At 44.2% G+C, this 287,974-nt stretch overlaps 6 protein-coding genes across 13 annotated transcripts; 3 read left to right on the top strand and 3 right to left on the bottom strand.

Annotated features, from left to right (window-relative positions):
* Positions 1 to 12,172: 12,172 nt before the first annotated feature.
* Positions 12,173 to 21,097, bottom strand: rergla (RERG/RAS-like a). The gene is made up of 5 exons (XM_010898989.5): positions 18,425 to 21,097; positions 18,249 to 18,305; positions 16,962 to 17,035; positions 16,040 to 16,188; positions 12,173 to 14,438 (listed from the first exon to the last, which is right to left on the bottom strand). The coding sequence occupies exons 1-5, from the start codon at positions 18,474 to 18,476 to the stop codon at positions 14,153 to 14,155; spliced, it is 618 nt and encodes a 205-aa protein (XP_010897291.1). The 5' UTR covers positions 18,477 to 21,097; the 3' UTR covers positions 12,173 to 14,152.
* Positions 12,520 to 12,948, top strand: LOC114840847 (keratin-associated protein 21-1-like). The gene has a single exon (XM_029125142.2). The coding sequence runs from the start codon at positions 12,520 to 12,522 to the stop codon at positions 12,946 to 12,948; it is 429 nt and encodes a 142-aa protein (XP_028980975.2).
* Positions 21,098 to 35,935: 14,838 nt separating the features above from the next.
* On the bottom strand, positions 35,936 to 77,299 carry arhgef39 (Rho guanine nucleotide exchange factor (GEF) 39). The gene is made up of 11 exons (XM_010898987.4): positions 77,162 to 77,299; positions 74,196 to 74,369; positions 72,981 to 73,075; positions 68,453 to 68,573; positions 64,697 to 64,815; positions 56,634 to 56,704; positions 52,263 to 52,391; positions 43,784 to 44,013; positions 40,112 to 40,200; positions 38,407 to 38,649; positions 35,936 to 36,686 (listed from the first exon to the last, which is right to left on the bottom strand). The coding sequence occupies exons 2-11, from the start codon at positions 74,343 to 74,345 to the stop codon at positions 36,653 to 36,655; spliced, it is 1,281 nt and encodes a 426-aa protein (XP_010897289.1). The 5' UTR covers positions 74,346 to 74,369; positions 77,162 to 77,299; the 3' UTR covers positions 35,936 to 36,652.
* A 42,730-nt stretch (positions 77,300 to 120,029) lies between these two features.
* Positions 120,030 to 123,617, bottom strand: LOC117595531 (proline-rich receptor-like protein kinase PERK9). Its single transcript, XM_034296765.1, has 5 exons — positions 123,547 to 123,617; positions 122,938 to 123,242; positions 121,677 to 121,732; positions 121,277 to 121,490; positions 120,030 to 120,067 (listed from the first exon to the last, which is right to left on the bottom strand). The coding sequence occupies exons 1-5, from the start codon at positions 123,615 to 123,617 to the stop codon at positions 120,030 to 120,032; spliced, it is 684 nt and encodes a 227-aa protein (XP_034152656.1).
* A 3,321-nt stretch (positions 123,618 to 126,938) lies between these two features.
* LOC117595539 lies at positions 126,939 to 184,360 on the top strand. Of its 2 annotated transcripts, XM_034296804.1 has the most exons (6): positions 126,939 to 127,154; positions 127,648 to 127,711; positions 153,471 to 153,583; positions 167,478 to 168,245; positions 168,993 to 169,720; positions 180,939 to 184,360. In XM_034296804.1, the coding sequence occupies exon 6, from the start codon at positions 181,241 to 181,243 to the stop codon at positions 182,567 to 182,569; it is 1,329 nt and encodes a 442-aa protein (XP_034152695.1). In that variant the 5' UTR covers positions 126,939 to 127,154; positions 127,648 to 127,711; positions 153,471 to 153,583; positions 167,478 to 168,245; positions 168,993 to 169,720; positions 180,939 to 181,240; the 3' UTR covers positions 182,570 to 184,360. The 2 variants fall into 2 exon arrangements, with proteins under 2 accessions (XP_034152695.1, XP_034152696.1); XM_034296805.1 differs by lacking the exon at positions 153,471 to 153,583 and having other exon boundaries at positions 127,648 to 127,720.
* A 31,099-nt stretch (positions 184,361 to 215,459) lies between these two features.
* On the top strand, positions 215,460 to 269,287 carry lmo3 (LIM domain only 3). 7 transcript variants are annotated; one of them, XM_010898984.5, is made up of 4 exons: positions 215,460 to 216,088; positions 223,857 to 224,070; positions 256,975 to 257,100; positions 267,416 to 269,286. In XM_010898984.5, the coding sequence occupies exons 1-4, from the start codon at positions 216,067 to 216,069 to the stop codon at positions 267,519 to 267,521; spliced, it is 468 nt and encodes a 155-aa protein (XP_010897286.1). In that variant the 5' UTR covers positions 215,460 to 216,066; the 3' UTR covers positions 267,522 to 269,286. The 7 variants fall into 7 exon arrangements, with proteins under 7 accessions (XP_010897286.1, XP_019908693.1, XP_019908691.1 ...); XM_020053134.2 differs by lacking the exon at positions 215,460 to 216,088 and adding an exon at positions 218,532 to 218,882; XM_020053132.2 differs by lacking the exon at positions 215,460 to 216,088 and adding an exon at positions 218,902 to 218,981.
* The last annotated feature ends 18,687 nt before the right edge of the window (positions 269,288 to 287,974 follow it).

Here is a 287,974-nt window from a genome sequence, read left to right as displayed (position 1 = left end):
ATTCCAACCTCAGACCACTTCGATCTAGCCTACCCCCCCACCCCCAAATGGAAACAGTGTAACCACTTGTGCTGGCTTGGACCTCTGTGATCTCAATCAGGGTAGAACTCGGGAGAGTGCGGTTCTTCTGATTTGAAATAATTCCGCTCCAGACGGCCTGGTCGAGTGTACAGCATGATATAACCGGAACAGCAACAGATCTGCTTCGGAAAACACGCCTTGACATCGACTGCTCCGAGTCAATACTGTCAATACTGTCAGTAATGTAAATAATGCCAATACTGCCAATACTGTCAATACTGTCAATACTGCCAATACTGCCAATAATGTCAATACAGTCAATAATGCCAATACTGTCAATACTGTCAGTAATGTAAATACTGTCAATACTGTCAATAATGTAAATAATGTCAATACTGTCAATACTGCCAATACTGTCAGTAATGTAAATAATGTCAATACTGTCAGTAATGTAAATAATGTCTATAATGTCAATACTGTCAGTAATGTAAATAATGTCAATAATGTCAATACTGTCAATACTGCCAATACTGTCAATACTGTCAGTAATGTAAGTACTGTCAAAACTGTCAATACTGTCAATAATGTAAATAATGCCAATACTGCCAATACTGTCAATACTGTCAATACTCCCAATGCTCCCAATACTGTCAATAATGTCAATACTGTCAATACTGTCAGTAATGTCGATACTGTCAATAATGTAAATAATACCAATACTGTCAATACTGCCAATACTGTCAATAATGTAAATAATGCCAATACTGTCAATAATGTCAATAATGTCAATAATGTCAATACTGTCAATACTGTCAATACTGCCAATACTGTCAATACTGTCAGTAATGTAAATACTGTCAATACTGTCAATAATGTAAATAATGCCAATACTGCCAATACTGTCAATAATGTAAATAATGCCAATACTGTCAATACTGTCAATACTCCCAATGCTCCCAATACTGTCAATAATGTCAATACTCCCAATGCTCCCAATACTGTCAATACTGTCAATACTGTCAGTAATGTCGATACTGTCAATAATGTAAATAATACCAATACTGTCAATACTGCCAATACTGTCAATAATGTAAATAATGCCAATACTGTCAATACTGCCAATAATGCCAATACTCCCAATACTGTCAATAATGCCAATAATGTAAATAATGTCAATACTGTCAATAATGTAAATAATGTCAATAATGCCAATACTGTCAATAATGTAAATAATGCCAATACTGTCAATAATGTAAATAAGGTCAATACGGTCAATAATGCCAATACTATCAATACTGTCAAAAATGGTAATAATGCCAATACTGTCAATACTGTCAATAATGCCATTACTGTCAATACTGTCAATACTGCCAATAATGCCAATACTACCAATACTGTCAATACTGCCAATACTACCAATACTGTCAATACTGCCAATAATGCCAATACTGTCAATACTGTCAATACTACCAATACTGCCAATACTACTAATACTACCAATACTGTCAATAATGCCAATACTGTCAATACTGTAAATAATGTCAATACTGTCAATAATGCCAATACTGTCAATACTGCGAGCATAAGCGATCAGCAGGACTATGCAGGAAAGTCTATCTGTCTAACAAGGTCAGGGGTTCTGTTTTTAGGAACAGGGAGCTGAATGAGGGGACATATGACCGTGATGGGTGCAAACTCTGGAGGGCTGAACAGGGTTGACACTGAGGTTATGGAGGGCTGAACAGGGTAGACACTGAGGTTATGGAGGGCTGAACAGGGTAGACACTGAGGTTATGGAGGGCTGAACAGGGTAGACACTGAGTTTATGGAGGGCTGAACAGGGTAGACACTGAGGTTATGGAGGGCTGAACAGGGTAGACACTGAGGTTATGGAGGGCTGAACAGGGTAGACACTGAGGTTATGGAGGGCTGAACAGTGTAGACACTGAGGTTATGGAGGGCTGAGCAGGGTAGACACTGAGGTTATGGAGGGCTGAACAGGGTAGACACTGAGGTTATGGAGGGCTGAGCAGGGAGACACTGAGGTTATGGTATCTCTGAAATTCAACACTATTTTTGTTTGCTCCTTGGGGTTTAAGGCTGGGTGATTTGTAAAAGCACTTTTTGACAGCTGCCGATGTAAAAAGGACTTTATAAATACATTTGATTGATTGATTCATCTGTAGTCCTGTGGAGTTACCATTACATGTGTGTGTGTGTGTGTGTGTGTGTGTGTGTGTGTGTTTGCCTGTGTGTGTGTGTGTACTACCCAGGTTCCTAAGTTGTTCCATCCATTCTACATCACTCCTACTTCTCAGGGTTCATTCGATTTTTTTAAGCCCCTAGAAATAGGAATTTGACCTCAGTTCAGCCCTATAGCTCAATGGTAACGGCAGAGTGTTCGGCCCTAAAGAAAGCGACTGCAACAAAATCAAACCAAATCAAAAGTGATAGTGACATAGGTTCATCACCATCGATGTGTTGGTCATCTACAGTATCATTTTGGATGACTAGAATCGTAGATGTTATGCTAAAGGATAGTTATGGATTCATTGAGAGGGATTTTTCCAAAAATACCTATACTTGTACTGCATTCAAATCCACAACCTCTTGCTTTGGGTTTGAACACTGCTCTACATACTGAACTGGACAGTTGATAATGTTTCTTCAAGAAATATACGGAGTAGACTTTCACTCGTAGAAACGGGGGGCACGGTTTCTGTCATCCTCTGCCGAAATACACTCACCTAAAGGATTATTAGGAACACCTGTTCAATTTCTCATTAATGCAATTATCTAATCAACCAATCACATGGCAGTTGCTTCAATGCATTTAGGGGTGTGGTCCTGGTCAAGACAATCTCCTGAACTCCAAACTGAATGTCAGAATGGGAAAGAAAGGTGATTTAAGCAATTTTGAGCGTGGCCTGGTTGTTGGTGCCAGACGGGCCGGTCTGAGTATTTCACAATCTGCTCAGTTACTGGGATTTTCATGCACAACCATTTCTAGGGTTTACAAAGAATGGTGTGAAAAGGGAAAAACATCCAGTATACAGCAGTCCTGTGGGCGAAAATGCCTTGTTGATGCTAGAGGTCAGAGGAGAATGGGACGACTGATTCAAGCTGATAGAAGAGCAACTTTGACTGAAATAACCACTTGTTACAACCGAGGTATGCTGCAAAGCATTTGTGAAGCCACAATACGCACAACCTTCAGGCGGGTGGGCTACAACAGCAGAAGACCCCACCGGGTACCACTCATCTCCACTACAAATAGGAAAAAGAGGCTACAATTTGCACGGGCTCACCGAAATTGGACAGTTGAAGACTGGAAGAATGTTGCCTGGTCTGATGAGTCTCGATTTCTGTTGAGACATTCAGATGGTAGAGTCAGAATTTGGCGTAAACAGAATGAGAACATGGATCCATCATGCCTTGTTACCACTGTGCAGGCTGGTGGTGGTGGTGTAATGGTGTGGGGGATGTTTTCTTGGCACCCTTAGTGCCAACTGGGCATCATTTAAATGCCACGGCCTACCTGAGCATTGTTTCTGACCATGTCCATCCCTTTATGACCACCATGTACCCATCCTCTGATGGCTACTTCCAGCAGGATAATGCACCATGTCACAAAGCTCGAATCATTTCAAATTGGTTTCTTGAACATGACAATGAGTTCACTGTACTGAAATGGCCCCCACAGTCACCAGATCTCAACCCGATAGAGCATCTTTGGGGTTTGGTGGAACGGGAGCTTCGTGCCCTGGATGTGCATCCCACAAATCTCCAATCAACTGCAAGATGCTATCCTATCAATATGGTCCTAATAATCCTTTAGGTGAGTTTATGTGCCTCCATGTCAATGAAGAGGGATTGTTCCAAAAATGACAAAACTTCTACTGTTGTTGTCTCTCTGGACACAAGTGCAGTACAGTGTTTGAAGTAATATATACTGATATAACTTTTATATCTGTGTTGTTAGTCTATGCAGACGGTATTATTATGTCCCCTTAGGGACATTTGTGTAAATCTAGAGTCACCTTTGGAAAAAACATTCTGTCCTGAATTATTTATAATATTGTTGATTTTTTGTTTGAGCCAGCTGCCGAAATCTGTTTCCCCTTCAATCTACAGGGATTTATTCAAAAATCACTAAACTTAAATGGTTTTCTGTCACTCCCTCTCAGACACTTTCAGTAATTTCTTTGAATTTAAGAATATAGTTTAATTTAAATGAAAAGGGACAACAAAATCTGTGCCCTACAGTAAATCAAAAGGGATTTTTCCAAAAGTAACCAAACATTCGCCTGTGCATTTACTGCATCCTGCTCTACAAACTGAGCTACTCAGACAGTAAGTATGGCAAGTGAAATAAACAGAGTGGATTTTCATTCAATGATACTGGGAACACAGTTTACGTCAGCCAACTACCAAAGTCCACGTCCCTTTTAATCCACAGTGATTTATCCAAAAATGTCTCAACTTATTCTGTTTTCATTCTCTACCTCTCCAACACTGTGGTATTTGTATCTCAGAATTACATAACTGCTGTATTTGTATCTCAGAATTACATAACTGCTGTACTTGTATCTCAGTATTACATAACTGCTGTACTTTTATCTCAGAATTACATAGCTGCTGTATTTTTATCTCAGAATTACATAACTGCTGTACTTGTATCTCAGTATTACATAACTGCTGTACTTGTATCTCAGTATTACATAACTGCTGTACTTTTATCTCAGAATTACATAGCTGCTGTATTTTTATCTCAGAATTACATAACTGCTGTACTTGTATCTCAGTATTACATAACTGCTGTACTTTTATCTCAAAATTACATAACTGCTGTATTTGTATCTCAGTATTACATAACTGCTGTATTTGTATCTCAGTATTACATAACTGCTGTACTTTTATCTCAAAATTACATAACTGCTGTATTTGTATCTCAGTATTACATAACTGCTGTATTTGTATCTCAGTATTACATAACTGTTGTATTTGTATCTCAGTATTATATAACTGCTGTATTTGTATCTCAGTATTTCATTGCCTCTGTACTGGTATGTCAAAGTTCTCACCCTGAGAGGTTTAGCGTAGTATTTTGCTTAGACTGCGAAGGATTAGTGAAAGTGAACATTTAACTTTGGCTTATGTTTCTTGTTTTCAAATGTTTCAGTTTTCCTTTTTGAAGGCCCCTGCTTTAAATCCAAACTAATTGGACTGTTTATCCACAGGTTCTGACATCTTGTTTAGAACCCACCACAGGTCCATCAAGTTGACTTGAGGTGTATGGATCCTATATGCGTCCTAGTTGGCACCCTTGAGAACAGTAGAGTTTGGTGCATAGCCTCCCTGAGTGACAGTACTGTGACTGTTCTCTTCTTCTGCCCTCTTAGAAATGATGTCCCCTGTAAACAAATGTACCCTGTACCATTCAAAACACTTCAGCGTAGATTTATCAAGTGGAATGTTTGACTGTGTTCCCACACAGTCGGCTCCCATTACTTGCCAGCCATCTGGAGTGCTGCTTGGTTTAACTAGCAGAGAAATGTATATATTGCATACCCGAGTCATTTCAAAAAAATGTTTTGGCCTTCTTATGTGGGTTGCATAAAGCAACAACCTATACGAACAACCTACAACCTACATTATACATCTACTTCCACCTACATTACAAAGACCTATATCAACCTACATGATATGGACCTACAGTATGAATCAAATGTTTGGATACTTTCAAGGGTATTTCTTAATTTTTTTAGACATATTATAGAATAATAGTAAAGACAACCCTATTATTTGACAGACATCAACCTACATGACATAAACCTACATCAAACTACAAGGCGTAAACATATGAACCTACATAACCTGGGCCTATATCAACTTGCAGCTTTTTTCCTGTCTACTGAGTGATGTACCACAGAATACCATTGGAGGAATTATTTCTGTCATCAACTTACTATTGCCATTTACCATGAAGTACTAATTCTATTCTTACTACACCACTACTAATATTGAAATTAATCTTGAACAATGTCTTTCCAGTACAATAAATATTTAGCTAGCTAGTTCCCATTGGTGATGATAAACCAATGCTTGAACCCTCATTTTTTATTACTCAAAGCTTTTCAGAAACACACTGCGCTTTTGCGACATCTGCTGGTCAAAAATCTATACTGCACGTTTGATGTTGCAGGCAAAGTTACAAAATGTTATCCTGATCAGTTTAGAATATGGAAGATGACAGTGGGGTTGGATTAAGTGGCGATTTTAAAGATATTAAAATACATTACCTTTCTGAAAGGATTACAACTTACCTGGCAGCTTATCTCAATATACATTCAGAAAAGCAACCATAGGAGAAGATACTAACTGTGTTTTATTTTTTTACCTGGTCTGCTGATGGTGATGTAGACAGAGAAGTCCAGAAGAAGAAGATGAAATTGTCGTTCTGGGGATTTTAAAGCCCTTTTTCTATCCATTCTGTGTGGTTCCCACTAGGACTTCATTACACTGCCCGCGGGCCCCAGCGGGCCCCTGGTGGACGTCTGTGCGGCCCGTGTTGTGTCCAACATTGCACCAAGGGTTGCATTGGTTTGTCTTGCGGGGGCCCAACACTGATGTCTGATCAACCAAAGTGGCCCCCGTTGGAAAATGTGTGATGAACACTGCACTAAGGTGATGCGTGGGCATTTTTGGGCGCCGGGGAAGCTCACCACGCAGAGTTCAGAACAGTAGCCAGTTGTCTTCCCCATCCCACTCACACTTCAGGCTACTCCGCCAATAATGTTCTCAAAATGCCAGGAACTGGCAGCCAAGTCTAAACCGCATAGCTGGAACTACGTCCAGGTGCAAATCAGTAGCCTCTTTAACATTATACTTACTGTATATTATATTATTGTATAGGCACGCTAGCCAAGACTGTGTGAGTGAAGGCGTGTCCGTGAGTGTGTGCAAAAGTGGGCCTTTTTGTGTGAGTGTGTAAAACTGCAGAAAGGCTCAGTGGTGCAGAACAGCATGCTGGGAAGGCATGTCGTTTGTGGAGAGACCATGTCAATACCATGTCCAGATCAATAGCACACCTTCATGTACACATCATCTGTTGAGAGAGGGCCTAAGCATCTCAGCCTTCACTTCTTATTGAGAGTCAGACACCAAGACAGATGCTTTTCTAACTCTCTGTCTCTCTCTCTCACACACACACACACACACACACCATCAGCTAACAGCAGCGGGGCACCTGGGTACACCTGGGCCCTCATTGCCGGAGCTACGCCTAATTTCCAGGTTTGATATTAGGCATTACTGGATCCTCCGGCCCCCATGTCAGAGACGGGATAATCCCTCGCGTCTCACTGCTCTACTGGAGCGGCACAGTGAGTCATACAGACTGGAACTGTTACCCGGGCTTCACAAATGGGCTGCCTGGCTGTCACCATCTGGGCCTCAAACAACACTGGATTTGGACTGAGACACATTCTGTGGGCTTGAGGGTTTGCGACTTGACATTTCTAGGACAGACTTTGATCCTCCTGTTTGGTGGTTGTGGGGAGAAGCCGTTGAAGAGTCGAGAGACCTGTTTGAAGGACAGCCGCCATACTGACAACGGTCCCAAGCCCACTGCTTTGGGCCCAGTTCTGGGTGTCACCATTTTGCTGAATTGAACTTTAAAAATTAACTGAGCTGTGCTCTCTGTGCCATTTTGAACCAGCCCACTGGGAGGATAAGTAAAACATCTTTGTATCTATAAACTCTGTTCATGCCTGTTTCAAACATGCAGCCTTTGTCCTGACAATACAAAGACGCATAGTGATCTGATTGGGCTCAGATCTTACGAGTGTAAATGGGCAATATTTGGTCAGGATCAGGACTAAATCGTTGAAGAACTCATTAGTGACAGGTATGTACGGGACTCTAGAGAGACAACCCTGTGCGATTGGGTTTCAGATAACAGGCTGCTGACGTTTGATGACATGGTTTCACTATGTGGTTATAGTGAATAAGGCTCAAAAAGACTGAAATCTAAGTCACTTTCTCAACTTGAGTTAATTCACAGTAGGTTTAAGCTGGAGAAAGGAATTAATGAAGCTGTATTCTCTTTACCCAGGTCAAATCCAAGAAATAGCCATGGATTGTTTGACGAGATCAAATGGGGTTGTTATTAAAACGGCTTCTAAGAGGAAGTCATGCTCGAGGTGTGATGAGATTTGGAGGTTTGGCCTCACAAGATTGGGATTAGTAAGGCTAAGATGATTGGAGCAGAGCTTTCTCAAATGTCAAGTCATGTTTTTTTTCTGCCAAAGTCATGTCTGTCCTCTTGTTTAAGCAACATCCCTGCTGTGTCTCCTTAATGGGAAGAGGAATTTTAGGTTTAGACAATGTCAACCAACCGATGATGGCCCTGTCACACGGAGGCCATCCCACACGTGGGATCGGTTTAGGTCTTCTTTCTGATTCCAGGCTAACTGCTGCTCACTGGAAGAGTTGGGTTGGGAGCACATGCCTTGGTTCCATAACCAGTAGCTCGCTGTCAACAGACACACTTCGATCCCTCTATGTTCTCCCTAGACAGGATAAATCCGTCTCCCTCTTCTCTCTTTCTCCTTCCCGCTCTCTCCTTCTCTCTCTTCTTTCCACACATCTATTTTTTTCTTTCTTTCTCTCTATTTAACTTCAGTTTTACTTCTCCGCCACATCCCTCCTTCACCCCCTGTCCCCTCTTTGCATATCTGTCAGTGGTTCCCTCCTTCATGGAAGAGAAGCTCTGTGAAGGTGTTCTGGTAAACACATCATTCAACCTGTTCCCAGATTTAGTGGAGGGGTTTACTCCTGGGGGTGTTGATGGGGAACAGGCTAGCCCTGTGTGTGACTGTGTGTGTGTGTGTGTGTGTGTGTGTGTGTGTGCGCACAGGTGTAACACTCACAGCTAACCTGCTTTTGTTCATAACACCACTGCTTTGAGACAGTGAAGCGGAGAGAGCGAGAGTCTGAAGTGGAGAGAGAGTGTAGGGGAGAGAGAGTGTTTGGGAGAGAGAGAGTGTTTGGGAGAGAGAGAGTGTGGGGGAGAGAGAGAGACTGAAGCAAAGAGAGAGAGCGTCTGGGTTCGATCATAATCCTCTCACAAAGAAATTGTCAAAGTTGACATTGATTTACTCAGCTACGGGCCGCCTCAGTATTCTGAGCAGCATTAATCCCTGTGAGTTCCAGTAATGATTCATGTGTTTGTTCTCCTCATGATGCCAACGACACCTTGGTAACAACATTGGATTCCACAGAGAACAAAAGATCTGAGAGGACATAAATTACAGATATCCAAGATGAAATAAAAGGACGGAACAAAAAAAAAGATTTTGAAGTATCTCTATTTTATTAATTCTAAAGTACACAATGAATCATATGGTCTAACCCATATATAATGATACATGTACACAAGTGTCATCACATCATTGTAAACTAAAGACGCTTTGATAAGAGTCATGTGGGCAAATTCTCACAGGAATGTCCTGAAGCTGAACAGCTAACGGTTCCCTCTTCTACAGACACACACACATACGGAACCATTTAGGAATCAACCAGGGAACATTTTCCATCTAATGACTCCAGGTGTGTGTTGACAGTGTAGCTATCTGTTGTTAACCTGAACCTAACACCCATGATCTCTGAACTGAACCCAACACCCAGGATCAGGAAACTGAACCCAACACCCAGGATCAGGAAACTGAACCCAACACCCAGGATCTCTGAACTGAACCCAACACCCAGGATCAGGAAACTGAACCCAACACCCAGGATCAGGAAACTGAACCCAACACCCAGGATCAGGAAACTGAACCCAACACCCAGGATCAGGAAACTGAACCCAACACCCAGGATCAGGAAACTGAACCCAACACCCAGGATCTCTGAACTGAACCCAACACCCAGGATCAGGAAACTGAACCCAACACCCAGGATCTCTGAACTGAACCCAACACCCAGGATCAGGAAACTGAACCCAACACCCAGGATCTCTGAACTGAACCCAACACCCAGGATCAGGAAACTGAACCCAACACCCAGGATCAGGAAACTGAACCCAACACCCAGGATCAGGAAATTGAACCTAACACCCAGGATCTCTGAACTGAACCCAACACCCAGGATCAGGAAACTGAACCCAACACCCAGGATCAGGAAACTGAACCCAACACCCAGGATCAGGAAACTGAACCTAACACCCAGGATCAGGAAATTGAACCTAACACCCAGGATCTCTGCACTGAACCCAACACCCAGGATCTCTGAACTGAACCCAATACCCAGGATCAGGAAATTGAACCTAACACCCAGGATCTCTGAACTGAACCCAACACCCAGGATCAGGAAACTGAACCTAACACCCAGGATCTCTGAACTGAACCCAACACCCAGGATCTCTGAACTGAACCCAACACCCAGGATCAGGAAACTGAACCCAACACCCAGGATCAGGAAACTGGACTCCTACAGGCAATGCTACAGACACAGCCCTGCCAGGTGACTCTATAAGTCTATATGGACACAGCCCTGCCAGGTGACTCTATGAGTCTATATGGACACAGCCCTGCCAGGTGACTCTATGAGTCTATATGGACACAGCCCTGCCAGTTGACTCTATGAGTCTATACGGACACAGCCCTGCCAGGTGACTCTATGAGTCTATATGGACACAGCCCTGCCAGGTGACTCTATAAGTCTATATGGACACAGCCCTGCCAGGTGACTCTATAAGTCTATATGGACACAGCCCTGCCAGGTGACTCTATAAGTTTATATGGACACAGCCCTGCCAGGTGACTCTATGAGTCTATATGGACACAGCCCAGTCGGATGACTCTATAAATCTATATGGACACATCCCAGCCAGGTGACTCTGGGAGTCTATAAATCTAGACCTCATATTTAGCTCACATGGTTCCATTGGGAGATTCAATATATTCACACGGCAGTATCCATTGGGGGGTAGTTTCTCTTTTTCTACTCCTGTTTTCCCTACTCTCTCATTCCCACTGTCTCCATCTCCTTTCTCTCTCTCCCACATTCTCACTCAATCTGTCTCTGTCCAAATACAAGTGAGGCCGGCATTGGGTTTCAGACGGGGAAGCCTTCGGTTGGTCAGTGGGATCCAGGCCCCATGGAGCAATGAAATCCAATGTCTGGGTTGAGTTACTCTTTGGCAACCACTTTGGTTCACTGGGAAATAACGCAGCAGTAGCTTCACACATACACCAAATCTATTGATTGAACGTTTTTCTAATTGGTTTAAAGTGATGTTACGATTTAAAGCCAAGAATACAGTTTTCAGAGGTGTTTCTTTGTTCACCGTTTTCTTTCAGAGAGGGGCATAACAAAAACAACATTAAACAGCATATTTACATTTAATAACCCAGTAACACAAAACAAAATGTAAGACAAAACTCAATGCTCAGTCTAACTTAGACACTGTCTATACCATATCTAAGGAAGAGAACATAAAATATATTAGTCTACCCCCAATTCAACCTGTGTGTCGTCTGTCGTGTCTTTATCCTAAAGGAGAACGAGTGTTCCTCATGTTTTTTATCCTGCTGAGGGACCAAACAAGTAGATACTCATGATCTCTACTATTTACCCTGAACGTGGAGAGGTTTTACCACATATGGAGAGGTTTTACCACTTATGGAGAGGTTTTACCACATATGGAGAGGTTTTACCACTTATGGAGAGGTTTTACCACATATGGAGAGGTTTTACCACATATGGAGATGTTTTACCACTTATGGAGAGGTTTTACCACATATGGAGAGGTTTTACCACTTATGGAGAGGCTTTACCACATTTGGAGAGGTTTTACCACATATGGAGATGTTTTACCACTTATGGAGAGGTTTTACCACATATGGAGAGGTTTTACCACTTATGGAGAGGCTTTACCACATTTGGAGAGGTTTTACCACATATGGAGAGGTTTTACCACTTATGGAGAGGTTTTACCACACATGGAGAGGTTTTACCACTTATGGAGAGGTTTTATCACTTATGGAAAGGTTTTACCACATATAGAGAGGTTTTACTATGGGGGGGACTATTGTTGGCTTTGGATCACAAACATAAACATAAATAAAACCACAACAGGAAACACGAATAGACCACAGTTCTTTATTAACAATGTATTATCGCTATTCAAGTGAATATTTAGCAACATGGAAATAAACAGAGAGTCATTTTGTAATACAATATACCTTTCATTGAAAAAATAACCACTGAAATAATTGACCCTAAAACAATAACTGGGCAAATCAAATTCAGCCTCTCTTCAAAATGCATGTATACCGATACGAACCCAAAGGACCCTCTCTTTCCTGGATCCATTAGTAGAAACACAGGGAACAGGATCTGTTTGCAACGTTCTGTATTAATTGCTGTGACTGCTTGACAGCCTGCCAGTGTGCTGCCACAGTGGAACGCATGGAGCGTTTTAGCCAATGATGAATGGATGGAAACCGCTATGGAAACCGCTTTGGAAAGCACTATGGAAACCGCTTTAGAAAGCACTATGGAAAGCGCTATGGAAACCGCTTTAGAAAGCGCTATGGAAACCGCTTTAGAAAGCGCTATGGAAACCGCTTTAGAAAGCGCTATGGAAACCGCTTTAGAAAGCGCTATGGAAACCGCTTTGGAAAGCACTATGGAAAGCGCTATGGAAACCGCTTTAGAAAGCGCTATGGAAAGCGCTATGGAAACCGCTATGGAAAGCGCTATGGAAACCGCTTTGGAAAGCGCTATGGAAAGCGCTATGGAAACCGCTTTGGAAAGCGCTATGGAAACCGCTTTGGAAAGCGCTATGGAAACCGCTATGGAAAGCGCTATGGAAACCGCTATGGAAAATACTGTGAAGGCTTTGAGATTTATTTTAAATAAGTAATAATGAGAACATCAGGTGGACATTAGTAGCTCAATGTGTTCTTCATTCGTGGCAGGATTAAATATATAGGAAATATTGTGCTGTTTAGGAATCAGTCCTGTCGTCATCTTTTGGTCTATCAGAAAGATTTAAAAGGACCTCTAATCTACTTGGATGTAAGAAGATCTCTGGTCTATCAGGAGGATATAAGATCTCTGGTCTATCAGGAGGATCTAAGAAGATCTCTGGTCTATCAGGAGGATCTAAGAAGATCTCTGGTCTATCAGGAGGATCTAAGAAGATCTCAGGTCTATCAGGAGGATATTAGAAGATATCTGGTCTATCAGGAGCATATAAGAAGATCTCTGGTGTATCAGGAGGATATTAGAAAATCTCTGGTCTATCAAGAGGATATAAGAAGATTTCTGGTCAATCTGGAGTCTCAAAGAAGATCTCTGGTCCATCAGGATATAAATATAAATGGACATATTGTCAGGAGGATGTAAAATAATATATTGGATCCAAAAGGATCCAACAACATCGCTGGTTTAAATGGAGGATCTAAAAGGATCTCAATTCTATCATCAGGACCTCAGATAATCATACTCTCTCCAACCTTCATATTTGTCTGTTGGTGTCCAATTGGAATTGACTCCCTCCAAAGATAACAACAAAGAGGCAGTGTGACGTAGCTAAACGATCGCACACTCAAAGGCTTAAGGTCAGCGTCTAATATAAAAACAATATCACTGACCGCTTCCACCTTTCACATGGGAAGATCAACAGAAGGATCAAATTACAGGATCGCCTGCAGGTTGTTGTGTCCCCACATAACTTTCAGTTACCATTCCAACAACAGCAAAAGCAAGAGCAGGCTGTGACTCAAGCCAGTGGAGTTTCCCCCTTATAACGTGAAGCTCTGTGAGTCCTTCTGCTGGGAGAAAGACGCTACATACATCCAATCCATCTTCATCATCAACAAGGTTATCATCATCATTCACCAAATGATTGCTAGCTCAAAGTCTATTCTGGCGGGTCGAATTGGTGTACTCTTTCTTACCAACCATTCCATGATCAGCAATAACAGCAAAAGCAAGTGAGTATGCAAAGTCCATGTTATCGATCGTGGGTTAATACAATGTTATTGATCGATTTTTATCCAATCAACAGAAGTCCCTGGCCTGCCTTCTCAATGGTATGACTCCGCCCTCCAGTCACAGCTCACACAGATTTCCTCCTCTTTCCAAAGACGTTATTGATGAGTTTGGCCATTGACTTGGAGCCACTGGGTCTTCGTCTCCTGTCCTTGCATTTGCCCCCCAGACTGGCATTGTGGACCATCTTGGAGAACATGAGGACCACCTCCTGGTAGTGCTCGGCCGCCGAGAGCTCGTAGAACTGGCACCGCAACTCAGCAGCAAGACGCTGGCCCTCCTCGCGACGTACCTCCCTCACGTGACACAGGTCCTGTTTGTTACCCACCAGGAACACCAGTGTGTCTGCATCCCTGAGGAGAGACAAGGAGACAGAAGGACAGGTGAGAGGTCAAGTCCAAGACTAGAACCTGGGTTTCATTCAAACAAATGTTTCCACATTGTCTTAATGTAGTAGTTTTACATTCATACAGCACAAATACCAGACAGAGTTATAATAATGCAATGCAGGTGTCACTGAAAGGAGCCCTTAATGGGACAGCAGGCTAGCAGGAACAGGACTTAGGGTTAGGTTTTAATCAATCAATTATGTATTTTAAGTCATTTGGCAGTTGTCCCAAAGTGCTTATACAGATACCCAGCCTGAAACCCCAAAGACCAAGCAACAACAACAAATTGATGCACCGTGGCTAGAAAAACTAACTAGTAGGGCTGGAATCTAGGAAGAAACCTAGAGAAGAGACAGACTCTGAGGAGTGAACAGTCCTCTTCTGGTTGTGCTGAGTGAAAACGATGAGAGAACATGACTTTTTAGGCCACATCGATGTTTTTGCATGATCAGATGACCAGCAACTCAGTCATTATAGGTACGGATGTAGGTATGGCTACAGTTATGTGGTATTTCTGTGGGTGATGACAATCCTAAATGGAGAAAAAACCTTCCAAAAACCAGTTTAACAATTACACTGCAATGTCATAAGATGCCTGAACAACAGCTACATTCTCATAATCGTGGCAGTGGATTCCAACAGCCATTAGATACAGTATTTAGTAACAGCAGTGGATTGTCTGGAGATAATCACACGAGGAGTCAATACAGTGTTGACCTACTGGCAACAGGAACGGAGGGCTTTGCAGGGTGTCAGACAACAGGGATAGTAAAAACACGCAGAATCAATTGCACCTCAACCAATGGGGTCTCCTCAAGATGGAAGTTGCGATTATCCAGTGTGTGGATTATCCAGGTGTGTGGATTATCTAGGTGTGTGTGTTAGAACTGTAAAGTGTGTGGATTATCCAGTGGGTGGATTATCTAGGTGTGTGTGAGAGATCTGTAAAGAGTGTGGATTTTCCAGTGTGTAGATTATCCAGGTGTGTGTGAGATTTGTAAGGAGTGTGGATTATTCAGTGTGTGGATTATCCAGGTGTGTGTGAGATCTGTAAGGAGTGTGGATTATCCAGGTATGTGTGAGATCTGTAAGGAGTGTGGATTATCCAGGTATGTGTGAGATCTGTAAGGATTGTGGATTATCCAGGTGTGTGTGAGATCTGTAGTATGTGGATTATCCAGGTGTGTGTGAGATCTGTAAGGAGTGTGGATTATTCAGTGTGTGGATTATCCAGGTGTGTATGCGATCTGTAAAGAGTGTGGATTATTCAGTGTGTGGATTATCCAGGTATGTGTGAGATCTGTAAGGATTGTGGATTATCCAGGTGTGTGTGAGATCTGTAAGGATTGTGGATTATCCAGGTGTGTGTGAGATCTGTAGTATGTGGATTATCCAATGTGTAGATTATCCAGGTGTGTGTGAGACCTGTAAAGAGTGTGGATTATCCAGTGTGCAGATTATCCAGATGTGTGTGAGATCTGTAGTGTGTGGATTATCCAAAGTGTAGATAATCCAGGTGTGTGTGAGATCTGTACGGTGTGTGCACAAACTCTACAGGTGTCTACCTTTTGGCCCCTCCCAGTTGTAGCTCCCTGATCAGGTGAACAACGGCTTTGGCTGAGATGAAGGAGGACCGATCACTGATGTCGTAAACCACAACGAAGCCATCGGCCCAGTGGATCTGGTCCGTCAGAGTCGACTTCCCCTCACTGGCCTGCCAGGAAACATCAACAGGAGAAGTACTGGATGTCAATCAGGATATCGGATACACACAATTTGAGGTTAATTGAAGGGAGCCGTTACAGCTAGAATAGAATGATGCTAGAATGGGATTAATGGAACGCCATTGCATTCATTTGATTCCATCTGTTATGAGCCGGTCCTCTTGTTTAAAGTGACACAAGCAGTAAATCACACATACATTTTCAAATAATTAGCCTTTTTGATAAATATACCATCATCATGATGTCCTGCAGCCTTTGGCAAACAGTAATAGGGATTTTGTTATCACAGAAATCCTTTAACTCTTGGCATTAATGCTCCAACACTTTCAAAGCAATGACTTTTGGCAAAAATACTTCCTGTGAGACTGATTCAGACTAATTGGTTGCAGGTAAAGTGCTGTATTTCAGTGATTTATAAAGTGCACCGCAGGACTGTGTTGTGATTACATTAGAACAACCAGGGGGCGGGGCCAGTGGCAGGAAGGAGCTTGGCCAGGCACAGTAAGTGAGATGGATTACTCAGGGCTGTCTGGTGCACTTTAACTTTGAGGATCTTTACTTTACAGCAGAAAGCAAATGTCAGTGTGAGACCATCCTGATGACATTGTAATTGTGACCAAAAATACTGATATTACAATTTCTGTTTTAGTGATGTAGCAGACGCTCATATCCAGAGTGACGTAAAGAGTTTGTCGTACTGACCCACCGAAGGAATCAGACTCACAGTTCAAAATGTTACTGCAAGATCCTCCTCTAAACTCACCTGAGAGCAAGGGTCATAAAGCTCTAGATTCAGCTGCCTCCCATCAACAGAAAGGCGCTTTCTGTATATACACTCTGCATCCAGGAGACAGACAGACAGTGAAAACAAGGGGAAGTCAATATTTAAATAAAAGAGGTAATTTGACATTTCCACATCAATATTGTGGCCGAAGCCTGGTGGTGGTCACTGCCAAATTATTATTGGCAACATCTGGATTAACATTCGTCTAGCAGCAGGATATTATGCAGGCAACCCTAACTCAGATGCTATTTTTTCTTAATAAAAGCCATCATTGAAATAAACGCCAATATGTTCATTCATTATAAAGATAGTGAATTGTAGTCGAAAGCAAGTTGCATGTTTTTGTTTAAGCAAATGTAAAGAATATTTATCATATATAATATATATGTATTATATGTGTATGTGTATATCTATATTTACAATTGTATATATATTGTTCTTACATTTTTTAAGACAGATATGGAAACATACAATGTACAGACCAGACTGTTAACTATATTGCTTTATAGCAAAAAACTATACTAAGTGGAAATGGCATTCAAGAAAGATTCACTAGGGTGTGTAGAATCCATATATAATGTAGTTTCATGGAGCAATAAAGACGGTATAGCTAGTAGCACAATTTAACCCACCCACTGCATAGGTTCCAATGCAATACACTATACCTGAAAGTGGCCTATTCAAGTTACCTTATAACAATAAATGGACACTGAAGTAGAAAAACAGCATTCAAGAAATACTCATAAGGGTGTGTAAAATTCATAAAAAATTTATTTCAAGAGGCAATGCAGATGGTATAGCAGCACTTTCTAACCCATCTACATAATCTAGTTTATTTTGTTATATGGCAATTTGCATAGGTCCGTTAACATACAGAGTATCGCGTTGAATCCAATGGAGTGGCTTACATTAAAAAAAAAAGATCTATATCCTTTTTTCCATTAACTGCTCTATTTATTACAAAACAATATAAAACGTGCCTTTGGTTTACTATTTACTATCGTTAGAACAAATTACAAACAATGTTATATAATAACATGGGCGCTCCTATTTTGAAGATCTCCTCATTAACATATGATTGTGACCTAGTCGTTACTGCTGCTAGCAGAATACTGGCGTCTGATTTACAGAGCCGGGCAAAAGGAAGAATGAAAGCAGTGATATGGTCTAAAGATTAGCCCACCTCGGGAAACTTTTTTTCGTTATTTCATGTTAATTAACAATAAAGACTATCTTACAAGAGTCAAACAGTGGCTGAGACCTTACCTGACGTGGAGGAATATTCACCAATAAATCGCCTCGTCAGGAATCGAACAATGAGAGCTGAGGAAGGCAGAGATTATTATACATAATTAAAAACTTAACACAAACATAACCATTAAATGTATACTAACAACAAACAAACTATAGTATTTTCCAGGGGAATTTATAGATAATGTTACCTGATTTCCCGACCCCTTCACTTCCCAGAACTGCAAGTTTAATATCATTCATATTTGCGACTAAATAATCCCCTTACTAAAGTGGTTGGTTGTTTATCCTTCTAAAAACATTCAAATAATTACGTAGAAAAATCGTATCCCTTAAAGTCTCGCTACATAAAGTTGCAAAAAAAAAAAGTCAACTGAACAACGAGCCGAAAGCATAAAAATCTACAGTTTAGTTGCTGGTGGTTTGTTCCTCCATCGGGTTACTCTGTTCAAAGGACCAGTCAGTGCTCACGCGTCTCGACCGGACAACAAGCGCCGCGTTCCGGTGCGCGTGTTGTTATGAACAGGAGGAGAATGAGGAGGAGAACGAGGGGGAGTTGACCTGGCAGCTGGATCACCACGTCACTTTTAGGTGGATGTGACACACCGCAAGGCTTTGATAAACGAGATGCGCTCGATTTTTCATGGGGTGAGGAGGTGTGTGATTGTGTTCACCACCGCCCTTCCCCACCCATCCATCCCTCCCTTTCTCAATAACCCTACCTGTTTTTTTCTCAGACACTTTGAAGGGAACTATCATTTAGTAGGGCCCTTGATGTTAGAGTGACCTTTATGGATCTGGGCTCCCAAAGCAAAAACCATCAACCACATACTGTTGAAAAACACTCTATCCTAATATTGTAACCTGCTAAGAGCTAGTTCATCACATATTCTGAAATGAATACAATTTATGAGACTTTTTTATGATACATTGAAAACAACGAGCAAAATACTATACATGCAGGCCTTTCTATTTGTATGCATATCATGATCAAGAAACGTTTCAGAAAACAGTCTCTTTTTACTACTTTAATAATACAACTGGTGAAACAGGCTTATGCAGATGTGTTTACCTCCTGTACTTGAATACCTCAGATGTTTACTTCTGGTACTAATATATCTCAGATGTGTTTACTTCCTGTACTAGAATACCTCAGATGTGTTTACTTCCTGTACTAGAATACCTCAGATGTTTACTTCTGGTACTAGTATATCTCAGATGTGTTTACTTCCTGTACTAGAATACCTCAGATGTTTACTTCTGGTACTAGTATATCTCAGATGTATTTACTTCCTGTACTAGAATACCTCAGATGTTTACTTCCTGTACTAAAATATATCAGGTCTGTTCACTTCCTGTACTAGTATGGTTCATGCACAGTAACTTACTGTTCTAACTTCAAAAGCACATAAGTGTAAAGAGAACAGCGTATTACTTCATTAATCCCAAATTGGGAAATAGTTTTCATCACATTATGCGTCATCCAGGATTTAACAGGACAAGACTATACACATAAAAATAACAATCACATATTTAATGTTGGGTTAAGGTTTGGCCAAATAGAGCTGTGATTGTTACCCAGTCATCATACGGATTGGACACTTTCCATCTACCTCTATGCCTTTTTAGTCGACTGGAGTCTGTTTAAAAGTAGAGCAGTTCATATTGAATAATGTGCTATCTGCGATGCACTCAAGCATACAGGAGCCAAAAAAAAACTGAGCCCAAAAAAGCTGCAACATAAGCGTTGTGCCATTGCAATGACTGGAAAAACGATCCTGTATATCTTCCGTCTAAACATGATGGTGCTGTTGGTGTAATTGTTGCTGAACCTCATACACGCAATGTTTGGAAACACTTCTGATGTCGTGCAGGGAAAAGCAGAACGGTGTGCCTCCTGAATGCCAAAGAAAGCAGACCTAGTTGCACTGTACAGAGAATAGGGTAGTCCCAGCTCTCAGGCTCCAAAGGTTGTGTGGTCAGTCCCTGTGCTGGGTAAAAACCTGGAGGGCATGTTTTAAGCATTTTCCAAACTTCATCTTGTAACCTAGTCTCTCTTAGTGAACTTAACCATTTGGAATGGACACCTATCCAGGTCACAGTTTGAAAGGGCATCAGTTTAGATTCACTTTTACAGATTCGAGGTGACAATGAGGTCCCACAGCACAGTTAGGCGGTCTCCTTTAAACATGTTCCTTACCCTGATAGGTGTTTCTTTTTTTTTAACACTGTTTGGATATAGTAACTCTGGATTGGACTCCCTGAGGAAAGACAGTCACAGCCATGGCCTGTAAAATAGGTTTCATAAGATGTTGTGTCAGGTTAACGCCAGGACAGCAGTATATGTCGTGATACGTAATGTTGCTATTTTCACAAGTGAAGGTTCCATGACGAACTAACTGCTGTGTTTGCACGGCTTGTGTGGTGAACCCTGGGGACTGAACTGCAACAGTCAAAGAACTGTGCATTTCACTTCGATGGGCGTACCTGTTTAGATCAAAACACCAATTGTCTGAGCTTAAGTTACCACACATTTCCCCGTGGTTGATCTGTGGTTGATCTGTGGTTGGTCTTTACTCACTGCAGCAACAATACATACCATACAGGTGTGCTTTTCATGAGCGTATATGTAGTTTTTTCCCTGCTGGAGGACCCACAACCTTTTGACAGAATCACATCACATTTTTTTTTGTGATTTGTTCTCATATTTGCTAATATTTAATAATACATAAATAATTTGCTGTCATTACAGATTTAACTAGCTTTTGTGGTTGCAGGGACGTACTGTGTGAACAGACAATGGTTTTCCGAAGTGTTCCTGAGCCCATGCAGTGATGTCCACTACAGACTTGTGTCTGTTTTTAATGCATTGCCACTGAGGGCCCGAAGATCACGGCCATCAAATATTGGTTTTCCTACACACAGAGATTTCTCCAGATTCTCTGAATCTTTTAATGATTAATGTACCATAGATGATGAGATCCCCAACCTCTTTGCAATTTTACACTGAGAAATGTTATCCTTAAATTTGCCGTCTTTCAGAGTGGGAAACCCCTCCCCATCTTCACTTCTGACAGACTCATCCTCTCTGGGATGATCTTTTTATACCCAATCATGTTACCGACCTGTTGCCAATAGACCTAAGTAGTGGTGAGATGTTCCACAGATTTTCTTGTAGTTTTACACAACTTTTCGCGCCTTTTGTTGCCCCTGTCCCAGCTTTTTTGAAACGTGTTGCTGGCATCAAATTCAAAGTGGGCATATCTTTTTCAAGAAAAAATAGCATTTCTCTGTTTCAACATTTGATAAGTTGTCTTTGTACTATTTTCTATTGAATGTAGGATTTAAATTATTTACACATCATTGCATTCAGTTTTTTTAACATTTTACACAATTAACTTTTTGGGAGCTTAGGCCTTCAGTTGGTGTGTCCTCGGAGAAAGACAATGTGTCCAGGTGGACGATGAACAACCACCATCATCACTCCATCCTCCCAAGGAAGAACAACCTAAACAGAAGCACAATAGGGTCTTCCATAGTAAACACATGTTCAGGTTTTTATACAGGTGCATCAAAAAATATATATATATATCTTGAAATGTATCAGTTTGTCACTTTTTGGTGTCACTTTTTGATTTTAATTACGGAGAAAAATGAAATCTCCCACGACATCCACATTTTTTGAGATGCACCTGTACAAAAGCCCACACTTGATTGTCACAATGGCTAACTAAGAAAGGTGTATTCATAGGATTGATGATTCCAACCTGTGACCTCTTTAAAAGATTGTTGGCTGTTTCGGGTATTACCTTTAAATGTCAAGATCTATACAAGGTGCCTTGGACTGAATCAGGGCCAAAGCCTTCTTATCTTTAAGGTGTCTCCCTAGCTGGAATGCTTTGCATTCTGTTGGTCTAGTCATCAACTGCAGGGTTGATTCTCATGCTTGGATAAGGTCAGATACATTTTCGGGAACATTTGATGAGATTTGGCTGCACATAAAAGCAATACCCTTAATGTGAAAAAACTGAACATGTTGAGGTGAAAAAATTGTATCTCAACTCTGAGAGCATTAATCTGAACAACCCTGACCTAGATACTGGGAGATACTACCTGGTTCTGCTGATGGTGAGAGGGAGAAATAGGGAAAGAGAGGGGGATGATAGGGGTTGAGAGGAAATAGAGAGCACGGTAAAGAAGTAACGAGAGGGAAAACACAGGATAGAAAGACAGAGGGGAAAAGAGCTAAATTAGAGAGACAGAGAAAGCGAGAGGAAAGAGAAAGACATAAAAACAGAGCCAAAGAGAGAGAAAAAGATCTAAAAGAAAAAGACAGTTTATTGGTTTTTTCTCATCACGGTAGATGCCTGATATGGCTGAATTGTCCTGTTTCATTTCTTCTGATCTCATTCTCTTCCAATCTGTGTAACTTTGTGTCTATCTGTCTCCATCTCTACCTTCATCCCTTTCTAACGCCCCCACTGAGCAGGAACTTTACGGACCCGAGTTAGAGTTGGACTCGATTGTGACAGGTAGCCAAGACAATGATTTATTACTCTATCAGACGTCTAATGAAAGACCCTGGCATCAAGCTTCCCAGAAACCTACAATCTCTTAAGGCCGGCCGAAAGTTTCTATTTATGAGTTCTGTATCAGGACAGTCTGACCACAGAACCCAGAACTATGTGTCATCAGTGGACAGAGAAGAATAAAGACCAATATGTCAGTATGACAAGGGCGGTCCTGTTCACCCGCATACAACACACGCCAGACCTACTTCCCACCATCATTTCTAATTCGAGAGAGAAGATAAGTCACTAGAATGGAAACTGGAAACGGGAATAGAAATGGAGCCAAAAAACCTCTGGTCCAAGCCAAGCAGCTAAACCCTGATCTAAAGCTAGATTATTTTTAATGTTGTTTTTAAAGCTAGATCCAGGCACTCATTTCTAAGTGTGCCGTCTAGCTCTTTAAGTTTGTATGCTACAGTGACCCTCTGACTAGTCAAGGTGCCAGATGGAGCCACGCCAACAGGTTGAAGCGGACACACATTTTTAGGACACTATTATCTTCAATGTGCCGTCAATCTTCATTAACTAGAGATGGCCCTGAGGCGACCAAACCAGACATTTATCATTACATAGCCTAAATGTGCTGAGGAAGGAGCTAAGTCATTTATCTTTTATCTCCACCGAATAAAAAACCTCTCCCACAGTTTCCAGTACAGAACCGTTTATTTCAAACCAGATGGGGGAAGCGTCTGTTTTGGCTTGGCACATATAATCATGAAGGTTGCTGTCAGAAGGCCAGAATTGTTTAAGATTCTGCAATCTGTGAATATGATGGATTATAAATACGGTTCTTGTAAAATGAGGATGTAATCATTTGGCTGTTTTTACTGAAAGTGGTTTTTAGTTTATGACATTAAAGCTTTATCTCACTTAGGGCCGTCATATGGAAGATACTGTATCATACTGCCCATACAAAGGTTTACAAATGGTTTCCTTACCAACGCAAACACAGATTTCCATAAAAAACATTTGTGTTACTGTTATTATATACTGTAGTGTGTTGAAATGTATTTATTTAAAGGAATATTCTCTAAAATTTAAATCTGAAATGATTTGAAGGTTGGGGCAAGTCGGGGTCGCCAACCTCAGATCATCAGTAGTGTTGATGTCTTGTCCTTTTGACACAGTAACCCCAGCTGTGGTATTAACTGGTGAGGGCTAAAAGTTCGGCTCAGCAATCGTTTGGTTTTCCAGTTCTGACATGCTGTCTGGTGACTGTCCTTGCTCCTCTGGTTACATGTGGCTCAGGTAAGGCCAGTGTTGTTGGTTTTATTCCCATGTGGGCCTGTTCAAAATTGAATTTGCTCTCTACTGTTAGTGGGTGGACCCACATGCTAAATGACCTAAACGTGAATGTCTTGCCAGACCCTCTGTTCCAATGTTTCTCTGTTTTGAGAGTCTCGTGGTGCCCACTGTTCGGTCAGGCTGCCTTATCTCACAGCAGAGTGGCTGAAGAACATGACATCATGTGATGCCGTGGTAGCTGTTTGGTGACATCGTCGTTGTTTTGAACTGGACATCCTGTCTTCATTTTCTATGCTGCATACAAATACCCAAGCACAACAGCTGCTGATGACGTGTGGAACTGATGAGCAGCTCTCTTGGTTGTATGATGCGTCATATTGTAATCAAGAATGGGGCTTTTCCTTCTCAATCCTGAGTGCTCATCTGGTGATGTCTTTGCAGTGTGGAGGTTTGTGTACAGTTGGAGAAAGAGTGAAAAATGTCAGGCTTTCCAAATGGATTCGGTAACTGTAAGGATAATCACATTAGTTATTGTCCTTTTGAGTAACAGATCTCCTTCTCTTGGGAGGCCTTCCCAAGAATCAGTAGACCTAATGAGTGTCTGATGTCTATGTAAGTCTTGTCTATTGGGGTATCATGTTGAACATTGATAAATGATTCTGTATTAACTTGAACAGCGATTAGTGATTCTATATGTTATCAATTTAATGAGAAATCAAGTGCATTTCCCTTAAATTCAGTTGTCTGTTACTGTTTTTTTAAAGGGACTTGTATTGTAATGTTGTTATTAGTAGTTTTCTGAGGACTCATTAAATAAAGATGCAGGCAAACAATCATGTAAAGAGAAGAACAATAATATTCCAGCTTTTGAATTACCCCTCAAGTGTCTAAGGTCTACTTTCCAATTGTACTGTCCAACTGTACTGTCCAACCATACTGGACCTTGTACTGTCCAACCGTGCTGTCCAACTGTACAGGCCCCTGTACTGTCCAACAGTACTGCCCAACTGCACTGAGCCTTGTGCTGTCCAACTGTACTGTCCAACCATACTGGACCTTGTACTGTCCAACCGTGCTGTCCAACTGTACAGGCCCCTGTACTGTCCAACAGTACTGCCCAACTGCACTGAGCCTTGTGCTGTCCAACTGTACTGTCCAACCATACTGGACCTTGTACTGTCCAACTGTACTGTCCAACCATACTGGACCTTGAACTGTCCAACCGTACTGGACCTTGTACTGTCCAACTGTACTGCCCAACTGTACTGGACCTTGAACTGTCCAACTGTACTGCCCAACTGTACTGGACCTTGAACTGTCCAACCGTACTGTCCAACTGTACTGTCCAACCATACTGGACCTTGAACTGTCCAACCGTACTGTCCAACTGTCCAACTGTACTGTCCAACCTTACTGGGCCTTGTACTGTCACACCATACAGGGCAGTAGACGTTCAGGTCTGTCCTATGACATCACAAGGGTTTAGTGAGTAGGAAGATGGAAGGAGGACAGCAGGAAACCAGATAAGCCTGCTCTCCTGCTGCTATGGCGACGGAGCGCTGGGCTCAGCTGGAGTGGCAGAGAGACACTTGAAAAAAAAAAAAGATTCTAGAAAATGTCAACAGCTCTCTCTCCCTCTCGCTCTCTCTCTGTCGCTTTCTTTCTCCCTGTCGCTTTCTCTCTCTCTCTCTGTCGCTCTCTTTCTCCCTGTCGCTTTCTCTCTCCGGGCCATGAGTGTTGTTTAATAAGTGGTTGGGTTAGCCACTGTGTGTTGACACAGAGCCGTCAACCGCCAGGAGACAGGTGGATCTGATCCAAGGTAACCTGTGTGTCATGAGCAACAACACCTTTTCAGGCCGTCCATGTAGGACTGCCATGGGTCTTCATTTAGACGGCGGAAAACAAGTGATGACATGTACCTCTGGACACTGCTCACAGCTCTTTAACCTCTAGCCTAACATGTGCTCACCTAAATATAGTTTATAATTGGGTACTTATCTTGTTTTTGTGCCTCGTTTGGGAGTAGTCCTCTCTGTTTTTAGTGAACATCAGCTATTAGCGTTCGATGGTGTCTCTCTCCGCACGTCTGAAGATGAGAAAGGCAAAATTGGCAGCAACATCCATAAATATCATCCATCCTCCCCCAGAAAGCTGAGAACCTGTGTTACATGGAGACACAGTGGAGTCGTTCAAACAATGACAGATAGACTCTGGCTCTGTCCATGAAGTGTTTAGGCTGGACTCTCCTTCAGGAGATAAAGCAGTATGAGCCCCAATGGCAGGTTAGATGCCAAGAATTATATTACGGGTCCTCGTGCGAAAATCTTCAGCAGACCTGGATTCAAATTATACTGGTTATCCATATGTGTGCTGTATTGGATTGAGCTTGATTTTCAGAATCGTCTTTAGGAACATTTTAGCGGACGCTATCCAGATTTACTTGCAATTAAGGTTAAGTGCTTTTCTCAAGGGCACGGCAAATTTTTTTTTACTGTCATGATTAGGAAGATTAGAAAGAGCAACATTTCTGGTCCAGTGACCTAGATGAAAAGGCAGTCTGCCGTCCCTGTATTTGTAGATGATAAATCTCCTTCGGGGGTTTTGGATAAAGTAGAATTAATGAGTTAGCCAGCAGACTGGCCTGAATATTTCAATTAATTTACACTAGTACTATTACTCTGAAGATAATTAATGAGTTAGCCAGCAGACTGGCCTGAATATTTCAATTAATTTACACTATTACTATTATTCTGAAGATAATTAATGAGTTAGCCAGCAGACTGGCCTGAATATTTCAATTAATTTACACTATTACTATTATTCTGAAGATAATTAATGAGTTAGCCAGCAGACTGGCCTGAATATTTCAATTAATTTACACTATTACTATTACTCTGAAGATAATTAATGAGTTAGCCAGCAGACTGGCCTGAATATTTCAATTAATTTACACTATTACTATTATTCTGAAGATAATTAATGAGTTAGCCAGCAGACTGGCCTGAATATTTCAATTAATTTACACTATTACTATTATTCTGAAGATAATTAATGAGTTAGCCAGCAGACTGGCCTGAATATTTCAATTAATTTACAGTATTACTATTACTCTGAAGATAATTAATGAGTTAGCCAGCAGACTGGCCTGAATATTTCAATTAATTTACAGTATTACTATTATTCTGAAGATAAGCTTGACATTGTGTTGGTCTAATTGACTCTACAACCAATAAACCACATCTAGTCTTCTTCACATAAAACACGGAAAAAACCCTCTTCACACTCATCTTCCCTGACTACCTGATCTCCTTGCCTGACTAACTTAATGTATTTTAATTTACATATTTACAACCCAACATTCAATTATGCACAGATAATTTCCTGATGTCACAATATTGTACCAAACCCGCAAAGACATTAATTATATTTAAGTTCTTGTATGTGGCGTAATTCTGTTAAAATAAATGATGGTGTGTGAACAGTACTGTTTCTAGTCCAGAGGTTGAAGTATTGCAGCATACCACTGTGGTTGTTTTATTTATGGAACCACTGTCTTTACATTGTCCATGGACTCTAAATGTTTTATGACAGCAGCTAACCTACGGATATTTGAATGTTGTTGAATGTTCCTGTCACAACCGTATCACAAACCAAACGGGTCAGACTGCGTTTTGAGGGGGTCATGGCGCGCCCCCCAGCTTGGTGGTACTAAATGTTTTGGCAGTGAGGGTGCAGGGCGTCTGTCAGAAGAGTCCTGTTAGATGTGCTCTGCCTGATGTCACAGTCACAGCCGGCTTCAAAAGACACTCGTCACAAACGGCCTCCTGGAAGGTGCTCTACTTTTGAACCGGTTCATAAAACCCTGTAGGCCCTAGTTGAAAGTAGTGCACTATAAAACCCTGTAGGCCCTAGTTGAAAGTAGTGCACTATAAAGCCCTGCAGGCCCTAGTTGAAAGTAGTGCACTATAAAACCCTGCAGGCCCTAGTTGAAAGTAGTGCACTATAAAACCCTGCAGGTCCTAGTTGAAAGTAGTGCACTATAAAACCCTGAAGGCCCTAGTTGAAAGTAGTGCACTATAAAGCCCTGCAGGCCCTAGTTGAAAGTAGTGCACTATAAAACCCTGCAGGCCCTAGTTGAAAGTAGTGCACTATAAAGCCCTGCAGGCCCTAGTTGAAAGTAGTGCACTATAAAACCCTGCAGGCCCTAGTTGAAAGTAGTGCACTATAAAACCCTGCAGGCCCTAGTTGAAAGTAGTGCACTATAAAACCCTGCAGGCCCTAGTTGAAAGTAGTGCACTATAAAACCCTGCAGGCCCTAGTTGAAAGTAGTGCACTATAAAACCCTGCAGGCCCTAGTTGAAAGTAGTGCACTATAAAACCCTGCAGGCCCTAGTTGAAAGTAGTGCACTATAAAACCCTGAAGGCCCTAGTTGAAAGTAGTGCACTATAAAACCCTGCAGGCCCTAGTTGAAAGTAGTGCACTATAAAGCCCTGCAGGCCCTAGTTGAAAGTAGTGCACTATAAAACCCTGCAGGCCCTAGTTGAAAGTAGTGCACTATAAAACCCTGAAGGCCCTAGTTGAAAGTAGTGCACTATAAAGCCCTGCAGGCCCTAGTTGAAAGTAGTGCACTATAAAACCCTGCAGGCCCTAGTTGAAAGTAGTGCACTATAAAGCCCTGCAGGCCCTAGTTGAAAGTAGTGCACTATAAAACACTGCAGGCCCTAGTTGAAAGTAGTGCACTATAAAACCCTGAAGGCCCTAGTTGAAAGTAGTGCACTATAATGGCCTGCAGGACCAGTGATGTAGTATACAATATAGGGCGTAGGGTGCCATTTGGGACAAAAAGCATTGAAGGGTCAGAACTGTTCCTTTGAAGAAAGTGTTTCACAACGTGGCGCAGGGTGTGTGTGTGTGTGTGTTTGTGTGTGTGTGTGTGTGTGTGTGTGTGTGTGACTGATCAAAGCGGGTCCCAGCATGGGTCCAGTCCTGGCATACGTCAACACGGTCCCCTTCCTAAAGGTCATCTGGCCATGGGGTCAACGGTAGGACAGTTAACACAGTCTACATCAGGATACACACACAGGACACAACACACACACACACACAGGACACAACACACAGGACACAACACACACACACACAAGACACAACACACACACACACACAGGACACAACACACACACACACAGGACACACACAGAACACAACACACACACACAACACACAGGACACAACACACAGGACACAACACACACACACACACAAGACACAACACACAGGACACAACACACAGGACACAACACACACACACACACAAGACACAACACACAGGACACAACACACACACAAGACACAACACACACACACACACACAAGACACAACACACACACACACAGGACACAACACACACACACACACACAGGACACAACACACACACAAGACACAACACACACACAGGACACAACACACACACACACACACACACAGGACACAACACACAAGACACAACACACACACAAGACACAACACACACACACACACACAGAACACAACACACAAGACACAACACACAGGACACAACACACACACACACACACACAGGACACAACACACACACACACACATACACACAGGACACAACACACACACAAGACACAACACACACACACACAAGACACACACACACACACACACAGAACACAACACACACACACACACACAGAACACAACACACACACACACAAGACACAACACACAGGACACAACACACACACACACACACAAGACACAACACACACACACAGGACACAACACACACACCCACACCCACACAACACACAACACACACTGGAATAGCATACACATGAAACACATGAGGGATCTGAATTAGAATAAGTGTTATTCAGCGCGGAGAAAACAAATGAGTAACCATGTGACCTTCACAGGGAAACACAGACACTGTCAGACACTTGGCTAACTATCTACAATACAACTGCCAAGTCAAGAGAACATACTGGAGGATAAAATATATATTTTATAACCTTAAAAAACTGTACAAAATGATTTGTGACCTAAACAAACCCCTCGCAACAGACACACATTAATCTGTTCATTATTAACACCTTCAGCGCCTTACAACAGCTTTGAAATAGCCTACAATAGCTCGCCGTACATTATCCCCTGACAGGTCACCTGACTGCCATCCCTTTGCCATTCGTTTTATTTCATAACAGAACCTTTGCTTTCACTGAAACTCACGTTAACATCTACATACAGGTTCCTTTTATCCTCTCGGATCCTAATATTTTGACTGTGCCCTAAATATCCACTCGATGTTCATATAAATATCCACTCGATGTTCATATATATAAAGCAGGGTTTCGTTCCATCCAGGCAATACATCCGACGCTCAACAAATGTATAGTCACGTTTCCTTTTGCTCAATAGGTGTGCACATTATATTGCCAACTGAAGGTTTTGTGCAGGTGTCGAAACCAAGGCCAACAGGTGCTGCATTGGAAGTCATATCGAGTTGTACCAAGTGTCACCAAAAGGGGGAGACCCTGAGACTTTGGTGCTCTGGTTGTTGATGTTCTTTGACGATGGCTGTTGATGTTCTTTGACTATGGTTGTTGATGTTCTTTGACTATGGTTGTTGATGTTCTTTGACTATGGTTGTTGATTTTCTTTCACTATGGTTGTTGATTTTCTTTCACTATGGTTGTTGATTTTCTTTCATTATGGTTGTTGATGTTCTTTGACAATGGCTGTTGATGTTCTTTGACTATGGTTGTTGATGTTCTTTGACTATGGTTGTTGATGTTCTTTGACGATGGTTGTTGATGTTTTTTGACTATGATTGTTGATGTTCTTTGACGATGGCTGTTGATGTTCTTTGACTATGATTGTTGATGTTCTTTGACTATGGTTGTTGATGTTCTTTCACTATGGTTGTTGATTTTCTTTCACTATGGTTGTTGATTTTCTTTGACTATGGTTGTTGATTTTCTTTGACGATGGCTGTTGATGTTTTTTGACTATGATTGTTGATGTGCTTTGAATATGGTTGTTGATGTTCTTTGATGATGATTGTTGATGTTCTTTGACAATGGCTGTTGATGTTCTTTGACTATGGTTGTTGATGTTCTTTGACATGATTGTTGATGTCCTTTGACGATGGCTGTTGATGTTCTTTGACTATGGTTGTTGATGTTCTTTGACTATGGTTGTTGATGTTCTTTGACGATGATTGTTGATGTTCTTTGACTATGGCTGTTGATGTTCTTTGATTATGGCTTCCTTATTTTGAGTAGATTATCTCCAGGCATCACATCTCCTGTCTTATAAAGGTACTTTTTGATTTCAAAATATTACGTCTGTATGGTCAATTAGTGATTTGAATATTTTAATGTACGAGCAGTTAGTTTGTATAGAGATTTAGCTATATGCTAGCTCACGCTATTTGAGGGAAATTGAACAAAAGGCATTCAAGGACTTTCCTTCAATCAACTTCATCATTTAGTTGGATGACCTGATCTGTGACTGTTTGAAAAGTAACCTAAAATCAGTAACCTAAAAACAATCATGACTATTCATTACTGGTAGAAGTTAAATATGAACTAATTTTTTTTTTAATGGGTGTAGGACAACACACATTCAGCCTTGTTTGGTTGACAATCATTCATATCAAAAAGGAAAAATATTAAAAACTTTAAAAAGACTCCAAAACAAGTCTGGGCTCCCATGTTTTACATAAAAGATTGTCTCTTTCAATCAACAATTACAAATCAGGAACCACCGATCTACTATGATAATCAAATATCAGCCGATTCTGACCACTGGCCAAACTGGTTTTACATTATCGACCACTAATGGCACCAAAACACAAAATAAAGCACGATACTGAGTTTGTGTAAATCTTCCGGAATGTCAGTGATTTTGATTTGTGAATAGCCTGTTTGGGCCTCCTCTCTCAGTAAGATACTTTTTATTGAACAGAACCTTTGACCCTATAAGGGGTACAAAATAAACAGAACCCTACAAGTAGGGCACTACTTTGACCAATGCTCATATGGCTCGAGTCAAAAGTAGGGCACCTTGCGTGCACTGAATAGGGTGGCATTTGAGACCCGTTCCAGAGAATCCAGGAGATTTGTTCAGATATGCTGTATGCAGCGATGGGCTTAACATACTTATCATTTTCCCCATTAAAAGCAATAAATGGCTCCCTATTCACTACATAGTGACCTAATTTTAACTAGAGCCATAAGATAATTTGTCAAAAATAGTGCCCTTTCTTTACGGGATAGGGAGACATTTGCAGACATCCCCTCCCCAGTTGAAGCCCAGAGCTGTGACTGGACTAGTATATCCGTTTCAAAGGAGTTAGATTCTCAGGAATGTTGACTGTCCTGAGACAAAAATAGCTCATATCTATTCCAGGTACTTAGGAACCATACTCAGAGATTATGTCCCAAATGGAACCCATTCAGTGTGGTTTGTGAGTGTTTAGTTACTTGATTCTTGTCCTGGCCAAGACGTGAGCTTTGTGAGTGTTTAGTTACTTGATTCCTGTCCTGGCCAAGACGTGAGCTTTGTGAGTGTTTAGTGACTTGATTCCTGTCTTGGCCAAGATGTGAGCTTTGTGAGTGTTTAGTGACTTGATTCCTGTCCTGGCCTAGACGTGAGCTTGGTGAATGTTTAGTGACTTGATTCTTGTCCTGGCCAAGACGTGTGGTTTGTGAGTGTTTAGTGACTTGCAGAGTGATTGCTGCTTTGAGGGCCAACGTCTGCACTCGCTCAGGAAGGTGTCGTTTATGAGGCAAAGTATCCAGAGGGAAGACAAGTGGACGAGATGTAGAGCAGGGCTATTTCAGGACAGAAGTCGGCTCCCTGAGGTAAATATTTAGCTTTTCTACATGAACCACTTGGGAAGAGTAGGAGTATTATTTATTTGACAGTTTAAAATAATCTAGGGTTACGAAAAAAAAAAAACTCCCAGGATGCTACTTGAGCCAAATTTGTCCATAAAACATGTTACATTTTACTGTTTAAAAATATCCAACTTTTGTATGTGAGGCAATGTTACCTTATATACAAAGGCCTCCAATGACTTACCGGAGAACCGTAAAATTCTACATAGTATGTTCAGGAACAACTTCCGTACAGAAAGGTATCAAATAACACATGGTACAAGGTTTCACCAATTCTTTATTTATTTCGCTAACTTCACAGAAGCAGCCACTTCAGTGTGAAACCCATCTCACTCTTTTCTTCTACTGAAGCCGTTGTTATGGCAACATAAACAGCATTTAATTGCCTAGCTGGCCAGCAAGAAAATCCCAACCTTGTAATCAAGCCAATTGCACTCAAATGTGTGCATTTGGGTGGAAGTGTCTTAGAAAAGGATTAGGCCAAGCACAAGAAAACTGGATGTCGTTATCAAACCCTAGAATACAACACCATGGTAACCCCTGAAGAATAAATCCTTAACATCTCTACCACATCTTTGCTTTCACACACAGAATACTGATGATGTGTGCAGAGTTTACAGTGGTCATCACCGCTCCGTGTTTTTAACTGAAGCTGGGACTGCCATCTTGTGGAGAGACCTGGAAAATCACCACAAACACGAATCACCACATGAGGCCACTCCCATTAAAAATCCTGTTTTCAATTTAAATGTAGCATCTAAGCTACAGGATTTATCCTTTCTCCTTGTGGGGCGTGCCTTAGGTCCAATGGTACTTGTTTCTTTTCAATCGGTTTTTCATTCCCCATCAGGTTAGTAAAATGTGAACACACATAGAGACACACACACACACACACACACACACACACACAGTTCCCTGGAAATTCCAACCAATTTGATCTAATAATGAGCATTTTCTTTTCCTCTGTATTGCACTACATTTGACACACTAGGGGTGTAACCAAGTCAAGAATGTGCAATGAGCTAACTCCACAGCTAGCTAGAATGTGCCATGAGCTAACTCCACAGCTAGCTAGAATGTGCCATGAGCTAACTCCACGGCTAGCTAGAATGTGCCATGAGCTAACTCCACAGCTAGCTAGAATGTGCCATGAGCTAACTCCACGGCTAGCTTCATCCACTAGGTCTTTTCCACATTTGATTGTGTTCCATCAAAACAAAATGCATTTAATCAGGAGGTTTTGCCACTGATCAACCCATAATGGGGGATACTGTGCATACTGCAACAATGTATTTAAATGAAATGGCCTTTATGGGAGAGTGGCAAACATGTTGAAACTTTGCTAGAGCTTCCCAGAAGGCATGTAGGAGACTCTGAGACCAAATGGAAGAAGATTCTATGGTCTGATGAGACCAAAATATAATTATTTGGCCGCACTACAACAACCCAAATATCCCAGATTTTATTTTTCACTTCGACATTATGGATTTTTTTGTGTTGATCAGTGGCAGAAACAAATCTAAATTGACTCTATTTTGCTTTCATGTTGTCCAAGGGGTTTAAACTTTGAGAAGCTGTGTATAAAAGGACTACCCATCTTAGATAACATCCAGTTGGGACCTAGACAAAGGCTGAAAACCTGCCACAGCAATGTATGCTTTTATTAACAATATCTATTTATAAAATTATTTATTCATTACAATATGTATGCTACTGGTTGTGAGAAGTGAAAGCACCAGTATACCCACCTAGGAAAAGTTAACCAGAGACGCCCAAAGTTCCTGTCTGTCAACGCCCAAGGTTTCTATTTCTACACCTGGGCAGAATTAGCAGATCTGAAGAGCCAACACTTCAGTATGAAGACGCTGGACGGACGCAAATGGTTGAAAAGTATGAAACCGTTAAACTTTTGAAGATGTGTAGGTGGTCTGATGACAGATTGTGCATGTAAGAATTGGTTCTTGCTCCTAAGATGAATTTCCAGGAGGCCAAAGCCTTTAAAGGGGTCCTGAAAAGCACTTGGCCACAAATCTTGAAGATATATTGGCCTAAATGGACCTGTATCGCTGTGTCCAAGTGACCACTCATCACCGCTTTCCATCCGTTAAAATAGACCCAAATCCATCCGTCTCTTAAGTGCTTGCACCACATATAGAATGTGTTGAATATTTAAAACGTCTTCATCAACATTAACCCAGACAGCCCTCAGCGTCAAGGACACACTGTGGAGTTCATCTTGGTCCGCTGAACAGCTGACTCCGATTGGACTTCTTCAGCAAATATGTTTTAACAACAGCTAATGTCCAAGTCCTTCATTGCCAGGCAAGCCTGTCTAAGTTATAGTAAAGTTATTGGTATACATTTCTGTAGATCATAACATAACATCTATAGCAGGTAACTCTTCAAAACTGTAACAACAATTCCTTCTCACTTTTACCGTCACTGGTTTCTGAACATCCCTGTCTTAGTGAGTATTCACTCGTGGTACATGTTTGTATTTACAGATAAAATATCAGGTATGTATGCAAAAAGACTCTTATTTACAGCAACGAACTGGGCGCAATTAAGGTTAACGCTCTTGCTCATGGATAGAATGACAGGGTTTTCCACCTTAGATTAGAAGCAGCAAACCTGCACTGAGGTGCTCCATTCCCTTGACCACCAGGTTTCCCTGCCATCCCATGTCATCATACACCACCTCACAGACAGATTGTTGAAATCCATCTGAGTTTTATTCACGCATTTCAATAATGTACAAGGACTGCAACGTAACAGTTTTGAATAAAGCCAGTTTTTCAGAAGTATAGAGGTATAAAATACGCAAAAAAAAAAAAAAAACATCTTAGACATTGAAAAATGCAAAGAATGTTCACAATTTTAAATGACGATTCTAAATATATATATATATATATATATATATATATATATATATATATATATATATATATATATATATATATATATATAGAGTACATGATTAGACAAGGAAAATGATTACAAGACAGAAGGATTGGAAATCACACATCAATGATAGTAGTGTGTTCTCTCTATGCCGGGGTAAAATAAATATTTGTGGATCAGAATGTTGACCAAGAGAATTAACATTAACTGTGATGTGTTGAAATACAGTACAGCTGACTTGCATGCACTTAAAGTATTGCACATATCACCATAACACCACTGAAAATATTATTTTCTAGACCTTTTCTGAATCAGAAAAATGAATTGAATGCAAACTTTTACAGTAAAAAGTATGATTAAAAAAATACTAGTGTATGGTACTTCCTTAACTCATCTAAACGTATCTCATTTGACAGATTTGATTATTAATATAGTAATAAAATAATGGCAACAGCATATTCAGGATAAACCATTAAAATATAATGTGACAAATTCTAAGTCCTTTGGCATATATCATGAAAATGTTTTAAAGTGTCTCTTTATCATCGGTGTTCAAATGTTCACATTAATCAGAAATAAAGGCACACAATGATTAAGGTGAGAAAGGGACACGATTTGAGCAGTATAAAAAAGCAAAACAATGGATACAGTGGAATCTAGTAACAGAGTAAACACCCCAAAACTCCAGTAGATGACCTTCTGACCCTCACACCCATCATCCCTCACTTTTCTGACCGGACGAGTTGGTGTGAAAGTTCTCCGTCCTTCACAGGATCACACAGCTGGATCCGGCAGGTGCGCTGAGGAGAGAATGAATGGAGCATGAGCCCATTTCCAAACAGGGACTCTCTGAGCCCGTATCAACACAGCGACTCTGAGCCCGTATCAACACAGCGACTCGTTCAGCCCGTATCAACACAGGGATTCTCTGAGCCCGTATCAACACAGGGACTCGTTCAGCCCGTATCAACACAGGGACTCGTTCAGCCCGTATCAACACAGGGACTCGTTCAGCCCGTATCAACACAGGGACTCGTTCAGCCCGTATCAACACAGGGACTCGTTCAGCCCGTATCAACACAGGGACTCGTTCAGCCCGTATCAACACAGGGACTCGTTCAGCCCGTATCAACACAGGGACTCGTTCAGCCCGTATCAACACAGGGACTCGTTCAGCCCGTATCAACACAGGGACTCGTTCAGCCCGTATCAACACAGGGACTCGTTCAGCCCGTATCAACACAGGGACTCGTTCAGCCCGTATCAACACAGCGACTCGTTCAGCCCGTATCAACACAGCGACTCGTTGAGCCCGTATCAACACAGCGACTCGTTCAGCCCGTATCAACACAGCGACTCGTTCAGCCCGTATCCATTAGAGTTTAGCTCACACATGACCTCGGCATGCCCCTAGCATTTACAGTTTAATATCTTAACTATTATAACGAAGAACATCAATATTAATGTAATAATTTGGAGGGTGGTTATACTGCCACTTCAGTGCGGAATGTACTAAATACTCAGTGTAAAAGTGACAGTTTTCACATCTACTCCCTCTGACTCACCATCATCATCATCACTGTCATCTTCAACTGTGAACAGGGAGCAATCAGGGCCAACTGGCTCGCTCAAGGCAACGTACAAACACTTCTTTACTTTCACAGAGAGGTTTGAACAAAGCGTTTGTCGCCAGGCTGCAGGCCACCAATCCCTCAGAACAGAGAGCTGGCAGAGACCTCAGGGGTTTGGATGATTCGGACCCATCTCGTAGGCATGTCTCCAATCGTTCAGGGATGTATTTCCATTCTAGGTTATACAACATTTGTCCCCAAAGGACCACCACATACCACACGTGTTCAAGTTGGACTATTTCCCAGATTATATTGGACTATATTATAAAAGCCCAATAATGGTGTCGTTGGGAAAAATTATGCTGGCCCACCTATATAATTCAAGGACAGCATTAAGATATAGAGTTCAAAAGTAATGTCTTACATCCCACAATAAGCCACGGTCCTTTACTGCCCCTATACAATTATTTTAGTGTAAAGGAGTCCCACGTCACCTTCCGAAGTAACATGGGACACTTTTCCAACAGATACTGCCTGTGGTTACTGAGGCCTAAAGAAGATGTCTCGTACAATCTGTATTTGAGAGGAATGAGCTGTGATTCTGGAAGTCTGGTTCTGAAGGACCGGCTACATGTATAAACAGAATCAGACAATAAATAATTTTCAGGTTGGGAGGCAACTAAAAAAAACATCTCAACTGGCAACTAAAAAAATGCAACTATCACCAGTAAGAGCACTTGTTCAAAAGAAGGCGCCACGTTAATTACCAGGAAAACAACACGGTCACAGAGAAGTCTGGCCTGTGTGTGGAGCCTGTATTGTTTGTCCGAATAGAACATTGTGTTTACATATTATGTCAATGCTATTTAAATGAAATTGTTGTCCGGACAATTGCTGTAATCTAAATGGTGTCCCAAACACTACTGGACTATGGAAATAAAACACCCACCTCTCCTCTGGACCCTCAGAAAGCTTCACCCTCTTGGAGGCACTGCTCAAGGTTTCTGCAGGAGTCCTGGAGGTGGTGCTGGCTGGGGTTTGGGGTGGAGGGGGAGCCATCCTCTTCCTCCCTGGGGTGGTGGTGTTGTTGTGGGTGGAGGGTGTGGGGGTGCTGTCGTCCTGGTTAGAGCGTAGAGGTCTTCTGACCAGAGGATCCCTCTGGTGAATTACAGTGTTCCTTGATTTTAACTGACTGTATACAAACAGAGAACACAGTACATTTTAACTGACTGTATACAAACAGACAACAAGTTAGTTAAATTGGTATTGAGATTCCAACAGTCCACTGGAAGTCCCCCAGTAATCCCCAGGTTCCAATATTTCTCCAGGTTCCAGTAGTCTTGAGGTTCCAGTAGTTCTCCAGGTTCCAGTAGTTCTCCAGGTTCCAGTAGTCTTGAGGTTCCAGCAGTTCTCCAGGTTCCAGTAGTTCGTGAGGTTCCAGTAGATCTCCAGGTTCCAGCAGTTCTCCAGGTTCCAGCAGTTCTCCAGGTTCCAGCAGTTCTCCAAAAACGGAGGAAGCATCTTCATTTCATGTCACTGAACACACTGATTTGCCAACTGACTAAGTTCTCTGGCTAGGAACCTGTGTGTTTTTTTTGCTCATGTGTTTGTGCAGAAAACGTGAATGTGTACTATCTTGTTCACAACCCAAACTGAAAGAGAAAGATTTCATTGAATATGACATTGTTTCCCTTCTGTTTTCTTGTCCTTGGGTAAATCACATCAACATAACTACTATGGGATTCAGGAAAATTGGGAAAATAAATATGTTTTATAGTAACACAAACACGTTCCTGAACTCATACAGTATTATTGGCTGCAACAGACTACAGCTCAGCAGAGACTAGAGGTCAAGAACGACTCAGTGGGCTCCGTGGAGGAATCAATACTTAGAGAAATTATAAACATGACAAAATGGCACCTAGCCACAGACAGTCACACAGCAACCTGGATGAATCTCAAACAGTGTCAGTACGTGACCGGACCGTGGCTGGATCCTGGTTACGAGTCCCGGTCTCCACGACTCCATTTCCTCCCTCCCAGCCTCTCTCCCTCTCCCAGCCTCTCCCCTAAGGGAGGCCAGAGGTCAGGTTCTGAGGACGAGGTCCATCCAGGTCTCTGCTCCAGACACATCTCGGTCCCCTGGCCTGTCCAATTAGTTTATCACCCTGTCTGTTCGTCTGTCGCTGGGCCCACAAGGAGAGGCTGTCACACCGACAGGAGCCCTTCAAGCCTACGGAGGATCCCCTCTAGACTGGTCTGACTGGCCCCGTAGCTCCAGGAACTGCAATTATCCACGGTGGAGGTCTGTAGAGTGGGTGTCTCGAGAGGACAGGGGTCATCCCTGCTACGGTTGGACAGGCAGCAGGAGAAGGTGTGTGTGTGTGCTGAGGGTCTCTCTGTGACCCTGAATTACTACACCAGATGTCCTCACTAGTATAGTAACCATGGCAAATCATGACTACTGAGGCACTGTTGTTCCTGGCTTAAATTTGGTTATACATTAAGGGTTAGGTTTAGGTAAAATAGGGGGTTTGGGAAAATAAGGGTTTAATTATGAGAATATAATCTTATCGGGGATACATTTTGGCCCCAAACAAGTCCCCCACAAGAATAGATAAATAGGTGGGCTTCTGATGAACATACAAACATACCACACAGCAGAAGACAGGCTGCGATACCAGTCGTCTATGTCCTCTTGATTGCTGGACATCAGCAGCAGCTTGGCTTTGGGGAAAGTCAACTAGAAGAGGAAGAGAGAGAGATGAGGGAGGAAAACAATAAAAAGACTGACAGAGAAAGGGGAGGAATGGATGGGAGGATGCAGAGGAAGACAAAAGAAAGGGAATAAGAGATGAATCTGAAATCTACATTTCTTTCAATGAAGAAAATATGACCAGAATTTGAATCCTACCCTGGTGAGTTGAAATGTCAAGGATCTGACAGATCACTATGGATCTGACAGATCACTATGGATCTGACAGATCACTATGGATCTGACAGATCACTATGGATCTGACAGATCAGTGTAGCTCTGTATTGCTTCTACCCTCCTCCCACATGTCTGTCTCTTTTATCTCAACCTCCCTCTCCGTTATTCTGTCGGACTCTTGTCTGTAAGGATCTGCTGGTGCCGGCGGATGTGTCGGGTCTGTGAGGTTCCGTCCGTCCAGACTGGACCCCCATGTAGCTGTAATACACCAGTCTGTACACTAGAGGGCAGGCCAGGCCCAGGTTATGTCAGCACATCACAGAAACACACTGTTCACCCAGCGCTCCTTCGACCACCTGGTCGGTATTTATTCTAGTGGTTGGGTGGGAAGAGTCCCACTTTGCAGGGGTCAAGGGACAAGCGTGAATAAAGGTGATTCTGAAGAGAGGCGGGGAACTAAAGAGAACATTGTTCTCATAAAAACAAAGACAGGAAAATAAACAATAAGTGGAGTGTCACAGCGGCCCATGTCCGAGTTGACAGAACTAACCTGCCTTGGCATCACCACATCAAGCCCAACCTTTCACTACCCCTACTCTCCTCAGACAGTCAACAACTGCTGACATGGACACCCAGCTAAGCCCAAACTGGAGACGTGTGTTCCACCAGACAGACAGGAACTCATTAAAGAGGATCAGCCTTCACCATATTGAAGAACCTTTCCCTGCATGGTCAGATTCAGGACGACATCCAAACGGCACCCAATTCGTTACTCGATGCACTGGTTTAGACTGGAGGCCATTGGACGGGGGGGCGCATTAGTAGGAAACAGGGCGCATCTTAGGACACACTGCCACCCAGCAGGGGGACTAACCGAGGTAACGACGCTGTAGCACCCAGCTCAGTGGTGACATACTGATCCGTTCCAGCGGCTTCTGTCCCCGTGGCTTGTTGGACTGAGTGTGTTTTCCTACAACCCCCCCCCCCCCCCACAAGGATAGCAAAACGGGGAACATCTGTCCCTCCCTCGGCACATTTAACTGGGTTCCCACGTTGGATATAGATGCTGTTCAGAACGGGGGACGCCGATTATGAAAGACGCCCTCAATGGCACCTGAAGGACGGGGCGGGGCTCGGAGGTCTATGGGCGGGAGCAGACGGCTGTATATTACCTGTATATTACAAGGACTAAGATTTCAAAATGTGCCGTCATCAAAAGAACTATCCAATTTACGGAGTTCAGCAAACCGGTCTTTGGCCCTCTCTCCCGTCCACTCTCCGACACCAGCAGCAAGGGTGGAAAATGAGGCCCCCGGTAGCCTGCCATCCGGGGGCCCGACGCCGGAGCGTTGATTCATGCACAAATAGATTCCCCTTGTATGGCGGCGCAGTAATTAGGGATTTGTCAGGAAAGCTGACCCTCTTAGATAGACATTACTTAGTGTAATAAGAACAGCGGAGCGCGTGGAGCCCTTCTTCTCGCACAGCATAATTTACCTCCATTATTTATACATCAAAGGAAATCTGTCATGGATGCAGAATAATACTCAAGTAGTCTGGGGGGGGGGTAGTTAGGGAAGGAGGAGTGAGGAAGAAAATGAGGGGAGAGGAAGAGAGATGGGGAGGAGAGGTTGAGAAGGGGAACAAAACGAGGGAAGACATAAGTGAGGGTTAAAAAGGACCACCCCCCACAACATAAAAACAAGACTGCATTCCCTTCCCCATACCAGGATGACAACACCTACGTGGGGAAGGACATGTTCATAAACGCTCCCAAACCTCCCCCAACACCTTTTGCATATAGATTGCGATGGTATTTACCGCTGTCCAATTTAATCTGTGTTTAATTCTTCATGGCCTGCTTGAGGAGGGGAGGAGTGGGGAGGAGTGGGGGGGGTCTGTTGACAAACCACCTCCTAGACCACCAGGACAGAGGCCAAAATCACACACTATCTTCTAGTGTACTACACTTGACCAGACCCCTACAGGTGGACGGAGGGTGTAGGCCACCATTTAGGACCGAGGAGTGGAGTAGAGGCCCGGGCTGGTCCAGGATCAATACTGTGTCTTTATGAGAAATTACCCATAATGCTATTGAGTATGCAATGCTCAGGCCTCGCTGGGATAACAAGCTAATGAAATGCCATTTATGCCCGTTAGATAATGGTGAGTGGTTAGTGTAGCGGGGGAGTGAGAGAGAGTGAGAGATGTGTAGTATGGGGGACAGAGAGAGGGACAGCAATTAGGGATGGATCAGCGGAGAGAGATGAACGCCAAGCAGGACTTGAGGAAGACGTATTCACTAGAGAGATGAACGCCAAGCAGGACTTGAGGAAGACGTATTCACTAGAGAGATGAACGCCAAGCAGGACTTGAGGAAGACGTATTCACTAGATTCAACTCAGGCCTACGCTGATGGATAAAGCACACCTGTCTGTCGGTTTCTTTCCACAGACAATCAGGCACACCAAGGAATATACAGGGGTTGATTTTGGAATTGTGGGTAACTATAAGACATGCCTCCTGGATACAACACAGCCTTCCTCACGACATCCGTTCCACAAACGCCAGGAATTCACTCCTCTGACAGTGTCACCGTCCATGTAAAAGTCTGCTGACACCCAGTGCTGCCGGATGACGTGAATCTACCTTTCAATAGGCAGTTATTGACCTCTGAACTCAGGAGGTCTCCAGGACCAGGCCGAGCCAATGCATCCCTCAGCCTGTAACTGGAACGCGGTTGTCACTGGGACGTTGAGGACCACACCATCAATGAACCCAGGACACAGTATGACCAAACCGTCAATGAACCCAGGACACAGTATGACCACACTATCAATGAACCCAGGACACAGTATGACCACACCATCACCCGGGAGAATAGGTGAAGACCGTCTCAGGACCAGCCGCCCGTTGGGATTCAAACCCAGTAAATACTCCCCGCTACCCGAAAAGGACCAGCAGCAGGAGGCTCAATTAATCCTGAAAATGTAGACACAAAGGGAAGCAGGGACAGAGTGAGCGAGGGCATTCCCAACAGCAGAACTAAGGAGGCTGGTTACATGGTTCGGTGATGCCTGGAGACTCATGACAGCTCCACGGTTTACCGACACCCTGTTCACATTCGCTTCCCCACCCTGTCACTCACACAGAGCAGGCCTCCCATTCGCTCTGCACCCTGTCACTCACACAGAGCAGGCCTCCCATTCGCTCTGCACCCTGTCACTCACACATAGCAGGCCGCCCATTCGCTCTGCACCCTGTCACTCACACAGAGCAGGCCTCCCATTCGCTCTGCACCCTGTCACTCACACAGCGCAGGCCTCCCATTCGCTCAGCACCCTGTCACTCACACAGCGCAGGCCGCCCATTCGCTCAGCACCCTGTCACTCACACTGAGCAGGCCTCCCTGGCTCTTGGTGTGTCCAAACACTTTCTCCACGGTACAGTCCCTCAGGGGGTAGAATCTCTGGCCGGCAAACTTGTCCCCGTTGGTGGGGTGGAGGCGGTTGCAGTGCTTGGCCTGGAGCAGGACGTCGCTGAACAGGAAGAACATTTTGGGCTTGGCCTCGGCTCCTTTAGGGGGGACAGCACGTAGCCAACCCTCACGCAGGTACCAGCGCCCTGTAGAGGAGCAGGGAGGGTCCAAACAAGCGGGATAAAAAATTAAATAAAAACCCATCCAAGACAGACAGGCACACAGACAGAGTTGCAGAGGGAAACGTTCTTTCCATTATCAAAATGACTTCATAGTCTGTTAATTGTCCTGTCAATCTTCCAGTCATCACAGCCATCCAAATAAAGTACATCTAATTAGTAACATTGTGGAAGACTGAAAGAATGAGACTGGAACAAGTGGAGACAAACGGACAGGGAAAGAAAGAAAAGGACAGAAGTGAGAGAGGAAGAGGTATTTAATAGATTTTTATTGTCCTGTTGATTGGCAGCCATATGATGGTAAATAAATGAGACGCTGACATTTAGGTAGATAAGATGAATAAGGCAGGAGCAGCTCTTCAGCTACAAACCTGTCCCACTGTGATTACTGAAGAGGTCAAGAAGGGGTCAAATTGCTTTTAAAATGCCATGTGGTTTAATAAGTTAAACATGAGGACACATTTAAGTGACACTCTCAGGTGTAGTGAGGAGAGCTGTTGAAATGTCTTAATGAAGCGTTCTGGGTCGCCTCTACAGGACAGAGGCAGGGTTTACACCTGCAACCTGTCCTACTCCACAGAGTAGGGTTTGGGGTTGTGACTCGTTACCCACACAGACAAACACTGTTTTGAAATGCGTACTTGCGTGTCTGTTTCTTTCAAGCATACTCTCCTGAGGACACCCAAAAGAGCATACTGTCTAGTAGTATGTGAAAATACAGTGTGCTTAAAAAGGGTTACATTTGAAACATACTTTATTTACGTAATTTGCTAATGACCAAGCAGACAGGGCAATGTTCCCTGCAAAGAGCTTCTTGTTTTGCTCTTGCCAGCGAACAAGGCATTTATTAACTATGCTGACGTTATACAAGAGAAATGAGCTATATGTAAGTTAACTTTAACAAGTTGGCTAATGTTAATGACGTGAACTAGCTTGCTAACATTAACTACAGTGATCAATACGTGTACATACACTCACCTAAAGGATTATTAGGAACACCTGTTCAATTTCTCATTAATGCAATTATCTAATCAACCAATCACATGGCAGTTGCTTCAATGCATTTAGGGGTGTGGTCTTGGTCAAGACAATCTCCTGAACTCCAAACTGAATGTCAGAATGGGAAAGAAAGGTGATTTAAGCAATTTTGAGCGTGGCATGGTTGTTGTTGCCAGACTGGCCGGTCTGAGTATTTCACAATCTGCTCAGTTACTGGGATTTTCACGCACAACCATTTCTAGGGTTTACAAAGAATGGTGTGAAAAGGGAAAAACATCCAGTATGCGGCAGTCCTGTGGGTGAAAATGCCTCGTTGATGCTAGAGGTCAGAGGAGAATGGGCCGACTGGTTCAAGCTGATAGTAGAGCAACTTTGACTGAAATAACCACTCGTTACAACCGAGGTATGCAGCAAAGCATTTGTGAAGCCACAACACGCACAACCTTGAGGCGGATGGGCTACAACAGCAGAAGACCCCACCGGGTACCACTCATATCCACTACAAATAGGAAAAAGAGGCTACAATTTGCACGAGCTCAACAAAATTGGTGAGTTGAAGACTGGAAAAATGTTGCCTGGTCTGATGTGTTTAAATGCCACGGCCTACCTGAGTATGTTTCTGACCATGTCCATCCCTTTATGACCACCATGTACCCATCCTCTGATGGCTACTTCCAGCAGGATAATGCACCACGTCACAAAGCTCGAATCATTTCAAATTGGTTTCTTGAACATGACAATGAGTTCACTGTACTGAAATGGCCCCCACAGTCACCAGATCTCAACCCAATAGAGCATCTTTGGGATGTGGTGGAACGGGAGCTTCGTGCCCTGGATGTGCATCCCACAAATCTCCATCAACTGCAAGATGCTATCCTATCAATATGGGCCAACATTTCTAAAGAATGCTTTTGGCACCGTGTGGAATCAATGCCACGTAGAATTAAGGCAGTTCTGAAGGCGAAAGGGGGTCAATAACAGTATTAGTAAGGTGTTCCTAATAATCCTTTAGGTGACTGCATATTAAAATGTGCATTATGAATGACACGTTTGTCCTATATAATTTTTTTAATTCTTCGGTCATAGCTCCCTGTGTGACACAGAAGTTGCAATGAATACTGGGAACGAAGTGTGGAAAAGGTACGCTCTGATGCATGTACACTAACAGAACCTCCTGCAAACTTAGATCATACATTTCATTTCACGTTCATAGGTTAGGAATCGCGCTTGAAGTGACAGTTGACTTCCGTAGTTGCTATGCCACACACTCACAGCCAGGTATGAAACTTCCCACCCACCCATGTCTGCCCAGTACAGCCAGCCAGCAGCTCAAAGAGCAGGACCTATTGCACTCCTCTTTCAATCTTCTGTCAAATAATCAAAGAACCAGCACTGTGTGTGTGTGTGTATTTGTGTTGGTCTGTGTGTGTGTTTATATGTATGTGAGTGTGTGTGCGTAACATGTGTACATAAGCAGGTCATGTGTTGAAGGTTAAACTAAAAAGGACCAGATTCCCAGGTTGAAAGGTCAAGACAGGGTGAAAGGTCACAATGTCAGTGAGCAGGTTGTTTGATGTGGAATTTGTCCAAAATGCTTTCTTGCCATGTACGATCACTGCAACCAAAGTGCTCATTCATGAGTTGTTTCAGGTCATAGAAATAAGGTTCATGGAAATGAGAATCTAGTTCTAGTATGAACCTCAGCTGCTGGCCTGTCTGAGCAAACATTAAAAATACTGCGAATCTGTTTACACCAGAAGAACAATTCTGATCTTTTGACCAATAACTGGCACAGGTACTGATCTTCATAGTCAAAAGACCAATTACCGGAAAAAGGAATGAGAATCAAGGCAGCATTACAAATAACCAGACCAGCATTTCATCAAACAAAGAGGCCTGTAAAAAATACCAATTAAATTTGACAGAAAACGAGGCTGTTGTTGCTCAATTGTTTTCAATCCACCAGATCTACCATGAAGCTAATGAGAGCATTCTGATGGGGTTGTCTAGGAGTTATAGGGGGCCAGTATTTGAGGTCCTGAGACCGTGAAGTCCACAGCCCAAAAACAATCCAACCTTTGACCTCCACTGACTGCCCTCAGAAGTCTAACCCCTCTGTTTCGGTTCGGTCCTAAGCAGGTGTTAATAATAAGTCTATTTTGCAATTGAGTGTTTGGTATTGAAAGCCTACTGTAGGTGTGTATACATGTGGCCTTGCAAAAATATTCAGACCCCTGACCGATTCACAAACTGCGTTTTTCCACTTCATGGTACCGGCTCAACTCTACTCGCCTCGCTTTGGGAGCTTTTCCCCCGCTCAGTACCAGCTGGACTCAGCGCCACACGGCTCGCCTCAGTTCGTTTTCCGCTGCAGATAGTACCCTGTACCTGCCCATAGTGACATCACAGGACAACCGCCTCCAATGCGACAAACACCGGAACGACAATGGATGATGTAGTAAAGAAAAATCGACTGAATGAACTCCATCAATTTCCTTTTATATTGACAAGCTTTAAACGTAAAGTGGCATATCAAAAGTAAACTAAATCTGAATAACATGGTCACAGGCCCTGTTTGAAAAACTGTGAACATTTATAATAACAGAATAATCACCCTGCAGTATAAAAGAAGACGTAACTGCAATGCTCTGTTAGATTTAAGTGTTTACACCTAACAACTCAACACCAACACATTTAAAACAACCTACATAACCCCCCCCATCCCGATTAAAAGGTATAAATAATTACCTTATTAATTGCTGGCTATAATACCATGCCGACTGACATAGCCCACTGTTCACAGCGCAGTGTTTATACTGGTAGTAGTGAGGAAGCACGCGTGAACATTGGTCTTAATACATGCCAGACTGCAAAAATGGTTAGAAAGCTTGGTAGGCTGCTTCAGTTTGGCTTGACGTTACTACTTTGACCAGAGCAATGTATGCCAGTTAGCCTATACAAACCTATACAGACCCGCAAAGACATGCCGTTCTCGTCTCATAAAACCATTCTCTGACACTGGACGGCTAACAGCAGAACAGCTTGAGGCACTCTTGTCCAATCAGAAGTCTTCACGTCACCTTTTGGTATCGCCACAGCTCGCTCGGAACCTCGACGGGGCAGGTACTAAAAAAAGTATCTGGTACCGGGTACTATCCTAACTTTTGGCCAGTGGAAAAGGAAAAAAGGCGAGGCGTGTAGAGCCGAGTCGAGCTGGTACCATGCAGCGGAAAAGCCCCCAAAGAGAGTTGAGCCGGTACCATGCTGTGGAAAAATGCCAATATTTCACAGAAAGACAATTCCATTCCTTTTGTTATTTCATCATGAACACTGTTACTCAAAATCATGAGTGACATTGGTTTTATGTTGGGAAACAGACACCACCAGACTCACTGGTACCAAGTTATTTACAAGTCTCTGTTAGACAAGTGTCTCTCCACTCAGGCGCTTTGGTCATTGTCAGTGTCTATTCTCTGCTGCCAATGACCGGATGGGTTTGCACAAAGACCCCTTGAACTGGACACATGTCCTTCGACAACTAACCAATCAGCCGCTATCTGATCAATTGTGTCTGTACTTGTGTCTCACTGTATAATTTGATGATGTCCCATCTGGTTTATTTGCATTCACATGGTTCACGCTGTGTCGTTCGGTGTCTGGTCCTATTTCTTGGGTCAGGAAGAAGACCTAAGGAACAGGTCCACTTATCTGGTTGAATCATTTTAAACAAAACAAACCCTCTTAGTTTCCATTCCTCCATCCTCTCTCTCTTAATTTGTCCCTCCATCCTTCATCCCTCCATCCTCTTTTCCTCTCCCCGTCCCTCTCCCCTCTCTTCCTGTCTCCCCTCTCTTCCTGTCTCCCCTCTCTTCCTGTCTCCCTCCGTCCAGACAGTCCAGGATTATTCATGTCTCATTGATTCCTCTCTCCCATTTCCTAAATCTTACAATCAGCCTACTGAGCTACTGTCTTTCATTTCTGCCTCCTTTTCTCCATAGCAGTTCATATAAAAGGGGCTCTATGGCACTGTACATTTCTCTGTAGGTTAGGAAGTGCAGCTCCATTTCCACCTAATTTTGTGGGCCGTGTGGAAATGAGCCTGAAATAAGCCTTCTCTTTGGAGCCGGGTCTCTGTCCATGGTGGTCTCTCCTGATACCAAGGCCATGCTCACTTATACAATATAGATATTCTGTCACTCTGTGGACTCTGTTTATGTAGGTGTAATAATTTGTTTGCTTTAGTGCTATAATGTCTAGATTTGTATTCAATATAAAAGTAAGGACCTTGAATCTAGACCTTTTCTGGAAACCTATTATTTATGTTTGCAATAAACTGTCAAGGCCCAAGTCTGACAGAATGTTTGCAGAATATATTTGGTGCTGCTGAAGCCCAACCAGGAAGTTGGAGACAGAAGCACCAGATCATCTGCACATAGCAGACATGTGATTTGAATAAAGTAAGGTGAGGTCAGACGGGTGGACATTTCCAGTCCTCTTGCCAATTAATTTACATAAATGATGAAAAGGGTGGGGCTCAAACTGCATCTCTGGCCCCACCCAGCCATGAGGAAGGAAAGAGATTTTGTTGGCCAATTCCAAACATACCTGTTTGTGTACCTATTCAACCCCCCCCCCCCCCCCCCCCCCCCCCCCCCCCCCCCCCCCCCCCCCCCCCCCCCCCCCCCCCCCCCCCCCCCCCCCCCCGCCTGCCTAGCACCTCTCATCTACCGGCCGGTGGTCCAAATTACTTCCTATCCCCTATATAGTGCACAACAGAAAGACAGAGTGAAAGAGATAGATTTCCGTTCAATAGCAACGCGCTAGGTTGCTGTTTGGGACTCGGCCCCAGAAAGACATCCAGGCCTTTCTTTCAGCAACATTAGAAGTGCTGGGGAAAGAGGAACAAAGGCTTTGAGGCCTGTGACGGGCTTTCTTGATGTCAGTCAGGGGATTCAGGCCTTATTGGGTAAAAGAAGCTGTGGAAGGTAGAAAGGAAGAATGCTCAGTAGAAAGTTGCAAGGGCCTGAGAACTATGGGAGTGCTGAGAAGAGGTGTTTGAAACATTCCAGAGATAATCCCAGTCCTCAGTAGGTATTCTCAACCGCCACCCCCCCCCCACACACACACACAAACACATAAATGTGTATACCCACATACACAAGTCTCTGTGTGTGTGCGTGTATGTGTGTACATGCATACACACACAGCTTCCTTTTCAAGTGCCGGCCCACTAGATGAGCGAGAGTCTTTAATTGGTCCGTGGGGAGAGGGGCAGGGTGAGAGAAGGCACAGGGAGGCGGTCTCTGTTGTTTCATCCACACGCAGACACCTCCCCCAGGGGATGTGAGGAGGACTGGAGTAAAGACGAGAGGAGAGGAAACGTGGAGAAGAGAAGCGAGAGATGGGAGGAAAGACGAAGAGAAACCCCACTCCACAAGTAGAAAAATAAATGCATAATAAAAGAATTGAAGAAGGGATGAAAAGGAGACCAGAGAAAGAGGCCGCCCCCTCACTCCCAACCAATCAGCATGAACGCTGGATGTGGTCATTGGCTCCAATTTACTGTTTTAAATCTGATTTCCATGCAAACCACATTAGACGAATGGAAGTGATTCAGACAGGTGGCTCTCCTTATTAAGCACATTTCCTCTGCTGAGAGGGAAAGATGGAGAGAGATGTAATGAGAGATGGAGAGAGAGATTGGGGGGAAGACAGAGAGAGATACAGAGGGAGAGAAATGGCGAGAGAGTGAGATGGTGAGATTGAGAAGGACAGATGGAGAGAGAGATTGAACCAAAAAGGGTCACATACACCCACAAGTATCTTTTTTTTTTTTAAGAATCAAACATTGATAAGCTCCTGTATCTGTTAAGAGAAATGCCTTGAAGTCAATTCCAACAGGGGGAATTTGAGGCCGTTGCCACAGAAAGACCAGCAGCCAGTGAAGCACAAACACTGTAAACATAACTAATACTTATTTTCCTTTGAGATTCATTATTTCTATATTTCAGTCAGTACATAGCTAATCATTTTACATTTATATCAATGTCCAAAACATTTCTAAACGCTTGCATGCCATGTTTTTTTATATACTTATATTGTCCTTATTAGGGGAGCCCCGATACATCAGGCAGCAATCGTATCTGATGACTATAAGCAAAAATGTAATAACCGATATCAGCCGACAGCTTTTAATTTGCCTGCTCTTTCTTACCGATTGTGCTTTCGTAGTTTCCGCAGAGTTCATTTTACTGTGGCGGTTTGGCATGATGAAGAGTGCGCGCAGCAACCACGTGTGCGGTACCGTGGTTACTGGAATGGACAATTTAAATATTAACAAACAGCGCAAGATCATTTTCATTTTCACCTGAAAATCTCCTGAAGCCAGTGTTTCAGTTTTTTTTCTTTTTTTTATGTCTTTGTTCACATTTGTGGCGTTTTTTTAAAGTTAGTGTGAGTTAAAACTGCAACAGCTAGCAACGACGGCGGGTAAGCTGGCGGGTGGCGGTAGATAGACGCGCGCGCTATTGTCTCCGTCTCCACGGTAACCTCCTTTCAGACCAATCAGAACATTTCAGACTGTAATCTATGATTTCAGATCTGGGATATTTTTGAGTACACTCAGGTGAGATGAGATGTCAGAGCACTTAGATCTAAAAAAAACCCCAGCTAATTTAAACAAATTACTCCTTAGCAAAGTACTCCCTATCCAAAGACCAACAATGGCATTTGTTAATGCAGCTTTGAGAGTTAAATACCTTACCGATCTTATTAACTACATTTATATCCAATCACTGTATAACGTACAATTACAGAATGTGTATTCATGATATAATTTATACATTTTCCATTCATTATCAGACTTATTTTGTGAGTCTTTTGTGATTAAAATATATAGAAGGATAACTTTTGTATGTTGAATTTAAATTTGTTAAAATACGAAGCATCATCACCAGCAACACATTTTTATTTATTTTGTGCCAAGGTGCACGGGTGAGAAATGACAAAACATTGGCATCGGCCGATAGTGGTAAACAAATGTTGACTATTGGTGATGGCCAACAACTGTTTCATCGGTGCATCACTAGTCTTTATCTTTCTTATTTTCCACTTGCTTTGGCAATGTACACAAATGTTTCCCATGCCAACAAAGCCCTTTAAGCAAAAGCGAGAGACAGAAAGAAGGAAAGTGATGGAATTCAGGAGGGGGAACCAACCTGGAACTATGACCTTGGCCTTCGTCCCCTTCAGCAGTTTCTGCACCCGTCGTAGCTGGAGTTGGTTGTCATGGCTGCGAGCGTTGTCCTGAATACGTTGGGCCACCTCGGATACTGCCTCCACTGATCCTAAAGGATCATGGGTTGACAGGTGTATGTTAGGGTTAGCACCCTGAACCACCCCCATGTAGCGACATACACCCTGAACCACCCTCCTATGAAGCTACATAGACCCTGAACTACATAGACCCCCTATGAATGAACATATACCCTGAATCATCCCCCTATGAAGCTACATACATCCTAACCCTCCCCCCTACATAGTCAGCTAAGACCTCGAACCTCCCCCATGAAGTTACACACACAGCGAACCTCCGCTTATGTAGCTACTTACTCCTCCCTGCCTAGCTATGTAGACCCTTGAACGGCCCCCTATGTAGCTACGTACCCCAACGTGCCCTTCTCTGTAAAGTTGGCTGTCCTGAGGTCACAGGATAGTAGGTGGCAGGGTATCCTGTGGTTACAGTCTGACTGGTTGTTAGATAGAATCCCAACTGTCTACAGTCCTCGATCAAGGCCCCCCATGTTATATAACACACAAATACATCTCAACACACTTCAATCTGCATTGCTTGCTTTACATCTTCTCTTCATAATTAAGCCCTTCTCCAGAAGCCATGAAACACAAACACACACACAGTTCTGTTAGATTACATCACCCGTGTTGACAGCTGACAGGGTGTAAATTAAAACATCAAAACACTTCTGATTGGTTTGGATGGGCGTGTGTGTGAGGCCTTGTAGACAGTTACATAATTAAGGTTGCATATACAAACACAGGCATGTCGGACCTTTAGCACACAGTCTAAATTTTGTTCAAACACACTGAACACTTCTACAATGAGAGGCACTCATTTGGTCAAACAAAATACTCCCCTTATTTACAAAAAGGTCACCACTTCCTTCAAAAACATTTTATATTTCCTCCCACTAATTGGTCATTTGACGAATCACATTAGCTACGACATAAAATTGATGTGAAAAGATCTAACCGGATTGCTCAAATACCAATTAATGAAGGAGAAAAACCCATCTGAATTGAGCTGCGTGCCTCAGAATAGCTAAAATCTGGTTTAGAAAGAACTGCTGTCTGCTGGACTGACCCAGCCAGTTAAAATGAACTGCAGTAGACATCTACATCATTAACACTGCCAAAATAACCTCCAACAAACCAACACTCACATTCTCATTTCAAATCCAGCTCGCTGCCTCTTATAACACAGCGCTGCTGCAGAAACAGTCAGGAGGTCTTCAAAATGGCAACCTATTCCCTACATGAAGCAGTATTTTTGACCAGACAAGGGCACTACAGAGGGAATACGGAGCGGTTTGGGATGCAGCCTTATTGTGCGAAAATGATTCTAGCATTCCTCCTATGATAGATACAATAACCACTTCCTAATTGGCCATTTATCTTCACAACAATTACAATGTAACAAACCAAACAGAGCAGTGTGTCGGAGATGGCCGCTTGTTACCGCGGTTACTGAACACTCTTCGTATTGTTTTATTATTCCCTCTTTAAGTCAAAACAACTGCTTGGTAATTAGTGTTGTTGCTCAAAATACGTGCAGCTGTGGCTCCGCCTCCCAAACGACAACCTTATTTCTTATGTGGTCCCCAACTTTAACCAGGCCTCTATAGAGACGACACCCTATTCCCTCTGTAGTACACTACTTTAGACCAGGGCCCTATGGAGAGATGACACCCTTTTCCCTATGTAGTACACTACTTTAGACCCTATGGAGAGATGACACCCTATTCCCTATGTAGTACACTACTTATGACCAGGGCCCTATGGAGAGATGACACCCTTTTCCCTATGTAGTACACTACTTATGACCAGGGCCCTATGGAGAGATGACACCCTTTTCCCTATGTAGTACACTACTTTAGACCAGGGCCCTATGGAGAGATGACACCCTATTCCCTATGTAGTACACTACTTTAGACCAGGGCCCTATGGAGAGATGACACCCTATTCCCTCTGTAGTACACTACTTTAGACCCTATGGAGAGATGACACCCTATTCCCTATGTAGTACACTACTTTAGACCAGGGCCCTATGGAGAGATGACACCCTATTCCCTATGTAGTACACTACTTTAGACCAGGGCCCTATGGAGAGATGTGATGCTATTCCCTCTGTAGTTCACAACTTTAACCAAAACCCCATGCGTACAATTTCCCAGTAACAACACAACTGAAGCCATTATTCCCACTGAGGACACTTCTTCCAGGGCATTTTTGACAAGTCCTTATTTCATCCATCAAGTATGTTTAAACAGCACTCAGCTAAAGGGGGCTTCATCATAACTTTTCCTAATTAATCTTTTGACAGGGTTGGGAGTGTTTTTAGGTGGTTAGCTGCGTGGAGTGGATCCAAGAGAGCGGAGGAGTGGAGTAAGGTCCCATTAACACACACAAATGCGCAGGCAAGCAGAGAGCGCGCGTGCACGGACGGCTGATTAAAACTCCAGAAGTACCACAATTACAACAATTAAAACAACCGTTGTTTGTTCCACATGAATCACAGGGAGAAAGAAAAACAAAACTGAAACGGAATAAACAAGAGTCGACGGAAAAACAACAACAAAGCCAGTTTGGTTAATCAGATACAATGTGATCCATCCAGGGCGCTGTCTAAATAATTCCCTTTACAATACCACCACACGCACTAACTTTCAATTTTCTAATAAAAAGCTGCAGAGTTTTAAAAAAGCAGCGCTAATGAGAGGAGAGGAAGAGGAGAGGAAGAGGGGAGGAAGAGGGGAGGGGAGGAGAGGGGAGGTAGATGGGAAGGAGGAGAGAGGACGGGAGGAGGAGAGAAAAGAGAGATCGGTTCCTTCATCTTTGCAGTCGGAGGCTGGGTTTAATTTGTAAGCAAAAGCAGCACGCAGCCAATGAAGATTTTAATTGATACCCATAAATAATTCCTTGTGTACATCTGCGCTTAAGTCGGATTCGCTGTTTATTTGACGATTGGAATTAGTCATTATCGGGGTGTGTGCTTTCTGTTGATGTTGGAGATTACATTTTATTTATTAATATATCTCTCTGCTTAATATCCTCAGATCTGGTCCCAACTAATTATGTCAAAATCCACATCGAAAATGTGCTCACGTTGGGATAGGTAACAAATGCTCCCTATTCTCTACATACTACCCTATTTGGACTGGATCCGTATGGGGAACAGGCTGCCCATTTAGGACGCAGCATTAGAATCACATCGAGATTTGCCACAGTTCTTTCATCCCATCTATACTGAGCTCAGCCCGCTTCAAGCCCACTGATGCAGTTCCTGTTCTGCTGTGACAACAACTAGTAATGAGAAAGACATGGAGGGAGAGAGAGAGAGACAGAGAGACCAGAGACAGAGGAAAGCGAGAGAACAACAGACAAAGACAAAGAGAGAGAAGGAGAAGGAGAGAGAGTTGTGTTCTGTCGACAGTAGTAAGCGCAGACAGCAGATGAGCACCATGTTCCTGATCACCGGTTTTCCACGGCGGCGCCTGAAACGGCACCGTTTCCCCAGACTACAGCGGTGAGGTGCTTCGGAACGGTGCCCTGAAGGGACATTTTCAAAGCACATGACGTTCGGCTTATTTGAGTAGCAGGGCCGTTCTGGAAAGGGATCCACCCTCGTCTCGAAAGAAAGAGGTCTTTATCACTCCCTGTCCTCTCCGTTTCACGGAAGTCTGGTTGCCACCCAGCGCGCGTGCTCCTGCGCCCGTGCCCGCACACACACACACACACACGCACGCACGCACACAATGAGCGCAGGCCCAAAGCCTTTGTGACAACACAGACACATCACTTGTTGTTAGGTATTACAGGACTGACAAACTGGGAAACCATCCTGACAAACTAACAATGTGAAGAGAGGAGCACATCAAACCCCCAGTGACAGCCACATCAACCTCCGCCTCCTCGCACGGCACGCCAGGCCGGCCCAAACGCCTCCCTCCGCCGGCGGAGTGCGCCACTCAAGGGCCCGTGGGCCCGGGTCAAAAGAAGTGCGCAAAGTAGGGAACAAGGGCCCCGTTCGGGAGCCTGCTGTCAGAGACAGATGTCTTGACAATGGAAGGTTCTGGAAACGGCGCTACACCAGGTTAATCCATCGATACGTTCATTGAAACATAACAGAGCCTCCGTCCCAATCGCCAGCCTAGACCCTAGTCAGCACACGTGGACTTTAAAGGGTGCTTGCGGGAAGGAGTGCGCCAAAAAGGGATTAGGGTGCAGTTGGGGACGCGGACAGTGATTACTGCACAGGCTGAGCGATGCCGCAGCAGAAACAAGACACTCACTTGAAAGCTGTTGGAAGTCTGGGCTGTGTGGACCCGTGTTCTCTGTCAGGTCCCTCAGGAAATGCTTGTACCTCAGAGAAGAAAAGGAAACGCAGACAAACAAGGTCAATATTACTCATACACACCTCTAAATATATACACAGAGAAAGAGAGAGCGAGAGAGAGAGAGAGAGCGAGAGAAAACAGCATGTTAGCGAAAGTAGACGGGACAGGGTCTTGTCTGTAGGATTAACATTACACACTAACTGTGTGCGCGCGTGTTCAGAGTAGATGTTTAGTTTCTCATCAACACACTCCTTGACTTCATCAAATGGCTTTAAAATAAGGCCCATCATATCACTGTGAATGATGAACAGGCACGGAAAGCAACAGACACGCCCGGAAGAGAAGACACACCTTATAGGTCAGACGCGTTAAACACGACACAGCAGATGTACATTTACATAATATATTTATAGGCGCAGCAATCTATTGCAGGAGCGGATCCACTGACCCGTGTCTGCTGGCACCTCCTCGACCTCCCAAACGGGCTGACGGTTCTGCCCGGGGCCTCTGACTGGACTACACTGCACTTCTCAGAAAAAAACACAGAACAAAGACTGCAGGTGAGTGCAGCTCCTACAGTTCTGTAGGTCTCATGGGGGGTCACCTGAAGCCTTTTCATATCACACCTCTTAACTCCCTAACGGCCATTAATTAAGTTTTTCTTTCCAGGTAGTTGGGCTGAAACTGAGGATCAGTCTCCAGGAATTATACCGACACATTTCACTTGTTCCTGTTTATCTGGGGGTATTAATGAGGTTGCAGGTATGTAAAATCCATTCACCTTAGGTCAACTCAAAGAGCTTTCAGCTGAAAGGAGACAGATGATTGTTGACATTCACAAATCAGGGAAACAATATAAATAAATACATAAACAGTTAAAAAAATATCACTAAGCACAATCAGGGCAATAATCAAAATGTTTCTGAAGTCTAAAACAGTTGCAAGTTTGCCAAGAGGGTGTAATGTGCATATAGTCTCCAGACACGTGTTGAGGAAGATGGTTTGGGAGGCAAAAAAGTTTCAGAAATACAATCTAGTGGAATCTTGGGATCATCAAGTCTCAAAATCCACTGAGACACCACCTCCGTGCTAACAAGCTCTTTGGAAGGGTTACATGAAAGATGCCCTTACGGAGCCAAACCAACAAATTGCAGCACCTCAATTTTGCCAACTGTTACTGAAACTCCAATTGAAAATGTCTGTTGTGGTCAGATGAAAGCCATGCACACCACTGGCATGTTTGGTGACAAAAAGGAACTGCATATAGAGGAAGAACCAGATACCAACAGTAAAATATAGTGGTAGATCCTTGCTGCTTTGGGGCGGTTTTGCTACATGTAGTACCAGGATGTTTTAGCCTAAAATCAGGTTACTTCTGCCAAGAGATTGAAACTTGGCCGTGGATGGATGTTTTACAATCAATCTATCAATCAAATTTATTTATAAAGCCTTTTTTACAACAGTAGTTGTCACAAAGTGCTTTTACAGTGGCCACCTCTGTCTCCGGACTTAAATCCAATTGTAATTATGTGTCATGAATTAAAGACACTTAAAAGTGCAAACCAAGGATGTTGAAATGTGCTGCATGGAGGAGGGGTCCAAGACCCCCCCAAAAGCAATGTCAGTCAGGAAGTGGGTCATAGATTTTATCAACTCCATGGGAGGTATCAGAAAACTAATGATTGTAGTGCCAATAATTTTAAGACCGGTTTTTCACAAAAATATTATACTACTCATTAAAATGTTTTGTGTTTCAGAAACGATTGTTTCGAAATGTAACTACACGGCATCCCCCATATGATTGAGGCCAACATATTAATAATAGTTTGTGTGGTTTATTTTTTCCATTGACTTCTGCTCCATTTCATGAAGAGTGTCAATACTACTTGAGCTGACAGTTAATCAAAGTCTCTGTTCGAGACAGATAGTCAGTAACCCTGGGCCACCGCAGGGGGAAAGAAAGTGTTCAGGTGGCAGGATGTTTGGGCCATGACTGACCTGCGTTGACTTTTCTGACCCCTGCCGGCAGGAACGCAGAGGATGGCAGGGATCAGTGATGACCTTTGAACCCTCTCCTTCACTCTCTAGCCCTGTCTCCTTCCCCCTTTATTCCCCATCTTCCTCCACCTCTTCACGCTGTCATGTAAAAAAGAAAATACGTTCTGTTGTTCCTGGAAAAGAAAGGAGGGGTGTCTCTGACTTTATTCAGGGCGGTGAACGTGGGATCAGCCAAAGCCTTTCACATTAAGATCTTAAGACAGGGAGTTGCTGTGGAATGGTACTGGTTCATTATATGGAATTGAGAAGCACTGAGTCTTTGTTCCACCTGAGCACAACACATCTGTTCCAGACAGAGATAAACTAACAAACAAACAAACAAAATAGTGGGTTACAAAAGGGCTGGTAAATACAGGTACTGGTCGCTCAAAGCATCACGTCTGTTGAAGCAATAATCCCAGCAACACTGCCGACTTTAAAAAGTTCCTCCTGACAAGTCCACAACCGATGTTTTACTCTGACTAGAAGAGTTCCTTTTCGGTTTTTCAGAAAAGGCCCTGGTGGTGTGTTCTCAGAAATCCGACACCCGTTTAAAGGCAGACGACAGCATGATCAATGTATGGCACATTAGTAACAGATCCCTCCCTCCACTCAATCTCCATCTGAAAGTACTGGTCGTGGAGACTGAGCGGCAGCGCCCTCAGAAATCTTTACCCTGTCGTTAGTTGGGGGACAGCAGTGACCTTGGAATTGCATTGACAATTGACATTGATTTCCATGGTGTCTGCCTCATCCTGTCCCACGCCCCTGCGTCTCCCAGAGTGCCTCTCTCTGTGTCATCAGGCCTGATGTAGAGACACACCGGTGCCACTGAGGCCATTATCCATAGATTAGTGATGCTAGCACCAGCAGACTGACCAAACCTAACATCCTACTCCTGACTGTAGACCGCCAACAGAGGACCGACTGTAGACCGCCAGAGGACCGACTGTAGACCGCCAACAGAGGACCGACTGTAGACCGCCAACAGAGGACCGACTGTAGACCGCCAACAGAGGACCGACTGTAGACCGCCAACAGAGGACCGACTGTAGACCGCCAACAGAGGACCGACTGTAGACCGCCAACAGAGGACCGACTGTAGACCGCCAACAGAGGATCGACTGTAGACCGCCAACAGAGGACCGACTGTAGACCGCCACCAGAGGACCGACTGTAGACCGCCACCAGAGGACCGACTGTAGACCGCCACCAGAGGACCGACTGTAGACCGCCACCAGAGGACCGACTGTAGACCGCCACCAGAGGACCGACTGTAGACCGCCACCAGAGGACCGACTGTAGACCGCCACCAGAGGACCGACTGTAGACCGCCACCAGAGGACCGACTGTAGACCACCACCAGAGGACCGACTGTAGACCACCACCAGAGGACCGACTGTAGACCACCAACAGAGGACCGACTGTAGACCACCAACAGAGGACTGACTGTAGACCACCAACAGAGGACTGACTGTAGACCACCAACAGAGGACTGACTGTAGACCACTAACAGAGCACTGACCATTCCTGACTGTATGCTGCCCCACAACCTCCTGTGTTCAGTTGATGCGTGGCGTGGGTTGTGTTGGTGCGTGGCGTGGGTTGCGTTGGTGCATGCCGCGGGTTGTGTTGGTGCGTGCCGTGGGTTCTGAAGGTGTGTGGGGTATCCACTGTGTTTAAACCCCATGCAGTGGTGCCGGTCGATGTCGCGACACCATCATCCATAAACCACGGTAGCCGGGCTTTGCTGATGAGACTAACTATGTTTTATGATAGCTGAACGTGAGCGGCCTGGACAGAGTCTGGCAACACACAGGCGACCCGCTGGGCAACGTGCCAAACAGACGGTTCCCTAATACCACAGCATGTTCAACACCGACCGCATGTCAGACCATTAACCCAAAAGGACCACAATGGAGACGCTGGAAGAGGCCCAGAGCACCAAAAACACACAGACCCTAATGTTGTTAAACTTCCCTCTCCTCTCTAATGGAGGTGGTGGAAGGAGACCAGAGCACCAAAAACACACAGACATCCCCTAACGTTGTTTAACCTCCCTCTCCTCTCTCTAATGGAGAAGCTGGAAGGGGTCCAGAGCACCAAAAACCCACAGAAAGGCTCTCACGTAGTTTTACATCCCTCCCTTCTCTCCAATACTGAATGATCGTGGATCACAGCAGCGAGGCAGATGACACCAATGCCAGGCCTACTGTTTCAAAACGACGTCTCATTGGCCTGCTCTCCCTGTGTCAGAGCAGACGGTCAAACCCACAGCAACTCACAGAACCAATTAGGACTAAGAACCTTGCTAAGATGCACAACTACATATGTTTCTTTACCATTTCAGCTCACGGTTTGAAATTAAACAGTCACTGGTCCAAAAACTGTAAGCAATTAATCTATAAGCCAAATGGAGATCATTTGCTAGGCGTGTTGCTTGCTACTGCAGGAACAAAAATAACAGCAATACTTAAAACCAGCCCTTAAAACGTAGACTAATCAAAACTATTTTGTTTTGTTTATTATGTGTATGTTCCTGCTTTAAGTGGTTTTACCAAAGCTGGGTAAAATGAATTGATTGTTGGTAAGTCGTCCCTTAGAAGGCCCATGTGATGTAGTCAGGGCATACCGCCAAACTGTCAGAGTAAACTTCACTTTAGAATCTAAACTGATTAATAATAAAAACATGTGAAAATAGTTTTTATGTCTTTGAATTGTGTAATTGAAATAAGTTACGCATTATCATTTTCATTTATTGTTTAAACCTCATCGTTTCTCTGACCTCTCCAAACTTAATATACATGACCAGTGACCCATGACCTCAGAATCAACCTGAATAAAGTTAAAATAACCCTGTACAGAGAAAACACTGCATACAAAACAGACAAATAACACAATGAGGAAAAATGTCTCCGCCAAGTCAAATAATCTGTTTATTTCTGGAAAGTTTTGTCCCGGAAGGTTTCTATTTTGGCTGTTAAAACGCCCATCTTCAGAACTATGCAGAGAGAAATTAACGGACGGATCAGAGACATGTGTAAGAATCACGAAGGGGGGGCCAAACTCAGATGAGCAAAGAGTGGATGGGAAATGATCCTGCAAATTGCAGGTGAAAGAAGAGATACCTCACTCTCAAAAAAAAGGAATGGTTGTTGGTCTTTTGCTCGATGCAAATCATGAATTCAAAGGTTACAAGGATGGCTTGTTGTGGGTTTGAAATACAACTGTAATTACTGGATTAACAAAAATACAGACAAAAGACAGAAAATCCATTACAAACCCAAGTATAATTGCATAATTATATCTACCAGAGAGCAGACAAACGGAGACAAACTAACTACATAGGCTTAGAAGTTACCATTCCAGCAGAAAGCTTTTTGAATGCTATTGGCGGGGGATAGAAAGAGAAGCATTGTTCAACTCATTAGGAAAATGAAAGGCAAACCGAACCAATTAAGCTCTCCTTCAATTAATAGACACTTAAAATGAGAAACAATAATTCCACTCTTTTTTTTCCCCATCTTCCTTCTTGTCTCATCTTGTAGAAACACATACATTACAGGCTTTATCAGCGGGGGGGGGGGGGGGGGGAATGAGCAAGGAGGGAGGGAAGGAGGGAGGAATGCAAGGCTGTAATTGAAGAGACGGCTCTACAAAAAGAAAGAGGAGTGCTCTGCTCTAATGAGCAATATTACCCAGCTTTCCCAAATAATGTAAATGGAACGCGTCCGTTTAGCCCCCCTGTCCTACTCATTAGAAGCTGAGCAAAGACAAGATAACGAGGAGAAACCAGTAACCCTAATCTGAACCTGATTTAGAACTGTTCACATGGTCTCATAACGAGGAGAAGCGTGTTGGCATTAGAAAGCGAGCGCGTGGCTGGTTCTCTGCGCTGGCCTAGTTAGCGACGACGCGGCATCTGCGGCTACGCCGCTAACATTCATATGCAGATGATGTACGGTTTTATTCTGATCCTGACCAACATCCAGGATCAACCAAGGAAGCTTCCACTTGGTAGAAAGGAGAGAGAAAGGTAAAAGAAAGAGAAAGAGTCAGTCTAAAAATCTTTTTAAATACGTTACATTAAGTATTCATATTTGTAATTAAGAGACAGCCGGCCCTGTCAGGATGGAACGCACCACAGAGAGAGGTGTAATAATTACACACTACCCCTTTAATAGCTTCAAAAGACCAGAAAAGAACAGGGAAATTAACCAACATCACATCGCAGTGGGATAATTGGCTCTTCAAAACTTTCTGCAATTAAAATGTACCAAAAGAAATTATTGTGAAAATTGTATCATCTACCTCTCTGGGTGGGGAGGGATTCGGGCCCAAATAAAATGTGTCTGGTTTTAAGACGTGGATGTCCTGAGACCACAGAGTGTAACGATTTAAATACTGGTTCCTTCTTCCCAGCAAAACACACCTCTTCTCCAGCGCCTTCTCCCGGTCACTGATCTCAGATCGACTCACCTGACAGAATAATGAAATACTCCAGAACTCATCAGTCATCATTGCACCACTCCGGGGAGAGGAAGGAGAGAGCTTTTTCTACCAGCTCGTCACCTGGCCAGAGTCCCAAATGACACCCTACTCTGCTCAAAGTGCACTACTTTTAACCAGAGCCCAATGGGAACAGGGAACCATTTAGGAGCCAGGCCAGCTCTAGACACTAATGCCACTTAATAAAGGCAATGATTTTATTTCCCTTCCTTACCGGAGCTCCTTAAGTATCCAGCACTCCAGCCGCGCCGCGGTCATCATCCATCATCGTTGAGCAGCCATAAGTGACAGCCCTTGCCTGCTATTCCCAGGCAACAGACCCAGGGAGCAGTGTGTCTAAGAGCCGGTTAACATCATCATACTATTAGTGGAGTCCCTGGAGCGGCCGTAGGTTCGTCCGGGAGATATGACTAGCGACCGGGACGATGGGAGAGACCGTGCAGAACGGTCCATGTTTCCAGTAGGGCATGTCAGTTGCGTGGCGTTTTGTTTATTTCTGCTTGTTGGCGAGGTCTGCCTTTGGAAAATAATGTCAACGGTCCGATTTCATGGTTAATTAAATGTTAACAAAAATAAAACCAGGGGAAGTCTGTGGGAAGGTAACTGCTGTTGCAGATTTTCAGCTTGAAATAAGACAGTATTTGTCTCTCTTCCTCATTCAAACTCTGAAGTAGTCTGTGAAGTGAGACAGAAGTTAGGCTGTAGAGGACTGCAGCTGTTCCAGGTGTAAATGCAGGACCAGACATTCTCTGTGCGTGACAGATTGACATACCGCATTAGGAGCTAACTTCAAGAGACGAGAGAGACAAAAACATCTAATTAAGATCCAGCAAAATGAGCTTGATAAACCACTGTCAATGCTCCTTGTAGCTAAGCATGTTATTTTGGCCCATTTCTCACTAATTAACAACTGAGATCAGGGCCGCATGAAATGAAAGCCAACACTAAGAGCACCTTAACACAGGAGATTGTGACAGGTCTGGGGCAATCTTGCCTCTGCGTGTGCATGCTTGTGCACGCATGTGTGCGCACCCATGTGTGTCTGAGAGCTTTTGAAGGGTGACGCATCAAACAATAATTACACCTGTCATGGCGACTCCTCGTCAAGTCATTTTGCGTTGTGGTGGGTGACTAGCGAACAACAACAAAACAGTGAAAAGGAAAGGGGTTCTGAAGCATGAACAGAGACCCGGTTACGGTTCTACGACTGTTCCACAACGGCCCGCGTTCCACGGAAAGGAACAGCGGGAAACGGGCCAGAGCAGAGAAGCGTGCGGATGCGTGACACAACAGCCAATCAAAGAGTTTGACGAACCAGTCAGAGTCGAGGAGGCATCGTCGGAGAACAAACCCGAGACTAACTAGCGTCAAGTCGAGTGTGAATAAAACTTGCTGGAAGTTCATAAAAGTGCGGCGCGACCGTCGGAGAGGGGACATGTCGCCATAAGACGTGTGATGCTGAAACGACATACTGTTGGATTCGCTGTAGGGGCAGGAGTAACAGGTCTTCCAGCTTGCAGCAGTGAAACTCAGGTCTGGACTCCTGGAGCTTCTTGAACCTTCTGAACGCCTTGTTCTTCTTCACCTGCAGCTGTGGAGAGAGAGAAGGCATTTAACAAGGCTTCGACGTGAGACCTCGAACCAGCTGCGGAGAAGGCAATTAGCGTAGCGTCAACAGGAGACCCCTCAGACAGGTTTTACTCAGAACTGAATGAATCGCGCTATAGTAACTCCTCCAGCTGGGACGTGCTGTTGTGAAAATCAAAACACACTTTGATTTTCCCGGAACGCAACATTCTGCAATTTACTAACTCCCAGCTGAAGACGATATTTGTTTTTTCTGTAAGCATTGTGAAACGTTACGGAGACTTCATTGACCACCATGTCTCCTGCAGAGGGACCAGAGAGCCCTGGGTAAACATGATCTCAAAACACACTGGTGCATTATTTAAAAACTGGGTGGAGGAAAAGTTTAAGAAAAAAAACTCTTAGTTGATATTGTGAAAATGATACAGAAGGATATATGGTCAAAGGTAGGATCCTGATGTGTATTTATTGGAAATTTCCCTCTAGCAGAAAGACTCCCACTTCCAGTCTCTTAATGATACACCCCAAAACCTCATATTACTTCCTGGGTGTGCATGTGTCATTGTGTGTGTGTTTGTATGTATATTTGTGTGTACATGTCACTGGGTGTATGTGTGTGTGTGTGTACATGTCACTGGGTGTATGTGTGTGTGGGTGTGGGTGTACATGTCACTGGGTGTGTTTGTGTGTATATATGTGTGTACATGTCACTGGGTGTATGTGTGTGTGTGTACATGTCACTGGGTGTATGTGTGTGTGTACATGTCACTGGGTGTGTGTGTGTGTACATGTCACTGTGTGTGTTTGTGTGAATATATGTGTGTACATGTCACTGGGTGTGTGTGTGTGTGTGTGTGTGTGTGTATATATGTGTGTACGTGTCACTGGGTGTGTATGTGTGTGTGTCACTGGGTGTGTATGTGTGTATGTGTGTGTGTGTATATATGTGTGTACGTGTCACTGGGTGTGTATGTGTGTGTGTGTGTGTGTGTGTGTGTGTATATATGTGTGTATGTGTCACTGGGTGTGTATGTGTGTGTGTGTGTGTCACTGTGTGTCCTCACCCTCGACACTTCAGACACACCAATCACCTTTATGTCACTCATTATCCATGTTGGCAGTTGGCTGGAGGGGGACACGTTTGCACTCATTAAATATACACGGGTAAATCAAGTCAGCAGGAGGACGTGTCAACATTATTACAGAGGAAAGAGTCTTGTTATCTATGTCAGCCATCAAAACAAACATGGCTACGATGTAACAACCAGTTGTGAGCGGGGAGGTGTGCTATGTAGGGGGTGTCAGAGGAAACAAACTAGCCTGAACACGTGTGAAAATTAAACATTCGACCAGGGGGAAAAAAAAGTTATCTGACATGGATATCAAAATAATTATTTGGGTTTTTCTAAGAGTGTAGGTTAACACTTCTGGTAATAGGTGGAACCTATCTTTCTAGAAGCCTCTATTTAGGGTTCTTAAATAGATATGGTTATAGAACCTGAATGATTCCCACTGCCATATCACCCTTTACAATTTCATTACCGATGACAGGACATAACCCTTTACCCAAGACATAACCCATCACCCAAGACATAACCCATCACCCAGCCTTTCTTTGATGGTCTAATAATAACCTTACAGTGGAATTAGGAAACCCAACATCAGGGCTGCAATTTAAAACTGTACTAAAGAACCTATTTTTTTTCCAAAGAACACTTCTACAAAGACTACTCTGCCCAAAACCCCATACCATACCAACTCCAATAACGTAGTTAGCGAGAAGATGAGGTTAGCTAGTTATCTCCGGGTAGGCTAGAGCTCGGAGTGGGAGTGAACCATGGTATGACGGTCTTCATTGAGAGGAAGGGTGTGCCTGCTTGCAGAGAGAACAATGAGTGTTCTCATTGATTTGGGACAGAGCAGGGGAGTTAGCATCGATTCCTCCGGGTCTACAAGGCTAAAGTCTGTAATTGTTAGAACAGGTAGCTTTGTGCTATTACCCCGCTAATGGCGTGTCATTACCCCGTTAGAGGCGTGTCATTACCCCGTTAGAGGCGTGACACTACCCCGTTAGAGGCGTGACACTACCCCGTTAGAGGCGTGACACTACCCCGTTAGAGGCGTGACACTACCCCGTTAGAGGCGTGACACTACCCCGTTAGAGGCGTGACACTACCCCGTTAGAGGCGTGACATTATCCCGTTAGAGGCGTGACATTATCCCGTTAGAGGCGTGACATTATCCCGTTAGAGGCATGTCACTACTACTTTTCCCTCTAGATAAACTGTGTCACAGTACCATGCATCCTCCCCCAAAATAGAGTGTACTACCTTTGGTCTGGAACAAACTAATAAAAGGCAATGTGACCTGGTCACCACTGCCATTAACCACAGATGAAATCTGAGACCCAGGTCACTGGACAGGGAGTCAATGTGGGGGTTGTTCTAAGACCCATATATGCCAAGGCATTTAATTACACTGTAACATTGGTACTGGGGAACCCAGCAGGCATGTGGTTCTGTATCATTGTTACTGGGGAACCCAGCAGGCATGTGGTTCTGTATCATTGGTACTGGGGAACCCAGCAGGCATGTGGTTCTGTATCATTGGTACTGGGGAAACCAGCAAGCATCTGGTTCTGTATCACTGGTCCTGGGGAACCTAGCAGTCATGTGGTTCTGTATCATTTGTACTGGGGAACCCAGCAGGCATCTGGGTTCTGTATCATTGGTACTGGGGAACCAAGCAGGCATCTGGTTCTGTATCATTGGTACTGGGGAACCCAGCAGGCATGTGGTTCTGTACCATTGGTACTGGGGAAACCAGCAAGCATCTGGTTCTGTATCACTGGTCCTGGGGAACCTAGCAGGCATCTGGTTCTGTATCATTTGTAATGGGGAACCCAGCAGGCATCTGGTACTGTATCATTGGTACTGGGGAACCAAGCAGGCATCTGGTTCTGTATCATTGGTACTGGGGAACCCAGCAGGCATCTGGTTCTGTATCATTGGTACTGGGGAACCCAGCAGGCATCTGGTCCTAGCGCTCAGCTTTATGAGCTATAGGACTAATTAGCCAAGTGAATCCCACTTGCACCTCTTTCAGGTCAAACGATGGAAGGAAAGAGAGCCTGAACCACTTAAATCAGCCCTAATGAGAGGGAGAGAAGTTCTCCTTTTTCCTAATAGGACCACCGGGCTTTGGTTTGAGTAAAGGAGGGTGTGTCCCCCCCCCCAATCAAGCAGGGGACGCCATTTTGTGAACACTTCTAAAGGTGAGTCTGACGGCCCGTGGTCTCGCTTAGTTAGCTTCCTGGCTTCTACAGCCCTAAACGGCGTTCGGTACCAAATGTCTCGGTTTCCTTTATAGAGCACAAATTCTGACCATAAGGACCTCCGGTATCTGAGTGACTGTATGATTTGGGCAGCATTAGATTGGTTCTAGAGAGCTTTAACAACCCTGGACCCGACCTCCCAAATCCGGGCCCAATCAGACCAATCTGGGTCCTGGAAATAGCAAATGCCCCTGAGGATTTCGATCCATGGTTGGTATGGAGAACCTGCATTCATGTGTTAGCTTGGAACACATGGGGTGTCTGTGCCCGGGGCTGTGATTGGTTAAGAACTAGCGCTCAGTCTTACCGCGAGGACCTTGCTGGCGTTCTGGATGTTGTCCACATAGGTGACATAGTAATGCAGATGAGGACAGAAGTCATCAAAGCCACGCCCAAACTCGCCTTTCTCCAGACGGACCAGCAACGACCTGCATAGGGAGGATGGACATTTCCTGAGTTCTGAGGTACCAGAACCAAAACCACAATGCATTGACTGTAACATTCCCAATGGCCCCAAATGACACCCAATTTACTAACAGCAGAAGAAGGTGGTACAAGGCAACCTCTGATGGAGAACTAACTGCAGCTCAGCTCAGCATCATCAGCAGGAAAACACAAGTTGACAAGATCAAAAGACGCGATCAAGTTTGGAGAAACTTCTGGAGAGGATTTAATAAAGTTCAGAAGAATGTGTGTGCGACCTGCCTGTGTGCACATGTGCCAGTCAGCATGTGTGTGTGTGCGTGTAGACCTGTGTGGGTGCGCGTGTGTGTGGTCTGCTTCATGAACTTAAGAACACAATAAGACAGGTTCAAGGTGTTTGACAGAGCCACTGATGAAAGTAGGTCACTGTAGAGGGAATAGAGTCCCATTTGGGACATAAACTTGATGCCTCTCTGGCTGCCAGCGCTGTTACTGTAACACATGATGCCTCTCTCTGGCTGCCAGCGCTGTTACTGTAACACATGCAGGCATTTGGTTGGGGGTGTTGACGCTTGTGAAGGGAGCTTGTTATCGCAACTTAGAGTAAGTAGTTTACCGCAAACACACACACACACACACACACACACACACACTTCCTGACTCTAATGATGTTCCTGGGTACTTAACATCCGCACATCGTTGGATGAGGGAGCACTTAGCCACAGCGCTGAAGTTGATCTAAATAGATTGGAATGAATCGTCAGGCCAAGGTAGACCTTTGTTGGTAATCAGGAGACGTGGAGAGAAACACACGCGCGCTTCGCGAGCGTTAGGCTAACGAGGGCAGAGGGCAGGAAAAGCAGTGTTTCCTCTTTCAGCCTCCACTCACAGCCAGCGGCTATTATGATCCACAGGAACACGGCTAATTACGGGTTTTTTGACTGCAAGCAGTGAAAGCCATCAGGAAGGAGAGGAGCGGAGAGAAGGGGCAGAGATTAGCATTCATCCTGTGCCACCGTGTTACTTAGTCAATCTACAGACACAGCCGCTTGTCTGTGCTGCTGCAATAACCCCCGGCCCAGGTTACAACACAGCCTCAGGCAACCAATAGGAACACAGGCCCAGGTGGAGGGAAGTGGAGGAGACAGGAAGGAATACTAATTACTGACCTGTCACTGGGTACTGTGTAGTTAGCATGTACACACAGACACACACACACACACACACAGACAGACACAGAGAAGGAGAGACATTCACGAGATGTACTCTAGAGCAATATCCATCTTCCAAACAGCTTTGTGATTCTGAGCTTGGTGACGTGTCTTTGAGCCTGGTTATCACAGACTGTTGCACGGGAACAGGGAGGAGGATAATTAGGTTGCTCCTTCAATCGTCTCCACAGTTTCCACTCCTCACACACTGCCTAAACTAAGATGAACGGCACAGGAGCACAATCAATACAGTCCAATATATCAATAGAGTGTTTTAATGGAAGCACAATTACTTTGTGCGATTCGCTCCCCCGGAGAAGAATAAATAAAAACAGGAAGTGTAAAATGAAGTGTAGCGTCTTCAGAACAAACACGCACACACACTAAGACACACACTAAGACACACACGCACAGACTCACATGCGCACGCACACACACACACAACAGAGGCAGCAGACTCAGGTTGTCATCCCTCTAAGCGAAGTCAATCTACCACTCATGGATCTCAGAGTCTCCACGGATCTAAAGGATGATCAGGTTGCCACGGCGCCTCATCCGTCGATTCAATAAGGGCTTCATAATGAAGATCCATGGGAGCTCAGTAACAGCTCATCACATACATCATACCATCCCAAACGACACGTCGTTCCCTTCACGAAGCCCTACTTTAGACCAGGGAGTGTGGTGATCCAGTCCAAAGTAGGGCGCTACATAGGGAATGGTGGGCTATTTGGGACACAAGCTCGTCAGTCTCAGTGTGGAGACGAGGACCTCCGGGACATAGCAGTGTTTGTTATTCAGACAGTAAGATGCTCAATCAGGCAGCTAAAAACCACAAGATTAAATACAACATAACCTGTGTGGCTGAAATATCACCCTTTTCTGTTACCTGATGCCGGGAAGCAGTTTACGTTCCATTATGGAACTTTAGAACCCAGTACACCACCAAACCTGTTCTATTCCCTGACACTAGGAAGCAGTTTAGGTTCTATTATAGAACTTTAGAATCCAACACACCACCAAACCTGTTCTATTCCCTGACACTGGGAAGCAGTTTAGGTTCTATTATGGAACTTTGGAATTCAGCACACCACCAAACCTGTTCTATTCCCTGACACTGGGAAGCAGTTTAGGTTCTATTATGGAACTTTGGAATGCAGCACACCACCAAACCAGTTCCGTATCTAAACAGTGCAAATGTAAAATCATTACTTCATAACTGTATGGCATTTTTGCCTAGCAATGATCAAACTCAAATGACCTGAAAGCACATTTGAATTTATAAAATAATACTTAACACCATATTCACTGTTCGTCTGGCTCTCATGCTGGCTTGAAGGCCTTCAGAAATGTTGTTGGCCATTTGTTTATTTTCTTTGGGAGGTCCAGAGAAAAGGCCCTTGAATTTCTGATGCCTGTCAAACTCCAAACAATCTGCTACTGACATGGCAGTGAGGCTGACAGATAAGGGAGGTATTAAAAATGGATGTAGTTATAACACTCAAACCATCTACACTTACAACATGGATTGCTCAAACTGTAATGGATGGGTCAGGTTAAATTAACCAGAAGATGGATGATGCCTCCGTTCTGAACTCAAGGTAAGAAAAGGAGCGAGTGTTGATATTAGTGATAGAACTTACAGATTTATTTTTTATATGTTACCCGATTTCCTCCACAAGCAATCCTGTAAAGTCCAATTTGCGCTAATGGTCTTGTCTCGCCACAGCAACTCCTGGCAGGCTCAGGAGAGTCAAAGATCAAGCTGGGTCCTTGGAAGCCCTTTTGCTTCTTATTCCAATCATCATCTGTGTTCTTACCCCAAAGCCACCTGTGCGTTCTCCCCAACATGCCGAGATGTGGAACAGGGCTACTCATTTCACTGAAAGGGAGGTTTTCTTTCTTCCCTCGCACTCACCTGTCCTCTTTTGATGTCCATACTGTCAATTTAATTTGTCCGTCCATTGTCCCTTTGGAAATGTCTTGGATTAACACGACAGTTCCTGTTGGCTGATCACTGGGCGACTTCAACCTTTTGGCATCTGCCTTCACTTAGCTTCTTTCCACTCCTTTCCTCCACTGCCTTTGACCTCAGCATCTTCCCAGTGCCCTCCCACTCACAGGGCAGGCAATCTGCTTCATCTCACTGAAACCCCACTTCCAGGTCTCGGATGACCACTTGGTCTTCTTTATTTTGTAGCTCCTCCAACTCGACCTTCTCAGCCACCACCCACCACCAATGTTCGTCACCTCTCCCCCAACCCTACTCCCATTGTCTCTTTCTTCGGGTAAATCCTTCTTCATTCCGTTTCCTGACCCTAACCTGCCTACTCTCCTCTCTCTCCAAAACCCACGGACTCTCACTGCCTCCTTACCTTGAGCCCCGGCTCTGTCACTCTGCAACATTCAAAGGGTGCAGGAATTTGACACACCGATTGCTAATCCAGACACTTCACATCTACAACTCACTGTTGGTAGAGCTCCTTCGTTCTGCCATCAAACATCTGCAATTCCTCCAGAATGCTACAGCCCACCTCGTGTTATACCTTCTGAAGTTCTATCAAAGACCATCTAAAATAACTCCATTGTCTGAATCTCTTAGATTTTTCTTGCTTTGTATACAATAGGATGCCCTCTGGTAGGATTACAGACATGGCATGGCAATGGCCAATGGACATCTACCATTCACAAAAACTAAATGGAAAGTAGAAGCCTAAAACTGGACTAAAACACACTTCCCAGATTGACAGTTGTCTTTAGTAATACCAGGAACCAAAGACATCCAGCCATGGGACCTACACCAGCTTCCTGTACATTGGGCAGAGAGACATAACTCAATGCATGAACTGAGCTGACTTTTGAAAGTAGATAAGTTATCATTATTGCCCAACATTCCAGGCTGATTCAGGGACCAGTTCCAGGCCGATTCAGGGACCAGTTCCAGGCCGATTCAGGGACCAGTTCCAGGCCGATTCAGGGACCAGTTCCAGGCCGATTCAGGGACCCGTTCCAGGCCGATTCAGGGACCCGTTCCAGGCTGACCCCGGGACCCGTCCTCTAGTCTCATGTTAATCTCTCAAGCAACAAGTCTGTTTCTGGTGTGTCCCTTTATTATACTCTAGCTTGCAACACCCCAGCATTAGTATTCTGTTGTATATTAATTATTATCCACTATTAAGTTGTATTAATTTTTATACTTACTGGTTTACTGAATAGATGGATGTAACCGTACTGAAGATGCTTTCTCTAATGTCCTGCCTCAGGGTACCTTTGGCCTTCAGAATCTCTACAAAGTACTAAAAGAGAGAGGTGGAGTGCACAACACACACACACACCAAAATTAGCTATATCTGAACCATTCATATTACTAAGACTCTCCACCATCTAAACTGCATTGGCTCCAACTGGATCCCCTTAGGTTACTGAAAGAGTCAATTACTTTAAGTCCCAAATGGGGCCCTATTTTTAAGTCGTCAAATGTAATGCACTATTTAGGGAATAGGGTGCCATTTAGGACAGCTGACACAGGAGATCAAAGGCATTGAAACATGAATGACAACGGGTGTGTCTGTTAGTTGATTCATTCATGAAGAACATATAATATTGCATTGCCTTTGTAGAAACTGTTTGAAAATAATTAGGTTGGGTATCTAACCAGCAATGTTTCGGTATATATCACAGCCATATGTAAAAGTACAGCCCCTGTTTTTTTTTTTTATGTTTTATTTGTTCACAGATATTTGAGATGATTTTCAAACCTATTCACTGAAGCAGTTTTTGAAATGATTTGAAAATGATTAGCGGGTCATTTGGGAGGGTCCTGACTACTATAAAGACCTGGTCTGGTTTGGCTTTAACCATGTGGGTGTGTGGTAACACAATATGCCACCATCAAAAGACCTAAGGCCCTCCGAAGAAACATTGCTGATGCCCATGCGTGGAGGAGGGGTTACAAATCCATTTCCAAGCAATTTGAAGTGCATCATTCCACTGTCTGACAGATCATCTACAAATGGAGAGAAGTCCCGACTATAGCAAATAAAGTTATTTCAGCCACAAAAGGCAAAACAAGCATCTGAAGAAAGAGCTGCAATTACCTCTTCCATACTATGAACATGCTGTTTTGTTGATTTTTAACTATTTAATAATTGCTTAGTATAATCTGAGTGTAATCTGTTAACTTTGGTTTCTTTAATCTGTCAACAGTGTTGAAGTGAATATTATATATCCATGTGTCCAAACACAAGAAAAAGTACACAATTCAAAGGGGTTATTTTTCACATGACTCAATCTGTACCATGGTGTGACCAAGTGAAAGCCAATCCAATTATGCCACCAAATCACCAAGCAGGGCAACTAAACTCGCTGCTCGTCCTCGTGGGTGAACTCTCCCTTTAACAACATCCAGGTATTCACCGTGTTGACCAGCTGCAACTCATCACAGTATTTCTGTTCAGTCTGGACCATCTCTCTTGCCGTACGCGTCTTCTTCCTCTGCCACTTCTCCCTCTGCTCCTGGACACTACGACTGTCCATCAGGCCTACTGGGCTTGGAGAGAAACTCATGGCGGCGGGGTGGGGGGGGCAGTCCTGGAGATCGGAGACACACAGGATCCAAGAAGACATGTTAGAACATAGAACGCTGGACAGGGTTCAAAACTGGAGAATTAATGTCTTACTAAAACACCATTTTACATTATTGTAATTCAGAAAAGAAACATAAATGACCAAATGTTTGGTTGTACAAACATTTAGTAAAAATATCTGCAGTTAAATAGTTCTTGTCAGCAACAGTGACCTTCCTGCACTTCCCTACTGGCATGTGGTTTACTGTGAGATGAGGATCTGGAATGTCAGGACAGGTTTACTGTGGGATGAGGATCTGGAATGTCATGACAGGTTTACTGTGAAATGAGGATCTGGAATGTCATGACAGGTTTACTGTGAGATGAGGATCTGGAATGTCAGGACAGGTTTACTGTGAGATGAGGATCTGGAATGTCATGACAGGTTTACTGTGGGATGAGGATCTGGAATGTCATGACAGGTTTACTGTGAGATGAGGATCTGGAATGTCATGACAGGTTTACTGTGAGATGAGGATCTGGAATGTCAGGACAGGTTTACTGTGAGATGAGGATCTGGAATGTCATGACAGGTTTACTGTGGGATGAGGATCTGGAATGTCATGACAGGTTTACTGTGGGATGAGGATCTGGAATGTCATGACAGGTTTACTGTGAGATGAGGATCTGGAATGTCAGGACAGGTTTACTGTGGGATGAGGATCTGGAATGTCATGACAGGTTTACTGTGGGATGAGGATCTTGACTTCAGACAAGGTCCCACAATTCTTCTTTAGCCATGCCTGAGTGCTTTTGTATGTGTTTAGGGCAGCTGTCTTGCTGGAAGACCCTAAACTCTCCAGTTTCTGGACACGAGGGAGAACACTACACTCCAAAACACCTAGATAATCATCTGATGTCATGATGCCTTTCACACATTCACGTCCAGAAGCAGCAAAGGAAAAACAAATGATATAGAAAATAAAAATCAGGCGGGAAACAACCATGAAAAAAACAACAACAAAATATCTATCCAACTAAAAAACGGAAGGCATGAGAATCCTACAGGAAAACACTAGAACAGGACATAAACACACTAAAAATGAAGCAGGAAAATCATGTCAGAAAACTGCTCAGTGTGATTGAAAAATCAATAGAACCAAATCACTTCTGGGCATATTGGAAAACACTAAACAAACAACACAAATAGCAAGCCATTCACAACAGAGAAAATAAAGAGATCCAAAAAGAATTTGAAATCAAACACTGATAAACTCCTATTTCTGTTAGGCAAAATACCCCAACGTGCAATCACAGCATGAAGATTTGTTTCTCTGTTGCCATGAGAACAGCAAAGCCAGGGGAACACTAAAAACATTTAAAAAAATGAAACAAATGTGTCTTTATCTATTTTTCTCTGTACATAGATAGGAATACAGTGGGGAGAACAAGTACTTGATACACTACTGATTTTGCAGGTTTTCCTACTTACAAAGCATGTAGAGGTCTGTAATTTTTATCATAGGTATACTTCAACTGTAAGAGACGGAATCTAAAAAAAAGTCACATTGTATGATTTTTAAATAAATAAAAATAAATCAACATCTTCCTTCGGAAATGCAAAACAGGTGTCCTATGCCAATAAAGCCTTTTAAACTGAAATTGAATTGTAAGGGAGGGGGGGGGGGGGGGGGGGGCGCTGAAAGATAGAAGGAGAGAGACATCAACTCACAGAACAGGGTACCCTCATAAGAAGGGCTGGGGATAGAGCCAGAGGAAGACAGATCAATACAACACAGTATGACCTCATAGTGCTAAAGATTTAAGGACCAGACATGACTGGGAGCTGTGTGTGTTTGTGCAAGAGAACCTTTAAAAACTTTTGTCTTTGTAATGTTTACTTAGACATTCTGATTGTTTGTTAATTTCCATTTTTAATTACATCACCCCCCCCCCTCCCCTATTTTCCACTTGCTTTGGCAATGTAAACAAATGTTTCCTATGCCAATAAAGCCCCTCTGAATTTGAAATGGAGGGAGTGATTCACTTCTAAGAGAGAGCGATTTGGATAAATAGGGTGCGTGGATGGGGAGGGAGGGGACCGCTCTGGTGGTCTGCCCAATACTTGAACTACAAAAACAACCTATTAGCTATTTCTCCTGTCATGACGCGTTAGATAGGCATTTTCATTAGCCGTAAATCTCAGTTGTCACTGCCAGCTGTTGGTTTTATCGTTGCATAGCGGAATTATGACAGGACATGACCATTCTGAGCTGACAAGATGCGCGTGCAAATTAATAATTTACAGAATAAACAGAAATTGCCTCTTAACTTAGAGTAGATTGCATCACCTCACTCAAATATGCCCGTTATAGCATATAAATGCAGAATACACTTCAAAAACCAATTACCTCAAATCAATAAGCGACGACTACTACTACTACTTCATTCCATCAACATGAAGTGAAAAGTTCGTCTAGTATCAGCGAATTTGCTGCCAACCGAGGAATCCACACGCCGACTTCCTAGTTTGCTGTGCATGTTCATATTCTTACACGCGATAAAAAGACAATCATATTTTTGTAACATACACAGGACATATCCAAAACACCACACGTTTTTAACCAGTTTTATCGATCCGCAAATAATACCATGGTCATAGCCCTGTTTTGGTGCGAAGCTGCACAGCCTCGAAGAAGCAAACATAATAATCCCTCATGATATAATATAATTGAAATGTAATGCGATATGATATATAACTGTTCGGTGTTATGCTAGCTATATAAGATACATGTTCTGTAGAAAACATTAACCAACCTGTCAGGGTCTTCTTATCTGTTTAAAATTGAATCCAGGCGCACTTTTCGGTTGCTCTTTCTTCCGGGTTCTCCACTGAGCCGATTGGCTCCTTCGATGTATGACTTCCTCGGAATACTGTCCCGCCCACACGTGGTGTCCCACCTCAGATTAAACTCGGCTGCACAAGGACTTCTGGTCAGGGTTACCATATCCGAGATTTTCACACTTGTTGGGCTACTTTTCAAACAAAATTAATTGGTCTCTGGTTTTGGCCCACTTCTGAACTTCACCGCGGCCGCTACATTTCTGTCTTTATAAGCCATATCGTGTGTTTCTATGCTGTTATCAAAGTCATAGAAACACACGAGGTGGGCTGAAAGAAAATGTTCAGGCCTTTTGCGCTGGTTTTGAACAGTCGTTGTGTTAGAAGTTTTTGATGAACCTGGCAACACTGCTTCTGGTGTGTTCAGGGCGTTTGAACATTTTCTAGATTCTGGAACTATCTGTCTTGATGTAATGAGGTACATTTACTTCAATTTGGTGGTTGAAGCGGGGTTGTTAAAGAATTGACAGAAATACCAATATTTTAACTGGTAAATGACCACCGTTTTGTTCAATTTAACAGTCCAGAAGCAGAGCAGGGATAGGTCTCATGCCAGTTTAACTTCTCCCTCAGACGTTCGGGCCGCCTGTGAAGTTAACAGAGGTCATTGAGTACCTCATATGTCGACACACATTACTTCCTGACAGGAAGATAATCTTGGGGGGCAGCACGCTTTGGCGCAGATGCCTATTTGAGGAAAGCTTGTCATGATTTTCAACTCTCCGGAATTCACTGGGAGCAGTGGCAAGAGCCTGAACCATAAATATAAATGAATAGGAGGAAATTGAGGGAGGAGGAAAATAAGTAAAAGAAAGCTCAATAACTTAGCAATAATGTGTTGTTCAGTACAAGTAGTTCTGAAAAATGTTACATTCTCAAATGAAATGAACTCCCTTCTGCTTTGAGTTTCATATGAAGAAGTCTGTATGTCAAAAATCACAGCACAATGATAATCCATTAAACATTTGAAATCGGAAAATCAGTAAACTGATTATATTTAGTAGACTGAATGCCGTCCAAAAGTATGTATATTAAAATTGATCTTTATCGGATATTTGTCACCAGGCTATAGAGGGAAACCAACAGTAAATATACATACTATATGGACCTGAGTGAAGAACTTATTGGTCTCTCGTCACATAGACTTAACTGAATTTTGCTCTGGTCCATGTTTACTGTGAGTAATTCCCTCTGTGGGAGTAGATCATTCTGTGGGAGTAGATGACTATTCTGGAGCAGTACATTGGGAGTAGATTACACTTTGTGAGTAGTTCTCTGGGGGTAGGTGACTCTTTGGGAGTTGATCATTCTATGGGACTAGATCACTCTTGGGGAGTAGTTCTGTAGGAGTAGATCACTGTTTGGGAGTAGTTTTGTGGGAGTAGATTACTCTTTGGGTGTATTTCTTTCTGTGGGAGTAGATCACTCTGTGGGAGTAGATGACTCTCCGGGAGTAGTACGGTGGGAGTAGATTACTCTTTGGGAGTAGTTCTGTGGGAGTAGTTCTGTGTGGAGTAGATTACTCTTTGGGAGTAGTTCGGTGGGAGTAGATCACTCTGTGGTAGTAGATGACACTCTGGAGTAGTACGGTTGGATTAGATTACTCTTTGGGTGTAGTGCTGTAGGTCTGTGGGAGTAGATGACTCTTTGTGAGTAGTTCTGTGGGAGTAGATTACTCTTTGTGAGTAGTTCTGTGGGATTAGATCACTCTTTGGGCGTAGTTCTGTGGGAGTAGTACTGTGGGAGTAGTTCACTGTGAAAGTTCGCTCAACCATTTGGTGATAGGCTACTTCCTATCAGGAATTGAAGGAATGAGAGAAAACACATCAGCACTTTTCAGCACTAATTATAAACACTGTGTTGGGTTTTAAGATGAAAGTACTGCCCCCCTTGATCAGTCTTAGGAACAGTTATAGCCTCAGCAGCTCCAAGAGACGAATCTTGTGGCCCAAATAAAACCCTACAGAGTCTACATAGTACACTTGTTTTGCATGGACTCTGGCATATTGTATTGGATCTTATAGGGAACTGGGTGTGATTTGGGATCCGGCCTGTCCCAGGAAGAGCATTATATCCTTGTGGAGAGGAAGTGGATGAAGAAAGCAGGGATAGATGCTCGGGTTTCCTTTTTGTTTTGGTCAAATCCCTTGAACAGATGTGAGTTGAGCCTGTTGCCAGAATACAGTAACACTGACATCTAGTGTTGTCTGTCTGAGTGATACGAGACCAAGATTACCCACAAGCCATTGTCTCCATTTGGAGGTTAGTGAAGCCATGAGGGCAGAACCTAGTAGAGGTGGGCAGAGCAACCGGAGCACAAGCTAGTGAGATCCTATTGAACACTGATGGCAAGTTCTAGCATGTTTCTGTCTGCTCTGTGAAGGGCGCTCGTATTAATGAAAATTGGCCTGCATCCCTTGTAAACATTTGTTGAATCTTTAGAAAAGGAAGAAAAAAGATATATTTGTAACAACAGAACATTGTTGAATCGAGTCATTGGTGAGAAAATAAGCAGAATATTGGCTTGATTCTCTTAATAGGCCTTCCTGTCAAAGTGGGATCGGGAACTATATTTGAGCACCGGTTTATCTGAGATAACACCCAGTCCCCACTATGTCCGGTCATTGTGATACTGGTCGTACTACGTCAGGTCACATTGATACAGGTTCTACTACGTCAGGTCACGGTGATACTGGTTCTACTACGTCAGGTCACGGTGATACTGGTCGTACTACGTCCGGTCACGGTGATACTGGTCGTACTACGTCAGGTCACGGTGATACTGGTCATACTATGTCCGGTCACGGTGATACTGGTCGTACTACGTCAGGTCACGGTGATACTGGTCGTACTACGTCCGGTCACGGTGATACTGGTCGTACTACTTCAGGTCACGGTGATACTGGTCGTACTACATCAGGTCACGGTGATACTGGTCGTACTACGTCCGGTCACGATGATACTGGTCGTACTACGTCAGGTCACGGTGATACTGGTCGTACTACGTCCGGTCACGGTGATACTGGTCGTACTACGTCAGGTCAATACTGGCCGTACTACGTCAGGTCTGATTGATGCTGATATTTGAAAATAGCAATGGAATAGATTGTTGATGAGGAAAGTGAACAAAAATGAAGCGCTTGTATTGTGGACTCACACAACTCATAGGCCTACCTAATCCCTGTATCTACCCCTCTGTTTTCTACCCCCGATGGAGATCAAATGACACTTTGTCTGTGTGACGGCTCGTACTGTTCATGGCCTTATCGCCCTGAGGCTAAATCGTCCCCACTTTGAACAGTGTTTGCATGTGGGCCAATTATTATAATAACAAGTGTACTAGAAACAGGAAACACATAGGCCGTGTTACTCTGAAAATGAGCTCCAACAGGGATATTTGGTTCCTTTAGGTTCCAGGTAGAACCATTTTGTTTCCAGGAAGAACATTTTCTCGGTTCAGTAAATAACCCTTTGATTACGCTTGGAAACCAAAAGGCTTCCACATGTAACCCAAAATAGCTCTTCAAAGGCTTCTCCCACAGGGACAGCCGAAAACCCTTCTGGAAGAATCTTATATATATATATCGAGACAGTAAACAAAAATGAATAAAAAATAATAATTAAATATTTTCATTCATATCAACTAACCATGCATACACACACGCACACACATGGACACACACACACACACACGCATGGACACACACGCACTTTCACACACAGACACAGATCACCTCAGAGTAGGTTTACCATGCAACATAAAAGTTAAACTGCATCTACAGTACACTGTTGTTTAATGCTCTTTAGGGTTTCATGTTTGGTGTCTGTCATTGACAACTGCTCATACATTTGATTGATTGATTGATTGATAATATCCATGCACTGCCTTCTGATGACCACAGCAGGAAGTGAAGCAAAGTGCTGTGAATCAAGCAACAAATTAAACCGTGTCTTTAATGAGTTAGTTCATTAAACTGTAAGGCAATGTTGGCAGGTAGCGTGGCGGTCCAATTCTACCCTCCATTCTTTACTTATTATTCTAGACCTCCAAAAGGCTCCCTGGTCCATTCATAGTGCTCTTCTTTTGACCAGGTCCCATAGAGCTCCAGTCAGAGGTAGTGCACGACTCAGTAAATAGGCTGCCATTGGGCACACGGATTCTGTTATGGTGTTTGCAGTCTCGAGAACATTTGGTATTGTAATAATTGCCCCCATGTGGACCTTGTTGTAAATTAGGGCCTATTTAGCCTCAGGGCGATCCAGCTACGAACGCTATGAAACACAGCACAGACAAAAGGTTCAGTTTTCACCTGAGGTAAGAAAGAGGGGGGAAAGCAATAGAAGGACCGGTGGAAACGGCGTCAGAGGAGTAGAGACGTAACCAACTCTCTCAAGGTTTTTCCTGCTAGCTCCGTGGTGCATTATTCATCCATACAGCCAGAGGACTCTTAATTGACCCTTGCACCTCGCGGAAATCTTAACAGGTGTGTCCCAAATGGCAACCTACACCCCCCCCCCTTTTGTGCGCTAGTTAGGGCCAGAGCTCTATTATTTCTGCATGGCGGCCAGTAATTATTATAGGCGCCGTGGTGGCACAGTAGTGTGCTTGATCAGAATAGGGAGTCAATAGTGCCACAGACGATGAGATGAAAGAATGCAATGTTTTTGTAATTCAACTTTTGAGTCCTGAAGTCTCTCCCGTCCTCTCCATCGTCCACACTCAATACTATTGGATTTCAACTTCATGCATAATGCAAGGAATATGGGAGTGGAATGCTGTGGCTACCTTAGCCCGGCTGAAGTTGTCATGTCAGACGATGTTGCCTGGAAGTCTAAAGACATTATTGAATCATTGCAGGTGTAAAACCAGCAAAAGTTACTTCAGAACAAATATGCAGATGTGAGTTGAGAGCAGAACCTCTCGCGCAAATTAGGGAACATTTGAAAAATGGCGGGTGTCAGAACGCCCTCTGTTCAGCGAAACACTTAGCATGTGGGCGAGGGGAAAAAAAACCCTAAGTGTTTATTGATGTAGAATACTATTATCTAACATGCTTATTAAAGAGGCAAAGGCATAATTTGTGTTTTGGATTTACTCTGAGGTCTATGCTCTTCAGCTGTGTATAGACAATTGATAATATTTCAGGCCAAATGCTTCATTTGTATTTTAAATGTTTACTTTAGATGATCCCTCAGCACTTCAGTAAACTTGTGAGTTGACAGTGTGGAGAGGTAATAGTGGGGGCATTCTGAAGTGTTGACACAATCCAGGGCTGTTTTTTGCATTAGTGCCTTAAAAACTACACAATTGTATAGGTTTGTGTCAGACTTAATTAGTCTAATTTAAACTGTGTTCTTCAGGGTATTGCAGCATTGTTTTAACAAATGTCTCTTGGGGTTGGTGCTCTCCAGACAGACAAAAATGGTCCTAAATGGTTCCCTATACCCTGGATAGTGGACATGGCGTGGATTACATAGGAAATAATGTTGTTGATCCAGTATTAGAGATAAACAAATAAAGAAAACAAACAACTTAAATGGAGGGAGAGAGGGAAGAGTTGGAGGGATGAAGAAGACAGATGGAGGAATCAGAGAGGGTTATAGAGAGACAGAAGGATGAGGAAGGAAAAGAAAGATGGAGGCATGAGGGAGAAGAAGGCATATTGAGGAATGAAAGAAGGAAAAGAGAGACAGAAGGAAGAGGAAGGAGAAGAGAGAGGAAAAGATGGGAGGATTAGAGGACGATAAAGGAATTAGAGAGGGTTGAAACAGTAAGATGGAGTGATGAAAGAGGTGAAGAGATGGAGGGATTTGAGAGAATGGAAAACTAGACATGGAGTGCAGAGGGATTTTTCAAAAGCCATTTTCAGTAATTGCCTATTGTCTGCTGTACTACTGATTCAAACATTTCAGTGGGGCACAGCAACCTGGCACTTCACACTCACCTGGAGTGTGTGACTGTGTCTCTGTGTATTACTGTGTGTTCCTATATGCCTGGAAAACAGTAAGCTTATTAAATTAAACTAAAATGACCATCTGACCTTGGTATGGAAAAAACACAATAATTGCGCAGAATAAAAAAAAAATGGAGAGACACTCGAGTGAAGGAGGACCATCCTAACATTGGTTTATGTATGTGTGTTTTTGCATGACTAAGTGTGTGTGCATTACTTAGTGAGTGTGTGTGTGTGCTGCAATAAAACCAAGTCATTTTGATCTACAATTCTATAATGATCAACTTTCATGGTTGTTATATGGTTGTGTTTTGTGTGTGTGTGTGTGTGTGTGTTTGTCTGTGAGCATACGTGTGTTTATATTGAGAATACGTCACTCAACAGTGAAGCTGCAGAATAACTAGCGAGTGGCCAACCCCGCTCACCTGAGGAGCTCTACCTTCCTGCAGCTTCAGAAAGGTAGAGATCTATAAACTCTCTGTTTACTATTAGAACACTGCCAAAATCCACCCAACTCTTAAATCTCTTGATTGATCACTTGCATGTGACTACGACTGCCCTTTCACGCTTGTAACATTCGTGTTTTTCCCATGTTAGCCTAACGACTGTCGAAAATGGCCGACGCGGTCACCCTGGAACCTAGAGACTGTTGCATAACAGAACGTGACTGTTCAGAGGTTTAACAACCCGTCTCGACCCGACACAATAAATACAGACCCGAGAGCTTCATTTTGATGGCTGTTGACATTTTGTGATCGCAAAAGGATATAATTTAATTTAGTTGATATTTTTCCCATGACTGCTGAAATGTAAACGACATTTAAAACCATACTTGTCCGATCTCGCGCGCAAATTTAAAGCGCTGCAAGTGTTTATAATTGCAATCTAGAGACACACATTTGAATTTCAATGTCCGTCTCTTGACACAGTAATTCAATTGTTTAAAGATAAAGCGACAATAACAGTAACAATCCAGTCAGTAGACCACCCAGACGGGCCTTCACTGGACACGTTTTAAGTGAGCGCACCACTGTACCACTTCTATTATTAATAACGTATTCACATAAACATTCAAACCAATTATGCAACTGGGCACATATCTACAGCACTGCTGACAATAGATTAAATCTATACCATTGCATTGTTAAATACTTGTTTCAGATTGGCTTCAAGGGCATTCTATAGCTTGCATTATCTCCTCAAGACGCCCAGGTAGTCCGCATGAATGGTTTAACACAACGGATATAAAGTTCGTTATTTGAGCTGCTTGTGAAAGCAAGTGATATTTTTAACATTGTTAATTGGATTTTCGTTACACCAAGCTGAGATTGTGGTTTGATTGGCTAAGCTAGTCTGATTATTTGGGTTACCAAGGTAACAAGATAACGTCTTTGTAAATAACTTGCATCTTCATTGTTAATATTCATTCAGCTTATACTGTTACTTCATAGTTTGGCTAATGTCCTCATTTTCAGCTTGTATATTTATGGTAATACCTAATACTTTCGTTATGGCTTAGCCTACTATTATAATTACATGGAAATGAAAACAGAAATCAGGTATGTTTAGCAGGCTGATTTTAGCTTAACCACACTGGTGATGCTACATCTGGACGTAGGCCATGGATTTGAACCTATTGTATGTCGTTTAGGCCTATTATCCGATTCTCTCCTCACGGAAAATGCATTTCCAAACCCTATTGTACTCCGGAACCGGTTCCCCTATCACAAGAAATGCTGTTCTAAACCCTATTGTTCTCTAGAACCGTTATTTAGATCCTCGTATAGATTGTCACGGCTCTTATTGAAACCATGTCACCCGGGGGAACGCAGCCTATTTTAACGGTGGTACGCCACTTGGACCTACCGAGTGAATAAACAAACGTGCGCTTCCACAACGCTCTTCATCATAGCGAACTATTTTTAGCTTTCTTTTATCTCATTATAATTGGTTTATTCTCTAGAGATATTTTGTCTTTTATTTCAGAGAAGCAAATCTCTTTTTTATTCTATGCAAAGAGGGTCTGAGTAGTGGGCTCGGCTCTTGATGCGTGTTTCATTGTTTTGTGTTATTAGGAGCTGTGTGTGTGTGTGTGCATGCGTGAGTGTGTCTGTTCTGTGCTTCTCCTGATATGCCTTTTTTAATTATATAACTGTGATTCACCCTCTGCTTTAAATGGACGTTGTAGTTCAGCTCAACAATAGCCAATTACATTATTGCAAATGATGCTTGAAGATAGAGAACTTTGTCCTCTCTACAATTTCGGCTCCTAAATATTTTTTGTGAATACACGTCACATTCAGTTTTTCTCATTCAGTAAGAAAGCAACCATCCTGTGAAGGACTGTGAATCGTCTGTGAACGCCTTATACAAGATTTATGAAGGCTTCATACATTTAACAAGGTTGTTTGTTTAAAGTGGAACCGAAATGTATAATCTACAAAAGAGTGTCTGGCTATTTTACAAAACCACAGCTAAAGATCAAACCATGCAGTTGGGCCGTTTCTCATTCGAGAACAGATGTAGTCTTTCTCTGCCTCAACTGTCAAATTGCATAATTCTGGACTTGGATGAATGTTTAACAGTAAAACACTACTGTGGATGAGGAACCAACTAGGTTTAACGGTTCCTCATGGTTTAACAGTAAAATCACTGTACTGGGGATGAAGAACCAACTGGGTTTAACAGTAAAATCACTGTACTGTGGATGAAGAACCAACTAGGTTTAACAGTAAAATCACTGTACTGGGGATGAAGAACCAACTGGGTTTAACAGTAAAACAACTGTACTGGGGATGAATTACCAACTAGGTTTAACAGTAAAATCACTGTACTGGGGATGAAAAACCAACTGGGTTTAACAGTAAAATCACTGTACTGTGGATGAAAAACCAACTGGGTTTAACAGTAACATCACTGTACTGGGGATGAAGAACCAACTGGGTTTAACAGTAACATCACTGTACTGGGGATGAAGAACCAACTGGGTTTAACAGTAAAATCACTGTACTGGGGCTTGACCCCAGTCAGGTAATATGCAGTTTCACAGCAGTGATCTATGGGACTTTCCATCTCTGACCTAATTGACCTAATTAAAAACAGTTAAGGTAAGGTTTAGGGTTAGCTTTAGTGTCTAAGGTTAGATATGGGTTTAGAGCTTGAGTTATGTTTTGGATTATGGTTGGAATTGTGGATGCGACATCATAAAGATCCAGGATAGCATTTTCAGTTAGATGTCCTCCTCTATTCACTCTCCAGACATCAACTCTCTCAGCAGGGGGTCTGTATGTTCACTCCACAGTGTGTGTACATTTACGTGTGAGTGTGTGTATGTCTTTGTCCATTAGCTAGTTTGTTTAAACACTTAGAACAGAAATGCAGCCAATATAGAATATTAAAAGAGCTTGTTCATATTTAATGGTGTCTGATATGACATGGCCTCAGGCTCTGGGTTGCAGTGATAGAGTTGTTTCTCATAGAATGGAGTAATTTATTGTGATATGGAATGGTGCTATTAAAAGCGATAGTTTTAGCTAATGCGATGACGCGCATCGTTCTTTAAGTGCTTTTAATTAGATGTTGTAATGTAAGTGTTGTTTTATTAAAGAGTTTGCTTCAGTACTTCTGCTCCTTAGAAGGGATGCGTCCTGATTCAGTGGACAAAGTATTAATCCATTCGGGATCTGGGTCAAGGTATATACTGAAAATGTGGGGCTGAAAACCATCATTTGGGGTCACAATAGCCTTATGATGTCGCCTGAGACCACAAACATTCGCCAGCATTTAAATTGATGCTTGCGTGGTCAGGCTGCTTCATGAGGCCAGGGTGACCCAGGTCTGGGATCTTTTTAAAGTAATCCAAGAGATTTGGGGCCTACCGACTGATTCCATCCGCCGCCATCAGTAAAAATATTGAATGTTCCTCCGCTATTTGTGTTTTCCTTTAATATTGTTGTGCATGTCCAAATATACAATAAATAATGACATTATACATTCATTCCAATGTTGACATTTAATATCAAGACGTGTAATAGTGTGGAACCCATTGGTACGCCGGCTGTTAGGAACTCACGTTCACGTGCAATGCTTTTGAAGGTACACAAGTATTTATGCCCAATCTTGTGACGTTATAACTTTAATCGGACCCGCGTGGATCTTATCACAATAACCCACATCAGTTGCCCAGCAACCAGTGTCACCAACATGGCAACGTCACCAAGTGTTGTCAACAATCTAACCCAACCAAACCAACGTCTGCATACGAATTGCCCTGGATGTGTTTTAAGTGCAAGGCACACTGTCATAGATGTGCATAGTCTGGGATCTGTAATGGTATGGGCAGTCATCTGTTAATCATAATAGGGATGTGTAATGGTATGGGCAGTCATCTGTTAATCATAATAGGGATGTGTAATGGTACGGGCAGTCATCTGTTAATCATAATAGGGATGTGTAATGGTATGGGCAGTCATCTGTTAATCATAATAGGGATGTGTAATGGTATGGGCTGTCATCTGTTAATCATAATAGGGATGTGTAATGGTATGGGCAGTCATCTGTTAATCATAATAGGGATGTGTAATGGTATGGGCAGTCATCTGTTAATCATAATAGGGATGTGTAATGGTATGGGCAGTCATCTGTTAATCATAATAGGGATGTGTAATGGTATGGGCAGTCATCTGTTAATCATAATAGGGATGTGTAATGGTATGGGCAGTCACCTGGGGATCTGAAATGGTATGTCCAGTCATGTGTGTGTGTGTGTGTGTGTGTGTGTGTGCGTGCGCGCGTGCATGTGAATGTCTATAATCTTATTTTGAGGCTATTGTATTTTTATATTTCTTCTCTTTCTTTGTAAAGCACATTGAATTGCTTCTATGTATGAATTGTTGCTACGTAAAAAAAACTTGCTTGCGATGTCATGAGGGTTGTGTGTGGGATAGATTTGTACAAATAGTTAATTTGTGCTGTAAAGTCTTTGCTGTTTTTTCTTTGTTTTTGTAACCAGCAGCATGGGGAAGTAGGACACGTCTATTTTTAGTCTTTTTGATAATCACACAAATTGGAAATTAGTGACGGAAATAATCACATAATTGAAATCATTTCTGTACTTTGATTCGTAGTACAGCAGTCTAAACTAGACCCGTTGTTAGTTAAAGGTCTGTCATTATTAATTCCTCAATTAGACACACACACACACACATGCACACACACACACACACACACACACACACACACACACACAGTGGAAGTTAAAACATTTCTAATGACTTCTTGGCTGTGTCATCTTGTCCTAGTAATTGCTTTTAAAGTGCTGTAGCTCTGGTCCGTTGCTCTGGTCCGTAGCTCTGGTCTGATGATCTGGTCCGTAGCTGGGGAATAAATTACCTATTAATACTAATAACACCAGCACAGGCAATTGGAGAGAGTGAGAGACAGAGAGAGGGGGAACACAGAGAAAGACAGAGAGAAATAGAGACAGGAGGAAAGAGAGACAGAGATAGAGAGGGAGAGAGAGAGTGAGAGAGAGAGAGTGAGAGGCAGAGTGTGAGAGAGAGAGACCAGAGCAGAGCTCCTACACTGAATTTAAGAAGGCCAGATGAAACCTGTTCATTTAAAAGGCAATTACAATGCTGTGTCCCTGGTACATTTGGAAGTGTGTGAGTGTGTATGTGTGTGCATTCATTGGTGTCTGTTTGCACTTGTGCGTGCAGGCATATGTCTTTAGTACATGTGCATGGTTGAGTTTAGAGGACCTCCTTGTAATGCCGATTATTATTAGGGAGGAAGATGAGTTGAGGATGAAGATGAGGATGACTACTGAACATATGGCTAATGTATATCTTTTTATAAATACCTCATAGAGGCTGACATTTTAGGAATTTGGTAGAGACAGTTACACAGAGTGACAAAGGGATGACCTAGATGAACGTGTGTCTGGTCAATCGCTGCTCTTCCTAGTAGTTTACATCTCGAAAACGTCATGAAACCTGCCCATTCATTCTAGAAGGGGGTTCAAAGTCAGGGTCCCAACCTCTAGTGGAAGTAAAATGTGGTCGCCAAAAGTCTGTAAAGCTATATGTAATTCTATGGAACTAAAGAGTGCTAATTTATCGTTAGGGAAAATCTACACGTTTCGGAGAAAGAAAACAGGAATAGTTTAATTAGTTTTTTATGGCAGCAAAATGGGGTCCCTGCTGTAAATGTTCCCACAGAGATCACCCCACGACTCAACACAGCACGACATGCAATTTAAAAACATAACCTGAAAAAAAAAGCACAGTGCAAAACAAACACATCACAACATAACACGCAACCAGGAATACGGAGTGAAGATTCCTGAACTCTCCTCTCGAACACCTAACGATTCCTCACACCCAACATCCCAGCATCTCCCTAAAGCATGCCCCCCCCCCCCCCCCCCAGCAGGCTCTGTGTCTTTCCTTTAAACTCAGCAGAGTTTGCTTGGCGCCAGATCCTGTGCATCCTGGTAGAAAACAGGGAATTTCTTGGAAAGAGTAAGCTGAGGGAACAGGCCAGGGATGGGTGCAGACACTAACTCTACGTTTGGGTTTATGTACAGGGGAGCAGGAGAAGGGGGAGGGTAGTGTGTTAGGGAAAACTTTCCCCCAAAGTTAAAAAGGAAAAGTACGACAGGCTCAAAGCCTTACGTGTGGAAGTGAAGAGCAGGAAAAACCTTGCAGGTTTATTACATCATGGCCGTGGATGGGGGGGGGGGGGGGCAGAGGGAGGAAAAAATGAAGACGGGGAAGATAAAGGGAAATATTTAAGAGAGAGGCGAGAAATGAAGAGAAAGATGCAGAAAGGGAAGTGTGTGTGAGTGTGTGTACGACCGGTCTCTGGAGATTACTGCTTTGTTGTCTTTGTTTAAGGTGTGGATTGCTTAGATAGCTGGTGCCTCCTGGGAAGGCTAAGGAGAGGGTGATGGAGGAGGTGTGGCTTAGTAGTACGAGCGCTGGGAGCTTCATATCCCCTGCATCACCCCCCCAGCCAACAATGCACCTATAAAGAAGTGGAAACTAACAACAACCAACCCGGGAACCAATATGCATTACCATTGGAAGTGTTCTGCCTTGGGGATGTTGGGGGGGGGCAGAGGAGGTGCATGTGTTGGGCATCAGGGCTGCCTGGAAGAGGAATGGAGGCCTTTTGGGAAAAGATTCTTCTCGATCCGATGGTTGTGGCTCACATTGGATTACGAGGCAAAATATCACAAAAGGGTTAAATAAACACAAACAATACATTATGTGCAGTCATCTGTTTACCGTAGTAAGGATCTGTAATGGTATGGGCAGTCATCTGTTAACCATAGTAGGGATCTGTAATGGTATGGGCAGTCATCAGTTAAACATGTTGGCGGATCTGTAATGTTATGGGCAGTCATCTGTTAACCATAGTAGGGGATCTGTAATGTTATGGGCAGTCACCTGTTAACCATAGTAGGGATCTGTAATGGTATGGGCAGTCACCTGGGGATCTGTAATGCTATGGGCAGTCACCTGTTAACCATAGTAGGGATCTGTAATGGTATGGGCAGTCATCTAGGATCTGTAATGGCATGGGCACTCATCTGGGATCTGTAATAGTATGGGCAGTCATCTGGGATCTGTAATGGTATGGGCAGTCATCTGTTAATCATAATAGGGATGTGTAATGGTATGGGCAGTCACCTGGGGATCTGAAATGGTATGTCCAGTCATTTGTTAACCATTGTAGGGATCTGTAATGGTATGGGCAGTCATCTGTTAATCATAGTAGGGATCTGTAATGGTATGAGCAGTCACCTGGGGATCTGTAATGGTATGGGCAGTCATCTGTTTACCATAGTAGGGATCTGTAATGGTATGGGCAGTCATCTGTTAACCATAGTAAGGATATGTAATGGTATGGGCAGTCACCTGTTAACCATAGTAGGGATCTGTAATGGTATGGGCAGTCACCTGTTAACCATAGTAAGGATCTGTAATGGTATGGGCAGTCATCTGTTAACCATAGTAGGGATCTGTAATGGTATGGGCAGTCATCTGTTAACCATAGTAGGGATCTGTAATGGTATGGGCAGTCATCTGTTAACCAGAGTAGGGATCTGTAATGGTATGGGCAGTCATCTAGGATCTGTAATGGTATGGGCAGTCATCTGGGATCTGTAATGGTTTGGGCAGTCATCTGGGATCTGTAATGGTATGGGCAGTCATCTAGGATCTGTAATGGTATGGGCAGTCACCTGTTAACCATAGTAGGGATGTGTAATGGTATGGGCAGTCACCTGGGGATCTGTAATGGTATGGGCAGTCATCTGTTTACCATAGTAGGGATCTGTAATGGTATGGGCAGTCACCTGTTAACCATAGTAGGGATCTGTAATGGTATGGGCAGTCATCTGGGGATCTGTAATGGTATGGGCAGTCATCTAGGATCTGTAATGGTATGGGCAGTCACCTGTTAACCATAGTAGGGATCTGTAATGATATGGGCAGTCACCTGTTAACCATAGTAGGGATCTGTAATGGTATGGGCAGTCATTTGAGTCACTCAGTCTAATGATTGCTCTTCATGGTCATATAACCGGCAATGACTACAGGACCAGATGCGCCTCATGGGTCAAACACTGTTCCTTCATGGTGTTCAAATATTCCAGGATGATAACGCCCCCAGACACACTCCAGAGTGGTTTAATGAACACCTACCAGGTTGATGTCAAACACCCTCCATGGCCTCTCAGATCACTGGGTCAAAACATCATTAAACCTTTATGGGAGGTTCTGGAGTGCAGAGTGCAAAGCAGATTTCCAACTCCTTCATCCCTCAAAGAACTGAACACTTTCCTGGTTCAATATCCCACTACACACCCTTCAGGACTTGTATGACAGGATTCCAGGAAGGACTGGAGCTGTTCTGAAGGCAAAAAGGGACCTAATCCATATTAGGTCCTTGATATTCAGATTTTTCCATTATTTTGACCAAACCCTGTATATCTCAAATATTCAAATCAAAGGGATACATTGGTTATATATGCCTGAAACAGAAAAATGTAACATATTCCATCCTCATTGTGGTGGTGGACAGGAACAACAAGTATGACATTAACACATTCAATATTTTTGACGATATAGTTGCATTTGTCTTAAAGGGTTCATAGGACAAGCATCGGTGGTATAGGCGTAGCCGCACTCCCCTGCTAGAACCTCCAAAGAAACAGAAGGCCAAACATTGACTAACATCAGCATCAACATTTAACATTCATTTAATTAAGATTATATTATCAGTACATCATAAACAGTAACATGACCATTGTAACGGTAACATTAACAAGGTTACATTCATTTTACAGTACCATATAAATTATAAAATTGGAAGAAACATTAACAGCAGCCTTTAAGTTTGCATCAATAGCATTTGCTTTTCTTACAGTTGCTTTTCCATTGACTGAAATTATATACCAGCCCTAACCTAGCTAACCCTCATTCAACTGTAATAAATTGCCTTCCGATTTGCCGCCTGGTACAGTAAGTGGGCTTTTAAATAGAGATCTAGGCCTGTGTCCCAAATTCTACCCTATTTCCTATGTAGTGTGCCACCTCAGACCCGAACCTGTTGAGTCTCTATGCACCAGGAAGGGAATTAGGTTGCATTTGGGACGCGGCCCCAAGCAGGGTCTGGTGATGATGTTTTAATTGTAACTCTTAGAATGTGTTAGCCTGACCTCCAGGCTGTCTGTGGCAGCTCCCATTCAATATGCATGCGTGTTTCCCGACACCTGAGGTCACGGGAGGTTAATGAACCCCTGGTGAAAGACCTTTCCTCTGCACTTAACTTGGTCTCTGTCCTGATAGTACCATTAACCCTTAACCCCGACCCAGCAACCCTCCTCGATCATTACCAACCTTAAACACATTAAAACTTTATATTGATTTTCTCCTCCCTGTGTAACTTCCGCTCTTTCCTGTCCTCTTTCCAACGTTCATGTCTTTCTACTGTTTCTCTGGCCTCTGCACTCGACACCTCGTTGGCGCTCTGAAACGTTTCCGTTTTTTTCTCCCATGCCTGTGAGAGGAGGGACGAGAGGACAGGGGGAGGCTCATCAGGGTGGAGAGTGGGGGAGAGGAGGACATGAAGGAGGGGAGCCGGAGGAGTCCCTCGCTACACCGACACGCGCTCGGAGTGACAACGGCTGACATATTGAGCACACAGGACTTCCATGACGGCTACATCATTCAATAAGTGGGTGTCAGAACCTTCATTTACAGCACTGATCCAATGTCACTCCCATACAATACAGTTACCACACTGTGCATTTACATGTCCTTCATCCCGTCGTACCAGGGCCCACGTATCTTAATGCCCCAGTCCCAAACGGCCAACCTATTCCCTATTGACCAGGGCTCCTGTACAGTACTGTGCTGAATGGGGAATTGGGTGTCGTTGTGGAGCCCTCAAAAGGGTTTAGAGGTTGGTCTGGACCGGGGCTGCCCAACCCAGTCGGTCCAGACACCCTCATGTATGTTTCTCCTTCCCTAATCTAGCACACCTGACCCAAATAGTCAGCTGGGTGAGAAGCCAAATCGGGTTAGTCACAACCGGGGCTGGAGAGGAACACTACAGTCTGATATGCTTCCAGGAACCGGACTCAGTAGCACCAGTCTAGACAGTTCAATGTGAAGTACAGCAGGGGAAATAAACCAACACCTTTCCAGAGTCCCTTGGATTTCATTTCACTGCAGCAGCTGGGTTTCAATGAGTGAATGAGAGTCTGGCTGACAGGAGCCTGAAAGACAGACAGCTGGTCTTTACACACAGACACTGTCCTGAATGACAGACGTAACCAGACCACAGACTCTCTCTTTCAGTCTGTCTGTTGCTCGCTCGTAATTGACTAATAAACATTTTACTACATTAATATAATGTGCCTAATTCATGTGTCAGTACATATTGGTTCTGTCTACCTCTCAGTTCCATTCAATTTCAATTGGATTCTCTTTCTTTGTCTCTCTCCTTCTGCCTGTCTCTCTCTCTCCTTCCGCCTGTCTCTCTCCTTCCGCCTGTCTCTCTCCTTCTGTCTGTCTCTCTCCTTCTGCCTGTCTCTCTCCTTCTGCCTGTCTCTCTTTTTCTGTCTGTCTCTCTCCTTCTGTCTGTCTCTCTCTTTCTGCCTGTCTCTCTCTTTCTGCCTGTCTCTCTCCTTCTGTCTGTCTCTCTCCTTCTGCCTGTCTCTCTCTTTCTGCCTGTCTCTCCTTCTGTCTGTCTCTCTCCTGTCTGTCTGTCTCTATCTCGTGTATTTCATTCTCTCCTTCTCTTTCTCTGTTTGCAATTCTCCAACTCGCTCTGTCTCTCATTCCGTCACAAACAAAACGGACTAATTAAGGCCTTGAACTCATCTCAACTGTCTGCTTTTGGTTTGTTTTGTTCTGTTACCGTGGTTACGGCATTGATTAACACTTCAGCAGTTGAGGTAAATTAATGAAGTAAAAACAGAAAACCGGTACTTAGAGACGCAACGTATCAGCCACAGATATACAGGTGTTATTGTAAGTGTGCATGTTTATGCTTGTTTGTGTGTGTGTGTGTGTGTGTGTGTGTGTGTGTGAATGCGCGTGTGTGCAGGTGTTATAGCTTCAAGTGTTCAGTCTAACCTTAAGAGAGTAACCACACCAATGGTATTAATGACTGGCTGGCTGCCTGGTAGGCTGTTTGATTGTCTAGCTCTTTGACTGACTGGTTGGCTGATTGACTGGTTGGTTAACAGCTGTTTGTATGGCTGACTGGTTGACTAGTTGGTTGGCTGTTTGGCTGACTGGCTGGCTGGTTAAGAGCTGTTTGTATGGTTGACTGGTTGGTTGGCCGGTTGGCTGACTGGCTGGCTGGTTGACTGGCTGGTTAACAGCTGTTTGTATGGCTGACTGGTTGAATTGGCTGGCTGGTGGTGTCTACCTTACTAACCCCTGGCATTTACTGTATGTCCCTTCAGTCAGATGAGCTTGTGGATACCATTTCTATTCTCAGTTTAGAGTAGATGTCCGTTATGTCCAGTAGGTGTTCAGTACATGTCCAGTAGGTGTTCAGTACATGTCCATTAGGTGTTCAGTACGTCCTGTAAATGTTCAGTACATGTCCAGTAGGTGTTCAGTACATGTCCAGTAGGTGTTCAGTACATGTCCATTAGGTGTTCAGTACGTCCTGTAAATGTTCAGTACATGTCCAGTAGGTGTTCAGTACATGTCCAGTGTGAACAATGTAAGATGTAGTTTCAGTGAACCGTGTTCTTAACTGTCATTATATATAATTTGACAGGTTTTTATAGCTCAGGTAACTTCATCAGGTTGTTTTTAGTCTGGGCGTCTGTAAAGCACTTTGTGACTATTGCTGATGTCAAAAGGCCAAAACAAATGGACTAGCTGGGCATCTGCTCACTCTCACAGCCAGGTCAGCCTGGTTCTTTCATCACAATGAGGCTGTTTTTGTCCTCAGCTGTGGTTAATCACCAATGTCGCAGGCCAGGCCAAGGTTGAATCCGCCTGAAGGAAAGACCCCAGGCACTTAATACATTTTCCACTACTTTCTTCTATTGATTTACAATAGATTTGTGCAGTAGAAAAATGACCGTGTCACCTTTGAATGGAGTCTAACTTAATAAGCTAGTTAGAGGTTCATCCAGGGATCTGTCCCTGTCGTTTCAGTCCCAGAAGACTGGGGAAGTTTGTCAGTTACACACAAGGTCCAAACGAGAGTTGGCTTCTGAATTTGACCCCTCCGAATCAGAGAAGTGTGGGGAGCTAGATGAAGAGCGTCCAGGGAGCAATGATGGTTAACTGCCTTGCTCAGGGACAGAACAACAAACTTTCAGCTTACGGCTCTGTGATTTGGTTTAGCAATCTTATGGTTACAGGTCAGTGGCTCTTACTGCTGGGTTACCAGCTGCCCAATATAGGTAACATTTAACCAAAGTGTTTGGGGCCCTATTCTAAAGAAGTGAACTATAATAGAAATAAGACCAGGTGTCTGTGTTGAGAGACAGACCAGGTGTCTGTGTTTTAGAGACAGGCCAGGTGTCTGTGTTGAGAGACAGGCCAGGTGTCTGTGTTGAGAGACAGGCCAGGTGTCTGTGTTGAGAGACAGACCAGGTGTCTGTGTTGAGAGACAGACCAGGTGTCTGTGTTTTAGAGACAGGCCAGGTGTCTGTGTTAAGAGATAGACCAGGTGTCTGTGTTGAGAGATAGACCAGGTGTCTGTGTTTTAGAGACAGGCCAGGTGTCTGTGTTGAGAGATAGAGCAGGTGTCTTTGTTGAGAGACAGGCCAGGTGTCTGTGTTGAGAGTTAGACCAGGTGTCTGTGTTGAGAGATAGACCAGGTGTCTGTGTTAAGAGATAGACCAGGTGTCTGTGTTGAGAGATAGACCAGGTGTCTGTGTTGAGAGTTAGACCAGGTGTCTGTGTTGAGACATAGACCAGGTGTCTGTGTTGAGAGATAGACCAGGTGTCTGTGTTGAGAGATAGACCAGGTGTCTGTGTTGAGAGTTAGACCAGGTGTCTGTGTTGAGAGATAGAGCAGGTGTCTGTGTTTTAGAGACAGGCCAGGTGTCTGTGTTCTCAGATAGACCAGGTGTCTGTGTTGAGAGACAGGCCAGTTGTCTGTGTTGAGAGATAGAGCAGGTGTCTGTGTTTTAGAGACAGGCCAGGTGTCTGTGTTCTCAGATAGACCAGGTGTCTGTGTTAAGAGATAGACCAGGTGTCTGTGTTAAGAGACAGGCCAGGTGTCTGTGTTAAGAGATAGACCAGGTGTCTTTGTTGAGACACAGGCCAGGTGTCTGTGTTGAGAGACAGGCCAGGTGTCTTTGTTGAGAGATAGACCAGGTGTCTGTGTTAAGAGACAGGCCAGGTGTCTGTGTTGAGAGATAGACCAGGTGTCTGTGTTAAGAGACAGGCCAGGTGTCTGTGTTAAGAGATAGACCAGGTGTCTTTGTTGAGACACAGGCCAGGTGTCTGTGTTGAGAGACAGACCAGGTGTCTGTGTTGAGAGATAGACCAGGTGTCTGTGTTAAGAGACAGGCCAGGTGTCTGTGTTAAGAGATAGACCAGGTGTCTTTGTTGAGACACAGGCCAGGTGTCTGTGTTGAGAGACAGACCAGGTGTCTGTGTTTTAGAGACAGGCCAGGTGTCTGTGTTAAGAGATAGACCAGGTGTCTTTGTTGAGAGACAGGCCAGGTGTCTGTGTTAAGAGATAGACCAGGTGTCTGTGTTGAGACATAGACCAGGTGTCTGTGTTGAGACATAGACCAGGTGTCTGTGTTGAGAGATAGACCAGGTGTCTGTGTTGAGAGATAGACCAGGTGTCTGTGTTGAGAGTTAGACCAGGTGTCTGTGTTGAGAGATAGAGCAGGTGTCTGTGTTTAAGAGACAGGCCAGGTGTCTGTGTTGAGAGATAGACCAGGTGTCTGTGTTGAGAGATAGAGCAGGTGTCTGTGTTTTAGAGACAGGCCAGGTGTCTGTGTTCTCAGATAGACCAGGTGTCTGTGTTAAGAGATAGAGCAGGTGTCTGTGTTTTAGAGACAGGCCAGGTGTCTGTGTTCTCAGATAGACCAGGTGTCTGTGTTGAGAGATAGACCAGGTGTCTGTGTTGAGAGATAGAGCAGGTGTCTGTGTTTTAGAGACAGGCCAGGTGTCTGTGTTCTCAGATAGACCAGGTGTCTGTGTTAAGAGACAGGCCAGGTGTCTGTGTTGAGAGACAGGCCAGGTGTCTGTGTTAAGAGATAGAGCAGGTGTCTGTGTTAAGAGATAGACCAGGTGTCTGTGTTAAGAGACAGGCCAGGTGTCTGTGTTAAGAGATAGACCAGGTGTCTTTGTTGAGACACAGGCCAGGTGTCTGTGTTCTCAGATAGACCAGGTGTCTGTGTTGAGAGATAGACCAGGTGTCTGTGTTGAGAGATAGAGCAGGTGTCTGTGTTGAGAGACAGGCCAGGTGTCTGTGTTGAGAGACAGACCAGGTGTCTGTGTTCTCAGATAGACCAGGTGTCTGTGTTGAGAGATAGACCAGGTGTCTGTGTTCTCAGATAGACCAGGTGTCTGTGTTAAGAGATAGACCAGGTGTCTTTGTTGAGACACAGGCCAGGTGTCTGTGTTCTGAGGTAGACCAGGTGTCTGTGTTGAGAGATAGACCATTGTGTCTGACTTGATATACCAGAACCCTGTCCACCTTTCCCTTTCTCTCTCACCCACTTTCTTACTCGTATTTCTTGTTCTCTCCTACTGTCTCTCATTCCCATTGTGTCTGAATTCAATTTCAATTACACTAAATTCAGGTCAAAATAACTTTATTCAAACATGTTTTTACAAATGTTATGTTTTCTGAAGAAACAGTTTTCTCACTTGTTTTCTCTTATTCTTTCTGACTCAATATATTCAACTGACTTGAATTACTGAAAAAAAACTGGCATGACTTAACAAATGCATATTGCAGTGTACTGCCTCAAACTACCTCACAATGCCTTAAACTGCCGCACACTGCCTCAAACTACCTTGCACTTGCTCAAATTTCTCGCACTGCCTCAAATTTCTTGCACTGCCTCAAACTACCCTGCACTGCCTCAAACTTCCTCGAAGAGGGATAGGAGTTACTGATCAAAGCTAAAACACCAGGAAGCAGCAGAGGAAGTATAAACCAGCTACAGCTACAAACCAGGTATAAACTAAGTATAAACTAGGTTCAAGTAAAAACTCTTTCAGTCATTAGCATGACAGTTAATAATTCCATGTTTAATCGTATATATGGGAACAAGCATCATGACAAAAAGAGTACAAGTACAGAGACCAACACAGAGTGGTGTCGTGACAGTTGTTCTGATTATGGCATTTCAGGTTCAAGCTTATATTCTTTTCCAACAGTGCAGGTGACGAAATCAGCACTTGCAAAAATTTACATAAAAAGAATTGTTGTTGCCATGATGTAGCCTAGGGAATGTAAGGTTGTATACAGACATAGATCCAGGAGTCATAGGTAATCATAGAATGTAGGTTGCCCAGACAACTTGGTGAAAGCTCACACACGACAGCAGGGACATGTACCTATTGGTGGTTTTGCTAACTCAGCTCTCCCAATAAGGAATAGAGTCCTGTTCACCTCTATAATACAAGAAGCAGGAGCCCCACTGCTGCTATTAAGACGTAACCCCAAAAGGGAGACTTCTAGTGGTTTCTGTTAGGCCCAAGGCCTAGTCTACCACACATAGATGGAGACTTCTAGTGGTTTCTGCTAGGCCCAAGGCCCTGTCTTCCACACATAGATGGAGACTTCTAGTGGTTTCTGTTAGACTCAAGGCCTAGTCTACCACACATAGATGGAGACTAGGAGCATTACTCAGCCGACATTCCATTCATTACTGCCCCTGAACACAGATAGAGACATCATGAGTTGCTGACAGGGAAAATACAAGTTGTTAAGTATACCTAATGATTCAAGCATACAGAGTATGTAGACCTTCTAACAGAATTTTAGGATATAATAATACATTCATTTCCTACTATATGAAATCTGTAAAGTAGCAGGATTGATTAAAAGACAGGAGGCCGTCAAATAACCCCCGTCAGCTAACCCCGTCAGCCAATCCCCGTCAACTAACCCCCGTCAGCTAACCCCGTCAGCCAATCCCCGTCAACTAACCCCCGTCAGCTAACCCCGTCAGCCAATCCCCGTCAACTAACCCCCGTCAGCTAACCCCATTAGCCAATCCCCGTCAAATAACCCCCGTCAGCTAACCCCTGTCAGCCAATCCCCGTCAACTAACCCCCGTCAGCTAACCCCCGTCAGCCAATCCCGTCAACTAACCCCCGTCAGCCAATCCCGTCAACTAACCCCCGTCAGCTAACCCCCGTCAGCCAATCCCGTCAGCCAATCCCCGTCAGCCAATCCCCGTCAGCCAATCCCTGTCAAATAACCCCCGTCAAATAACCCCCGTCAGCCAATCCCCGTCAGCCAATCCCCGTCAGCCAATCCCCGATCAGCTAACCCCCGTCAGCTACCTGCAGGTGCTTTCACTTTGACGTAATAACCAAAGACATGCTTTCGAAGGAGTTTGGCCAGATTTTAGAATGATGTGCTATTGATCACTTTCAGAGTATTCAGTTACCAGGCATTGCCAGATTACGCCCCATGTGTTGTTAACTGGAAGCTAGCATGCCTGCAATAGGAATGTGGGAGTGGGTTGAATGTATAGGCGTCAGAGCGCAGAAACCTCATTGGCAAAACGCTCATGAATTAATTGCTTTGCTTTACTGGTGCTGAGTACACTGGTGCTGAGTACACTGGTGCTGAGTACACTGGTGCTGAGTACACCGGTGCTGAGTACACCGGTGCTGAGTACACCGGTGCTGAGTACACCGGGGCTGAGTACACCGGTGCTGAGTACACCGGGGCTGAGTACACCGGGGCTGAGTACACCGTCTGTTGCCTCACTTTCAGCGGAAAACATCCTATTTCTATGTCCATTTCTGTCAACCAGCTCCTAACGGCCTGACGTTGTGTCCACAAACCTTTCTGAAACATTCTCCCTTTTAAAGCTCTGACTGCTGCCCAACCTCTGAAGGAGGGGGCAGCAACAGCTCCTACCTTTGTCGCCTCATTAGGCCGGGAGTTAATTCCGGGGTGTTAATTCCGTGGAGTTAATTCCGGGGTGTTAATTCCAGTCACATGCGGCTGTAGGAACATGACAGGTGGGTTGCGCCGTGAGGCTCCGCCTGACAGCCAGGCCCGCTAAGGTTGGCTGAGGTTGGCTCTCATTACGCCCGTGGGGGGCCACTGTCGGAGGCCCCGTGTCAGGCGAAGGAGCCACCACGAGCCCCCCATGTGGTTGAATGGATGGGCATCTGACGGCTGCGTCTGTCAATCTGCTGCTTTTACCTTTAATTGGACCCCCCCCCCCCTTCCCCACACACACCCCCCCCATCCTTAAGATTAAGCAGTGGGGTGACTTCCTGTACCTCCTCGCAGGCTAAACAACCACATGCACATACATACACACACACACACACACACTCTCTCTTATACATGGCTTACGCTCTCCACTCTCTCTGCGGTATCTCCATCACAGGAGGAGAGGAGAGATGGAAGGAGGAATCAAAAGGAAAGGCGACAGCTGCCGCGTGTGGGTAAGGGGGTTATAGAGAGGCTGAGAGAAGGGGGGAGGGAGGGAGGGAGGGAGAGGGAGGCAGGGGGAGGAAGAGGGGGTTTGGTTGGGTAGAGAATGGGGCTCCCTAATTATTTTGAAGGGTATTAAGTCATCAGATGTACTTTTTTTTCTTGATTGCATTGTGGAAGTCGTGCATAATTAATGACTTAGAGCTTATTAGGAAAAGATGATTAGGCAAATTACACAGGTGTCGGATGTATTTTTCATGATGAATTTTCCGACGGCAGGCCAGCCGGCCATGAGGCCAAGACAATCACGTATTTCCATCTGTTCTTTGTGTGTGTTCTGCTCTCATCAGAATGTCACTACAGGGGAAATTACTGTGACAGGGAAATCAAAGAAAACAGTGCGAGGGCCAGCAAGATATACGCACATGCATGCACGCGCTCACACACACACACACACACACACACACATCGCTGAATCTAGACTTACTTCATTTATCCAACTGCATTGTTTCAGGTGCCTGTAATGTGTGGGTGATTAATACTACTTTGAAATGTTCAAAGATTTTTTTGCAGAAATATAAAGGAATTTTGGTTAAAAAAATAATAATAATAATTTGAGAGTCCCAATTTCCATCTATAGGTGTTGTATAAAGAGTATTAACTGCCAACAAACATTCAATTGTTGATAAGAAACGGATTCCAAATGTTAGGGTAAGGTTAGTGTAAGGTTAGGGTAAGGGTTAAGATTAATAATCAGTTAGTAAAAATGTTACTGATAGTCAGTAGATAATCTGTAGAGTAACTACAGATTTTTTTGGGGTCTCTCTGTGTTACATTTGTTCTGTAGATTTTTTTATTTAAACAACAAAAGAAAAAGAAAAATATTCCCCCCCATTTTTGTCATGTCCAGTACCTGATGATAGCTTTACAGCCAATTCCAGGAGAGTGGAAGATTGAAATGCTTCCTCCGATCTCACCAAGCCCCTCTTCTTCCAACCTAACACAACTATTCATCTGAAGAGGCAACACTTCTACCCCTCCATCATTTCACTAGAGCCTGACGGGACGTGGCAACACTTCTACCCCTCCACCTTTTCACTAGAGCCTGACGGGACGTGGCAACACTTCTACCCTTCCACCTTTTCACTAGAGCCTGACGGGACGTGGCAACACTTCTACCCTTCCACCTTTTCACTAGAGCCTGACTGGACGTGGCAACACTTCTACCCCTCCACCTTTTCACTAGAGCCTGACGGGACGTGGCAACACTTCTACCCTTCCACCTTTTCACTAGAGCCTGACGGGACGTGGCAACACTTCTACCCTTCCACCTTTTCACTAGAGCCTGACTGGACGTGGCAACACTTCTACCCCTCCACCTTTTCACTAGAGCCTGACTGGACGTGGCAACACTTCTACCCCTCCACCTTTTCACTAGAGCCTGACGGGACGTGGCAACACTTCTACCCCTCCACCTTTTCACTAGAGCCTGACTGGACGTGGCAACACTTCTACCCTTCCACCTTTTCACTAGAGCCTGACTGGACGTGGCAACACTTCTACCCTTCCACCTTTTCACTAGAGCCTGACGGGACGTGGCAACACTTCTACCCCTCCACCTTTTCACTAGAGCCTGACTGGACGTGGCAACACTTCTACCCTCCACCTTTTCACTAGAGCCTGACTGGACGTGGCAACACTTCTACCCTTCCACCTTTTCACTAGAGCCTGACGGGACGTGGCAACACTTCTACCCCTCCACCTTTTCACTAGAGCCTGACTGGACGTGGCAACACTTCTACCCTTCCACCTTTTCACTAGAGCCTGACTGGACGTGGCAACACTTCTACCCTTCCACCTTTTCACTAGAGCCTGACTGGACGTGGCAACACTTCTACCCTTCCACCTTTTCACTAGAGCCTGACTGGACGTGGCAACACTTCTACCCTTCCACCTTTTCACTAGAGCCTGACGGGACGTGGCAACACTTCTACCCCTCCACCTTTTCACTAGAGCCTGACTGGACGTGGCAACACTTCTACCCTTCCACCTTTTCACTAGAGCCTGACGGGACGTGGCAACACTTCTACCCCTCCACCTTTTCACTAGAGCCTGACGGGACGTGGCAACACTTCTACCCCTCCACCTTTTCACTAGAGCCTGACGGTACCTGCAACACTTCTACCCCTCCACCGCTGCTGTGCCAATTTGCATGACCTTGAATTAGCAATTGTAATAATTACATGTGAGCCTTTATAATCTGTCTGTCTGTCTGAGGTCTTAGATCATTACTAGGGTACTGTTTGGGGATATTTTGTGGTTGATATACAAACCCGATTCCAAAAAAGTTGGGACACTGTACAAATTGTGAGTAAAAAAGGAATGGAATAATTTACAAATCTCATAAACTTATATTTAATTCACAATATAATATAGATAACATATCGAATGTTGAAAGTGAGATATTTTGTAATGTCATCCCAAATATTGGCTCATTTTGAATTTCACGAGAGCTACACATTCCAAAAAAGTTGGGACAGGTAGCAATAAGAGGCCGGAAAAAGTTAAATGTACAGATGAGGACCAATTTGCAACTTATTATGTCAGTTGGCAACATGATTGGGTATAAAAAGAGCCTCTCAGAGTGGTAGTGTCTCTCAGAAGTCAAGATGGGCAGAGGATCACCAATTCCCCCAATGCTGCGGCGAAAAATAGTGGAGCAATATCAGAAAGGAGTTTCTCAGAGAAAAATTGCAGTCTACAGTGCATAATATCATCCAAAGATTCAGAGAATCTGGAACAATCTCTGCGCGTAAGGGTCAAGGCCGGAAAACCATACTGGATGCCTGTGAACTTCGGGCCCTCAGACAGCACTGCATCACACACAGGAATGATACTGTAATGGAAATCACAACATGGGCTCAGGAATACTTCCAGAAAACATTTTCGGTGAACACAATCCACCGTGCCATTCGCTGTTGCTGGCTAAAACTCTTTATGTCAAAAAAGAATCCGTATCTAAACAGGATCCATGGGACGCCATGTCATCCGGACTAAAGAGGACAAGGACAACCCAAGTTGTTATCAGCACTCAGTTCAGAAGCCTGCATCTCTGATGGTATGGGGTTGCATGAGTGCGTGTGGCATGGGCAGCCTACACATCTGGAAAGGCACCATCAATGCTGACAGTTATATCCAAGTTCTAGAACAACATATGCTCCCATCCAGACGTCGTCTCTTTCAGGGAAGACCTTGCATTTTCCAACATGACAATGCCAGACCACATACTGAATCAATTACAATGTCATGGCTGCATAGAAGGAGGATCCGGGTACTGAAATGGCCAGCCTGCAGTCCAGATCTTTCACCCATAGAAAACATTTGACTCATCATAAATAGGAAGGTGCGGCAAAGAAGACCTAAGACAGTTGAGCAACTAGAAGCCTGTATTAGACAAGAATGGGACAACATTCCTATTCATAAACTTGAGCAACTTGTCTCCTCAGTCCCCAGACATTTGCAGTCTGTTATAAAAAGAAGAGGGGATGCCACACAGTGGTAAACATGGCCTTGTCCCAACCTTTTTGAGATGTGTTGATGCCATGAAATTTTAAATCAACTTATTTTTCCCTTAAAGTGATACATTTTCTCAGTTTAAACATTTGATATGTCATCTATGTTGTATTCTGAATAAAATTATTGAAATTTGAAACATCCACATCATTGCATTCTGTTTTTATTCACAATTGTAGTGTCCCAACTTTTTTGGAATCGGGTTTGTAGAAATAGGGTTTTCAATGGAACTATTAAGCCGCTTTTCCACCAAAAAGTACCAGGAACTGTTATTCAAGGATCTAAAGGGTTCCTTCAGCCCATTGTTGTGTGTGTTTCCACCGCTGTCTAAAGACCTGCGAAGATTAGGCTAATTAGTCCGCTGACATGTGTTCTGACGCTGACATGTGCACACTACGCCATACAAAGCGACAGACAGGCATCTTATTATTTATGCGACACTGCAACATCTCAGCAACCAGGGAGATTCAAGTTGTGTTGGTCATGATTTATTGGTTTGCAATTGTGGTCATTGAGTCAACGATGGTAGAGACAAGCAGTAGTAGCAAATCAGGTTCAAAATCCCCGAAATGCTGGTCGAGTTGCAATACAAATGATTTTTTATGAGTTATCGCAGAGATTGACCTTGAGATGACTGATGAGACAGATTTGCGTCATCGCGCACAAAAAAGGAGAATGGTACGATTTTTTTAGTAGGCCTTTATACATTTAAGTACATCACAAGTGGGAATAATGTTTCCGTAAACTACATCGACTTATTATTGGCACCTTTTGTGTGTGTTTCAGATATGCGAGTACTACAGAAACTCTACTACTACTGGACCAATCAGAAATGTTCAGCACTGCAAGCCCCACCCCAAAAGTTCTGGTACTCTGGGAGAGTCCAACCTCCCGAGGGACTGTTGGTGGAAACGCGGCTTTAGAGAAGGAGAGAGAGGGAGGGAGGGAGGGAGGGAGGGAGGGAGAGAGGGAGGGAGAGAGGGAGGGAGGGAGCGAGAGAGAGGGAGTGTTCAGCATACCCTCTTCCTTTAATGGAACCCAATCAATTCCATGAAATACTGATATGGATGCTGAGAAGGGTACTCTGGTCCACCCCTCTTTCAGACATCTCACTGCCAGGTTACGACTCACTAGTTCAAACGTTGTGTCACACACTCCAACCTGACACATTCACCATTTTCTTTTTACAATTTCTTGTTGAAAGATACAAATGCATTATTAAAGTTACAAATTACCAACCTATCAAGAATAAAGCACTCGCTCTGCTTAAGTTGTTTGATGAGAATGGATAATTTAATCAGCAGGTAATTCATTATAAAGTTACATCCAAACAAAACGTACTGCAGTAAGTATAGCTAATGATTTCAGCAAGCGCGTACAATTCAATAATCATTTTGATGCTCTCCTACATTTTTTTAAACTTAATATAGTCTCATTAAGTCAATGTATTCCCTTACTTTCTGCTAAATAACTAATTTAAAGCTGAAAATAATCAGGGACTACATTATTAAACACAACTCCAATTCCTAAACTGGTCCCTATTTCCAATGTAGTTCACAACTTTTAACTATAGCATCCTAGCAACACACTCCTTTCCTCCTGTCCTCTCCTCCTGTCCTCTCCTCATCCTCTTCTATTCCACTCCTCTCCTCCTGTCCTCTCCTCATCCTCTTGTATTCCTGTCCTCTCCTCCTGTCCTCTCCTCATCCTCTTGTATTCCACTCCTCTCCTCCTGTCCTCTCCTCCTGTCCTCTCCTCCTGTCCTCTCCTCCTGTCCTCTCCTCATCCTCTTGTATTCCACTCCTCTCCTCCTGTCCTCTCCTCCTGTTCTCTCCTCCTGTCCTCTCCTCATCCTCTTGTATTCCACTCCTCTCCTCCTGTCCTCTCCTCACCCTCTTCTATTCATCCTTTCCTCTCTAACTCCCCTTAAACTCCTCTTCTTCCACTTTCTAACCCTGTCTTTATTGCCGTTCCCCAGGGACCAATGTAAGGAGCCTCTATATCGCTTGGCTCAGAACTGGTCAAGTTTGCACCCATCTGTCTTTCTCTCCCTCTCTCTCTCTACTCTCTCCCTCCTCTCTCTCCTCTCTCTCTCCCTTCATCTCTCTTCTTTATCTTTTCTCTCTCCTTCTGTCATTCTATCCCTTTCTGTCTCTCTACCTTTCTGTCTTGCTATTTATAAGAATTCTGTACAGGTTTTGACCTAAATGTCCTGGTATTTGATGGAGTCCATGTTGCCAGGTATCCTAACACGATTTGCAGGACATTTGAAAGTAAAACAGCCCCACAACATCACAGATCCACCAGCATTCTTTGAAGTTTGTGGTTTGGCAGGAAAAGCTTGTTTCAGACAACCCTCACAAATGGCATGGAGGTGGCATCTAAATGTTGTTTTGGAGACTTGGAAACAAACTTCTGCAAAAGTGACCTTTGAGATTGTTCTGCCACTTGAACTGTCATTTTCTGTGTGTGTTGGGGGGGGGGGGGGTATACATCCTCCTCTGGGCAGGTTCAACACGGTAACAGTTTTACATTTCTGAACTATAGGTGGAGATGAGGTATTGCTTTATTTTTGCTAGACATTAAAACTATTAAATAACCCGTATATGAAATAATACAGTACTGTAGCTAGCAGAGTGGAAAAGGACTTTAACTGGTGGTGTGGTAGATTACTGTAGCTTGTAGAGAATTGAGGCACTGTAACTGATAGAGTGATGGAGTAGTGTAACTGGTAGAGTACTGTAGCTTGTAGAGTGATGGAGTACTGTAACTGATTGAGTACTTTAACTGATAGAGTGATGGAGTACTGTAACTGTTGAGTACTGTAGCTTGTAGAGTGGTGGAGAACTGTTGCAAGATCAGCAAACACCCCCACTCCTCACAATTCCATTTGCATTTACAAAAAAAAATTCTGCAAAGCATGAAATTAAATCTATTTATAACCTGTCTGATAATTACATTATACTTGACTCCATGGCAGTTAGCTTCCTGATTTCATGATGGAGTATCACATTTTAATTATAGTGTCTTCTAGGCCGAGGCACCTGGGTGCCCACCGACCTGCCTGTCAAACAATATGCTTGTGTGTGTTTTGGGGGTGTCTGAATCAGGCAGCTCCTCGGGTTCCCCAGAGATGAATGTCTCTGTTTACATTTGGAAGGAAGTTATAGATCGTGTGGTAAACCAACCTGCTAACTGGCATTCGCACAATGACTGGAAGTCTTCTGGTATTAAAACCAAAATATAATAACACACATACCTTGTTCTATCCCTTTAATGACTAATTGTGCTTAAGCAAAAAAATCCCCTGAAAGAAAATGTCCTTTACAACCTTTAACAAGGACTTTAATTATAGAACACACATCGCCTCCGGTCTTCAAAGTAAAAGTTGAGATCTAATAAGACTGTGAATCAGGTCAACATTTGAAAAAAATATTAATCACAAAATGTATCGTACCCTCCAGATATTGTTCTGCACAGAGACCTTATGTATGGTGGAGAAAGAGGGAGGGGCGGGGGGGGGGGCGGGGACGCCAATACCGTCTGAATTATTTACAGGTAATACTCAATAATAAATACCTGCTAAATAAAATATACAAGCTTGTCTTGATTAAGGTGTGTGCACTGCATTTCTTTTCCCGGGATGCTGACAGGTCTTTGATAACACACGTCTAGTGCACGGCAGCCTCCCCAAACACCACCCTATTCACTCTGCAGTGCACTGCCTGTAACTAGATTCCTGGGGGGAGGGGGGGGGGGGCAGAAGTAGTGCATTAAAAGGGTTCAGTGGTGCCATTTGGAACGTTTTGACATTTCCACTTTGTGTAACACACTAGAAAAAAAAGAGGCAACAAGACCTGTGTCCAAAATGACGTCTACATGGTGTGAGAGAGCCTTATGGACCATCATCTGAGGTAGGGCGTTGTGTAGGGGGCAGGGTTTGATTTGGGATGGCGTACGGTACATGGCTCTTGGCTGGAGGGATGTTGTAGCTCCAGAGACCAGCAGGGGAAACCGAGACACGTCTCGCCCGTAGCACGGGCTCAGGCAGCAGGACGGAGAGGCAGTGGGAGATGGGCCGCGCCACCCTGGAAGTTCATTCATACTGTATTGTGGAAAGTGTGTGTGTGTGTGTGTGCATGCACGTTTGTGAGCGTGCACGCGTGTGTGTATGTGTGTGAAGAGAGACCATCAGTCTAAATGGGTCCCATCTGAACAGACTCTGAACATGGCCGCCAACAAGAGATGGTTGATTTAAAACTATAATTAATACCTTGTGGATATTACTCCTGCCGATCAATTAAATCATGCAAAACACTCCTAATTATAAAACTCCCTGCCGGAGGCTTAGCTGCTCTGTCCTCACTGTCTTTTGACTGGAAATGTCAGGGAAGGAAGTTAGGCTAGACAGAGGCTGTGTCCCACAATGCATCCTATTACCTATTTAGTGCACTTCTTTTGACCAGCACTCATTGTCAAAACTAGCAAAGCCAATCAGACTTGTCTTTTTAAATAGCATACTATACCGATCTGGTCAAGAACAGCACCCTCAACATGGAATGGGGCACACTGTCTTCTGTCCCCTGTCTACTGTCTCCTGTACCGTGTCCCATCCCCTGCCTTCTGACCCTGTTTACTGTCTCCTGTCAATCAATCAATCAAATGTATTTATAAAGCCCTTTTTACCACAGCAGTTGTCACAAAGTGCTTTACAGAAACACCTGGCCTTAAACCCCAAGGAGCAAACAACAGTAGTGTTGAATTTCAGTGGCTAGGAAAAACTCCCTAAGAAAGCGGAAATTTAGGAAGAAACCTAGAGAGGAACCAGGCTCAGAGGGGTGACCAGTCCTCTTCTGGCTGTTCCGGGAACATATTAAGAGTACTAATTGTAATAATTAATAAATGCATGTGGGCTGAGTCCTCAGGTATCGTCTTGATCTGCAGTCTACTCTCCCCTGTCTGCTGTCTACTGTCACCTGTCAACCGCCCTCTGAATACTGTCTACTGTCCCCGTCCCCTGTCCCCGCTCTACTGTCTACTGTCCCCTGTCCCCGCACTACTGTCTACTGTCCCCTGTCCCCGCTCTACTGTCTACTGTCCCCTGTCCCCGCTCTACTGTCTACTGTCCCCTGTCCCCGTGCTACTGTCTCCTGTCTACTGTCCCCTGTCTACCGCCCCCTGAATACTGTCTACTGTCCCCGTCCCCTGTCCCCGCTCTACTGTCTCCTGTCCCCTGTCCCCGCTCTACTGTCTCCTGTCCCCTGTCCCCGCACTACTGTCTACTGTCCCCTGTCCCCGCACTACTGTCTACTGTCCCCGTGCTACTGTCTCCTGTCTACTGTCCCCGTCTCCTGTCTACTGTCCCCTGTCTACCGCCCCCTGAATACTGTCTACTGTCCCCTTCTCCTGTCCCCGCTCTACTGTCTACTGTCCCCTGTCCCCGCACTACTGTCTACTGTCCCCTGTCCCCGTGCTACTGTCTCCTGTCTACTGTCCCCTGTCTACCGCCCCCTGAATACTGTCTACTGTCCCCGTCTCCTGTCCCCGCTCTACTGTCTCCTGTCTTCTATCTACTGTCCTGTCTTCAGTCTGCTGTTTGTGTACAGCAGTGTACTATAGACAACTGAGCAGACGGCTGAACCACAGTATGCTGTAGCTGAACACAGTTCTAGGCAGATGGCATTAGAACAGTGTCAGGCTATAGAGGAATATGGCACTAGAACTGTGTTCAGGTATAGAGTCAGACGGCACTAGAACTGTGTTCAGGTATAAAGTCAGACGGCACTAGAACTGTGTTCAGGTATAAAGTCAGACGGCACTAGAACTGTGTTCAGGTATTGAGTCAGACGGCACTAGAACTGTGTTCAGGTATTGAGTCAGACGGCACTAGAACTGTGTTCAGGTATAAAGTCAGACGGCACTAGAACTGTGTTCAGGTATTGAGTCAGACGGCACTAGAACTGTGTTTAGGTATAGAGTCAGACGGCACTAGAACTGTGTTCAGGTATAGAGTCAGACGGCACTAGAACTGTGTTCAGATATAGAGTCAGGTGACACTAGAACTGTGTTCAGGTATAAAGTCAGATGGCACTAGAACTGTGTTCAGGTACTGAGTCAGACGGCACTAGAACTTTGTTTAGGTATAGAGTCAGACGGCACTAGAACTGTGTTCAGGTATAGAGTCAGACGGCACTAGAACTGTGTTCAGATATAGAGTCAGACGGCACTAGAACTGTGTTCAGGTATAAAGTCAGACGGCACTAGAACTGTGTTAAGCTCCAGTATTTTCGGCTCTTTGTCATGTTATCTGAACATTCAACATCCGTAGGGAACCTCAGGCGACAACACTCCTGGAAGTACTAGCAGGATCATGGTTAACCATAGGGCTCTGGTCAAAAGGAGTGCCCTACATAGAGAATAGGATGTCATTTGGGACACAGATATTATAGTTAATCAGATTCCTCTCAACTGGCTCAAGCAGCAGGGTGCATACGCTTAAGAACAATTGTTTAAAGGAGATGACTGACAGCTGACAGGGAGCTGATGTTTTTTGATGTTTCCATCTTTCCCATGACAGCTGCCCAGGTGACAGCAGCTCTGCTTAGGTCTTCTCTATATTTCATTCCTTTTCTTTCAACCAGTCCACCCCTCCGCCCCTCTCTATCTTCCATGTCTGTCTACAGGGAGAGGTACGCAGAGGAGGAGATGGAACAAGGGACAAAGGATTGGAAAAGAAGGAAGAAAGAGGAGAGTGAGGAGAGGCATGGGAGTGGACGGCAGGAGAGGAGAGGGCCGGAGAGGAGAGTGGAGGAGAGGCATGGGAGTGGAGGGCAGGAGAGGAGAGGGCAGGAGTGCATGGGAGTGGAGGGCAGGAGAGGAGAGCGCAGGAGAGGAGAGTGGAGGAGAGACATGGGAGTGGAGGGCAGGAGAGGAGAGGGCAGGAGAGGAGAGTGGAGGAGTGCATGGGAGTGGAGGGCAGGAGAGGAGAGTGGAGGAGAGACATGGGAGTGGAGGGCAGGAGAGGAGAGGAGGGGGAGGAGAGGGCAGGAGATGAGAGTGGAAGGAGTGCATGGGATTGGAGGGCAGGATAGGAGAGGAGGGGGAGGAGAGGGCTGTGAACATGGGAAAATGAATATTTTCATCAGCGTAACAACAATGTAATAGAGAGGACAGTGGAATTTGTTTGTGTATGTGTGTGTTTGTGTGTGTGTGAGATCTCCGCAGAAGGATTCATCGATGTAAATGTTAAAACCCTTGAAGGTGATTAATGGCTGTTGGTCTGGAGAGTTCATCCTACCAGACAGAAAGGTTCTCATAGTGCTTCCTCAGTTATGAGAACCAGCCGAAAACCTGCAGAACACATTTTGTTTCTGCAAATTGACCCACCTGCATAGATTTAGATTCCAAAGCCGAACGGTTAATCGCAAAACTTCAAATTAGTTAAATTATTTAAATTACATTTAAGGATCTGGTTCTTTGAACCATTTCACTTAAAGGGATAGTTTGTCCCAGATTCATATTTTGGCAAAAGTCCACATACCCAGAGTTTTTCTAAAGGCAAATAGAATAATATTTCAAAACAATCCATTATTCAGCTCGGTCCCAGTCTATAATAAGCATTATTAGCATCGTCCAAATCCATGATTGGAAACGGCACGCCCCGCTTTACAAAAGCTTCATTGTAAGTGGAAAACTACTTTTCAAAATACATTTGTTAATCTGTCATGCTAGCATTGATTTTATAAACTGTATACTGATGAAAGTGCCGGCGAAATTTGATGACTTCAAATTGGCGATAGCAAACTATTTCCTATAGCCACCACACAGCTTCTGTTCTTCTGCAATGATGTCATCGAGGTGGGTGTGAAATTTAACCTCAACAAGATACGGGAAGATAGGTAGCTTTGCTAGCTGGCCCATTTAATTGGAGGATTTATCATTAAGGAAAATGCAGCGGTCATGTTTTGTTTGCAAAGGTACAAGGGACGTAGGAGAGATTTGAGGCTTCACTTGTTTTCATATTGTAATCAGATAAATGCCTGCCTGATTGGCAATGTCCAGCAAAATAGCAATCTAGCTTGCTGCTTGATTCAAAGAACAAAGGTAGCACTTTTGACTATAAACAAATCGTCTGATCACAAGCCATTGAGTGTGGACTTGACAATATAAAAAATCTACAGTCGACATGAGATATTCTGAAACTTCCTCAGCAAATCTAACCTGACAGACCCCATTCTGTCAGGTTAGATAACTTCTCCTCCTCCACCATGATACTGAACACTGGTGTTCCACAAGGCTGCATGCTGAACCCCCTCCTGTACTCCCTCTTCACCCATGACTGCGTTCCTGTACACAGTTCCAACACCACAGTCAAGTTTGCAGACGACACCATGGTGGTAGGCCTGATCAGTGACAATGACGAGACAGACAGGGAGGAGGTCAAGTGCCTGGCGGCGTGGTGAGCTGATAACAACCTGGCCGTCAGTGCAAAGAAAACCAAGGAGCTCATTGTGGATTACAGGAAATCTAAAGGCAGCAGTCACGCCCCAGTTCTCATTGATGGCTGAGGTGGAGCGTGTGTCCAGCTTCAAATTCCTGGGTGTCCACACCTTCGAGGACCTCTCCTGGACCCTCAACACCTCAGCCCTGGTCAAAAAGGCGCGGCAGCGAGGAGGCCCAAGAAGACCCGCCTGTCTTCAAAGATCCTTGTGAACTTTTACCACTGCATTCTGACCAACTGCAATACAGTGTGGTTTGGTGGTTGCTCAGTATCTAACCGGAACAGCCCAGAACATCACTGGTGCCCAGCTCCCAGCCATCATAGATCACCAGCGCAATAGATGTCACAGGGCGTGTGGCAACACCAGAGACCATTCACATCCATGCCTTCAACTGTTTGTTCTTATCCATGAAACCCCAAAATAATTCCAAAGCAGGGATTTCCCTGGTCCAGCGGCTGTGCACAACATTTTTTTTTTGTTTATTCACTTACAGTCATTTTCATTTCTCCTGTTCACTTAACATTTTCGCGTGAGCCAAAAGTTTGCAATGAGAGTAGCGTTGCTATGTAGCAACTGATGATATTCTCACGTGGGCGCAGGGAAAGGTTTCTACTCCGTTTCCTCACTGCGTCTAGAATAATTATCTATCTCTCACGTAAATAATGTTTTGTCTTCCAAACCGCAAAATAATAGTTCTGAACCGCAAGCCGACCACTGAGTGATTAATGTGTGGTTCACCCGTGGGGAACCGCGGGCAACGTACTCGACGCAGGACTGTAGACAGTGGATGATGGGATGTGTGTGTGTGTTATCCCTTGGTCATGGTTGAGGTTAGGCTCTACTGTTGGCTCATGGATAAGGTCAGGGATCTGACAGCTGGGGTCAAAGGTTGCACACACTGCCAGTAAGGAAGGAAATATATAGTTTAATTAACATCACTGTCTGCTACATTGCAGATTATTTCACCCTGATTCAAACCGCTTTGTCGAAGACAAATGAAACCGACATTATTCATTTTATAAATAAATTTTATTATATACAAATATTTTTTATGATATTGATATACAGCTCTGGAAAAAAATTAAGAGACCTTTTTCTTTCCTTTCCAAAAAAATCGAAAAGGAAAGTTTTGAGTGAGGAACAGAAGGGTTAAAATTTGAGAGACCACTTTTTAGCTTTTTGGAAAGGAAATAAATGTTTTTTTCTGGAGCTGTATTTATAATTATATTAACATATTTTTGGGACTAATAACACAAACAGCCTCATTCTACCAATCTATACATGCATCCCAGCAGCACCCCTCTCCGTTTTCTTCAGGTTCTCAGATTAACTTTGTGGTTCTAACTTATTTTCCACATGAGGCTCAAGTTGACTCTCGCTGTCTCTCGCTCTCTCACACGGCTCGACCACCAGTGCTCCTGAAACCGTCCCGCTTGGCTCGTTGTGATTAAACTCAACAGTGTTCATTAAATAACTCCAGGGTTTGTCCGGTTATTACCACGCCAACCCACTCCCTCCTCCCCGCCTTCCTGCCCGCCCCCCTGCCAGCGGTTCCCCAATTGTTTTCCGTTCCCATCCAGACAGATTACCTGCTCCACTCCTGTCTTCTTGCACAGTTCCTCCATTGTCCGGCTGTGAGAGTATGGGTGCGTAATGAAAGCCTTGTGGCAGTCGCTACAATGGAAAAGGTCTGCAGGGTGCGAGGTTGCTGTATGTTCATTAACAAGCACAGGGCAGGAACAGGGCCCCGGGGGGGCCTCCCACATGACAACCTATTCCCTACACAGTACACTTCTTTTGACCAGAAGCATTGTACGTAGAGAATAGGCGTCCATTTGGGACCTAAGTCTGGCGCGTAACAACAGACCTGCATGCAGATTGAGCTATTAGAAAGTGATGATTGAGCTTGAAAAAAAAAGGCTGAAAAAAACCCTGTTATGCGGCTGGGAAATGGATATAAACATGATAATGGAAAGCTGTAATGTAATGGAACTCTGGCTCTGACAAACAATGCCTGCCTGCGCTACCAGATGATTTAAAGAGATAATTCAGGATTTTCTCAATCCAGTCCTTTTTTATTTCTCAGAACGAGACAAGTGTGTTGCTGCTATGCTTGGAGTGAAGAATGAAGAAATGCGTTTGCCCTGTTCGCTAACTACTGTTAATCTAACGACTAATGAGGTTTACGGTAACAAGAGAACACGTTGCAGATGCTGCCTGCAGATGCGGTTGTGTCAGTAGAACTCTGGTGCCCTGTGGTCAGGGTTAGTCACCGACGGTGATACCACGGTGTGTAGGTACTAACCATAACCCTGGGCACACCGGTCATGTGCTAGCTTGCGCCTGGCCATTCAATGGACCCAAGACTCTACTCTATTCAGAGGACTTCCTGTAGGTAGAACCTCAGATTGTGGCGGGAAGATAGTTCCTAGAATTTTTCCAGATGTAGTATAAACAAACCTAACCAGGTAGAACTCTGGATTTTATTTTTGTAAGCAGTTTTGTACGCGATATACTGGGACCAGAGTTGTTCTAACTCCTGTCAGACCAGTCAGACCGTAATGGTTTTACGTAGCATTCAGCTGTTGTTGTTAGTATCAATCAATCAAATGTATTTATAAAGCCCTATTGACATCAGCAGTTGTCACAAAGTGCTTTTACAAAACACCCAACCTGAAACCCCAAGCAGAAGAACGAAGAATGACCAGATGGACAAGGACAGGAACAACCGGGTGGGGGTTGGGGGGGTCAGCAGAGTGGCAGCTGGAATCATCAGGTATCGTCTTGATCTGCAACACATCCAGAAGTACTTTGGACAGGGACAGCAACGAGCCTTTAGAGCCTGGTACTTGGGAGGTGTGGGCCAAGACCTCATGTCCTAAGATTAAATGGAGCAGGACCCAAGGATAATTTAGAGAGTGCATTCTTTAAGTTTACTAGGATTTACCGAGGAGAAGGAGAACTGACCCTACTTCCCCGGCACAATAATATAGCTGCGTAAGGCTTTGGGGCTGAGACAGGGGGGTCCAGTGACACTGTGGCCCTATCCCGGGTGAGGCCCCCGGACAGGGTCCAAAAGGCAGGAAGTCAATCCACCCACATTGCCAAGCATCAACCACCCTGAAATCAAGGCCAGGTATTACTAGCAGAGTACAGCCCAATTGCACAATGGGCGCAACAGAGAGACAACAACATGCCAGTGACTGGCATTGGAGGGAGGGCATCCCAGTGGCGATGAGAGCCCCCCTGGTAAGACAGCACGAGTGGACAGTAACAAGCCTTTCTGGTCACCTTCACGCCCCCGGGCCAGGCTACACTTATTCACAGACCACGCTGAAGAGATGAGTCTTTAGTAGACACTTGAATTTGCATTTCTAACCTTAACTGGCAGATCATTCCACAGTAGTGGAGCTCTATGAGAGAAGGCCCTGCCTCCGGCTGTTTGTTTAGAAATTCTAGGTACATCTTGCGATCGTAGGTTACGTTTAGTTTTGTCCATGTATTGATTTATAGGTTAACATCCACATTACCCGTGTCCAGTCCAAAGTAAAAACATATAAAGTTGATGACAAATTAGCACTCAAATGAAAAGAAAAAATCAAGTGTCCATAAGGATTTCACTATTTAGTCACAAATAGCCAACCAGGGTCTGTCATTGCGAGACCTGGATTTGAATCCTGCTCCCAGACTGACCCAGAGGTCCCGCCCAGAGGTCCCGCCCAGAGGTCACGCCCAGAGGTCCCGCCCAGAGGTCCTGCCCAGAGGTCCCGCCCAGAGGTCCTGCCCAGAGGTCCTGCCCAGGAACAGTGTAGCTGGTGACTAATCTGATATGGCTGCCTTGCAGTGTCACTCTCTAACAACCCTTAGTGACCGCTTGAGTGCCTTTGAGTTCATTCAGGTTTACGGTCCAGGCTTCCTGACTGAGCAGCCGGCATGATAGGTACCAGAACGGTTTGCTTCTGAGGTCATCAGGGGTTTCTGCGACAAGGCTGGATTTTAACCACAAATTGGATATCACAATATCCGGAAGAAAATACATTGCACATGTCCAAATGAAATGTTCCTAATTGGTGAGGTGTGGTGACTTCTGCTGGGAGCATTTAGAGTCACCTGTTTTGCTCAAGGACAGAATAATAGAATATTCAAATTCAATCCAGCAACCTTTTAGCTACTGGTCAGATGCTCTAAAGAATACATCTGCCACCTGGACATGTATGACCAGAAGCTTGAGGCCTTTATATGTGGAGGTTGTAGCTATTGTAAGCACAACATGTTCTGAGCACATCTAGATGGAGCCAGTGAGAAGGTCAGGCTGGTGCTGTTGGTAATCCCCCCACCACCGTCCTTCAGACAGGGCCAACAAATAATAAGCCATAAGCCCCAGTGGACCACAGGCCTAAAAGATGCACAACGGCCCCACAGCTAGCCAACCAGCTAGCCAACCAGCTAGCCGTCAACCTGGCCCCCCCACACACACACACACACACAAACCACACACTCACACACGCCATCAGTAAAAGGTCAAAGGCACCATTCGCACAAACCTTTGGCTTTTTGTTTTGTGTTTGCTTGGCCAACGGGAGACTGGGTGGTAACACTGAGGGACTGTCAGACTTATGAGGAGTCTGGCAGGAAGAAAGGTGTTGCAACCTTTACTGTCCTCAGCCACGACTCCCTCGCTTACACACACACAGACACACATACACACACACCGACACACACACAGACACACACACACACACACACACACACACACTGCCATGAGGAAAGCTGTCCGTTTTCACCTTAACGTTGTTTTAAAGGCCAGGCATTCTGTTTACGGACTATGTTTCCTCTTAAACGTGTGTGTGTGTGTGTGTGTCTGTGTGTCTGTGTGTCTGTGTGTGTGTGTGTGTGTGTGTGTGTGTCTGTGTGTGTGTGTGTGGCCTCTGGTGTCTGACCAGCTGACATATGAGTGGACAGATTGAATATCGTCTGGACTACAGAACAGCTAAGTGGAATGTTTAGTTTGAACAAAGTATATTTGGGGAATTGAAACTGGTCCTTGGACAGAAAATGCCCTTAGCTAAAATAGTACTTAAACAACACCAATGGAAATGAATTAAATTATGTTGGAATAAATGAAGGCCATTTTCCCGAAATACAACATGAAGCTGGTCTAGAGAAATGTGTGTCCATCATTATTCTAGAACAAACATTAACATTGACAATAAAAAAGATTACATGATTAATATGAGTAACATAATGTGTGTTTCCTGGCAAAGCAACCAGAAATTCCACAAAAAGATCGATAGCTTAACATTTCCTGAAAATCGGTCATTTCAAATAACAATAATAAACCTGATATTGTATTTTTTTTTATTAAGCACCCCCTCATCAGCGTTATCCTCAGTGGAGGCATTCCAAACACCTCCCTATTACTTTTGTAGTGCACTACTTTAAACCAGTGGCCTATGGTCTAGGGCTTGTTATTTGGGCAGCAGCCGGTGCAATGTGACCGTACCACCACAACTCTGAAATTTGAGATAATCATATTATTATGAACTTCTCCGTTTTTTTCCTCGAGCTACACAAACGCAATCTGGTTATATATCAGGGTTTCAACTGCAATAAGATGCTGGTCAGTGGGATATTTAAATGTGACCCGTCTTCTAGTCACATCAAGCGCTCCCGGGATGGGAGCTGTGGTCAATACACAATCATTGGACAGGGCATAATCTGCAGCCGACCGAAAATTACGCAAGATTTGACTGCTGTATTTCAGAGATTAGCCGGAGCTATACGCGGCCAGCCTGCCAAATGACATCCTACCCCCCTGTCGGTGCATTCCTGGACCAGGCTCCAGTGTCAGAGTAGCTCCATTGAGGGAGTAGGGCATCATTTTGGACTCATTCACGGAGGACACAAGCTATTGACCTGATGTCAATGTCTTCAGCGTCATGAAATCAACGTAAATCACGGGATTGATCCTTGCATTGTTTTTCTCGTCGTGGGGTTCTTCGGTCTCGCTGACAATAATAATGTTGCTTGGTTGATTGGAATTTATTCTGAGATTTTAGTCATTATGTGTCACTAATCTGGACTGGGTGACGTTTGTCTTTGATGCTCTTAAATTTGTTTAGTATTGATTAAAATCTATTTTAGCTTGTTAATTAAATCTCTGTTTGATATTTGTCGGGGCACGGATTGCACTTGGATAATTGTTACCGTTGATTTATTCTATTGAAATGAACAGATATTCTTGGCGTTCATGTAAAATAAACACATATTCAAAGGTTAACAATTACATACGGTTGACTATACCACCAAAATCACGCTGTTGACACAGTTTTGGTGAAATATGGTGGTGTGCCTCCTATGTTTGTCACCGTCTTCACACCGAATTGGATAGAGTTCATGGAGAGAGGTATATGCCGAATGCAACATTTTCAGGAAACTGAAGAAAACAAGGAATTTAATGAGGTTTTAATGACCCGGCTCACTCATTCACAGCAGGTTCCCGCCCTTGTCTGGCTGTTCTTCAGAACACTTGCTACATGGATGGTGACAAGAAATGTTAGGTGTGTGTGTGTGCGCGCGCGTGTGTGTGTGTAGAAGTGTGAGCTACAGGGCTAGTCTGTAGATGACCTGGAAATGACGATGAAGTTCCCTTCGAAGGACGAAAGGGTTGGTTTGAGAAGACATACAGACCATTAGTGGTTCCTGGCACAGCCATGGGCCAAGACTCAGATAATATTGAAAGTATGGGAAATTTGATCACCTTCTGTCTGCCCTCTCATTTTGGAAAGAGGGAGGGATAAATAGGGGAGAGGGCGGGGGGGGGGGGGGACAGGGGTGAGTGAGGAGGAGAGAGGGAGAGACGGAGAGGGGTTTGGGGAAGAGTGAATAAAATTAAAAGAAAAAGGTAGAGGGGGTGAGAGAGAGAAACTGGAGACATAAGAGAAGATGAGAGAAAGATTGACCAGTTATGATTAGAGATCTTGCTCCTCTCCATGCCCCCCACCCTCTCTTCTCATTCTTGCGTCTCTCCTCTCTCCCTCTATCTCTCCCTCCTTTGCCCTTCTCCCCCTGCGGATCCTCTCCAGTCTGTGAGACAGTCCTAATCGTTTCAGTAGCACCAGACGACAGTCATCCTGTGTTACGGCTTGGCTGCCATTCTGTCCGGGCCTATTGATGGGGACGGGGCATCAGGGCAGCCAAGGGGATGACAGGGGGGGACTGACTCTCTGCACACTCCACGTCTCATCTAGCACTGGAGTCAGGGTGTCTGTCTGCCTGGCTGTGTGTCTGGTCTATACCTAAATGAGACACCCGGAGTTCAATCTGAAAAGGGTGTGTGTGTGTCTGTGTGTGTGTGTGTGCGCATGTGTTTGTGGGGTGTTTATTGTCTGATTTCAGCCGCTTGATAATCTCCTTGTACCGACGTTGAAGTGGGCAGTGGCCCCATTGTTGAAACCGGACTGACCAATGTTCCTTCACAGGGTTCAGAGGGCACAGAGTGGGAGGGAACTGCTGCTGTATGCCGGATCAACTTGTCTTCTTGCAGTTAACAGGAGAAATGGAATGCTAAAGCTCAAGCTAACACGAAAGCATGGCTGCTGGGAGGACGGTCTCCCCTCCAAAAGGTCACATTCATCCTGTTGTTGTAGATCATAATATATTCTACGTAAACTGTTCATTAACGTCCTTCTTTCTGATTGATATTTTCAGTTTCAGTTCCAGTTTGATCGCCTGAAACACTTTTGACAAAATCCGGAGCCACAAAGCCAGAACAAGCCTTATTAAGAACTAAAATGTAGAAACCTCTGGCGCTGCGGACCACTCTGCCCAGTTCCACGCAGTTACCTCCAGGTCTCACCTTGACCACAGCGCCTGGCCTCCGCCGCCTCGTCGGTCCAAAGCCACAATAATGAAGCCCAATTGGAGTCAATTAGCCGGTGTTTGGGCTGATGGTTATCGAGCGCTGTGTTGTGGTGGAGCATCGGCGGGGGTGTTTTCGGGGGGTTCCTGAGGTGCCCCCCCAGGCCACAGGCTGGATAATTAGAGTTCATCTCGGTGAGGTTAACAGTGGGCTGAGGAGGAGAGGAGGAGAGGAGGAGGAGAGTGAGAGCTCTTTCTCCCTTTCTTGCCGTCTTTCTCTGCAGCACCAGATCCGTTTGATGTGCGGTCAGCCCTCCGCTTCCTGAATGTCAACCAATTGGAAGCGGAGCGGGTCCTGACATTATGTCTGCGGGTTATCATTATATGTACTTTCTCACCTGATCGATTGTCTCGGCCCCGGTCCTCCCGGCCGCCCGGCAGCCTGCTGTTTCTGCTGGGGGTTAGAACCACGGCCAGTTAGGGGCTGACCAGTGGGAATCATTAGGAGGAGAGAACGGAGGCTTCGGGGGGGGCGCTTTGTTGTGATGGGGGGGTGTGTGTGTGAGGGGGGGGGGGGCGGTGCTTTCTCTTTTACCCTCCTGGACTTGCTTGACCTTTCACTTACAGAGCAGCTGCAGCCCCACTGATATTTAATTGAATGGAGTCTTCAGATGTATTTTGGAGAGAGCCGGGGCGAGAGAAAGAGAGAGGACGGGAGATACTTTCCGCTGGGCGGACGGCTCAAGACAAGGGAGCAAGGGATGAGACGGAGTAGTGGAGGAGCGGACCAGTGGAAGGAAAATAAAAGAAAGAGGACAGAGGAGAGTTATCTTGACCTTCAAAGCCTAATTGATAGGCGTTTCATGGAGCTTGTTTCAGCTGCGCGTGGTCCCTGTTGTTCAGCAGACCCTTACAACTCCAGAAGAAGTACAAAGTCAACCGCAGGTAGAGGGGGAGGCCAGCCCCTAGTGGCCTCAGCCAATCAATAGCAGCTAGCCCGGCTAACGAGAGCTGCAGTCACTCTCAGCTTCTCACAGGCAGGCCCCATTAACACAGGCAGCTGGCGGGCTAATTGGCACCCTATTCCTTTTTACTGCACACTGCTTTTGACCAGAGCCAGGCCCTAGTCGAATGTAGTGCACTTTCTTATAGGGAAAAGGGTGTCATTTGGGATGGTTCCACGGACGGCAGTGTGGAGCCGGCCTAATTTTCAGCACTGCCTAGGCTCATTAAAGAGCAGCACTACAAGGCAACCACAGTAGTACAGAACAGACCAGAGAATAACTGATGCAGAGGTTGAGCAGGAGGAATAGAAATAGAGCTGGCTCCATGCAGAATATGAAAGGTGTAAGGGGAAGATTGATTGATTAGGAGAAACCTGAGCTAACAAACGAGGGAGCGATAGATCAAAACAGATCTAGCCCTCGCACGGTGAACCAGACCCAATCTCTCTCTCTCTCCCTATCTCTTTCTCCTCTTTACACTCACTCTCCACTCACTCTTTCTCTCCGTTTGTCTTAGCTGTCTGTGCATTTCTCCTCCCCAGTTAATTTGACAATTTTCCCAAAATGAGGCTTCAGCACGCAACACAGGACGGGCGCCAATACACAGATTAATGACAAATAACCCTCAGCCTCTTGGAAGCAGACTGCAGCTCACCGGGAGGCTGGACGGGTGGGAGGGCTGGAGGGGTGGGAGGACTGGACGGGAGGGCTGGAGGGGTGGGAAAGCTGGAGGGGTGGGAGGACTGGACGGGTGGGAGGGCTGGAGGGGTGGGAAAGCTGGAGGGGTGGGAGGGCTGGATGGGAGGGCTGGATGGGTGGGAAGGCTGGATGGGAGGGATGGCTGGACAGGTGGGAGGGCTGGACGAGTGGGAGAGCTGGATGGGTGGGAGGGCTGGACGGGTGGGAGAGCTGGATGCGTGGGAGGGCTGGATGCGTGGGAAGGCTGGATGGGTGGGAGAGCTGGTTGGGTGGGAGGGGTGGATGAGTGGGAGGGCTGAACGGGTGAGGAAGTCAGGCAATTAGGGCTGAGTGGGATAAAGTGTGTGGCAGGAAGGAGGTGGGAGTGTTTGGGGTGATGGGAGTGAAATCTAAGAAGACAATCTCTACTCTCCCACCCCCTCCCCGCAGGAGAGACCTCCTCCTGCTCCTGTTCCTCCTATGCCTATTGTTCCTCCTGTGCCCCTTGCTATTCCAGCTCCTTCTGCCCCTCCCATGGCTCCTCCCACAGCTCTTCCTCCTCCCACTCCTCCAGCACATCCTGTACCTCCTACTGTACTCCTCCTTCTTCTGCACCTCCTGCATCTTCTTCTCTACCCGCACCCCCCTGCACCTCATGGACCTTCTGCTCCTCCTGCACCTCCTCCCCCGTGAAGATAAAGCTAGCTAGCCAGCCAGGCAGCCTTGGACACACAGAGGGGCTTTCTGAAGGATCATGTACGGAGATCAACAGCTAAGCAGCTAATTTTGTGTACTTATGGGAGCAAGCGATTGAGCGCAGCCGCCCCCTCCGGAATTCCGTGAGCAGAGAGGATGAAAGCGAGGGAGCGGAGCCCAGATCTTAGGCTGTTTCTGCCATTAATGCTGATCTCTGAAATTAAAGATTTATACCACTTGATAGAGCTCAATGCCTGCTTGCTGCTGCGCACACCGAACAACCGACCGGCGGGGATAAAGAGGGGATGGAGGCTTTTCTTCTACTTTAAGGATTTTCTTTCTTTAAAGTATTTGAATAGGAAAGAGTGAAAAAAGTGGGGAAACAATCGTGACTGAACCACTTTTGAACTAATTGGAATCCCCTTAATAACGTTCCCACTGAGTGATGATTCATTTGGGCGCTGATTGATCTTTCCCTGAGCAAGGCCTCAGAAGGAAATTAAAAGTGAGTAACAGCCAGGAGAGTGCGGACTTTTGGCCATTTGGGATGAACTCACAGACAGGGTCGTTCTGGGCCACAGCAGTCTGCCTAGCTGAATCAAACACAACAGGACGGCGTGACAATTACGTGACGACTGTTGTGTCTCCAGCAAAACCACACGTCTTGACTCTGTCTTGGTGACAATGCAAGATCCTCTCTGTCTGTCTCCGTGTTGTGAAAACAACACCATGCTAATATCAACCTACTTTCGATCTTATTTTTATCAACTAAAACTCAGACTTCTGTCAAGTATTTTTCCTCCAGGGTTAGCTAATCAGAGAGTGACACAATTATGCATATCAAACAAATAACGACACAAAAAAACATCTAAATTACTCATGAAGCTTGTGCTTTGTGCCTATCACTCATTGTTTTATTAATATATTTTCTTCATAGTGTTTCTGTGAGAATGGGAGCATGTGGTATCCTGGGACATCCTTAGCGCCCCTATGGATCAACAACAACACATGAAGCTACAGTCTTATTAACAGCGACCTTGATTCCCCACATCTGTTTTACAGTCTGGCAATCAACATCTGGTTAGAAATCTGCCAATCTAAATCTGTTTTACAGTCCGCCAATCAGTCTGTGTGCATTTTCCAATCAACATCTGTTTAACAGTCTGCCAATCAACATCTGTTTTACAGTCTGCCAATCAACATCTGTTTTGCAGTCGACAAATCAACATCTGGTTTACAATGGGCCAATCAAAATCTGGTTTATAGTCGGCCAATCAAAATCTATGATATTCACTTCCTTTGCTCACATATCACTAATCCCAGTTTGATGTAGAACACTTCATAGGGAACACAGGGCCGTCCTAGACTTGGTTCCAATACACACACTAGCATCCTATTGGCTACACGTGGCTTCATTCTGGTTTGTTCTCATGTACGATAGGGTGAAGCGTGGCACATAACCCACTGGTTGAACAGTAAGTGGACATTGACGAGCTGCCATTTTGAAACAGGTGAAAGGCTGTTACCAGGGGAGGGGAGGGAGTGGAGATTATACACTGTATGTGTGTGTATGTATGTATGTGTGTGTGTGTGTGTGTGTGAGAGAGATGTTGGGACAGAAAGTGGGAGAGACAGAGAAGGAGAGAGGTGATCCTTCAAGGTTTAATCAAAGCCTACTGTAGATCTGACATATGGTTAGTTCGTTTTTTACCGGTCGCAGCTCTCTCTCTCACTCCCGACTCCTCTCTCCCCCTCTGTCTCACTCCCCACTCCTATCTCCCCCTCTGTCTCACTCCCCACTCCTCTCTCCCCCTCTATCTCACTCCCTACTCCTCTCATCACCTCTGTCTCTCCCTGCTCCCCTCCCCCCCCTCTCTTTTCTTTCACACTTCAAAAAGATCAGAACAGCAGGATAATGTGATCTATTGCCAAGTTAGATAATGAGCCTGTAAATGAGTTTGGCCCATTATACGCAGCTCGTCCGGGATAATGAATAAACCATTCACCTAAACCACTATCATGTGAACTCTAATGGGGATCCATGAAAAGGTGAGAGAAGAGAGAACATTCCCAAATGCTGATCCAGTGTTTTTCTAATCCACTTGAAACACTCCCCCAATTAATGCGGACGATCCATGCGGTTAAGACAGCCTGTGAAATGTGTATCAAAGCCTTATATCAGGAACTAGAATGTAAACGCTGTTTTCCTGATTGAAGCCTAAATATTGTATAAGCTAAGGCTAGGTTAGGGTTAATGTCCATACTGTGTCTGTACATCAGAACATCAAAAGGAAAAGTACCGCTGATGCTCACCTTTTAACCTTCAGTCATTTAGCCGACGCTCCAGAGCGACTTACAGTTGTGTGTTGTGCTTAATATGGTTAGGTTAAGGGTTATGTTTCAGAAAAAACTGCTTTGATTGGGTTTGTGGGTGTTCGTGTATGTAGCAGTGTTTGTGTATGTAGCAGTGTTTGTGTTTGTAGCAGTGTTTGTGTTTGTAGCAGTGTTTGTGTATGTAGCAGTGTTTGTGTATGTAGCAGTGTTTGTGTATGTAGCAGTGTTTGTGTATGTAGCAGTGTTTGTGTATGTAGCAGTGTTTGTGTATGTAGCATAGTAAAAAGGTAATTTCTGCCTTAGAGGTTAGGGTTAGGGAAGTGTTTGATTTGTGGTAGATGTTAGAATTAAGGTTAGGGTTATGGTTTAGTGGTTAGGTTTAGGGTTAAGAGTTAAGGGTGTTTTTAGGATAGGTTAGGTTTAGGGTTGGGATTATTTTTTTAATGTATTTCAAAGTTTATTAAACCAGGACCAAACTCATAGAGACCCAGACTCTTTTACAAGGGAGACCTGGCCAAGACGGCAGCAGTAATCAATACAAAACTGTTTTAACATTGAACTATACAATACAACATGTACCAGCCTTTTGAGAGTATTTACACTACTTTGTCTTTCATCAAAAAAATTTATTAATTTAATGCCACTAACATATATGGACGAAGGCCGGTTTGTAGACTTGCATGCAGTCTTGTCTATACCTGGGTGTCCAAATCTCCGATCACCTCTCCCTCAACACATCAGCCCTGGTCTAAAAGGCACAGCAACGTGCCGTAAATTTTTGAGGAGGCTGTCCTCCAAGAGCCTTATGAACTTTTACCGCAGCACAATCAAGAGCATTCTGACTAACTGCGCCCCAGTGTGATTTAGCGGTTGCTCCGTAGCCGACTGGAAGGCCCTGCAACGGGTGGTGAAACCCGCCCAGCACATCAATGGTGCCCAGCTCCCAGCCATCGTAGACATCCAGCGCAAGCGGTGTGTGCACAGGGCACGCAGGCTTCTTCAGGGACCCTGCACATCCATAGTAGCGACCAGCTACTACACTCACGTGAAAGTGTGCGCGCAAGAGTCAATGAATGTCTGCGCGACTGCCTCTTTCTGTGGTAGAAGTTCCTTTCAACAGCCAAACGTCGCTATTGTACCTACAAGTTATACCGGGACAAATAGGTAAATGTTGATATTATTCCCGGTATCTTAAATGGGATAGAAAGTTCGCTACAAATCAGTTAGGTTGTTTTCAGCTAGCACAACTAGCAGCAGACCTAGGTAATGTTAGCAGAGAGAGACAGAAAGATGAGTAGGTTAACTAGCTAGGTTGCGGGCTATCAAGTTACGGTGCGGAGTGAGATTAAATGTAACTTTAGCAGACAGGAATTTACTAGCTAGCACGCACCTCACACTTGTCTCAAAGAGTTGTTTAATAGTTGGGCTAGTTAACTAACTATTGGTAATTTTTATGAACTTACTTGCAGACAGGAAGTCGAATGAAATGACCAGTCACAGGAGCATATAATGAAACAGCTATGAAATAGACCTCCCTCATGAGGTTCTTGTGGATTTAATGGGTAACAGTTTAAAGCAAGGATACATGAATGGCTGGTCAAAAGAGGGATTTTGAAATAAATGAAAGCTGACTTAAATGGGTTTCCTTGCTCATCAGGGACAGAGCAAACAGACAAAGATGAAGGACAGGCAGAAGACTTGCAGACCGACATGGACTCAAGGTGATTAAGGTATACTGTAGCATTAAGATGATAAAATGATCAGCCTCTCAAACCCGTGAGGTGACATTTTATTTTATTGCAGTAGCTATTTTCATGATTAGATTTCAATATTTAAAACAAGGGAAATTCGCAAACTAAATAAAAGCTTGCTGAAAGGGGTTTCAGAGAAGTCAAACAGCAAACAGACAAAGATGAAGCAGGACAGACAGAGAACATGCAGATGGATATGGTCTCAAGGTTAGTGTGGTAGAGCAGTTAGATGTCTTCTAACCGCTGTTGCTTGAGTTGTCCTCTGCAAAGTTTTTATTATACAATGTGATCAGTAACACTAAAACAAACAGAGAAACGCACATGTGCTGTTCCGTTTACTCTTTGGGATCGAAGTGTGTCAGAAAGGATGAGTATGTAAAGCTTGAACTCTGAAAAGTCAAAAACAGCTTCACTATGAAGAACAGTACATTTCTAAGCTTTCAAAAATCTAAGGCTTCAACAGCCAAGTCTCCAGGACTTACTGCCTCCCCGTCCAGACTCACTGTAATACATTTAGAAAGTTATAATGAAATAGAAGTCTATGAAAAATGGGAAGCTTCATTACTTCAAAATCAAGTTGTATCAAAGTGAAATTTTATATATTCCATCTTAAGTGTTTGTAGTTTTGAAGTTTTTTATAAAAATCTTCAGTATATTATTATTACAACTTTCAAGGACGTTAATTATAGTTGATAATTCTATGTTAAAGTTAGTGTGTGTATAGTTAATAATAGGTTTTATGTTAGGTTTTAAGTACGCTGAATATTGTACCGTAATGTACATTGTAGGTCATAAATAAATGAGAGGCCATTTGAATTTCATAAGTTATCTAGACTACAAGCTGGAATGAATACATTGCATGTATGGAGATTTTACAACATCATGCCTTTGGACACCGTCCAAAATTAAATATTGGCCACACCACTTTCAGACAGGTGGAGCCTGTTGGGAGTAAGGTTTTTAAAGGGAGTTTTGAATTGGAGTCACCCCCCCCCCCCCCTTAAGATTAGAGATCCCTAAAATGTGTGTGAGTGTTTTGCAACACAACTAGCCCAGTGTAGCCCTGGGTGACTTCTGACATTGACACTGGACATCATCCTTTCATCTGTCCTATCGCACTTATCTAAATTCTAGCATCACAGGAGGCTTAGGGCCACACACACACACACACACACACACAGAGAGACACACACAGACAGACAGACACTCACACACAAGACACCATCACAGCGATCGTGGTGATTCTGGCATCGCAGTCGGCCTCAGGCCTGTGTGTGTGGTTTTCCGGTTCCTGGTACCACGGAAGGTTCTGCTGTCTGTCTGGCTGTGATAGACCCCTGCCTCTCCTCAGCCCAGTCGGGCTTAATTGTGTCCACAGCCTGAAGGTCCTTTCTGGGGTGATAGGTCTAAATATGTTAAAGCATATTTGTGAGCGTTTTTTGGTCCATTTGATAAAAATTTGTGAAAGTATTTGAGGTGTGCTTGATAAAAATGTTTCCTCCTTAATCCTGACAGAAAAAGTGTTTAAAATGTAGTCAGTTACGCTTCATATAGTCAACTCATATCATTTCCTGACCACAAACCAGTCATGTTTAGCTTAGAGTAGAGCATTTGATAATAACAGGCGAAAGAAAAACTGAACTCATGTAATAGTGTAATATGTTTATAGTCTGATCTTGGTTTGGCCGTGCTGGCCTTTACAAAAACAACATTAGTCGACCCTCTATTCAACACGTGCACACTGCACGTGCACACAGCATGTGCACACTGCACGAGGCCAGCAAGGGGAGGAGGGATCATGATAATTGAACGAAGTGGATGGAATGGACTCAAGAGCATGAAGACAATGTGTTTCCGTTCCATTTATTCCATTACAGTCATTACTCTGTTCCCATCCTCCACAATTAATTTTACAGCAGCCACCTGTGGCACGCGCACGTGCACACACACTAACACACACACTCATACAAATAACACCTCTCTTCTCACACAAGGACAGAGGCCTCTTTATTCCCTTATAGGCACTCCTCCTCTGAGAGCAGTGGAAAACAATGACACAAATATGATAAATTACACACCTAACAAATTGTTCAGACCAATTAAGTTGTTTAAAATGCAGCACTTTAGGGTTCACTCCAGTTTCCAGTTGAATGCTCAACACAGAAATTAAATGAATGTCACATCTTGACAGGCACTTTGACAAATGGAAACTGTCTGATGTGGTAGAGGATTATTTCCTTGAGCAACAGTCATCATTGCAACATAAAACTAAAGAAAATGTTTACTGCTTTTGAAAATCTAAAACTTTCATGGCTTTGATTTATGTTCTAACATCGTTGGTGCAACGACCTGCAGCAGGAAACATTGGCCATGATCATCATTGAATACTGATGGTAGTGATGATTACTGTCATAAAACTGCCATGGTTGTCTGATCAACTTAGTTCTCTGAAACTAACGACAGCCACAACATCAACAGAGGAGAATTGAAGATAGCTAATTAGTCAAATCCATAATTTCCCCCTACTTTTTAAGCGTCTCCCTTGAGGCTGTTTTGAATCATTATGCAAATCATGTTGTCAAATGTCAATTAGCGTGAAGCAGGATTCACCAGATTTATTATTTAGAAGAGTTCTTGTTCTTCCCAGCGCTAGTAAAACTTTTTGCTGTTCTTAGTCATCACTGGAATTAGAATACATGAGGTCGGGTAATAAAATACAAGAAGTAAGGAACTAGAATATACTAGTTCAGGAAATAAAATACAACAGGTAAGGAACTAGAATATACTAGTTCAGGAAATAAAATACAACAGGTAAGGAACTAGAATATACTAGTTCAGGAAATAAAATACAACAGGTAAGGAACTAGAATGTACTAGTTCAGGAAATAAAATACAACAGATAAGGAAGTAGAATACACTAGGTCAGGAAATAAAATACAAGAATTAAAGAAATAGAAGACAGAGTTGTGAAAATCTCTTATTGACTTGTCTACAATGCCAGAGATATTTTCTGGTCCCAGTTGAGAGATGGATAATTATATGCAGTAATGTGAAAAGGTCTCAGTGGAAGCTATTTTTTTGGACAGTAAGTATTAATTTGTTCTTAATACACTATATAACTCACTATTAGATTGGCCAACCATACTGTATATAGCCTAACATTACCAGTATGACTGAGAAGACACTTTTTAGCAAGGTTAACAGCTTTTTCCTGCAATCAAAATCCATAATTATTATTCTTATGTCCCCATATACCTATTTGTTTGGATATTATGATGATATGATATTATGATCACCCTTTTGAAATTGCCAAGGTCCTCCAAAAATATTTAAAAAAGTGACATCACCCTGTTTTAGTCAGATTACCGCCTGTTGTGATGCCAATCAGAATGAGGTTCAGGTGTGCAGCCCTTGAGGGGATGTCCTGCTCTCTCGGTTTTAATTGGCTAGAATCAGATGTCACACTTATTTTGCCTTCTAAACCAATGGATGTTTCCACTGGAAAGAGATTATTGAGCATGAGTCTCAGGTTTTTTTTTGCGGTGATATTGTAACTCTTAATATATTACAGAAGGTGATTACTTTAATACGTCCAGCAGACTGCATGGGGAATTTGACTTTGTATCTAACAGCCCCTAGTGATATGTAGGTATACTGACTCATGCGTGTTTTGTAACTATTGCTTTTTCTTTTTATGTTGCTAGATATTCTCTGAATCTCTGCCCTCAAACTGAATATTGGGCCTCATTCACCAATATCTTCCAACGTTTTTTCTTAGATTTGACCTTGAGAAAGGTCCTAAGAAAAGTCTGTCAGATTTGTGATGTCTCCTAAACCACAGAATTGTTCAGACCTATGTTATAATGATGAATCCCACTGTCCTCGTGAATTGATAGTGCGTGCCAGTTGTTCCTATTTAGGATAGGTAAACGCCCTGCCAATCCCAATAAAAGGGCATGGTTCTGCAGGGGCATGAATTTGTGTGCGCACACAAAAATCACACACAGAGGTCAAACCAAGACTCTCAAATCACATACTTGCATACTATATAGTATGCCAAATTAGTATCCTAAACCATAGTATGCTGGAAATAGTATGCCAAAAGTTCCCGGATGGTCTACTTTTTCTGGTGGATTTTTGAAGTATGTATGCATGCATGCTTCTTGGAGTAAAATAAACCACAACCCCTTGCCCAGTAAAAGAGGGGGGGTTTTCCACGATTCTCTCGTCTTTTCACTTGACAAAGTCAGTTATCGTCACCTATATTGATAGTTATTGCATCAATATCATTCACATATGAAAGAAACGCAAACATTGTTGTGCCATGAAATGAAATAGCTATGGCAGTGTAAAGTTTGTCTTCAGTCTCGCTAGCATGGGCTCAATTCTTATTACGGTTCCAAGTAGTGAGATACCAGTATTACTGGCTTGTATGCCATTACAAGAGCCAGTGGCAAAAGCCTTACAGTTCATAGATGCTACACTGTTCAAAAAGAATTATGGGAACATGTAATCATCACAGTATAACACAAAGTAAATTAAACTTCAGGGATATCAATCTGTCCAGTTAGGAATCATAAGCGATTGTGAAGTGTCACCTGTTTTGGTGCAAATGAAAGTGACAACAGATGCAACAGCAAGATAACCCCCCAAAAGGAAATGGTTTTGCTGGTGTAGACTCAGACAATTGCACTCTCCTTGTCCTTCCTGACTGATTCTTCTCTAGATTTTGCTAGTGTCCTTGTCACTACTGGTAACATGAGGCGGTACCTGCAGTCCATTTAGGTTGCACAGGTAGTCCAGGTCCTCTAGGATGGCTCATCCATACAAGCTGTTGCAGGAAGGTTTGCTTTGTTTCCCAGTACAGTCTCGAGCATTGAGGAGATACCAGGAGATGGGCAGTTATTTTGGTTTCCATTGACCGTTGTTACCAAATTTTATCTCAACGAATTACACAATGTATTGTAAAGATCTTTACAAAGATCTTTAATGTAATTTGTTTATCAAGGCAATGTAATTTAAGCGTTCCCTAAATTTTGTTGAGCAGTGTATTTGTGGTGGAAGTTAACTTCATAAGAAGCTTTAGTTAGTTTAGCACAATGGTGTCTAGCTAAATATTCAAACTTAGCGTGATGTTAATGCATGAAAAAATTATCAAATTCTGAGACGAGATTTTATGACAAAGTAGTATAAAACGGCAGAACTGAAGAAAATGCACTAACTAATTATTTGGCACAGTCATGTCACTGTGCTCCTGAGTGTGTGTAGATTCTGCTCTTACCTAAGAACAAATCCCAAATAAAAGTGTTGATGAATGCCAGAATATTTGTGGAGACTGCAAAAGTTTTAAGAAGGAATTTCTTCTTAAGAATGGTTGCTGAATGAGGCCCATTATAAGTCTTACTCAATACACATACTAATTGCTTGCTTTTTTAAGTCTACTAACTTTGCCAGCAGGCATATGAGTAAAGATAATTAGACAAGTTAGCTGCTCAAACTTGATTGATAGGCTGAACTGGCTTCTGGGTATAAGTAATGAGTTTGGAAGATTGGGAACCTCTCTGGGCAAGCTAAAGCAAACTTCATGAAATTGGAAGGTGGCTTGTAATATTACAGAGAAACAACCGAAACATTCTGTTATATTTAGTTAACAACAACAATTACATTGGCTACGTACATTAGCAGTTTGATTAGTCACATTAATTTACCCAAGTCTGACCATCATCGGCAGATATATAACTGCCACTTCCACTACCAACTCTATCCAAAGGATTCCTTTTGAATCCCTGTTACGTGACACTTCTACATATCAGATCTGTATTCTGGATCAGTTCATTTTTGTCATTAATTCAACAGCAGATGTGTTTATTTATTGATTAGTTAATTGACAAATTAATTTTTATTATTGGGGCACAGATGCCACAATTCAATAATTTATTTTGACTGGCAGTGTTAAAAAATTAAATATCAAAGATAATTAAATGTCAGTGTCTCATTTGTAATTTAGTAAAAATAGATAATTGGTTAGGGTTTTGAGTACTTTTGCAAATATTCAATCCCCTGACACTCAGAACCAATAAAATAGCGGTCCCGTTTTCTAGATAAAATCCCCAATGTTAAAGGATCATTGATCAGTCTATGAATCTGAAAGAAAATAAAGACCAAAAACCTTTCAAAAGAAGTAAGAAATAATGTAAATTCACAGATTAGGAAAACAGTATAAAATAATATCCATGTTTTTGGATATTCCAGTGCACATAGTTGGATCTGTAATTAGGAAGTGGAAGCTTCATCACACTGCATAGGAACTGATAAGAATAGGCAGTCCCTCAAAACTCAGTGCTCAAACATGAAGCCACAGAAAGCCCAACAAGTCAGATGAGACCAACATAGAGCTTTTTTGGGGCAGAACATAAAGCTCTATGTGGCAAAAACCTAAAGTTGCCCGTGCCTCAAAACCCATCTTCCCTACAGTGAATTATGATGGTGGCAGCATCATGCTGTGGGGATGCTTCACATCAGAAGGGAGTAGGCATCTTGTTAAAACTGAAGGAAGAATGGATGAAGCAAAATACAGGGAAATACTTCAAGTGAACTGGGCAGCTAAAGAACTGAAGCTGGGAAATGTCTATTTCAGCAGGACAATGACCCCAACCACATGGCCAAAGCAAAACTGAAGCAGCTCAACAACAAAAGGGTGAATGTCCTACAATGGCCCAATGAAAGTCCTTATCTCAATCCCATTAGGAATATGTGGCACTGTTTCGAAACTGCAGTCTAAACCAACTTCCAAACATCCTGAACACCCTGAAGCAAATCTGTCAAGACGAATGGACCAAAATCACAAAAAGCAAGGCTGCAACATAATTTCATGGACATTTTGGTAACATGAGATATTTCTGTTAGTCATTTTAAAGAAATTGTCACAAATGTCTAAACATTTGTTTTTGCTTTGTGATTTTGGGTTAATATGTAGATAATGGCATTTATATTTTAATCAGTTATAAATTACGTCTCTAACACAACAAAATGCGGAAAAAGTGAAGGGGTTTGAATACACTGACTTTGCATAAGTTTAGTGGACACAATCCCATTCTTATGCAAAGGAGGAGTAGTTTACCACATTACTATCATTATCTCATTCTTCTATAGAGTGGAAAAAGACTAGCATTCTCCCTCTCCACCAGCACAAATATACGTTAGTACAGTTAATTTAGAGGACAGAAAATTGCCTGAGTGAATGAGAGATGAGGCCCCTTAGAAGTCTACAATGTTGAAACACCACAAGATTTAAAGCTGTTATTGCAGCAGAAGGTGACTCTACCAAATTGTAACGTGAAGCAAAGAAGAGTCAGGCTGAAGTTTGCAAGCGACCATAAGGATTGGACCATGGAGGAATGGAGTAAGGTCATCATCTCTGACGAGTCAAATTTTCAGCTTTGCCCAACACCTGGTCATCTAATGGTTGGATGAAGACCTGGAGAGGCCTACAGGCCACAGTGTCTCGCACCCAACTGTAAAATTTGATGGAGGCTCAGTGATGATCTGGGGATGCTTCAGCAAGGCTGGAATCAGGCAGATTTGTCTTTGTGAAAGACGCATGAATCAAGCCAAGGTTATCCTAGAAGAAGACCTGCTTCCTTCTGTTTCGACAATGTTCCCCAACTCTGAGAATTGGTTTTTCCAGCAGGACAATGCTCCATGACACACAGCCAGGTCAATCATGGTGTGGATGGAGGACAACCTGATCAAGACTGTCATGGCCAGCCCAATCTCCAGAACTGTTTTCTACAAATAAATACTTTATATGACAATATTTGTATTTGGAATTTGGGTGTAATGTTGTCTCAAACACATCTCAAACACATACATATGAATAGTAAAACCAGAGAAACTGATAATTTTGCAAGTTTTTTCCAGAGCGGTATATGTACATTCAGCTCCAGAAAACATTGAGAGACCATTGCACCTTTATCTTTCCATTCCAAAAAAGTTGAAAAGGAAAGTTTTGAGTGAGGAACAGAAGCATTAAATTTGCAGTGGTCTCTTAATTTTTACTTTTCTGTTCCTCACTCAAAACATTCCCCTTTCGACTTTTTTGGAAAGAAAAGAAAAAGGTGCAGTGGTCTCTTAATATTTTCTTCCGGAGCTGGATATGTAGAGGATTTCTCAACATATATTTACATATGTGCCCTGAATATGTTTCTGTAATATGTAACTTGAGCTTCTCACAATATTATAATCCATTGCATGTCTTATATGTTAATGTTGAATATCATGTGTTGAAATAATGAAATATATGAATATGCAGTACATTAAGCATTTCTCATGAACACATCATGGAATTAACCTTCAAGACATTATTTTCCAGAGAAAAAGTTCTGGAACAGCATTCTTTGGACAGTTGAAACTAAGGTCAACCTGTTTCAGAATGATAGGAAGAAAAAAGTATTGGGAAGGCTTAGAACGGCTCATGATCTGAGCATACCACATCATCTGTAAAACACGGTGGAGGCAGTGGGATGGCATGGGCATGCATGGCATCCAATAGCACTGGGTCACTAGTGTTTATTGTTGATGTGACAATACAATTACACTCACCCTAAGGATTATTTGGAACACCTGTTCAATTTCTCATTAATGCAATTATCTAATCAACCAATCACATGGCAGTTGCTTCAATGCATTTAGGGGTGTGGTCCTGGTCAAGACAATCTCCTGAACTCCAAACTGAATGTCAGAATGGGAAAGAAAGGTGATTTAAGCAATTTTGAGCGTGGCATGGTTGTTGGTGCCAGACGGGCCGGCCTGAGTATTTCACAATCTGCTCAGTTACTGGGATTTTCACGCACAACCATTTCTAGGGTTTACAAAGAATGGTGTGAAAAGGGAAAAACCTCCAGTATGCGGCAGTCCTGTGGGCGAAAATGCCTTGTTGATGCTAGAGGTCAGAGGAGAATGGGCCGACTGATTCAAGCTGATAGAAGAGCAACTTTGACTGAAATAACCACTCGTTACAACCGAGGTATGCAGCAAAGCATTTGTGAAGCCACAACACGCACAACCTTGAGGTGGATGGGCTACAACAGCAGAAGACCCCATCGGGTACAAATACAAATAGGAAAAAGAGGCTACACTTTGCACTAGCCCACCAAAATTGAACAGTTGACGACTGGAAGAATGTTGCCTGGTCTGATGAGTCTCGATTTCTGTTGAGACATTCAGATGGTAGAGTCAGAATTTGGCGTAAACAGAATGAGAACATGGATCCATCATGCCTTGTTTCCACTGTGCAGGCTGGTGGTGGTGGTGGTGTAATGGTGTGGGGGATGTTTTCTTGGCACACTTTAGGCCCCTTAGTGCCAATTGGGCATCGTTTAAATGCCACGGCCTACCTGAGCATTGTTTCTGACCATGTCCATCCCTTTATGACCCCCATGTACCCATCCTCTGATGGCTACTTCCAGCAGGATAATGCACCATGTCACAAAGCTCGAATAATTTCAAATTGCTTTCTTGAACATGACAATGAGTCACTGTACTGAAATGGCCCCCAGAGTCACCAGATCTCAACCCAAGAGAGCATCTTTGGGATGTGGTGGAACGGGAGCTTCGTGCCCTGGATGTGCATCCCACAAAATCTCCATCAACTGCAAGATGCTATCCTATCAATATGGGCCAACATTTCTAAAGAATGCTTTCAGCACCTTGTTGAATCAATGCCACATAGAATTAAGGCAGTTTTGAAGGCGAAAGGGGGTCAAACACAGTATTAGTATGGTGTTCCTAATAATCCTTTAGGTGAGTGTATATTGCCCTTTAATGTTTATTTCTGAAAAAGTTGGATTTTATAAATTATCATGGTGTTGAATTGTATCCCATATGTTATTTTACAGAAATTGCTTCTCTAGACCCATCTTACACCTATGGTGCATTTTAAACGTTTGCGCTTGTGTTTCACAAAATGTATTTACCAGAAAGCCTTCTGGTTGCATTCAAAAGCACCTCAACAGAAGGTGTACCGGCTTTGTTTTCAAATGTAAAAGCGTCACCTTCACTTCCCTCTCACTGGAAATCCAATCATCTCTAAACCCTTTGGACAATGATAGAGTGGTTGCTAATATTTTATGCACTTGAATGCATTTCTGAAAAGAAAACAATCACAGAATTGTTTAGTGAATTATTGTGTCATGTAATTAATTTATTACACTTTTAAAATATTAAAAGATTTTGTAAGCTGGTCATTCAAAATTGATATTGAAACTTACGTGAGTGTGCTGACTGGCGGGAGTTTATTTTAAAAGATAAAATGTTGTAGTAATTCATACAACTTCCACAAGGTGGGGGACTATTCGGGATATCCCAAAATGTATTTTATTATTATTATGTTTCTGTAAAATATTCAATAAAAATAATGAACACATTTTTATGGTTTGCTTGGTTTAACATTCATTGTTTTTATTTGACTGATGTTTTGATGTAACAAGTCTCACTCTGTCTGATCTTTTGTTTATCCTGAGGATTATGGGTAGAGTGTTACCGTGACAACAGCATCTTTGTTACGTCTTAGATTGATCAGTGATTGTTTCTCAACACAGCACAAATGGATGTATTTTAAAATCTGAGAGACACACTGAAACTACTTCCAAAATGAGAAAAAGGAAGATTGGAAAGTGAGGTGAGGTAAAAGAGAAGAGAGAAGACAAGAGAAGAGAGAAGACGAGAAGAGAGAAGACAAGAGAAGGTAGGCCTCAAAAAATCAGTGTTTCTACTGTGTGGAGAGGCCAAGTTATTTTGTGAGGGTTAAGAAAACCAGGAAAGAGCCAATACATGAGAGGAGAGGCTAGCTGTAGAATCATTTCCTGTCAAGGGCATAAAGCCCTGCTCAATTGAGGTAAACATTTCTACTTTCAAAAGCAATTTATTTTCTAACAACCGCTGAAAGAAGACAACATATCTCATGTTACCTTTTCCCTTGAATTTTTATTTTTCATTTTTCTCTCACCCCTTCTCCCAAGTACATTCACACAGACACACAAACACTCACACACACACACACACACACACACACACCCTTCCATTTCCCAAGTTACTATTTACCGTGAGCTCACGGCAGATTGAGTTGGGCTCTTTAGTCTGGCAATGAGATGGGTCGGGCTGTGAGTGGATTTGGATTAGGGTCACAAATAGTAATGTATTATTTTGAACAGAAGAGACCCCAATGTCATTTCATAGTTTTTTCCTCTGTACCTCATGTTAAAAAAATCCCATATTTCAGATGACTGAGTGAAGTTGTTTTCAGGTAGTATGGTGTTCTTTCTTTGTTTTATGTATTTTTTTATGTAATCCACTGCATTAGTCCAGAAAGAAAAGTTTAGGGAAACTCTATCCATTGTATTGGCTTGACTATATTAACTTAAGTTTACTTAATATCCTTACCAACTTCACAATCCAGCCAAGGAACCCAGCTCCACTCGATCTACTTTCCACTCGGCCCACCTCCACTCAGCCCATTTCCACTCAGCCCATTTCCACTTGGCCCAGCTCCACTAAGACCATTTCCACTAGGCCCAGCTCCATTAGGCCCAGCTCTACTCGATCCACTTTCCACTCGGCCCAGCTCCACTAAGACCATTTCCACTAGGCCCAGCTCCATTAGGCCCAGCTCTACTCGATCCACTTTCCACTCGGCCCAGCTCCACTAAGACAATTTCCACTAGGCCCAGCTCCATTAGGCCCAGCTCTACTCGATCCACTTTCCACTAGGCCCAGCTCCATTAGGCCCAGCTCTACTCGATCCACTTTCCACTCGGCCCAGCTCCACTCGGCCCAGCTCCACTCGGCCCAGCTCCAATCTGCCTTTTTCCACTCTGCCCAGCTCCACGTGGCCCATTTCCCCTCGGCCCAGCTCTACTCGGCCCATTTCCACTTGGCCCAGCTGTACTCGGCCCAGCTCCACTCGGCCTATTTCCACCTGGCCCAGCTCCACTCTCCCAGCTCCACTTGGCCCCGCTCCACTCTGCCCACTTTCCAGCTACACCTCTTAGATTAGAGACTTGAACACATTACAAATCCTGTTTTACCCAGATAATTACACAATTATCCTGCTTCACTCAAAAAACCTCCCTGCAGTAATTGGTGTGTCAGTGTGTGTGTGTGTGTGTGTGTGTGTGTGTGTATGTGTATGTGTGTGTTAGAATGGGGGAATTACCCAGAATCCTCCTTTACTGTGAGCCTGAGTTTGGGTGAACCCTTCCAGATAAGTCAAGTAGAAAAGTGAGAGATGAAGGGAGGAGAAAAATGCATTAATTAGATTTTAATCTTACCACTTTGCACAAGTGTTTAAACAGCCTCCACCTGACTGACTGATTCACTAGCTGAATGTTTCACTGTCTGACAGCTTCACTTAGTGACTGACTGGCTCAGTAGTTGACAGGCCGTCTCAGACTGACCAATTGACAAGCTGACTAACTACCGAAATGATAACAGGTAAGATGGTAGGTAGGATGGTAACAGTTTGGATGGTAACAGCTAGGATCTTAGCAGGAAGAATGATAACTGGTAGGATGGTTACAGTTTGGATGGTAACAGGTAGGATGATAACAGGTAAGATGGTAGTTAGAATGGTAGGTAGGATGGTAACTGGTTGGGTGGTAGGTAGGATGGTAACCGGTTGGATGGTAACAGGTAGGATGGTAGGTAGGATGGTAACAGATAGGATGGTAGGTAGGATGGTAACAGGTTGGGTGGTAGGTAGGATGGTAACAGGTAAGATGGGAGGTAGGATGGTAACAGGTTGGGTGGTAGGTAGTATGGTAACAGGTAAGATGGGAGGTAGGATGGCAACAGGTTTTATGGTAACAGGTTGGGTGGTAACAGGTTGGATGGTAACAGGTTGGATGGTAGGTAGGATGGTAACAAGTTGAATGGTAGGTAGGATGGTGGCAGGTTGAATGGTAACAGGTAGGATGGTAGGTAGGAAGGTAACAGGTAGGATGGTAGGTAGGATGGTAACAGGTTGGATGGTAGGTAGGATGGTAACAGGTTGGATGGTAACAGGTTGTCTTACCTACTTCAGGACTGTAGTCATTTTCTTCATTATTGCTTCCTCATACAGCTGTTATACTGTATTTTGCTTTGTTACCGTAAAAACCCACCATTCTCTTTGGCTGTGTCTCAAACGACACTCTATCCCCTACATGGTGCTTCTGACCAAACGCCTATTGTGTTCCTGTCAAAACGTGTGGCCTACCTAGGTGATAGGGAGCCATTTGGGGACTGAGCCCAACTGGAGAAAGTGGAACTCAATTATTTGTACAGAGGCAGTGTGGAGAGACACACAATAGCTCCCTCTCTCTGGAACCGAGGAGTGAATGGATGGAGAATGGCCGTCTGTTCAGGCGACGTCCGTAGCATATGAAATAACCTTGATAAAAGTAATTGAATTTCTCAATGATAAGATTAAGTTGTGGTAATTGTGAGCAGCGAAAGACCCTGGGTTCCTCACACAAAGGAAACATAGTGTATGACAGTTGGAACTAATCACACTCACCTCCCCTCATTTCTCTCCCTCTCTCTCTCTCCCTCCCTCCCACCCCCCACACCCTCTGCCATATTATATAAAGACAAGTGTACAGGAATCAGTTGGAAGCCAGGCTGTCTCTGACAATCCCTGTCACACATACTGCTGAGGATGTTGTGAACGGCTTTAAACAAGACTCAACACTGTTAAACCCTGGGGTTGGCTTCCATTGGGTTGGACCCCAGCACTCACCGAGACAGAGCGAGAGAGAGACGGGAAGGGGGAAGTGGAGGAAGAGAGGAAGAGGCGGAGGAAGAGAGGAATCGAGGGAGAGGTAGAGGAAGAGAGGGAGGGAGGAAGAGAGCGGTGGATGAAGACCCAGGTGGAGAATCGGGGAGCAAAACAAGAGAAATGTGACAGAGAGATAGAAATACTGATGTCAAAAAGCGAAAACTCTTCACACCTGTTCTTGCCTGATGCCTAGACAATTCCAGAGCTACTACACCTCTATATGCCCCCACCTCAACAACTACTACACCTCTATATGCCCCCACCTCAACAACTACTACACCTCTATACACCCCCACCTCAGCTAGTACGCCTCTATACGCCCCCACCTCAACAACTACTACACCTCTATATGCCCCCACCTCAACAACTACTACACCTCTATACGCCCCCACCTCAGCTAGTACGCCTCTATATGCCCCCACCTCAACAACTACTACACCTCTATATGCCCCCACCTCAAAAACTACTACACCTCTATACGCCCCCACCTAAACTTGTACGCCTCTATACGCCCCCACCTCAACAACTACTACACCTCTATACGCCCCCACCTAAACTAGTACGCCTCTATACGCCCCCACCTCAACAACTACTACACCTCTATATGCCCACACCTCAGCTAGTACGCCTCTATACGCCCCCACCTAAACTTCTATACCTCTATACGCCCCCACCTAAACTAATACACCTCTATACGCCTCCACCTAAACTAATACACTTCTATACGCCTCCACCTAAAAGAATACGCCTCTATACGCCCCCACCTAAACTAATACACCTCCATACGCCCCCACCTAAACTAGTACGCCTCTATACGCCCCCACCTAAACTAATACGCCCCCACCTAAACTAATACCCCTCTATACGGCTCCACCTAAACTAATACACCTCTATACACCCCCACCTAAACTAATACACTTCTATACGCCCCCACCTAAACTAATACACCTCTATACGCCCCCACCTTGACTAATTCACCTCTATACGCCCTCACCTCAACAACTATTACACGTCTATATGCCCCCCTCCAGAATTACAGACACCCCTATTCAATCCCCCAAATGTCTATAGACCACAAAAAAACACTTCACATAAAACCAGTTCCTTGAACTCCTTCATCACTGCTCCATAACTGCCTCAAATATCAAACGGTGGTGCATCGATGGGGGTCCTGGGTGCGGCACCAACTAGAGACCTGTCTCATTTCCATGCAGCCTGTACGTGTTTTCAGAAGATATGCATAATTATAAGGCTTTTACATAATTGTTCCAGCACATTGCAGGGAGAAGAATGCCAGGTTTTGGTTTGTTCTTCAACATTGATTGGCTCTCTTGGAAAACATTGTTCCTGTCACTCTCTGCTTCTCTCTTTCTCTTTTTTGTCTCTCTGTTTCCTTTCCTTAATTCTCTCTCTTGCTTTCCTTCCTCTTTTTCAATCTCTGCGGCTTCTCTCTCTCGCTCAGCAATTAACAAAATGTGTGTGTTTTGGAAAGCAGTTCTTTTCTCATTATCTTCCCTCGTAGTCTCCCCAGTCAGAACATGTACTGCTTAAAGAGGCCCCAGTACCTTGGCATTGAAACACACTCTTTATTGATTCCATTCTTTCTCTTTCTGTCTCTTTCCTTTCCCCTTTTTCACACTTTCTGGCTGGAACATTCTGGAATATGAAAAGACATTCTTGCATGCCAAATGGCGCCCTATTCCCCACATAGTCTATTACTTTGGGCCACAGCCCTTCCATTTGGGAGTCAGTAGAAATGTAAATAGGAAGGAGTATGTGGCTCTGCGTGTGTGTGTGTGTGTGTGTGCTCTGCTTAGGATGAAGTGTTCGAGTCTTAAAGAAATCAAAGGCCTTTTTATAATGTTGGAGTTTTATGCTCGACACAGATTCACATTGAAAACAATAACCAGTGTTGTGTAATTTTGGAAGTTTAGAAAAAACTCTTCAAATGCTCTGGATTGCACAGGTATTCATCCACCTAGGAGTTTTCTTCTTCACACTTCGTTGTGTTACAAAGTGTTATGAAGTGTTTTTTTCTGGTTGATCTACACAATTTACACACACACCCACAGACACACACACAAACTCTTTCACACACACACACACAGAAACATTGGGATTTACAGTTATTTCCAAACGAGTTAACACTAGTGTGTGGATAAAGGGTTTATTATGATGGAAGTCATGGCTACGTAAGCATTTGTAAATGCAATATAAACCATCTATTAATAGTTTAAACAAATTTGTCAATATTTTACAATTGCTTGGTCAGTGCTTTCCATACAGTGAGCCGACATTTACCTCCAGTTTTTAAGCATTTATAAATGTATTTGTAACCGGTTATAAGACAAAGCCTTACGTATCTCCCATCCAGTTCTTTTTCAGAACAAAGGTCTACTCTCACTGAGTCCAAATTTACCACCCTGGTGTTGTTTGATAATCTTTATTTTTCATAGTACCCTTTAACAGATTATTCATACCTCTGCATATGTAAATATTACAGGTACACATAGGTTCTAGTGATTGTCCTGTAAACAGCCCTGTCATGCAGGATGCTAACAATGTTACTTTTGAGGAGTTCTGGAACTGCCATAGATTCAGATTTATTATGCTGAAAAGCATTGGCCGTCTCAGAATCCTGGCTTCAAAATGTTGCCACAAGCTCTGTGGTTTTCATTCCTGTTTCTTCAGTACGGTGTCTTCAGTACATTCCGTCAGAATAGATCCACTGAGGGAGGAGAGTCGTCCAATCTATTGTAAGGAGAACCCGCAAGGATCTGTCATAACGAGACAGTTTTGAACTGTTGCTTGTAAAAAATCAACTCTTAAAGAGTATTTGATGGCCCAAGTACAAATCAGACGTTTCTAAGAGATAGTATTTCAGCGTGTTTGTGTGTGTGTGTGTGTGTGTTGGGAGACTGGGATTACTGTCCTAAAAGCTTGTTTTGCTCAGTTCTTCTAGACTCTGGGAGGTCGGTTAGACAATGAGCCTGATGTGGTGGATGGAAGCAATGTTCCCACGCTCTCTGTCAACTTTCATGGCTGGGAGTAGTTATTTCCGCTACTGAGGCACAGTTTCTGTTTAGTTCTCATTAAAGAAAGAAGTTGGTTCCTCAGTCTTGGCTCTGTCCAGAACAGCCATCTTGTCCCTAATCCTTAAATACCTGATTGCTATGTGACTGGGTCTGTCACATGGGAAGGGAGCACGTTTCCTTTCAATCTTATTCTGGTCTATCTGAAGCTTTAAGTAAAGAAGTTCCTCACCTCCTTTTCATACTCAGTCCAGTTTTCATGTAGAGGCTCCGGTGTTTTATCCACAACAATGTTATTCCCCCTTGTTTGTCCCTCCAGATATTACTGTATCTCTGACAGCATCCACATGGAATTACAGACAGTTTTCCAGTCCTTGTGTGGAGTTGCAATCAGTTTGACAATTTGCTGCTATTCTTTTATAGTTCATCAAGCATTGCTTGAGAGACCTGTAGTTAAATCCTCCATATGTAGCTGGCCAGCGGTCAGACTAGCTTCTGTGCCTATCTGCTCTTCAGTTGACCGCATAACCAGACAGATTGTGGCAGTCTCAGCATCCCTACCAGAGGATGCCATTTGGGACATTTGGATGAACATTGAGCCAATGTCCCAACCTCTGGTTCAACCTCTATCTCAAACGTCTCAGTATCTGTCTTAAACTGTCTTTCTTAGCGACTGTCTCAGTCTCTGTCTCAAATTGTCTCAGCCTCTGTCTGCCTCTAAGCCTCTTTCTCTGTCTCAACCTTGGATTCATCAACAAGGAGAGAACAGAAAACAACAGCACTGTATTGTTAGATGATTGACGGGTCCCCAAAGAGGGTAGTTTGTGTTTTCTTACTCTTCACTAGCTCTGTGGTATGAAATCACATTGGACTGTATCTGGTGAAGAGATGTTGAAGGTGTTCAACAAAACCCTCACACAAAAGCTGTCAACACAGATCCTCCTAGCTCCTGGAATGGTAGTCATTACTGATCAATAGAGAATTACAGAGCAATAGCCAGCTGGTAACCGACCATGAGGTTTTGGTGATGATAGCTTGTTAGCCTGCCTCTTCATGGGGTATGGAGTTCCATCTATAGAAATGAGAATGAATAGACTGGCCTTGCATCCTCTAACCCTGACTGAGTTTCGCCAGGAAAGTCACAGGTCTACCGGCAACAGTCGATTGGCGCCGCGCCGGTCGACCAATTATGCCGTCACTAAACCTGAATGGTGAAGCCGGTTGCGTTCGTTTCATTTCTATGGCTCCACCATTCACGGCTATACATGTGATACAATGGAAGAGCCCCACAATGGCTGTCAAACAGGTCCTTTTCCGAAAGGCTGTGGCCTATTAACTATTTATCAACGGCGGAGAACGACAGGAATATAGGCCGCCAGTCACCGTCCAGGTTTGATTATGATAGTTTGGCACTGTAGAGGAAGATTCATTTTTTTTAAAGGCTCAGAGGCAGGGTGTGTTTTCAAAACAGTACCCCCTGTTCCCTACGAAGTGCCCTACTCCATATGGTCCCTGGACTGAGGCAGGGCCCTGGGAAGACAACAGGGTGTGGTTTGGGACTCAGCTGGGGGGGGCAATTCTTCTTAAATGTCATGGTCAGATTCTGTGTGGCCCAAATTGGTCTCGGCTGTCATCTTAGAGATGGTGATTGCGATTTGCTGAAATGATGTATCAATGCAGCGAGGATACTTCTTCATCCTACACACACACACACACACAGTCGTGCATGCTGACACACACACACACACACACACAGACACTGAAATCCCATTTCAGGAACAAGCAGGCTGAAGAAAAAAAAACATCCTTTACAAGATAAAATTACTTTTTTTCATCCAAAAGTCAGAAAAATGATAGGAATAATACACTATTGATGCCGTCGGACAGCGAAGGATGAGGGGAGAGAATGGAAGGCTGGGCTGAATCCAATGGACGTGTTTATATGCTTTTCTCCCACTTGTATACCTCACTGCTGACCAGTGCAAAAAACCCAGGTATCCTAATGTTTAAAAAAATAACACCATTGGTCCCTATTGAACCCATCTGCAAGCTATGCAGGTTGTAAGTGATAACAGCCTGATGGAATCTGTCTGTGCTCTATCCGAGCCAACGGCCCTCGGCTGCGCGAGTCAAACAGAAGGAGCCGCATTGACAATTCAAATCGGACAGCAGCGCTTTGCAGGCAATTCACCCTGCAATCTACATGCGTCGCTGCCCGGGAGAGCGGAGAGAGCGACCGCGCCGCTCTGTGAGATTGCATTTTATATACAAAAGGCCTCGTCTTTGAAGGACCATCGCATTCAGTAACAATCCAATGAGGTCCCACAGATTTACAAGTGCGTCGACAATACCGTGCTACGGGAGGGATCAGGGAGGCCTTTTAGAAAAATGCGATTTTAAAAGAGTCGGAATTTAAAGGATTTTACTATAAATTGACTTGATTTTCCTTGCAGCCTCCATCCTGTCAAAAGAAATATTTAACTTGCTAACAATAATCGTCAACAAGTGTTGGTCCTAAGCAAGAACATTATTCTTTTTTTCACAACACTGTTGTTTACTCATCCAAACACACGTGGTTTCAGGGCATTATTTGTGCAGGGTGGACAGTGTGGTGTCACCATTCAAATTCCAGGCACATTATAATGTTTTGACATACAGATTGAGGCCAGTGAGAATTATGCTCCCTTAATAGTGACTACGAGATGTTCTGTGCCAGTCTGAGGCTGGTTATCGGTAATGGAACTTGAGGAATTTTCATCCCTGCTACTCATGTGGTCTACGACTCATCTGTCCACTTTGTTCTGTTCTCGATTACACTATCTGGCGGAGGGTCTTGCCTTGGAACATCAACGCTATATGGTTTCATGTTTTGAAAAGATACACTGTATTCACCCTGGGTGTATACATATGTCTTGTCTTGTTGAAATGATCCCGTAAAAGAGTGAAAGTAGTGCTAAGAGGACGGTCTGTCCTGCTTTAATTAAAACACTACCCTGTGTCTAGGCCACAGACATCAGACAAAACTCTCCCCTCACAGGTAAACAAGTGAACTGAACTCCCCTGGCCTCTCGCTAAAACTGACAGACCTTGAGCCTCCAGGTGCACACCTACACACAAACACACACACACACACAAACCCCTTCCACACACACCAATCAAATAAGAACACAATTGTTCCGCCATCTGCTCTTAACACATGTCATTAGTTTTTCTGGTATAGGGGTTGCCGTAGGGATAATGTGTGACCCCTGACCTGTAGCATTCTCCAGTAGGTCCCCAGATAGCCTTCAACAGCCCCTTCTTCATGAATGTTTTACACTGATGATAAGGAAAGAGCCTCTGGAGTTCAAAGGTCCTGCGAACTTGAGAGATAATAAGCTACCTGATTAGCGTATGTGTGCGTGCGTGTGCGCGAGCACGTGTGTGTAGGTTGTTTATTAGGACATCAGAAGTCTGTTGGGAGATGTTGATGGATACAGGCTAGACTTGGCTGATGGCTAATCAGGTAATCACCTCCACACCCTGGTTGGTTTACTGTGGCACAACCCTTTGTGTTTGTAAGGAGTTGGGAGTTAGACCTCTCACCTGATCATGCCTACAAGCTCATCATTATCCTGTACTGGAAAGAAAGAGAGGGGGGTGGAGAGAGAGATAGGAATGGATAAAAGAGGACATAGGAGAGCCAGTGTTTGCTTTCCAATGAGCTGTAGACTGAGGAGGCCCCAGGCTGCTAGCATCAACAAACATCTCACCTCTTGATCCTCCTGAGTCTGGTCAGCATTCAGTAACAGCCTCACCAACTCCAATCTTCAGTTACTGTCTCACCAACTCCAAATCTCTGTGAGACTCACCAACTCCTACTATTAGGTAGTATCCCAAAATCTGGCATTCAGTCTTCAACCTTCAATTAGGGCATACACTATGATATCTTTTCTGAATGAAAAGCCCACCACCGTCTGAGGCCTTGGGGTGGTTTTCAATTGTGAGGATAGTTTCACAAGTACCTTATGTTGAGTCTAACCAACGACCTCACAAAGAGTTTAACCAACGACCTCATCCAGAGTCTAACCAACGACCTCATCCAGAGTCTAACCAACAACCTCATCCAGAGTCTAACCAACAACCTCATCCAGAGTCTAACCAATGACCTCACCCAGAGTTTAACCAACGACCTCACCCAGAGTCTAACCAATGACCTCACTCAGAGTCTAACCAACGACCTCACCCAGAGTCTAACCAATGACCTCACCCAGAGTCTAACCAACAACCTCATCCAGAGTCTAACCAATGACCTCACCCAGAGTCTAACCAACAACCTCATCCAGAGTCTAACCAACGACCTCACCCAGAATCTAACCAACAACCTCACCCAGAGTCTAACCAACGACCTCACCCAGAATCTAACCAATGACCTCACCCAGAGTCTAACCAACAACCTCATCCAGAGTCTAACCAATGACCTCACCCAGAGTCTAACCAACGACCTCACCCAGAATCTAACCAACGACCTCACCCAGAATCTAACCAACGACCTCACCCAGAGTCTAACCAACGACCTCACCCAGAATCTAACCAACGACCTCACCCAGAGTCTAACCAACGACCTCACCCAGAATCTAACCAACGACCTCACCCAGAGTCTAACCAACGACTTCCCTGAGAGTCTTAACTAACGACCTCACTGAGAGTTTAAACAATAACCTCAACGAGAGTCTAACCGATGACCTCGCCAGAGAAACGAGAGTCATTATAGTCCATTTAGCATTCTGCATAGGTGGAGATGTGGAGATCAGTCAGCTCTCTGTTTGCCAGCCAAGACATTCACCATGACAAGTTAGCTGTGTGTCTCTCTTAAGTCCACCCCATCTTTACACACACACTATCAGTCGTTCTCTCTCTCTTCTTTTCCCCTCGTCTGTTCTTTACCTTCTTTTTCCTCCTATTTTAAATTTATCTTCAGCCTGTCAATTAAAGAGTGAGAGGGCAATGAAGAACAGAGAACAGAGGGGGAGGGAGGCTGAGGAGAGACTAATTAGGCAACTGTGTAATTTTAATTAGCTGTTTTGATAATTAAACTAATTGGATCCCTTGTGTTTCCACAACGTGCAGCCGAGACGACCGACGGAGCTTCTCTTGTTATTTTTTTTTATATTTATCAAGGCTTTAGAGCCTGTACTCTTCTGGTTAATTAGCCACTTTCGCATCAGAAAGCTTTATTGATAGGCTTAATTTGCAGTTGAAATGAGAAATCTGCTGTCAATAATTTGGATAATTGCCCGCCGTTTGATTGTGGAATGAGCCGGTTCTTCTTCTTCCTCTTCTCGGGAACATCACAGGTTCCCAGGGGCCGGTGGTTTCTCTGCTCAGAACATCAGAGGATCCCAGGGGCCAGTGGTTTCCAGGCTGTTTGGGACTGCCCAATCTACATATCAGCAAAAAGCCCCCACTCCTCCATCCTCTCCGTTCTGCCTCACCTTCCTGTCTCATCAATCTGACCTCACTAACAAGAGGAGAATCCGGATAAATAAGGCAGCGTTTGACTTGCTTCACCCACCACCACCTTCTCCCTGAGCCTGTTTTCAAACTAACTCCCCCCAGCACCCGAACACCAGTACATCCCAGCAACCAAACCAAACTCTGGAGTGTCCAGTGTGGACCAATAATTATAGAAGAAAGGGAGGGGAAGAGAAAGTGAGAAAACAAGAGAAAGGGAGAGAGAGAGAGAAACAGAGAAAGAACGAGAATGAGAGAGTTGCTTGCTTTGAAGCTAATTAGCGTCCTTGGAATTAAATGAGCAGTAGTTGAGTTCCTCCGGCTCAAGCTCCCAGCTACTGTTTGTGTGTGTTTGTGAGTGTTTGTGTGTGTTTGTGTGTGTTTGTGTGTGTGTTTGTGCATCTTGTGGCTCACCGATCCCTCTGTGTGTGTTTGTGGATTGAATAATTGATTCTCTCCACTAATCAGAGACGGACATAATGAGCCAGTTTAATTAAACGGAGATCCAACCTGCAGAACACTGGGAAAGTATTTGCTCGTTTACGGCTAATCAGGAATAACAGAATGAACGAGGGGGGGGGGGGGTATTGGTGATAGTAATTAGTGTGTGTCTGTGTATGTGTGCGTGTGTGTGTGTAGGGGGTAGGAGAATGGAAGGAAGAAGAGAAGAAAGGAGAGACAAAGAACTCCTGCAAATGGTGTAGAAGGAAGCTTGGATATTATTCCATTATAATATTACCACACCGAAGTTCACCGCTTGGTGTGCAGTCTTTGGCAGCCATCTTGTTTAGGCATATCTTACAGGAGAACATGGTGAAGTCCAGTTTTAGGCCCAATGTGGGAAGAATTTAATAAAGAAGACAGGACAGATTCTTTTTTTAAAGAGGGCAGACTAACAAATTGCCGCCCATAGCATTTTAGTAAATTGGCACACAGTCCTGTCCAGAGCAACTTGCAGTAAACTAATGTTTTTCCTTTCTAAAACTGGTCCCCAGAGGGAATTGAGCTATTATAGTTATCCTGGTTATAATCATTCTGGGCACAATATGCCTGGTTATAGTAAGCCTGGTTATAGTAAGCCTGATTATGATAAGCCTGGTTATAGTAGGCCCGGTTTAAGTAAGCCAGATTGCAATAAGCCTGGTTATAATAAGCCTGGTTATAATAAGCCTGGTTATAATAGGCCTGGTTAAAATAGGCCTGGTTATAATAAGCCTGGTTATAATAAGCCTGGTTACAATAGGCCTGGTTATAATTAGCCTGGTTATAGTAATCCAGATTGCAATAAGCCTGGCTATAATAAGCCTGGTTCTAGTAAGCCTGGTTACAATAGGCCTGGTTATAATTAGCCTGGTTAGATCACTCCAGCTAGGATGGAGTCCATCACTCTTCAGCCGTTCTGACTTGACACTTTATGGGTGAGTCCCAGATAGAGAGACAGTTATCCATGAACTCTATGAACTCAGTTTTCTGCCAGGGATTGAGTTGTTTCAGTCTGCTGTAGAGCTCGTCACCACCCCTAGCTGGGAGGAGGCCAGAGACAATTACTTGAATGCCGACACCACACTCTAGTTAATGTAAACGCTGATGCTATTTTCTGCTTCGTAACCTCTGACAGTTTCATCCTAACAGTCGTTGGTGCCAATGTGGTTGATAATATCTCTATACTGTCTATACTTTCCAGTTTTAGACTTCGCCAGCAACAACCCCAGATTGGCCTCTGTGTTGGTGGCACTGATCCCCTGGTAAACAATATATGATTACTGGCTGATTCTTTATTTGTATATTGCGGGTGATTGAATCGCCGATGACTGAAGTTTTGGGTTTTTTCGATAGAAAGTGTCTGCAGCTCAAACCCCTTAAGAGATGACTCAGGTTCTGATTCCCACTCATTATCTATTGGGGAAAACCAGTTGAAAGTTTCTGTCAGTTCTAAAAGCGACCCAAGTTGAGCAGGCCGACAGAATTTCCTTCCAGAAACCGCAAGAAAGTTGTCTGGATGCGGAAACTGGGCAGGTGAGTTAAAAGTAATAGTGCCGTTTCTGCCTGGTGGCACATACACTGTTTTCTCATTTTCTACACTAAAATAACCCTGCCTGATAATTGCACCTGATGCAGTTCTTCACTAAGATAACCCTTGCCTGATAATTGCACTTGATGCAGTTCTTCACTAAGATAACCCTTGCCTGATAATTGCACCTGATGCAGTTCTTCACTAAGGTAACCCTTGCCTGATTATTTCACCTGATGCAGTTCTTCACTAAGATAACCCTGCCTGATAATCGCACCTGATACAGTTCTTCTAACGTTGCTAAGATTATCAGAAGGTGATACTACAACAACTGCAAATAAATGCATAATGCCACTTAGCTGGTCAAGTTTTAATAGCTTCATTCATTTCCAGATGGTGATAGTGACTATAATTTATATAAGAGTTGAGATAAATGTATGGCACCACACAGAGAAATCAAAAACCATGCACGATTGAGCAGTTCAGTTGAGGGAAAATCAAGCAGAAAATCAAGCAAAAAACTAACTCAGAAGTTGGCATTTTGAACTATCAATATCTGCAAGTTTACAAAATGACAAAATAATCTAGCATCTTCTTCAGCATGTCTTGGAAATGTGGTGTAAGGTTAATAAGCCCTGTGTTACAATGTAAAAATGTTGTGTACAATATGATTCTATGTTTTGTTAAAGTAACAATAGGTTACAATGCTAACCCATATGCAAACAATGTCATACATATCATGTTTTCTGTCAAGGTTTTGGAGCTTGCAGCAATTCCTTTACTCTTGCCATATTATTTATCCCAAAAACTCTTCTAGAAATCCTACAAGGCTATAATAGTGTTTTTCTTTGTAGCAGGCGTTAGTACCACTTTTACAACATTGTATCCTATGAACAAGATGCTAGAATGACCTTCATTAGCAATGACTGCGTTGGCTGTTGTATAGGTTTGATTCATAGGCCCAGTGCATAATTACGGATATAGCCCAGGGTGACATCATGACTGCGTCCCAAATAGCACCCTATTCCCCATATGGCGCCCTCCTTTTGACCAGAGTCCTACAGGCCATAGTTAAAATGCAGTGTGGTGTATAGGGCGGCATTTGGGACATCAGCCGTGTGACTAAGAAGCCGAGCAGTGACCTCTCCCAGGATCCCTTCCATAGCTTGTTTTCCTGCCCACCAGGGGGCCATCTGTAACACTCTGTCATCTCTGCTGTGTGGCCTACTGTCACCGATGGCCTGTCTCTCAAAGACACACGGCCCGGGATGGCTGCTCGTCCTTGAGTGGCAAGATAACTTATGCATCTTTATTTTACAGAGGAGCGCGTGTTTGTGGGTCGGGCGGCAATTTGTGCTTTTCTCTTTTTCCACCTCACAGTGCCACTGGGCCCAAGACGGTTCCTCAAGCCTGTGTCGACACAGGACAATCACTTCTGTAGGACAAAGCGGGATTTGTTTGGGCTAACAAGGACAAATGGAGACTGATGAACGGTACCTGTACTTTACCTTTGATGACAATGTTTTCACAGTGTAAAGAAGGTATTACTTCCTTCACAGATCTCAGATAATCTGATACATTTCAGAATATACAGAAAACAGTTCAATGAAAAATGAAATTTAGAAAACAATACACCTTTTTATAGAATACATGCAGTATATGTATCATATATATGGTGTAGCATATATACATGGTGTAGCAAGAGTGTTATATACATTGCATTTAAAGTATAATTCCAAACCCAACCCTAAAATCTGCAGTAGTCGTGTTTGTAGTTCATCTAAAGTCATCAGTAGTACAGCAAGGAGGAGATGGAGAGAGAGACAGAGATGCATTGGGACTGACAGAGAATCATTGACTGAAATAGTCCTCAAAATGAGAAAGGACAAAAAAGGAGAAATGCAGCATTTAAATTCCACAGCCGAGGAGAGAAGGACAGAAGGAGAGAGAAGGAGAGAAGGAGATTAGAAGGAGAGGAAAGAGAAGGAGAGAGAAGGGAGAAAGTCTTTGAACCTACAGTCTGTCAGTCTTCTGTGTTTTTTGGTACCAGATGAGAGTTCACTATACCTTCCCCTTCTCTCTTTCTTTCTCTCTATTTCTCTCTCTCCTCCCTTTCTCTTTCTTTCCCTTACCTTGTTCTCTTTGCCTCTCTTGTACTTCCTTTTTCTCTATCTCACACTTTCTCCTCTTGATATCTTTCCCTATTGCACTTTCTGTCTTTCTTTTAGTCTTTCTCTCTGTCTCTCTTGCTGTATCTCTCTCTCTCTTCCCGTTTTTCCAGAGGCCCTCCTTGGTACTGCCTCTCCCCAGAGTCTGGGCAAACCGACAGCCCAGGTTTGAAAAAGTTGGATTTGTGGACTTTGAAAAGGAGAAAAGGGAAAACCTTGCTTTTGAACTTTCAAAACAACAACCGTACAAATCATTCATATCTCAGTAGAGGTGGGTAAAGAAGGGGAGAAGACATACTGTACCAGTGAAAAACTTAGAGAGGAAGGAAGCCTTCCCTCTAACCATTAGAAATGTAACCCCTACTCAGGAGATTTGGCTGTTTCACTTTTTTGTTTCATCTTTGTATTTGATTCACACATAAAAAATAAAATATGATATATATATATATATATATATATATAAATAAATATAATAAATATATTGTCACATCACATTCTGTTCTCAGAAAAAGTTAAACTTGTGAAGTTGATGAATTTTTATCAACTGCCACAGGGCCGACACATCAGCTCAAGGTCGATTTTTTTTCTACATTTGTTGTGTCATCAACCGACCTGAAATCAATACAAAATCTACAAAGAATATCAGCAAATAATTGCATCTAGAAAGGTTCCTTAGTTAATGATATTCTTTTAAAACCCCATCACGCCTTTGCTCAGTAGGCAGTGTATTCAGGACAGAATAAAGACCCTTGGATACTATGACTAAAAACTGCTTTTCAAACAGAAAAACCTCATCACAACTGCATTGTAATGGCAATTTCAGCATGGAAACCCTTGGTCTGGTCTAACAGTTGTGTCCTGCTGAACGGCCAGTTTGCAGACCGTCAAATCAAAGGGAATCCTTGGATATACATGAAGTTGTTCTTTGGCAAAAATGAAAACATTTAGTTAATCTGGCCGCCTCACCTCGGAGGGATGTCTGAACGTACCCTCAGAGCACCAAGGAAAGAGCAAAGGGGGGAATTTGGGATTTAACAAAGTATCTGAGATGGTCAAGAACGAAAAAAAGAGCGAAACATTACATTGGCTTTCTTTGCCAATGTAAACAAATATTTCCAATGCCACTGAAGCCTGTTAAATTGGAATTAAATTTAAATGGAGAGAGAACACGAGAGACGACATGAGGGACAGAGAGAGAGATGGTTAAGGAGACAGATATTCTCCTTCAGTTGATCCCATGGATATTCTGAAGTTGTCTTCTCCCTAATGGCATCCTATTCTTTATATGGAATGTGGAAAGTGAGAGAGACCGCATGGAGGCAGATAAACTCCTGTATATGTTGGGCTAAATCTCCTGCCAAATGCGCAACCACATTAGAGACGCATTTCCCACACATTCACAATGAATTTGAAAACAAATCAAGCATTGATATGGTCCTAGGTCTAGAAACACCACCATGTGCAATAACAGCAGAAATATATGTGACCTATTGCCATGAGAAAAGGGCAACCAGTGAAATTCAGACAACTCTGCAGACCAATATTTATGTGTTTGTATATTTCCCTTTGCTGTTCATCCTTTAACTGCAAAAAAAAACAGAGACAGAGAGAGAGGGGGAGAAACATTTAGAGTGGGGGAGAGAGAGAAGATAGAGTGAGAGGAGAGAGGAGGAAGGAGAAAAAAGAGAGGGAGGGGAGAGAAAGGAGGAGGAGAGGGAGATGCAGTCAGCCAGCAGGAGCTCTAACAGAGAACAGGAGAGTCTATAACGAGCTTCATTCTCCAGCGTCATTAGTCTGGAGACTTCCCAGGAGACTAACACCCCTTCCTGTTTTAACAAGCTCCTGTTTCACACTGAGAGATTTGGCCCGGCGTCCACCTGCTTTCACCAGTCCAGCCCACTGGAAGCGATGTAGTTTAGAGGAGAGGAGGAGAATCCGCCCCAGATTAACACGGCCTGCAGGGACCCCGGCGCAAGGCTCCTCTGATACCAACTGGAAATGTTTTCAAACAGGGTCAGGGACTGTTGTAAACAAGACAACAGGAGCGCCGTCGCCTTGGAAAGGGGAGGGGGAGAATGACGATGGGGAGGAGAATGACGATGAGGAGGAGGAGAGGAGGAGGGGAAAAGTGGAGGAGGATAAGGAGGTGAGGAGAATGATGATGAGGCAGAGTGCAGTAGGGGGAGGAAAGGAGAAGAGGAGATAGAAGAGAATGATGATGATTTGGTGGAAAGCAGGAGGAGAGACGGAGAAGAGGAGATGATAGGAGAGGAGAATCAAAAGAGGAGGAGAGCATCCGAAGAGGCAGGCATCTGACAGGAAGTCCATCTTTTCCTGGGCACAGCCAGCAGCCAGGAGTGGCCTTGCTAAGTAAACTTCCTGTAAAATGGGGCAGGTACAGGTGACTTCCTTAATATATTTCATTCAGACGGGCTTCATCACTTTGTCACCGGAAGTGTGAGCGTTTGGAGAGGTTTTCTAACATCCCAAAACAATGCAGCTCTCCAAACGCATCAAGCTCACATTCATAACCTGCCATTCCTGGGTAAAAACGGTGAAGAGAAAACACTGTTAATATTCCAACTTTGCTGTGAATAATTGAGGCGGTTGCGGTGGTGAATATTGCGGTTAGGGGAAGTGCCCAAGACGGAGTCTGCGGCTCGCCTGCACACCGAGCTCTGGTACCTTCTTATAATTCTCTCCCCACCTCCCGTTAAGGAGAGCAGCCGTTACTAATCGCTGAGAAATGTCCTCTCCTCCCTACCTGCGGGCCTGTCATCTCGTAAATGAAAAGGAATTAAGAAGAAATCCATACGTTTCTTCCCTTCCCCCATCTCTCCCTCCTTTCCTCTGCTTTCACATCACCTGCCTTCCTTCCTCCCCCATGCCTCCATTGCCCCCTCCCTCATTTTCTTCCTCCCTCCTTCACACTCTCCCTGCCTCCACCAGAACGCAATGCGTTACTGTATATCGTTAGTGGGAGCAAATTAAACATTAGCTCTTCAGCAGCCTAGCGCTACTTTCAGCTAATTGCTAATCAGCAGTAAAAGTTGCCTGGCACGGAATATTGCTTACTATAAGCTAAAGGTAATTTGCTTCTGAAGACGGTGGCTAGCTGGGAGCTAGGCCGCGCTGCTGGTGTGTGTGTGTGTGTGCGCACGTATGCGTGTGTGACTGCACATACATGAGTGTGTATGTTTGTATATATGTGTGTTGGCACACGTATCTCCCTGTGTGTTGGAGTTGTAGCGGTTGTCCAGAGCCCATAGCTAATTAGCAGCGCCGCGGGGTGATGACAGCCAGTCAATGGAGATTAAGAACCAGGCGAAGAAATGGAAATGCGCCATAATGCTGGAACGAGCTAAAAGTGCTTCTGTCTGCTTTTTCTTTAATTCCTTCTCTCTCTCTCTCTTTCATTTATGAAAGGGATGAAGGGATGGGGTTCTGGGGAGGTTAGGTAAGTCGCCATCAGGGCATAGAAAAATGTGGTGTAAAGGTATGGAGCAGTTGGCTAGTTGCTGTGTGTGTGTGTGTGTGTGTGTGTGTGTGTGTGTGTAATATATCTGTTTTTATTGATCAGTATCGTCTTTAAGATTGAGTCCTAATTGGACGTCACTGGTTTTTATTAATAGTTATTTGTTTCAACTGTAGGTGGTCTCACTTTGAAATGTTTATGCGGGCAGAACATTCTTACGGTCTCAAGCTAGTCGATAGTAGATACAAGTAGCTAGTTTTATAATGTTACGACAAAAGACTTCCCCCTCCCCTTCCAGAGGACGACGTGAAACTTTGTGACAACAATACCAGCTGTTGTAGCGAATGAGTGTGATGTTTCCGTTGCATCTCTGCTTGCTATTCTGCGCCAACTTTGTGCAGCAAACCATCATTCTTTGGCTCATTCGAGCACACTGTTGTCTAGACAACTAAATGGGTCCTTCTCATCACAGGACCGTGGCTAAATATTTTACATGTTGAATCTTGAAAAGTCCAGATCTGATCAAGCAAACCACTTCATCTCATGTTCTTTATATTCGTGAAGGGGCCTGTGTCTAGTGTCATCTGAATATATGAAGTCTGTTGCATTTGGTCTACTTTATAGATCTGAAGGCCGTCTCGTATCCACTATAAATCTGAAAGCTCTTCCGTCTCCTCTATCTGAAAGCTGTTTTTCCTTTTCTTCTCTATTTAACTGAAAGTTCTTCCATCTTGTCTCCTCTATGAATTTGAAAACTGTTCCGTCTCGTCTCCTCAACATATCTGAACGTTGCTCCATCACGTCTCCTCTACATATCTGAACGCTGCTCCTTCACGTCTCCTCTACATATCTGAAGGCTGCTCCTTCACGTCTCCTCTACATTTCTCAAGGCTGCTGCGTCACATCTCCTCTACATATCTGAAGGCTGCTGCGTCATCTTCACTCTCATCTCATCTGTCTTGGCCTGTGGGCAATGAGGCGGGCAACTACAAGATTGGGTCAGATTACACAATCAGTCACTGTTATTGTAATTAAATAACCTCCATTCAGCTCTGTTTGTCCCTGTATGTGTGATGCACCTCATCCAAGTCTACATTTGTAAGGACCTGATGGACCTGAATTGGTCCCCACAAAGTTTTTTTCAGCTCAGGGGTTAGGTTTAGGGAAAAACATACAAATTAACATAGTGTTAGAACTGTTACTTTTAGGTTCAGGATTAGGTTTTAGGGCTACATTATGTTCAGGCATGAACATTAGGTTATTAATGGAGAGGTTATGGTTAGGGAATGTTTAAGGTTAGATTTAGGTTTAGTGCTAAGAAGAGGGAACATGGATTTCTGGGTCAAGGATCTTTCTCAGGTGTGTGTGTGTGTGTGTGTGTGTGTGTGTTTGCAGGCAGGATGGCACATTTTAAATGTTGTCTTCAGTTTCAGTTGTTCAGTGTCTGTTGTTCAGTTTCAGTTGTTCAGTTTCAGTTGTTCAGTGTCTGTTGTTCAGTGTCTGTTGTTCAGTGTCTGTTGTTCAGTGGGCCATCCTGGTTGTTGATGTGTCCATGCCTCCATAATAAACTGGTCTGAAGATTATCCCTGTTCTCTGCTCTCTGATCTAGTTAGGACACCCCCCCTCCCCCTTTCTCTCCCTCTTTCCCTCTCTCCCTGCCTCTCTCCCTCACTTTCTCCCTCTCTTCCTCTCCCTCTCTCTCTTCCTCTTCTTCCCCTGGCCTGTCTGAAACGTCTCTCCCCCAGAGTTGTCATTAACCTGCCGTCAGGCCAGACTGGGCCCACCCCCTGTGATCCAGACACTCTCAGATCACTATCCAGGCTGGGCAGTAGAGACGGCTGAGGGCCAAGGTTTGGCGGCTGGGACTGGGGCTGAGGTAAACATCTGGGGCTCGGATTTAGGGTATGAGGTAGTGGCTGGGTTGAGGTTGGACTAGGTCTGGATGTAGGTTGGGTTAGGTCTGGGTGGGGGCTTTGGTTGTGTCTGGGTGGAGGTCGGGTTAGGTCTGGGTGGAGGTTGGGTTAGGTCTGGGTGGAGGTCGGGTTAGGTCTGGGTGGAGGTCGGGTTAGGTCTGGGTGGAGGTCGGGTTTGGTCTGGGTGGGGGCTTTGGTTGGGTCTGGGTGGAGGTTGGATTAGGTCTAGATGGATGTTGGGTTAGGTCTAGATGTAGGTTGGGTTAGGTCTGGGTGGAGGTTGGGTTAGGTCTGGGTGGAGGTTATATAAGGTCTAGATGGAGGTTGGGTTAGGTCTGGGTGGAGGTCGGGTTTGGTCTGGGTGGAGGTCGGGTTAGGTCTGGGTGGAGGTCGGGTTAGGTCTAGATGGAGGTTGGGTTAGGTCTGGGTGGAGGTCGGGTTAGGTCTGGGTGGAGGTCGGGTTAGGTCTGGGTGGAGGTCGGGTTTGGTCTGGGTGGAGGTCGGGTTAGGTCTGGGTGGAGGTCGGGTTAGGTCTGGGTGGAGGTCGGGTTAGGTCTGGGTGGAGGTCGGGTTTGGTCTGGGTGGGGGCTTTGGTTGGGTCTGGGTGGAGGTTGGATTAGGTCTAGATGGATGTTGGGTTAGGTCTAGATGTAGGTTGGGTTAGGTCTGGGTGGAGGTTGGGTTAGGTCTGGGTGGAGGTTATATAAGGTCTAGATGGAGGTTGGGTTAGGTCTGGGTGGAGGTCGGGTTTGGTCTGGGTGGAGGTCGGGTTAGGTCTGGGTGGAGGTCGGGTTAGGTCTAGATGGAGGTTGGGTTAGGTCTGGGTGGAGGTCGGGTTAGGTCTGGGTGGAGGTCGGGTTAGGTCTGGGTGGAGGTCGGGTTTGGTCTGGGTGGAGGTCGGGTTAGGTCTGGGTGGAGGTCGGGTTAGGTCTGGGTGGAGGTCGGGTTTGGTCTGGGTGGAGGTCGGGTTAGGTCTGGGTGGAGGTCGGGTTAGGTCTAGATGGAGGTTGGGTTAGGTCTGGGTGGAGGTTGGGTTTGGTCTGGGTTGAGGTTGGGTTAGGTCTGGGTGGAGGTCGGGTTTGGTCTGGGTGGAGGTCGGGTTAGGTCTGGGTGGAGGTTGGGCTGGTGTTGGGTGGAGACTGGGTGGCAGGCTTTATCACCCTCTTAACTGATAGGTTTCAGGCGATTACACGCTCCAAGTGATTAGGATCTATAACGACATATTGATCCGACTGTACTAGAGATTTATCCAACAGACTGACTGACAGACAGCCAGACTGATACTCTGCAAGCCAGAAACACACACCAGCGCCCCGCATCGACACCCAACCAACCCCCCACTGTTTAACATTTTGGTTCCCAGCTACAGTAGACTTTGGATCAAGGTTGAGAGACAAAGATGAAAAGGAATTTTAGAAACATCCAGTAAATTGTATGTCTATTGGTAAAACCTCTACCATAATTTTTGTTATTAAATGTTTATGTAACGTGTATGTGAGACAAAAATCAATATACAAGGTTTATCATTTAAATCAGAATCACAGTTATTTAACTGAGTCATCATTGTACCTTGGGAGTCGTGGTGTTGAATGATGGTCTCTCCTGAGGAAACACCATATAATGACAGGTGTAATTGCTTTTTGGAAGAATTTCTATGATTTGCTTTCTGCGTTCTTCTGCTGTCTGTAGCCTTCCACTAATCTACTGACCCAACCTTCATGCTTCTGCTGCCGGGAATACTGGTTTTCTCGTGTTTTTGCCAAACACGATGCAAGAAAGGACACAGGAATTCATTTGACATTTTCTCATGATCTTCACTGTCAGCTTCGGATCGGCTGTTCAGCGGATTACATCACCCTTAAAACTCATGTGGTCTTACTTCATGTGCTTGTGCATTTGTTTGGGTGTTTGTTTGTGTGTTTGTTTGTTTGTGTGTTTGTTTGGGTGTTTGTTTCTCTTGATCGGTTGTTTGGTTGGTGGTTTCTCAGCAGGTGTGGACTGGCCATCCGGCACCTCAGTCACAAACCAGATGGGCTGTTCCATTTTTAGCTATGCAGACCTGTTGTCGTTGTTGTTAACACATTGTCGTTGTTGATCTTTTTTATTCAAAGTTATAGATATCTGGTAGCTATAGTGACAACACATGGCTTGGGGCGGGGCCTCAAGGAGAAAAGCGGGACATCCCCAAGGCTTCAGCATGTACCCGCTACTTCAACTCACAATAAAAATATACAATTTAGCAAAACCAGTCAGCTGGGAATAAGAAAGATCTAGCTACAGACGCAAATATGCATATTTTAAATGTATCTTTGTCCGTCATACCTGTCTATTTTCTCCACACCCTACCCAGAATCCACCTGGCATCTCCTGGCATCTCTCTCTTCTTCTTCCCTCGCCCTTCTCTACCTGACTCCCTTCGCTATTTAAATTCACAAATTCCTAAGCGGATTTTCTCCATTTAGCCATACTTTTAATCTTCGGTTTTCGAAAATGAGTGATGACTTCTTTCAATATAAAAAAGCGGTTCTGACAGGCTTACAGCTACCTCTGAGGATTAGTTTCCTGTGGAGATGAGGTTTTCCTTTGTGCCGTCGTGAGTCTGTTTGATGGAGGTTTAACAGGCTGCGTTGCTGCTGAAATTGGATGCAGCTCTGGGGTGGGGGATCGAGCCAGGGAGATGGCCGGGGTTCGATACGGACGCCATGTGTGTGTTTGTGTTTAACTTGCTTTACTCTGTTACCCTGATTGCCTCATTCCACCCCCCCCCCCTCCCAACACACACACACACACACACACACACATAGTTTCTAATATGCACAGCCTTTCAACCAGCCATCTTTGAACAGTCTGTCAGCAGCATATTAAATCCCACCTGCAGCCTCCTCTGCAAATCTAGCACCATGATATTTTAGCACTTTGTTGTGCAGCCATCCTGCCTGACAACACACACACACACACACACACACACTGCTCCCACAGCATTTCATTACAGCAAGCAGGTACAGACAGAGGCTGTGTGTCATAAATGGCCCCCTGTTCCCTGTTTCATGCACTTCATTTGACCAGGGACCACTCCCTGTTCCATGCACCTCCTTTCGCTGGGATTTGGCGGACCCGCCTCCCGATGCCATGGCTCTGCTGTGCACAGTCGGTCCGCCACAGCCTCAGTCACAACATTAACGCAGCCCGGCCTCGTTGCATGGTAACAGTCTGGCGCTGTGTCAAAACGACCGGAAGAGGCAACACCAACAAACGGAGGGGGGAAAAGCACTCGGTTTGACTGCATTTCGGGAAAACGCTGGCTTTAGTTAGTGACTCGTGACTCAGTAATGATTGCATGTGTCCACCAAGGGGGTTATTGGGATTGAGACTGTGGGTGGTGAGGGGGGAGGGGCTAATAGGGGAGGTGGTAAAGGGGTGGGCAGTGGGAGGGGTTTGTGTCTTCACCCTGCTGGAGGTCAACAGTATAGTTGGTGCATGCTCTGTTAAGGTAGTTTACTTCTCCATTCCGGTCATAGACTATGCCCCCTTCGTTTAGACCCAGCCTCTTCTGCCACCGTCCTACCAGAGTTAAAGCCAGACTAGACTAGCTGGACCAACAGCAGCTCAGACAGTCTGAAACCGGGGAGGGGCCGGGGGCCGGGGGGCCATTAGGGCACCTGCAGGGGCAGTTATACAGTGACTGGGTGTATACCCCTCCCCCTTAATCCAACATGGATGCTCTAATCCTCTTTGTTTGCTCATCTGACCGTGACGGGGTGGGTGTCACCCCCCCCCCTCCCCACGCGGATTACGGCCTATTGTGTCAGTGGCCTGGGTTAAGGCATTGTGTTCAGGTGGCGGCCTGGGTTACTACAAGGCAGTACTGGCTCTGCGACACGTCCCAACTCATATCTGTCCTGTGGGATGTGAAGCTTGTGTTCCGTGGTGGTTAGATAGCGGGTGCGAAGACTGTGGTCCCGTCCAAAGACATCCAATCTACGGTATCATCATGCTTTCTCCGCGATTCTCTGCGGATTGGCTGAAAAGCCTGAAAAAACACTCAGCACGCTGTCACGTTGATTTTATCAGTTGCCATTGTGAATGAAACAAAACCGACATGGTGACTTCTTTCTTCTTAAATTATGAAGAGCGTTTAGTGCCAGTTTCTAGATTAACTGCTTAACAAATGTGTTGTGGCCAGCTGACAGTCTCTATGGATAATGTATTTAATACTTCTCCTTTTTTCATTATCATTGGTACACACTTTCTTCCCGGTTTTAGTTTAATTTAGACTGTAGCCTAAATTTACAGCGACAACAATTTTTTGTGTGTGTTTGTATATCTTTGAAGTTGAGTGATCAATAATAGGAGTCATCAGGTTGTAGGTTTAAGAATCAAAAGATGAATAAATCACCCAAATGCAAAGATATCTTTTTCCCCATTTTGGTCTGGATGTGTAATTTGCTGTTAATATTTGTATAATCTATGAGTAGAATCACCATCATCCCTCAGTCAGCCAAGAAGTTCCAAGGTTGACCTAGCACACATTTTTCTGGGACCCTTTTTGGCAAGACAGCTCCACATTTACAACCGTTGGCCAAAATTCACATAATGCATCTTTAAGAACTAACCGGTTCCAATGAAATGAAACTTTTAAAACCTGCCATTCTCATAATTGCTGTGATCAATAATGTGACCTCAGCATCAGATGTTTAAACTCGATTAGAAGCCTAGAAATGCTCCATACAATTCTCTTGGTGTGTTATCAAAGGACTCCCGGTCTTGAATCTGTATAACTCTTAATTAATTTAATGTATTTGAGAAAATAGAATGGTGTCAATACATATGTGTATATGTGTATATACACTCACATAAAGGATTATTAGGAACACCTGTTCAATTTCTCATTATTGCAATTATCTAATCAACCAATCACATGGCAGTTGCTTCAATGCATTTACGGGTGTGGCCCTGGTCAAGACAATCTCCTGAACTCCAAACTGAATGTCAGAATGGGAAAGAAAGGTGATTTAAGGAATTTTGAGCGTGGCATGGTTGTTAGTGCCAGACGGGCCGGCCTGAGTATTTCACAATCTGCTCAGTTACTGGGATTTTCACGCACAACCATTTCTAGGGTTTACAAAGAATGGTGTGAAAAGGGAAAAACATCCAGTATGCGGCAGTCCTGTGGGTGAAAATGCCTCGTTGATGCTAGAGGTCAGAGGAGAATGGGCCGACTGATTCAAGCTGATAGAAGAGCAAGAAGACCCCACCGGGTACCACTCATCTCCACTACAAATATGAAAAAGAGGCTACAATTTGCACGAGCTCACCAAAATTGGACAGTTGAAGACTGGAAGAATGTTGCCTGGTCTGATGAGTCTCAATTTCTGTTGAGACATTCAGATGGTAGAGTCAGAATTTGGCGTAAACAGAATGAGAACATGGATCCATCATGCCTTGTTACCACTGTGCAGGCTGGTGGTGGTGGTGTAATGGTTTGGGGGATGTTTTCTTGGCACACTTTAAGCCCCTTAGTGCCAATTGGGCATCGTTTAAACGCCACGACCTACCTGAGCATTGTTTCTGACCATGTCCATCCCTTTATGACCCCCATGTACCCATCCTCTGATGGCTACTTCCACCAGGATAATGCACCATGTCACAAAGCTCGAATAATTTCAAATTGGTTTCTTGAACATGACAATGAGTTCACTGTACTGAAATGGCCCCCACAGTCACCAGATCTCAACCCAATAGAGCATCTTTGGGATGTGGTGGAACGGGAGCTTCGTGCCCTGGATGTGCATCCCACAAATCTCCATCAACTGCAAGATGCTATCCTATCAATATGGGCCAACATTTCTAAAGAATGCTTACAGCACCTTGTTGAATCAATGCCACGTAGAATTAAGGCAGTTCTGAAGGGCGAAAGGGGCCCCCAAAACACCTCCAAGACAACCACTGCCTTCCTAAAGAAGCTGAGGGTAAAGGTGATGAACTGGCCAAGCATGTCTCCAGACCTAAACCCTATTGAGCATCTATGGGGCATCCTCAAACAGAAGGTGGAGGAGCGCAAGGTCTCTAACACCCACCAGCTCTGTGATGTCGTCATGGAGGAGTGGAAGAGGACTCCAGTGGCAACATGTGAAGCTCTGGTGAACTCCATGCCCAAGAGAGTTTAAGGCAGTGCTGGAAACTAATGGTGGCCACACAAAATATTGACACTTAGGGCCCAATTTGGGGTATACTCACTTTTTTGTTGCCAGTGGTTTAGACATTAATAGCTGTGTGTTGTGTTGTTTTGAGGGGACAGCAAATTTACACTGTTATACAAGCTGTACACTCACTACTTTACATTGTAGCAAAGTGTCATTTCTTCAGTGTTGTCACATGAAAAGATATAATCAAATTTGTACAAAAATGTGAGGGGTGTACTCACTTTTGTGAGATACTGTATATTATATTACACTTTTTCTCAATTGCTTACAAGCATCGGTCAATACTGAAACCACAGTAACAAAACTCTTCACACAGTGTGCATTACCAACATGCATCGTTGCAAAACAGTTCATCTCACCCCCAAAACTCACAAAAACCACCAAAACACTTCATACATGTCTCAAAACAAGCTTGTTCCACCAAAACACTGGCAACCATTTTCACTCAGAAACACACTGTCATTCATTACACACTGACCTAAAAAACACTAACAACAGGGATCATTCCGAAGTTTTATCTTGTTGTTTGTTCTAATTATTTTTCACATAAATCCATATTTGAGCATAGAATAAGAAAAACATCCAACTTTAATGACTTTACTTAAGTATGTGGAACAAGAATGAATCACAAATGCAGCAATTTGAAGGAATATCCTTAATTTTTCTTTACATCTTCGCATATAGTAAATTTTACTTTTTCCAGGGCTGCAAAAAAACAAAAACAAACAGCAAACCATCATTGGACAGTGCTGTACACATTGTGATGTTAGCTCCTCTGGCCTGGGACATCCATGGTGGCTCTCTATCCAATCACATTTCTTCCCCTGTGGTGTGTTTTTGCCGGGTTGAATCCAGCTTCATCCACAAAGATGATTTAATGTGCAGTTTGACTGGCTTCCATCTCCATTACTCAAAAAAACCCTGAAAATCCATAGTTTTACAGTACTCTAGATTCTGTGTAAATGTGTAAATACCCTGTTTGGTTTTTGAACAGACATCTTATCTGGATATAATTATACTGGAGTTCTTTCACACGTTCACCGTTTCTCTCAAAGGGTACAGTGTACAACACTTGAGTCGGTTTTCAGTTGAAACTGCAATCAACTGTGTTTGGATTGACTAAATATTCTAACATAATAAAAATCTTCTAACAAATATCAAAAATTGTCTTTATGTTTCAGTCTGGTTACTGCAGAAATGCATACCAGTTTCTATAGTTCTGTTTTGAATGTGTTCTTAACCGTTTTGAAATAGTGTGTAAGCATTTGAGAAATCAGGTGTTGTGAATATATTGTTTTGTAACAGGTTGAGTTTGAATGAGAACAATGTTGGGGAATGTGTTCATTGAATGCATTTTGTGTGAAAGCAATGAAAAACTATTCACAGTTTGTTCACATACACTTCTGTTTTGCTGAATGTGGGAATAGTTTTGTTACTGTAACTTCTGTATTGTTCGATTCTTGTAAGCAATCGGGAAAAACTGTAATCAGTCATTTAAATACATTGTGTGTATAATTATAATTATTATTCTTGATTATATGTAACCAGTTAGTCCCCAAGGAGGCATTGCTGCTGCATTAGGAATCCCAATAAAATCCTCAATCACTGATGTGAACACGTTTACCCAGATCCAACAGGGAATGATGACCAGATCCAACAGGGGACAGTGACCAGATCCAACAGGGGACGGTGACCAGATCCAACAGGGGACGGTGACCAGATCCAACAGGGAATGATGACCAGATCCAACAGGGGACGATTACAAGATCCAACAGGGAATGATGACCAGATCCAACAGGGGACGGTGACCAGATCCAACAGGGGACGATGACCAGATCCAACAGGGGACGGTGACCAGATCCAACAGAGGACAGTGACCAGATCCAAAAGGGGACGATGGCCAGATCCAACAGGGAATTATGACCAGATCCAAAAGGGGACGATGGCCAGATCCAACAGGGGACAGTGACCAGATCCAACAGGGAATTATGACCAGATCCAAAAGGGGATGATGGCCAGATCCAACAGGGAATTACGACCAGGTCCAACAGGGGACAATGGCCAGATCCAATAGGGGACAGTGACCAGATCCAATAGGGGATGGTGACCAGATCCAATAGGGGATGGTGACCAGATCCATCACTGAATGATGACCAGATCAAACAGGGGACAATGACCAGATCCAACAGGGTACGATTACCTGATCCAACAGAGAATGATGACCAGATCCAAAAGGGGACAGTGACCAGATCCAACAGGGAATGATGACCAGATCCAACAGGGAACGATGACCAGATCCAACAGGGGACGATTACAAGATCCAACAGGGAACGATGACCAGATCCAACAGGGGACGATGACCAGGATCACCATGGAGAGAGGCTGCTTCTCACCAGGTGAGGGGGTGTGTGGTGTGTGTGTGTGTGTGCGGACTTGCCATTTTGTATGAGTTCATGTGCCAAATCTTCTATGAGTTTCTGTGCCAACAACTGTGTGTATGAGTTTGTGAATGTGTGTGCGTGTGTGTGCTATCCTGTGTAAGTTTCTGCGCCATTGTGTGTGTTTGCCTGTGTTTGTGTGTGTGCTATTCTGTATGAGTTTCTGTGCCGTTGTGTGTGTTTGCCTGTGTTTGTGTGTGTGCTATTCGGTATGAGTTTCTGTGCCGTTGTGTGTGTTTGCGCGTGTGTGTGTGTGTGAGCTATCCTGTATGAGTTTCTGTGCCATTGTGTGTATTTGCGTGTGTTTGGGGTTTGTGTTTCTTTGTGTGTGTGTGTGTGTGTGTGTGTGTGTGTGTGTGTGGTTAGTGGCATGCCTGTTGAGCTCTTCATTGACCTAGTTTTCATTCATGGAGATTTCTAGTTGAGGAATAAATCTTTCATCCTGTGATGGAAACTATAATGACATAATTTATTTAGGAGCAGTCGAACGAGAGGCAGCGAGACCATGGGCTGACCATGTACTTTGATTGTTGTTATTTCTGCCACTCTGACTGGCTGTGGGTTTCATTTCAGCTACTATGATTGGAGTAGGCTGTTTCACTGAAGCAGGAAGTGAATCAAGGATTTAACTAGCAGATTCACCAGATTCCGTAATTACGTATTCCTTGACCCCAAACTGGTCTCTCTTCTTGGCTCCTTCTTCAGGACCCATTGGAGGAGGGGTCTGAGACGAGGGCTATCTCTTTGAGAAGGAGATGACTAGAGGACACAAGGAGTTTGAGTTTGTATCCACACACACACAGTCACATGAAAATGTTTCATCATCTGATTTACACACGTATGTAGATGCTAATTCCACTGGCTTGCAGAGCGAAAACCCTCTGAGTTGAGGCACAGGGAACAGGTGAGACTGGTGAAGCTCTACAACGCAGTAGATAAACACACACACACACACGCGTTTGGATCGCCTCAAGTACACACAGAAGTGGATCACACAAACACACACACTGGTTGATACCAATTAGAGAGAGAGGGTCCACATTTGGAGTGTCTCCCCCCCATCATCAAAGAGAATAATTCAGGCCCGTCTTTATTTGATTATGGCCAGTCTCTGTGACCCTGTGGTGGTGGCAGCCTGCAATACACACACACACACACAAACGCACACACACATACGCACATACTCACACACGCAAACACACAAACGCACGCACACGCACAAACACACGCACACAATTCCTTGCCCCAATTAGCTCTAGCATCTGGAGTCTATTGATATGTTGTCATAGTGTCGAGAGGGAGGAATTCATAATGTTTGCATCTCAATCCCAAGGAATGATTCAGTCGGTTCATTAATATTTGATGACTGCTTCTTAAAGCCAGGTATCAAGTTACCTAGGATACCTACCCCAGCCCCCACCTCACAGCCCAAGGTCAGTTTCTATCCTTAATGAAAATAAAAGACATAAAAACATGATTGAAACATGAAACATGATGATGATTTGTATAAATATTAGTTTTTGTTGGGTTGCCATCTCTCTCGATTACCCCTCTATCGCACTCTCTCTTTTCTCCTCTCTTCCCCCCACATTGCTTCTTTTCTTTCTCTCCCTTTCTCTCCCTTTCTCTTTTAACCTCCCCCCCACTCCTCATTCTTCTTTTTCTTAGCTCGTTCCTCACTCTTGTTCTTCGTTCCTCACTCTCTCCCTCATTTACTGTTTGAAGCAACTATTAGAGTTCTAACGCCACAGGAAAGCGGCCTCATTGAAATGCAATATAAAACTGCACAGAAAAGGCAAAGTTAACTAATGGGCTACAATTTTCAAACGAATGCAAGATTAAAGTCAATTGAATCTCCCATTGGGTTTTGACTGGAAGCCTTTGAAAAGAGGCCCACTGGGCTGGCTTCAGAAATGAAAAATAGGGCTTGTTCTGAAATATTAATAACATTTTATACCCTCATTACGAAATGCAATAACGTTTGTTCATGAAACTTACTTCTATCTCAACTACCTTAAGGTATCTGAGGAGGTTGTTGGTTCACCTGTCTCTTTCTGAGGTATGACAGTACGAGGATTGTTTGTTCTCCTGTTTCTGTCTGATGACTGCATGAGGGTTGTTGGTTTAGCTGTCTGTTTCTGAGGTATGGCGAAGGTTGTTGGTTCAGCTGTCTCTTTCTGAGGTATGACAGTATGAGGGTTGTTTGTTCCTCTGTTTCTTTCTGAGGTATGAAGGTACAAGGGTTGTTTGTTCATCTGTCTCTTTCTGCGGTATGATGAGGGTTGTTTGTTCATCTGTCTCTTTCTGCGGTATGATGAGGGTTGTTTGTTCATCTGTCTCTTTCTGAGGTATGATGAGGGTTGTTGGTTCATCTGTCTCTTTCTGAGGTATGATGGGGGTTGTTGGTTCATCTGTCTCTTTCTGCGGTATGATGAGGGTTGTTTGTTCATCTGTCTCTTTCTGAGGTATGATGGGGGTTGTTGGTTCATCGGTCTCTTTCTGAGGTATGATGAGGGTTGTTGGTTCCTGACCTTTTCAGGAGTAAAACATCTCTACACAAGGGTTGGTGTGATGGATTACGTTCCTAATGCCACTTGATATATTGATATACTTGAATATTTAAGGCCATGGGCCAATGGGCTTCCATGATGTAGGTTACCCAGCCCATGTCCTTTAGGATCATGTTAGCCACAATGCTCATCAAAGCAAACCTGTCTTCTCCTGTTTCCTCCCTCCCCTCCACTCTCCTCCTCTCATCTTCTCTCCACTCGTCTCCTCCTCTCCACCACTCCCGTCTCCTCCTCCTCTCCTTTCCATTTCTCTCCTCTCCTCTGTTCTCCTGTTTGACACCCTTTGTCATTGTGAGGATTTTCTCTTTTTTTCAGACCAGGACTCAGAATGAGTGAGCAGGACGAGGTTCCCTGACAGTTTTTCATTTGGTTAAAGGGGAGCTGTGTATTACAGAACTTCAGTAGAACTGAGCAGACAAAAGGAAAGAGCTGAGAGGAGGGGATGTGTGTGTGTGTGTGTGTGTGTGTGTGTGTGTGTGTGTGTGTGTGTGTGTGTGTGTGTAGTTAGATTCAAAACCTTAGAGAGCGAGCTCCACCGACTCCTCTGAGGATGATGTTCTTTCTGTGCACTATTATTTAGGGAGCACACGGCCCATCTTGCATCAGCTAGGCTGGCCTACTTTAACTTTATATCATTATACCATGAATTAAATATAATATTCTCCACAACATGTTCCTGCGTTGACTTAAATGAAGAGCAAACAAGCTACACCAGGAAACATAAATGGAAAAGTTGGTCTCTCGTTCCTCGACATTCTCTACATCCTCCCTCCTCTGCTCTGCCTCCCTCTTCCTTCTCCTTCCTCTCTCTTTCTCCTATACCCCCTCCCTCTTCCTTCTCCTTCCTCTCTCTTTCTCCTGTACCCCCTCCCTCTTCCTTCTCCTTCCTCTCTCTTTCTCCTGTACCCCCTCCCTCTTCCTTCTCCTTCCTCTCTCTTTCTCCTATACCCCCTCCCTCTTCCTTCTCCTTCCTCTCTCTTTCTCCTGTACCCCCTCCCTCTTCCTTCTCCTTCCTCTCTCTTTCTCCTGTACCCCCTCCCTCTTCCTTCTCCTTCCTCTCTCTTTCTCCTATACCCCCTCCCTCTTCCTTCTCCTTCCTCTCTCTTTCTCCTGTACCCCTCCCTCTTCCTTCTCCTTCCTCTCTCTTTCTCCTGTACCCCCTCCCTCTTCCTTCTCCTTCCTCTCTCTTTCTCCTGTACCCCCTCCCTCTTCCTTCTCCTTCCTCTCTCTTTCTCCTGTACCCCCTCCCTCTTCCTTCTCCTTCCTCTCTCTTTCTCCTGTACCCCCTCCCTCTTCCTTCTCCTTCCTCTCTCTTTCTCCTGTACCCCCTCCCTCTTCCTTCTCCTTCCTCTCTCTTTCTCCTATACCCCCTCCCTCTTCCTTCTCCTTCCTCTCTCTTTCTCCTGTACCCCCTCCCTCTTCCTTCTCCTTCCTCTCTCTTTCTCCTGTACCCCCTCCCTCTTCCTTCTCCTTCCTCTCTCTTTCTCCTGTACCCCCTCCCTCTTCCTTCTCCTTCCTCTCTCTTTCTCCTGTACCCCCTCCCTCTTCCTTCTCCTTCCTCTCTCTTTCTCCTGTACCCCCTCCCTCTTCCTTCTCCTTCCTCTCTCTTTCTCCTGTACCCCCTCCCTCTTCCTTCTCCTTCCTCTCTCTTTCTCCTGTACCCCCTCCCTCTTCCTTCTCCTTCCTCTCTCTTTCTCCTGTACCCCCTCTCTCTTCCTTCTCCTTCCTCTCTCTTTCTCCTGTACCCCCTCCCTCTTCCTTCTCCTTCCTCTCTCTTTCTCCTGTACCCCCTCTCTCTTCCTTCTCCTTCCTCTCTCTTTCTCCTGTACCCCTCTCTCTTCCTTCTCCTTCCTCTCTCTTTCTCCTGTACCCCCTCTCTCTTCCTTCTCCTTCCTCTCTCTTTCTCCTGTACCCCCTCCCTCTTCCTTCTCCTTCCTCTCTCTTTCTCCTGTACCCCCTCCCTCTTCCTTCTCCTTCCTCTCTCTTTCTCCTGTACCCCCTCTCTCTTCCTTCTCCTTCCTCTCTCTTTCTCCTGTACCCCCTCCCTCTTCCTTCTCCTTCCTCTCTCTTTCTCCTGTACCCCCTCTCCTCTTCCTTCTCCTTCCTCTCTCTTTCTCCTGTACCCCCTCCCTCTTCCTTCTCCTTCCTCTCTCTTTCTCCTGTACCCCCTCCCTCTTCCTTCTCCTTCCTCTCTCTTTCTCCTGTACCCCCTCCCTCTTCCTTCTCCTTCCTCTCTCTTTCTCCTGTACCCCCTCCCTCTTCCTTCTCCTTCCTCTCTCTTTCTCCTGTACCCCCTCCCTCTTCCTTCTCCTTCCTCTCTCTTTCTCCTGTACCCCTCCCTCTTCCTTCTCCTTCCTCTCTCTTTCTCCTGTACCCCCTCCCTCTTCCTTCTCCTTCCTCTCTCTTTCTCCTGTACCCCCTCCCTCTTCCTTCTCCTTCCTCTCTCTTTCTCCTGTACCCCCTCCCTCTTCCTTCTCCTTCCTCTCTCTTTCTCCTGTACCCCCTCCCTCTTCCTTCTCCTTCCTCTCTCTTTCTCCTGTACCCCCTCCCTCTTCCTTCTCCTTCCTCTCTCTTTCTCCTGTACCCCCTCCCTCTTCCTTCTCCTTCCTCTCTCTTTCTCCTGTACCCCCTCCCTCTTCCTTCTCCTTCCTCTCTCTTTCTCCTGTACCCCCTCCCTCTTCCTTCTCCTTCCTCTCTCTTTCTCCTGTACCCCCTCCCTCTTCCTTCTCCTTCCTCTCTCTTTCTCCTGTACCCCCTCCCTCTTCCTTCTCCTTCCTCTCTCTTTCTCCTGTACCCCCTCCCTCTTCCTTCTCCTTCCTCTCTCTTTCTCCTGTACCCCCTCCCTCTTCCTTCTCCTTCCTCTCTCTTTCTCCTGTACCCCCTCCCTCTTCCTTCTCCTTCCTCTCTCTTTCTCCTGTACCCCCTCCCTCTTCCTTCTCCTTCCTCTCTCTTTCTCCTGTACCCCCTCCCTCTTCCTTCTCCTTCCTCTCTCTTTCTCCTGTACCCCCTCCCTCTTCCTTCTCCTTCCTCTCTCTTTCTCCTGTACCCCCTCCCTCTTCCTTCTCCTTCCTCTCTCTTTCTCCTGTACCCCCTCCCTCTTCCTTCTCCTTCCTCTCTCTTTCTCCTGTACCCCCTCCCTCTTCCTTCTCCTTCCTCTCTCTTTCTCCTGTACCCCCTCCCTCTTCCTTCTCCTTCCTCTCTCTTTCTCCTGTACCCCCTCCCTCTTCCTTCTCCTTCCTCTCTCTTTCTCCTGTACCCCCTCCCTCTTCCTTCTCCTTCCTCTCTCTTTCTCCTGTACCCCCTCCCTCTTCCTTCTCCTTCCTCTCTCTTTCTCCTGTACCCCCTCTCTCTTCCTTCTCCTTCCTCTCTCTTTCTCCTGTACCCCCTCCCTCTTCCTTCTCCTTCCTCTCTCTTTCTCCTGTACCCCCTCCCTCTTCCTTCTCCTTCCTCTCTCTTTCTCCTGTACCCCCTCTCTCTTTGACACTGTATATCATGTGTTTTCTGTATAAGCAAGACACCACAACCTTTTTTGGATGCTGTACATGAGGTTTAAGGCGATCTTCAGTGTGGAGACGTTTGTGATGAGGCCCATGTATCCAGCGAAGGGAAAATGTATTTTGTCGAATGTCTTGTTTGCCCAGGCTAAGTTGTCTGTTTGGTTAAGAAGGAGGAACTAGGTTACAGGGCGGGGGCAACAGACCCAGAGGAATAACCTAAGTGTCTCTGAGCGCCTTATAAAATAAAAGTACAATGATTAAATGCGTGTACGTGGTTTTGGGGTTCTGGTGTCTGTCTGCACAGTGGGAGAGGAGGGATGGGTGGGCATGTTGGGTGCTGTGTTTTGTGTTGTCCGTTGAGTGTGTCATTGTGGGATGTTTGCGGCGGCGCGTGATGCAGTTTCAGCAGTGGTGGGAGAACGTGTTCTTAGTGCCATGTCTAAGTGTCTGTCTTTAGGTAAATGAAGTCAGAATTCACAGGGAGGCATGTCTAGAGAAGGAGAAGCTAACAGGAGTGAATAATAGACTGACAGACAGATAAGGAAGGGAGACAGGCAAATAGAGAGAGAGAGACAGACATACATACAAACAGGCAGACAGACAGGACAAGAAGAAAGGATGTTCTAAGAGGTATTTGTCTTGGTTGTCTCCCTGTAATGGGCTTGATTCTAGAAGTCGTTAAGAACATCACTGTCTGTCGGCCTAATTAAGTCTGTAACATCTGGTCCCTGCTCAGAACGATGGTACACACACACACACACACGTAGATACACACCCTCCTGTGTGACATGTTGAGAGGTGTCATACATCTCAGCGATCGTCAATCAACAGGGGACTCATAGAAAACCTTTCATCGCTAACGAGAAAGCACTGTTTTCACTTCAGAAGAGAAAACACTTCCAGACAAATTTGATGAAAGGGAAATTGTGAAGATAAAGAGAAGAATAGAGCTGAAAAATAGAAAAAAAGGGAAGGTGGAGAAGAACTGAGAGAAAAGTGGGTGCGGGCCTGTTGTCATTAACTCAGTCTTAATGTTAGTGCCAATTACCTGCATTAAACTTTACATTTTGTTTTGCTGCCAATTAACTTGAGTAAAATGTTACATCTTTATGGTGCTTCGAAAAAAATTATTTTACATTTTATTGTGTCTGCCAGTTTGCTGGAGTCAACTTTCCGCATTGATGTTGCTCCTAATTAACAAATTGATCATTGCACACGTAGCTCAAATGTTGGGGGTTTCAGGTGCTCTCAAACCGATCCATGTCACTGATTGACCTAGCCATGGATAACCGACCCAGCGGGCAGTGGTCGTTTATATTTACCAACAACTTTATTGACCTAGCCGTGGATAACTGACCCAGTGGGCAGTGGTCGTTTATATTTACCAACAACTTTATTGACCTAGCCGTGGATAACCGACCCAGTGGGCAGTGGTCGTTTATATTTACCAACAACTTTATTGACCTAGCCGTGGATAACTGACCCAGTGGGCAGTGGTCGTTTATATTTACCAACAACTTTATTGACCTAGCCGTGGATAACCGACCCAGTGGGCAGTGGTCGTTTATATTTACCAACAACTTTATTGACCTAGCCGTGGATAACCGACCCTGTGGGCAGTGATTGGATATATTTATTATTCTTATTCTTTAAGATGTGTTCTGTATGATACTAATCATCACTGATCATCACACCACCAATACTGAAAACTACAATTACATTTTTGATTTAACAAACGATGGTCCTCGGATCACGTTCAAAACCAAAAATGAATAGTAGTAGTAAACTGAGAACAATTATGCTGCATGCAAACTATAAAATGAGGGAAGATCGTCTTATGAGAGACATTGAGCCAACCTGACATTTAAACACTGAATATCTGACCTAATGCAATAAGTCACTCAGCTCCTTGGTGACCTCTGACCTGGCACAAAATGGTTGCTCCATTTATAGAAAAGCCATGCCTTAAACACTGCACAACGAGGCTACGAGCTAAACAAAACATTGTTATATATAATATAAAAAAAGACCTGAGTTAGACGCAGAAGGAGCCAATGCATGAAAATAATTGGAGCCCAAGGGGTAATATTTGTTCTCCTGAAATAATAATAATTCTTCTGGTCTAACATTGAGACTCAGAGGGAGAGGGAGAATCCAGCATTATGTTTCCATCAATAACCGTTTGCTGTGGGTCTGTGGAGGCAAGGAGAAATGCCTCCTCAATGACCCCCTATTCCCTAAATAGAGCCCTGCCTTGGACAAGGACCCGGTGAGAAGTGGTACGAAGTAGGCTGTGATTTGGGAGTGTGACGGACAGAGAGGAAGGCAGTTGTATTTCATGCATGTCGCTGGCCTCATTGTTTACAAGCATCACATATTTCCTGCAGCTAATTTACCATGTTGGCATGTGGGGCTGTTACGGAGAATAGTTATTTGGGCTGTTTTGTTGGGGGAGAATAATTTACACTGAAATATGTCACAATAATGATAACTCTACAGCAATCATGTCATCAACATTGCACTGATATTTTTGATTGAGGCAAATCTTGTGTGTGTGTGTGTGTGTGTGTTGGGGGGCACAATGAAAATACTTTATAAGAGATGAGGAAAGGAGATGAGGAAAGGAGACCAGGACGAATGATCAAACAAGGAGAAAGAAACAATTCAGTGTTGGATAATTGCTCTCTCTTTCTCTCACTTTGGTTCTCTCTATCTTTTTCTTTCTCTTTATAAGACATTATGTCAATCGCTATTATGGACATGAACATTACACGATTTTATAACATCCGCTATGATCAGGCATATTATCAGCACTATAACAATCACTGTTATGGATAGGCACATTGTTAGACATTATTAAATCCGACAAGGAAAGGCACATTATAAGACATTATACCATCCATTATAAATGGGCACATTATCAGACAATATAACATCTGCTATGAACAGGCACATTATAAGACATTATACTATCCACTATTAACAGGCACAATTTTAGATGTTGTTACATCCACTATGAACATGCACATTATAAGAAATTATAACATTAACTATGAACAGACACATTATATATAGCCCTCCCGTGGGCTCACCACCCACAGGAGGGACCATAAGGGGCCGGTGCGAAGAGGATCGGGTGGCGGTCGAAGGCAGGGGCCTAGACAACCCGATCTCTGGACACGGAAACTAGCTCTAGGGACGTGGAATGTCACCTCGCTGGCGGGGAAGGAGCCTGAGTTAGTGCGTGAGGTTGAGAGGTTCCGATTAGAGGTAGTCGGGATCACCTCTACGCACGGCTTGGGCTCTGGAACCACACTCCTTGCGAGAGGATGGACTCTTCACCACTCTGGAGTTGCCCATGGTGAGAGGCGGCGGGCTGGTGTGGGTTTGCTTATAGCTCCCCAGCTCTGCCGCCATGTGTTGGAGTTTACCCCGGTGAACGAGAGGGTCGTTTCCCTGCGCCTACGGGTCGGGGATAGGTCTCTCACTGTTGTTTGTGCCTACGGGCCGAACCGCAGTGCAGAGTACCCGACCTTCTTGGAGTCTCTGGGAGGGGTGCTGGAAAGTGCTCCGACTGGGGACTCTATTGTTCTACTGGGGGACTTCAACGCCCACGTGGGCAACGACAGTGACACCTGGAGGGGCGTGATTGGGAGGAACGGCCCCCCTGATCTGAACCCGAGTGGTGTTCAGTTATTGGACTTCTGTGCTAGTCACAGTTTGTCCATAACGAACACCATGTTCAAGCATAAGGGTGTCCATCAGTGCACGTGGCACCAGGACACCCTAGGCCGCAGGTCGATGATCGACTTTGTTGTCGTCTCATCTGACCTGCGGTCGTATGTCTTGGACACTCGGGTGAAGAGAGGGGCGGAGCTGTCAACTGATCTCCACCTGGTGGTGAGTTGGATCCGATGGCGGGGGAGGAAGCTGGACAGACTCGGCAGGCCCAAGCGTACTGTAAGGGTCTGCTGGGAACGTCTGGCCGAGTCTCCTGTCAGAGAGATCTTTAACTCCCACCTCCGGCAGAGCTTCGACTGGATCCCGAGGGAGGCTGGAGATATTGAGTCCGAGTGGACCATGTTCTCCACCGCCATTGTCGAAGCGGCCGCTCGGAGCTGTGGCCGTAAGGTCTCCGGTGCCTGTCGAGGCGGCAATCCCCGAACCCGGTGGTGGACACCGGAAGTAAGGGATGCCGTCAAGCTGAAGAAGGAGTCCTATCAGGCCTGGTTGGCTTGTGGGACTCCTGACGCAGCTGACGGGTACCGACAGGCCAAGCGGGCTGCAGCCCGGGTGGTTGTGGAGGCAAAAACTCGGGCCTGGGAGGAGTTCGGTGAGGCCATGGAGAAGGACTATCGGCTGGCCTCGAAGAGATTCTGGCAAACCATCCGGCGCCTCAGGAGAGGGAAACAGTGCCCTACCAACGCTGTTTACAGTAGAGGTGGGCAGCTGTTGACCTCAACTGAGGATGTCATCGGGCGGTGGAAGGAGTACTTCGAGGATCTCCTCAATCCCGCTGTCACTTCTTCCATTGAGGAAGCAGAGGATGAGGGCTCAGAGGTGGACTCGTCCATCACCCGGGCTGAAGTCACTGAGGTGGTCAAGAAACTCCTCGGTGGCAAGGCACCGGGGGTGGATGAGATCCGCCCTGAGTACCTCAAGTCTCTGGATGTTGTGGGGCTGTCTTGGTTGACACGCCTGTGCAACATCGCGTGGCGGTCGGGGACAGTGCCTCTGGGATGGCAGACCGGGGTGGTGGTCCCTCTTTTTAAGAAGGGGGACCGGAGGGTGTGTTCCAACTATAGGGGGATCACACTTCTCAGCCTCCCCGGGAAAGTCTATGCCAGGGTTCTGGAGAGGAGAATAAGGCCGATAGTAGAACCTCGGATTCAGGAGGAACAGTGTGGTTTTCGTCCGGGCCGTGGAACACTGGACCAGCTCTATACCCTCTACGGGGTGTTGGAGGGTTCATGGGAGTTTGCCCAACCAATCCACATGTGTTTTGTGGATTTGGAGAAGGCTTTCGACTGTGTCCCTCGCGGCATCTTGTGGAGGGTGCTTGGGGAATATGGGGTCCTGGGTCCTTTGCTAAGGGCTGTCAGGTCCCTGTACAACCGAAGCTGGAGCTTGGTCCGCATTGCCGGCAGTAAGTCAGACTTGTTCCCAGTGCATGTTGGACTCCGGCAGGGCTGCCCTTTGTCACCGGTTCTGTTCGTAATTTTTATGGACAGAATTTCTAGGCGCAGCCAGGGGCCGGAGGGTGTCAGGTTTGGGGACCACACAATTTCGTCTCTGCTCTTTGCAGATGATGTTGTCGTGTTGGCCCCTTCTAACCAGGACCTTCAGCATGCGCTGGGACGGTTTGCAGCCGAGTGTGAAGCGGTGGGGATGAAAATCAGTACCTCCAAATCCGAGGCCATGGTCCTCAGTCGGAAAAGGGTGGCTTGCCCACTTCAGGTTGGTGGAGAGTGCCTGCCTCAAGTGGAGGAGTTTAAGTATCTAGGGGTCTTGTTCACGAGTGAGGGAAGGATGGAACGGGAGATTGACAGACGGATCGGTGCAGCTTCTGCAGTAATGCAGTCGATGTATCGGTCTGTCGTGGTGAAGAAAGAGCTGAGCCGCAAGGCGAAGCTCTCGATTTACCAGTCAATCTACGTTCCTACTCTCACCTATGGTCATGAGCTTTGGGTCATGACCAAAAGGACAAGATCCCGGATACAGGCGGCCGAAATGAGCTTTCTCCGCAGGGTGGCCGGGCGATCCCTTAGAGATAGGGTGAGAAGCTCGGTCACCCGGGAGGAGCTCAGAGTAGAGCCGCTGCTCCTCCACATCGAGAGGGGTCAGCTGAGGTGGCTTGGGCATCTTTTTCGGATGCCTCCGGAACGCCTTCCTGGGAAGGTGTTCCGGTCCCGTCCCACCGGGAGGAGACCCCGGGGAAGACCTAGGACACGCTGGAGGGACTATGTCTCCCGGCTGGCCTGGGAACGCCTCGGTGTCCCCCCGGAAGAGCTGGAGGAAGTGTCTGGGGAGAGGGAAGTCTGGGCATCCCTGCTTAGACTGCTGCCCCCGCGACCCGGCCCCGGATAAGCGGAAGAAGATGGATGGACAGACACATTATATAAACCATTATAACATCCATTATGAAGAAGACATTATAACATTCACTATGAACAGGCACATTATAAGACATAACAACATCTGCTATAAACAGACACATTATAAGAAATTGTAACATCCGCTATGAACAGGCACATTATAAGAAACTGTAAGATCCATTATGAACAGGTGTGACAGATTGAAAAGGAACATGTATTTTAAAAATGCACATGTCTGTGTACATGGTGATATATAATTAGATTAACTATTTTCAATACGTAGAAAAGTCTATAAAAAATAAATATGTAGTTTATAGTTATACTGAGTTTATCTGGGATCAGTTTATAGGAACGATAAGTTGGACGATCGATTGTTCTGGTCTGCGTTAACACTAGGGGGAGGGCTCGTGGGTTTTCTCCATTCTACATAAAGCTTGCAGTGGAGAAACAGTGTGCGAGTTTTGTGTATTAATCTTCTCCCCTTTTCAGGGGTACAACATTTGGAGGCACTGCTGAGAGATACTCTTCGGAGGGCAGTCGTCACTTACCTGGCCGACACTTCCTGATGCAGTACATCCCCTAAAACAACCCAGATCAACAGTGGAGAGTGGATAGAGTCCCTGCAGTAAAGGCAAGACAGAGGCAAAGAACCAGAAACCTGAGGCCACAGAGATCATCAGGTGAAACCAAAGTTCAGTCAGTCTCAAGTAAGCCCCAACTCAGTGGAAAGGCCCACTCTATTGTCAAAATGGAGACAACGGTGCTAGGACATACAAGTTGAAATTATCGCCATGCTAAACCCATTACCCAAAGAAAAGCTTCTTAGTGTTTGTGAGTTCCTTAGAATAGCAGATCAAGAGAATATTTCATCTAAATCTCGCATGTCTTTGATCTCTCAAATTCTTCAACATCTCGAAGAAGACATGACGGAACTAGAAGATGGCGGCATGTCTGTACTGTTAAGCCTGAGAGATCAAATTATAGAAGTAAATACAGTCACTGAAAAGGAGACCGCAGGGCCAAGTGAAGTCACAGAAAAAGATGGATTGCAAAGGGAGTTAGATGAGCTAAAAAGCGCAATGAAACTAAAATTGGGTGAAATTCAACAGCTGGAGGAAGTGAACACAAAACCCAGTGTTGTCCAGCCTCAGCTTGAAATTGCTGCATACCCACAACATTTAGTGAATACCCAACACCCCAGCCCACCTTGGCGCAAAGATTTCAAAATTTCTGGACAAATTGGTGACCCAGGTAAAAAAGATAAATTATTTTTTTCAAGTTTAGCACACCAAATTCGTGCCATTTCCCCAGGCTTACAGTTAAGAAGCTATCTAGAAGGAAAATCAAACCTGACTCTACCTACCTTAAGACGAATTCTGCGCTCTCACTTCCAAGAAAAAAGTGCAACTGAACTTTATAAACTACTTACCTCTGAATGCCAAGGAAACAAAGACACACCACAGAATTTCCTTATGCGTGTTCTTGACCTGCGCCAGAAAATCCTGTTTGCATCCCAAGAAGCAGAATCAGGCCTCAAATATGATCCAGCATTAGTTCAAAGCATGTTCTTACATACTGTACTCACCAGTCTCCAAAGTGAAAGCATAAAAGTAGACATGCAGCCCCTACTTCTGGACCCCAAAACCACTGATGAGGCTCTGTTGGAGAAATTAAACAATGCTTGTGCTAACGAGGCAGAAAGACAAAAGAAAAAGAAAACCAATGTGCAGCACACACCTACAGTTGTCCATGCAGTTAAGTCCAGAGGTGAAGTGACTGAGAAGAAACCAGTGTGTGTGACTCAAAGTGTGCAGAAATCATCTTTCGACGTGCTATACGAAGAGCTGAGAACTGATGTAGCTTCACTAAAAACACTCAATGCTGAAATAGCTCACATCAGGGAATCATTGTGGCAACCAGCCTTTGCCTCACCACAATTTCCCATTCCTTCACAGAGAACGTCTGACAGAGAAATTGTTCAGTGTCAAGTGCAGCCCTATTGGACATCACCGGGTGCCAACCAAACAAGAGTAAACACTCAATTTCAACTGCAGTATATGCCTTGGCAGTATTATGCACCGACTCCTCGTTCCCAAACAAGAAAGTGCTTCAAATGTTAGCAACAAAGAACAGAGGACCATTGCATGCATTGTTTTCGATGTGGCAGTGGTGAGCACTTCCAAGCGGGATGCAGAATTTGTGGCATTAAGCCTTCAAGAGAGACTCCTTTAAACGGAGACTGGTTACTTCCGCGGGACAGGGAGTAACCAGATCTACTGATCAGTCCCGGGGATGTGCAGCCTGTGGAAGGACAGATAGGCAGATGAAGCAGTGTTCACAATGTAAAAAAATACTGTATTGTTCTAAGACCTGCCAAACTCACCATTGGGCTGAACATAAGTAAATTTGCATCAACGTAACAAGATCAGCGTCAAACTTCTCTATGACAATGAGTATTCACACCCCTTGCAGCACCCAGGTTAACCAGCATTACCCAGTGACGTCATTAGTTGGGAGGCAATGTCTCGTTGAATGTTACCTGCACGGCCAACGATTTCAAGCACTGTGGGACACTGGCTCTCAGGTATGTGTCATTGATGAAGTGTGGAAACAGGAGTACTTACCAGAAGTACCCTTGAGGGATGTGTCTGACATTCTTGAGGCTCCAAATACGTTGAACCTTGTAGCTGCCAACGGCATTGATATGCCCTATATTGGGTATGTTGAAGTGACATTCAAATTATCATCACATGCAACTCACGAAGCTGAACTTATCATTCCTGTGCTCGTAGCAAGGGGTCAAAACCTCTCCCACCCTCTCATAGGTTTCAAATCGTGAACTCCATTGCACAGGCACAACCAAACACCGCAAATAACAACATACTTGAGAGAACTGTGAAAACTGCATTCCCCAGCCTAAAGAGGAGCAAAGTCCAGGCATTCATTCAACTTCTGAGTGCAGAAAGCTCAAGTGAATACACAGTAAAGACCACAAAAGGGCATGTTAACATCCCCAAACGTAGTACTGTGCAGGTCTCATGCCGAGTGTATATACAGCCAGTTAAAGAGGACAGCACGTTCATTTTTTAACCTGATGTGAATCACCAGTGGCCGGAAGGGCTTGAGTTCACAGACAGTCTAGTGAGGCTGACAAAAGGGGCTCCAACAAATATCACAATTGAGGTGTACAATGACACTGACCATGATGTACCTCTTATGGGCCAGACTCCGATCGCTACAGTACAGCTTGTCAAGAATGTCCTACCTGCTAGTATGTTGGAGGTGCCAGCAAACCCTACCTCTGTTGGAGTATGTCACATCCAGGCTGCGGATAACTGTCGTGACCACACCAGCACAGATGAATGGGACCCGCCCGTCGATGTCAGCCACTTGAGTAAATACCAGAGACAGGTAGTACAGCAAATGCTAAGAGAAGTATGCCATTCATTTTCTAAGTCAGACGATGACATTGGGTGCATCAGAGATTTGCAATTGAGTATCTCACTTAAAGATGAGGAGCCAGTCAGTCGCAGTTACTTGTCTGTGCCAAAACCCCTGTATCGTGAGATGAAATAATATTTGCATGACCTCATAGCACAAGGATGGATTGAAAAATCCAACTCATCATATTCATCTCCAATCGTGTGCGTAAGAAAGAAAGATGGCAGCCTTCGTTTATGCATTGATCATAGAGACTTAAACCGAAAGACTCAACCAGATAGACAACCGATTCCAAGAGTTCAGGATATCATGGACAGCCTTGGTGGCAATTCTTGGTTCTCATCATTACACCATGGGAAGGCCTACCACCAGGGGTTCATGTCAAGGGAAAGTAAGCACCTAACGGCTTTCGTGACACCCTGGGGTCTATATGAATGGGTGCGAATTCCTTTTGGGCTGATGAATGCTCCTGCAGCGGTGTATGGAAGAGTGCTTAGAAGGCCTGCGAGACGAGATATGCATCCCATACCTTGATGACACCTTTGAGAACCATGTCCAGGATGTAAAGAAAGTGCTGCAACGGCTTAAGGAACATGGCATCAAACTCAAGCCAAAGAAGTGTGAGCTTTTCAAACCTGAAGTCTGCTATCTGGGTAGAATAGTCTCTGCAGAGGGAAGTAAAGTTGATCCTGCAGACACAGAAGCGGTCAGATACCTGAAAGACAAACATCCAAAACATTTCAGTGAGTTGAGGAGAATTCTTGGTCTACTTAGCTACTACAGGCAGTACATTAAAGATTTCTCTCGCATCGCTAGCCCTTTGTACGACCTGTTAAAAAGCACTCCAGAAGATAATGCTCACATGAGAGACAATCAGAGGAAGCCAAAGACAAAATGCATGAAAACTGGTGTTCCATCTAGTAAGCTTATTACCTGGACAGGTCAGCATCAGAACACTCTTGAGCAACTAATTGATCTTCTCCAGCCCCCTGTATTAACATTCCCTGACTTTTCACAGCCTTTCGTCCTGCATACAGACGCGTCAGCCCAAGGCTTGGGTGGTGTATTGTACCAGAACCAAAATGGAAACTTTGTGTGATTGCCTACGGATCTCGTACTTTATCTGCTGCTGAGAAAAAGTACCACCTACACTCAGGCAAGCTTGAATTTCTTGCTCTGAAGTGGTCAGTCACTGAAAAATTCCGTGATTACTTGTATTATGCCCCAACGTTTACCGTTTTTAGTGACAACAATCCCCTTACGTATGTCCTGTCAACTGCCAAGTTGAATGCTACAGGCTGCAGGTGGGTGGCTGAATTGGCAGATTTCCACTTCACAATCAGATACCACCCTGGCCGAGAAAATATTGACGCGGATACACTATCCAGATTGCCCCTTGACATCGGAACTGTGATGAATGAGCGTTTTGAGGAGCTGTCATCAGACGTGATCGGTGCAACAATTCAGGCGGTAGAAGTTCAAGAAGGACCCAGCATTCCATGGTCAGTCTCGACAAACTGTTCCTCCATCGAAGTCTGTTCAGCAGTTCCAACCATAACCCCATTGTCTGTAAATGAGATTAGAGAAGCTCAAATCAATGACCAGGAAATTAGTCCTGTATATCAATGTAAGTTGTCTGAATTAAAACCACGAGTGAAACAGCTCAAGACATATAGCCTAAAAACAAAATGCCTGTTTCGTGAATGGAGAAAACTTACCATTGATAAGGATGGTGTCCTCTGCCGAACCACTCCCACCCGCACACAGTTGGTCCTGCCCGAGACATATAAAGGAACAGTCTTGTGAGAGCTTCATGATGAAATGGGCCATTTTGGCTTCCCCTCTCGCATCCACCATGATCAAGGTGGGGAGTTTGAGAATCAATTGTTTGAACAGGCTCCAGAACAACCCCATACCACCCGCTAGGCAATGGCCAAGCCGAGCGTTTCAATAGGACACTATTACAGATGCTCAGAACACTCACAGAAAGTCAAAAGTCTAACTGGAAAGACTCCTTGAATAAGCTTCTGTATGCTTACAGTTGTACCCGCTCAGAAGTCACAGGGTTCTCTCCTTTCTACCTGTTATATGGGAGGTCTTCGAGACCTGTTGACATGCTGTTTGGGTTGAATTCAGAAATGCCTTCCTGTAACCAGAAAGAGTATGTAGAAAAATGGAAACATGCAATGGTAGAGGCATATAAAATTGCCAGAGAGTGTGCTAAAAAATCTGCAGACAGGAGCAAAAATAACTTTGACAACAAGGTGAGGAGCACCAGACTGCAGCCAGGTGATCGTGTCCTTGTAAAGAACTTAACACCACGAGGAGGCCAGGGTAAACTTCGCAATTTCTGGGAAGATAGCATCCATACAGTTGTGCGACAGATGGGTGGTGAGCTTCCAATTTATGAAGTTAACCCGGAAAGGGGAAAGGGACGATCCAGAGTCCTCCATTGCAATGTATTAATGCCTTGTGACCACCCACCTCTCGAAACTGCTCCGCATCCAAAACCCTGACAGAAACGCGAGTTGACAAAGCCTCAAAGTTATGATATGGAGTCTGAGGAGGGGAGTGAAGATGAATTGGACTCATTATGTGTCTCCACAAGTGATTCAATCAGGCTATATTGATGAACCTGAAACCCTTGAACCACTACTTACCTCAGAGGCCGATGAGCACCCAAATGAGGCCCTGGAACAGGTTCCTGAGTCCATGTCATCTGTGGAAAATGACCAAGAGGAACAAGAGCCACCTGCAGGGACTGACAGTGCAGAACAAGAGTTTAGCTTACCTGCCGATGAACAAGTTCCTGCTCCTATGTCGCCTGCTGAAAGTGATCAGGAGAGTCAAAAAGAGCAAATGTACCAGTTGCCTAAAAGGGAAAGACACCCACCAAGAGTACTAACCTATGATGAACTTGGTGCACCGTCTTATGATGTCAAGCAACGACATGGGATCTTGCAAACACCACAACAGGACCTACTTTACATGCCTGCGCAGTGCCTGTCGCCATGGTTGCCACCTCTTCAGCAATACTGCTACCAGTTGCCTTTGGTGTATACAGTCCACTAAATAAGGACCATGGACGGTTAAAGTTCATACGAGATGGTGACCTTGAAATCAGAAGACCTTTTGCATTACAGACTGTTACGGTCTGGCACTTTGAACAAAATATGGACTGTTTTGTCTGAGGAATATTGCCTTTAACAGTTTTGAACTTTGACATTTTGGAAATAACAATGGGCTGTTTGCCTTATGGACTGTGGGCTTGAGAGGCTGTTATTCCTGAACTCAAAATGGAATATGGACTGTTGTTTCATGCCTCTTTGAACTTTTTTATTTGTATGGACTGTTCTTCCCGATAAGCTCTTGATTTGTTTTCTATAAAGTTAACAATTAAGTTCGGGACGAGCCATGGACTGTGAAAAGACTGAATAGAAATTCTTGCACATGCACATGTCTGTGTACATGGTGATGTATAATTAGATTCACTATTTTCAATACGTAGAAAAGTCTCTAAAAAAAATAAATATGTAGTTTATAGTTATACTGAGTTTATCTGGGATCAGTTTATAGGAAAGATAAGTTGGAAGATCGATTGTTCTGGTCTGCGTTAACACTAGGGGGAGGGCTCACGGGTTTTCTCCATTCTACATAAAGCTTGCAGTGGAAAAACAGTGTGCGAGTTTTGTGTATTAATCTTCTCCCCTTTTCAGGGGTACAACACAGGCACATTATAACACATTATAACATCCGCAATAGACAGGCACATCTGTGTGAACCGTATTTATTTGTCTGCCACTATTATATTTTTGTGTGTCAACAGTTGATTTAAAACCCAACTGCTTTTTATTTAAAAGCCAACTGCTCTACTATTTCTTATAAATTCTGTCTAATGGAGTGGAGTTGAGCATGCCAGGTTTATGAAAGTACAGTATACTCTCGTTTTGAATGAGCAGGAATTATCACAAGGCCAACATGTTGCAGATGGTTGGCAACAGGAAGATAACCCGCACACTGCTCTCGCTGGTATCGCTGCTAATTCTAGCTGACGTACAGTCCAAATCGCCTGCGTCAGAGCTTTAAATAAACAGGCATTCGAAGTACAATCCCCAGAAGGGTCTGTCCCACCTAGACTGAGTGAGCTCAATACCTTACCAGCCATAATGCCTTCAAAGGCCATACTTAAGTGTGGTAAATTGCTCCATCAGTGAACTACACTAGAACAGCAACATTCCCAATCAATAGCTCACCATATCACCATTTCCTATCCCAGACCTCCAATAGAGAGATTCAATAAGTGTATGAAAGGTGTATTTAGGTTTAAAATAAGGCAATTTGTATGTAAATCGGCAATAAAGCAGAACTCTCTGTTATTGACTTGTGCAGCAATTCAAATGTTTTTTCCTACCTGCCATCAGTGCAACAGTCCTGGTACCCTCGTTCATCCACTAAGCAGTCAGTCCAGCTCATTCGCGCATTCAGTCCATTAAATGGTGAATGCTGGTCACTTTCCAGTTATTTTCAGGTTTGCTTAACTTTGGGATTTTGGCACGGAGCTACTTTGACTTATATAGCTGAACCTCCAATCCCAGGCAATTTATGGCTGCGAACAGGAGCATTTTCCTACGTTCGGCAACAGCCCACTGTGGGTAGGAACCCCTCAACCCTAGCGTTGCTAGCTGCATGAGAGCATTCATATGGCTGCTTGGTAAATGGTGCACTGGAACGATAAAGCTTTGAAATTTTGAACCAATGCCTACATACAGTATGTGACACAGGTCAAATGTAGTGCACTCTATGATAGGGAATAGGGTGCCATTCCCCAGGTCAAATGTAGTGCACTCTATGATAGGGAATAGGGTGCCATTCTCCTGGTCAAATATAGTGCACTCTATGATAGGGAATAGGGTGCCATTCCCCTGGTCAAATATAGTGCACTCTATGATAGGGAATAGGGTGCCATTCCCCTGGTCAAATGTAGTGCACTCTATGATAGGGAATAGGGTGCCATTCTCCTGGTCAAATATAGTGCACTCTATGATAGGGAATAGGGTGCCATTCCCCTGGTCAAATGTAGTGCACTCTATGATAGGGAATAGGGTGCCATTCTCCTGGTCAAATATAGTGCACTCTATGATAGGGAATAGGGTGCCATTCCCGTGCTCAAATGTAGTGCACTCTATGATAGGGAATAGGGTGCCATTCCCCTGGTCAAATATAGTGCACTCTATGATAGGGAATAGGGTGCCATTCTCCTGGTCAAATATAGTGCACTCTATGATAGGGAATAGGGTGCAATTCCCCTGCTCAAATGTAGTGCACTCTATGATAGGGAATAGGGTGCCATTCCCCAGGTCAAATGTAGTGCACTCTATGATAGGGAATAGGGTGCCATTCCCCTGGTCAAATGTAGTGCACTCTATGATAGGGAATAGGGTGCCATTCCCCTGGTCAAATGTAGTGCACATGTCTTAGCTCTTAGACAGACATCTTATCTCGATGAGTATAGCCTCTAATATAAATGTCTCCTTCGACATGAAGCAACCTTCCCTCAAGATAGAGTTCTGCTGTGTTTGTGAAATACACCCGTGCGCACGCCCACACTCGCATTCACGCGCCCACACTCGCATTCACACACACACACACTCACACACACATACACACACACACTGACACACACATACACATGCATACACACACATATACACACACACACACACACTCACACACACATACACACACACACTGACACACACATACACATACATACACACACACATATACACACACATACACACACACACACCTACACACACACATACACACACATATACACACACACAAACCCACACACACACTGCAGCCTTTGATAATTCTGTTAGGTAATTTTGTCATGGATGCAGTAGTGTAACCGGGCATTAACTGCGAGCAGAATATTAATTTCACACTGAATGTTGGATGCATCTATTATTAATTGACTGGTAATATTGTTCCCGGAGAATAAGTGCCATCGGGTTATTGGTTAATATGGATTATAATGCAGACTCCATATACAGTCATGTGAAAAAGTCAGTACACCCACCTGGAAAGTTGTATTTTATCCACGTATGCAATGTTCACTTCACCACTATTGATAAAGGTAACCTAATTTCACAAATGACACTGAAAGATTGCACTTTGCAATAATTTACTCATCAATAATAAACAGAAATGCAATTTCGGTTTGGAAAAAATAAGTACACCTCTGGCTTCAACAGCTGACATTGCCCCCTTCGCAAGAAATAACTTCACAAAGACGTTTCTTGTAACTGTCCATCAGTCTCTTACATTGTAACTGTTTATTGGTCCCTTACATTGTAACTGTCTATCTGTCTCTTACTTCGACTGACAAGATTTCCCCCCCATTCCTCTTCACAGTATGGCTTCAACTGTCGTGTTTTAGGGCTGTTTTTCATGTCCTTCACGGCCTGCCTCAACCCCAGTTTCTTCTTTTTCAGTCATTCTGTTGTAGATACATTTGTGAGTTAGATCAGTGTCTAACTGATCGAACCATGTTTGGTTCAGCTTCAGCTTTTTGACAGATGGTCCCACATTCTCCTCAATAATTTTCTGGTACAATATGGAATTCATGATTGACTAAATGATGGTAGGTTGTCCAGGCCCTGAGGCAGCAAAGCAGCCCCAAACCATAATGCCACCTCCTCCATGATTTACGGTTGGTATGAGGTTCTTTTCAAAGGCAGTGTTTCGTTTTTACCAAACATGGGGAAACACTCCGGCCAAACAACTCCAACTTTGACTCTTTGTTCCAGTAATTTTTTATCTTTTTCCAGGTGTTTTCAGTCATTTCTTTATGTTATTTTGGGGCTTTTTCCTTCTCTGGTCTTCCATGTAGGCCAAGTTTGTGCAAACTCTTTCTGACAGTTGACCCATGCACTTTGACACTGATTGAAGCAAAAGAGAGGTCCCTTGATACCCTGGGGTTCCTAGACTGTCCCAATGGCATCTTTCAGTCAGCTCTTGGGCAGAATGTCTGCAGGTTTTCGCTCTCACGTTGTACTTGATTGACTAATTAGGTCACTAATTGGTTTGTTTCTACCCACACCTGGTTGTTTAGTTGTGAACTGTGAACCAATTTATAGGAAAAAACAAAAACCTGCAGACACATGGCCCTCCGTGGAACTGTTTTGACACCCCTGGTTTAGACAAAACAAGTTTAAGCTTATATTCTTTATGACCCCCTCCAAGTTATTCTAACAATTTTTTTAATGATTTATACGTGTTTTGGTACAACTGATTCTAATTTCATGCGATTTCATTTGATGGTAACAGTGGTGGTGAACAAATCCCTCCTGTTATTTAAGATTAATTAAACCTTATTAACAATGTATACATGTACTTTAGGAGGCATTTCGTTTTGTATATGTGTCAGGTCTCATAAACAGACATAAACGTGTCATATGATTAGGCTCGCCAATCCATTTTGTGCAAGTTCAAAAGCAATGTGTGAACCTTCTGGGATTCTGCTTTGCTCATGGAGGCTGTGTTGTTGCACATTCACTGGAAGGGTCCAGTGGAAGGTCTAATTAGCCCCCACCACCCCTGCTCCCTCAGCAATCGCAGCACTTGTGCAAATGGCATTGGCACGTGTGAATGTGCAAATAAATACCGCTGGCTGATAGTAGAATCTACACAAAGTTATGTTATGTGTCATTATTTCCTCTTTAATGTACAAGAATTGGATAGTTAATAATGTAAAACCGATACAGTATATAATAAGAACGACATGTCTAAAGTGAGTGATATTGTTGAAAGTGCTGGTAATATATCTGGCAGGGCCGTGAGAAGTCCCTAGCGTGTACTAGTCATTTATATGATATGTATGAAAACCCCTAAAAGTTGAGAATCATCTCCTTAGTGTGACCTGGTAGATGTTAATTGTCATACTGTCAGTAATGAGGATGATAGGACTGTGAAAACTGAGTGGTGGCAGCAGAGATTTCAGTTGAAATGGTAGTGCAAATCTCTTAGAAGGACAGAATGATTCAGAGCAGGACTTTTATCGATATCGGCACATTGATTATTGAAGAGGTGGAAATGTGGTCCCTGACTTCTGTGTAAATCCCTGTGGTTCTCTACCCGCTAGCGACTCGGATGAAGGTTTTAGTGTTTCAGGTGAAATGAACAGCAGATGAAGTTGGACTTCATACCCATCAGTGTTGCCTCGCCCAATTGTAAAGAGCAACAGAATTCCCATCTTAGAAGTGCTGACAGTGAGAGGATGATATAGAGAGGGATTTGGTAACCATTATGAAGTTGAAATTCAAGCACATCTATTGGGTTGATAAAACTATATTTAACAACTGGGCAAGTGGCGTATCTGTGAAGATTTCATGAAAAAAAATAAAAATGGACTCAGCATTTATATTTACTTTCCTCCCAGCCAAGATTGCATTTTCCTAATAAAAATAGGAAATAAAAATAGAAATTAATATCACTGTTTTGACAAACATCTTGATGACTGCCGTGACATTTGCCAACGTATGTGTATGTACCAAATGAAATGGGAGTCAGTGATGTGGCTGGCGTAAATTAAATATCATAACCTGAATATATTTGGCTACTCGTCTAGCCCTCATGTTGTTTGTGACAGCTGTGGCTCCCCACGCACATTTAAAAAACTTAATTCAGAGCCACAAATCAAATGGACAATCCAATAAATAATCATTGTGAATAATCCCAAGGACCACTGTATATTGTTTGGGCAGTCAGGTACATGCAATACTGTCTACAAACAGCTTGGAAATCCACTGCAGCCAAAATAAAAGACTAGATTTACTTGTTTATTTAAACTTTATTTATAAAGGGAAATCAAGCCGAGACTATGATTGCTTTTCTTAATTTATATTTATTTTAAATATATTATGTTGTTTTATGTTATATTCTACCATTTTTATTTTACAAATCACTACGTATTTTATATTTTACATTTAAAGTTTTAAATTATTTGACTTATACAGGGCACGGCTGCAGAAGAAGCGTTTCAAACATTTCCTTAGGGGTTCCAGAACACTGGGACATTTCACCATGGAAAACATCAGGAAGTTGTCATTGACACACAGTCAACATTTCGAACTGAGTAAATTAATGGTAAACATTACTTTTGTGTATTTCACGCTAATATATCAAACCAAGAAATAACAATAACATTAACACACATTTACCAGTAGAAAGTGCAGCTTACTCCGTTTCAAGCATGTGTGATCCAATATCATCACATAAGATCGTATGCAATTTCACAAAGTCCTCAGAGTTGGTATCTTACAAAAAAAGGAAATATCTTGACACATTGTACATTTACCAATATATCCGCTGATAGGAATGTCACTGAAAGACGTATGATTGCTCTGTAAATCAAGGACCACAGTGCCTACACGTAAACCTGGTTGTAACCCAGTAAATGTACCATGGAGGCTTAGAGAAATGGAAGAAAACATGACCATATTAATTTGTTACGTCTTTTTTGCCCTTTAATCCACACTGTGACGTAATATTGTGGGATTTTCAGTGCGCATAAATCCATTCCTCAATCCTTCTGGCCAATTATGCATGAAACAAATCTCACTGCCCTAGAAATCTATCAGACATGATGCATATTACCCATGGGGCCTATAGGGTGAACTGCCCCTTTAATGTTACTTTGCAAAATATTCCATGAGTGCAGTGCTTAATAGCCAAAATAAGTTTCTTCTCACTGTGAGTAAGCCTGCAGTATTTCAAGCAATATACAGTCTTGGGAGTGCGTTTGATAACTGCAGATTTTCCAGTTTATTTTTGAGGCAAGATAATGTGGCTGTTTCTACTGTGCAGCTTTATACACTCACCTAAAGGATTATTAGGAACACCTGTTCAATTTCTCATTAATGCAATTATCTAATCAACCAATCACATGGCAGTTGCTTCAATGCATTTAGGGGTGTGGTCCTGGTTAAGACAATCTCCTGAACTCCAAACTGAATGTCAGAATGGGAAAGAAAGGTGATTTAAGCAATTTTGAGCGTGGCATGGTTGTTGGTGCCAGACGGGCCGGTCTGAGTATTTCACAATCTGCTCAGTTACTGGGATTTTCACGCGCAACCATTTCTAGAGTTTACAAAGAATGGTGTGAAAAGGGAAAAACATCCAGTATGCGGCAGTCCTGTGGGCGAAAATGCCTTGTTGATGCTAGAGGTCAGAGGAGAATGGGCCGACTGATTCAAGCTGATAGAAGAGCAACTTTGACTGAAATAACCACTCGTTACAACCGAGGTATGCAGTAAAGCATTTGTAAAGCCACAACACGCACAACCTTGAGGCGGATGGGCTACAACAGCAGAAGACCCCACCGGGTACCACTCATCACCTCTTTTTCCAAATAAGAAAAAGAGGCTACAATTTGCATGAGCTCACCAAAATTGGACAGTTGAAGACTGGAAGAATGTTGCCTGGTCTGATGAGTCTCGATTTCTGTTGACACATTCAGATGGTAGAGTCAGAATTTGGCGTAAACAGAATGAGAACATGGATCCATCATGCCTTGTTACCACTCTGCAGGCTGCTGATGGTGGTGTAATGGTGTGGGGGATGTTTGCTTGGCACACTTTAGGCCCCTTAGTGCCAATTGGGCATCGTTTAAATGCCACGGCCTACCTAAACATTGTTTCTGACCATGTCCATCCCTTTATGACCACCATGTACCCATCCTCTGATGGCTACTTCCAGCAGGATAATGCACCATGTCACAAAGCTCGAATCATTTCAAATTGGTTTCTTGAACATGACAATGAGTTCACTGTACTGAAATGGCCCCCACAGTCACCAGATCTCAACCCAATAGAGCTTCTTTGGGATGTGGTGGAACGGGAGCTTCGTGCCCTGGATGTGCATCCCACAAATCTCCATCAACTGCAAGATGCTATCCTATCTATATGGGCCAACATTTCTAAAGAATGCTTTCAGCACCTTGTTGAATCAATGCCACGTAGAATTAAGGCAGTTCTGAAGGCAAAAGGGGGTCAAACACTGTATTAGCATGGTGTTCCTAATAATCCTTTAGGTGAGTGTACATTTGCATGTTTGTCTTCCCTGCAGTCATCTTTGGCTCCTGTTTTATTTCCTGGGCATTTTTCCCTTCAATCTGATCTTCAGCAAGTGAAACACATGAACAAATCAAATCAGGTTGGTTAATTCACATTGCCATTCAAGAACATTCCACTTTTGGGCACTGAATCATAATTTGGCTGCTTTAGGAGTGTAGTCAGTTGTTACAATGAAGACAAGTGAGCCAGGTCCAGTGGAAGCCATTGATGCCCAAATTCTCACATTCTCTACTCAAAGTTGATGGGTTAGAAGCAGATCAAATTGGCAAGACGACTGGGTCAGAGCATCTCCAAAACTGCAGCCCTTTTGGGCTGTTCCTATCAAAAGTGGTCCAAGGAAGGAAAAGCAGTGAACCGGCGAAAAGCAAAAATGGTTCAGGAATGGTTTGAGGAACACAACAACGAGTTCAAGGTGTTGACTTGGCCTCCAAATTCTCCAGATCTCAATCCAATCGAGTATCTGTTGGATTTCCTGGACAAACAGGTTCGATCCATGGAGGCCCCACACCACAAATTACAGCACTTAAAGCATCTGCTGCTAACATCTTGGTGCCAAATACCACAGCACACCTTCAGAGGTCTAGGGGAGTCCATGCCCTGATGGGTCAGGGCTGTTTTGGCGGCAAAAGGGGGACCTACACAATATTAGGCCGGTGGTAATAATGTTATGGCTGATTGGTGTATATCATTACCTTTACCAATCTCCCTAACTACTTTGTGTGAGGGTAAGGTTTTAGGGTTAGTGTACGTTTAGACATTAATTAAGGTTAGGGTCAGGTTTAGACTTTAAGGTTAGGTTAGGGTCAGGTTTAGACTTTAAGGTTAGGTTAGGGTCAGGTTTAGACCTTAAGGTTAGTTTAGGGTCAGGTTTAAACATTACGGTTAGGGTCAGGTTTAGACATTAAGGTTAGGTTAGGGTCAGCTTTAGACATTAAGGTTAGGTTAGGGTTTAGACATTAAGGTCAGGTTAGGGTCAGGTTTAGACATTAAGGTCAGGTTAGTGTTAGGTTTAGACATTAAGGTCAGGTTAGGGTCAGGTTTAGACATTAAGGTTAGGTTAGGGTTAGGTTTAGACATTAAGGTCAGGCTAGGGTCAGGGTTAGACATTAAGGTCAGGTTAGGGTCAGGTTTAGACATTAAGGTTAGGTTAGGGTTAGGTTTAGACATTAAGGTCAGGTTAGGGTCAGGTTTAGACATTAATGTCAGGTTAGGGTTAGGTTTAGACATTAAGTTTGGGTTTAGTGTATAGGGAAAATAGGAAATAATTATTCAGGTCCCAGAAAGGATTGAAAGACAAATGTGTGTGTGTTAGTTGGTGTGTGTGTATGTATTAGTTGGTGGGAGTGTGTGTGTGTGTCTGTGTGTGTATTAGTTGGTGGGAGTGTATGTGTGTCTGTGTGTGTATTAGTTGGTGGGAGTGTGTTTGGGTGTGTGGTGGCGTTCATTTAATTCCCAGTGCACAGGGAAGTTGAAGATTCTCTTCTAACATCTGACAATGTTAAATTTAGAGGTTATAGAGGTTCTCTTACTGCGCTCTGTGAAACAACAGTCAGTAAATGAATTTGTTTACCTGGACACTGTAAACAGCAAGAAAATGTATTTATTCACTTGGCCACTGTAAACATCCAGTTAAGTAATCTGTACATTTACACCACTGATCTCAGCCCGTAAATTCATCTGTTCATTTGGCCAGTGTAAACAGAGAGTAAATGATTCTCCTCCTCTGGCCACAGTAAATACACACCAAATTAAGCTGTTGATTTGCCCCCTGTAAACATCCAGTACCACTAAAACATCCAGTACCACTAAAACATCCAGTACCACTAAAACATCCAGTACCACTAAAACATCCAGTAGCACTAAAACGTCCAGTAGCACTAAAACATCCAGTACCACTAAAACATCCAGTACCACTAAAACGTCCAGTAGCACTAAAACATCCAGTACCACTAAAACATCCAGTACCACTAAAACGTCCAGTACCACTAAAACGTCCAGTTCCACTAAAACATCCAGTACCACTAAAACGTCCAGTACCACTAAAACATCCAGTACCACTAAAACGTCCAGTACCACTAAAACGTCCAGTTCCACTAAAACGTCCAGTACCACTAAAACATCCAGTACCACTAAAACGTCCAGTACCACTAAAACGTCCAGTTCCACTAAAACGTCCAGTACCACTAAAACATCCAGTACCACTAAAACGTCCAGTACCACTAAAACATCCAGTACCACTAAAATGTCCAGTACCACTAAAATATCCAGTACCACTGTAAATTCACTATTTTACCACGTCTGATGGATTGCCTGTGTTCTAGTCACCTGGCTCCTAATATATTAAATGTCTGGGCACAATAATAATCTTTAGCAGGTATACATTTTACATCTCGTCCTCTTCTGAAATTTCCTATAGCATTTAAAATGTTTTTCCATGAAATAACTTCCTAAGAAAAACAGGCAAAATAGTCATTCTGTAGGTGTGTGTGTGTTTCTCTATAAATATCTTGTTTTAGCAAGATCTATTGAAAGCCAAAGTAATGGAATTCAGTTCAGCGGTCTGTCTGGTATATTCTGATCACTAGAAGATTGCACTATTGACCAAGTGTCAGCAGCGGAGCGATGCGATGATTGAATAAAAGCGTATACATAATAGAACCTGAGAACCTGCCTGGGCTGACTGCTGTTGCCTTCTAACAACACCACGGGAAATTCTGAAAATCATTACCCCCCCACACACGCACGCACACACACACAGACACATACACACACTCACAGACACACACAGACACACAGACACACACACAGACACACACGTATTTATTTTTTAAGTACAGAGGGTTAATTTGTTTCTGCTCCTCCTGTTCTCCTCCTTTCTTCCTGCTCCTTGTCTCTTGACCAATCAGTTTAGCTCTGATGTGAAAAGATTAAGATATGACCAGTCAGAATACCAACTTGAATTCATCTGCCTGTGTAAAAGGCTTTCATGTTTAGAAAGCGGCTCAATCTCTGTTTGGATGGAAGTGGGGCTTTGGGCACCTAAATACAGATATTTGCTGACTGTGCCCAATGGTGTCCTTTCATTTTTAGATCTGCATTGAGAGGGTTAATGCTTGTCTAGTCCTACATAGTTCGCCAGCGGCAGACTGCCAATCTGGTATTTCAATCTAAAGAAAAAGTAACTTAATTTTTTGCTCAATGGGACATTTTTAGTGCTTTTTTTTTGTTTGTTTTACACCGAATTAACATTATTCCCTGACAATTTGGGTCCTCAAGTAAAACGTGCTGGGCCTTAAGGACAAACAAAACCAGCAGGTGCTTTTTCAAAATGCAGAGGCAGGTTCTTGGTCCCAGCCCACCACTGAAGTGTCTGTTGCAGATGGAATATGATGTCTCTGAGGGCAGTCCTTTGAACCACAGGCTGATGCCTCATCCTATCCAGGTGATCTTAAAATGTGTCACGCAAGGACTCTGTACAAAGGTACCCCGTACTGTATCAGCTGGTATGTTTGAGACTTCAGAAATGGTGTTACGAATCTTTGGAGGCTGTGTCAACTGCCATCTGTCGCAGGCTGGATGTGTCATCCGTTATGGGGAATAAAGCAGCCTAACTCAAGAAAGGCTGAGCGCTGCGTGACATATATATAATGTAACAACCTCCACAGCAGTCAATTAGAAACGTTCTTTCGGATTTGTTGAAACAGGAGAAATTCCCTCGTTTTTCCCCTGAACACAGTTTTATTTTCTTTCTCTCGCCCCGCTTTCAAAAGGAGACGTATCAAAATGGCAGCCGAGGAGAAGATGTGTGAGATGACAGGCCCAGTGCTTTGGGAAGCCTGAATCCTTCTAACTTCACCCTCTGTGAATCTGCTTCTTGTTTTTCTACTGAGCACACCAATCATTCCCTGATGGATAAGAACGATGGAGAGTGGTTGAGCGACAGGAGAGAGAGCGACAGATGGAGAGGGTAGATAAATAAAAAGAGGGGGAGAGAAAAGAGAGAAGGAGAGAGTGAGAGACGACAGAGGGAGAGAAAAGTGAGAGGGTGGGAGAGATGGTAGAGGAAAGAAGAGAATAAAGAGAGAACACTCTGTCTAAGTGGTTCTTTCTGTCTCTGTCTAAGTGGTTCTTTCTGTCTCTATTAGCTACCCGGTGAATCAGATGTCAAGTGACTCCAGAAGAATGGAAGATGACGTTTGTCCGTATCACTTCAAATAGCGACGTGTGATTGTGAGACCGGGTTGCTATATTGATTCTCTAGTCAATCTGCCTGAGAGCATCATCACTGCTCGTGAGTAAAATTCATCATTTAAAGATATGCTTAAGATTTAAGTTTTATTTCAGTTGCCACGGCTGCTTTCAGTGATGCCATCCAATTGAACCAATTAAATGTAACCAAATTTTTTATCCTTTTTCTTATTTTAGTCAACACCAGCGCTCGTCTGTCTATGTTTTATCTGTGTAGTGGTTGTGCCACACAGGCCTGATAATCAGACTATGAGAGAGCGATGTGAGACAGACGTCAGACCTCCTCATCAGACCTCCTCATCAGACCTCCCCGTCAGGCCTCCCCGTCAGACTTCCTCATCAGACCTCCCCGTCAGACCTCCTCATCAGACCTCCTCATCAGACCTCCCTGTCAGACCTCTTAATCAGACCTCCTCATCAGACCTCCCCGTCAGACCTCCTCGTCAGACCTCCCCGTCAGGCCTCCCATTCAGGCCTCCCCGTCAGACATCCCCTTCAGACCTCCAGGTCAGGCCTTCCTGTAATGCAGTCAGCAGCCTCTGTCTTCGTCCAGCAGTCCTCTTTCTCCCGGCAATTTAAAACTGCTTATCCAAGCTCAACCCAGATGGGAAATCATTCCTAAACACGTTCCCCTTATAACCCATTTGTCAGTATCTTAAAGCGTCTCTCCTCTGAGTTGGTCGCAGCCCTGGGAGTCCATACCGGGCGCAAATCACTTTTCAAATACGTGGCTCAGTTATAGTCGATGGCCTCCCGGTCTGACAGGCCAACCTTCCACACGGACCTCACTGTTATCAATAGAACTTTACCCCCCTCGCAATAACACACGCCTGGTATGGGGAAATAATGGACCAAGAGGAGGGTTTTTTGTGTGCTAGCCCTGCATGAATACGAACAGAGGCCTGATCCCAGAGGCCAGAGGCAGACCCTGAATCAACACCAAGTAGGTATCTGTGAGATTGATGCGGTACAGGATGTCTGGGGATACCGTCTCTTGCTCCGGCTCTCTCTGCAACTGGCAAACATCCTTTGACATGAAGGAAGAGAAGCCAATACTTCAGCTAGAGTTGTTTTGAAATGAAGCGAGGTAACTGGTGGCCGAGGGGAGTCTGTCGGCTTCACGCTTACTTCCTGGTCTTCCCGGTGTATTGCGGGGAGCCACACCACACCCCCTACCACGCCATTACATATCATTCCTGTCCTCAATCTCTCGCAGGGTTTTGCAGAGTGGTTTCCCGGAAGATAGCGCCATCGTATAACTACAATGGAACATGATCTGAGAGAGAGGGAGAGGCGCTCCTCCCCGAGCGAGGCGGACGGGGCCTCTGAGGATGGCGGATCGGGGTGCGCTCAGCATGAGGGGATTAGTCGAGTGTTCCGCGGGGTCCCCCGACACTCTCGAAGGAGCCAATTAAACTATAAACGAGCGAGGGTGGATGGGGGGGGTGGGGAGCTGTCGTGAGTTCCTCTCCTCCACAAAATAACCAAGATGAACTGGATTGTGAAAACGGGAGTTTCTTCACATCAGCCGCACCCCCCCCCCCCCCCCCCCCGCACCCTCCTGACTTCAGCTCTGACATGAGACACAGGAGCAGCGGAAGAGGAGCTCCCTTTCAACCCAAAGCGATATAACTACAGGCTTAATTTGCGGTTTTACGCCACAACAGATTCCCATCAAGGGGTGCGTGGTGTAGGTCTCGACATGAGAGGCCACAAAATGATAAACGACCTACTACTCCGAGATGTTTACCTTTCCCATTCCCCCTCAGTCTTTGAACTGCTCCAGGTGTGTGTGTGCGTGTGTGTGTGTGTGTGTGTTTGTGTGTACTTGCATGCGCGTGTGTGTGTGCATGTTTGCACACCTTGCGTGAGTTTTAACATGACTGTACTCCAGACAACACAGAGGGGCAGTGAGAAGTCTGTCAGGGGGCATTAGGTAACCAACTAGTCCCATTAGCATGTGTAGACCTCTCATTAGGTCCAAGGGCTTCTCTAGGGCCTGTCTCTCTCTCTCTCACACACATCCCCACACACCTCTCTTGCTGTCTTTCTCTCTCACGTTCACTCTTTCTCACTCCTGAGCCCTTCCTCTATTCTGATTCATGTCCCCGTAACTAAAGGTGAACGTCTGATGACCGGCAGAGGAGAAGAGGGGAGAAGAGAGGAGAGTGAAGGGGGAGCTTAGATGAGCGAGGGAGGAGAAGAGGTGAGGTGAGGGGAGGGAGGAGAGGTGTGACAAGATTTCCAGTCAGTATCCACAGTGTGTGAGACACCAATGATTAGCCATCTTAATTGCCTGTCGTCGTCAGCAACCATGGTTTCACCCTCCTCCTCCTCATTTGCATGATGAATGTTCTGCTGAGCCGAGGATCAATGTGCTGAAAGATTCCACCTTGGGTCAACACCTACTTCCTCCTGCGACAGTTTTGGTGCACTTAGGGAGACAGCCCAATCCTGCCATGAAGTGGCCAAGCCATTCTGGACTGGGTCCCGGAGAGCTGTTTTATTCCAGAGATCTGTTGGTATAACTGTTTCATATCAAGCAGAGAATGATATAGACCAGGGATACCATGCAATTAATTACATTTAGCATGAAGCTCTTAACCAGACAGAATAGACTGACATCCTGGTATCTAGGTGGAACAGAAGAGCAGCAGTTTTTGTTCTGTCTCTAATTTGAAAAATTAAACTTTTTGGCTTAAGTGTTGGGTTAAGACGCAAAAGTTCCAATCTGGGGTTAGGCATTGTGTCACGACGCAGGTGTAGTGGAGTGTGTAGAAAAACTTTGAGCCAAACGCAGGGAGGTGATAAACGAAGCTTGTATTCTTGAATGATCAAAATCAAAGGCACGCTATAACACGGCGCACAAACGCTCAAACAAACGTGCCTAACTCCACATTTGAAAGACATAGAACAATACCACACAAAACACCCAGAAACACAGGAACTGATATAGGCGACCTAATGAGGGAATGGACATCAGGTGAGTGCAATAACAAGACATGACAGTGCCGTGGGAGGAGGAGCGGCGTGACTAGAAGGCCGGCGATGACGCACGCTGAATACCACGTCAGGGGGGATGGCGCACGTCCTCGTTACACATTACCTGTTGGGTTTATGGTTAGGAATACATTTTATGGTATTAAGGTAAGGTTTAGGTTGAGGTTAAGGTTGGGTTAAGCTTTAGGGTTAGTAAACATAGGATTATCGAAGGACAGTCAATTTAAATAGCTAAGTAAACATGACTTTGTGTGTGTTTAAATTAGAATGTTAGTGTATGGAAAGAAAGAACAAAGGCAAGGAGGATCAATGATGGAGTGAGAGAGAAAGTATATGCCTTTCAATGAAGATCGGAGAGATGGAGAAATTGAGAAATGGATGGATTGGAGAGATAGAAGGATGGTGAGATGAAAGGATAACGGGATGGACGGGGAGTCAGATGTCATTCTGGTGACTGATGCGTGTGGGTGGACAGGGGACTCCGGGAAGGTGACATGAGGGACATTACTGAGATCTATACTTGTCTGTCTATAGAGAACTCTCTTTAATCATCGTCTCTGTACAGGCATTCAACAGCTGATGGCAACCATACAGAAGTCTGGTATGTAGAGTCAAGTATGTGACCTGCCATCCGCTTTTAAGTAAAAATCTGATTCACATTCATTTGACCATTTGTTAGAAACCATCTCATGCATGCAATGCTGGGTCTTTGCATTGGGGTCTGTTCACTAAGAAAAGGAGATGACAATAGTATATACAGAGAATGACATGGCACAATAAACAACAGCCATGATGAGTTACACATCACATCCCATGAACATGTCACCAAGAACACCAGCATGTACCACAATTCTGTTTGGAATTATATTAATAATTGTCTTTCATTCACTGGTGTAGATGTGTTTAACCAGGTCTCAGCTGTGATCCTACGAGCAGCCCTACAGGGGTCCCAATGATTCAGATTCCCTCCTCAAGTGTCTGTATTTGCAGCAGCTGGACACTGCCTAACTAACTCACACAATACTAGCAATCAGACACTACCTAACTAACTCACACAATACTAGCAATCAGACACTACCTGTCTAACTCACACAATACTAGCAATCAGACACTACCTGACTAACTCACACAATACTAGCAATCAAACACTACCTAACTAACTCACACAATACTAGCAATCAGACACTACCTAACTAACTCACACAATACTAGCAATCAGACACTACCTAACTAACTCACAAGACTAAGAATCAGACACTACCTAACTAACTCACAAGACTAAGAATCAGACACTACCTAACTAACTTACACAATACTAAGAATCAGACACTACCTAACTAACTTACACAATACTAAGAATCAGACACTACCTAACTAGCTCACAAGACTAAGAATCAGACACTACCTAACTAACTTACACAATACTAAGAATCAGACACTACCTAACTAACTCACAAGACTAAGAATCAGACACTACCTAACTAACTCACAAGACTAAGAATCAGACACTACCTAACTATCTCACACAATACTAAGAATCAGACACTACCTAACTAACTCACACAATTCTAAGAATCAGATATTACCTAACTAGCTCACAATACTAGCAATCAGACACTACCTAACTAGCTCACAAGACTAAGAATCAGACACTACCTAACTAACTCACAAGACTAAGAATCAGACACTACCTAACTAACTCACACAATACTAAGAATCAGACACTACCTAACTAGCTCACAATACTAGCAATCAGACACTACCTAACTAGCTCACAATACTAGCAATCAGACACTACCTTACTAGCTCACAAGACTAAGAATCAGACACTACCTAACTAACTCACAAGACTAAGAATCAGACACTACCTAACTAGCTCACAGGACTAAGAATCAGACACTGCCAAACTAGCTCACAAGACAAAGAATCAGACACTACCTAACTAACTCACACAATTCTAAGAATCAGATACTACCTAACTAACTCACAATACTAGCAATCAGACACTACCTAACTAGCTCACAAGACTAAGAATCAGACACTACCTAACTAACTCACAAGACTAAGAATCAGACACTACCTAACTAACTCACACAATACTAAGAATCAGACACTACCTAACTAACTCACACAATACTAAGAATCAGACACTACCTAACTAGCTCACAATACTAGCAATCAGACACTACCTAACTAGCTCACAAGACTAAGAATCAGACACTACCTAACTAGCTCACAAGACTAAGAAACAGACACTACCAAACTAGCTCACAAGACAAAGAATCAGACACTACCTAACTTGCTCACAAAACTAAGAATCAGACACTAACTAACTTGCTCACAAGAATAAGAATCAGACACTACCTAACTAGCTCACAAGACTAAGAATCAGACACTACCTAACTAGCTCACAAGACTAAGAATCAGACACTACCTAACTAGCTCAAAAGACTAAGAATCGGACACTACCTAACTAACTCACAAAATGCTTTGATAGTCAAGTGAGGCTTATAGTTGATTAGGTCTTCGACATGGATGAAAACCTGAACTGAAGAAGTAGTACTAGTGTCACCCCCTAGTTGCATTGACCTCTCCCTGTCAATCAACAAGGAGCAGCAGCAAGAACCCAGTTATATAACCCACACGTAGTAATGACCCGATGTGCGGTCTCTAAAATAAAACAACATTTATAGTTTTAGTTTCATAGACTCACAGAATGACCAAAATATCGTCCTTGGGAATTTGGCAGAGAAGTTATGGTTGATTTTAAGGTTTCTGTGGAGCCATGGGAGGTTTGGAAGTCTGCGTAAGGAGGTGACCCCCCCCCCCCCCCCCCCTCGTGCTCCTCTGGCACCTGTACTACGGTGGTGTACCAAATGACACCCTATTCTCTACTTAGTGCACAACTTCTGACCAGGGCCTATGGGCCCTTGTGTACTATGAAGGGTGCCATTTGGAATGAGTGCCAAGCATGCTAACCCCTTATGTACAACAGATGGCTCCAAGAAAGCGCAGTAAATATTTAAGATGATCCCTGTTTCGTATCGCCGGCTCCAGAGCAGCGCCGTTAGGAGAGACGGTGTTTTCCATGTTTCTTGTTAGATTTTCATACATGTATTTTAAAACAAATTTTGTAAAAAAAAAAAAAAATCCTTGTGTGCTTTTGTAAATCTTTCTTTTTCACCATACAGGAATACAAAACAGGTGATTATTATACAAGATATTGTTGAAAGGGAATTTCACATCACGAATGAAAGAGAAAATCGGTATACATAGCTATTAACTTGTCCATCCATGCATCTATATGGTAAAATAGCAAGCCGCTGAATCTAATAGAATGGGCCTCAATTCGTAAGCAGTAACCATTTGACTGTCAACTGATGCCAGACACAGCAATCAGGGATTGTCGGCAAGAGATTAAAAGATATTTTCCTCTTCAGGCGAAGTAAATTGGTTTTGGATTAAGGCTGATTGATTGCCTTGGCTGAGGAGTAGGCTTCAGACGGGGTGCGTCCAAAATGGACCCACGTTTCCTATACGCCTGTGGTCAAAAGGAGTGTACTATATAGAGGGGGTAGGGCACCATTTGGGACCTGCGGCAGAAGTCTGTTTGAAGCACACAGCTCCGAACACAAACACCAAGTCATTTCAGCCCAAGCTACTCAAGGAAATCGGGCCGGATGGAATCGATGGATATTATGTAGCAGTTACTAGCAGCACGGATCAGGGTTATCATTATAGGCTTGGAGAAATATTATTCAAAGGTTGGTTCATCTTGTGTTTTTCTTTTTTTTTTTGTTGTAACAAATTTTGTGTATGGTTTGTGCGTGTGTGCGTGTGTGTAAGGGGGGGGGGTGGCTTGTGTTATATCCATAATTTCCATTTAATTATAGAGAATGGTTTCTTCAATAAAGAAAACGATATTGTGTCCTCCAACCTAGCATCGAGCTACTCTTTAGCGTTGTTCTCTGCTTCCTTTTAAATATTGTAGAAAAAAGATAGGGCTTTCCTTTCATTATTTCCACTATCAACCTCTTTTCCTTTGTACATTTTCAGTGGGATATTGGTAACCATTTTAAGACATGTTTGTCTATGAAATAATCACAGGGAACTAGGCCCGTTAAATATAACAGAGGTATTCTGGTGTCTACTTGTATGTCTCATTCAACACAGTAAACATCATGTTAGTGTGCTTCCCCAATATAATCTGTTTTCCTTCATATTGCTCTCTTCCTAAACACTTCTTCCCTTAAAAAGCCATGTGAGAAAAGACTCCCGTTTGGGACACAGTTGTGAAGGGGATGGTAATCCTTTTTCATAGCCGTGCCATTAATAAAGGCTTGAATCACGTTGTTTATAACATCAACAACAATACAAATGCACAGTGGTGTATAAAACAAAATGCAGTGTGGTGACTTTCTGGAGTGTTTCATTGTGTTTTATGGCATGATTGAATTAATTATATTTTTACATCGTTGTCACTGGCTCAGCAAAACGTGACAACCAATATACTCTGTAATGAAAAAGAACTCAATCAACTACTAATGCAGAAAACAAGGCCACGTCTAAAAATGTGTAAGATAACCCTTTGCTGTTAAAATGTGTTGTGTTATTTGCTTGGGAAAATAAAACATTTATGTTTCTATTCTTTGGATCAATAACATTCTGAGGTTTACCATTTAAATGTGAAACTAAATGACATTTCTAGGCACCATACTGGAGGATGTATTATTTTGAACTTGTTTCATTACAGAATACCATATTTGTTATCACGCATGTCAATTTCCTCTTCTTTGTGTTTTTTTTCGAAGAGAATTGTGAGAACACTGTTTATAATCAGTGGATAAAATGTTATAATGTCAGTCTTCTAAATCCAAATAATTGGAACAAAGTGTATCATGAACCCATTTAAGAGTACCTTTAATGTACATTTTAACTGATGTATTATGTTATATATTGTAATTTTCCAGACATGTCTATGCCATTCTGATATTGTTAATTTTACAAGGTGGAGGTAGGAGATTATCCTCTGAGACGAGCTGATTATTATAGATTGAGCTGAATTTCAGGGTGCTCCCCAATGTGGGCCCTAGTACCTGTAAACCCTGCCAAAAGTAGTGTACTGTTTAGGGAAATGGATGCAATTTGGAAAGCCTCCGCTATCTTACGTGTACAGGCAGATACTCTTGGAGACATGACTTAATGAAACCAAGAGTTACTTAAAGAGACATGACTTAAATAAACCAAGAAATACACTAGAAGACATGAAATACTCTAGGAGACATGACATATTTTGCACTTATTTTGAGGCCTGTGTGTATGTGCATGTGTTTTTACTTTATAACGGTGACAAATATCTCCCCCACCACTGGTTAATCACAAAAAGTTGACTAAAGGGGAATTTGTTTCCTGTTTCTATTTAGAAAAGGCATTTTATTGCTGAAATTGTTAGGTTTAGAGCAAAAGTTATGGTTAGGAACAGGGTTAGGGTTAGGCATTAGCATTTAGTTTTGGGGTTTGGTTTAGGCATTAGCTGCACTTCAATATTGTTCTCTAACAGGAAAATACTAATCCATGCATTTGTTTTCTGTCAAAAAACAGTTGATTTTGTCACAGTTTCTTGTCATAAACATGCATGTTAGTTAGATGCCATTTTATATACTTCTCCATCACACAGCTGAATATGGCAATATACAGTACCCTCTACTTTCTCTGCATAACTATGTGTTCTAGCTTTAATTTATAAATGATTACAAATAAAAAGAATACCCCACAATGACAAAGTGTGCCAATTCTTTCCACTCCATTTTTTCATTACAACCCCCTAATCAGGGATTCATTTAGACCTGGGACACCAGGTGGGTGCAGTTAATAATGAGGTAGAACAGAAAACCAGCAGGTTCCGGGCCTCGTAGGGTAAAAGTTGAATATCCCTCCCTAACCACTAGGCCACCTTGCCGACCAATAAATTAGCATCCCCACATCATGATGCTGCCACCACCATGCTTCACTGTAGTAATGGTATTAGCCAGGTGATGCAGTACCTTATTTTCGCAAGACGTAGCACTTGGTGTTCGGGCCTAATAGTTCAATTTTGGTCTTGTCCGACCAGAGAATATTTTTCCTGATGCTCTCAGAGTCCTTCAGGCAGCATTTCATATTCCTTTTACACAGGATTGGCCTCAATCTAGCTACTTTACCATCCGGGCCTGATTGATGGAGTGCTGCAGAGATGATTTTGGTTTCAGGCTGGATCTCTGTAGAAGCACTTTGCGACAACTGCTGATGTAAAAAGGGGAATGTGACAAGTGCTTCTGGGTTTGTGTACATAAACTTCTTTTGGGAATTTTGCTAAATGGTTTTGTGTACAACACTCATAGAACCCGTTTTAGTACGTTAGAGACTGTAATACCTGGAGGGGTCGTACAATTTCAAATAAAATTACTAAATGATCCATCTCATGATCATTCTAAAACAATAGAATACGTTTCATTACAACTGAAATGGAGGGAAAAGACTTGCCAGACTTCATCTGTTTTGTTTTTCATTAAAATAATATTTAATAAAAATAAAAAAATCATGAATTGCATTTTCTCCCGGCCCATAGGCTATGTTCAGTGTTAGGACGCATCTCACATCAGGTTGACAAAAAGAGAAATTCTGCTTTATCACAACTTTTTATCTTGGCTAGCTAAAGCTAGATAGTTGGCCATTGTTTTTAGGAAAATGCAGCTGGCCATAATACCAGCTTTACATTTCAGACTTGATCAGTTCCTGATCTTTTGAGAACATTCTTTGCGGAGTAGCCTGAAGTGTGAGAGGAATGGGGCAGACACCAGTGCAGAGGCAAGGGGCTCATAGGGAGGATAACTGGCTGCTATTCTGAACTCCGGGTGGTGAGCTTCCTGGTCCCCTGCTGAGGCCTCACCCTAGTGGGTGCCACACGGACTGGAAGAGGAGATGACCGGCAGCCATAAGACTCAGGCTGTTCCCCAGGCCTGCCCTCCACAGGATCGTCAGCAGACCCCATCACTATCAACAACCGCCGTTCCCTGCTAAATAAATTACTTTGCACTCTCCATCTTCGTCGAATGCCGCATTCACATGATTGGCCTCGTTGGTTGACCTGTTGTGATATGTATATTGATTGTTGTGATTTTGAGGCAGTATAGGATTCGGTAAAAGAAGTCATTAGAATTCCAGTGAGTTATTTTTTCCCTACTTGTTCAGTATTAACAGTTTTCTTATATTTGTATTTTCATACACATCTACTGCATTTTTGGGAACAGGTTTGTGAGTAAGCAGTTTACCTGCATGATAAAAACATTTTGATTTGATTTAAAAATAGTAACAACTTTTCTCAGTGTCTAGGTCTGCCTGGTTGTTGCCTCGTATGGCATTTCAGATTCAAATTTCCTTTGATTATTTTGTCTATCCAATTTTTTTTACTTTTCTTTCTCCCTTTAACTCTCACAAACACTCCAACTAACTCTCATTTTCTTTCTCTAACTTTCTCTTTTCGCTTTGTCTGTCTCCGTTATCTCTCTCTGCACTGAGCTCGTCTGACATTTAACATATTGCCCTTGATTCTGTCCTCAAATGGCCATAGAGGAAGGTCTCGAGGACCGACTGATCGGACAATCCAGATCAGACCTCTAAACTAGTGCCATCGTCCTGATACACCATCCCTTACTCGTTCAAAGTGCGGCTTTCATGACAGAACTATTTCCTCCCAATGTTGTCTTTTGTCTGAGCAAGAGAGGGTGGAACTAAGTTACATGACATGAAGCTCTTAGCGTCCTTCCTCACATAAAGTCTCAGTGAATTACCTTTATTAATGGGCTAGAAGGGAGCCTGCTGGATGTAAAGAACAGCTACAGGCCAGAGTGTATTGACCTCTTTCTTATTACTCTGCTGAGAGTTAATGGAGATTACTTAATTCTACCGCCTATTAATTTAGTCTGAATATAAAACAGGTAGGCTTGGCAGACAGCAGTCACAGACCTGGCACTCCTAATATCCCCACATCAGCTCCTGCCCACCCAGTGTCTTTCAGACCCAATACCCCTAATAGCAGATAGCTACATGGACGAGGAGGTGGAGAGAAACAAAGAGGAAGAGGAGGAGATAACCGTGATCATCGGAGGATTGGGCCGACGTTAGGACCGGGTTAGAAGATGTGAAAACGGGATGTGCCGGACCAGAACTCCATAGTAAACCCAATTTTCTGAAACTACCATAGAGAGATACAGTGCCTTGCGAAAGTATTCGGCCCCCTTGAACTTTTCGACCTTTTGCCACATTTCAGGCCTCAAACATAAAGATATAAAACTGTAATTTTTTGTGAAGAATCAACAAGTGGGACACAATTTTGAAGTGGAACGGAATTCATTGGATATTTCAAACCTTTTTAACAAATGAAAGATTGAAAAATTGGGCGTGCAAAATTATTCAGCCCCTTTACTTTCAGTGCAGCAAACTCTCTTCAGAAGTTCAGTGAAGATCTCTGAATGATCCAATGTTGACCTAAATGACTAATGATGATAAATAGAATCCACCTGTGTGTAATCAAGTCTCCGTATAAATGCACCTGCTCTGTGATAGTCTCAGAGGTCCGTTTAAAGCGCAGAGAGCATCATGAAGAACAGGGAACACACCAAGCAGGTCCGAGATACTGTTGTCGAGAGGTTTAAAGTCGGATTTGGATACAAAAAGATTTCCCAAGCCTTAAACATCCCAAGGAGCACTGTGCAAGCGATAATATTGAAATGGAAGGAGTATCAGACCACTGCAAATCTACGAAGACCCGGCCGTCCCTCTAAACTTTCAGCTCATACAAGGAGAAGACTGATCAGAGATGCAGCCAAGAGGCCCATGATCACTATGGATGAACTGCAGAGATCTACAGCTGAGGTGGGAGACTCTGTCCATAGGACAACAATCAGTTGTATACTGCACAAATCTGGCCTTTATGGAAGAGTGGCAAGAAGAAAGCCATTTCTTAAAGATATCCATAAAAAGTGTTGTTTAAAGTTTGCCACAAGCCACCTGGGAGACACACCAAACATGTGGACAAAGGTGCTCTGGTCAGATGAAACCAAAATCGAACTTTTTGGCAACAATGCAAAACGTTATGTTTGGCGTAAAAGCAACACAGCTCATCACCCTGAACACACCATCCCCACTGTCAAACATGGTGGTGGCAGCATCATGGTTTGGGCCTGCTTTTCTTCAGCAGGGACAGGGAAGATGGTTAAAATTGATGGGAAGATGGATGGAGCCAAATACAGGACCATTCTGGAAGAAAACCTGATGGAGTCTGCAAAAGACCTGAGACTGGGACGGGGATTTGTCTTCCAACAAGTTAAAGTCCAGACCTGAATCCAATCGAAAATCTGTGGAAAGAACTGAAAACTGCTGTTCACAAACGCTCTCCATCCAACCTCACTGAGCTCGAGCTGTTTTGCAAGGAGGAATGGGCAAAGATTTCAGTCTCTCGATATGCAAAACTGATAGAGACACACCCCAAGCGACTTATAGCTTTAATCGCAGCAAAAGGTGGCGCTACAAAGTATTAACTTAAGGGGGCTGAATAATTTTGCCAGAAGGTTCCATAACATTAGGGCTGGCGGCTTCCTCCCATCAGGACCTCGTCAGGGCAGATATTTAAGGGCGCCAAACGGGAAGTTTGGGGTCGAGGCCAAGAAAGAAGCCAGAGGAAATGCGGAGATGTAGAAGAAGAATGCGATGCCAAGCCCGGCTGCCCTCAGCGCTGCCCTGCCGCAGCCACGCGGGAGCCTTGGGAGGAGCAAAGCAGCCAGGAGATGAGGGGTGCAGAGGCCTCCCAGGCTGCCTCAGAGGACCCCGGCCCATTGGTCAGTCGTTTGATTTGGATTTATTCCCCACTTCCTCTGTTTCTGTCAATGGAACGCCCCCACAGTCAACCAGGCACTGGCATTCCAAAAGACCTGAGGACATCGCTCTGTCTCGCGGGGGCACCATAACACAGTTTGATATACAAGAATAACATAGTTATTACATTTGGATGTTTTCATAGACAGGTTGTGTGGGATATTTAGAATGTAAGCAAAGGTTGGTTCCTCTCTTCATGAATCTGACGTTTGTAAGTAAAAAACCCACTTAGTTTGAATTTGTAAGTGCTTAAATTCCAATCAGCACGTGGCTGGTCACGAAAGAAATCGAATAAGATGTCATCAGTTATAATGAGTACTGTCTGCCCTTACATCAATAAAAATGATCTGATATTGTAAAGCTGTATAATAATTATTGATTGTGCTGCAGAGACAAATTTATATTGTAGGAGGAATATATAAACAGAGTTCAAATTATGCTAATATAGATGGTTTACAGATAGATAATGTCTGTTAATATAGATGGTTTACAGATATATAATGTTTGTTAATATAGATGGTTTACAGATAGATAATGTCTGTTAATATAGATGGTTGACAGATTGATCATGTCTGTTAATATGGATGGTTGTCAGATTGGTAATCTATGTTAATATAGATGGTTGACAGATAGATCAGGTCTGTTAATATGGATGGTTTACAGATAGATAATGTCTGTTAATATAGATGGTTGACAGATAGATCATGTCTGTTAATATGGATGGTTTACAGATAGATAATGTCTGTTAATATAGATGGTTGACAGATAGATCATGTCTGTTAATATGGATGGTTTACAGATAGATAATGTCTGTTAATATAGATGGTTGACAGATAGATCATGTCTGTTAATATGGATGGTTGTCAGATTGATCATGTCTGTTAATATGGATGGTTGTCAGATTGAAAATCTATGTTAATATAGATGGTTGACAGATAGGTCATGTCTGTTAATATGGATGGTTTACAGATAGATAATGTCTGTTAATATGGATGGTTGTCAGATAGATCATGTCTGTTAATATGGATGGTTGACAGATAGATCAGGTCTGTTAATATGGATGGTTTACAGATAGATAATGTCTGTTAATATAGATGGTTGACAGATAGATCATGTCTGTTAATATGGATGGTTTACAGATAGATAATGTCTGTTAATATAGATGGTTGACAGATAGATCATGTCTGTTAATATGGATGGTTTACAGATAGATAATGTCTGTTAATATAGATGGTTGACAGATAGATCATGTCTGTTAATATGGATGGTTGTCAGATTGATCATGTCTGTTAATATGGATGGTTGTCAGATTGAAAATCTATGTTAATATAGATGGTTGACAGATAGGTCATGTCTGTTAATATGGATGGTTTACAGATAGATAATGTCTGTTAATATGGATGGTTGTCAGATAGATCATGTCTGTTAATATGGATGGTTTACAGATAGATAATGTCTGTTAATATAGATGGTTGACACATAGATAATGTCTGTTAATATGGATGGTTGACAGATAGATCATGTCTGTTAATATGGATGGTTTACAGATGTGTCTGCCAGCTCATGGCTGATATAGCTACTCCCAGAAAAACAAAAAAACATTTGCATGTGGAATACGCCGAACCCCCTCCATAAACAATATACCCACATTTTCTCTGTATTTGAAATACGGAAGCACAAACATATACTGCAACAGAGAAACCAAAAATATGTAAAGAAAAAATACATTCAAAAATACAACAAAATTGAGGTACCGCCATCCAGTTTGAGCATTTGTTTGGGGTCGGTTCAATAATAGAAGGCGAGACAAAGGGATTTGAATATCCCATGACTCTTTGCGCTACTATTTAACAAGGAAGTAACTTCAGCGTTCCGTATGAGTGGGAGTGAATGGTGGCGGCACAAAAAATAATACTAATAATGTGATATATACAGACAATTGGAATGGATTTCAGCAGATTACTTAATAAAAACAACACAACTGCTTTACAGTAACCCGACCACTGGTCACACCATCTAGCCCCGCACTTCTCCCACAAAAGGTTTTATTTTCAGACACTTCCTTGTGGAATCTCAAGTCCTAACCATGTGGAACCAGACCGTGTGAGGGCTGTCTTTGTGACATGACAAACGCAGGAATCAACACAGGAACACACCGATCCTCCCAACGCCGCCCCGTTTAGAAAGAGAGACAGAGATGTGAATTAAGCACGCTGCACATCCCTGATCCATAATCAGACAACGAATGTACCTCGTCTCTAAAGACCTAAAGAATGTTGTGATATTAACAACTCACAGAGTGGTTTCCATTTTAGCATGTACGCTAATTGGCCTGTTGAAAAGGTTTTGTGGCAAATGGGACCCTATTCCATATTCCTTTGTGCACTAAACCTTTGACCAGGGCCCAAGAGGACTACATGTCTGAGTAGTTCCCTCCGAGTCCTGGTCAGGATAGTTTAGGCTGCTACCTTGTGAATAAGGGGCATTTAGGGCTCATTGCTTTTGACTGACATTCTAAAAAACGTCCCTACTTTGCTCGACTCCTCAACCGGCTCTCAGCATCATCCGTTCCCTCTCCACGAACTATCCAGAGGATTTATTCAACATAAAAAGACATAATGAAAAAAGATCCTCCCCCAGAGAGATATTATCATTACAACCTTCTTTTTTTTTTAAAGTACAAACTTTTTTCCCTCTCCCCCCAACCCCCCTCTTCACTTCACACATGCTTCTCTCTGTCTCCACCACTCCTTCATTCTCAGGGAATTTCAGCAGGGAGAAAAAAGGAAAGAGAGAGAGAGGGAGAATCAAGAAAAGTGAGCTCTGTCAATGGCAGTGAGCGCTTTACTAAGTCTGGCTCTACTACAAAGGTTAACACATCTAACTGTCAATACCGTCAGAGGACTGCCTGTCTACCGCTGAATGGGAAGGAGGAGAGAGGAGAGAGGAGAGAGGAGAGGTGGAGATGTGGAGGTTAGGTGTTGAGAGGAGTCAGGGTGGAAGAAGGGGGGGGGTCTCTTAGAGAGAAAGAGATACTTTGATATTTGGGGGAATGTTAGAAGGCTGAATGTGGAGAAACGATACAGGGAGGTTGGGGATCTAATTACCGGCGCCATAATTGGGGGCTGGGGAATAGGTTGCCGTCCTCTCAACCCGCACTGCAGATCAATTATGTTAAGAGAACATCTGTAAGTAGAGCTTAATGAGGTCTATTACAGCAACATGCGCTCGCTGGCTGCAGCCTTCCCTGACGGTGCTGCCTGTCAGCTCCTTGGATGAGAAGAGGAGGGAGATGTGCTGTGAGGAGCGCGTTAGTGACTAGGGACCTGCGAGAGACAGGAGGAGAGGAGGCTGGGACTGCTTAAATAGGAGCGGTAGACATGCGATCCGGCTCAGGTCTCTCGCTTTTTCTGATCTGAGAGTAGCCTACTTCCAGTAAATGAAATAAGGAAAGGCGGAAAGGGTGGACGAACAGACGTTGCTGGGGGAAAGGAGAACAGAAGAAGAGGGGAGACTGACTGAAAAAAGCGAGTGCGAGAGAGGAGAGGAGTCTAGTCGAGGCAGGTGGTGCTTTTCCACACCGGCGTTGCGACTTAAAAAAACGAGTTCTATTGGCTACAATTGTGCCAAAAACTCGTAGCATCACGCAACTTTCTTTAACCCGGTAGCACGCTACTCTCTCTTTCTCTCTCCCTCTCACTATATATATATATATTTGCGCTTCTTATTACGCGCGCACTGAGCATTGTAATATAACAGGCTGAGTATTAAGGACTATACAATTAGCGGGCCCTTTTGTTTTCAATGTGACACTCAACAGATCAAAGGAAAAGAGATAAAGCGCCGACCGTCAACGACTGGTTATATTTTTACGCATGAGCATCCCTCTGAAAGAAGGTAGGAGACTTCAATGTTCTTGTGTGGTGATGTTGAATTGGGAGCTGCAGCCACTGCTGTATGTCCGAACACTATAGCTGGAGGAGAGGTTTAGAATTAAGGATTAAGTCGATAGCGCCGCTTGAAATGAATGGTCGGAGGATACTGAAAGGATAGTTAAGCTGGTGGTAAGCATATAGGCTACCAGGAAAATATATCGCTTTACTTCAATCCTGCCTGAATAGAGTTCCTCTCCGAAGCGCGGTAATCATTCTCATTCAGTCAGCGCAACCATGGAACCGGGATATCTGGCAGCGTATAGGCTACGCATCGCATCCGTGGCTTGTCGGAGTGGGTTTACTTGCTCTCTACTGCCGTTTTATTTCATGACTGGAGTGTGTGTGTGTGTGTGTGTTGGGGAGGGGGGTGTTCGTGGGCTCGTTCGTGAAACGAAAGGAAGGAGAGGGACGCGGAGAGAGATTGTTTCAGGGCGCAATGTAATAACAAGCCATTCTTCGTGGTGGTGATGCCCGTTAGCTAAAGGTTTCAGCAGATTTGTCCCGCAACGTTTTTCTCCACATTAAGGAGCTACTCTACGTGCAGAACGTGCAAACACACCCACGCTCCCATCAAATCGCGCTTTATGTCTACATCTCTTTCTTAAGCATTTTTATTGCGTTTTATCCCATACTTTTCCATGATGATATTCTCACCGAATGAATAACTGTCGTGATACAGTGGTTGAAGGAGGGAAGGTGTAAAAGAAAAGAGCTGGTTGGCGTTCTCTCTCATCATGTTTGCTTAAACCCTGTTAAACGAAGGGACTAAAGCTTCTCCCCTGCTTTAAATTGCCTGATTATAAAGATATGGCCGCTTTGAAATAATTCAATCCATGACAAAAGCTAATTACAGGCAGGTAATAACCTGTCAGATTTAATGCATCCCATCACTCAGAACATGCAGAGGAGCTTTTTATGACAAGTCTCATTACCAATCAGTCTTTTAGTGTGAGTCCCATATCACTCTATACAGTCCTGGTCAAAACCAGTGCACTTTATGGAGGCAGTGGTACCAGTTGGGAGTCAATCTCTTTGACTGAGCTTTTGATTGGCATGGTCCTGCATGTTAACTTGACTTCTTCCTCTCGTACAGTCTTCTTCTTCTTCTCTCTCTCTCTCTCTCTCTCTCTCTATCGTATCTTAATCTTCCCATATCTTTCTCTCACATTTCTCTCCGTCATAGACTATATGATTTATTTAAGACAACTGATGGAGGCATTTCTTCCTAGTTTTAACTGTCGTATATATTAAATTAAAGTAACGTTAACTTTGATATCCTGTCATGCGAGGAAAAGCAGTCATGCGAGGAAAAGCTGGCTTTTTGTCTGCGGAGTTGTAGTTATTTAGTGGGTGTGAATGTGTGTGTTTGCGTGTGTTTCCGTGTGTTCGACAACGTTTAATTAATTACAGTTTGGATTTGAATAAAGATGTAGTTTAACTGCCAATCAGTCATGGCGTACAAACGACACTGACAACTGCAGAGCAGGTGCGCATGCCCCTTATTTCATTTATTTAATATAACAGAAAGAACATGGAGAAAGAGTTGAATAAAAACCACGAGACATTTTCAATTTAATCATCCTCTATTAAACCACAGTTTTGCTACAGTAGGTATCTTCGGTCTCACAGCACCCTCCTGCTACATCAACATAACAACATATTGCCTGCAAAACGTGTTTATATCGGATTAACGCTATGTTACTTGTGCTTGCATGATGAGGAAATATGTCCCAGGTCTTGGCCATTTGCTTATGATTGTATTGATTGTAATAGACATCAATAACATATAATCATGTGAGTGTTATGACATGGAATATGACCTATTAACGGTTTGGCAAAGGTCATATAGTGATATTCATGCTCTGACCCTGTCTCCATAAAAAGAGTGGGCCATCAAGGTGATTTTAAAAAAGCATTATTAAATCTTATACAGCAATTAGATGTAACATTTACTAAATGTATATGAGATGAACCAATACAATTTCCAGAGAGAACCGCCATGACATTTCTCAAATATTTAAAGGAGTCCTGGCATCGTTTACTATTGTCCTTTCTTCGGCCAACTTCTTAGACAGTGCAGACTCTACTGACTCTCCACATACATAGAGGAAAGACAGTGATGCATCCCCTGCAATAAACAAACATGGAAACGGTAAGCTCTGAAGTACAGTCGGTGCAATTTCGCGTCTCGTGTGCGCGCCCAAGAATTCAAACAGAAAGATCATTTAAAAAATTGAGTATTTGAGGGAGGGGTAGCGTGGGAGGGGAGGGGTAGCGTGGGAGGGGAGGGCGCTCAGCACGCACGCACGCACGCGCCCGTTAGTCTGCGAGCTGTGGGTAATAAGTGAATGAATGACCTTATCATTGTCATGGTGAAATGTCTCCGTGGAACTGCGGGATTGGGTTTGAAGATAATAAAGCGCAGCTTTACTTTTCCCCCTCTCCAGTAGCTGCTATTGCATAGGCTAACCACGGCTCGGCTCAGCGCAGCGGCGGATATAAGGAGGAACACCTGTAGCTTTTGTTGTCTCTAACAACTGCCTCGTCTCAGCACGTTCATGATCTGATGATCTGTTGATCCACGAGGACCTCATTATTTCGGCACCGAACACCACTCCGCTGGCCAGTCCGTCGTAGAGATATGTCAGTTTGTTGAACTTCACGCACAGAGGGAATATATAGGCAGTTGGATTGTTGAAGCGCGGTGGTGCCCGTTCAGAAGTTAGCCTTCTTACAGCGTAACTTGGTTTAGAAAGGTGAGTTGAGGAGGACGTGTTTTAATAAAAAATATAGGTTTGGATTATATTCACTTTGGCATTAGCCTATATACCCATCGATGACGCACCCCGATGAAAGTGAGTTAATCTTTCAAATTGTTTTTCTTTAATGGAATTATATTCTAGTCCTGTTACGACAGCCTATTATTTCAGTAGTAGCAACCTGGTCTAGTACCTGGTCTCTCTAGTCAGAAAACAGCCTGTCGTCTTTTTGCTGAATTTGTTCGTGGAATAAATGCTTGATTATACTGACCTTTCGTCAAATGGCATGTTGTGGGTTCCAGCCGTGCTCTGGAATTTAGGATCCTTTCAGGTGTTTTCAGTGAAGTGACGTTACGGTTATATTCTTTAGGCCTATCTATATGACCATACACACACGCACACACACACCCACACACACACACACACACACACACACACACACACACACACACACACACACACACACACACACACACACACACACACACACACACACACACATAGGCTATATATATATATATATATATATATATATGTATGTATGTATATGTATATGTGTGTGTGGGTGTGTTTGTGTAAGTGTGTTAGTGTGTGTGTGTAAAACTCTGATTTGTAATGTTCATTCTATTTATCTCTCTCAAAGCTGTCCAATAAATGACTTGGGGTTGTTCCTCTCTTTTTTTCATTGTGATATGAAACAGACTAAAAGTCTCATTAGCCTACTGGCAGGTCCGTATGCGCACTGAAACCGCCCGCTGCAAAGGCTATGCACTGTAGTCTGCTACGCCAACGAGCAAGCTGATAGCACGATAGGATTTGAAGATTAGGGCGCCGCGAAGGGGTAAGCATATGCCTTTGTCATCCGCTGTCATTTGTTCGCTGGCTGCCACTCGCCAAGCTCTCTGCGACTGACTATGCTGTGTGCTGGCTGGCTGGCCGATCTAATTTCATACCCGAGCGCTGTTGTGACAAACGCGGTTTTATCACATCACAGTGTGGCGCTCATTGATAGCGGAGCGGTGACTCTCTCGTCCCTTGTCTCTCCTGTCTTGTTCTTCCTTTGATTTGTTTATTGTTGTTTTTCTTTTCCTTTTATTGTATTTTTTCGCGCGAGGAGGTGGGTTCTTAATTGTAACAAAAGCGAGCCACCCTCGGCGCGAGAACGAAGCGGAGCGTGCGTGCATACAGCTGGCTGCTTGGTCACTTGGCCACAGAGATAATCCAACCAATCGGGAATATTTGGTTCTGCGGCTCGGGCTGATCTCTTGTTGCATGGTGATTCGGGATCCCGAAGAGGGTCAACAAATGCAGAAAAGGGAGAAAAGTTTCGGTAAGAGAATTAGGTTTATTTGAGCTTTTGTTTGTGCGGAGGTTGGTTGTATGCATAAAGAGGTGGCTCGGTGCCAGTATTCATTATTGGTTTTTCGTGCTTTGACGTAATGCGAAGAGCAGAGAGAAGTTACACTGCTTTAGATCGGATGATGTAGAGTAATTTTTGTCTGTATGTAGCTTAGCTTTCGTTCATGCGCAGGTTGTCCGTAGAATAATGGAGACTAAATGTATCTAATCTAAACATTGAACGATTTTAGGGGGAAAAATACCCAAAACATAGCCTAATTGAAATAGGATCTGCCCCGTATGATGTGTTTAGGCTGAACATGGAATAGTTTACAGTACGCTACTTGCTCTACAGAGCAACTAGACACTTAAACTGCTATAAAATGTATGCTCCTCTAATCCCTAATTATAGCCTGTGATTGGCACTGCCAAAAACATGGAAATGTAGGATTCAGGATTGGCCCAGCGCTTGCATTTCGCATACTATTCCAGCACTCTCTTCTCTCTTTCTGTCTTTCTTTCTCTCTATTCTGTTCTCGCCGTCGTGTTGCGAGCTGTGTCGAACATTGAGTTCTCTATAGCAGCAAATCCCTTATTGGCCTTTACCGAGCACTATGCTGCCATGGCAACCGTAATTAAACTGATAACCGGGTGAAATGTCAGCATCTCCGTCTCGCGCAGCTGTGATGTGGTTAAAAGAGGGAATCAAATTGGTACTTTGCGCGCGGCTGTTTGCTCTCTCCCTTTCTGTCGTCACCTCTACGTGCCAGGCTGCAGACAGCATTTTTGCCAGAACCGTTTTTTTCTAAACTTTGATTTAACCTGTGAAGTCGTAGGCTGTGTAGCCTAATTCAGAATGTGCTCATAAAAGCCTAGCTTATCCTACAGTGAATCAGCCAGAAGGATCCTGTTGGCAAAATTGACGTATTTTTGGTTGACGTATTTTACGTTTTGTTCTCATTGGTTAATTAAACATCCGAATTATTGAGTCTATAAGATATTAAAATAGCCTATACAGTCCATGTTTAGGGCTCAGAATGCTAAAGTTATAGGCTAGGCCCTATCAATCGTGTATTTGAAAATATTTTTTTAGTACTTGCAAAATCTGACAGGCCAAATTATTTAGTTGTATATCATTTTACAAACCAACGTTTCAAAATAACGTGGTTTTATTTCACCTAAGAAAAAGTATTTGGACCAATAAGGTTACAGGATTTCTCTTACATTTGAAAACAGGAAGGGACGGGTCCTAACCTGATTTCAGAATGAGTTGAAGGGGACGGAGAGTCGAAACTTCTTTGGTTTGGTTGGTAACGACGGGCGGTCACTTTGAAGTGTTTCAACTGAGAGCTGAGAGCAGACTGTTTGCGGATGAGTGGAAGCCGAGGCCTTCGGAACGTAACTGAACAACGGGCGCAGAACTGAGCCAATCAACCGTGCGCCTCTCACACAATCCAATACGGCCAATTAGAATACCAACTATTTAAAACGAAACGGAAATAAAAATCGGGCCAGCTCATTACCGCAACTGAGAGGCGGCGGGATCCGTTTGATGCGTATCCTTGGTGTTTTATATACCGCACTTTAAAAAGCATTGGTTTGAATGGGATCTGAATGAAAGCTTTCCAGAACCGCATCAGCCACTATTGTATAACTGGTCTTAAAGAATGACCTGGACAGAATTCGTGGTAGGTCCTGTTGGAACATCTAGTGTTTTATGCACCAGTTGTCGTTGTTGTGTTGGCATTGTAGTAAACGGGTGTGTATGCAACACAACACACATAACAACAATGACTTTGCAATATAGACATTAGACACCTGATTTGGAGGGTTAGTAAATAGTAGCTGTCCTTGGATTTAGGTTGACTTTGGGTTAAAATAAAAAAATGTAATCTTTATTCCATGGGTATGATTGATCAATGGCACAACCATACCAAGTCCTTTAATGCTTAAAAACAAAAGGGGTGAATTTGATACAAGTGGCATCTCTTACAGATATTTAAAGTTAATATATATATATATATATATGTATGTATGTATGTATATAGATATAGAAATATGTAGATTGATTGATAGGCTACCTGTAGGTATATACATACATGTAAATTGATACATAACTAGATAGGCTGTCAGCATTTTAAAAGTGTTGCCAAATACTATACCTGTTGGCTATAGTATTTTAGAGGCTGAATGTCATTACTGTCTTTTTTATGTAGCTACTGTATGTACTCCTTACACATTTTGTGATAGCTCTTTTGTTGTAGGACCGGTTAACTTTTTATAAACGTACTTTGTTCTGAGATACATAAAGGAAATAATTGTTTGCAAACAGTATGATAGTCTTTAACACCCCTGGATACTGTTCAAAGATAAACTTTATATGTATATGTGTATGTGTGTATGTGTGTGTGTACGATGCAGTCATGCTCACAGAATCTACACTTTGGGCCAGTGAGAAAGATGCCTAGTATCTGTGTGTGTGGATGTGTTTATGTGTCTGAGTGCATGTGTGTGTGTGTGTTTGTGTGTGTGTGAATAGGGCTAACAAAAGGGAATGGGGGGGATGGGGGTGGAATAGTAATTGTGGGCTGGTTTGAGGCCACATTGTCCCCCGCGGCCTCCCCTCTGCACCCCAACAAAACAGCTTCACACCCCCGCTTAGCCCCCTGACAATACCCAGAAAGCTCCACCACTTAGACCACTCCCCAGTCACACTAGAGAGGATACGAGAGAAATAGTGTGGGATATTGAGAGAGGGTGAAAGAGAGGGTGAGAGAGAGGGTGAGAGAGAAATAGAGTGGGAGATTGAGAGAGGGTGAGAGAGAGGGTGAGAGAGAGAGGACAAGAGGGTGTATTTCTGGAGTAGGAAGACATCAGGATTCATGGCCTCATGTATTTATTTCCTTCTTAGTGTTGGGTCTGTGTGTGTTGGGACTGTGTGTGTGTTGGGTCTGTGTGTATGTTGGGTCTGTGTGTGTGTTAGGTCTGTGTGTGTTAGGTCTGTGTGTGTTAGGTCTGTGTGTGTTAGGTCTGTGTGTGTTAGGTCTGTGTGTTAGGTTTCTGAGTGTGTGTGTGTGTTAGTGTTCTATGTGTGTCTGTGTGTTAAGTCTGTGTGTGTGTCAGGTGTGTTAGTTCTGTGTGGGGTTGTGTCTGTGTTTCTCACGTGTGTGTGAATGTTAGGTCTGTGTGTGTGTTAGGTCTGTGCGTGTTAGGTCTGTGTGTGTGTTAGGTCTGTGCGTGTTAGGTCTGTGTGTGTGTTAGGTCTGTGCGTGTTAGGTCTGTGTGTGTGTTAGGTCTGTGTGAATCTGTCGTTTTAAAAATCAAGTCACTGCATGTCCTTATTTGCTCAAAATGTCCTCTAGTGTGTGTGAGGAGAGCTGTCTTTAGCACTTTGTTAGCGTGTGTGAACGCTAACAGTTAGCAATAGGATTACATGAGCGCTAACATTTGACCAAGCATTGTGAGTGCAAACCGCTAGCGTATGACTATGTGTACCGAAAACAGTTAGCAGAGCGTTACACCATATCGCTCTAACAAAACACAATATTCTTCACACCCCTCTTTTCTCCAGGTACGAAAGCCGTGACAAAATTCAACCACACCTTCTAAATTGCGATTCGTCTCCCCTCCCAGGTATACAAATGCTCTCCGTCCAGCCGGACACCAAGCCAAAGGGCTGTGCCGGCTGCAACCGGAAGATTAAAGACCGATACCTGCTGAAGGCGTTGGACAAGTACTGGCACGAGGACTGCCTGAAGTGTGCCTGCTGTGACTGCCGCCTGGGGGAGGTGGGCTCCACACTCTACACCAAGGCCAACCTCATCCTCTGTCGCAGAGACTACTTACGGTAAGACGCCCCCCCGGGGGGGGGGGTCTGTGGCCCTGGAACGGCTCCTGTTAAACCACGACAATCCACTCGGCTAATGCCTGGTCACCTCAGCCTCTCCCCGGCATGGTGAGGTAGAGACCCGATTTGAAGCGGAGACCTAATTAGCCACTCTGATTCCACCTCGTCTTGTGATTGTCCTTTGTGGTCTGTTAACTTCGCTGGGATGACACTCCCCCGGCGCTGGTTAAAGTCTCACCGCCGGTTTCTTTGCGGTGTCAGGGGGCTGTTACTTCAGTCAACTGTGTATCGAGGCTACAAGAGTTTCTTTGTGATACGGCCCTCAATGGCTCTCTGTTGTGCTTTAATGGAGGTGTTGAGACGTGGAGAGGATGCTGTGTTTCGTTGAGGACCACCCTGCACTCACGATACTCCTCAGTGTCTGCCTTTATCCCGGCTTCGGTCACACTTCCTGACCAGCTGCCTGTTAGGGCCCTACCTGCTGTGTGGCCTCCAGCTGCCTCTTTGAAGGCCTCTAAATAGCTTCAGAAGTTTAGGAAACAATAGCTTCAATACTGTACACTCTAAGAAGTACAGGTTTTTGGAGGGCAATTTAAGGGTTCTTCACGTTGAAGCTTTGGGGAAGCTTTCAAATCATGCATTGTCAATGGTTCGTCCAAAAACTTTGGAATACACCTTTGGGGTTCTTCAAATAGTTCTTTAAGAAATAAACAACAAATTAACAGAGTTCTTTTTATATAGCCTTTAAAAAAATGTACGTGAAGAATGTATAAATGGTTCCCCCACAGTTTCAAAGGAAAGGATCTCGTAAAGACCTTGTCTAAGGATATTTTCTTTCTACTTTGCAAAGGACGTATCTTAATTTAATCATCCTATCAGGAAAGTAGAAATTGTAGTATATTCTAAGTTTAAAATGGCTTGTAAAGTTGGCAAATGATCCCAGATTTGATTTGCCCTTCAAAAAACATCCATAGGTTTTAATCCAAAATCCAAACGTTCTGTTGCTTCAGGATAATTTGTAAGTGTCAAACTGGCTCAAATGAAGACACGCAATCTTCAGCGTAGTGATAAAGTATATAATAGTCTGTCTGTGTGATGTCTGTCTTTCTGTGTGGTGTCTGTCTGTCTATGTGATGTGTCTGTCTGTGTGATGTCTGTCTGTCTGTGTTATGTCTGTCTGTCTGTGTGATGTTTGTCTTTCTGTGTGATCTCAGTCTGTGTGTTGGTCTGTGTGTTGTGTGTTCATTGTTCTGGTTCACAGACTGTTTATATTTATATTTACCTGGTCTTCCTGAGTCTAACAGACTGTCTGTCAGTCACCTGGTCTCTCTGAGTCTAACAGACTGTCAGTCACCTGGTCTCTCTGAGTCTAACAGACTGTCAGTCACCTGGTCTCTCTGAGTCTAACAGACTGTCTGTCAGTCACCTGGTCTCTCTGAGTCTAACAGACTGTCAGTCACCTGGTCTCTCTGAGTCTAACAGACTGTCTGTCAGTCACCTGGTCTCTCTGAGTCTAACCGACTGTCTGTCAGTCACCTGGTCTTCCTGAGTCTCAAGGTTTTCCTCATAAAAAACATAGGTATGACACATGCACGCAGGTTTAGCCCCTGGTGTTCATGTATGAAACAAGTATGTTCAACAAGCTCATAGAGGGCCTGGGGATTTTTTGTAATCAAAGCATGTATGTAGCAACTATGTTACATGCTTATGTTCTGTCAGCTGCTCTTTGGGCTCCCTGAGGGATGCCGTGGGCCCTGGGCCATTTTCACGGCTCGCTGGACCCCTGGTGCATCGAAAACCACACAGCACCTCAATTTCTGCGCGTCGATGAGAGGGCCTTAGACAAAATGCTATGGGGAGGCACTGCTGTAATACAGTCAGTGGGGCGCAGATTATCTTCCAGATTAAGGCTCATGACAGGGTCACACCAAGCCTGGTATTCATACGAGGTCATGGGTTTCGGAGGGAGACGTTGTGGTGAGTGTGTGTCTGTGCGTGTATGTGTGTGTGACAAGGCGGTCAGAAGGGTTTTGTTTACACCCTCAGAAACACATTGTGTTCTGCATTTCATCACGCCTGAACAAACGGCACTAACACCCATCATTTTTTATGAAGTTGATATACTGCACGGAATCCCCCTCTTTTCAAAGCTTTGTGTGCAAGTGACACATTAAGAACTATGTGTAAGAATAAAAAAGAGTGAGATGCATACGAGAACGATATGAAATGTGTTAAAAGCAGGGGTTTGAACGCAGGTGTGGTGGTAACATCCCATTATGCTAAGGGCTGCGTATGAAAGTTATTGGCGGGGTGTACACTGTTTTTAAAAAAAATCTTGGATGTTACTTGTATTTCATTATTATTATTGCAGATGCAGTCTGGGATTTTTGCAAAAAACAAAAAAAAATGAAACCTATCATTTTGGGCAGGATGTGCAATATGCCATGTTTAATCTAGAAAATGAAAAAGTAAAAAAAATAAAGAATCACTATACCTCAATTAGTCATGGAAAACCAGTGGTCCTACGCCATTTAATGAATCTTTAATAATAATAATAATAACAATAACATTAGTGGTAATAACACTTCGTACCTGTATATTGTATCTCTATCTCTGCCATCTAGTCTATTTTCTGTCAGTATTGGTGGAATAAGCTAGCTGGGCAAGCTAAGTAATAGACCAAAAATGAGTCCCAATTATAGCCTCCTTTCATGTGTAGTGCACACTTCTCACCACAGTCTTACAGGTCATGGGCAGGACTAGGGCCCTACGTAGAGAATAGGCTGCCATTACGGACCGGTGCCAATTCCAGCATGTTATTCTGTCATCGTCGGAGTTCAAGGTGACTGGATTGATTTGATGCTTCGCTATCAGCCGAGTGACACACACACACACACACACACACACACACAACCGCAGAACTCCACTCCTCATCTGATCTGATTCTCCGAGCAACAAAGAAACCAACCAAGCCTGCGTCTGAGGCAATCAATGCCAGGACGCAATGAAAATCCCAACACACACACACACACACACCAAAACCTGCACGTACACGAACACACACAGACAGGCACACAACCTAAAATAATATATTTGTTATACTTATCTTGTGAATGTAAACTCATTCTAGAGCTTGAATGGTGTGGGCATGTTGCATTTGGATGGATGGATGGATGAATGGATGGATGATGGATGGATGAAAGCAGCGATAAAAGGAAGATGAATTCGCTCTCCATTTGATACATTCTGTTAAAAAGTAAATTATTCTATCCTTCATTATACCCCTCCCCCCACCCCCCCCCACCCCACCTCACCCCCCCTGTCACCCCCTCTCAGGATCAACGTGGCGATGCTAAGCAGGGCGTGATGCTATTAAAGCAGACATCTCCAGGGTTAATAGAATTCTTCAGGGGTCTACACCACTGCGTCCGTGTCCCAAATCCCACCCTGTTCCCTATTCAGGGGGACTATGTTCGACCAGGACCCGAGGGAGCGGCCCATGGGCATCTGGCCGAATGTAGTGCAGTGAATAGGGAACAGGGCGGCGTTTGGGACACGGTCAACGAGCGATGGGATCCCCCCCGGTAGAGATATAATAATCCCCCCCCCCCACCCAAAAAAATAAAATAAATAATACAAATTAAATAAGGAAAGAGAAAACCTAGCTAGGTCTCGTATGTTCCCAATCGCCCCCCAATTCCGTCCATACTGGACTACACAGGGATTAGGTGCCATTTTGTGTCATGTTTCATGGTGACCAGTCTCTTTGTCATGTTTCAGAGTTAGCTAACGATGTTGGGTTGAATTGGGGTTTGATTAGGATTTGATATTAAACCGATCATCTGACTTTATGCTCCGGAGGTTGAGGTGGGGAAGACAGGAAGGTGTTATCTCTTTTTGCTTGATTGATGTCGTGGATCGATTGTGTTCTAAATTGCATCCTATTCCCTTCCCTCTGCACTAGGCCCCATAGGAAATCTAGTGAATAGTGTGTAATTTGGGAATTGTTCTTGTTTCTTGTCTCAGGAGGAAATGTTGTAACCTCCATTTTATCAACAAATGAAAGGTTTTATACCAAAGCGTCTATTGATGATAGTGGTCTTATTCTACATCCGATGTCATTCCCTTTATGCTGTCAATATTTTCTTAAATTCATTGCCGTAGCGACGCTCCTGATAAGGGTTTAAAGCCCCAACTAACAGAAAGAGATATACAGACAGAGAGATAGAGGACATTCGAATGAATTTCAGCAGACCTCCTGATTGAAATAAAGAGCTGTCTGTATACCAGGCGACACCGTATTCTAGGGCTTTGGTCAAAAGCGGCGCACTAGACAGGGAACAGGGGTGCCATTTTGGATTCAGACCAGAATGTTACCTACAGACAAGCACCAACCCCACCTTGCTGTTTGCCAAGGCCGAGCGGTCCGCCGCCAGTGAAAAGCTGTTGGGCAATCGGTTAATGGAAAACTGTAAATTTCAGGCATCCATTTTAAAGAAGGCACCGGGGAGAACACTTATTTATTTATCTATGTATTCATTCATTTTTTTAATCCAACTTCAATTTTCCTCTACACTGGGTTTACTAAGATTGTAAATGCAAGCAAACACACAGCGCCAGCCGTCAACACAGTACAGGATTTATTACCAACGGTTTGGAAAGCTGGATATCAGGGAAAGATAACCAACCCGTGTCCCAAACGGCAGCCTATTCACTACAGCTCAGCCTATTCGCTAACAGCAATAGGGCCCTAGTCTAAAGTAGTCTACTTCATAGGGAAGAAGGTGGTGTTTGGGGCAGACCCTCAGGTAGGGAATGCAGCAAAGTAAAAATCGCTTCTATTCCTTTTCATTCAAATCAAACTTTGTGGTTCACAGGCCACCATAGATAAACACGTATGCAGATAAACACACATGTAAATAAAAAGCTGAAACATGTATCTCGCTTTTAATCTCTCACACCATTTGTGATGCATAGAGTCAGTTTGTGTGACATAGGTGGAGATTACTGGAACTTCTTGTCCACTTACTGGGCAAAGTGTAAAGTGCTATGGAGTTAGCCTGTGTTTTAGAACCCAGTGAGCTGGTGTTCTAGAACCTAGTGAGCTGGTGTTCTAGAACCTAGTGAGCTGGTGTTCTAGAACCTAGTGAGCTGGTGTTCTAGAACCTAGTGAGCTGGCGTTCTAAAACCTAGCGCTTACCTTTGTCTTTAGTCTCTTAGACAGATTGTGAATTGTGGATCTTATTTGAATAAGGTGTGGTTTGATCGGTTGTTTCTTTTATCACGTTTGCTATGCCTAGCTTATTGATATTAAAACAGGAGAGAAACTCAATCTTTTTTAATTATTTACCTCTTTTCTTCATTGGTGAACCTGGAGGTGTTGACTGGAGAGGCACATGGGATTGTGCAGGGTTGCCATTAAGCAGGGTTTGATGGGAATTCCATCTGGGATAATGCTGTCTTCTCCCCACTGTGACTGTGATGGCACCTGGGAACGGGACGGGCATTACAGATAGGGTTTAGAAGGACTTATTGGGGATTTTTGTTTTTGAAGAATGCTGTTATAAGGGAAAGTTTACTGTATCTACAGCACACACACACACTCGCACACGCACGCACGCACGCACACTCGCACACGCACGCACGCACGCACACATGCACACACCCACACAAATACACAAAAAATATAAATGATTTTGATCTTGTCCATATTCAACTCATCCAACAACACACTTTACCTTCTTCTGAGAATCCCATCAGACTGAGAACACTCTCAAGGTTCAGGAAGAACAGCACATTCAGAAGCCACGCCAATGAACTGCACCGTCTCTTTAGACAGTGTAATAAGCCTTTTGTGCCAAAAGAAATGACATTCAGTCTACAACTCAGTCATAGAGGCCCCTAACAGACCTAGTGTGTGTGGCTGTGTGTGTGGCTGTGTGTGTGTGTGTGTGTGTGGCTGTGTGTGTGTGTGTGTGTGGCTGTGTGTGTGTGTTGGGCAGAGCGGGAGACAGCATGCATCTCAAATAGCGTCCTATTCCCTCCGGAGCGCACTACATCTGACCAAGGGCCTATTAGGCAGGGAGACAAGGTGTATTGAAACCGCAATTGCATCCACTCTCTGGGGTCCTCGTTACAATAGGACCACTCACCTCAACACACACACACACACACACACCCAACCACTCATCTTACAAAGAGGCCTCTCTTACTGATGGCGTTAATGGGGATCAAGGTAGAATGCAGCACTCAGTCCATCAGGGAACAATATGAGCACTTACCTCTCACGCACAGACACACACACACACACACAGACACACACGCAAACACACACACACTATACACACACACACAAACACACACACTATACACACACACACACACTATACACACACACACTATACACACACACGCACACACACACAAACATGCACACACACACACACACACACGCACACACACACACACACACACTATACACACGCACCCACACACGCACACACACTATACACACTCGCACACATACACACACACACACCTCTTTGCGTAGCACTGCGGTCCTCTGGTTCTTCATGGTGGTTCCTGCCTGTGTCAGCCTTCCTGGTTGCCTGGCCCCCCTTCAGGGTTCTGTGGGTCCGGTCACGTTGGAGCCCGGCGAGTCCCTGGGAAGAGCACTAGGCAGGGAACAGCGGGGCATTTGGGAGTGGCCATATTGGTCCCTTCTCCCACTGGGACCGCGGCCTCACTGACCAAGTTGACTGGCTCCTTCCACCCGGCTTCTGATCCAGGGTCCTGCGTCACAAATGGCCCCCTTGTTCACTTCCTCAGGGGACCCTGTAGGGGGACAGGGTGCCATTTGAGTGAGGTGACCTCACGCGCCGACAGTTATTAAAAACAACATGCAGTCCAGCAGGCTCACCTTGTAGCGCTGCCACTGATATTGTGTCTGTGGTTGTGTGTGTGTGTGGCTGTGTGTGTGTGTGGCTGTGTGTGTGGCTGTGTGTGACTGTGTGTGTGTGGCTTTGTGTGTGTGTGTGTGTGTGTGTGTACACAGACACCATGTGTGTTTTTGAGGCTGGAAGGTAGCAGGTTGTAACTAGATCACTTGTCTAGTTGAGTAACCCTGGTTGTTCCTGGGAACCCCTCCTCTGAGTAACCCTGGTTGTTCCTGGGAACCCCTCCTCTGAGTAACCCTGGTTGTTCCTGGGAACCCCTCCTCTGAGTAACCCTGGTTGTTCCTGGGAACCCCTCCTCTGAGTAACCCTGGTTGTTTCTGGGAACCCCTCCTCTGAGTAACCCTGGTTGTTCCTGGGAACCCCTCCTCTGAGTAACCCTGGTTGTTCCTGGGAACCCCTCCTCTGAGTAACCCTGGTTGTTTCTGGGAACCCCTCCTCTGAGTAACCCTGGTTGTTCCTGGGAACCCCTGCTCTGAATAACCCTGATTGGTTTTTGGAACCCCTCCTCTGAGTAACTCTGATTGGTTTTTGGAACCCCTCCTCTGAGTAACTCTGATTGGTTTTTGGAACCCCTCCTCTGAGTAACTCTGTTTGTTTCTGGGTCGCCATCAATAATCAACACTTGTCCAGGTATGCTATGGTGGTTGGTCAATTGCATATAACCAATCAATGCAAAAACACAAGACAGAATACAGAGGAACCAGATGCTAGAGGTTAAGAGAGGGGTTGGAACCGCAGAGAAGAGAGAAGATGGAGGTGTGGGAGGGGAGAGGGCGAAGGGCAAAGGGCGAAGGGATACTACCTATTAAAGGGAAAGTAAAGGGCATAAGTAAAGTATCATGGCTTGACTGACTGAGTGTGTCTTCCTCCATCCTTTCCATTCCCTCCATCCATCCATCCATCCTCTCTCTCTCTCTCTCTCCCTCTCTTTCTCTCTCTCTCTCTCTCTCTCTCTCTCTCTCTCTCTCTCTCTCTCTCTCTCTCTCTCTCTCTTTCTCTCTTTCACACATCAGAGACTAGTAGTAGAGTAGTTTGAGGAAGGTACATGTTAGGATTAGTCCTTTACAGATGAGATAGAATGATAACACACGTCACTTGTTGACCTCTGACCCCTCAGGAAACCAATTTTCAGAGATTGGACAATTTTGCAGAGAGATTGGACTGATGTAACATGTCTGGAGTGATGTCTTTGTGTGGTGAGTACATAGAGAGGAGAGGGGGAGGCTAGAAAATGGAACTGATGGATTGTGTCAGGAGCGTTGTCTGTATGTGGGGAGTACAGACTGGGACATAAAGGTGGATGGGCGATGCATTTCAACTAAGCACAGAGGAGAAGAGAGGGAAAGGGAAGGAGTGAAGGAGAGGGAGAGGAGATCAGAACAAGGGAGGAGAAAATGGGGTTGGATGATAGTGGAGGAAAGCCAAAAACCAAATGAAGCAGGTTAGGGGAAATGAATTGCTGTCACATTTTTCTCCCCTCCTCCTCACATAAGCTTGAGTTTGATCTGAATGGATACATGGTGGAAGGTGGAAGGCCGCTCCGCTTTTCTCTGTTTGTCTATCGGATCTGAGAGGAAGTGCAGTGAAGGGAGAGTGTTGTGGCCACTGCTTGTCTCAGTCACACTGGTGGCAGGCTGGGTTAGATGGTCGCCATGACCACGGTGAGAAGATGTTGATGGTCACTTGTTGACGGCGCACTGTTCGCTTTCAAATGAAATGGAGACTGAGCTTCAAACAGTGAATGTTCCTAACAAAGTTTCAGATAATGAGTTACTGGGAAATATGTGCAGTCACCGTGCACACAGACCTCTCTGGTGTCAGGTCTAACATGAACCACATGCGTGTGTCTTCATCAGGAAGCTACAGTACTGAAGCTACTAGAGAGGGATGTAGTCTTCTCAAGTGGATTGGCCGAGCAGAAACATTCCATCCTGAGCTCTCTTGGTTCCTCTAACACCAGAGCTTGCAAGCGCTTGTCATCGTGTGTATATTTACTACAGTATGTACCTTTGTCTGGATGACGTTATAAGAAGTGACTGACTCACGTGTTTTCGGGAATCATGCTCAGACGACCTCTGCGTTTCTCTGACCAGTCAGGTTGCTTCCCAAGATTCATGGTTTCCCAACACGCGGCCCCGCCCCCTTGGGGCCTACGGAACGTTCTTTACTTTAGTCTGGCCAATCAGACGCGAGAGGACACATTACATATCCCTAGACAAGGGAGTCCTATGGGTTAACTAATCTACAGGGTCAGCTCCGCTCCGCTACGTGGCTGGCCTATCTGCTGCTCTCCGTCCCAATCCTGAGCACATCAACCAGGGTAATGAAAAATTCATTGAATCAGTTACATTGTGTGATTGAACTCATCCATCATCATAGATGCTTTTTAATACCCGCTGTGAAACAACAAGGCTTTCTGTGGCGGAGTCTCTGTGACCAGGCAGCCCTCTTGGTAATGAATATTGACTCAGTCTGGGTCTCAAACTGAACGCCGTTCCCTCTTCAGTTCACTGGGGCTCACAGAGCTCCTGTTGAAAGAAGTGTGGTGGTGTGTTATTTGGGACGAATGTACAGATTGCGTTTAATTCATTGAAGCAAATCAAGACCCCGTTTGAAATGTCTGTCTCCGAGAGCTAACAGTTCCCCAGTCCTTATTTCCTCGTTGCCGGCTCGGAGTTAAAAGTGTCAGCATTTTACTTTTTCTTCAAGGTTTCCTTTTAATTTTCAACAGCCAAATGTTAATAATAACTTGGTGATGCAATTATTCAGCCCATTACCTGCTGACTGGGCTCAAAGCGGGGCTCATTTTTTAACACGCTGTGAAGCTAAATGAACTCTCTTACGATGGGACACCAAGGGCTTCCCAAACACTGCAGTACTGCCACCACTACCAGCCTATAAGCCCTGGTCGAAAGTAGTGCCCTGGATAGGGAATAGTGTGTGATTTGGAACAGTACCAGGGTAGATATCCTGATATCCTTCCTCTCTCCATCCCAGCTAGGTGATATAATCCTGTCTCCTGCTCTAAGAGATTAACCTGTAGGACCTTCATAAACGCTCTATATTGACATCAAAGGGAAAGGAAGATGGCACTCAGCCTTGTGGAGGGGGGGGGTACGGAATCAGACCGCCTCTCCCAAACGGCACCCTGTTCCCTTTGCCCAGACTCCCCCGGGTCAAAAGGAGGGCAAAGCAGGGAACACTGGGACATTGAGACCGTCAGACCGAGCCCCCCCCCCCCAGCCCCCCCACGCCCCCCCCCACTCAGCCGGCTGTGAACCGTAATCGTGCTTGGCCTGCCTGGCTGTTAGGAAATTACGCCCGTCTTTGTCTTTTTAATTAAACTTAAACGCAGTTTGGAGGCTATTTGACCTTTGACGACCCCTCTTTGTGGGTCAAGCCTCAGGTCATTCCCATGCATATGTTACCAGCCTCGTCTCACCCCTCGTCTCACCCCTCGTCTCACCCCTCGCTTCATCCATCCTTTCATACCTCCTCTCCTATCTGGCAAGGCTGTTACAGATGGAGGAAGAGGATCGGTCCCACTGTCACATGTTAGAGAGGAGGTCTGTGGCAGGATGGAATGGGACTGAAATGTGTTCAGGCAGTTCAAGGTGCTTGACATTTTAACTACCTGTGCAGGAAAACAGATGCTGTAGTTGAACAAAGTGATAAGCAACTTTTTGATTTGGGTTACCTATTCACTTACCTTTATTTAAATGTAATGAATACAAGCATTGCAAAATGCATACATTAATTACCTCTGTTCCAGTGAAAATTGGCCAACGTTCACTACGCAGAATAATCTCTCAATGTGTCTGCGCATTCATTACACATATTCCATATTCACCAAGTGTTTACGCTTTCTTGCCATGGAAGACAACAGAGGTCTTCTGTTAGAACAGAGGGTTCCTGTTAACGGGATCCCACTTGCATTTCTCCTTTTTTCACAGCATCCATCTCTGGCCATGGTAATGCTGCGTTGTATGAGAATGGACTGGTTCTCCTGGGTTCTCCTGGGTTCTCCTGGGCTGCATCTTAAATCACACCCTATTCTCTCAGTTCCCAGTGGTTCCCGGTGAGGTTCAGTCCCCTACGGGTGAGGAGTAGGCCTAGCCTCAGATTGTCCTCCACTACTGGGTCCTGATGCACTGCTCATCCCCAGCCTCACTTGGCACTCTCCCCTGACCGCGTTGTTTCTCCCCTGACCGCGTTGTTTCTCCCCTGACCGCGTTGTTTCTCTCCTGGCCACGATGCAACCACATACTTGGCTACTGCCTCTCTTCTGCAGGCATGTGAGAGCCTGATAACCAGCCCTGCCAGTTGACTCACTGTGAAATGTCACCCCCTCCCTCCAAACCACCCCCCCCCCCCCCCCCCCCCCCGACTACCCCAGAGTGTTTTGGCAAGATCATCTTTGTTTTGTTTTAGGGGGTGAGGTGGGTGGGCAGGGTTTGGGTGTCTTCCATGGTTTTAAAACCCTGAATGCAATCTGACCCTCTTAGCTGTCCAAAAACAAAACTCCCCTGTCCCAAATGCTTCCCTCTGCACCTCCCTACGCCCATATTGTAGTACAAACATCCGTATTGAATGCGCCTTCTACTTTGGTCAGAGCTGACAGTACAAGTATCCCAATGAATAGGAAAACAGGTGAGATATATAGGAGGGTGACAGAGAAATAAAGAAATAATAATGTCCTGAATAAACCTCCACCTGCCTGTCCTGGTGCTACTTCAAATTATCAATGCTAAGTAGCTTTTTGTGACAAAGCAGCCACGTTGTGTGATCTAGTTTAGTGTGATCTAGTTTAGTGGGATGTAATTTAGTGTGATGTAGTGTTGTGTGCGATGTAATTTAGTGTGATGTAGTGTTGTGTGCGATGTAATTTAGTGTGATGTAGTGTTGTGTGGGATGTAATTTAGTGTGATGTAGTGTTGTGTGCGATGTAATTTAGTGTGATGTAGTGTTGTGTGGGATGTAATTTAGTGTGATGTAGTGTTGTGTGCAATGTAATTTAGTGTGATGTAGTATTGTGTGCGATGTAATTTAGTGTGATGTAGTGTTGTGTGCAATGTAATTTAGTGTGATGTAGTGTTGTGTGCAATGTAATTTAGTGTGATGTAGTGTTGTGTGCAATGTAATTTAGTGTGATGTAGTATTGTGTGCAATGTAATTTAGTGTGATGTAGTGTTGTGTGCAATGTAATTTAGTGTGATGTAGTATTGTGTGCGATGTAATTTAGTGTGATGTAGTGTTGTGTGCGATGTAATTTAGTGTGATGTAGTGTTGTGTGCAATGTAATTTAGTGTGATGTAGTGTTGTGTGCAATGTAATTTAGTGTGATGTAGTGTTGTGTGCAATGTAATTTAGTGTGATGTAGTGTTGTGTGCAATGTAATTTAGTGTGATGTAGTGTTGTGTGCAATGTAATTTAGTGTGATGTAGTGTTGTGTGCAATGTAATTTAGTGTGATGTAGTGTTGTGTGCGATGTAATTTAGTGTGATGTAGTGTTGTGTGCAATGTAATTTAGTGTGATGTAGTGTTGTGTGCGATGTAATTTAGTGTGATGTAGTAAGAGATTGAGAGACATAGAGATATAAAGAGAGAGAAAGAGAGAAAACACCTGTTTGGTGGAGGTGTGATACTCTCCAACCAGACCTCCCCTCTCTTTTCCCCCTTCTGGCTGTGTGTGTGTGTGTGTGTGTGTATTTGTGTATTTGTGTGTGTGTGCATGTGTGTGTGTTTGTGTGTGTGTGTGTGTGTGTGTGCCTGTAAACAGAGCATTTAGCAGTCTAGTGTAAAATAACCTTCCAGGCAGAAAGCGGAGCAGTGGTCTGAGCTGCAACACAAAGACAGGGCCAGGGGCTGACATCTGAAGAGAACAGTCTGTGTTCTAGGGCAGGAGACAGAGATGGAGAAAGGGTTGTGTTCATAACTAATCCCAGGACATGAACACACACAACCAAATCATGACAAATCAAAACCAAAGTACAAATTGGAATGATATCTATATCCTTCGGCATGTATTTTCCCTATATCCTATATTTCCCCCCTATATCCTTCTGTATTGATTTCCCCTATATCCTTCGGTATTTATTTCCCCTATATCAATCTGTATTTATTTCCCCTATATCAATCTGTATTTATTTCCCCTATATCCATCTGTATTTATTTCCCCTATATCCATCTGTATATTTACTTTCCCTCTACTTTCCCTTCTATATTAATTTTCCCCATATTCTATATTTATGTTCCCTAGATCATTCTTAATTTGTACATTGTTACAACACTATCTCTAATAAGGTAACATTTGCAAAGCCTAGAAATATTTGAGCATTTGTCAATTTTTTCATCTTTTCACTGTGTCTTTCTCTTCTTCCTCTGGTTATAGAAATCAAGTGTGTCTCATGCCAATAGAGACGAGAGTGTCTGTAGTGAGGAGAGGAGTGATTCCGTTTCTCCATCATGCTGCTGGTCAGTCTAAATGTCAGCCATTGACAGTGTGAGCTACTGTGCTGCCGTGGGGGGGGGGGGGGTCAGTCAATCAGCTGTAATTGTGGTGTTCTGTGTCAGTGTGTCTGTTCTAATGAGGCCTCGTGGACGTGGGATGTGGTTGGAAGACACTTGAGGTTCAAGCGGACAGACAGACAGACAGACGGTGGGCAGGTAGGTGCAGAGACAGACAGGCAAACGCAGAGACAGGACATTGCGATCTAGACATGTTACGCATCGCTGTGTGGCTGTGAGACCCCCTGAGTGACTCAACCCCTGAGCGACTCAACCCCGGAGCGACTCAACCCCTGAGCGACTTCTCAATTAGTGCCCAGCCTAGCGGAACTGTACCAGACGGTATTGTGCTCTCCCTAGCTCCTTAGCCTCTAGCCCTCATCCCTTTAGCCCCCATCCCCTCATCCCCAAACACTCATCCCTCAAACCCTTGTTGGGGGGGAAGTTGTCTTCGGCAGTGTTCAGCCAATCCCTGAATGTGGGGGAGGAGTTAAGACAGAGTTTCACCTTGTAGGGGAAGCATTCAAAGGCTCTCTGTTTTTGTTTTGCCGCGAAAACCCAGCAGACGGCAGGTATCATGGACACCAGGTTATTTAAATCAGGGTTTCTCAAACCTCCCATCAGGGCCTGGAAGCCTTTCCATGTATTCAAACTCTTCTAGCAACCTTGACTCAACTTGTCAACAAATTTTAAATCCCTTAATCTGATGCTTCAGAAGAGCTAGTTTAGAGCTACAAACAACGTGTGGAACATCGGTAGAAATACATTCTGTCCATAGAAACAGAATTGTTAGAACGAGAACCACCTTCAAGTCAATGTTGTGTGATGAGTGGTGATTCTGTTTCTATGTTTCTGTTTGTCTCTGCTGGCAGGTTCAGTAAGAGGTTAGTCTCCTTTGCCCACTTCCATATCTGCTGTTTTGACGAAGATGTAGAAGTTCACACAGAGACATCGGGAGCTAGGCAGGTGTATCACTTTCTTGACTTCATGGTCATTCAACTGGAACTTAAAGCCAGTTCTGACTGGTTATGGACAGTGCAAGTCAACATACTGAGGATTTGTTACACACCCTTTTCTTGTTCCACCTACAAGTGACCATATCAGAATATGGACATTTTTGAAGTCGCTCAAACCATTTATGATATAATAGGATGTCAAAAGTACCAAAACATAAAAGGCTTGCACTGAGGCATGTTAGAAGAATCTATTACATTTTATGAGGATGGTCTGAGTCAGTCACCATGTCTGTTGTCATGAGGATGGTCTGAGTCAGTCACCATGTCTGTTGTCATGAGGATGGTCTGAGTCAGTCACCATGTCTGTTGTCATGAGGATGGTCTGAGTCAGTCACCATGTCTGTTGTCATGAGGATGGTCTGAGTCAGTCACCATGTCTGTTGTCATGAGGACGATCTGAGTCAGTCACCATGTCTGTTTTCATGAGGATGGTCTGAGTCAGTCACCATGTCTGTTGTCATGAGGACGGTCTGAGTCAGTCACCATGTCTGTTTTCATGAGGACGATCTGAGTCAGTCACCATGTCTGTTTTCATGAGGACGATCTGAGTCAGTCACCATGTCTGTTTTCATGAGGATGGTCTGAGTCAGTCACCATGTCTGTTGTCATGAGGATGGTCTGAGTCAGTCACCATGTCTGTTGTCATGAGGACGATCTGAGTCAGTCACCATGTCTGTTTTCATGAGGATGGTCTGAGTCAGTCACCATGTCTGTTTTCATGAGGATGATCTGAGTCAGTCACCATGTCTGTTGTCATGAGGACGATCTGAGTCAGTCACCATGTCTGTTGTCATGAGGACGATCTGAGTCAGTCACCATGTCTGTTTTCATGAGGACGATCTGAGTCAGTCACCATGTCTGTTTTCATGAGGACGATCTGAGTCAGTCACCATGTCTGTTTTCATGTGGATGGTCTGAGTCAGTCACCATGTCTGTTTTCATGAGGATGGTCTCAGTCAGTCACCATATCTGTTGTCATGAGGACAGTCTGAGTCAGTCACCATGTCTGTTGTCATGTGGATGGTCTGAGTCAGTCACCATGTCTGTCTTTATAAGATGAGATAATAATATAAAAGCAACCAATTTTAACTGATTTATTCATGTGAGCTTGAAAAGAAAGGGGAGGCAAGAACAGAAATTAGAGTGATTCTGGTTTGTCCTTGGCCCAGTCACATCACTCCAACAACAGCATTCTGTCACCAAGAGAAATTTAAAAACTATTAATTTAAAGTGCTTGATATACATATAGCCTTATTTCTGGGCACCGTGGAAGCAACGCGTGGAATGGGAGACAGTGGGGATCGTCTGTCCGGACAGAACCAGGCAGCAGCAGCCAGAAGGCTAAAATCCATAGACCACCTCCATTATACAGGAGAGCATCCAATCTATTGGTTTGGGGGGTTATAAGGAATCAATACGTCCTTAGGTCAAGCCTTCCCTTCATTAAATGTGTATCTGAACACCCTGCAATGATGAGGAGAGGATTACTACACTCTGTCAGGGAGGGGGAGAGGCAGGGGGAGAAGAGGATTACTACATTCTGTCAGGGAGGGGGAGAGGCAGGGGGAGAGGCAGGGGGAGGAGAGGAAAGTGGCAGTCCCGCCAATCCCTTTGATTGCCTCTTTAGCATTTCACAGGGATTAAAAGTGTATGGAAAACTGGTGGAGAGAGCAATCAATGAAGCAAGCGGCGAACCTCTGTGCTCCTGGCCTGCGAGTCAAACGGTTGTTGGTCTGTTGTGTGTCTGTCTGGTGATTTTAGCCTCTGACAAAGAGAAACGTCACGTCCTCTGCGTTTAATGAGACTTGATCAAAATCGGGAAGGGAGAGAACTTCTGTTTTATCACTGACAAGTAGGGAGTGAAAAAGAGAGTCAAATAGGTATTTTCTTGATGATTTATTTGATTTATATGATTAAAAAACATAGGAATAATTAGGAATAATCAAAAACACTGTTGCTGTCAGAGGACTTACATGCAGGGTTTCTTTTGGGTGTTTGCTTTTCAACAGCGTCGATCGCCCTGAATGCCTTCTCTCTCACTCTCATTTTGTGCCTTATTTCAGTGTCCAGTTGAGCTTGTCAATAAGCTTAAATAATTGTTATGTGGTCAGCAGTCTGTGTCTTCTGGACCAACTTAAAATCTTAGTCTTATTCCCCTAGATCTAGATCTTATTGAGAGAAGGGGTTTTTTTGTCTCTGTCTTTACAATATATCTGTTTCTTTCTCTGTCTCTCTCTCTCGCTCTGTCTGTCTCATTACATTAATTGGCTGTTCTTGTCCTGTTCCTTTCATTAGACCAGACCTTTGTTGGGAGTCCTGAGATAATTTAGACAGATCAGAACACACACGCACACACTCACACGCAAACATTCATACACACACACTCAGAACGTAGGGACGTTTTTCCAGTAGAGACTGGATGATACATAGTAGTAGAGACTGGATGATATGTAATAGTAGTGACTGGATGATACATAGTAGTAGAGACTGGATGATATGTAATAGTAGAGACTGGATGATATGTAATAATAGAGACTGGATGATATGTAATAGTAGAGACTGGATGATATGTAATAATAGAGACTGGATGATATGTAATAGTAGAGACTGGATGATATGTAATAGTAGAGACTGGATGATATGTAATAATAGAGACTGGATGATATGTAATAGTAGAGACTGGATGATATGTAATAATAGAGACTGGATGATATGTAATAATAGAGACTGGATGATATGTAATAGTAGAGACTGGATGATATGTAATAATAGAGACTGGATGATATGTAATAGTAGAGACTGGATGATACATACTGGACACTGCAGTGGAGAGGCTACTTTCGGTGCTTTCATTCATTTGATATTTCAAAGAAAATGGGAATAGAGGAGAAAAAGAAAAACATATAGTGTAGATTTAAAGTTAATCTCACTTCATCTTCATTCCACTAATTACTTATTCTCAGAGTAATATCAAGGTGGATTTTTATTTAATTTAATATAAAAAAGAAAATGTTTTAAAACATTTCCACATGCCATAGGGAATTATCTCTCTCTCTACAAAAAAAAAATAAATCTCCAATCTGGTGATTTTTCTTTATCAGTGATTAAAACATTTCAATCATTTTCACATAAAAACACCCCTCCAGCTGAATCCCAGTGGGGTGCAATTTACCATTCGCCCAATCTAATTAAAATCCCTACATTAAGTATTTCTTAATTCACTTATTCGTTATTTAATAAAAAAGGAAAGTAATCACTCCGGCAGTTTGCAGTCAGTCCTCTCTCTTCACAGATGGAATCTTAAAAGTGGGAAGGAAGTGTTGGTGTTCTGGGAAGACTTAGTTACTTGCAGTTCCTCTAAAATGCAGTCACCACAAAAATGACTGGCGCCATTGATGAAAACAGGACTGTTATGACAAAGACTGTTCAGAATACCTTCTGGGGTATGTACTTTAGTACATGGAAGTTGTATTCAAAATGAAATGTATTTTATCAAAATATTTATTAAGTCAAATATCTTTTCTATCAAATAATCTTCAGAAAATAGCCACCTTTAATGATTTGTAGTCACCATATTATTGACATATTACTTGTTCTTTATCAACAACATATAAAGAATATTCCAGATATTATTTTCTGTACTACACTCCAAGCTATAAGGTGTATTATGGTCAGCTTTTTATATTATTGAAGATATTTTTGCTGTTAATGTTTGCTGTCATAAACATGTCTAATAAATATAATGGACTATAATGAAGAAATTAGAGTGTCTATATGACAGACTCTTTTAGGAAGGGCTGAGAAACATGACTTAATGAGAACCATGGTTCCATTTTAGTTGAGTTGTTTTCACTGATTATTTGGTCTAATCATGATTTGGCAGAGGCAGTGCTTAAACCGGGGGCTGTGTTTTCACCTCCTGGACAGACAACCAACACCTTCAACAACTGATCAGGGTTCGTCTCTGACAGTACACCACACAAACCAGGCCACTCTTTGTGATTCACTCTTTTCCCATCGCCACTCTTATGAGCACAGTAGTTGAACTGGATTAAATGAAAGGTAAGAAATGTGTAATACAGAACAGCTGGAAACGGCTCTGTAAAAAACTAAGAAAGGTCCATGTGAAGTCCCACCTGGCATGTTCCCATGACAGAACACCAATGTGACATTGTGAAAAGGGTTGGACTGCTGGACTGCAGTGATCAGAACCGGGTATTTCAGCAGCGTACAGCCATGAGCCCAGAAGAAAAATCACCCAGCCGACCAAATTATAAAAGATTTTACTTTGTTTACTTTGACTTTGCTTGCTACTCTTTTTCAGAGATTAAGAGTGGTTCAGCACTAATTCCTTCTGACAGTAAAACAAAACAAGTGTCTTCGAGGCAGCTGTGATAATACCCAGAACATATCCAGAATATCTGTCTGCCTGTCTGAATGTCTTTCTTTCTGCCTGTTTGTCTTCCTGTCTGTCTTCCTGTCTGCCTGCATTCTTGTCTGTCTGTCTTTCTGTCTGTCTGCATTATTGTCTGTCTGTCTGCCTGTCTATCTGTCCCAGTCTGTCTCTGTAGCTATTAAATTATATTTTTCAGATGTCCATCAGCATAACCTAGCAGTTAGTAAGAACACTGTTTTCAGTTTTCTAATGCTTAGTGGAAAAAACAACCACAGCACCTCTAAAACCTTCCGCCCTTCAACTGTTTTTAAAAGAATGTCAGAAGAATGTCAAAAGCTTTTCTAAGGACAGAATAGCAGAACTATGTTCAGGTTAACTTCATAAGAAAAATAGGGGGCCTGATAAAAATATGTTCCTGACATAATTCTTTGCAGTCCTGGTCACATCTATGTATACTGGGTAAATATGTGTTTGTTTTCATAAGGGCAAAAACCTAAACCACGGTCTTGCTTGCATACTCTGACAACTGTTGTCTTGACAACATATTGCAACCTCTTGCTCTAGCAACAGTCTGGGTAGTGTAGGGGCGTCCTAGATACATTCTGTTTTATGTATTATTTATTAAATTTCATGATTGAGACCAGCTTGTCGATAACGCTCACTAAAATGCAAGACATATTCTCAGCAGGACTGTCACCAAATCTACAGAATCTTTTAGCAAATTTTCACAAATGTTTTAGGTGCCATTCTGCAGACCTCGTTGTCATTATATAGCTCTTTTCGCGCCTGTAGATGCGGAACGATACGTCGTTTTCAAGCACATTCATCCGCCGAGCAGGGATGAACCAAGCTCACTTGGTTGCTTGGCCGTTTTCAGGTTCTTAGGAGGCTGCCAGAGTCCCTCTCTTTCCCTGGTGTTCTTCATGGAAACATCAAACTGTTGTGTCACCACATTAAACCTAAAAGCCTTTCGCTCTCTCTCTCGCCCTCTCTCTCGCCCTCTCTCTCGCCCTCGCTCTCTCTCTCGCTCTCTCTCGCTCTCTCTCTCGCTCCCTTATTCGGGGAAGAAACTCAAGCGTTCTTTCCAACAAACAAAAAACAAAGGCCATGTCTTGTAATGAGCTGAGACTGGGATGGTAAAAGCTTCAAAGGTATCTCATAATCGCCACGTACTGCTCTAAAGAAGCCCGGCTGCCATTAACCTGCCCTGGCACTACAATTCACTTCCCACCACCAACAATTTCCTCCCCAGTAATGCCAAGGCCAGGGCTCAAACGGAATCCTAGTACACTAGTAATCGACTGGACGCCGCATGGGACTCTGTTTAAAAGTAGTGCGCTGGAAAGTGAATTGGCTGCCATTTGGGTCGCGTCCCTGAGTCTTTGCTAATGCATGTGTTCTTGACTCAGGGTAATTAAATTGGGCTTTTCACATGTCATTTGGAAATGGTGAGAAAGGGTTCCAGACCACCACCTATAATCACTGTTGATTGAAAGCTGAAGTGGTCCCTCTCTCACACACGGCCAGCGCGTGCACACACACAAACACGCACACACGCACACACATTCAGACAGTAAGTAGTTGTGGGCAGGGTCAGTGTAGCGTTGCCCTAAAAAGTCAAGGGCAAACAGCCATTGTTGGGTGTTTTCTTCATTGGATGGAATGCAAGCCGACAAAATTGGAGAAATACAAATTGCGGTCATTGAGCTGAATGAGGGTGGGACTAGGCCTTTACATGGAGATAAAATCAATTAACCAGTGCAAGTTCTGTTGGAGGACAGCCCTTGAGAGTTGCTGTGATGAAAGCTTTTAACTAAAGTTGTTAACTAACACTCCTCGCTAGCTTAGGTCCTCACAGACCTCAAGTGTACCTGACTGAAGCACCTGTGCTTGATGCTACTACTGGGTTGTTCAAAGTTACTCTGAAGAAGAAAATTATAAATCTATTAATTATATTTAAAAAATACATTTTTTTAATATAACCCAGGTTGTTTTTTTTTGTGTCACCCCCTGGATATAAACAAAATCAGAATTTTCTCTAAAACAAAAATGTGGTTTGCTGGTTGTGGTTAGGCAGAAGAATAGCCCTGTGGTTAAATGTTAAATTTGAGGTTATATGAATGTTAAAAATCGGGCATTCTAGAAGTATCTGAGGATTAACTGTAAATACAGAACAACTATGTTAAGACAACCTGACTAAATACAGTATGACCGTGTTAAGACAACCTAACTAAATACAGTACGACCGTGTTAAGACAACCTAACTAAATACAGTACGACCGTGTTAAGACAACCTGACTACAGTTCGGCCGTGTTAAGACAACCCAACTAAATACAGTACGACCGTGTTAAGACAACCCAACTAAATACAGTATGACCGTGTTAAGACAACCCAACTAAATACAGTATGACCGTGTTAAGACAACCCAACTAAATACAGTATGACCGTGTTAAGACAACCCAACTAAATACAGTATGACCGTGTTAAGACAACCCAACTAAATACAGTATGACCGTGTTAAGACAACCCAACTAAATACAGTATGACCGTGTTAAGACAACCCAACTAAATACAGTACGACCGTGTTAAGACAACCCAACTAAATACAGTATGACCGTGTTAAGACAACCCAACTAAATACAGTACGACCGTGTTAAGACAACCCAACTAAATACAGTATGACCGTGTTAAGACAACCCAACTAAATACAGTACGACCGTGTTAAGACAACCCAATTAAATACATTATGACCGTGTTAAGACAACCCAACTATGCCTTAGTCTTACACAACTCACTTGTCATCTGAATAACTCAGGCCACCATTTTGTCTCCGTTTGTGATCTCCAGGCTGACGTCGCCGCTATTTCTCTTTCGACAAAACGTTCCCGTGTTCACCCGTCCGGACACATTGTGTTTTTGGACAGCCAAACCCTCCAGTTGAGATTAGCTAAATTAGCTGTGATGAGCACAGGCTCATGGGAGGGTGTGTGTTTAGTGGTGATAATTTTAGTGTGGGTGTGTGTGTGTGTGTGTGTGCACTTGCTGTCTGTAATTGTAGAGCTGGTGTGGCTTGGCGCTTGCCCGGCACCCGGCTCATTGGATCCAGGTGGGTTGGCACGGGGAAGTGCCTATCCAACTGCACATCTGGCCCCCGCGGGGCAACAAACTTTTATTACCCCCCTCTTCAAAATGGCCACACGCTCCAAATTCTCTCTGAAAATCCTCACACACCCGTGCCAGCAGTTCCATCTCCATCTGAAAGCCCTTCCAGGCTGAAGATAGTTAGGGTTTATTTGCGGAGAGAGGGTGTAATCATTTTGTTTAACGGTTTTTGAATCTGCCGGCGTAGGTTGGAATTACTGGGCGGCTGAAGCCGGACCGGAGGGGGTTTGGTCAGGATTGTTCGTGTGGATGTTAGACCAGGTTGGTTGTAGTCATTTTGTTTAAACGGTTTTTGATTTACGCTCATGCAGGGGGAGTGTTTAGTGGAGAGGGGGAGAGCGCGATCATGACAGAGCGCTTGTCTAAATGACATGTCTGAGGCTTATCTATGTGTGTTCATGAACAGAGAAAGATGTAAGCTAATATGATTTTTTACCGTCAGTTTGGCGAAGTTGATCAGACATTTGTATGATACACAGGTTAGTTTTGTTTGGTTCTACTCCCTGAGTTGCCTGCTGTCACCTTTGAAAAGAGGCTGGGTAGCAAAAAAAGAGGTGGATAGATGGAGTAAGAGAAAGACACTGATAGAGAGAGACAGACAGAGAGACAGAGAGAGACAGAATAAGAGATCTATGGGGGGGGGGCAAAGAGAGAGAGAGAGTCAGGGAAAGAGAGAAAGGGCGATAGATGGAAGAGAGAGGATGAGAGAGTGGAGGATGAGGTAGAGAGAGTGGAGGATGAGGTAGAGAGAGTGGAGGATGAGGTAGAGAGAGTGGAGGATGAGGTAGAGAGAGTGGAGGAATAGGTAGAGAGAGTGGAGGAATAGGTTGAGAGAGTGGAGGACGAGGTTGAGAGAGTGGAGGGAGGGTGGGGAACGTGAGAGGCAGGAAGTGAGAGCATGTGTCTTAACCATTACCCATACATCCACACACTGTGTCTATAGGAACTAATTGTCTTCAGCTCTTCGCTAAGGGCTTGACGGACGAGGTTGAGGTGAATGTTCTCCTCTCTAGCGCCTCAGCTCTTTCCTTTTCTCTCCCGCACCTCCTCACTCTGTTTCTCCATTCCGCACCGCGCCTCCTCTCCACCCCCTCCTTCTCTCTAGGACCCGGCTATAATTCATCATTAGGATATCAGAGTCCAGGTGAAGATGAGAACTGATAGCCCCGCCAGAGGAACAGGCAGCAGAACGGCTGCCCAGGGCACTCTGAGCACTCAAGGAGGGAAATCTTATCCCGGGGACAATTCCCAGGTCACGGCACGCTGTAATTGAAATAATTTTGCCTCTAGTGAGTCGAGAGTTGGTTGTTTAATCACTGACAATCAGGCATGCGGGAGGTGGGATATTAAATTGGAGAACGAACGAGTCCTGATTACATCTGTCACCCCTTAACTGTTTTCTAACACCCCCGCCCCCCACACTTTACCCAGAATCCTAAGTCTCCATTCCTGTCTCCCACTCCACCCTCACCCATTACCCAGAATCCCAAGGCTCAGCCTTCTCTGACTCTGAATCTCCTTGTTTTAAACTCATCACACACCTTCTTCTTTTCTCAAGTTGAAGCCAGACCAGGACATTTCCATATCAACAAAAGATTTGTTCTGAAGATGTCTTGTATTTCTCAGGTGAAACGTTGTCTCTGCAAATGAAAATTCTCTGTATTTTAGAAAAGGCTCCTGCCCCCTGCTGGTAGGTTGAAGCCCTGTGTGTCCACAGTGTATCGGTTACCTCAAACAGGCTGGCTCGCTCGACGCCCCACCTCCTGGCTGGTCCGGCTGTTCCCCCCCACTCCTACTGACTGGTCCAGCTATTGCCCCTCCTTCCGACTGGTCCGGCTGTTGACCCCCCCCGGGTGGTGTGACTGTTGACCCCCCCCTCCTTCCTTCCAGCTGGTCTGGCTGTTGCCCCCCTCTTTCTGGCTGGTCTGACTGTTGCCACCCCTTCCTTCCGACTGGTCTAGCTGTTGCCCCCCCCCTCTTTCTGGCTGGTCTGACTGTTGCCACCCCTTCCTTCCGGCTGATGTGGCCGTTGCCACCCTTCCTTCCGGCTGGTCCGGCTGTTGCCCCCCCCTCTTTCCGGCTGGCCTTGCTTCCTGGTAACACCCTCTCAGCCTGTTCTAGCTACGCTGTTGAGTTGCATCAAATAATTTGTCTGTTATTAACCCTGGGCCTGTAATTATGCAGATTGCCATCGATTTTTCCTGAGAGGATGCCCAGGAAGGGGGAGGGTTTTCTGTCACACACACACACACACACACACAGAGGGGTGTAATGACGAAGGAATGGACGTGTATTTCTGAACTCTCTTCATACATCATGTTGACTGATGTCAGGGGGAGCCGCTCCGTGCCTCTTCCCCGCCACTCGCTGGGTCTGCCTGGTTAATGTAGTGGGTAATTAACTGTCATCAGCTGGTAATAGGCCCCTGATCAATGGCTTGTGAGGAAACACATTCTAATTCAGCAGCTGATGAATGCACGCTGGGGCCGGAGCGATTGAAGCCAGGAGGCGGGGATGGCCTGGATAGAGGGATGGAGAGGAAAGGGATAGGGAGGGGGGGGGACTCTGGAGGTGGGGGTGTTATCATTCATTCTTTGCTCTATTTGTTCCCCCTCTCTTTCTCTCCCTCCACCCCAAAAAACAGATTAGCCTTTTGGAACAGAGTAACGGTTAATTTGTTGCCCTTGATGTTTTGTGATGTTCTTGGAATAGCCAAGCAGGTGAATGATAGATAGAACCCAGGCCACAAAAAGGATTTTGCTTCTGGAATGACAGGTAAAACCCAGGCTACAAAAAGGATTTTACTTCTGGAATGACAGGTAAAACCCCGGCCAAAAAGAGGATTCTGCATCTAGATTGTTTTATAGGTTGTTTTATTCAGTTCAATCAATCCAGATTGAATTAGTGAAGCGTAATATATACAGTATCTCACAAGTACACCCCTCTCATTTTTGCAAATATTTGATTATATTTTTTCATGTGACAACACTGAAGAAATTACAGTTTTCTACAATGTAAAGTAGTGAGTGTACAGCTTGTATATCAGTGTAAATTTGCTGTCCCCTCAAAATAACTCAACACACAGCCATTAATGTCTAAACCGCTGGCAACAAAAGTGAGTACACCCCTAAGTGAACATTTCCAAATTGGGCCCAAAGTGTCAATATTTTGTGTGGCCACCAGCACTTCCTTAACCCTCTTGTGCATGGGGTTCACCAGAGCTTCACAGGTTGCCACTGGAGTCCTCTTCCACTCCTCCATGATGACATCACGGAGCTAGTGGATGTTAAGGACCTTGCTTTCCCCACCTTCCATTTGAGGATGCCCCACAGATGCTCAATAGGGTTTAGCACTGGAGACATGCTTGGCCATCTTTACCCTCAGCTTCTTTAACAAGGCAGTGGAGGTCTTGGAGGTGTGTTTGGGGTCCTTATCATGTTGGAAATACTGCCCTGGGGCCCAGTCTCCAAAAGGAGGGGATCATGCTCTGCTCCAGTATGTCACAGTACATGTTGGCATTCATGAAATGTAGCTCTCATGCAGCCCCAGACCATGACACTCCCACCACCATGCTTGACTGTAGGCAAGACACACTTGTGGCAAGACACACTGGTTGCCACCACACACGCTTGACACCATCTGCACCAAATAAGTTTATCTTGGTGTCATCAGACCACAGCACATGGTTCCAGTAATCCATGTCCTTAGTCTGCTTGTCTTCAGCAAACTGTTTGCAGGCTTTCTTGTGCATCATCTTTAGAAGAAGCTTCTTTCTGGGACGACAGCCATGCAGACCAATTTGATGCAGTGTGTGGCGTATGGTCTGAGCACTGACAGGTTGACCCCCACCCCTTCAACCTCTGCAGCAATGCTGGCAGCACTCATACATCTATTTCCCAAAGACAACCTCTGGAAATGACGCAGAGCACGTGCACTCAACTTCTTTGGTCGAACATGGCAAGGCCTGTTCTGAGTGGAACCAGTCCTGTTAAACCGCTGGATGGTCTTGGCCACCGTGCTGCTGCTCAGTTTCAGGGTCTTGGCAATCTTCTTATAGCCTAGGCCATCTTTATGTTGAGCAACAATAAATTTTTTCAGATCCTCAGAGAGTTCTTTGCCATGAGGTGCCATGTTGAACTTCCAGTGACCAGTATGAGGAATAGTGAGAGCGATAACACCAAATTTAACACACCTGCTCCCCATTCACACCTGAGACCTTGTTGGGGCCAATTTGGAAATTTTCACTTAGGGTTTTACTCACTCAGAGGAAATACAATTAGATCACTAAAAACTTTTCCCAGATGTGCTTGTAGAAATGTCCGTACATGGGAATGGGTTTCTCGGGGGATTCTGGCCTCAGTCATGGACACCCTTGTCGGACGCCTGTAAAATTGTTGTTGGTGCATTATCAGACTTTTCCAGTGAAGGAAATATTCTGTTTTAGAATCAGTCTGAACTAACGTGTGTTATTGTAAACAAGTGTGTTAACAAGTGTGTTATTTACCACACTGATTGTTTGCAGCAATATTGCATAGGACCTTTTCATGAAAGATCTGTTGTGCAAAACAGCAGATACACTTAATTATCTAAACAATACATAATACACAGTCCTAAACTGTTTTAAGTGAAGTTAATAAATAAATATAAATAAATATAATTATAATTAAATGTCTGCTGTATAGTGCTGACAGCTAGAATATACAGTAGATCATTATCATAGCCACTAATTTAAAAAAAAATTCTAGGTGCCTCCTACAGTGTAGATCTTATGACAGTTAGACAACATTAATAGCAGTCTTCAGAGATTTGCTCATACTTCACCAATAACTACACTACCCATGATACACCAGTAACTATTTGGCTCCTATTTCACTGGCAAATACACTGCTCATACGGCACAAGTGACTACATTACCCATACTGCACCAGTAACTACAAATACCAGACTGCTCCTCCCTCTGGATGAATGGGCGGAGGCGGAGGTGGAGGATGGAGGGAGGGAGAGGTGGAGGACGGATGAAGGATGGATGAGGGGGAGGTGGAAGATGGAGGGAGGGAGGGAGAGGTGGACAATGGAGGGAGGGAGAGGTGGAGGATGGACAGAGTTAGGAATGGAGGATAGACGTAGGGAGGGAGAGGTGGAGGACGGAGGGAGGATGGATGAGGGGGAGGTGGAGGATGGAGGGAGATGTGGAGGATAGACGTAGGGAGGTAGAGGTGAAGGGTGGATGAAAGAAAGGGTGGAGGATGGATGAGGGAGAGGTGGAAGATGGATGGAGCGTACCTGCCACTTTTCCTCATGCGCTCCAGCAGCTTGATGCACGGGAGGATAATGACTCCCAAGGGAGGAGGCAAATTAAACAGCATGGTCCACTCCCACAACACCTAATGAATTCAAAGGCACACTCTGACACCCAGACAACAACGCCCCCGCGCTGGGCTGGTCTGGTGTCATTGTAACCCAAGGCCCCTCTGGTTTCAACAACAGAATATAATTGGTAATAAATATATACATGTCTAATATATTTATTCTCCCTATGTATGACTGGTGCTGATGTTATTCTACATCTAGAAGGCTGATATCCCAAGGAATGACTGACTGACCGGGTGACTGACTGACTGTTTGACTGACTCTCTGACTGTTTAACTGACTGACTGTTTGACTGACTCTCTGACTGTTTAACTGACTGACTGTTTGACTGACTTACTTACTTTGGCTGACTAGGTGACCGGTTGGGTGACTGACTGTGTGACTGGTTGGATGACTGACTGTGTGACTGGTTGGATGACTGACTGGGTGACTGGTTGGCTGACTGGCTGGGTGACTGGATGAGCGCCTGTGAGTCTAGGAGAGCAGAATGACACCCTGTATGTTCAGTGGAGGAGTTGACTCAGGCAGCAGCTCGACGGCTGACAAAATAGCATGAATATTTAAAGAGGACATTTAAATTCATGCCCCCTCAGAATGAGACTCTGAAAGAGAATGCAGAAACAGAAAGCTGTAACAGTACTGCGTTTCAGCCAAAGGCATTCGACTGGATGTTACATTACTGTTCTGCTCTGTACGCTACGGTATGGTACAGTCTGTGTCTGTGTTTGTGAGAAACAGCCAACACGGTTGAATGGCACCTATTTGCTGAGAGGAAAACAGCCACCAATTAAATGATTCCAAAAGGCTTCTATCTTCAGCCCAGCGGACCCTAAAACAAAGCCCAACATGCATCCAAAATGGCAGCCCATCCCCTATGTCAGCGGCTCCCAACCTGGGATACTAGGACCCTTGGGGGTACCTGGTGTATCTACATGGGGACTCAAGAAAAGGCTCATGTGACTAAAAGCTGACTGGTGAAATGAATGTAAGGAGGGACCTCAGCTGGTGGTTCAGTAGATAAAAATGTTTGGGAAACACTGCCCTGTGTAAGGCTCTTAAATCTTTTCCTGTATATATTTATATACACTACTTAAACATGTATTTTTTATGCCCTTCTTTCTCCTAACCCCAATGTCACGGTATCCAATTGGATCTGTGGTCCTGTCTCACTGGAGGGTTGAAGATCACAGCATACCATCTCCGGTTGAAGGCGGTGCTCTGAATAGGGAATAAGGACCCGTTTGGGACACTCGGGCCAAGCTACTCTGTAGGGGTGACCCGTCTCCATCCTTTTGGAGCAGGCGGTGCTGCCTGGATGAGTAGGGCTGGACAGGAAGCAGAAATGACTCAGAGGTTCTGGCATTTCAAATACACAAGACCATTATTGTCCCTGAGGCGTCCAGTTGTTCGACAGTCCACAGTATGAACAATGGATGAGTCCAACTGTGTTTGGATGGAGATGCCAGATGACAGTGAGCTACAAGTACAAACGTAGTCGGAGACACTGAAGCAACGCCACCTTTTGCAGTTACTGGGTTGTATGAAATAAACCTGTTGATGGCTCAAATGGCTTTTTCACCACTGGGTGACTGAGTTACGCAGAATCCTGTCCAGTGGCTGGATGGGGGAGAGGTGGAGAACGGACGGAGAAAAGGGATTTGTATTCGTTTTGAATGCATGTTTCTGTTTGCTGTTCACTGTGGAGAGTGTAGTTCATGTCTGTTTGGTCAAACGTACCAAACTTTGACACTTTTCAAAAGACTCTTTAATCTACATAGTATATAAATTGAAAAGACTCTTTAATCTACATAGTTTATATATTGAAAAGACACTTTTAACCTCTGTAGTATCTAAATTGAAAAGACTCTTTTATCTAGGTATTATGTAAATTGAAAAGACTCTTCAACGAATATGGAAATATTGTAAGGTGCCTCCTCTCCATTAACTTTTATCTGTGATTAAAGTACCTTAGTAGATTCACTTCCTGGTCTTATATGTTTTCCTTCATCCTGTCGCTATGCAAACCAGTCTATTCAATATAAAAGGAAACTCTATCTCTCACACGTACACACTTACACAGGGACACATGCAAACTAACACACTAAGATGTGCTAACAAAAAATGTGAAAGGCCCTATTCTGAATTTCTCCAAGTAAAACAGAGTGACAGTCTTCCTTTCCGGAGGTCTAGCTGGCCAACTTAAACTTGCAAGAGATGAGAGAAGAACAGCGACAGACACCTGTGATTTGTGAAACTGAACACTGTTTTGATTTAAGCTGACAGGCAAAAAGCTTTAAAACATCGCTTATATACACGAATATCTTACATCATTCATCAGACACAGCCTTGGGCGCATTCATTGTTAAAATGTCTCTGGTATATATCACAACTTGAGTGGTTTTTACATATAAGTAGTAAGGTACAAGTGTTATGGTATTTGTGGCATTTTATCCTACAAAATATCACATACATAAATAAATACACCACATATGCCTGAGGGGCCTTGTTGCTATTACAAACCACTTACCAAAGTAAATAGAACAGTAAAATAATATATAATTGCCATGCCCATGATATAGAGTATGAACTTAGCTTTCACGGCCGATGGGTATTCACGGTTGAAACCTACAGGTTTATCACCATTGATTTATCCTAATGCGTCCACAATATGTTAAAGCAAACCAGCGTCACACTTGTGACACATTTACATATATAATGAGCCACAGCATCATAGAACATGCTGTTTTGCATCTCTCTGTACTAAACTCAAGCCTGTGGAAGTTCTCAGACTTCCGTAACAGTGGAATATACACTCCAAACTCATTCTCATTATCTGACCCCAAATCTGTCCTATCTCCATTCTCATTTAAAACATATTTTTTTAGATCAATTGTGGAGAAGTCTTGGTTCGGTAAGAAACCCTATCATCTATCTTGTGCCTTGGGCTCCAGGCAACAGACGATAGGAACGACCGAAGACGAGATAACACTATTCTAAAATTAGACTGTCGCTCATACTAGAAACGCATAATTATTTTAATTAAACCGACTTCATCTGATCTAATGGATTGAGGTTTAAACCTCTGTATTTTATTTTCAGTTCAGTTAGTGATCTTGAATTGTATGGTAGAAATCCTCTCCTTCAGTTAATGATGGATCTAGAACCCTACAGTAGAAACACCTTTATTCAGTTAATGATGGATCTAGAACCCTACAGCAGATGTCCTCTCCTTCAGTTAATGATGGATCTAGAACCCTACAGTAGAAACACCTTTATTCAGTTAATGATGGATCTAGAACCCTACAGCAGATGTCCTCTCCTTCAGTTAATGATGGATCTAGAACCCTACAGTAGAAACACCTTTATTCAGTTAATGATGGATCTAGAACCCTACAGCAGATGTCCTCTCCTTCAGTTAGTGATGGATCTAGAACCCTACAGTAGATATACTGTCCTCATTGTTTCCAAATGTGTATGGTAGACCTGTCAGAAGACAACAGTCTATCTTTGCTTTTCCTTTCTGCCTCCAGCAAACATAGCTTGTCGCCCCCCCCACCCCCCCCACCCCCCCCCACCCCCCCCACCCCCCCCACCCCCCCACCCCCCAGATGAAAGAGGTGCGCTACCAGAGGATCATTTGGGACTCAGTCAGACTCTTTGAAGGTTAATAAACAACACTGCTGAATCTCTCAAATCGTTCATCAGACATGGATCTTTCACAGTGGAGTGGAGAGAGTGACATGCAGTTGTATCATTTTAACAACCCCGCGCGCCAGCCCTCTGGGGCTAGAAGTGGCTGAACAAGTTGGTCATTCGCCTAATAGTTTATTTTGTTATATGATTTCGTTATCAGATATTTTCTGCGAGTCAGTCTCAGTCGCCCAGGCCACAGTATGTTGGAGAAACGGCCATGAGTCCCTAATGAACACTCAACTGCGTTCCAAATGGATTCCTGTTCCTTTCATGGGGCACTACTTTTTACCAGAGGGTCTATGGAGGATATGTTGCCATTTGGAAAGCAGACATGTCAAAATACCTGGAGCAAGAAGAGGACGGAGAGGAGGAAGAAAGAGTGGGGAGAGAGAAAGGGGAGAAAGTTGTGGGAGAGATGGTGGGGGAGAGGAGAGATGGAGACAGAAGGAGAAATGGAGACAGAGAGTGGAGACAGAAGGAGAAATGGAGACAGAGAGATGGAGACAGAAGGAGAAATGGAGACAGGGAGATGGAGACAGAAGGAGAGATAGAGACAGAGAGTGGAGACTGAAGGAGAGATGGAGACAGAGATGGAGACAGAAGGAGAGATGGAGACAGAGATGGAGAGAATGGCGGGGCAGGAGGATATTAGGAATAAGAAGACATTCTACTCCCTGGGCAGTTCAGTCATTCTGCTGTCGTCTCTAGTCCTGTTATTTCTATGATCCTACTCTTCATCACTGTAGTCCTGTTATTTCTATTACCCTACTCTTCATCACTGTAGTCAACTCTAATCCATGTTAGGGTTTGTAGACTTGTCTGATATTTCCAAAGAAGAAACCCCTTCCTTAGTTTTTATACTGAGCCCTTCAAGTCTATTTGAGCAGACTTGAAGGGTCTAGTGCCAACACTAAGTCTTTTTAGTAGTCCATACACCTAGTCCATTTTAATAGTCCTAACACTAAGTCTGTTTTAATAGTCCCAACACAAACGTTTGTTTTACTAGTCCTTATACCTAGTCTATTTTAATAGTACTAATGCTAAGTCTATTTTAGTAGTCCATACACCTAGTCTATTTTAATAGTCCTAACACTAAGTTTATTTTAGTAGCCCTCAACTAAGTCTATTACAATAGTCCTCAACTAAGTCTATTACAATAGTCCTCAACTAAGTCTATTACAATAGTCCTCAACTTAATCTATTACAATAGTCCTCAACTAAGTCTATTACAAAGGTCCTCAACTAAGTCTATTACAATAGTCCTCAACTTAGTCTATTACAATAGTCCTCAACTAAGTCTATTACAATAGTCCTCAACTAAGTCTATTACAATAGTCCTCAACTTAGTCTATTACAATAGTCCTCAACTTAGTCTATTACAATAGTCCTCAACTAAGTCTATTACAATAGTCCTCAACTAAGTCTATGTAGATGTGCTAACACTAAGTCTATTTTACAAGCGCATACACTAAGTTGATTTTAGTAGTCCATACAGTAAGTCTTTTTTAATAGTCCTTACACCTAGTCTATTTTAATAGTTCTCAACTAAGTCATTATGTCACCATGTCCCTGTTTTGACTGTGCCTTTTCTACAGCCCCCCTTTCTGATGTAGTATGTGATGTCAGATGTGAAGTGTCATTTGTGACCGTGTCTGTCTCTGTGATATAGGATATGAAGTGTCCTGTTTTGACAGGCCTGTCTCTGTGATATAGCATATGAAGTGTCCTGTTTTGACAGGCCTGTCTCTGTGATATAGCATATGAAGTGTCCTGTTTTGACTGTGCCTTTTCTCCGGCCTTCAGGTTGTTCGGAGTTACTGGGAACTGTGCGGCCTGCAGTAAGCTGATCCCAGCGTTTGAGATGGTGATGCGGGCCAAAGAGAACGTCTATCACCTCGACTGCTTCGCCTGCCAGCTCTGCAATCAGAGGTACGTGACCACATAACTACCCGCCCCATCGCCTCCCCTCAGCCAATGAGGGGGCTTGTTGGGTAGAGGTGTAACAATGTGGGTATAAAGTGTCAGTCTGATTTGCAGGTTTGATTGAGCCTATCGCCAATAGTTAAAAAGAAGGGAGTTCTAATAGAGATGTGTCACTGATCCCTGATTTCTGGCGATTTTGTCATTTAAACTGTAGGGGAACAGTGTCACACCTGCTGAATCAGGGAACCTGTTTGGTTTGGTGTACATTGAATACATTCTCAAATGTGCCATATTAACAGGAATTCATTTTGTTTATTCTACTTTGTGTAACCAAACAAGCAGCTAAGACGCACAAGCAATTATCATTTACATTCACTGACTAAAGTATACACTGTGTCATTCACATTTATTAAAAATTCCACATTTTGATTTGATTTTGAACGCAAGATGTAAACTCACAACGCGCTTGATAAGGATCTGTCCACGTAATCACATGGTACCAGATGAATGTGGTGTAGTTACATTAGAAAATTCACATTTTCATGTTTGAATTCATGCTGCAGAAGAATGGGCAGGATGCTTTGACCTGGATGGAGTTATTTAAACATTAGCCTGTAAGGCAAAGGTTAACATTTATTTTGAGATAAGTTTGCACACTGGTTGTGAGATGACCTGCACAAAAACTAAAATTAAATATATTTATACACTGACTTTCAGAGTGAGAAAATAAGATAAGCCAAAGAGCAATTGTGTGAAATAAACAACAACACACCTGAAATTAACCCTTTAATCTCCATCTGAATCCAGGGCTGAAGAAAGACCACTTCCACTTTACACAATGTATCTTCTCAACCAGTCTTTGGATTACTTGTGACTATACGTCTCTCTGGGTTCTTTGGTAAAATTGTGAGGGTATTATAAGAGCATTATGGTGTTTTCTTTACACCCAGAACGAGAACATTTAACCAAATGAGCTGGATTTTCGACGTCTTGAGAAACTATTATGGACTATTATACACAGCTTCGCTCAACTGGCCTAGGTGCGTTCATTCCTGCAGTTAAAGCAGGTGTAGTAAATTAGCAGGCGTTTAACGGTTAACTGTGCATGGAACCCACATAGACAAAGACATTTTCAGGCACACCCCAGATGGACTCTTTCCACAGTGACGGCAGAAAGCAAGGCAAGCAAAGGGTTCGGTTACGCACAATTAGTGCCAGATTATTGTCTTGCCACTTCAGAACGCACACAAGCTCACACACACACAAACTCACACACACACACACACACACGGCAGCCATTCTCTCTTAATTCAAGCAGTCAGCTAATCTTCATCACACCAGGCCTTGACTGCCCATGTGGTTGCATCCCATATGGCACCCTATTCCTTTTTTTGACTACACCCTGTGTTCCCCTGGTAAAAGTGAAGTGGTCAAAATGAGGGCCCCTCAATAAGAAATAGGGTGCCATTAAGGATTCAGTCCCACTGTGCTCTCACACATTAAAACCCATCTAAGCGGAGGGCAAATCTTTCTTTTTAGGTTAGGCAAGTTGCTGAATGCAATAGACGGTACTGCTGATCAGATGTTTAGTCTGTCCTGCCCCTAAAGCTGCAATTGGGTCATTCAGTTGCTAGTCATTGAACAACTATTTTTGGCTTTGTTTCCTGGCTTGTTCTGTGTCTTTGGAGCTTTTGGATTGGGTTCTTCTTATGACTGATTCATGTGGATTACACTCCTTAGAATACCAAGAGGTCTTGTTCTCTGAGTGCAACACACAACCACACACTCCATCTAACACTGCCCTATCCATTCCATGCCTGTATAGTATCACCCACCTCACAGACAAGAAAAAGCACTAACCGAATTGCACTCAAAATGTTACCGAATTCCGTTTGCCGAGCACCAACTTCGACAGGGGCCATAGAGAGTATATGGACCGTTGTGTACTAATACATAGGGAATAGGATGCCATTTAGAACACGTTGAAAATTGATGACGTTATGTCAGTGCAAGACGGATGGTAGACACTAGAACATGACGGGAGAGAATGCGCTACGATATGCAAATTCCCACCTCCACCACATTCCTTTTTTCGTTTCCTAAACCAAGAACGCTCTATCATGGGATGGATGGATAATCCATTTGTCAGAGTGTGAAGTGACTTGACATTATCTCTGTCGAAACACACACATGCACACAAACAGAAACCACACACAAAGATACGCACAGGCACCCCAGCAAACTGTGGACATTCCGAGGACCATGTCATTCCAGGGATGTTGTAGCTGTTCTGAGGACCATGTCATTCCAGGGATGTTCTAGCTGTTCTGAGGACCATGTCATTCCAGGGATGTTCTAGCTGTTCTGAGGACCATGTCATTCCAGGGATGTTGTAGCTTTTCTGAGGACCATGTCATTCCAGGGATGTTGTAGCTTTTCTGAAGACCATGTCATTCCAGGGATGTTGTAGCTGTTCTGAGGACCATGTCATTCCAGGGATGTTGTAGCTGATCTGAAGACCATGTCATTCCAGGGATGTTCTAGCTGATGTGATGACCATGTCATTCCAGGGATGTTGTAGCTGATGTGATGACCATGTCATTCCAGGGATGTTCTAGCTGTTCTGAGGACCATGTCATTCCAGGGATGTTGTAGGTGTTTTAGGGACCTTGACGTTCCAGGATGTTGTAACCGTCCTAAGGACCATGAAGTTCCAGGGACGTCTTAACGTGTTTATTTTCATCACACGCACTTTGTCTGGAGAACTTAATTGTTTGCTTATTAGTACATCTAATGTACAGGAATTAAAAATACAGGAAGTGTCCATTTGTTATACTAGTGTAAAGAAGACTGTGATGGCTGTCCTCATCTTGCAGAGGAGTCTTTAATAGGCTGTATCACACATAGCTTCTGCAAACACTGGCAAGATATTTTAATATCCCTCCACATCACAGCGAAATCGTTCTGACAAATGCTTTATGATAATCAGAACCAGACACTTGTGGAGAGATTACACATCAATACGTTACTGAGGTCTGCTCTGCATCGGATTGTTTGAGGTTTCTGTTGGAGAGCCTCAATTTCTTTTTTCAAATATATGTTGAAAAAGGATTCAAACTTCCATGAGGCTGTCATGTGCATCAGAACTCAAGGACACAAATAATTACTTCTTCCAAAATGGTTGCCCATAATCGCTGACATGGAGCAGGACCCCTCTCACCTCTTTGCTTTTGTAGGCCTCAAATCGGAAAGCCACGGACAGACAGCCTGTTCCCACTGACTTCTGAAGCCCAGCACAGCAGACCTGAACCAACAGTCACGACCACTAAGGTGCAACATGAGATGTTGGTATTTCACTGTTCATTGTTTTTGGATTTTGAATTTGATGCCAGTAACACATTTCAAAAACGTTGGGACAGGGGCATGTTTACCGCTGTGTTGCATCAACTCTTCTTTTAACAATATGCTCTCTGGAAACTGAGGAGAAACTGAGGAAACTGAGGAGACCAATTGCTGTAGTTTTGAAAGTGAAGTGTATTCCCATTCTTGCTTGATATAGGATTTCAGCTGCTCAACAGTTCGGGGTCTCCTTTGTCGTATCTTTCGTTTCATAATGCGCCAACTGTTTTCAATGGGTGACAAGTCTGGACTGCAGGCTGTTGAGCACCCAGGCTCTTTTTCCACGGGGCCATGATGTTGTAATATATGCAGAATGTGGTTTGGCATTGTCTTGCTGAAGATGACTTCCCTGAAAAAGACGTTGTCTGGATGGCAGCATATGTTGCTCCAAAGTCTGTATGTATTGTTCAGCATTAATGGTGCCTTCACAGATGTGGAAGTCACCCATGTCATGTGCACTAATGCACCCCCATACCATCATGGATGCTGGCATTTGAACTGTGTGCTGATAAGAAGTCGGATGGTCCCTCTCCTCTTTAGCCTGGAGGTGGTGTCCATGATTTCAAATTATAATTACAATGTCAAACCGCAGGACATTTTTCTACTTAACCTCAGTCCATCTTAAATGAGCTTGGTCCCAGTGAAGGCGGTAGCAGTTCTGGATCTTGTTTCGGCCTGTTTTTATTTTATTTTTTCACAGCATCCTAACTTTTTTGGAAATGGGGTTGTAGGATGAGGTGTTCCATCAGGCTCCTGCAGTGTGTCAGCTTGAGTTCTACTCCTGTTTAGTTTAGACAGCATCTGAGCTCAACTTTAGTCTAGTTTACAGACCACCTGAGCTCTACTCCAGTGTAGTTTACAGACTATTTGAGCTCTACTTTAGTGTAGTTTACACACCATCTAAGTTCTACTTTAGTGTAGTTTACAGACCATTTGAGCTCAACTTTAGTGTAGTTAACAGACCATCTGAGCTCTACTTTAGTGTAGTTTACAGACCATTTGAGCTCAACTTTAGTGTAGTTTACAGACCATCTGAGCTCTACTCCAGTGTAGTTTACAGACCATCTGACCTCAACTTTAGTGTAGTTTACAGACCCTCTGAGCTCTACTCCAGTCCAGTTTAGAGACCATCTGAGCTCTGCTTCATTACAGTTTACAGATCATCTGAGCTCTGCTTCATTGTAGTTTACAGACCATATGAGCTCTACTCCAGTCCACTTTACAGATCATTGTGATTTGGCCACTGACCAGACACCAAAGCCCTGTGTCCAGGTTTCCAATTACCTCCCTCCTGAAAACCCAGAAGTGTACTGTATCTCGCTGCAACTTACTCCATTTCTAATGGAGTGTTTGACTTACGCTTTCCTTTAGATAGTTGCAGAATGGTCAATTTGGATAATTGGTGGGTATTTGTAGAATGGTCGATTTGGATAATTGTCAATTTACAATTGCAAATACGTGATATTATATATTATTTTTAATGCCGTAGCGGGCCCAATTATTTTTGTCTCCTTCCCAGCCTTGTTGATGTTTCCATGGCAGTTGATGTTTAGGTAGGTGTAGGATTGAATACGTGTTTGTGGTTCTAGTATTGTGACCACATCTGGAACACTGTTATTGTTTACTTGCTAAGAGTCTCACTCTCTTAAGAATGTCTACAGTGTCTGAGTCTCTGTGGTCCTTCTGTGGGTGGATTCAGAGCCGAGGACCCTCTAGTGGCTGACGGCATCACCAGACCTTTTTACCTTTTGTCTCAGAGGATAGTTATGATTTATCAACAAACTGTGGGTTGTCTCTTCGCCAGAAGTATTGGTGATAAAAAATGGTGTCCTGGAGGAAGCTAATGAAGGTTGCTTTTCCCTGCTCAGACATTGTCTGGCTGATCATCTGCTAACCTAGTCATAAGGGTGCCTGGCTCATCATCTGCTAACCCAGTCATAAGGGTGCCTGGCTCATCATCTGCTAACCCAGTCATAAGGGTGCCTGGCTCATCATCTGCTAACCCAGTCATAAGGGTGCTTGGCTGATCATCTGCTAACCCAGTCATAAGGGTGCCTGGCTGATCATCTACTAACCCAGTCATAAAGGTGCTTGGCTGATCATCTACTAACCCAGTCATAAGGGTGCTTGGCTGATCATCTGCTAACCCAGTCATAAGGGTGCCTGGCTGATCATCTACTAACCCAGTCATAAAGGTGCTTGGCTGATCATCTGCTAACCCAGTCATAAAGGTGCTTGGCTGATCATCTGCTAACCCAGTCATAAGGGTGCTTGGCTGATCATCTACTAACCCAGTCATAAAGGTGCTTGGCTGATCATCTGCTAACCCAGTCATAAAGGTGCTTGGCTGATCATCTGCTAACCCAGTCATAAGGGTGCTTGGCTGATCATCTGCTAACCCAGTCATAAGGGTGCTTGGCTGATCATCTGCTAACCCAGTCATAAAGGTGCTTGGCTGATCATCTGCTAACCCAGTCATAAGGGTGCTTGGCTGATCATCTACTAACCCAGTCATAAGGGTGGTTGGCTGATCATCTACTAACCCAGTCATAAGGACATGCGTCAGTGTTGTGACATGCAAATATCAGTTAAAGCATGCGTCTGTTGACTGAGCAGGGAAACATGCCCAATAGTCCTTATATGTCTGGTCCAATCAGGGGAGAAACGGTCCTCCCACCCTTCTGGCCAGGGGCAGAGGATGAAGAGGGGGGGGTGGGGGTCAGCTCGGGGATGGGGGGGTTAAGGGAGGGAGTGATAGAAGCGAGGGGTTTTCGGTAAAAGAGAGGTGGTTAGTAGGAAAGGAGGGTTGAGTCTCAGCCCCCCGCCCTCTTGCAGCAGGCCTTTAGTCCCAGATCAGCCCCAGGGGACGGACAGACAGGCAGCTAATCGACAAGCCTGTTGTCCCTCTCCTCTCCAGGCTCATCAGCTAGACCAGGCCATCCCTGCAAGGCCACCACTGTCCCAATTTACCCCTGATGAGTCTGGCTGCTGGAGGACAAGGTCTAGGGCTGCCCCCGCCCCCCCCCCCCACGCCGACCCCCCCATCACCAATAGAAAGTACACATGGGGTTCTGGTCTAGGTAGGGACTAGGTAGGGAGCAAGAGTCCGTTTGGGATACCACTAGCTCGTGGATGCTCTGATGAGAGGAATGTAGCACTGCAGCCTTGGATCGGGGGGGTGACAGGGCTGGATGGGGTAACAGGGCAGGATGGGGAGGTGACAGAGCAGGCGGAGGTGACAGGGCAGGATGGGGAGGTGACAGGGCAGGGGGAGGTGACAGTACAGGATGGGGAGGTGACAGTACAGGGGGAGGTGACAGGGCAGGATGGGGAGGTGACAGGGCAGGATGGGGAGGTGACAGGGCTGGATGGGGAGGTGACAGGGCTGGATGGGGAGGTGACAGGGCAGGATGAGGTGACAGGGCAGGATGGGGAGGTGACAGGGCAGGATGAGGTGACAGGGCAGGATGGGGAGGTGACAGAGCAGGATGAGGAGGTGACAGGGCAGGATGGGGTGACAGAGCAAGATGGGATGACAGGGCAGGGGGGGGTGACCGGGCAGGGGGAGGTCAGTGCTGATAAGGGGGATAGTCTCCCGGCTGCAGCCGGACTGAAGACAAAGTTAGAGGAGAGTGACACCAATTGGCTGCAGCTTTGTGTGTGTGTGTGTGTGTGTGTGTGTGTGTCCAGATGGAGTCTAGTCAGGAACACCTTCTCTATTAAAAACATATGGAAACTTGAACTTAAAGGCCCGTTTGATGTAATTAAAACTGTTTTGACACTTTTGTTGTTTTCAGTTGTCCATCGGCTGCTTTTCGTGGGTCGGGTGGTTCAGTTGCTGCTAACGGGTTAAATGGAGTGTTGTTTCACTCCTGCCTGGTATCTTCATTTATTGGACCTGGCCTGCGTCCTAAATGGCTCACTGTTCACTACACTGTGCTCTCCTACTGACGTTGGGAGGTTAGCGCTCTGTTAGAAGTATACTATGTATGTAGCTACAACCACATCCCTCCTCCCGCGCCTCCCTCCCTCCTCCCTCTCTCTCTCTTCCCGTTCCTCCTCCCTCCATCCTCCCCCCTCATTCTTTCCGTCTCGCGCTCTGCATCCCTCCATCTTTTCCTTGCGCTGTCATTGGGCAGAACAGGTTGTGTACCGATACAACAATGTTTTAAGTGTGGGAGCAGTTGGCGGTGGAAACTGTGGGAGCCATTTCTCCTCCTTTACGTTCCTGCCCTACTCCCCATCCATCCCCCCCTCCTCTTGCCCTCCTCCTGTCCTCCTACAAAAATAGGTCTCTTAAGACTCATTATTCACTGTCACCTCTAAATAAAAGAAGTAAGAAAGAGGGATAGAAACGATGGAAAGTAAAAATAAATGTAGGTATAAAACGAGAGGCAGAAAAACAGGAGGAGAAGGAGTATAAATTAATATAGGATAAAGTGAAGGAGGAAAAGGAGACAGAAGGACACAGGAAGTATAAAGTGAGAAGGAAGGAGAAAGAGAGAGCTTGCTAAGAGGAACTCACCCACACCCCCTCAGCACAATCTTGATAGATAGTCATGTGATAATCGTTCATGTTGTGTTAGAGTGATGTTAAGGTTCTGTATACTGTATGTTGTGTTAACGCTGTGTTCAGGTAATGTTTGGGCTGTGTTAAGGTTCTGCAAATATCGTATTCATGCTGTGTTAGGGCTGTGTTAATGTTGCAGCATGATTGATACAGATACCGATATGATTACTATAGTTACTGCAGACTGTACGAGAGTCCTATATGATTACTATAGTTACTGCAGACTGTACCAGAGTCCTATATGGTTACTATAGTTACAGCAAATATTGATGGACTGTGTCCCAAATGGTATCTTGTTCCCTATGTAAGACCCATTCTTTGACCACCACCAAATGTCTAGTAGTGCACTATTAGGGAACAGGGTGCTGTTGAGGACACTGCCAAGGTCATTGTCTGGCCACACCTCTGCTGGGTGTAGTGTAATGTCATAATTATTGATGTCACACAGGCTGTTGACATTTCACCGAGCAGAAATAATTTGCCCGCATGGATTGAGTGAGGAAGCAAGAAGAGTGAAAGGAGAGGAAATGAGATGAAAAGAGAGGAACACAAAAGACAAGGCTGTAAATTAACAAAATAAGAATTCTATTAACAGAGAGAGGGAGCGAGGGATGACAGCATGATGAGGAGGAGGTAGAGAGAGAGAGATGGAAGGAAGGGGCATGGTGTCAGAGGAGATGGACACTAATGTATTCTCAGAAAATAGTGTATCATTTAAAGCAGACGTTTTTTATTGGGCATGCTGACACCATTAGGCTAAGCAGAGCTCTGACTCGTGTTAATCGCCATGTCAACAAGCAGGATGGAGAACAATTAGCTGATGGTACATGAAGCAGGTTAATGGATGCAGAGTCGGCTAGGCTGATTGGCCTGAGTGTCCAGCCTGGCCAATTTAAAACCTCTGTGGTGAAATTCCTTAGCGCAAAGAACAACCGCAAAGAACAACCGGAGCTCCAGAGCTGGCAAAACAGAAATGCTTCAGAAGAGTTCAGCAACTGTAGAGGATCAAAGTGACACAACATTTTCTGTCCCCACAGCTAGCCCTCTAACGTAACCCTTAAGTACATACAAATGGAATCGATTTGATTTAGAAAAATAATAATTGGTTGATAATGGGGATTTATAGATGTCAAGACTCCAGATAACACCTGTTATTAACTCCATTAGAAGTTAGAGGTAAAGTCCTTTAAATCCAGGTAACAATCTCTATTAGTCCTGGCTTCTCTGCCCCTCTAGTCATCTCTACCACTGATGTTGGGTCTTTTGCACATGAGGAAAGGCAAACTTTCTAATACATTCAAGACTGAAGAACAAATGAATGGAGGAAGAGAGAAAGATGGGGAGAAAGGGAGAAAGAGAGAGAGGGGGGAGGGAGGAAGTGAGAAAGAGAAAGACAAAGAAGGAGAAAAAGGGACGAAGAGAAGAGGAGAGAGAAGGAGACAGCCTGGTTCAGCCTTGTCTTGGACAGTGACCCAGGGAAAAAATGAAGGAACTCCTCAGACTCTGCACTGTTTGCTGTCCCCTGGTACCCAGAAAACACAGGAAACACAGTCCCATTCAGAGATAAGAAGCCCCCAGGACAGCTTGGCGACGAGGGAAGCACTTTCTCTCTCTGTCCAATCTTCACTCTGTCCACGTGTGAAAGGTCAAGGGACTGCAGCCCTCTGGCAGAAAAATAAATGGGTGTAGGGGGAGGGGGGGTTGATGAGGGTTGACAAGATGGGGATGAGGGTTGACGAGGGGATGAGGGTTGACGAGGGGACGAGGGTTGACGAGGTGGGGATGAGGGTTGACGAGGTGGGGATGAGTGTTGACGAGGTGGGGATGAGGGTTGACGAGGTGGGGATGAGTGTTGACGAGGTGGGGATGAGTGTTGACGAGGTGGGGATGAGGGTTGACGAGGTGGGGATGAGGGTTGACAAAGTGGGGATGAGTGTTTTGACGAGGTGGGGATGAGTGTTGACGAGGTGGGGTTGAGTGTTGACAAGGTGGGGATGAGTGTTGACAAGGTGGGGAGAGAGGTCTATGGGACTGTTGTTAAAACGGCTCTCTGTGAAGTTATGCAGACCGGAGGTCAATGGCAACAGGAGAGGGATAATATCAGTACATAGCAGTGCCTTCTAGGGAAGAGGGGGATTTGGGACGTGTCTTTGGGTGGAGCCAGAGGGGGAGGTCAGCAGAGACGTGTAAACCATGATCTGGCTGTAGTTTCCCACCGGCAGCTTACAGCTCAGCTGTGCTGATAATGATGCTGTTTACGGTCCTGAGTAAAATCTCTCTCTCTCTCTCTCTCTCTCTCTCTCTCTCTCTCTCTCTCTCTCTCTCTCTCTCTCTCTCTCTCTGTTTCTCTAGGTTTTGTGTGGGAGATAAGTTCTTCCTGAAGAACAACATGATCCTCTGTCAGACGGACTACGAAGAGGGGTTGATGAAGGAGGGGTACGCCCCCCAGGTTCGCTGAGGTGGGGTGTGGGGGCGACGGGCGAAGGAGAGGAGCTGAAACAGGAGGAGAAGGGGGCGAACCACCAGAAGCACTACAACCATCTCTTCTTCCTCTCGGATCCCTAACGTGTATATAACCATCCAACAACCAACTTTCAACCTTGAAGGGACATTAAAGGGACACTTTCTCTGCTGTACAGAATTGCCATGGAGACCAGGGGTTGTCAGGGCGAGGACCCCTACAAGGTCTAAATGAACTACATGTAAATAAAAATATGTTTTTTGTTTGTTTGTTTGTTTGTGTTCTGAAGTATGCTGCCTCTTCCCCTGCCAGCCAACATACACTGGCCTTGCAGAATCTGTCCATCTCCCCAAAAAGAGACATTAACAGTTACACCCCTGTCCCCAACTTCCATTAAACTATGAAATGTTCTCTGGTGTATCACAGAGAACCAGAACAATCAAGATCCTAGTGGCTGAAATCCATTAGACTCCCTGCCAGGACCCATGTCATGTGACTATCCATTTACCCTATCCGAACCTATCAAGGGGGAGGGACCTGATGTCATGTGACTGTCCATCTACCCCATCCAAGCCTATCACAGGGGAGGGAGCTGAAGATCTACAGCATGTCAGCATCAGATCACAGGCTGAGGCATTGTCTCTTTTCAACTGAAGCAACAACGACATGAGTCTGACTACGACCCACCTGATGGAGCTGGCCTGTGCTGGGAAGCTCCTCGTTTCGCTCCGTCCACCCCTTCCTCTTGAAAAACTGTCGGTCCTGCAGCTCTCGCTGACGTGGGATTTACTGTAGGGCAATTGTGGGTTTGTTTCGCTGGAGTCCCTACATTTGTTAAGACCTCACCCGCCTTGGGTCTGGAGGTGCTGGGGAGGGTTTGAGGTTTTATGGGAGCTCCATTTCTGGGGGTTTGGTAACTTTTTTGTACACTATTTATTTGATTTGTTTGATAAGCTGTCAGTGCTTTGACTAAACACCTGTAGTCCCACTTAAATAATGAATTAAGGCCTAATATAATTCTTAAACATGCTGATACTTGAATTCTTTCAAACGCTTCTTCGATCGCTGTTTCAGCTCACGTTTTGACGTGTCCGATGTTTGCCTGGTTTACAGAATCACTTTCCGTTCGGCGTATTTCTGTCAGATGGGGAGGATGCACGTTGCCTTAAATCAAGACTCCACTGGTCACTCTGGGCTATTGTCTTTGTGAGAAAGGAAACGCACCGACCTAGCTTGATCGCCAACAGACAACCTTCCTGTGAAGGGCAGCCCGGCGGTAAATCCCACCGCAGGTCACCTCTGGCTGTTGACCTCTGGCTGTTGACCTCTGGCTGTTGTCCTCTGGCTGTTGACCTCTGGCTGTTGACCTCTGGCTGTTGTCCTCTGGCTGTTGACCTCTGGCTTTTGACCTCTGGCTGTTGACCTCTGGCCATTCAACAGGACTAAATAATAACCACGTAACGGCAGCTTTGGTCAGTCCTTTCCGTTTTAGTAACCATGCTTCAGAGCATTACTTGCAAGGCAGACAGGCAACAGCTAGGCTAGGCTAACCAACACCAACACATCTGAACAGGATGTATGATAGTGAGTGAAAAAAAAAAAAGCATTGATTTGTATATCATGGTTGTACATACAAATAAATATTCATTTTTGTTTGGTATTGCACAAGGATTTCTTTTTGTCTGTCATCCAGCATGATGTTTTTTTTTTTTTTTAAAGACAACGACAGCTTGTAAATACTGTATTGTAATAATTTTAAGCACAAATGTAATACAGTTTTATTGTGTTAACAAAGTTTGTAGTTAATGCTTTTCTTTTCTCTACAAACTGCCATAAAGCTCTCTGTGGTTACTTTTCCCTTTACTGTCCAAAACAGTTTGCCCTCCCCTAACAGCCCCAACAGTTAGTGGGCAAAAATGCAAACAAACCCAGGCTTTGCAGCTCTTTATCATATTGCCACGTTAGAGGTAGTGGGCTTATCAGTGAGAGGAACATGGAAATGTTTCACTTTAAGGTGAGTGTAAAGTATTGTAAGTACACTTCGAATCAGGTTGCTTCCTTTACAGTTGAATGTTTGTAGCTTACCTCTGACCTCTGAGCATTCACAGTGTTCTATAAAGAGTTTTCAGGTGTTTTCTGTTTACAGGCAGTGCCACATTTCCACCATAGACTGGAGCAACCCAAGAGCTTAGACCCAAGAAAACTTTACACTTTTTACTTTAAGTGTTCCTGCTTTACATATCCATTTATAAGACCTGTGGTGTTTACTGGAGCAGCTAAGGTTAAGTGTCTAAAGCTCAAGGGCACAGCATTAGATGGTCACGCAAGCACACACACACACACACACACACACACACACACATGCAAGCCTGCAGAGAAACGCACGCATATATGCAGTAATACATACACACACACACACACACACACACAAAGAGCGTATTAGATGCAGAGCAGAACTGAGTAGTTCTCTGTCCATTACCCTAAGCAGTGGACCGTGCTACAGTCGCTATTTGATATATGATTGATCTGAAGTGCGTTCATTTTCTCCTCCTGCTCCGTACTTTGTTGTCTTTCTCCTCTCCTTGTAAAAATTGCTTTTTATTTTTGTGCAGAGAAACAGAAAAGGAAGATGGCAGGAAAGATTTTTCTTAAAAAAGTAATCTTCATCACCAGGTTATGCAATTCATTTAGGTTTTTCTTCTGTTAGATTTGGGGGAACATTTTATTAAAAAATCCTTACACGTTTTTCAATACGAACAGAAAGAACTGGACCTTCTTTTGCCACAATGTTTATGTCAAACATCTGAGAAGAACATAGAAGAAACATGCTCATTTAATTTGGTGCCTTCAGCCATCTTCAAGTCTTACCCTGCATCTCCTCTGTTCCATCATTCCTGTGTGGTGTCTCCACTAATTAGCTGCGTTTGAATTGAGAGACATTCGGACGGTTGGAGGTAAAACATTTGGGTGAAAGTTATTGCCTGTAATTAGCTATATGGCTTTAAAGTCGTCAGATAGAAAGGCAGATATCCTTTATATCGTTATCGCGTTACAAAGAGATGCATGCCAGAGTCCCAAATGCCAACCTGATCCCTTCATTGTACACTACATGCTCACAGGAACCTGCAGAACAGAAATGCACTTAAAAGGAAAGTGTGCCATTTGGGACCCACAGTGTAATTTCCAGACCAATTAGGCTAATTGAATTCTCCTTATCTGGATAAAAGAGAGAGGAGGGAAGCTCTGTGATTAGACTGTAGCTGGTGGACGTCTTCTCCCCTACTTGATGGCAACACTCAGGGCTTATTTACATTACGAGAGAGATAATATACAGCTAGATAAACGTATCTTGGTTTGCATAATCATTTGCATAGCATTTCAGTTTCCGCCGGCAGGATTGAGACGTACCGCGCAGGACTGTGGCCGTCCATCAGGGAAAACTCAAGTCATGTGTGTGCACATGGCATGCAAACTTGATAAAGTTCCAACACGATTGTCTTCACATTTGCAACCCCGGCGGGGGGGATCTATCGCTATCTCGGAAGGTGGCATCTCGAGCTATCGATATCTGCAAGTTTACACAACAAAATAATTTAGCGTCTCAAGTCTTATTTGATACGTCTTGGAAAATGTAGCGTCATGTAAACAAGCCCTCAGAGAACCATGCTTGGGATACAGCCGAAACTCCCAGAAACGCACAAACACACAAAATTTGACTCACACACACACACACACACACACAGAGGGAGGGACTAAATGTACATACACCGCCACATACACACACACAAACATCACAAAAAAAATTCCCAGAGTCCCTGGGAACTAAAGGGAAGGATCTCGCTAATGGCTGACATGTGTATGTTATTATGGTCCGCCACTACTTCCAACAAGGTCAGACTGAGGCCTCCAAAATGGCTCTTCGTTCCATCGAGTGATCGCCCCCTGGTGTCCTGGTTGAAGTTCCGGACGAAGCGGCTGGTCGTGATGCCGGTAGAGAAAACCAGGTGCCTTTTGGGACGCAGTGAAAAACGTGATCCCCGTTAGTTCACTCTCCCCCTCAGCGACGAAACACACTGTGTAGGTCGTCCCGAACACCGACACCAGCACTCCCTACACATCACGTCGCAATGAACCCAGGAGAACTGAGACCAGCGGAGCTGCACAAGCAACGTCATGATGTCCCTGGTGCCAGTTTGGACTTGTTCTCGGGACCACCAGGGCACAGTGGAAATGATGCTCTGTATATGTTCTGCATATGTCTCGGCAAGGTTTCTCTTGTTGTTGTGCAGACTGGCAGCAAGCGAAGAGTGGAAGCACCATTCACTGTAGTCTTAGGTTAATTGACATGTGAACATTTCAGTTTTTCAAGGTGAATGGAAAATCTTTCCGTAGGAATCGTGAGGTATAACAATAATCCTAATTTAGGATCCATTAAATAATGCTCATTTAGGATCCATTTAATAATCCTCATTTTTGTCTATTGCTACATTTCGGCTGTGGCTTTTTGATGAAGAAATCCTTTACTGGATAAGAAACTATGCAAGCAACACTAGGCACAAACATGACTTCTGTTAACCTTTTTTCTGGATCTGAAATTAAACTAACAGTACCTAAATTAGAAGAAAGTATACTTTTATATCTGGATAAACATCCATATCATTAATAACCAAGCTTATTAAACATGCATGTAATTAATAGTCAGTGGTATACATAAACAATAAACATGCATGTAATTAATAGTCAGTGGTATACATAGACAATAAACATGCATGTAATTAATAGTCAGTGGTATACATAGACAATAAACATGCATGTAATTAATAGTCAGTGGTATACATAGACAATAAACATGCATGTAATTAATAGTCAGTGGTATACATAGACAATAAACATGCATGTAATTAATAGTCAGTGGTATACATAGACAATAAACATGCATGTAATTAATAGTCAGTGGTTATACATAGACAATAAACATGCATGTAATTAATAGTCAGTGGTATACATAGACAATAAACATGCATGTAATTAATAGTCAGTGATATACATAGACAATAAACATGCATGTAATTAATAGTCAGTGATATATGTGGAAAGTGAACACTATAAGAATAATCAGCTGTATACTGTTTGTAAATATGCAACCTCACCAAAGTTGGTGGGAACTGGTGGACCCACTGCCAGTGTTTCTTTAATAAACAGACTTTTATTATGGTTACAATATCACCGGTTTTGCGTTCGTTCATTTGTTTTAGGGTGGTGTGTGGAGAGAAGGGCGAAATGAAACGCAACGTCTCATTCACGTAGTGCTGACAGCCAAGGCAGGACAAACAAAGCACAAAGACAAAACAAAGTTTAAACCAAAAACTCAAAACACCCCCAGTTCTCCTTCTCTTCATGTCAAACAGTCCTTGGGAGCATTTAGAAAAAACCCATTACCTGCCAGGCTGTGCATCGTTAGCTAGCGTTAGCGTCTTCCTCCTTGAGCCAGCGATGACCACGCAGTTAGCGCTTAGCCTACCCATACACCCCCCCCCCCCACCCTCCCCAATCTATTTCTCTATCTCTGTCAGCAAAACGGCTCCAGGGGCAAAAATAATGATCTTAGCCGACATGCCAATGCTATCTGGACTAGATAAGGCTGCCTTAATGAGACCTTATCCTTAGGCCCGGTCCATCCAGGAGACAGGGGCCTGGAAGATATATCCCCCTTGTTGGGTCATTAGCTCCTTATGGCTGGGATAATGGACTTTTGTATTCTTGCTCCTGATTCGACTGTTATGGCTCTGACTATGCAACCCAGCTGAGAACGCACCGCTCCAGGGCCGCGTCCAAAATGGCGGCGCCGTGCTCGGTGTGACCAGTCAGATGTAGTGCTCTCAGTAGGGAATGGGGTGCGATTTGGGAAGCAGATCTGGAGATTACTTCAGCCTAAGTAGTAATGTTCCTTCTCAGCAGTAACTGATCCAGAGATTATGGACTGGTAGCACCAATAAACTGCAGCGCATTAGGCTAAATAAAAAAGATAAAAAGGTAAAGAAAGAAAACAGCCAAGTGAACGTAATTGGAGAGATGATGATTGCGGGAACTAGGAGGACTCTGATGCTGTAGCCAGGTCTCTGTAGGGCAGTTTGGGCTTGAGGGGTAATTTTGATGCCTCTGTTTTAGACCATCAACTGTTTCAAGCTGTTTGGTTTAAAGTACATTATATTCGGGGATATTTCCGCAGGGGTCGAGATAGACTGAAACCATGTTGTTTCTCAAGGCCCCTGTTATTAGACAAAAATGTACATTGCACATTTTATTAATTTGGCCTGTACGCCTTCATCAGAAAAATCAGTGATAGAAGACAAACCAGTTTTCAGATGGATCAGCCAGGATCTCCTTATGTGGTGATAAATGGAGCGTTGTGTTTGGTCCCATCGATGACAGATGTTTGGCTTACAGCTGGAGAGGCTTTTTCTGAGGAATGTTTGTCCGTGGTATTCAGATTGTTTCTTCCCGACATAATGTCAGCGACTGCCAGGGAAATCCACAGAAGTCTTCTGGAAACATTGCTATCAGACCAATCCATCAAGATTAAGTTGAACTTAAAAGAAGATCAGGGGTAAACAACTGGTTTTCATTCATTTTTTGAGGTTAAACTTACTCACTATTAACTTTAGCAAGATAATAAACACATCACACATGTTGTTTTTGTTCTTTGTTTGTTGTTGACAGGTTCCATTATCCTTTTAGTCCCTGCGTAGGTCTACTTGCATTCATAATTTAATTAACCAGTATACTCTCACTCCATTCGGTTGTTGGGGTACCAACTCACTAATCTGTTATTGGGGTACCCCCACGCTATTCTGTTATTGGGGTACCCCCCACGCTATCCTGTTATTGGGGTACCCACTGACTGATCCATATAATTTACATATCCCTTTTCGTTTGCCCTTATGTTACCAGGTAAGTTAAGCGATAATGCATTCTGATTCACATCGACTTACTGGGGAGTTGTAGACAAGGAGAAGGGACGATCCATTTGGCAGCTGGGGAGGATCAGGTGGCGTTGATTACATGAGGACTAGATTAGAAATGTAGCTGTTACTCCAGGGTTAACGACTGTACTCTTACGATCCAAAAGATGTTACCTTCCGCAGGGCAATGTCCCCTGGGGCACTGGGATTGGTTTACAAACCAGGGAGAAGAGTGCCCACTACTGACCATCCAACATCACTTCCTTGTGACATCCTGAAGTTGGGGTCCCTTGGGCCTGGATCCAGCCTTCAGAGGCTTCAGAGGCTCAGCATCAGTGGGATGCAGGGAGGAAATGATGCTGCTCTATATTATTTTCCTGCCATTGGAAACTTCCTCAAATTAAGATCCTACTGAATATTATGGACATTAATGACTACTAAAGACAACATTCAATATTATAACTGACCAAATATCGTCATATTGACTACAGTTTTTTTCAATCGCTTAAGCACAATTTTGAAAACAGGGCCTGGTTTTTCAAACCCCTTCACACAAATAGCACAACACTACACCAAAGTGGAACATTTCTGTCAAAACGATACAATGTCTTATAAGAACCTTATTTTGTGGTCATAACATAAACCCAACCATCATATGGTCTGGTTCTGTTTGAATCAGTCAAACACTCCTGTGCTCAACCTAAAACACTTTTAGCATTTACACAGAGAAAGTGGAAAAATACATTCACCAACACCACATGACACCAATTGTGCAGACTAATGAAAATATTTATTGTCATGTAGTCAAGTCACTCAATACTGAACATTTCAACAAAACATTCATAACATTTTCCAGTTTTCATACAGTATTACTGAACGTACCATTGTACTGCAAGCTTACAGTAACACTAACATAAATTACATATCCAGTTCAGTACCGAAAAAAATGTAAAATAAAAATAAACATCTCTCTGCCTAGCTGGATCTGGCCACAGGGTTGTCAACATCACAGGCTATATTTTCATTTGCAAGGCAACGTGGGAAGAATCTTTTGGAGTGACGAATCCGTCCTTGTATGGATGCTGCTTCAATCTGATCCCATGCTTCCTCCATAGCTTGAATGAGGGCCATCTGGACAGAGGGCCGGAGATCATCAACCTTCCACCGCCATGCTGAGAAGAACTCCTGGATGGGGTTTAGGGAGGGGGAGGATGACGAAAGGTATTGAACTGTAAATTGCGGGTGTTGATAAAACCAGTTTTGGACCAGAGCAGAACGATGGAAAGCTACATTGTAGATCAATTTACTGTAGGTCTGCTATACACTAAAATTACATGTACAGTACTAGTCAGTGAACAAAACGCACCTGCACATATTAACGTCGTAGGTCTTTCACCCTGTCTGAAGTTCTTTCACATTGCACTTTATAAAGTTGTTTCATCAGAACTGGATGTTTTTTAAGGATACGGGCTATTGTTGACAGAGAGACTTACTGGACATTATTGAAACTTGGGTGATCTTTGACAATTTGACCTTGAATTTCTCTAAGTCTGATTGCATTATTGGCCAAAACACGGTTTATGATCTCTCTCTCTTGCTCCTGTGTGAATATGAGGCCCCTCCCTCCTTGGTGTTCTGGACGTTCAGTCCTATGTTGGCCAAACAAAATACCTGTAGCTTACTGTAAAATGATACAGGAAGAGATACCAAAACTGTTGATATAGTACATGCAGTAAGCTATGGATTTTCTGTCGACAGAAGATAAGTTTCTCACCTGTGCTCTTGACAAAATGTCCAAACTATTGATGCCACTGTGTACCTGCTTAGGTTAGTCTGTACTCTCAGCCCAGCCTCCCTCAGTGTCAGTCTGTACTCTCAGTCCAGCCTCCCTCAGTGTCAGTCTGTACTCTCAGCCCAGCCTCCCTCAGTGTTAGTCTGTACTCTCAGTCCAGTCTCCCTCAGTGTTAGTCTGTACTCTCAGTCCAGCCTCCCTCAGTGTCAGTCTGTACTCTCAGCCCAGCCTCCCTCAGTGTCAGTCTGTACTCTCAGTCCAGTCTCCCTCAGTGTCAGTCTGTACTCTCAGCCCAGCCTCCCTCAGTGTCAGTCTGTACTCTCAGCCCAGCCTCCCTCAGTGTCAGTCTGTACTCTCAGTCCAGCCTCCCTCAGTGTCAGTCTGTACTCTCAGTCCAGCCTCCCTCAGTGTCAGTCTGTACTCTCAGCCCAGCCTCCCTCAGTGTTAGTCTGTACTCTCAGTCCAGTCTCCCTCAGTGTTAGTCTGTACTCTCAGTCCAGCCTCCCTCAGTGTCAGTCTGTACTCTCAGCCCAGCCTCCCTCAGTGTTAGTCTGTACTCTCAGTCCAGCCTCCCTCAGTGTCAGTCTGTACTCTCAGCCCAGCCTCCCTCAGTGTTAGTCTGTACTCTCAGTCCAGCCTCCCTCAGTGTCAGTCTGTACTCTCAGTCCAGCCTCCCTCAGTGTTAGTCTGTACTCTCAGCCCAGTCTCCCTCAGTGTTAGTCTGTACTCTCAGCCCAGCCTCCCTCAGTGTTAGTCTGTACTCTCAGTCCAGTCTCCCTCAGTGTTAGTCTGTACTCTCAGTCCAGCCTCCCTCAGTGTCAGTCTGTACTCTCAGCCCAGCCTCCCTCAGTGTTAGTCTGTACTCTCAGTCCAGCCTCCCTCAGTGTCAGTCTGTACTCTCAGCCCAGCCTCCCTCAGTGTTAGTCTGTACTCTCAGTCCAGTCTCCCTCAGTGTTAGTCTGTACTCTCAGTCCAGTCTCCCTCAGTGTTAGTCTGTACTCTCAGTCCAGCCTCCCTCAGTGTCAGTCTGTACTCTCAGCCCAGCCTCCCTCAGTGTCAGTCTGTACTCTCAGCCCAGCCTCCCTCAGTGTTAGTCTGTACTCTCAGTCCAGCCTCCCTCAGTGTTAGTCTGTACTCTCAGCCCAGTCTCCCTCAGTGTCAGTCTGTACTCTCAGTCCAGCCTCCCTCAGTGTCAGTCTGTACTCTCAGCCCAGCCTCCCTCAGTGTCAGTCTGTACTCTCAGTCCAGTCTCCCTCAGTGTCAGTCTGTACTCTCAGCCCAGCCTCCCTCAGTGTCAGTCTGTACTCTCAGTCCAGCCTCCCTCAGTGTCAGTCTGTACTCTCAGTCCAGCCTCCCTCAGTGTCAGTCTGTACTCTCAGTCCAGTCTCCCTCAGTGTCAGTCTGTACTCTCAGCCCAGCCTCCCTCAGTGTCAGTCTGTACTCTCAGCCCAGCCTCCCTCAGTGTCAGTCTGTACTCTCAGCCCAGCCTCCCTCAGTGTTAGACTGTGGTTTATTACATGGTCCACAGTTGTAGCACGAATTCCGTTACACAGATTTGGTTGTCTTCTTTGTGCATGTCCAACCCCTCCTCCAGGTCTTCCTCTCCCTCTTCCTCTCCCTCTCCTTCTTCCTCTGACACCAAATTTTTTTTGGCGTTTTATGGTGCTTAAACCTGATTGGTGTGTCTCCAATTAAGCACCAGTGTGTGTGCACACCTGGTGGCTGTGCTTAATCAATTGGTTCATGGGTGTGTTCATTTGAAAGCCTTTGCTTTGAAATTGCAAGGAAATTACATCATGATAAATGTCTGTGACAAAAGTATGTTTAGTGTTTTGCAAATCACTGTGTGTGATCTTTTGCAAAAGTGTGAAGCTGACAATGTGCTTACAGTGGTGCAAATCTAGGCCAGTGTTTTGCTCCTTGGGTATAAGGTTTTGCTAATTGTGGGAAAGTAAAATTTTTAGTGTGTAAGCAATTGAAAAAAAACTGTCATTCTCCTTGACTGTCTAGTAAGCTAGCTTCTGCCAGCACAACTAATCTGCTACTAACTAACCCATTAGCAGTTCTGAGAAGGCATTAGCTGCTATCAACAGATAGGGACAGCTCTACACATCGAAGCCTTTCAGCCTGGCTGCCATTATCTCCAATGGCTTATGTGTTTGGATGCATAGCGAAGGCCAAATTACTCAGGGAGGGAGATAGGATGCTGAATCGGCCTCCCAAAGTATACACTATTCCTCTATGTAGTGCACTTCTTTACACCTGAGCCCTGTGGGTAAAGTGTGCCATTTAGGACATGTTTAGTACAAACTCACTGCTGTGGTGCTTGTGAAGCTAGCTGTCCTCTTGATGTGGCAGGGACCAGTGGAGTAATGTTTACCAGATGCAGACATTTTTCTTAATGCATGCAATGACAAAATGGGATCCCAACCACACACTAAACACACCCTTATGCACACGCACGATCACACACACACACACACACACACACACACACACACACTAAAGATACACATAGACACACAATAAACCCACATAGACACACTTAGACACACAATAAACCCACATAGACACACAACAGACACACACACAGGCTCACACTAACGACACATGCTGTAGGCACACAAGAAACACAACATTTTGTTTAAGGTTAAATAAAACATATAGAAATGTTGAACAAATTCTATTCTTGTTCTCAATGATTATAGAAAAGGATGCTGTAGTATAAGGTCCGTTCCACGTATTTGAAAGTATAAATCTCGAGGAATACCTGCATCGTCTTTTTCAGATAGTTGTGTGCAGTGGCGTCGTTAGGCCTGGGCGTTGAATGTACTGTTTCTAGTGACGACTCTGTGTGTCTCTAACTGGATGGAAGAATCTCATGGCCTCATGTGAACAATCTCCCAACATCTATTAGGGTTTAAGTGCCTGAATTTGACCAAAATGTTTTTCTGACAGCCAAACATGAACTTTGTATGAAAGCATGTAAGAAACATTTAAACTGTGATATTGTTTTGATTCAACTGGCACCGCATAGTGGAAAGTAGAAATGCCCCCACACACCCAAACACACTTACTCAAAAGAAATGCACACACACACACACACACACAAACACAAACACACACACACATGCACACACAAACACACACATAAACAACACACTCTCTCTTCAGACCAAAAAGACTGTGGATCGACATCGCAGTTCAGTGACACAGCAGGTGGTTTCCAACTATTTAGTGATTTATTTCTTGATAGCTGATTCTCTAATCTCAAATGACTCCTGGATTGTGCCAAGCAGCAAATGACTCCTGGACTGTGCAGAGCAGCAAATGACTTCTGGACTGTGCAGAGCAGCAAATGACTCCTGGACTGTGCAGAGCAGCAAATGACTCCTGGACTGTGCAGAGCAGCAAATGACTCCTGGACTGTGCAGAGCAGCAAATGACTCCTGGACTGTGCAGAGCAGCAAATGACTCCAGGTGGTTCTAAGGTAAATATACTGCCAAGCCGGCTGAATCACTCAATCAAATGTCCTTTCTTCCCTCATTGTTCCTCTTCATGAAACGGTTGGATGAAGACGAGGGTCTGTTAGCCCATCGACACGCAGCCCGTTGGAGGGTTCCAGTTGACGCAAAGATGTGGACCCTGTCCTGTCCTGGCTGTCATGGCCAGCACCATCCCTAATGGAGGCCTGAGCTCCTTTACCTCCAGCGCTCCTCACCCCTCTCCTCCAGCGCTCCTCACCCCCTCTCCTCCAGGGCTCCTCACCGTAGAGGTGATGGCATGTCATTTAGGACCTGGAAAACTGGGATGGCAATCAAATCCCCCCTCCACTCCTCCCTCCCCACTCCTCCTCACTCCTCTCTCTTCTCTCCTCCTTTCTCCCACCTCCCCCACAACCCTCCTCCCTCCCCACTCCTCCTCACTCCTATCCCCTCTCTCTCTTCTCTCCTCCTACCTCCCACCTCCCCCACAACCCCTCCTCCCTCCCCACTCCTGCTCACTCTTCTCCCCTCTCACTCTTCCTCCTCCTTCCTCCCACCTCCCCCACATCCCTCCTACCTCCCAACTCCTCCCCACTCCTCCCCCCCCTCTCTCTTCTCTCCTCTTTCCTCCCACCTCCCCCTCTTCCCTCCTCCTCCCCCCTCTTCGTCTCAGTGTGTTTATGATGGTGTGTTTCCGTATGACCTAATCTCAAACAAATTGGAAAGATGATTGTCATCTGCAGGAGGCCAGGAGCAGCATTATCCTCAACAATAACCTTCAGAAAACCTTTCAGGCCGAGCGAGGGGCCGTGTCCTGAACAGCACCCTATTCCCAACAGGCCCTCTTCAAAAGTACTGCACTTCGTAGGGAATAGGGGGGGAGTTGGGAGCCGGGTGTGAGAGGAGCGGATTATTCACAAGGCAATTTTCTCAGTTTTCGCTCTGGGATCCACCCAGCTTGTTTGGCGCGGGGAAGCGTTGTGCCCAGCGATGAAACGTCTTATTTTGTTGAGTGTAATGGCATACGAGCAGACTCAAAGGCACCGATCTCCCTCCCCCTCTCTCCTCACCCTCTCTCCTCCCCCTCTCTCCTCCTTCCCTTCTCCTTTCCCCTCCCTCTCTCTGCTTTCTTACTCCCTGTCTCTCTATTTATTATTATTTTATTTACCTCTATTTATGCAGAGAAATCAACTGAGACCAAAGACTTTTTCACAACTGAGCCCTGTATTAAAACAATAAACCATTCACAAAACAAAATAATTGAAATACACACAACTAAAAACACATAATCTTTAAAAATAAAAAAGTTTATCTATCAGTTATATAAACTGCCTCATAGGCATTAAAACATCCAGCTTAAGGTCATTCTGAATGGCACTCAAAAGCAACGTTACCCTTTTCTTAATGTGACCCTGGTGCCTCCAGGACTCTCTTTTTTCCACCTTCTCCAGATTCCCCCACTTTTCCTTCAAACCTTCCAGAACACACCACCTTCATTGATCCACCTCCCTAGAACACCACCCTATGACATCAGTTCCCATTCCTACCTGGTCCATAACATCAGTTCCCATTCCTACCTGGTCCATAACATCAGTTCCCATACCTACCTGGTCCATAACATCAGTTCCCATTCCTACCTGGTCCATAACATCAGTTCCCATTCCTACCTGGTCCATAACATCAGTTCCCATTCCTACCTGGTCCATAACATCAGTTCCAATCCCTACCTGGTCCATAACTTCAGTCCATCAGGAAAGAGAATACTCTAATCCTTCAATCTAACCTACACACACACACATACACACACACAAACATAAACGCACAAACACATGTATCACATTGTTGGCAGGAGGGGTCATGGCAGAGATCAATTCCTCCAGTCAGTCAATATTTCCGCAGGGTAGAATTTCAGAGAGAATCAAACTTACTTAGATATATCAACTTTTAATTCTTCAAAGGAGAAACACGCTCAACTACCCTATTCACTCTAAAAGAGACAAATGAAATGTCCTCCTCGTCATCCACTCACCACTCCTATGTTCTGTCCTCCTGTTCTTCCTTCTCTCTTCTCCTCTCTTCTGTCGCCTCGTCTCCTCACTTCTCTCCTCTCTTCTCTCGCCTCGTCTCCTCACGTCTCTCCTCTCTTCTCTCGCCTCGTCTCCTCACTTCTCTCCTCTCCTCTCTTCTCTCGCCTCGTCTCCTCACTTCTCTCCTCTCCTCTCTTCTCTCGCCTCGTCTCCTCACGTCTCTCCTCTCTTCTGTCGCCTCGTCTCCTCACTTCTCTCCTCTCTTCTGTCGCCTCGTCTCCTCACTTCTCTCCTCCTCTCCTTTCTTATTTTCTCCTCATCTCTCATCTAAGCTAAATCAATTGAAGCAGGCTAATTAGCAGCATATCACTGTGGCCTGCTAAATAATAGATCCTTCTGCAAGGCACTTTCAAGAAAAAAAAAGCTTTGCTTATCAAGCCATGGTCTGGGTCATGTCCAAGACTGAAGCAGAACAGATTTACATTGTAAGTCATTAGAGAGGATTTTTAGAGTCAGAATGTGTGTTGCTCTATGAAATGCAGATCTTTTTTTTAGACTGCAGAAGAAACATTGTAATGTCATTAGTCAGCAGTAAAACTCCCTTAAAAGGAGTCTTAACTTAGGAAAAAACCTAGAGAGGAACCAGACTCGGCAGCATTACCAGTCCTCTTCTGGCTGTGCCAGGTGAACGTTTTAAGAGTATGATGATGTGTTGAAAAATGCCTTCCAGGAGGATGAGGACAGTCTCTGTCCTTCTAATAGAGAGAATCAAGAGAATGAGGAGACTCAGATGTTGTGAAAATGTCATGAATGGGATGCCTCAGCAACACAGGAAGAGACATGATCCAAGGCCAAGACTTCAGTGAGAGTCATCCTTTGGACGTCTTGAATCAGCAGGAAAGAGATGAGAAAGAACGAGGCTGACAAGGAAGTCAAGTGCCGAAGAAAAAAGATGGAGCAATCATACTGCTGAAGGAAAAAGATGGAGCAATCATACTGCCGAAGGAAAAAGATGGAGCAATCATACTGCCGAAGGAAAAAGATGGAGCCATCATACTGCCAAAGGAAAAAGATGGAGCCATCATACTGCCGAAGGAAAAAGATGGAGCAATCATACTGCCGAAGGAAAAAGATGGAGCAATCATACTGCCGAAGGAAAAAGATAGAGCAATCATACTGCCGAAGGAAAAAGACGGAGCAATCATACTGCCGAAGGAAAAAGATGGAGCAATCATACTGCCGAAGGAAAAAGATGGAGCAATCATACTGCCGAAGGAAAAAGACGGAGCAATCATACTGCCGAAGGAAAAAGATGGAGCAATCATACTGCCGAAGGAAAAAGATGGAGCAATCATACTGCCGAAGGAAAAAGATGGAGCAATCATACTGCCGAAGGAAAAAGATGGAGCAATCATACTGCCGAAGGAAAAAGACGGAGCAATCATACTGCCGAAGGAAAAAGATGGAGCCATCATACTGCCGAAGGAAAAAGATGGAGCAATCATACTGCCGAAGGAAAAAGATGGAGCAATCATACTGCCGAAGGAAAAAGACGGAGCAATCATTTGTTGTCTCCGGTGTTTAGTCTCCCTCCCTCCCCCTCTCTCCATCTGTCTTTCTATTTCACTCCCTCTCTCTCAATCTCTCTCTCCCTCTCCTTCTCTCTCTCTCTCCCTCCATCTTTCCCTCCCTCCCTCCCTCCCTCACCCTGTGGCAGTACTTGCCAATCAATAATTGAACAGACCAAGAATAATAGCTTATACACGCACATACACACACATATACACACCACACGGAGACACACACACACGCACACACACACTCAAACCCACACTGGTTGCCGTGGCCAAGTAAAAGGAAAAACTAATTTGGAGGTGAAATAAATTGCTGCTCAAATTCCAGAGGTTGCTTAGCTGTCTCTTTTCTGAACGATGGATGATGACGGGAAAGAAAGGGTGCTGTGTGTATTAGCATGCACACACACGCATTCACACTGTCACAAACACACACACACACACTAGGGTAAGTCGGTACATACCTACCACCTTTAAAAAAGCATCTGTTCCCTCCCACCTTCTTTCTCCTTTCTCTTCCTTCCTTCCCCTTTTGTCTCTCTCACACCATCTCTGTCTGTTTTTGTCTGTCTCTCTTCTTTCCCTCCAATCACTCATCCTGCAGATTAAAACAGCGGTCTGTCTTTCCAGTGGGTGTTCTGGCTCGGTCCCGGTGGTGCAGTAGGCAGAAGAACCGGGTCGTCATCTCGTAATGAGATTCTGAAATACTGGGATGTAATTCCCCGACAGTGGCCAAAGACATGGACCGACCGGAGGAGAGAGAGAGAAATAGACTGCCTGCCTGATTGTTAATTTCCCTGTCTGTCTGAATGTCTACCTTTTTGAAAAATGTCTTCCAGGATGAGGAGAACATCCATCCAACAGAGGGAACCAGGAGGATGAGGACAGTCTCTGTCCATCCAACAGAGAGAACCAGGAGGATGAGGACAGTCTCTTTCCATCCAACTGAGGGAACCAGGAGGATGAGGACAATCTCTGTCCATCCAACAGAGGGAACCAGGAGGATGAGGACAGTCTCTGTCCATCCAAAAGAGGGAACCAGGGGGATGAGGACAGTCTCTGTCCCTCCGACAGATAGAACCAGGAGGATGAGGACAGTCTCTGTCTCTCCGACAGATAGAACCAGGAGGATGAGGACAGTCTCTGTCCATCCAACAGAGGGAACCAGGAGGATGAGGACAGTCTCTGTCCATCCAACAGAGAGAACCAGGAGGATGAGGACAGTCTCTTTCCATCCAACTGAGGGAACCAGGAGGATGAGGACAATCTCTGTCCATCCAACAGAGAGAACCAGGAGGATGAGGACAGTCTCTGTCCATCCAACAGAGGGAACCAGGAGGATGAGGACAGTCTCTGTCCCTCCGACAGATAGAACCAGGAGGATGAGGACAGTCTCTGTCTCTCCGACAGATAGAACCAGGAGGATGAGGACAGTCTCTGTCCATCCAACAGAGGGAACCAGGAGGATGAGGACAGTCTCTGTCCCTCCGACAGATAGAACCAGGAGGATGAGGACAGTCTCTGTCTCTCCGACAGATAGAACCAGGAGGATGAGGACAGTCTCTGTCCCTCCGACAGATAGAACCAGGAGGATGAGGACAGTCTCTGTCCATCCAACAGAGAGAACCAGGAGGATGAGGACAGTCTCTGTCTCTCCGACAGATAGAACCAGGAGGATGAGGACAGTCTCTGTCCCTCCGACAGATAGAACCAGGAGGATGAGGACAGTCTCTGTCCATCCAACAGAGAGAACCAGGAGGATGAGGACAGTCTCTGTCCCTCCGACAGATTGAACCAGGACGGTCCTCTGTCCGTCTGTCTGAATGTCTACCTTTCTGTTTGGTCCTCTGTCCGTCTGTCTGAATGTCTACCTTTCTGTTTGGTCCTCTGTCCGTCTGTCTTTCAGAAGAAGTGCGCTCCCTTCAGGTGAATGTCAACATTCACTTTGTGACAGTAGTTCAAGACTTTCCAGCAACCCTAATTTTTTGCCGCCACACAATAATCAGCATATTATCCTGTCACTGTCAAATGAGAGGTGATGGTATCCGGTAGCTCTGGAACCAGAGGACAGAAGAGAGACAGAAACTGTATAAAAGGCGGAGACTGTAAAAGTGAGGAAAGAGACAGTACCACGAGAGGGAGGAAGAGAGAGTACCACGAGAGGGAGGGAGAGAGTACCACGAGAGGGAGGAAGAGAGAGTACCACGAGAGGGAGGAAGAGAGAGTACCACGAGAGGGAGGAAGAGAGAGCACCACGAGAGGGAGGAAGAGAGAGTACCACGAGAGGGAGGAAGAGAGAGTACCACGAGAGGGAGGAAGAGAGAGCACCACGAGAGGGAGGAAGAGAGAGCACCATGAGAGGGAGGAAGAGAGAGCACCACGAAAGGGAGGAAGAGAGAGTACCACGAGAGGGAGGAAGAGAGAGTACCACGAGAGGGAGGAAGAGAGAGCACCACGAGAGGGAGGAAGAGAGAGCACCACAAGAGGGAGGAAGAGAGAGCACCCCGAGAGGGAGGAAGAGAGAGTACCACTAAAGGGAGGAAGAGAGAGTATCACGAGAGGGAGGAAGAGAGAGCACCACGAGAGGGAGGAAGAGAGAGTACTACGAGAGGGAGGAAGAGAGAGTACTACGAGAGGGAGGAAGAAAGAGTAAAAAATGAGAGTGAGATCAGAAGTAAAGAGGAAGAGAGGAGGAAGTGGAGTAACAGGGAGGAAGAGTGTGAGATGAGAATGAGAGTTGGGGGGGGGGGGAAGCGAGCTAAGTCATATTCCATGCTCTTATTTCCTAACTTCTCTCCAACCTTGGCACCAGGGTCTGCAGCATAGAAGGCTGATTAATTTTTGACGATGGGATCGATAGAGTGATTTTTCTCACCCTTCCTCCCTCCTCCTCCCTCCTCCTCCTCCCTCTCCTCCTCCCTCCTCCTCCCTGACTCAGACACATCTAATTTGCTGTGCATCTTGTTCCTATTGAGTTTGGAGCATTGTTAAATCATACCTTTCAGCTGTTTAATTTCACCTGGAACAGAGTCCACCCCCCCCCCCCCCTCGGCACTCAGGGGCCTCCTTACATGGAAAGAAGGGGGGGGGCAGGAAGAGAGGGATAGATGAAAAGAAGGAGAGAGAAGAGAGAGAATGAGAGGACTCCTACAGGGTTCATTGTGTTGGTCTCTCTCTCCGTTTTTCTGGACGGACCAATGAAATGCTGATGTGGATTCTGACTCCTCCCTCCTCTTATCCTCATGGCCGCACATCTGATGCCCCTCAGGGAAATCATTACTTGGCATCATTAACACCCTCCCCGGCCCCCCACCCCCGCTCCACCATTCCCAACACCTTTATCTCCCCGAAGACACCCCCTGCTCCCCTCCATCCCCACTCACCCCACCCCTCCACCCCTTGATTACATTTAGGATGGGGGGGAGGAGAGCGTAGCTAGCAGCCTTGGTAAACAGGTCTTCATGGCCTTCCCCGTCACTAGGCTCTCAACGAGCGTCTGGGTGGCTGGGGTCCTAGGAGACCGTCCCTGTGTTGTTTAAAATGTAGGTTGTAGTGATGTGGTCCTCCAGCAGAAGACTCTGATCCTGGGCAGCGAACAGGTTGTAAGGAGAACACTGGAGAGACCACAGGAGAGAACATTGGAGAGACCACTGGAGAGAACATTGGAGAGACCACTGGAAAGAACATGGAGAGACCACTGGAGATAACACTGGAGAGAACAGTGGAGAGAACACTGGAGAGACCACTGGAGATAACACTGGAGAGAACAGTGGAGAGAACACTGGAGAGACCACTGGAGAGAACAGTGGAAAGAACATTGGAGAGACCACTGGAGAGGACATTGGAGAGACCACTGGAACTAACATGGAGAGACCACTGGAGATAACAATGGAGAGAACACTAGAGAGAACAGTGGAGAGAACACTGGAGAGAACAGTGGAGAGACCACTGGAGATAAAAGTGGTAAGAACACTGGAGAGAACACTGGAGAGACCACTGGAAAGAACATGGAGAGACTACTGGAGATAACAGTGGAGAGAACACTGGAGAGAACAGTGGAGAGAACACTGGAGAGAACATTGGAGAGGCCACTGTAGAGAACATTGGAGAGACCACTGGAGATAACTGTGGAAAGAACACTGGAGATAACAGTGGAAAGAACACTGGAGAGAACACTGGAGAAAACACTGGAAAGAACATGGAGAGACCACTGGAGATAACAGTGGAGAGAACAGTGGAGAGAACAGTGGAGAGAACACTGGAGAAAACATTGGAGAGGCCACTGGAGAGAACATTGGAGAGACCACTGGAGATTACAGTGGAAAGAACACTGGAGAGAACAGCGGAGAGAACATCGAAGAGACCACTGGAGAGAACATTGGAGAGACCACTGGAGAGAACACAGGAGAGAACGCTGGGGAGAACTGTGGAGAGACCACTGGAGAGAACACTGGAGAGACCAATTTAGAGAACACTGGAGAGAACACTGAGGGGAACACGGGGGAGAACACTGGGGAGAACACTGGGGAGACCAATTTCAAGAACACTGGAGAGAACAGTGGAGAGACCACTGGAGAGAACACTGGAGAAAACAGTGGAGAGACCACTG

Source organism: Esox lucius, chromosome 14, assembly GCF_011004845.1.
Source record: "Esox lucius isolate fEsoLuc1 chromosome 14, fEsoLuc1.pri, whole genome shotgun sequence".
NCBI classification, from domain to species: Eukaryota; Metazoa; Chordata; class Actinopteri; order Esociformes; family Esocidae; genus Esox; species Esox lucius.
This window is presented reverse-complemented; position numbering and strand designations above follow the sequence as displayed.

Coding starts and splice junctions, on each gene's coding strand:
- LOC114840847 (XM_029125142.2), top strand. CDS start 12,520: ATGGATGGAAACCGCTATGGAAACCGCTTTGGAAAGCACTATGGAAAC.
- rergla (XM_010898989.5), bottom strand. CDS start 18,476: ATGAATGATATTAAACTTGCAGTTCTGGGAAGTGAAGGGGTCGGGAAA. Junction 18,306..18,424: donor TGAAGGGGTCGGGAAATCAG/GTAACATTATCT, acceptor TGCCTTCCTCAG/CTCTCATTGTTCGATTCCTG. Junction 16,189..16,961: donor TTTATGACCCTTGCTCTCAG/GTGAGTTTAGAG, acceptor GTTTCCTGGCAG/GCCAGTGAGGGGAAGTCGAC.
- arhgef39 (XM_010898987.4), bottom strand. CDS start 74,345: ATGAGTTTCTCTCCAAGCCCAGTAGGCCTGATGGACAGTCGTAGTGTC. Junction 64,816..68,452: donor ACGCCAGCAAGGTCCTCGCG/GTAAGACTGAGC, acceptor CTCTCTCCACAG/CTGCAGGTGAAGAAGAACAA. Junction 38,650..40,111: donor AGCCTGTCTTCTGCTGTGTG/GTATGTTTGTAT, acceptor GTTTGTATACAG/TCAGTTAAAATCAAGGAACA.
- LOC117595531 (XM_034296765.1), bottom strand. CDS start 123,617: ATGAGGTGCAGGGGGGTGCGGGTAGAGAAGAAGATGCAGGAGGTGCAG. Junction 123,243..123,546: donor AAGGAGGAGTACAGTAGGAG/GTACAGGATGTG, acceptor CCACCCAACCAG/CTCTCCCACCCATCCAGCCT. Junction 121,491..121,676: donor GGGCCGAGACAATCGATCAG/GTGAGAAAGTAC, acceptor TCTCCTCCTCAG/CCCACTGTTAACCTCACCGA.
- LOC117595539 (XM_034296804.1), top strand. CDS start 181,241: ATGCTAAACCCATTACCCAAAGAAAAGCTTCTTAGTGTTTGTGAGTTC.
- lmo3 (XM_010898983.5), top strand. CDS start 220,158: ATGGTGATTCGGGATCCCGAAGAGGGTCAACAAATGCAGAAAAGGGAG. Junction 224,071..256,974: donor TGTCGCAGAGACTACTTACG/GTAAGACGCCCC, acceptor TCCGGCCTTCAG/GTTGTTCGGAGTTACTGGGA. Junction 257,101..267,415: donor TGCCAGCTCTGCAATCAGAG/GTACGTGACCAC, acceptor CTGTTTCTCTAG/GTTTTGTGTGGGAGATAAGT.